Raw genomic sequence first — 288,358 nt, 5'->3', positions numbered from 1 at the left:
CTAGAGTCCTCCTCAAGGTCTGAAGAAATATATCTGGAGACTAAACGTCCCAGATCGGTTCCTAGTAACACATTAGTGGGGATTTTATCCGTCACTCCCACATCCATCATCCCTCTTCCCGCCCCCCAATCCAGGTAAACTCGTGCCATGGGTAAGGCCGGGATCAGACCACCAACTCCAGAAACAGTTAGAGTTTTTCCTGGGATAATGTCTTCTGAAGAAACAAGCTCTGGGTGGACAAGAGTCATTTCGGCACCAGTGTCCCTCAGTCCCATGGTAACCGTCTTGCCCACAGTGACCGCTTGTAAATTGTCACAAGATGCCCTCTCCCTCCCACCCACAAACAAAACTGCTGGGGACAAAATAGATGGTTTGGGCAAAGGGGTAGTTTTCCTCTTCTCTGGGCAAGCAGTGCTGATATGCCCCACTTGGTTGCATCCAAAACACCTGCGATTATCAACAGCAGGCCTGGGAAGTGGGGCAGGGGCAACACCTCCTGGTGATCTGCGAGTAGGGGCAAAAGTGTTAATAGGGGGCTTTCCCCCTTTCCAGCCTGGAACAGCAGGCTTTCGCGCCTCTGGCGCTCTGTTGGCGGCATATACATCCGCTATCTGGGCAGCTTTATCCAGGGTCTTGGGCTCACGGTCCAAAATAAACTGTCGTACTTCCATAGGACAGGTGTGGAGAAACTGGTCCAGGATCATCAGATCCTCCAAATCTTCAAAGGTGTTGACAGCTAATCCCTGCGTCCACTGCCTGAAGTGGATCTTTAGTCCATCGGCCAGGTCTGAGTAACTGTCAGTACCCGTGCGCTGCAAAGCCCGAAATCGTTTCCTGTATACCTCTGGGGTGAGGTTAAATCGTTGGATTAAGGCCTTTTTAATAGCCTCATAATCTTGATCGATAGTTGTGGGCAGGGCTGCAAACACCTCCAGAGCTTTGCCTTTCAGCCCTGGAGTCAGATACTTAGCCCAGTCTGCAGGTGGCAGTTGGAATTGTCTGCAGACCTTTTCAAAACCTTTCAAATAAACATCCAGATCGCCGTCTTTCTCCATGACAGGGAAACGCTCTAGACGGGGTTTAAGGTTGATTGTGCCTGTGGACTCACTCTGAGGTGAGGATGAAGCACTTGGCAGCTGCATTTGGGTCAACTTGAGCTGGTACTCCCGCTCTGCCTGGCGTTCTTCTCGCTCCGCTTGACGTTCTGCAAACTCTGCTTGGCGTTGTGCAAACTCTGCTTGGCGTTGTGCAAACTCTGCTTGGCGTTGTGCAGCTTCTCGCTCTGCTTGGCGCTCTTGCATCACCAGTTGCATCCGCATATTCGGATCACAGTTGCCAATCTGCTGGAGGATTAGAGAAAGAGAAGACTCCATACCGTTTTGAGACCTGGTACTGCTGGTACTGCCATGCCCAGCCAGTTCCTGACTGGAGTCTCCTGTCCGTTCCTCTGAGGCTGAAGTTTCCTGCTCTGGTCCCTCGGGATGGTGGAGCTGTGTATCATCTGCCACCAACGCTTGGATCAGATCCGCTTTACTTTTGTTCGTTCCGTCCAGCCTTCTCTCCTCACAGAGGACTAGCAGTTCATCTTTCCTCTTATTTCTATACACCTCTGCCATCTTATCAGTGGTTTTTAAAAATAAAAGAAAGAAAAGAAAAAACAAGAAGGGGAAGGGAAACTGTTTTGCACGTATGTATGTTAGCTGACAAATAGTATGCACTGAGTTCTTCCTTGTGGACTGTTGTATTATTTTCAAAGATACTCCAGCCCTTAAGTGTAAAGGTTAATTTCTTAAACAAAACACTTAACGTCTTTAACAGTGTAAATTACAATAACACTATCCCACCGCTGCCACCACTCTGTGACGATCGCCGATCTCAGGTCACGTCACAGGGGTGAACTACACTACTGAGTTTATTAATTTACCTCATAAATCCACGCCCACCTACTCTAGATGACAGGATTATGCTAAATTACTCCCGTAGTTTCCAACACCCCAATAATTTATACCACAGTATGCTACCACCACCTATACTTATCTAGGCAATAGGGGCCTAAGTCTCTATGTTCCCTTAACACCAGTTCCTATAACACAGGTTATCTAAATTGAACATAAAATACAGGTAACGTTCCTCACCTTCGGAAGATTAAGTTCTGTAAGACTACAAGGAAGAGACTTATAAATATTTCAGATTTAATACACAATAGTGCAGTGCAATACATAAAATAGTTGTCAGAATAAAAGATAAAAAATATACATACAGTTACAATGCAATCAAACAGTTTATGAAAATAAAAGGGATAAAAGAAACAGAACAAAACCTTACTGATGTACAGCGGCGATATCCTGGCTGTGGGGACAGCTGAAAGTATGGGCAGTCACTCCAACCGAGATATGGATCCCCAACGACTGACACTGACCCTCACTTCTCATGGCATTTTAAACCCAGTTTTTTCCCTCCAGTTCACTGGCTGGTGATGTCACTGAGAGGAGGCTGTTCATATGATAATGAAGGGTACTCCTCCCATTACACAGTTGTATTTCTATAGAGAAACATAAAAGTGATCATGTGTCCTTGCAGGAATCCCCTAGAAATATAATATTACCTGCATTCACCTGTGCAGACATTTACCAACCAGGGCATATCAAACACCACTATAATAGGCCCATGTTTTTAGCCAATAGCCAATCCCAGGTAGTTCCTCTGAGTGTAGGGATCTGAATTTGACATATATATGAGGGCTATTTTCCCTGATCATAACTAGCTATGTGGGTCATTACAAATATAAATTATGACGGGGTTTGCCTTGATGTATCATACTTTCTTTGAACACCATGCCATTCTCCCATGTTTCTCCTGGTCCACAGACAGACACACCACAGGCATCCATTTGCATAGCTTTAGATGTTTGGTCAGGATGTTTGGTCAGCCCTAGTGACAAATCCTTAATCAGCACATCTCGCACCTTGGTGAGGAAAGAGCCAATTAAACATTTGTCAGACAGTGGACATCCTTTGATGGCCAAAGATCTGCATTTCCTATGCAAATCAGATGTATCTTCTGTGTCAGAGGGAGTTATGAAATTACCTCCTAGTAACCTACTTTTGATTCTCTTACCTATAACACCACACCTCCCCCCTTAAGACATGGCATGGGATCATTGATATAGCCATCAATATCCCAAGCCGATCTCCGCAGCTTCCCCCTGGCGCGATAACCCATCTGCGTTGCCATGCTCACTGCCCTTTTTGTGCTGGATAGTGAAATCATATTGTTGCAAGGCTAAACTCCATCTCAGCAGCTTCCCGTTATCACCTGCTACCCTGTGCAACCAACTAAGTGGGTTGTGGTCGGTCACTACGGTAAATCTGCGCCCATAGAGGTATGCCTGTAATTTCTGCAAGGCCCATACAATGGCCAAACATTCCTTCTCTACGGTGGCATAGGCCACCTCCCTCGGTAGAAGCTTTCTGCTCAAATACATTATTGGATGTTCATGCCCTTCTGGATTGACCTGGCTGAGCACTGCGCCTAGCCCATAGGCGCTGGCGTCAGTCTGCACCACAAACTTACGAGTGAAATCCGGGCTTTGCAAGACTGGGGAGCTAGCAAGGGCAGCTTTTAAAGCTGACAGAGAACTCTCGCAGTCGGCAGTCCAATTAACTATTTGAGGCTGTTTCTTCTTTGTGAGGTCTGTCAAAGGTTTTGCTAGGGAACTATAGTTAGGAACAAACTTTCTATAGTATCCTGCGGTCCCCAAAAAGGACATAACCTGTTTTTTGGTCTTAGGAGTGGGCCAGGCAGAAATTGCATCAACCTTTCCTGGCTCTGGCTTTAGTGTCCCTCCACCCACCTTGTGCCCGAGGTACTGCACTTCGGTCATGCCGATTTGACACTTTCCAGGCTTGATGGTCAGTCCTGCATCCTGGATACGCCTGAGCACCTGTGACAGGTGGGTCAGGTGATCCTCCCAGGTCTGACTGAATACAGCAATGTCATCCAGGTAAGCGACAGCAAACCCTTCAAACTTCTCTAACAGCTTGTTCACCAAGCGCTGGAATGTGGCAGGAGCATTTTTCATACCAAAGGGCATTACCTTGGACTCATAGAGTCCAAAGGGGGTGATGAAAGCGGACCTCTCCTGCGCTTCCACGGACATAGGGATTTGCCAATACCCCCGACTTAAATCCATAATTGTTAGGTACCGGGCACCGGCTAGCTGATCCAAAAGCTCATCAATGCGGGGCATTGGATACGCATCAAACACAGTGATGGTATTCAACTTCCTGTAGTCCACGCAAAATCGTGTTGTCTTGTCCTTTTTGGGGACAAGCACTACAGGTGATGCCCAGGCACTTTGAGACTCCTGGATCACGCCCCGCCCTAACATTTCCTCTATTTCTTTCTTCATGTCAGCCCTCACTTCTAGGGAAACTCTATAAGCTGCTTGCCTAACAGGTTGGTGATGCCCCGTGTCTACATGGTGAGTTGCTAGCGGAGTTCTCCCAGGTCTCCCTGTAAAAGTGGCAAGGAAGGGATTAAGTACCTCCTGCAGCTGGAACTTCTGACCCTCAGACAGCTGTGAATTGACTACGGCATCCTCAATGGATCCTATCTCCTTTGCGGAAGCCACTAAATCCAGCAGTGTTTCACTTTCTCCCTCCTCTGGCAAACTGCAGACTGGCAGAGCGCACATATCCCGGTCATAATGCGCCTTGATCATATTCACATGAAAAACTGTGTGTTTCTTGCGAACATGATCGATCGTGACTACGTAGTCCACATCGTTGAGGCGTTGATGAATTGGATATGGGCCTTCCCATGCTGCCTGGAGTTTGTTTTGGGTCATAGGGACCAGTACCCATACCTTCTGACCCACCGCATACACTCTCTCTCGGGCATTCCTATCATACCACCTCTTCTGACTTGCCTGTGCCTGCACCATATTCTCATGTACTAGGCCTGTCAGTTCCTGCATCCTCTCTCTGAATTTCAAGACATAATCTATCACAGAGACCTCTGGTGTAACCAATTCTCCCTCCCACGCTTCTTTCATGAGATCTAGGGGTCCCCGTACCCTCCTTCCATACAGGAGCTCAAAGGGTGAGAAACCGGTTGATGCCTGCGGTACCTCTCTGTAAGCAAATAGCAGGTGCGGGAGATAACGCTCCCAGTCTCGCCCTTGGGACGCCACAAGCATTCGTAGCATCTGCTTGAGGGTCCCGTTAAACCTTTCACACAGACCATTAGTCTGAGGATGGTAAGGGCTGGCCACCAGGTGTTGCACCTGTATTTTCTTACAGAGGCACTGCATCAAATTTGACATAAACTGGGTCCCCTGATCTGTGAGCATCTCCCTGGGAAATCCTACACGGGAAAATATGGTCAGAAGGGCGTCTGCTACCTTATCAGCCCTGATGGAGGATAATGCTATGGCTTCTGGGTAACGTGTGGCATAATCCACTACCGTCAGGATAAAGCGCTTTCCAGAACTGCTGGGTATGGCCAAGGGCCCTACCAGATCCACAGCAATCCATCGAAAAGGCTCATCAATTATGGGCAAAGGAATGAGGGGGGCCCGGTGCACAGGTCCCGACTTCCCCATCCTTTGGCACACATTACAGGAACGGCAGTAATCTGTCACATCATTCCCCAGGCCAGGCCAGTAAAAGTTGTGTTTTAGGCGACTCTTAGTCTTACTTATCCCTAGGTGACCAGCTAGTGGTATTTCATGAGCCACCCGCAGGAGTTGTTCCCTGAACTGACGTGGCACCACTAGTTGCCTGTCTTTTAATACATCCTGCTGGGGGTCAGTGGAAATACTTTGTCTATACAGTCTCCCCTGGTCCCAGGTTATTTTTTCAGTGTCCCCCTCCTCTGGGGTCCGATCAGCCAGCTGTCGCAGCTTCTGCAGACTATCGTCAGTGCGTAGGGCCGTCTGAAACAACTGACATTCTGCGTCAGTACTGGCTGATAGCAACACATTCTGACTAACGTCTGCCGCTGGCTGCGGGCTGTCAGCTGTCCCCACTTCCTCTGTAGCAGACACAGTAGGGGGCCCAGAACCCAGGTTTGTGTTACAGGCACCCTGACTGCGCGTCACAGGAGAAATGGACACAACATTCTCCCCGTCTTGGTGTACTGGTGTGTGTGTGGATGTGACAGGGATTTCATGCATGTTTATGACGTTTCCCGCTACTAAATCTACACACAAATCATTATCTGACGCTATACAATCACCTACATCATTGCTAGTTATACAGTCTATATCCAATGCATTGTTAGATGAGTCTAGGCTATCACTAAGCACAGTAACATTATGTAAGTCTATAACATTGCTGGACACAGGGTCATCACATTCCATAGTATTGACAGTTTCATGATTATCATATACTACCTGCGGTGACACACATGGGGCAGCAAGTACGCTAGAGTCCTCCTCAAGGTCTGAAGAAATATATCTGGAGACTAAACGTCCCAGATCGGTTCCTAGTAACACATTAGTGGGGATTTTATCCGTCACTCCCACATCCATCATCCCTCTTCCCGCCCCCCAATCCAGGTAAACTCGTGCCATGGGTAAGGCCGGGATCAGACCACCAACTCCAGAAACAGTTAGAGTTTTTCCTGGGATAATGTCTTCTGAAGAAACAAGCTCTGGGTGGACAAGAGTCATTTCGGCACCAGTGTCCCTCAGTCCCATGGTAACCGTCTTGCCCACAGTGACCGCTTGTAAATTGTCACAAGATGCCCTCTCCCTCCCACCCACAAACAAAACTGCTGGGGACAAAATAGATGGTTTGGGCAAAGGGGTAGTTTTCCTCTTCTCTGGGCAAGCAGTGCTGATATGCCCCACTTGGTTGCATCCAAAACACCTGCGATTATCAACAGCAGGCCTGGGAAGTGGGGCAGGGGCAACACCTCCTGGTGATCTGCGAGTAGGGGCAAAAGTGTTAATAGGGGGCTTTCCCCCTTTCCAGCCTGGAACAGCAGGCTTTCGCGCCTCTGGCGCTCTGTTGGCGGCATATACATCCGCTATCTGGGCAGCTTTATCCAGGGTCTTGGGCTCACGGTCCAAAATAAACTGTCGTACTTCCATAGGACAGGTGTGGAGAAACTGGTCCAGGATCATCAGATCCTCCAAATCTTCAAAGGTGTTGACAGCTAATCCCTGCGTCCACTGCCTGAAGTGGATCTTTAGTCCATCGGCCAGGTCTGAGTAACTGTCAGTACCCGTGCGCTGCAAAGCCCGAAATCGTTTCCTGTATACCTCTGGGGTGAGGTTAAATCGTTGGATTAAGGCCTTTTTAATAGCCTCATAATCTTGATCGATAGTTGTGGGCAGGGCTGCAAACACCTCCAGAGCTTTGCCTTTCAGCCCTGGAGTCAGATACTTAGCCCAGTCTGCAGGTGGCAGTTGGAATTGTCTGCAGACCTTTTCAAAACCTTTCAAATAAACATCCAGATCGCCGTCTTTCTCCATGACAGGGAAACGCTCTAGACGGGGTTTAAGGTTGATTGTGCCTGTGGACTCACTCTGAGGTGAGGATGAAGCACTTGGCAGCTGCATTTGGGTCAACTTGAGCTGGTACTCCCGCTCTGCCTGGCGTTCTTCTCGCTCCGCTTGACGTTCTGCAAACTCTGCTTGGCGTTGTGCAAACTCTGCTTGGCGTTGTGCAAACTCTGCTTGGCGTTGTGCAGCTTCTCGCTCTGCTTGGCGCTCTTGCATCACCAGTTGCATCCGCATATTCGGATCACAGTTGCCAATCTGCTGGAGGATTAGAGAAAGAGAAGACTCCATACCGTTTTGAGACCTGGTACTGCTGGTACTGCCATGCCCAGCCAGTTCCTGACTGGAGTCTCCTGTCCGTTCCTCTGAGGCTGAAGTTTCCTGCTCTGGTCCCTCGGGATGGTGGAGCTGTGTATCATCTGCCACCAACGCTTGGATCAGATCCGCTTTACTTTTGTTCGTTCCGTCCAGCCTTCTCTCCTCACAGAGGACTAGCAGTTCATCTTTCCTCTTATTTCTATACACCTCTGCCATCTTATCAGTGGTTTTTAAAAATAAAAGAAAGAAAAGAAAAAACAAGAAGGGGAAGGGAAACTGTTTTGCACGTATGTATGTTAGCTGACAAATAGTATGCACTGAGTTCTTCCTTGTGGACTGTTGTATTATTTTCAAAGATACTCCAGCCCTTAAGTGTAAAGGTTAATTTCTTAAACAAAACACTTAACGTCTTTAACAGTGTAAATTACAATAACACTATCCCACCGCTGCCACCACTCTGTGACGATCGCCGATCTCAGGTCACGTCACAGGGGTGAACTACACTACTGAGTTTATTAATTTACCTCATAAATCCACGCCCACCTACTCTAGATGACAGGATTATGCTAAATTACTCCCGTAGTTTCCAACACCCCAATAATTTATACCACAGTATGCTACCACCACCTATACTTATCTAGGCAATAGGGGCCTAAGTCTCTATGTTCCCTTAACACCAGTTCCTATAACACAGGTTATCTAAATTGAACATAAAATACAGGTAACGTTCCTCACCTTCGGAAGATTAAGTTCTGTAAGACTACAAGGAAGAGACTTATAAATATTTCAGATTTAATACACAATAGTGCAGTGCAATACATAAAATAGTTGTCAGAATAAAAGATAAAAAATATACATACAGTTACAATGCAATCAAACAGTTTATGAAAATAAAAGGGATAAAAGAAACAGAACAAAACCTTACTGATGTACAGCGGCGATATCCTGGCTGTGGGGACAGCTGAAAGTATGGGCAGTCACTCCAACCGAGATATGGATCCCCAACGACTGACACTGACCCTCACTTCTCATGGCATTTTAAACCCAGTTTTTTCCCTCCAGTTCACTGGCTGGTGATGTCACTGAGAGGAGGCTGTTCATATGATAATGAAGGGTACTCCTCCCATTACACAGTTGTATTTCTATAGAGAAACATAAAAGTGATCATGTGTCCTTGCAGGAATCCCCTAGAAATATAATATTACCTGCATTCACCTGTGCAGACATTTACCAACCAGGGCATATCAAACACCACTATAATAGGCCCATGTTTTTAGCCAATAGCCAATCCCAGGTAGTTCCTCTGAGTGTAGGGATCTGAATTTGACATATATATGAGGGCTATTTTCCCTGATCATAACTAGCTATGTGGGTCATTACAAATATAAATTATGACGGGGTTTGCCTTGATGTATCATACTTTCTTTGAACACCATGCCATTCTCCCATGTTTCTCCTGGTCCACAGACAGACACACCACAGGCATCCATTTGCATAGCTTTAGATGTTTGGTCAGGATGTTTGGTCAGCCCTAGTGACAAATCCTTAATCAGCACATCTCGCACCTTGGTGAGGAAAGAGCCAATTAAACATTTGTCAGACAGTGGACATCCTTTGATGGCCAAAGATCTGCATTTCCTATGCAAATCAGATGTATCTTCTGTGTCAGAGGGAGTTATGAAATTACCTCCTAGTAACCTACTTTTGATTCTCTTACCTATAACACCACAGTCAGGAGGTTCCACCTGTGTTTCCCCAGTAAGCCAGGTCCACTTAGAAAGGGTCCGGTGGCCCCTCATAAAAGGGGGGGTACTGTAAAGGATCTGCCAGGCACAGCTTCGGGGTTAACTCCCTTAATTAATCAGTCAGCACCTGAATCTACATCCCTGAGACTGACTCCAGCTTCCACCACTCAGGCTGGCAGGCTTAGGAGTGGGAGAGACTATCGCAGCCTGGCCAGACCCAGCTAGCTCCCGCCCTCTGTCTATTTATACCTGCAGTTCCTGTTCCTCCTTGCTTGTTATTCTTTTTCGTGTGGTTTCCTGGCCCAGCTACAGCTCCTTCTATTTTGTTCCTGCTCCATACAGACCCTGGCTTACTGACTACTCTTCTGCTCTTCGTTTGGTACCTCGCACACTCCTGGCTTGACTCGGCTCGTTCACCACTCTGGTTGCTCACGGTGTTGCCGTGGGCAACTGCCCCTTTCCCTTGCTTGTATTCCCTTGTATGTTTGTCGTGCACTTACTGAGTGCAGGGACCGCCGCCCAGTTGTACCCCGTCGCCTAGGGCGGGTCGTTGCAAGTAGGCAGGGACAGAGTGGCGAGTAGATTAGGGCTCACTTGTCCGTTTCCCTACCCCCCGGTCATTACAACTTTTTTCCAATCTTCCTCTGTCCAATGTCTGTGTGCTTTTGCCCATATTAATCTTTTCCTTTTATTAGCCAGTCTCAGATATGGCTTTTTCTTTGCCACTCTGCCCTGCAGCCCAGCATCCCGGAGTCGCCTCTTCACTGTAGACGTTGACACTGGCGTTTTGCGGGTACTATTTAATGAAGCTGCCAGTTGAGGACCTGTGAGGCGTCTATTTCTCAAACTAGAGACTCTAATGTACTTGTCTTGTTGCTCAGTTGTGCAGCGAGTCCTCCCACTTCTCTTTCTACTCTGGTTAGAGCCTGTGTGTGCTGTCCTCTGAAGTGAGTAGTACACACCGTTGTAGGAAATCTTCAGTTTCTTGGCAATTTCTCGCATGGAATAGCCTTCATTTCTAAGAAGAAGAATAGACTGTCGAGTTTCACATGAAAGCTCTCTTCTTCTAGCCATTTTGAGAGTTTAATCGAACCCACAAATGTAATGCTCCAGATTCTCAACTAGCTCAAAGGAAGGTCAGTTTTATAGCTCCTCTAAACAGCAAAACTGTTTACAGCAGTGCTAACATAATTGCACAAGGGTTTTCAAGTGTTTTCTAATCATCCATTAGCCTTCTAACACAGTTAGCAAACACAATGTACCATTAGAACACTGGAGTGATGGTTGCTGGAAATGGGCCTCTATACACCTATGTAGATATTGCATTAAAAACCAGACGTTTGCAGCTAGAATAGTCATTTAGCACATTAACAATGTATAGAGTGTATTTCTGATTAATTTAATGTTATCTTCATTGAAAAAAACTGTGCTTTTCTTTCAAAAAGAAGGTAATTTCTAAGTGACCCTAAACTTTTGAACGGTAGTGTATATATATATATATATATATATATATATATATATACATATATATATATATATATATACATATATACCAGTTTGTGTTTATAAAAAATAGGAAAATAAAAAAAATTTTTGTTTAGTTAGTGTTAGGCCTTATTCACACGAACGTGTTTAACGTCCGTGATACGCGCGTGATTTCGCACGGACCTATGTTAGTCAATGGGGCCATTCAGACATTCCATGATTTTCACGCAGCGTATGTCCACTGCGTAAAACTCATGACATGTCCTATACTTGGGCATTTTTCGCGACTCACGCACCCATTGAAGTCAATGGGTGAGTGAAAATCACGCGCAGCACACGGAGGCACTTCCATGTGTCGCTCGTGATTCGCGCAACAGTAGTTAAAGAAATGAAGGAAAAAATAAAAGCACTTCTTTCATTTCTTTTTCTAAACATCAAAACCGCGTGTCATAAGGATGGCATATGCGTGAAAATCACGCAGCCATGCAGCAAACACTGATGACACACGAAACTGCAACGCACAAAGAACGCAGCATTTTTTGCGCGCGCAAAACGCACACGTTCGTGTGAATAAGGCCTAAGTGGCATTATGGAGAGGACGTTTTTAGTGCTGAGGAGGCATACGCCATGCTGTGGTCAGAGTATGAGACCACATCAGAGATGGCGTCAGAGATGGAACCTGTTTTAGTCAGTAACAATGATAGCGTCACTTCAGGTTCATCTTTAGGGGACGTTACCCCTGACGCAGTTGAAACTGCAGAACATGGAAGCGCAGGGCCTAGTATCGCTGTAGCACCGGACAGCCTGGTCCCTCCAGTTCAGGCTCTTGTATGGGCATCTGCTCCATCTTTTGGGCCTAGAATCCACGGATTTACTGCCACTCCTGGCATAACTGTGGACAATACAAATTTTGTTCAAATGGATTACTTCCATTTATTTGTTACTGACGACATCTTAAATATGATTGTCCATGAAACTAATTTATATGCCGCTCAGTATATAAGGATATAAGGCAGAAACCTTCATCCACCCATGCCAGAGATTGGACGCCCACCAATTTGCAGGAATTAAAAACATTTTTGGGGCTCACCCTAAATATGGGTATTGTAAACAAGACCCGCCCATGTCATCCCAGTGTATTCTGCAGTAATGCCCAGGTCACGCTATGAGACAATAATGAGGTTCCTCCACTTCACTGACAATGCACAGGCCCCACCAAGTACCGATGAAAAACCGTGATCGGTTGTTCAAAATAAAACCGCTGATAAATTCCCTCAATAATTTATTCCTGCAACTCTACACCCCTGAGCAGAATGTAAGCGTGGATGAATCCCTCCTCAACTTCCATGGAAGACTTAGCTTTCGCCAATATCTACCTTCCAAAAGGGCAAGATATGGCGTTAAGCTTTATAAACTGTGTGAAAGCGGGTCAGGATATGCCACCGCCTTCAGGATTTATGAAGGGCGGGACCGCTCAATAAATGTTCCTGGATGCCCCCCTGATCTTTCCACCAGCAGTAAGATCGTGTGGGAGATAATGCAGCCTCTGCTTCACAAGGGGTACCACCACCTGTACTGCGATCATTTTCATTCCAGTGTGCCCCTGTTTAGGCATTTGAATGCTGCAAGGACTGGGGCATGTGGTACCATGCGCAAAAATCGAATTCTTTTTAAGCAGCAATTAGTGGGGAAGCGCATGGTAAAGGGGGACTCCTGCGCTTATGCATCTGAGGAATTGCTGGCGGTCAAGTGCAGGGATCGCAAAGATGTGTATGTGCTAAGCACGATTCATACCGCAGGAACAGTGGCATTGAGGGAAAGGGGGGCATCATCGGACAAGCACAAACCAGTGAGAGTGTCCGAATATAACAAGTACATGGGGGGTGGATTTAAGCGACCAGATTTTACAGCCCTATTTAGTAAAACGCAAAACAAAAACCTGGTACAAAAAGGTGGCCATTTATCTTCTACAGGTGGCCATCCACAACTCATTTGTGCTCTATAAAAAAAAACAGAGTCAGAGACACATACTTGGATTTCCAGCAGAAAATTATTGAAGGCCTCATATTTGACGTTCAGGACACCAGAGAATGCCCCCAGTCTGAGGATGTCACGCGACTGACTGAAAGACACTTCATCACTCGCATTCCCCCAACACCTACCAGAAGCAACCCCCAGAAAAAGTGCCGCGTCTGCAGAAAAGACGGGCACCGCAAAGATTCCCGATATTTCTGTCCCTCATGTCCCTCACAACCAGGCCTGTGCATTGAGCCATGTTTTAAACAAATACCACACTGTTCTGCATTATTAGATTTTAGTTAATTAATTGAAAATATATTTGCCCTACATTACATTTTTATTTTTCCAATGATTTTACTCCAAGGGTGGGGGAGGGAATAGGTGGGGGGTGGATGTCATGTTTGCATGTTTTCTAAAGTTCATCTGCTGGAGAGCTCCATTTGCATAAACCTGCAATTTCTTATTTTAGGAAACCCAAAAAAATAAATTCCCATTATACCCCTAGATGAATATTTTGGGATTTCTGCTTCAAGAGCAGATATTTTGGAAGTGTTATAGAAACTCTGTTGAGTTTTGTAAAACCAGCTTTGAAAAAAGGCGATTTGTGAAATAAGCTTCTTCTATCGTCCGCCCTCCTACATCTCTATGTGATAATAAGGCCTCATTCACACGTCAGGGTTTCCTGGCCGGGTGCCGGCCGTTCATAAATCGGCCGGCACCCGGCTGCATTAGGAATAATAGACCCCTAATGGGGCTATTCACACGACCGATTTTTTGACGGCCGGGAAAACCGCCCGTCAAAAAATAGGACATGCTCTATTTTCGCCCGGGTACCCGGCCGCCCGGCTCCCATAGAAGTCTATGGGGCCGGGTAATACCCGGCCATCACGGGGATGTGTCCCGAGTGACGGCCGGGTTTTCCGGCTCTTGCGCTCTATCTCCTCCTCCTCACAGCGCAGAGTGCATGTGAGGAGGAGGAGTTGATGCCATTCTGACGAATGGCATCGCTGTACACTTGTGTGGCAGGGCCGGGGTGTACAGCAGGTGGAAGGGAGCGCTGCGCTGGCTCCCTTCTCCTGCTTGTTTTAAAAGCGCCCTAGCCCGGCGACACCTTTGATGGCGCCGCTAGCAGCTGCAGCAGCTGCTGCTGCGGCTGCTACTACTGTAGCGACGCCACTATAGCAGAGCGGGGAGGTATCTCCCCGCTCTGCTATGTGCTAGCCGCACTTTAGCTCCTTGAAGGAGCGGAATCCCCGTGTGTTCGGGGATTCCGCTCCTGGACAGAGCGCTTGATGTTTCTGTCCATATCTGGGCAGTGACATCAGGGGAAACTCCTGAAGCGGAATCCCCGAACACATGGGGATTCCCCTTCAGGAGTTGCTGCTGATGTCACTGTCCGGATCTGCCCGGCCCGGCACGGATGCATAACTTTATGCAAACCCGCCGGGCAGAATGGCCGATTTTACCGGCCGGCACTCGGGCTCGGACGCGACCCGGTCGTGTGAATCCCGCCTTAGGCCCACATATTTGGTATCCCCATGCACGGGAGAAGTGGAAGAATGTGGAAGGAGATGAGTTTTGTCCGTGGTCTATACTGTGTGTGAAAAATGCTGGTATAAACTGACGCAATTGCTAAATTCTTGCATTCTTTTCCAATTTTGCCCACTTTAGAGAAAAAAATAAAAATGATGTATACTGACAAATGACAAAGATGAACTTGCAGAGTTATAGTCATCTAAAGAAGCGCATAGCAAAATTGTGACATTTTCTCTGGTCATTTAGCTGTAAAACAGCCTAGTCCTTAACCGGTTAAACAATCTTAACCTTTTGGCGACACGTGACATAACTGTGTGCACGGCTTGTTACAGTTAGGCTCTGTTCACACAGAGTTTTTTTTTACACGTTTTTTTGCCGCGGAATGTGAGTGATGACAATCTCTGTACAGTGCTGTGGAAGATGTTGGTGCTATGTAAATGAATAGAATAAATTCATGATCCTGCCTGTAATGAGACGACTGCTGAGATGCGATCTCTACAGAACAGGAAGTGTGAGGCTCAGTGACCAGAGTGAAAACTGCAAGATTGGGATTATTTTTTAATATACATAATGACATAGAAAAAAAAAATCACTCAAATTCTTAAGAAATTTGTTAATCATTAAAATGATGACACATTCCATTTAAAGAACCTTTCCGGTTTGGACATACCCAGTTTAAGTTCATGAGTGACCCTGAGTGGGTGACCTCCCTCCTATTCGCTAAACACGCCATTATTCAGCACATGACAGTGATTTCCTGCTTCCCATCCCCCTTTCAAAGTTTTCTTCATCCCATCACAGTAAAAGCTTTGTCTCTGTCATGGTGCAGAAAATGAACACTTCCTGAGCATCCCTCATTATGCAGTAAACATGGCAAATAGCCGGACTTCTTAGATGTCCCTCACTGTGATTTATTATGCTCTAATCCATCCACAAAACTACAACCCCCCATGAGCCTTTATGACTTCAAGATTACTCAGCTCTTTCAAGATTATGTTTCAGTCTACTTGTCCTATTAAAACAGACCAGAAATAGCCTAAGGTTTTTCTGCACCATGATCTGCACATCTGCATCCACATACATCCGAGGAAAGATGTAAAAATGTAACAGATTATCGATATGAGTTAATACTTCCAAACAGGACTGCAGCTAAAGCCAAATCTGTATTTATTATTTGTTTGTGCAGATGTTGGGTTCAAGTAGCATTGACGTGCTTGGAGTTGATCACTGTTGCTTAGATAAAAATAAAAAGAAAGGCCAGGTTACAAAAAGAAAACTAAGAAATGGGTAGTACCAATTATGACCACAAGGTGGCGAACCAGGAACCTCCAGCACACTATAATTTTAAAAAATCTCATAATGCACCTCAGCAGTACCATATGTCTATAATAAATAAATATATATATATATATCCACATATGTATATATATATATATATATATATATATATATATGCATGTATATCAGGAGAAAATTCTATGATAGCTTCCGTCACAGTCGTCGTAGTTCAGTTGGGCCCCCTCTTTTATGTTCATTACTTTGAAATGTTAGGAACAGCTGCAATTGAGGAAATCTTGCCAGAAATGGTGTGACTGGATTGATGGTTTAACCGGTAAGTGTATTAAACGCACATGCTTAAATTAAGCGTTCCCAATCTCCCTTTGATCTACTTACTTCAAAACTAGCTACAATTTCACGACCCTAAGATATACAAAGCCTTCCTTATTTCTTTTTTTAAAAGCAGCTTAATCTCCAAACCACAGGAGGTGTTCAGTTCTCTGTGAGAATCTTAACATTGTATACTTTCCCAGCCTGTCCTAAACGACGTACATTTAGATATTCTGTTGATAAAGTAAATATAGAAGAGAATTCTGTCAAAATCAGAGCACTGCATGAAGGCAATAAAGCTTAAAGAGGCTCTGTCACCAGATTCTGAAATCCCTATCTCCTATTGCATGTGATTGGCGCTACAATGTAGAGAACAGTAAAAAAAAAATTTTTTTTCTAAAAACGTTCATTTTTGGCCAAGTTATGAGCTATTTTATATATATGCAAATGAGGTTTGAAATGGACAACTGGGCGTGTTTTTTTTCGTTATGTCCAACTGGGCGTGTATTGTGTTTTTAACTGGTCGTGTTTACATGTATGACGCTGACCAATCAGTGACCAGTCAGCGTCATACACTCCTCTCCATTCATTTACACAGCAGCGATGTGCAGCCACATACACAGAGATTAACCTTAATCAAGTGTCCTGATAATGAATACACATGATCATCCAGCCTGGACGTCATGTGTATTCAGAATCCTGACACTTCTGACTCTTTTCTGTGAGATTCCAGCAAGGGAAACCAAATCTCGTTTACCTCCGTAATCTCGCTAGATTACGCGTGGCTTGCTGGAATGTCACAGAAAAGATTCAGAAGTGGCAGGATTCTGAATACACGACGTTCAGGCTGGATGATCATGTGTATTCATTATCAGGACACTGGATTAACGTTAATCTCTGTGTATGCGGATGCACATCGCTGCTGTGTAAATGAATGGAGATGAGTGTATGATGCTGACTAGTCACTGATTGGTCAGCGTCATACACGTAAACACGCCCAGTTAAAAACACAATACACGCCCAGTTGGACATAACGAAAAAAAAACACGCCCAGTTGTCCATTTCAAAGCTCATTTGCATATATATAAAATAGCTCATAACTTGGCCAAAAATGAACGTTTAAAAAAAACAAAAAAAAACGTTACTGTTCTCCTAATTGCAGCGCCGATCCCATGAAATAGGAGATAGGGATTTGAGAATCTGCTGACAGAACCTCTTTAAAGGGGTAGAATGAGATTAGAAAAACATGGCTACTTTCTTCCAGAAATAGCGCCACTTATATTAAAAGTAATTGTTCTCTCTCAGTCAATTCTGTCAGTCCAGCTGAACTGACGTCTCGGCTGAGTGGGTCCTGCGTGTGTAAGGCCTCATTTACACGAGCGTAATATATACGCGCGTGCTTTTCACGCGTGTCGTACGCACCTATATTACTCTATGGGGCAGTGTAGACAATGCGTGATTTTTGTGCAGCGTGAGTGCGTTGCGTAAAACTCACGACATGTTCTATAATCGTGCGTTTTTCGCGCATCATGCACCCATTGAAGTCAATGGGTGCGTGAAAACCACGCATGCCGCACGGAAGCACTTCCGTGCGAATTGCGTGATTCGCGCAAGAGCTGTCAAAAGGATGAATGTAAACAGAAAAGCACCACGTGCTTTTCTGTTTACAAACATCCAAACGGAGTGTCAAATTAGAGATGAGCGCACCGAACTTCACCGGGTTCGGCCGAACTCGTTTTGACCGAATCCGGCAAAAATTTTTCCGGTACGCGACGTCAGGAGACAGTCACTGTCCACGGTGCTGAAAGAGTTAAACTGGTTCAGCACCCTGGACAGTGACTTCCGATCACAATATACACGAACGTGTAAAAAAAAAAAGAAGTTCTGACTTACCGATAACTCCCGGCTTCTTCCTCCAGTCTGACCTCCCGGGATGACAATTCAGTCCAAGTGACAGCTGCAGCCAATCATAGGCCAAGCACAGGCTGCAGCCAATCACAGGCTGCAGCGGTCACATGGACTGCCGCGTCATCCAGGGAGGATGACAAGAGAGGGACGCGTCACCAAGGCAACGGCCGAGAGACCGGACTGGAGGAAGCAGGAAGTTCTTGGTAAGTATGAACGTCTTGTTTTTATTCACAGGTAGCTCTATATTGTGATCTGAATTCACTGTCAAGGGTGCTGAAAGAGTTACTGCCGATCAGTTAACTCTTTCAGCAACCTGGACAGTGACTGACGTCGACTAGCCTCATCTCTATGATGGCGGCTGCGCGAAAATCACGCAGCCTCACATCATACACTAATGACACACGGAGCTGTCAAGTGCCTTTTGCGCACGCCAAACGCTGCGTTTTTTTTGCGTGCGCAAAACGCACACGCTTGTGTAAATGAGGCCTAACACACAGGATCCACCTAATATCAATCACATCTAAGTTCATAACTTGATTGTGATTGATATTAGGTGGATCCTGTGTGTCAGAGATACGCAGGACCCACTCTAAGCCGAGACGTCAGCTCAGCTAAAGTGACGGAATCGGTTGAGAGAGAACGATACAGCTTCTATGTATACAGGATATATAGAAGCTGTATCGTAAAAAGTATAAATGTCAATTTAAAAGTGCTTAAAACTACAAAAAATATGTATTTAAGCATAATAAAAAAAAACATTCAAATGTATACATGTTTATTTGATTGTGGGAAATAACTAGAGATTAATAGTTATTTAGAATCATACAGCACAGATCTGGCCAAACTCTCTACGTAACGTACAAACACGATTATTGAAATGTCGCTCTATTATATTCTTATTCTCCAACAATCTAAACAATGATTATTGTACCAAGCAGTACAATAATAGGGGAAACATAGGTTTTGCATATTGTAACACCAACCTATTCCACTAGGGGGAGCCTTATACCAGTCCCTGCCCCTGGGTTCACATTCTAATTTCGGTAACTTCCTGCCACATGCTAGGTCCAGTTTCATAGAAGACACATCACATTACATTATATATATATATATATTTGTATGAACTATGGGAGAATGAGGAAGAAATCCCATACAAATACAGGGAGAATCCCCCGCCTAATAGAATTTGTAAAATCCTGTATTTTTATTGACATCCTGTGAACTTTTTGCTATATCCTGTTATCTGCTTTTCAGTTATCATGGGAGGATTGATATAGATTTCAGCCACTAGTGGCAGCCATTACAGTGCACCAAACTTTTTTACACAGCTTTCCCTGGAACCTGAATGGCATGGCATAGAAATCTGCACTTTTTTTTTTAGACTCCCCCCCCCCCACACACACACCATAGAAATACTATTCTCCCTAATGTTATTTTACTTAGTATACAGTGAGCACATAATAATCGTTACCACATCTGGTGTCTGTGGGATATATAATGTACAAAAGCCTATTGTGTTATTAAACTGGTTGTATATAAGCAGACGCAGCTCACAAAACCACAGGGAGTTCCCCCAACAAGTTCATTCATAGCCCTACTGCTCCCTGGTGATTCATTTATGCCCAACGTCAGTGACTGACGGAACATGATGGATGGATGGATGGATGGATGGATGGATGGATAGATAGATAGATAGACAGACAGACAGACAGACAGACAGACAGACAGACAGACAGACAGACAGACAGGATAGATATGAGATAGATAGATGATAGATAGATAGATAGATAGATAGATAGATAGATAGATAGATAGATAGATAGATAGATAGATAGATAGATAGATTAGATAGATTAGATAGATAGATAGATAGATAGATAGATAGATAGATAGATAGATAGATAGATAGATAGATAGAGATAATTTGCTGCGTATTTGTGTTGCAACATTCGGTGCAGAATTTCAAATAGCGCTAAAGTCTACGATAAATTTCTGAATCCGAAACCACATCACATACAGAAAACGCTGCGAAACGTTCATCCGCAGTGTAAAAATTCTGCAAGGACATGGTCAATTTCCACAGCGGATTTTGCTGCTACGGAAATGACGTTGCGTGTGACTGCGCGGTAACTTATCTCTGCTACAATAATAAAATCCTGCTCACATTAAGGCATCATTTACACGAGCGTAATATATGCGCGTGCGACGCGCGTGCTTTTCACGCGTGTCGTACGCACCTATATTAGGCTATGGGGCAGTGCAGACAGTGCGTGGGTTTTGCGCAGCGCGAGTGCGTTGCGTAAAACTCACGACATGTCCTTTCTTTGTGCACTGTTCGCGCATCACGCACCCATTGAAGTCAATGGGTGCGTGAAAACCACGCATGTTGCACGGAAGCACTTCTGTGCGAACTGCGTGATTCGCGCAACAGCTGTCAAACTATGAATGTAAACAGAAAAGCACCACGTACTTTTCACTTTACAAACATCCAAACGGAGTGTCAAAATGATGGCGGCTGCGCGAAAATCACGCAGCTGCGCATCATACGGGGCTGACACACGGAGCTGTTAAGTGCCTTTTGCGCACGCAAAACGCCGCATTTTTTTGCTTGCGCAAAACGCACACGCTCGTGTAAATCAGGCCTAAAACATAGTGAGTGCTCCGGTAGAACTACAGGTCTAAGCAAGCCAAACATGTCTTACAGGGAATGATGTAACTTGTAGTTCCACAAACACCGCAGCCATAGTCTGCCAATCTCTGTATCAAAATAACCATATTAAATATAACTATTCGGGTGGAAAAAAAATGTAGTTGCTGAGGTAGAACTACAGGTTGCAGCAAGCCTGACCGTGGAGAATGCTGGGAGTTGTAGTTCCACAATAACACAAGTCATTATTATCCAGTGTCTGCATTGAGGCAGCAGTCGTAGCTATCTGACTGGCAGAAAGTCCTGGAAGGATGTGACAATGTCGGATGTAAGAGACAATGGCAGACATGTGGTAAATGCAGGCACGGACTGCAGGGGATTAATAGATAAATCACAGATGATGTAAAATATTTGTCATTTATATAAATTCTCATCTCACATTCCTCTCATGAGCATTAACCCGTCACAAATGACTGAATCTAACACCTATTCTATGTTTAGCAGCAGCATCTGCCATTCACGCAGTTTTTATTTTTTTTGCAGCAAACATGGCGTCTTGTTTTCCTTTTCCTCCTACAGACTAGGTCATCATGATAAGGTGTGGACCAGGAAGGGGGAGGGGTGAGCACTACGGTGGAAATAGGCCGAGCAGTTACCATGGTGATAGGAAGTCAGCTGCTTACCTCCACCAATTACAATGTGCTGACCTCACTGCAGCACCTAAAATCATTTGTAGCTCAATGGCACTCATCTGGTGTATGAAAAGTGTAAGTGCAGGAAAAAGAGATCAAATTATAAAAAAAAAATACAAAAAAATAAAAATAAAAAAAATAAACATTTTTCTCATGATGAAAAAAATATCAATAAAATTTCCCATTTTTTCGTGATAAATTACCAGAAAAAAGTAACCCAAGACATGTTCCTATAGAATTACATATCAATTTAAAGAGAGAGTGAAATTCCATTATATAGGTTTATATTTTACTTTTGCACATAAAATAAGTAAAACGGATTATAATGTCATATATTGTGTTCATGTGTCATCTCATCGCTACTGGTATTTTATCGCCGACATGCGCGGCCCTAACTCCCCTGTAGTCATGTTGGCACGGCGGATAATAATGGCGGAAGAACTCGTTAAGTTTACATTTCTTCTGAGGAATTATCCTGTCAAATCCCGCCTCAGACTCCAGAAAGCCGACATAGAACCAGTGATAATCATACGTAGTAATATGGACAGAACACGGTGCAGAATATATATGGGATCTCCAATAATCACTTCATTATCAGGAAAAACCCTCTGGGACCGATAGGGATTGATTTTAGAACACCCAAATTAGGGCAAAAACGGACGCTGTACAATATCCATAGATTCTTATGAGACAGACCAGAGGCGCAATATAAATCTCCTGAGCGCAAATGTAGAATCAGTAAGTGGGCCTCCCACGTGTCTTCTTATGTGGCAGAGACCGTTGGGCACCCTCAGGCACCAAGGCCCAGGTGTGTCTGCTACCTCTCACCCCCTATAGCTACACTCCAGGGGCAGACATATGCCATTAGTGTGTCTTTTTGGCATATGTCTGGCAGATTTACGTCACGATAACCTTTTCTTTTTTTACTTTATCAAAGAAAAAAAACATCATTAAAGGGTTATTCCCATCACACAAAGGGATGGTATATCCATAGGATATGCCTCCATTGTAAATGGAGGGGTTCTAACTCTTGGGTCCCCACCAATCCTAAGAATGAAGGGGCTGCAGGGCTGGCGGTGCAGAGAACTGCAGCACAGCCCTATTCAAGTGAATGGAGCGGTGCTGCAGTTCCCCATACAGCGGGTGGCAGGGGAAAACGGTGAAGGGACCGCAGCGCTGCTTTGTGTGTGGGAATTACGTATACTTTTTTAATAATGGAAGACAAAACAGATGCATCCAAACGTATGGGTAAGCATTTGCATTGTATAAGTTTGGCTCAATCTAGAGAAAAAAAATGAAAAATAAATGGGCACTTCAACTTAAAAAAAACCTGTTCCAATGTATGCAACTATATACGGGACCACTTGTATACTTAGAGAAATGTTTCTGTTACCAACCCTGTTTATTTTAATAGGATTTTTCTGATGACACATGTATTTTCATCACTTAGCATCCATTTTTAGCAGCTTCTGTTATGCTAGTCTAAGGTAAGAAAATATACACCTGACATTTAGTCATTTATACTCTTAGGCTGGGTTCACACACCCTATTTACGGACGTAATTTGGGCATTTTAGCCTCAAATTACGTCCGAAAATACGTCTCCAAAGCGTTGGCAAACATCTGCCCATTCATTTGAATGGGTTTTACAATATACTGTGCCGACGGTCATTCTTTTACGGGCCGGTGTCAAAAGACGGCGCGTAAAAAAGATGCCCGCGTCAAAGAAGTGCCTGTCACTTCTTGAGACGTAATTGGAGCCGTTTTCCATTGATTCCATGGAAAAACAGCTCCAATTACGTCCGTAATGGACGCTGCAAAAAACGCCTGCACATGCCATTACGTCTGCAATTCCGGAGCTGTTTTCTCCTGGAAACAGCTTCGTAATTTCAGGCGTAACGGACGCTGCCGTGTGAACATACCCTCATAGTCAATCGAGCTACTGATCGTAACTGAGGGCCCCCAATGCCTTTTGTTAGGATCTGTTTCGATCGGTTTAAATAAATTGTTAAACACTGAAGCGTGGCGCCCGTGTCACCTAGCCTAATATCCCTATGTATTCTCCAAATAAAGACACCACTATGCCAAACTAACACCGCTATAGAATGCCTAAATAATGGCACAACAATACCCATAATGATATCCTAATATTGCTCTAATGACACTGCCATACACTGACCAAATAATAGCGCTATACAATACTCCAATATCAGCGCTCAGATCCCAGGCCATGCTGCCAATCATCCTGGGGAGAATAACCGAAGGCCCTGAATAATGGAGGCTCTTATCTCCTATTCCACACTCTATAATCTGGTGCCCTAAAATCTCAATGATTCCTAGAACAAAGGGGCTGCAGGGTTTCTGGACAGGATTACATTTCACACAGACAAAAGGGATCTAGAGTAGGACCCGTAGCTGAAGCTCCAATGGCAGCGTCTGACGTTCAGCTTGTTGAGCGACAGCATTAGGTGATGTCACTAGTGGTAGTCTGAGTGCCCAGGGGGCTGCAGACCAAACCATCACATTATTGCTCATTGTATTTATTTTTCCTCTTCTGCTACTTGTCTTTTTCTTATAAAATAATAGAAAAGTTAATGTTCGCTGGTGGGGCCAGAAACCTTTTTAAAGGGGCAATAATATGAATACAATAAGTTACAGTAGGTTTTCCTGGAGAAAGTCAGAAATATTTTAAAACTGTCTGCCCAAAGGAGGACCTGCAGATGCAAACATGGAGTTCACTATAAATGACCTTCAACAAGCCTTGTAGACTTCAATATAAACTGGGAGTCAGAGGGGAGAAAAGCTGAAGAACACACATAAGAAACTATACGACAGCATTCTTCGACACATGACTATATAGAACATATATGTGATACTTGATGTAAAGAACCAGACCCTTCCAGCCAGTAAATGAATGTAATGTTTCCTGTGCCCTATGAAAATGTCAGGGGCCCCATTAGCGAAAAGTGGAGGACCACATGAGATCACGTTGCCAAGTTCACGAGATGTGGTCTTGTCTTTATTATTTCTTTACACGGTCTGTGGATTTTATATATGCAATATAGGCACCTGAACCAGTCAAAGTCTATGTAAGAATCTGTGTATCCTGGAGCAGCTACTCACCTGCCCTCACTTTTTTTTTTTTTTAATTTGTGGATTATGTATTTGGCCACGTTACATGATATGTTGAGTATTGGAATTAACGTGTTAATCGAAATCATATTGGGTTTTTTATTGTGACCCTTAGAAGGGTTTTCCGACAACATGAAGCTGCTGCATTCGGGAATCAAGGCACTTTCACTGCAGAGCGCCGTTCCAGCCAAACGATGTGCAGCGAACACAGGATCATTCAAGATAAAGGGGTTAACATTCAAAACCCAAATGTATTTTTATACTAATGCTGCTAAATCAACATATTCATGTACATGTATTAGGACAATTCATACAAGATAAAAAGTTGCATACTTTTATGTAAAAGCTGAGGTACTGTACATATGTTCATACGTATATTGGCTTATAGCGTCAACTGAGCCATACCCCTTCTTTTCAAAACTGTCAAGCTATTGGTATCTGATATAAAAACGAACTAATGTGTCAGTAAATAGGATTTGCAAACTGTCTGTGATATATATTTTCAGATATATTTATTCTATTTTTGGGTCTGACCCAACCCACTATGACCCTGACCCCTAAGAATGGCTGACCGGAGTGGCACTGGGTTATTCTACACAACACCAAAGAGGTTCTGCATGCTACCATGCGTCTTATCACTATACTATTTTGTCCCTCAATTCAGATTCCAATACCCCTCCCTCCCAAATAATGGCAAGATATTGTAAAAAATATCTGTGCACAGTGCAAAGTGTCCCCTTATTAAATAAAATTAAAAATCAATAAAAAAGAAGTCTGAATTTCATATTCGATCAAATGACAGCAGAGACTTAATTTTTCAATAGGGACTCCATTGTGTACAGAATGCTACCTATTTTTTTTACAGGTTTGACATATTTCAGGATCTTCCCGAATCTCAGAAGTAAAAAATTCACACAAAAGGCCTTCAGCTATCAACAGGTTAGCATCTGATAGTTTCTTCACAGACTCCCAAATGAATACTCAGGTTCTGGTGGAAATCTCAATGAGCCGTCTGTTTCTAGCAGCTCTCGCATCGCCAACCTGAAAAGGTGCAGGAAAAGTAGGGCAGCACCATGCAACTTGTTTTCAGTTTGAGAAGTATCCACTCCAGGGTTGCCAACCATCCGTAAATTTACGGACAGTCTGCAAAAATGGGTGTTTTTTTCTGCCATCCGTAGCGTAGGTTACAATAAAATTTTTGAGGAGGTCAATGCAAATCTGTTTCTCCTCTCCATCAGCTCACTAAAATCTGCAGTACTAAAATTTGATCACAAGATGGAGCCAAATCCTTACATTTGATTAGAATCCAATCTGGCGATAATAGCAGAAAACAATGGCAGCATCTAATATATACTCTCTGAAGCCTCCCTGGATGTTCACACCAAAAATATATATATACTCTATATATTGTAATATACTCACAAATCTCCTATTGTGTAAACATATGTTAAAACTGGATTTATTTGGCATATGTTTGACCGGTTTACATCTGGATACCTTTTTCTAGCGTACTGAAAAGTTTAGGCTACTATACTTCTCTGAAGCATAAACATTAAAGTATACAATTTCTTTGCTTGTAATAGAAGTAAATGGCAGATGTATCTGAACGTATACTTTTGCAGAGTATACAGCAAAAAAATAACTTTACTTCCCCTTGTAAAGAAAATAATATAAGGCTGTGTTCACATTTTTTTTACATCCTCACCTTCAGAGTATGCACAAGGAAATCTCCCATGGTATACGCCAAATGTATACGTGGGACCTCATTCACCCGAATAACAAAATAGTGTCTTTTTGGCATACGCTGCGCCATCAGCATACCTTTTTTTTTCTGTATAGAATAGCATAGTGGACTACGCGATTCTTTACAAATGGAAACTGTAAAAAAAACACCTATGCTGCACAGTATTAATTTTTTACTGTGGGAACTCATTAGCGACACATGTCACTGTATGCCTATACACCAAGGGCCGGACACAGGATGAAAGAATTGGGGTAGGCCAACATGACCAGGGTTGCAGAAAAGGAAGGGGTTAAGTTGCCTGTGAAGAGCGGTAGGATAGATGGGGTGGTGGCCTCAAAGGGGGCGAGGTTAAGGGGGGTATATAGGGTGGGGAGCAGGCAGCTTCGCGCCATTACAGAATAGACAGTGGTAGTCCTTATCGCTGTCTGCAGCTTACCTGATACAGAATGCAGACCTTGTTAGAACAGCTGCAGGTAGCGGTGGCGGAGCGCGGTATGGCATGGCTGGAAGAGGAGCTCGGTCGGACAGGTCCTGCTGACTCTGGGCAGAAGCTGTTATCGACTGTAGGGCCTCCAGGGTTGCCGTGGCTGTCCGCTCCGACGACGCTCTCCTCTGCTGTGCAGCTATCCACAGTGGATCTGGTGGCGTCATACCAGGCGGTCACAGCGGGCGCGTCCTCCGGAGCCCCTTAGCCCGGAAGTGCTACCCAAGGTCAGTCGCAGGTTTAGGAGCCCCACTCGGGACCCTCCAGGCCGGGCTCCCGCTTCCAAAGCCCGGGGGCGGAGGGCTTGGTCTGAGAGGAATCCTGCTTGCCGGCCTGACCCTGCGGAGAGGAGAGGGCAAGATCCCAGGCATATGGGACAGCCTCCCGTCTTCCGTTCAGCAACGCGTGGAGCTGCGGCGGGCTGATCTGGCGATGCACCAGTCGGGCGGCCCGCCAGTCACCTGACTGAAGGCCCTGGTTCTACGCACAGGCCGCAATCGGCAGTGGCGCAGAGGACGGAGGATGCTGTGGTAACAGACATGGAGAGGATGGCGGGAAGGCCCCGTTTGATAAGGGATGTACCTGAGGCCCAGGCTGTCGAGCCTGCTGCGGTATTCCAGGTCCAGGATGTCCGGATATTACTGCGTGAGGATTCCTTCGCACTGGCTCGTGGGAACACAGCATCTATGCAGCCCAGTGAGTCAGTATCACCTTTTCATACTTTTCCAGCTATATTTAGATCCCCGGGGGTTGGGGGTGGCTCTCAGGGGGAGTCAGTTAGGGAAGTGGGTCATAGTGGGGTGGCTTCTACATCTAGCGAAAGAGCGGAAGTTCAGGAATTGCTAGGTTGTGTAAAAGCCCTGCTGTAACGTTGCAAAGGCGGATGGTCGCATACTCCTTCCCCGATCTCAGCGTGGGTCCCTCCGTTGGTCGGGTCTTTAGAGGATGTTGTGCGGCCCCCGGGGGTGGTGGCTCTGGTGGGGGTAGGGGGGTTACTGTCTCGGTACAGACTTATAAAGGTAAGGGCGTGGATAGGGTGCGGTTGGGTGACAAGGCGAAAGGAGAGGTTTACGTCTGTTTTGAGGGCCCTTTGGGTGCTCATTTAAAACCAGAAGTTAGAGAGAAGATCTGGAAGGATGAATATGTTGAAATATTCTCTCTTCTTCCCCTGGAAAAATGTAATTTAGATAGAGGAAAAAGGTGGGAGAGCAAAAAAGAGGAGTAGGAGAAGCATAGGTATCGTTTAATCCCTCAAACCTTCATGAATTGGTTGCAGGCGTTTGCCATTGTGTCGAGTGTTATCGGGGAGAAGACGCCGGAAAATTGTATGGACGCGATAGGCAAGGCGCATCGGGCGTATGGGGGTCAGACCTGGCTACGGTACGATGAACAGTATTTGATGGGATAATAAGGATATTGGGCTGTGGTTACGGGTGATGGCCGCGGCTAAGTTCGGTCAGTCCTTTCCGGGGGGGGCCAGATTTGCCGACCCCTCTGAACAATCTAGTCAGACTGGTGGAGTTTCAGGAGGGAAGATGGGGTTGTGCTGGCAGTTCAATGATGGCCAATGCAAGTTTGGGACGGGATGTAAGTTGAAACATACCTGTTCGTCCTGCGGTGTGACTTCTGACTGGTCCGCAAAATGTTTTAAAAAGGGAAAAGGCAGGGGAGCGAGTGGTGGTAGCCATGGGTCTGATGCCAGTGAGGTGGGTAGAGATGGAGCCCTACCTAAATAGGTTCCTGGACAAGGCGAAAGGAGAAATGTTGTTGAAAGGTTTTCAGTTTGGTTTTGAGATCCCGTCCCCTCCTCATGTGTTCCATTTGCGCGGCGTAATTTGCGTTCGTCGATGCAATATCCTGAGGAGGTGACAGATAAGTTGTGAATGGAAGTAGGGATGTCATTTGATGGGGCGGTCGAGTGGGTGCGGCGGTACGGTGCTGGCGCACTTATGGCAAAAACGGATATTGAGTCTGCATTCCGCCTCCTACCTGTACACCCCGATAGTCAGAGGCTGTTCGGGTGTTACTGGAAAGGGGCTTACTTTATGGATCGTTGTCTCCCAATGGGCTGCTCAGTTTCTTGCGCCTATTTTGAGGCTTTCAGTTCTTTCCTTTAATGGGTGGTTTGTGAGGTGGCAGGGATCACGTCTGTCATTCATAACCTGGATGACTTTCTTTGCGTAGGCCCCTCGGGTTCATCGATGTGTGCTAACTTGCTGGGTGCGGTCCAATGGGTGGCTCATCGTTTTGGCGTTCCTCTGTCCCCGGAAAAAACTGAGGGTCCCATAACCTGCATTGTTTTTCTTGAAATCACGTTGTATTCTGTGGCAATGGAATGTCGCCTCCCTAGGGATAAATTGGATTCACTGCGGTTTGAGGTAAGTAGAACTAGACATCTGCATAAAATAACGCTGCGGGAGTTGCAATCTTTACTGGGTGAACTCAATTTCACGTGTCGGATAATGCCCATGGGCAGGGTTTGTTGTAGAAGGTTGGCAACAGCGACGGCGGGTGTTCGAGCTCCACATTATTTTGTTTGTTTAACCAGAGAACATTGGGATGATTTGGAGGTATGGAGAGAGCTCTTACAGTTGTACAACGGGAGGTCATTGCTTATCTCCCCGGTAGTGGATAATATTCAGTGGGAGCTGTTTACAGATGCATCTGGCAGTGTGGGTTTAGGTGTATATTGTAAGGGGCAATGGTGCGTGGGACAGTGGCCGGCGGAATGGGTTACACTGGGTTTGGTGTGCAATCTTGCCCTCCTGGAACTTTTTTCTATATTGGTAGCAGTGGAGGTTTGGGGCGAGCGGTTCCGTGATTGCAAGGTGCGATTCCATTGTGATAACATGGGGGTGGTGATGGCCATTAATAACGTGTCAGCATCTTCCCCCCGGTGGTTCAGTTGTTGCGCCAACTGGTGTTACGTTGTTTATCACTCAATGCTTGGATTGTTGCGGTGCATGTTCCTGGTGTTCATAATGACATTGCAGATTCTCTCTCTCGTCTACAGTGGGAACGGTTTTGCCTATTGGCTCCAGAAGCGGACCGAAAGGGATCGCCTTCCCGAAACGGCTATGGGACTTGGTTTACGAGCAGCGGGAGGTTTGATTCGGTCTTCTCTAGCGCCTGGTACATGGTCGGCGTACGACATGGCATAGAAGGACTGGGGGGCATGGTTAGCAGGTTTGTCTGAGGTCCACACGATAGGTGATCAGGTGGTGGCTTTATTGGGGTTTTTGGGTCAGGTATCAGTGTTGGGCTGGTCAGTGTCAGAAGTAAATAGTTTTGTATCAGCCCTAGCCTTTGGTTTTAAGCTGCGAGGCTTTAGGGATTTTATAAAGGCTTTCTTGGTGGGGTATCGCAGAGGTGGGAGTTGGCCAAACAACCGTTGCCCGGTGTCTTTTGCGCTATTGGAGCGCTTAGGGGAAGTGTTGGTTGGGGTTTGTTTTTCGGGTTTTGAGGTAACTCTGTGTAGACTGGCTTTTTCTTTGGTCCACTGCTATGTCACGACGACGGTTCTTTTCTGTCCCGTTATCAGTTCACATGTGTTTTTCGTAAGTGCTTTGAGGTTTTAGGTTTGGATGGGTCCATTTATTCTCCTCATTCGTTTCGTATTAGTGCTGCTAAAGAGGCGGCTTCTTGGGTATTGGGGCCTGAGGCAGTGAAGCGTATAGGTCGCTGGGAATCCATGCGGTATAGTTCTTATGTGCGTACTCAATTTGTGTGATTGTAGCTGGTGTGTACGCTTCCCCTCCTCCATTTATTCCCCTGTTTTTTCCCTCATTGTTCCTTTTTCTTTCATTTTAGGTTGCCTACCCTCCTTGGTGTGGATACTAGGGCACTCCTACGGTCACTGGGGGGCTTTGAGGGCTGATGTTCACCCGGACGGGCGGCAATTGGGGTTCCTGAGGTCCTCTGTGGTTATCCGTTGGCTAGGCACTCGAGGTATGGTTTGGAGTCAGGTTTTACCTGATTTTCATCGTTATACCCAGTTGGATCGGGCACCTGATGTGCTGGTCCTCCATGATTTAGGGACACGTCCTTTCAGGGAATTGATTAGAGACATTAATTACAATCTGCTCCAGTTTTTGGTCCTGTTTTCCCAAGGTAAAGGTGGTCTGGTCCGAAATTGTACCTCGAAGTGCCTGGAGACGTTCGGTGTCATGCATTAACAAGGCGTGCGTTAAAGTCAATCGTGCAGTCTCTAGTTTTGTGGTAAGGAGTGGGGGTTTTTTCGTAAGGCATTATGATTTTGAAAATGGCCAGGGCAATTTTTGGCTGGCAGGTAGAGTTCATCTTAATGTGGTTGGCGTTGACCTCTGGGCCTTGGGTATTCAAGAAGGAATTGAGCGGGCATTGCTGGATGGTGGGGGCTCTCATACTTAAAGGGTTTTAAGTATGCTCGTTTGGCGGATTTGGGGTCCTTGGAGTTGGTGGTAAATTGAAGTGGGGGATTCATTATAGGTATGGTCCCTAACAATTACACAATTGCTCATGGCTTATTTTGGGCTCCTGCTGGGTGGTGTCCCGGGGAGTGGTTTACATCCTTGGCAAGCCAACTGCGGATTAGAAAGGTGCCCCTGAGTTTGTAGCTCCAAGGACTTCCCTTTCCTTGTTATGTTTTTTATTTATAAGGCATTGTTTATGTTTATGTATATATGTTAATAAAATGGCTGCTGTGACCGAAATTATTCAACCCACTGTCTTGGTGTCTTTACTGGGTGGGTAAGTGGGAAGGAACAAGGTAGGGCCACAGGGTTGGATAGGATGGGGGTAAAGGTTGGGGAGGGGTTAAGAGAAAGGTAGAATGAGAATAATAATGGATGAGCTCTGTAATCCCATGGTCAAGTGACGTACATCGCAGCCTTCCAGTGGACGTATTCGTTGTGAGATCCTCTAACATATGCTTGTAACGTGATGTGAACACAGCCTCAACTGTATATCTTTTTGATAGAGATACTGGACAGATCCATCTAATGTATACGTATTTCGACGGATACTGTTGATTAGAGATGAGCGAACCGGGACAACCGAACCCGGTTTCGGTCCGAACATCGTGAAAAGTTCGGTTCGCAGCGAATCCGAACTTCACCGGGTTCGGCCGAACCCGTTTTGACCGAACCCGGCTACATTTTGGCGCCTGCCACATGTTAGATGTAAAATGGAGCATTTCACAATATCACCTGAGATCAGGCTACCCCATAATGCCTTGCAAACGGCTCTCCCAGCCAATCGGGAGGCAGCATAGGGGCGGGCTCAAGCCTGCAATAAAAGTCTATGCACGGAGCTCAGCGGCCATTTTACAGACAGGAGCTGTAGGGATAGCATCTCTGTGCAGTAAGGGAAAGCTTTAGGAATCTAAAAGGCAGGAATCCAGCAATCGAAGGGGCTCATCCACTACTCACTACTCAGCCAGTGTGTGAATACCCTTTTATAAGGGGCTCATCCCCGTTGCATCCAACTTACAATACAGGCAGCCTTTGTAGTAGTACTACAACGCCCAGCATTCCCTGAGTGCACCGCGGCGTGCCCGATAGAAATTCTCATTCATTGCCATTTGCCAAGCCAGTGTGTGAATACACTTTTAGAAGGGGCTCATCCCCGGCCGTTAACATAACGAAATAACAATCCAACTTGCAATACAGGCAGCCTTTGTAGTAGTCCTACAACGCCCAGCATTCCCTGAGTGCACCGCGGCGTGCCTGATAGAAATTCTCATTCATTGCCATTTGCCAAGCCAGTGTGTGAATACGCTTTTAGAAGGGGCTCATCCCCGGCCATTAACATAACAAAATAACAATCTAACTTGCAATACAGGCAGCCTTTGTAGTAGTACTACAACGCCCAGCATTCCCTGAGTGCACCGCGCCGTGCCTGATAGAAATTCTCATTCATTGCCATTTGCCAAGCCAGTGTGTGAATACGCTTTTAGAAGGGGCTCATCCCCCGGGTTTTGATTCAACTTGCTGCACTCCAGCAGTGAAATGTCTGGTAAAAAAAAGGTTGTGAAAGGACGGCGTAGAGGAAGAAACACCCATGTCGTGTCCTCTTCCAGTCCAAATGTTGGATCTGTTGGTGCCAGACCCAGTACCAGCATTTATGGCACAAGACATGTTCTCAGTTCCACTAGTAGCAGAAGCCATGTGCCTGCTGGTAGTAGTAGCAGTATCAGCAAGCCAGACTTGTCCATCTCCTCCGGTGGGCGGGTTACTTTAGACAATACGGCCATTGTGGACTTGTTGGCTGGCTTGCGGTCATCTCAGCAGGAAGACTCTGACGATCTGGCTTCAAGCCAGGTTTCATTGGATTCCAGATCCTCTACAGTTCCTTGGCACAGTGACAGTAGTAATATGGGTATTTCTAACGTTTCCATTCCATCATCTATGTCTTCACTCCCCCTTCCTAGCGGGAAGCCATCTTTCCTGAGAGTCCTAAGAGACATCTCCTCTGGTGCGAAGGACGATACTGAACAACATATTGATGATGATTTGTTTTCCGCGAGTCAGCCAACGGAGTGTGTTGCGGCGGTGGTGGAGGTGGAAGCGGTGTCCGAGACGCATAGCTGTGGTAGTGGGGGTGTTGGAGCCCGCCATGATGTCGCATCACATTCACAACACAGTGACAGAAGTGGCGGGGATGATGAGGAGGGCTATGATGATGATGTTGTTTTAGACAGGACGTGGGAGCCAGGTGATGGAGGTGATGACGGCGTCAGAGGAGGAGGGTAGTAGTGGCGGCACTGGCAGTGATAAACAGCCAAGCCGAGGTAGGGGCAGAAGTCAATCTGCAAAACGTTGCAGCGGTAGGGTCAGCTCAGGAGCCGGTGACGGCGACACTGATGCTGGTGTAGGCTTCCGAAAAAAGCCTGCCAGACAAGGGGCAAGCTCGGGTGGTGGTGGTGGTGGTGGTGGACGTGGTACTACCTCTTTACGGTACTCGGCCGTGTGGCAATTTTTCCGTACATTCCCGGAGGACGAAAACATGGCACAGTGCCGTATCTGCAAGCAGAAAGTAAGGCGTGGGCAGGGCAGCAATGTAGGAACTACCGCTCTACGTAAACACATGGAGCGGCATCACAAGGTCATGTGGGACAATCGACATGCCCCACCATCATCATGTACATCTAATGAAGACCCCTCTGCCGCTGCTGCTGCTGCTGCTCCGAGTCCCTGTCATCTAAGTAGTAGCCAGGCCTTATCCACCATGTCGTTGTCATCATCATCATCACTGTCATCTAGTGCTCCTCCTACGTCCCGTCAGTTATCCATTACGGAATCGTCCAATAAGCAACAATATATACCCAGTCATCCACTTGTCGTGCGGCTTAATTCACACCTGGCTAAGTTGTTGTTGGTGCAGTCGCTGCCGTACCACCTGGTCGACTCCACCGGCTTCAAGCAATTGATGGCGTGCGCTCAGCCTAGGTGGCGAATACCTAGCCGACATTACTTCTCCAAAACAGCTGTCCCTGCCTTGCACAAGCACGTGGAGGAAAAGGTGTGCCAGCCCTTGCAATTATCCGTGTGCAGCAGGGTACATGCCACCGTCGACACGTGGAGCAGCAACTATGGGCAGGGACAGTACATGTCTTTCACGGCCCACTGGGTCAATATTTTGCAGTCCGATGCACCACCGCAGCAATGCCAGGCATTACCACCTCCACGCTTGTATCTTTCTGGTTCAACTCTGGACACCAGGTGCCTACCATCCTCCTCCTCCTACTCCTCCTCCTCCTCCTTGCCCTCCTCAATGGAGGTCTTCCCATCCCCGACAGGACACAGTGTATCTTCCACTCCTCCTCCCTCCTCTTTTCATAGGTGCAAGGTGAAGCGCCACAACGCTGTCTTACACCTGCTGAGCCTGGGCGAGAAAAGCCACACAGGGCAGGAGCTGCTGCTGTGCATCAAGGAGGAAATCGCACGCTGGCTGTCTACTCTGAAACTCACACTGAGCAATGTTGTCTCTGATAACGGGAAGAACGTTGTGCCTGCACTGCGTCTAGGTCACCTGACACACGCACCTTGCATGGCACATGTGATCAATCTGGTCATAACACGCTTCTTAAAGTCATATGTTGGTTTGAAGGGTGTGCTGGCCATGTCCAGGAGGGTATGCGTTCGCTTTAGACGTTCGTATGCATTTAAGCACGCCCTCCTGGACTTGCAGCGTCAAAACAATCTCCCAGAACACAGCCTGATTTGCGACGTTCCAACACGCTGGAATTCCACACTGCACATGTTGGACCGTCTGTACGAACAGCGGAAAGCCGTGAATGATTTCCTGATGCAGCAGACGGGCAGCGTTTGAGCCAGTGTAATTTCGAGCTCAGGCACTGGCAGCTGGTTAGAGACGCATGTCACGTTTTGAGGCCCTTTGAAGAGGCCACACGATTTGTGAGCCGTGACGCTAGCGAAATGAACAATGTTATGCCGCTGATATTCATTATGGAGCAAACGCTCACAGCGATGATTCAGCAAAGGATGGAGGAAGGATCACATCTGGCTATGGATGTTGAGGGGGAGGAGGAGGATGAGGAAACAGGACCTGAAGAGGAGCTGGATTTGGAGATGGAATCACAGGAAGGGATAGGGGACGAGGCAGCCGCACAACATGACAGTGATGGTGATGACGAGTCTGACGACGACCTTGATGATGGACAACCATGGCAGTATGGGGCGGAGATGGAACCAACCGGGCCCTCTGAAACGCTGGCCAGGATGGAGAGCTGTATGCTTCGTTACTTGCGCGCTGACTGTCGTATTGTTAGCATGAAGCAAAGAGATGAGTACTGGATAGCCACACTTTTAGACCCTCGGTATAAAGCCAGAATGGGGGAGTTTTTTGCGCCTTCCGAGAGGGAGGCAAAATTGACTTATTATCGAGAGAAGCTATGCAGCCAGCTTGTCACGGCTTTCAAACGGCAAACACCTGCTGCAAGCATGTCTGACCGGGGGGCCACTCTCCGCTCCCCACTGTCTCATCGTTCTGCAATAGGCGGCAGCGGCAGCAGCAGCAGCAGCAGCAGCCAATTCAGTTTGGAAAATATGATGACAACATTTTTACATCCAATACCCCGACCTGACACACATCGTAGTCACCAAAGAGATGTTCACCATCACCAGGTGCAGCACCTAAACAACCAGGTTCACTCGTACCTGGACTGTGACCTTTCTCCGTCAGAAATGCTGATCCCAGACCCCATGGACTTCTGGGTCAGCAGATTGGATCATTGGCAAGAACTGGCCCAGTTTGCCATGGGTGTACTGTCTTGTCCACCCTCCAGTGTAGCGTCAGAGAGGGTATTCAGCGCGGCAGGGGGCTTCATCACCCCTAAGCGAACAAGATTGTCCGCCAACAGCTTGGAAAATCTCACGTTTCTGAAAATGAATCAAGCGTGGATCGGTGAGGATTTTAAAACCCCTGTGCCTGATGCCACTGATTAGATCTGACATTGCTGCTGCTGCTGCCACTGCCGCCTGCTACTGCCGCCTGCTACTGCCGCCTGCTACTACGGGATTCTGTCCTGTCCACTCTTTTTTTAATGTGCCGCTGTTGGTGCTGCTACTACTTCTACCACCAATCCAACCCCAGTGCCGTCTGCTACAAGCAGGCCTGCCCCACCACAGGGCTTTGTCCTGTGACTCTCCAGTCTCTTTTAATGTGCTGCTACTACTACTACCACCCTTGCTGTCTGTGTTGGCTACCTCTACTACCACCAATACACCTCCACTGCCGTCTGCTACAAGCAGGCCTGAGGCCAGCCCCACCACAGGGCTTTGTCCTGTGACTGTCCAGTCTCTTTTAATGTGCTGCTACTACTACTACCACCCTTGCTGTCTGTGTTGGCTACCTCTACTACCACCAATACACCTCCACTGCCGTCTGCTACAAGCAGGCCTGAGGCCAGCCCCACCACAGGGCTTTATCCTGTGACTGTCCAGTCTCTTTTAATGTGCTGCTACTACTACTACCACCCTTGCTGTCTGTGTTGGCTACCTCTACTACCACCAATACACCTCCACTGCCGTCTGCTACAAGCAGGCCTGAGGCATGACCCACCACAGGGCTTTGTCCTGTGACTGTCCAGTCTCTTTTAATGTGCTGCTACTACTACTACTACTACTACTACTACTACTACTACTACTACTACTACTACCACCCTTGCTGTCTGTGTTGGCTACCTCTACTACCACCAATACACCTCCACTGCCGTCTGCTACAAGCAGGCCTGAGGCCAGCCCCACCACAGGGCTTTGTCCTGTGACTGTCCAGTCTCTTTTAATGTGCTGCTACTACTACTACCACCCTTGCTGTCTGTGTTGGCTACCTCTACTACCACCAATACACCTCCACTGCCGTCTGCTACAAGCAGGCCTGAGGCATGACCCACCACAGGGCTTTGTCCTGTGACTGTCCAGTCTCTTTTAATGTGCTGCTACTACTACTACTACTACTACTACTACTACTACTACTACCACCCTTGCTGTCTGTGTTGGCTACCTCTACTACCACCAATACACCTCCACTGCCGTCTGCTACAAGCAGGCCTGAGGCCAGCCCCACCACAGGGCTTTGTCCTGTGACTGTCCAGTCTCTTTTAATGTGCTGCTACTACTACTACCACCCTTGCTGTCTGTTGGCTACCTCTACTACCACCAATACACCTCCACTGCCGTCTGCTACAAGCAGGCCTGAGGTCTGCCCCACCACAGGGCTTTGTCCTGTGACTGTCCAGTGTCTTTTAATGTGCTGCTACTACTACTACCACCCTTGCTGTCCGTTGGCTACCTCTACTACCACCAATACACCTCAACTGCCGTCTGCTACAAGCAGGCCTGGAGGGCTTGTGAAAAGCCATTGCTTGTTGCTATTACATCCATGTATGGAAGAACCCCGGCAGGCATCTGCCAATAAAAAGGGTAAATTTTTGGAGGGCTTGTCAAAAGCCATTGCTTCTTCTTTTACCACCTTATATGTATGAACCCTGGCAGGCATCTGCCGCCAAAAATGGTTAATTTTTGCACCTTTTTTAACAATGCATTAAGCATACAACATGCACAAGTGCAGTGGTTTCTGTTAGTTATCACTGTGTCCCATCCGTTTTCCTATAGCCATACATGTTGGCGTAACTTTGACATTAACTTTGCCTTAAAGACAACTCAAAAGTACTTGGATACACTCATGGGTGACCTAAGAGTGTTATACAGGGCTTCTAGGGCTTTTAAACAGTGGTATACACAATTTTTAGGGGCTTTCTTGTATTACAGGTTCGGTCAGAACTAGTTTGGTCCAAATCAAACTTTTTCATGAAATTCGGCGAACCAGCCGAACCAAACTTTTCATAAGTTCGCTCATCTCTACTGTTGATGGATTTGTGGTATACAGTGCATTCATTTTAGAGTTGAAGAAATCTTTCAAAACTTCCTCTAATTCTCTTTACAGAATCAAATCTTTAAAAAAAAAATCAGCAAGAATCTGACATTTTTACAGATTTTCTAATCTCTACTAATAAGTTAAAGAAAAAATTCTCAGCAATGATGAGACAGAATGGTAAACCAATAATATAAGTCATAGATACCACCATACAGCTCAGAGTACATTATTCCCCATGAGTCACACTGACAATACTGTCGTGGAAACCAATGGCTCAAAATATATTAGACTGAAATTCATACGAGTCCAAACAGACTCTCAGGCCAGGCCCCATTATTCAGCATCCAAATTAGGATATTTCACCGATATATATCGAGAGAGGAGAAGAAAACACACAGACACTGCTGATATGCTCAAAATACTCCTCTGAAAGTTTATTTCCAAGCTCAAACTGTAATACTGAAATTCAGAAGGGGTGTAGGCTTGAGGTTAACCAATCAGAGACAATGTGACAATATTTGTTATTCAGTACAAAGCAGACCATAACGTACATCCCAGATACATCATTATAATTCTTCACACATTAGGTTTGCAGGTGGCCTTATCTCTCTTGGGCAGAATGTTCCCGTAAGATGGCTCTCCCACACGCATACTTGCCTCCCTCCCATCTCACTCCCTGTTCCTTCTTTGCAAGCTTCGTATGGGAACCAAGGTCAAAGATAAAACATACGAAATCAACATTACTTGTATTAAAGGAACAATGACTTTCCTATTCACTACAAAAGAACCAAGATGGGAACTCCAGACAAGATGGCTGCTGCACGAAACTAAATCATTTAAACATTATTATAATCACTTTCACATAATACATATCTTAGTAATTCGGCCTCCTGCTTGATATTTCATAATGTAATTTCATACAGAGAATATAAGCAAATAAACCATCCTTCACAATACCTAGAAGTTGAGTCAGACAGGTGATTGGGACTGAGGTATAGCTGAGCTGCAGACGTAGATGCATAGAAAAGAGTGCCACTTTACTGCGTGCTGTAATGAAGGCACCTTCTTTCTGCTGATCGTGGGGGTATCTAAGGATCGGGCATCAATAATAAACCTCTTCAAGCCTTGGTGGACGATATGTTTGTATTTGGTCCATGTTTCATGAAATGTTTCACCTTATATACCACATTTTTGTCTCATTGTCTGCTTTCTTATTGTTACTATTTGTCTAATATTTATTATTGGATATGTAGGCTAGGGCTACTCTGCAAATTTGGCCGCGACACAGGTTGCACAGCCAAAAATCGTTGTTTGCCCTTGCGTGCATCACGTGTAATTGAAGTCAACATGGCTGCCTTACGAACCGTGGGTTGCAGCAACCTGACAGTTGCAAGAAATCCAGCAGCAGCCCGCGGGTCGCGACGTGACCATATCAACTTTCTCTACGTGCAATGCACCCTACTGGCACACAGAGATTTTTGGCCACGTGACCTATGTAGTTAATGGAGTTAACCGCAGTACCTTCCCTACAATATCCAACACGGAGCCATTGATCTGCATGCAGCTGTGTCTGTTCCTACAGCTCCACCCAATCAGAATAAATGGGCCTAAGCAGCAGTACCAAACACAGCCCATATAGACTAGGCACACTGGAGGAGATATATCAAAACTGCAAAGGAAAAGTGGAGTGGTTGCCCATGGCAACCAATCAGGTTGCTGTTTTCAAGTTCCAAAAGGCCTCTGAAAAATTAGAGGTGGAAGCTGATTGGTTGCCATGGGCAACTACTTCACTTTTCCTTTGCACCAGTTTTGATATATTTCCCCCACTGACACAGCTATTACAATAGTTGATTATTTTGTTGACATTAGAAATAATAATAGGTGACATATAAATAACATAGAATTTTCTTTCTATATTAATGCTTACACACTTTGCATCTTGGTTATTTTTCTTGGAGTACACTCATGTGTGGTTTTGTGTGTAATATTTTGGCCCAGTATGTATGTTCACTGTTTACAAGTCTAATATGTGTGGCGGAGGAGTTATACATATGCAATGCCAATCTTGGGACGCTATCCTGATTATGGATGTTTGGGTTCCTTCATATTTACTACTTTGAATAATTAATTAATTAATTAAATTGTAATTAGTTATACTACATGTTATTTATAGGCCCAGTCAGTTCGACCCTGATCAAGCTGGTGTAGTCGGCTTCATCAGGAGATGAGGACAGTCACAGGGAATTTGTATTCCCCGAGACTGCTCTGGAGTATTATCGAAGTAGCTACTACTTGTGAATGATGGATTCCAGTGAGAGATATAAAGTACATAAGGTGATGGTTTAAATGGATTAAAAGGAGTTTAAGGATTTAAAGGAGTTTTTTAATTATTGATTTTTTGGGCACATCCACTGGATCAATCACACCCATCAATTCCAAGAACAGGGGTGCCACCATTCTCTTCTGAGAATTAGCTACACATTCACAGTTTGAGAGAAAAAGAAAGCTGAGTGGAACCTTTAGTCTTTAGGTCAACAGATAGGTCATCGCCTCGCTGATCAATAAGTGCTGCAGTGCTAGAGGAACAAGTGCTATGTCCGAAAACCAGGGTACTAGTACGAAAAGCAGTTCAGTTATGACAAAAAGAAAGGTAACAAGAGAGAGCAGTAGTATGTATTTAAACAGTATAAAGGCAAAGGAGAGGCCAGTCAAGGGTAACCCAACCATCCACAAAGTGGCAACATTTCAGGGAGTTACAGGCAAGTACCCGAAGCTCCTAAAGATAGTTGGAGACTCTGATCTCACAGTTAATGGCAAGTGACAACACCTACATTATGTCAGTGGTTCCCAAATTTACTACCCCAGGGGAAAAATATCCACATCCAGGGAGCTGCTGCTCCCTCTATTACCTAAAGAAACTTAGCATAGGGGCAGGTGAAGTATTCTGTAATCTATAGTCTGGCCAAGATTTGTTGAGTGCTTTGCCTGCCCCTTGCCAAGCATTTATAAGTAGGCTGAAATCTTTTTGCAATCCCTACTGTGACAACTTTTGTGCTGCTGTCTTCTGGGGCACCCATGACCAAGTTCCAAGGAACCCTGGTTGGGAAACACTTACCTAGGTCTTAAGAGCATAGATTTGAGAAAAAGAGAAAGAAAACCACTGCAAATTCACAGTGTTTTCCCATGACTCTCCATCATTTTTGCAGAAATGGGTGAATGCCAGAACTGAGGCCAGTAATTCCAAGCAGAGCAGAAGATTCTCAATCTACTATTTGTGACCAAATGGACTTTTCCACTTGTGGTTGAGTTGATATTGCTATTTGCAGCAAATGTAGACTTAGCTTTAGGGCATGGGTGATGGCTTCTGGGCTCTCACTGTGGGATCCCTAGTAAACAGGTCTCTTTCATGGTCTATGTGACCCCTGAAATCTAAAAGCATCAGTTTAGGGCCATATTTTTCAAGTCAGTGAAATAAGGTTCTCTGATCAGACCTCTGGTAAGAAAAACAAAGGTACTGTATGCTGGTACTGCATCATGATCATCCAATCTACACTATAATATATATCTAAAATTATATATGTATAATATACTAATATTGTTCAAGAAGAAACTACATATATACAGTATATACATAAAGCCAGTCAAAACCATCAATCAAAGCCAGACAGTGGGTCTATTAATGGATTCACTTTCAAAGTCACTCTTTCTTCCATAAGCATCATACAGATGAGAAACAAAGGCGTTCAAAGATCCTTAATTCTTATTGAGTTCTAGGCACTGAGAATTGGGACTGCATACAGTAAGTAGCTGACAAATAATGCAATGCAAAGATACAGTACAGAAATACAAGTTTGAATGGTACCATATTCAGCCCCACACGCTAAGGATTTTTATAGTTATTCAATCCCACCCCAGTGTAGCTGTCACGATGCGGGGTGTGGACCCACTGTGCCGTACCGCGTAGCGGGATGGCAGCTGGCCAAACAGGTAACTACAGAGTTCAATTAGTTCAGCGAGGGTACCTGAGGCAATCATAGGCAGTAGCAAGGCAGGCACGTCCAGGACCAGGCGGCGGGAAGTCGTCAGGTGAGGCGTAGCAGATTAAGCGTAGACTGTAGCACAGCACGGCAATAGCACAGCACGGCACTAGAACTAGGTAGCACGGAAACAGGATACGGAATACAGGAGCAAGGTACACTGGGAAACTGAAAGACACTGGGAGACCATAAGCACGACAAACGATGGGTAACATACAACGCTCTGGCAAAGAGCAAGAGGACAGAGCCCTTTTTATAGCCCAGGGCATCCTGGGCTAGATTGCAGACTTCCTGCAAAAATGCGCGCACTGGCCCTTCAAAGGCCGTGCACGCGCGGGCCCGCCGAAGACACTCGAGGTCCGGAAGTGAGTGCTGGTGCCTCACAGGAGGACGACGCTGCAGCAAGGTAAGATGTCCATGGCCAAGGCCGTCGAGGTTAACGACCGAACGACGGACCGTGGCCATAGACGTTACAGTATCCCCCCCCTTACGCCCCTCTTCTTGGGACCAGAGTGGGAGAGAAACTTCCTCACGAGGACAGGAGCATCGATGTTCTCCTCTGGCTCCCAAGACCTCTCCTCTGGGCCGAACCCCCTCCAATCCACTAAATAAAATGTCCTTCCTCCCACCTTCTTGGTAGCCAGAATCTCCTTTACTTCGAAAGTCCCCGATGAGCCGCCAGGTGCCACTGTGGAGCTAGGAGTCCTGGAGTAGCGGTTCAGGACCACGGGTTTCAGCAAGGAGACATGAAAGGAGTTAGAAATCCTGAGGGTAGGGGGGAGCGGCAGCTTGTAGGATACCGGGTTGATCTGTAGCAGGATTTCGAAGGGTCCGAGGAACCTAGGAGCAATTTTGCACGATGGCACCTTCAGCCGGATATTCCTAGAAGACAACCAGACTTTAGTCCCTCGAAGAAACTGCGGAGGCGCCCGTCTTCTTGTATCTGCCTTTCTCTTCATGCGGTCCACCGCCAACAGGATAGAAGATCGGGTCTGTTGCCATATCTGTAGAAAGTCCCTGAAGGTAGAATCGGCTGCAGGCACCTGGGACATAGTAGAAACAGGAAGAGGTATCCGAGGATGTTGGCAGTAGATGATGAAGAATGGACTGGGAGTGGTCGACTCACTGGTGTGGCTGTTATAAGAGAACTCTGCCCCCGGGAGCAACTGCACCCAATCATCATAGCGCCTGAAAACAAAGTGACATAGATAGTTCTCCATAATCTGGTTAACTCTCTCGACTTGCCCATTGGACTGGGGATGATAGGCCGAAGAGAAGTCCAATTTTACACAGAGGAGGCCGCAGAGTGCTCTCCAAAACTTTGAGGTGAACTGTAGGAGATCCACAAGGTCCTGGCAGACGAAGTTGGCTGCAGAGCCGGAGTCCAGATATGCGGAGACCTGATGGGACCTCTCGCCAGCAATGATGGTTACGGGAATGAATAGTTTGGAAGAGAGTTCTTGATTCAATGTGTTGACGCCCAGGGTTGTCTCTCCAAACAAACCTAGGCGCTGGGGTTTTTTGGCTTGTGAGGACACTGACGCACTACATTGCCAGCGAGGCCACAATATAAGCAAAGTCCAGTGGTGCGCCTGCGCTGTTTCTCCTGGACCGATAATTTTAGTCGGTCTACTTGCATCGGGACCTCGGCCAAAGCAATAGAAGCAGGCAAGAGGTGTTGCTGAAAGTTGGGTGCCAGTCTAGGGCCCCGACGCTCCTGACGAACCTCGTGAGATCTTTCCCTCAGCCTTATGTCTACCCAAGTGGCAAGCAGAATCAAGTCATCCAAGGCAGAAGGCAGGTCTCGAGCAGCCAGTTCATCCTTGATCTCGGACGACAGGCCATGTGTAATGACCGGGGGGTAGGGAAACGGACAAGTGAGCCCTAATCTACCCGCCACTCTGTCCCTGCCTACTTGCAACGACCCGCCCTAGGCGACGGGGTACAACTGGGTGGCGGTCCCTGCACTCAGTAAGTGCACGACAAACACGACAAACATACAAGGGAATACAAGCAAGGGAAAGGGGCAGTTGCCCACGGCAACACCGTGAGCAACCAGAGTGGTGAACGAGCCGAGTCAAGCCAGGAGTGTGCGAGGTACCAAACGAAGAGCAGAAGAGTAGTCAGTAAGCCAGGGTCAGTATGGAGCAGGAACAAAATAGAAGGAGCTGTAGCTGGGCCAGGAAACCACACGAAAAAGAATAACAAGCAAGGAGGAACAGGAAATGCAGGTATAAATAGACAGAGGGCGGGAGCTAGCTGAGTCTGGCCAGGCTGCGATAGGCTCTCCCACTCCTAAGCCTGCCAGCCTGAGTGGTGGAAGCTGGAGTCAGTCTCAGGGATGTAGATTCAGGTGCTGACTGATTAATTAAGGGAGTTAACCCCGAAGCTGTGCCTGGCAGATCCTTTACAGTACCCCCCCTTTTATGAGGGGCCACCGGACCCTTTCTAAGTGGACCTGGCTTACTGGGGAAACGCAGGTGGAACCTCCTGACCAATGCCCCAGCGTGAACATCCCGGGCGGGTACCCACGTCCTCTCCTCGGGCCCGTAACCTCTCCAATGGACCAGGTACTGGAGGGAGCCTTGGACCATCTTGCTGTCCACAATCCTGGCCACCTCGAATTCCACCCCCTCAGGGGTGAGGACGGGAACAGGAGGTCTCCTCGAGGGAGCCAAGGCCGGGGAGCAGCGTTTAAGGAGGGAGGCATGAAACACGTCGTGTATACGAAAAGACGGGGGTAACTCCAGCCGGAAGGAGACAGGATTGAGGACCTCAATGACCTTATACGGCCCAATAAACCGGGGAGCAAACTTCTTGGAGGGAACCTTGAGATGCAAGTTCCTAGACGACAACCACACCAGATCCCCGACCATAAACAGGGGGTTAGCAGAACGTTTTCTATCAGCCTGAGTTTTTTGTACGCTCTGGGACGCCTCTAGGTTCTTCTGAACCTGGGCCCAGACTGTGCACAGTTCCCGATGAAAGACCTCTACCTCGGGATTGTTGGAACTACCAGGTGAAACGGAGGAGAACCGTGGATTAAACCCAAAATTACAGAAAAAGGGAGAGACCCCTGACGAGTTACTGACCCGGTTATTAAGGGAAAATTCGGCAAGGGGAATGAATGAGACCCAATCATATTGACAGTCAGAGACAAAACACCTTAAGTATTGTTCTAGAGATTGATTAGTCCTCTCCGTTTGACCATTGGTTTCAGGATGGAAGGCAGAGGAGAAGGACAGATCAATCCCCAACTTCATACAGAAGGCTCTCCAAAACAATGAAACAAATTGTACCCCTCTGTCCGAAACAATATTGACAGGGACCCCATGGAGACGCAGGATGTGTTTGACAAACAAGTTTCTTGAGGGGCACAAAGTGGCACATCTTACTGAAGCGGTCTACCACCACCCACACCACCGACTTGCCTTGGGATGGAGGCAAATCGGTGATAAAATCCATGGAGATATGTGTCCAAGGTCTCTGGGGAATGGGCAACGAACGCAGTAAGCCCGCTGGTCGGGACCTGGGAGTCTTGGACCTAGCACAAACCTCACAAGCGGCGACGTAGGCCTTAACGTCTTTAGGCAACCCAGGCCACCAATAATTTCTGGTAATGAGGTGTTTGGTACCCAGGATGCCTGGATGACCAGATAGTGCGGAGTCATGATTTTCCCTAAGTACCCTTAGCCGGAATTGCAGGGGAACAAACAGCTTGTTCTCAGGAAGGTTCCCGGGAGCTGAACCTTGATCAGCAGCAATTTCAGAGACTAAATCAGAATCGATCGAGGAAATGATTATACCTGGAGGCAAAATACAAGCAGGATCTTCCTCCGAAGGAGGGCTGGCCATGAAGCTACTCGACAGTGCATCAGCCTTAATATTTTTAGACCCAGCCCTATAGGTAACCAAAAAATTGAATCTGGTAAAAAATAACGCCCAACGAGCTTGTCTCGGGTTTAGCCTCCGGGCAGATTCTAGGAAAACCAGATTCTTGTGGTCGGTAAGGACCGTTACCTGGTGTCTAGCCCCCTCCAGGAAGTGGCGCCACTCTTCAAATGCCCATTTAATGGCTAAGAGTTCGCGGTTGCCAATATCATAGTTACTCTCAGTTGGCGAAAACTTCCTGGAGAAGTAGGCACAGGGGCGGAGATGGGTGAGGGACCTGGTACCCTGGGACAAGACAGCCCCCACTCCCACCTCAGATGCGTCAACTTCCATGATAAATGGCTCCATTTGGTTGGGCTGAACCAGCACCGGGGCCGAGATAAAGCACTTCTTAAGGACCTCAAAAGCCTGGACAGCCTCAGGAAGCCAGTGGAGGAGATCAGCACCTTTGCGAGTGAGGTCCGTAAGAGGCTTAGCGATGACCGAGAAGTTAGCAATAAATCTCCTGTAATAATTAGCGAACCCCAAAAAACACTGTAGCGCCTTCAGGGAGGCAGGTTGGACCCATTCCGCTACTGCCTGAACCTTGGCGGGGTCCATGCGGAATTCATGAGGAGTGAGGATTTGACCCAAAAATGGTATCTCCTGTACCCCAAACACACATTTTTCGGTTTTGGCAAACAGTTTGTTTTCCCGAAGGACCTGGAGTACCTTCCTGACATGCTCAATGTGGGAGGACCAGTCCTTGGAAAACACCAGTATGTCATCAAGGTACACTACAAGAAATATCCCCAGGTAATTTCTCAAAATCTCATTTATGAAATTCTGGAAGACCGCAGGGGCATTACACAACCCAAAGGGCATGACGAGGTATTCGAAATGGCCTTCGGGCGTGTTAAACGCAGTCTTCCACTCATCCCCCTCTTTGATGCAAATAAGGTTATACGCCCCCCGTAGATCCAATTTAGAGAACCATTGGGCCCCCTGAACCTGATTAAAGAGATCAGGAATCAAAGGAAGGGGATACTGGTTCCTTACCGTGACCTTATTCAGGCTACGGTAGTCAATGCATGGCCTAAGACCACCATCCTTCTTCCCCACGAAGAAGAAGCCAGCACCTACCGGAGAAGAAGAGGGACGAATGTAACCCTTGGCCAGGGATTCCTGGATATACTCTCTCATGGCTTCACGTTCGGGACAAGAAAGATTAAATATCCTACCCTTAGGAAGCTTAGCTCCTGGTACCAATTCGATAGCGCAATCATATTCTCTATGAGGAGGTAACACTTCGGAGGCCTCCCTAGAGAAAACATCAGCGAAGTCCTGAACAAACTCGGGTAGCGTATTCGCCTCCTCAGGGGGAGAAATAGAATTAACAGAAAAACATGACGTACAACATTCATTACCCCATTTGGTTAGCTCCCCAGTATTCCAGTCAAACCTGGGATTATGCAACTGCAACCAGGGAAGGCCTAGAACCAAATCGTACGATAATCCCTGCATCAACAGTACAGAGCATTGCTCCAAATGCATGGAGCCAACAAGGAGTTCAAAAACAGGGGTATGCTGTGTAAAATAACCATTAGCAAGAGGAGTGGAGTTGATACCCACTACCGGGACAAGTTTAGGCAAATCAATCAGAGGCATAGCAAGAGACATAGCAAATTCCACAGACATAATATTAGTAGAGGACCCTGAATCCACGAAGGCACTGCCGGTAGCAGACCTACCACCAAAAGAGACCTGAAAGGGAAGCAAGATCTTAGTACGTTTCCTATTTACTGGAAATACCTGTGCGCCCAAGTGACCTCCCCGATGATCACTTAGGCGCGGAAGTTCTCTGGCTGCATTCTTACGCTTAGGACAGTTGTTCACTTGATGCTTGTCATCCCCACAGTAGAAGCAGAGACCATTCTTCCTGCGGAATTCTCTACGTTGTTGGGGGGACACGGAGGCCCCGAGCTGCATAGGTATCTCTGAGTCTTTCGGGGAGGAACGAAGCAACGGAACTTCGGGAGGCATCATGGGGGAGTCGGAGGAGAAAACACATAAACGTTCATGTTGTCGTTCCCTGAGACGTCGGTCAAGTCGTACCGCTAAAGCCATAGCCTGGTCTAGGGAGTCAGAAAAGGGATAGCTAACTAGCAGGTCTTTCAGGGCATTCGACAGACCCAACCTAAACTGGCACCTTAAGGCAGGGTCATTCCACCGAGAAGCTACGCACCACTTCCTAAAGTCAGAGCAATACTCCTCAACAGGTCTCTTACCCTGACGTAAGGTCACCAGCTGACTCTCGGCAAAGGCAGTCCTGTCAGTCTCGTCATAAATAAGTCCGAGAGCAGAAAAGAAACAATCAACGGAGGAAAGTTCAGGGGCGTCAGGAGCAAAGGAGAAGGCCCACTCTTGGGGCCCTTCCTGGAGCTGGGACATAATTATACCCACCCGCTGGCTCTCAGAACCTGAGGAATGAGGCTTTAAACGAAAGTAAAGCCTACAACTCTCCCGAAAGGAGAGAAAAGCCCTCCGGTCCCCTGAGAACCGGTCGGGCAACTTGAGGTGGGGTTCAAGAGGTGCGGTGAGGGGAACTACCAAGGTAGCATCAGGCTGGTTGACCCTCTGAGCCAGGGCCTGGACCTGTAGGGAGAGACCCTGCATTTGCTGAGCCAGGGTCTCACGGGGGTCCATAGTGGTGTCAGGGACCAGGGTAGACTAGGTATGGGCTTGTTATTATGTAATGACCGGTAGGGAAACGGACAAGTGAGCCCTAATCTACCCGCCACTCTGTCCCTGCCTACTTGCAACGACCCGCCCTAGGCGACGGGGTACAACTGGGCGGCGGTCCCTGCACTCAGTAAGTGCACGACAAACACGACAAACATACAAGGGAATACAAGCAAGGGAAAGGGGCAGTTGCCCACGGCAACACCGTGAGCAACCAGAGTGGTGAACGAGCCGAGTCAAGCCAGGAGTGTGCGAGGTACCAAACGAAGAGCAGAAGAGTAGTCAGTAAGCCAGGGTCAGTATGGAGCAGGAACAAAATAGAAGGAGCTGTAGCTGGGCCAGGAAACCACACGAAAAAGAATAACAAGCAAGGAGGAACAGGAAATGCAGGTATAAATAGACAGAGGGCGGGAGCTAGCTGAGTCTGGCCAGGCTGCGATAGGCACTCCCACTCCTAAGCCTGCCAGCCTGAGTGGTGGAAGCTGGAGTCAGTCTCAGGGATGTAGATTCAGGTGCTGACTGATTAATTAAGGGAGTTAACCCCGAAGCTGTGCCTGGCAGATCCTTTACACCATGCCAATAGGATGCCACGAAGGCCTCATTGTTCCAGGATAGCTCTCCGGAACTGGATCGTATACTCACCCACGGAGGTGTCCTCTTGGCGAAGGTTGAAGATGACAGTGGCTGCCGATGAGACTCGCCCAGGCTCCTCAAAAACAGTTCGGAATATTCGCATGAACTCCTGGAAATCTCGGGTTTCGGGTTCCTGACGTTCCCAGATAGGATTAGCCCATGCCAGGGCCTTGCCAGTTAGGAGGGATATGATGAATGCGATCTTGGCTCCATCTGACGGAAATACTCGAGAGTGCAGGGTAAAATGAATGTGGCATTGGTTCAGAAACCCCCGACAAGCACTGGCGTCTCCATCGAACCGAGAGGGCAATAGCAGCGAGAACCGAGGATCCGGACAGGAATTGCCAGGAGGAGTAACAGGAGGATCGGCTTGAAGGACTTGCATAGAGGCAGGAAGAGAAGCAACTAGCGTCTCTAGCTGCTTCGCTATAGAGTCCACTGCCATGAGGAGCTGATCCTGCCTAGCTCGGAGATCCAGCAGATCCGCCTGCATGGCTTGGGAGGGTGCCAAGCCCTTGAATTGACCAGCGGAGTCCATGGCCAGAGCATACTGTCACGATGCGGGGTGTGGACCCACTGGGCCGTACCGCGTAGCGGGATGGCTGCTGGCCAAAGAGGTAAGTACAGAGTTCAATTAGTTCAGCGAGGGTACCTGAGGCAATCATAGACAGTAGCGAGGCAGGCACGTCCAGGACCAGGCGGCGGGAAGTCATCAGGTGAGGTGTAGCAGATCAAGCGTAGACTGTAGCACAGCACGGCAATAGCACAGCACGGCACTAGAACTAGGTAGCACGGAAACAGGATACGGGATACAGGAGCAAGGTACACTGGGAAACTGGAAGACACTGGGAGACCATAAGCACGACAAACGATGGGTAACAAACAACGCTCTGGCAAATAGCAATAGGACAGAGCCCTTTTTATAGCCCAGGGCCGTGCATGCGCGGGCGCGCGCGCCTGCCAGAGACACTCGAGGTCCGAAGTGAGTGCCAGCGCCTCATAGGAGGACGACACTGCAGCGAGGTAAGATATCCATGGCCACGGCCGTCGAGGTTAACGACCGAACGACGGACCGTGACCATAGACGTTACAGTAGCTCTTACTTATCATGCATTGGTCTCTTGAACAAAAACAGATCAATTGTCCCCAACTGACAGCATCAACAGACTTTGCATAGATCAATAGTGCAAGCGAATAGAATAAACTTTATAATATATCTTAATTAGATCAGGCCCACCCCCACAACTGTTTATTAAATTTACTGCTTTTTCCGTCTCTTAAAGACAAGATGGACTATCAGCTCACTGAGGGATGAGGTTACAGCTGCCCATAGAAGTCCATGGAGAGGAAAGGAAAAGGAGCAGGAGCAGAGTGAGGGAGATACAGAGTGACACAGACCCTGCTGCAGCTTCCTGGTAAGTGTTCTACCTCACCTCATTTCTGAATTCACGGCTACACTGCTCATTACTGTTGTACAATCTCCTATACGTTCCAGCTGCTTCTATACATGTGATATATAGATAGGAGAGCAGAATTCTCCTCTTCTATGTGTGTAGTGTATACAAGACATGATAGTAGTTAGACTACACCCAAAAGCTCAGCAAAAACAGGGAATTTGAGATAGAGCCTGCAGAGTGGAAGGCTACTAGAAATTGCAGAATACAAGTCATATAAGGGCCAAAAATTGTGTTTCTCATGTAAACACATATGACAGTCTATTCTGAAAAGTCACCTAAAAGGTTAGGTTTCGCTTTAAGGAACAATCGAAAAAGTCAGTTACCTGAGGATGTGTTTTGTTTCTTGTCTCTTTTATGGGGCACGAAGCAAGGCAATATCAATAAATGCATTAAATACTTTACAATACCCATTTTAGGCTTTGTTCACACTTGCGATATCTCCTTTTTGTCAGGTTTCCATTGCTCCTTGACAGCCAGTATAGTATAACATACTGTGCTATTCTATCCAGTATAAAATATGCTAAACTAAAGGATGCATTATAAGGAGTTAGTAGGGATCCATTACATAACGAATCCACCATATCCATCATGGCTCATATAAAACGTTACCCATGACGACATAGTGAACAGAGCTCTGCTCTGCCCATTAACATTAGCAATGTTGTATAATAGATTTGGCTAGTTTATAATAAATGGTGCTAAAACATACAGCATGATCACTTGGTGGTTAGAACTGTTACCTTGCAGCACTGGGGCCCTGGGTTCAAATCCTACCAAGTACAATACCTACATGAAGTTTGTGTGTTCTAGCCTTGTATGCGTGGGTACTCCCGTTTGCTCCCACACTCCATAAATAAACTGATATTGCATAGCCCTCAGACCCCAGAATCAGATTCCTCAGACCCAAGATTTTGACCCCAGATTCAGACCCCCAGACCCAAGATTCAAACCCATCTGATCCCAGATTCAGACCCCTCAGACCACAGATTTATATACCCCAGATTCCGACTTCAGATATTCAGAACCTTCAGACCACAGATTTAGAATCCCCAGGCCCCAGATACAGACCCCAGATTCTGACCCTGCAGACCCCAGATTCAGATCCCTCCAGACCACTAGTCCCCATATTCAGACCGCTCAGTCCCATGTGGAAACATACTGTATTTATCCATGCATAACAAGCCACAGCAAAGATATTGCTAGAAAGTTAACCTTCAATTCTGCCTCTATACCCCCAGGGAAGAATGTGAATTGTCCAAGGCTTGTAAACAAGGCACATACGCTTTTATCTTCAGCTACCAACTTGTTGCAATGCACGAGGATTGTCTGGTAAACACTCAATCAGCTATTTATTGGTTGTAGTCTGTGAGGACTATATGGCACATTTATCTAAAGACATTAGATAGATTGTTCAGACACTCAGGCACGGTAAGATTTTCACCAGCTTAGTAAAAATTTACAATTATTTCCACTTGCTTTGAGAACTCTGTGTGCTAAACTACCATCTGTTTGCATTTACAGCACATTGCGTCCAATATGATAACAGATGAAGGCAATGCTTGGTTATGGGTGTCAGTCACAGAATAATGACACATTAGCTTTATGTGTCATTGTAAAATAAAGCTCAGTTTTAAAATGAAGACATAAAAGCCATGTCCAATTCCTTGGTGATTCTAGGTGGCTACTGGTATGAAATAGTTGCGATAGTATCAAGGAACTTGTGGCTAAAATGAATAATTTAAAAAAAAGAGAGCACAAAAATTGAAAAGTGGAATAAAAAGAAATAAAAAATTCCATTGAGCAATTCCTCCTGCCACTGTGGGATGTCCAGTGTTTCGTCTGGCAGGCATATACGCTGTACTCTTGCGTGCTCTTGATTATTATCCTTGTGTAACCTTTTATGTTTTATACTAGCTCGTGGTGTATTTTCTTCTCCTTTTAGATGTTGTCTGGAGTGACCATCGTGTTCAACTCTCTTTGGTTTTGGAGTTATGGCTTGCTCCTCACAATATGACTCTTGTTTCTGCCTCTTTATTTTAGGTTCCAGGTGACTACTTGGGTTGGTAAATTCAAGCTTACGTTTGTTGTATTGTCTTTTCTTGTAGTCTGGGTTGGTAACAGTTACTGCAGAAATCTTTGAGTCTGTAGATTGTTTTATTCTCATTATAGATTTAGTCAATTGCCGGTCACATTTAGAAGATGCTGTTTCGGAAGATGTAATTGAATCATGTTTCTCATCAAAACAAAAAGTATTTTGTTCTGTCATTGACCTTTCTGATTTGTTTTGTCCGTTAAAACTTGGTAGAGGCTCTGTCTTGTCCAAGTTAATAGTCTCATATCCTGATGTTGTAGACTGGTCATGAGGTTTCTCTGAGGCCTCTTCTATTGTCTTACGTCTTGTCTCAGTAGTGGATGTTGGCTCTATGTCATCGGGTTGTGGAAAAGGACCTTTAAATATTGGTGGTGAGAAAATGAAAGGTCGAGGCTGTATATCTGGAATACCCATATTTTCATTATCCAGATGGGTAGGAGAAATATCTCCCAAGGTGTTGTCTTCATTTGTATTTATTATGGCAATTACTGGAGCACAAATCTCACCCAGTGTCAGTATCAGATCTGAGTTATCCATGAAGTGATCTGGAAAGGAGGATAACATGAATAATAAAGTCAATTTATTTATATACCTACAATCTTAAACATGACAACTCTATTGTTTTTTTTTTAATTCTTGCATTTGTTTGAAAAGGACTGAGCTTCTATGAGTTATAATACCAGACATAGACAAAACCAAATGTACAGTGCTGTGCCCAAAAACAATGATTGGCAGGGGGCTCAGAGTTGGACTCCACCGATCAGATATTGATGGCCTATCATAAGGATAGGCCATCAATATTACAGTGTAGGCCCATAGTCATACAGTTGCAGAGCCTTAGACTGGGTAAATAAGGGACTTAAAGGGAAGGTGTCAAATTTTTTATCATATTGCCTTTAATATGATATTAACATAAATTTTATTTATTTGTGTTCTCATGTTCTACTTTTTACTGTGTTCTTACTTTTACTTCTCTATGGGGGCTGGCATTTTTTTTCATCTCAGTATGTGTCGATTAACGACACATACAGAGATGGAATACGGCACATACAACCCCATAGAGAATGCGAACGGGAGCCGTTCCATTCTCAGAAGCGTAAGTAAAAGTAGTAAAATATAAAACAAATTATCAATTTGGTATCCTTGCAATCGTATTGAGCTGCAGAATTAAGCTAATTTGTTGTTTTTACCGCACGGTGAAAGACGTAGAAACAAAAAAACATAGAGGAATTTAGTTTTTTCCCAATTCCACCCCACAAATAATTTTTTTTCCCGTTTCCCAGTACATTATATGGTACTTTAAATGGTGCCAATTGAAACTACAATTCCCCCCGCAAAAAAATAAGCCTTCATACCACTCTATTGACGGAAAAATTAAAAAACTATGGCTCTTGGAAGACGGGGAGTGAAAAACAAAAAACTTAAAAATGAAAGAATGTCTGGGTCTTTAACCCCTTCCCGACATTTGTCATAAGTATACGTCATGGAAAGCCAGTGCTTCCCGCAAAATGTTGTATACTTACGACAAATGTATGGCACCAGCTCAGAATCTGAGTCGATGCCATCATCCCCGGGTGTCAGCTGTATGTTACAGCCGATACCCTGCTGTAATGGCGGGAACTGAAATTAGCACCGATCCCCACCATTAACCCCTTAAATGCAGCGGTCAAAAGCGATGGTTGCATTTAAGAGGTTTGCAACTCATCGGCACACCAGCAATGAAATTGCCGGGGTGCCAGTGACTGCAATGGAAACCAAAGGCCTAATACTGGCCTCCCGGTCTGCCTAGTACGGAAGCATTCCAGGCCCCGGCAAGATGGCACCGGCTCAGGAGCTGAGGCGGCCTCATCAGCGGTGGATGTCAGCTGTATGTTACAGCTGACTTGCAACTGTAATGGCAGGAACCAGAGTTAGCTCCGAACTCTGCCATTAACCCCTTAGATGCATCGATCGCTGCATCTTAGAGGTTGCTATCAGATCGGCAGCCCTGCATGCGATCGCAGGGCTGCCGACTGCTGCTAAGGCAAAAGGAGGCCTCCTGCTCTGCCATTACGGAAGCCGATTAGGCCCCGCCCGGAGGCGAAGCCTATATAGCTTGCTGTCAGTGAACGACTGACAGATCTAATACATTGCACTACATAGGTAGTGCAATGAATTAGAAAAAAATAATCAGACAGTTGGACTTTCAAGTCCCCTAGTGGGACTAAAAAAAATGTGTAAAAAAATCGCCCTTTACCCTTATCAAGTCCTTTATTATTGAAAATAAATAAATAAACCATACATATTTGGTATTGCCGCGACCATAATGGCCTGAACTAGAAAAATATTATGTTATTTACTCCACACGGTGAACGGCGTAAAAAAAATAATGCCGGAATTTCAGTTTTTTGGTCACTTTGCCATACAAAAATTGGAATAAAAAGTGATCAGTAAGTCGGATGTATCCAAAAATAGTACCCATAAAAACTATAGCTCGTCTCGCAAAAAACAAGCCCCCAGGTCTGTCGACGATGAAAATAAAAAGTTATGGTTCTTACAACATGGTGACAGAAAAAAATACAAGTAATTTTATTGTGCAAAAAGTTGTAAAACATAAAAAAGTGCTATAAATTTGGTATCGCCAGAATCGTACTGACCCACAGAGTAAAGTTAACATGTACCTTATTTTTCGGATTATAAGACGCACCTGACCATAAGACGCACCCAGGCTTTAGACAACAGAAAATAGGAAAAACTTTCACATTTTACTTCTTTTACAAAGAAAAAAATATTGTTTAATAAAAAAAATGTGTTCAGTTTCACCACATTCTGAGAGCCATAACTTATATATTTCCATCGTTTGAGCGATGTGAGGGCTTATTTTTTGCAGGACGAGCTATAGTTTTATTGGCGCCATTTTTTGGTACATTTTTTTTAGCACTTTTTCATTTAATTTTTTAAGCGCTAAGGTGACCAAAAAAACTATTTTGACGTTTTACATTTTTAAACTCACTGTGCGAGTTAAATAATGTTATATTGTAATAGATCGGACTTTTACGGACGCAGCGATACCAAATTATTTTATTTTTTTATATTGTGCTTGGGGAAAAATGGGAAAAGTTTTTTTTTTGTTGAACTTTTAATATATACAGTGAAGGAAATAAGTATTTGATCCCTTGCTGATTTTGTAAGTTTGCCCACTGTCAAAGACATGAACAGACTAGAATTTTTAGGCTAGGTTAATTTTACCAGTGAGAGATAGATTATATAAAAAAAAAAAAAGAAAATCACATAGTCAAAATTATATATATTTATTTGCATTGTGCACAGAGAAATAAGTATTTGATCCCTTTGTCAAACAAAACTTAATACTTGGTGGCAAAACCCTTGTTGGCAAGCTCAGCAGTCAGACGTTTTTTGTAGTTGATGATGAGGTTTGCACACATGTTAGATGGAATTTTGGCCCACTCCTCTGTGCAGATCATCTGTAAATCATTAAGATTTCGAGGCTGTAGCTTGGCAACTCGGATCTTCAGCTCCCTCCATAAGTTTTCGATGGGATTAAGGTCTGGCGACTGGCTAGGCCACTCGATGACCTTAATGTGCTTCTTTTTGATCCACTCCTTTGTTGCCTTGGCTGTATGTTTTGGGTCATTGTCGTGCTGGAAGACCCAGCCACAAGCTATTTTTGATGTCCTGGTGGAGGGAAGGAGGTTGTCACTCAGGATTTGACGGTACATGGCTCCATCCATTCTCCCATTGATGCGGTGAAGTAGTCCTGTGCCCTTAGCAGAGAAACACCCCCAAAACATAATGTTTCCACCTCCATGCTTGACAGTGGGGACGGTGTTCTTTGGGTCATAGGCAGCATTTCTCTTCCTCCAAACACGGCGAGTTGAGTTAATGCCAAAGAGCTCAATTTTAGTCTCATCTGACCACAGCACCTTCTCCCAATCACTCTCAGAATCATCCAGATGTTCATTTGCAAACTTCAGACGGGCCTGTACATGTGCCTTCTTGAGCAGGGGGACCTTGCAGGCACTGCAGGATTTTAATCCGTTACGGCGTAATGTGTTACCAATGGTTTTCTTGGTGACTGTGGTCCCAGCTGCCTTGAGATCATTAACAAGTTCCCCCCATGTAGTTTTCGGCTGAGCTCTCACCTTCCTCAGGATCAAGAATACCCCACGAGGTGAGATTTTACATGAAGCCCCAGATCGATGTCGATTGACAGTCATTTTGTATGTCTTCCATTTTCTTACTATTGCACCAACAGTTGTCTCCTTCTCACCCAGCGTCTTACTTATGGTTTTGTAGCCCATTCCAGCCTTGTGCAGGTTTATGATCTTGTCCCTGACATCCTTAGAAAGCTCTTTGGTCTTGCCCATGTTGTAGAGGTTAGAGTCAGACTGATTAATTGAGTCTGTGGACAGGAGTCTTTTATACAGGTGACCATGTAAGACAGCTGTCTTTAATGCAGGCATCAAGTTGATTTGGAGCGTGTAACTGGTCTGGAGGAGGCTGAACTCTTGATGGTTGGTAGGGAATCAAATACTTATTTCTCTGTGCACAATGCAAATAAATATATATAATTTTGACTATGTGATTTTCTGCTTTTTTTTTAATATAATCTATCTCTCACTGGTAAAATTAACCTAGCCTAAAAATTCTAGACTGTTCATGACTTTGACAGTGGGCAAACTTACAAAATCAGCAAGGGATCAAATACTTATTTCCTTCACTATATATATATATATATATATATATATATATATATATATATATATATATATATATATATATATATGGATAGTAAAGGACCACCAATCCCCAAAATATTGTCAGCTTTACTACAAGTTTTGTTGGTTTTAAGAGGTCAGTGAAAAACCAGAATAAAACTATCTAGAGCCCATACTGTGTTGATCATGAACAACTTGAAATCCTCAAAAAAAAAAAAAGCACAATGCCCATATCGCCAGTTATGAAATAATGATAAATATAACAGCTGAATATGGCAGAACATGGTCATAAAAACACAGGCAAAAATATAAAAACTCAGTTTATCAAAGGATATGGTAATTATTCACTTCTGAAGGTATTCATCTAGGGGTGTAATAAGAATCTTTAAAGCACAAGGGGTTGGCAGACATGGATGAGGTTGTAGAGAGTAACAATTGTTATTTTTTTCATAGATGTCAGTTTCATTTTTTTGCAGTAGGAAACAATCGAGAAACAAATGTCTGTTCCGCTTTTTTCTGTAGTACAGAAATATTCCATATGTTTTCTTCATCTAGGGGTATAATGAGAATTTTTAGTTTTGTTTAGTTATTTTGTGTTCAAGTTTGTAATGGGGCAATAAAGCAAGTGGTATAAAACTAAATTAATAAAATTAAAAGCGGCAAAAGTGGTAGTGAATAAATGTGAAAAATTGAATAAATGAACAAAATTAATAATCTAAAGCGGAGTGGAAGGTTTTAAAGCAATCTTTAATACAAAGGCCGGGTTTGGAGGGGCATGTGTCGCATTGATAACGAGAATCTTTACGGATTCCTCGTTTGTGGCAAACGGGACATCTTTTTGCGCCAGTAACTTTTTTTGTGTGGGGGGCACCTCTGCTGGAAAATTTTGCCCTCGAACTATTCTTGAGGCTTCACTGACTGACACTGAAGGTTCTTCTTCCCCACTGCTTTCAAAAATGTATTTTTTAATTACATTTTCCTGGTATTCCAGGTATCTACTCTAGTGGCCGGCAGATCTGTACAAAATGTACGAGTTATACATCGCTACCTGGACTAGATGAATAACTAACTTTTTATACCTGGTCCTGGATTTCCTCATAGCATTATTGGGCTTAATCATTTGGTTGGAAAGATCGACCCCTCCCATGTATTTATTATACGCCTGTATACAAACAGGCTTTGGGGTCTCAGCAGATCTGCCTCGCACAGGGACGAGAGTGCTTATCTCATTGTGTATTGTGCTGAGCATATGGACATCTTTCTAGTCCCTATACTTTAAGAAGAGCACCCCGTCACTGCACATTGCCCTGCTTTCGCCAAATTGTAGCCTTTGGCCTAGGAGGGCCTTTGGGAGACCTCTCTGATTTTTCCGTACTGTTCCAAAGGCTACGTTTTGTTTTACGATCAAACATTTAAAAAGTGGAACACTGGTGTAAACATTGTGTAGGTACAAGTGGTAGCGGCGCATGTGCAATAACTAGATTTGTAGTCGTGTTGTGCTGAGTACTACATCTGCCTTGTTACACCAGGCCTGGTGTCTGCCTGCTGCCAAGGTCCCATCCGAGCCTATCTTCCTGCTGTCTGAAGTTACCACAGGTACACCTATTCGAACTATTGACTTTACTTGTATCCTGATGGCCAGCTGCCATACCGTTACACGCTCCCTCTATAATCTTCCATGTTATAAATATATGTAGAACTGACATAAATCCAGGAGACTATATAAGAAATGATGTATGATGAGCTCCTACCTGCCATGATACAGGTGTGATATACATATATAATATCACTATCGTCGGCTGGACTCTTCATACTCTCAGATCTTCTTCTCAACTGATCAACTGAAAAATTTCAAATCAGTTTGTTTAAGGCAGTTACCATGGAGATAACGGCAGGAAAGCGCTGATGTCCCTGCATGGAGGTTCTGTCAGATTTAAAGGGACACTCACGATAACCAGCGAGATTTCGCATTCTGATTCAATATGCTGCCGTAGTGGGTTGTGGGAAGCAGCTGAGCATGCTGGGAATCTTCTAACCAGGAAGTTTAGACCTGATTTCTGCGGGGAGTTGGGTTATTAGCATATAAGACGCAGGACTTTTACAAAGGTTTATTTTATTTTTTTAAATGACATGTATTTAGAAAAATATTTATTTTTAGGGGACTAATTATTTTTCAAGTTAAACACATATGCTGTTCTTAGTGATAGGTCCTCTTTAAGTAGGTATTTACCTAGGGACCTACACTGAGGAGGGAATGCTTGTGTTAAAATATAAAAGGGCCCAACATTTCAAAGGACAGAGGTTTCTTGAAAATGTCCTATGGGCTCAGCATTCAATAGTTATGCTCTTGGCAGTCACTATTTTTATGGGCAGCATACACACTACTCATCTCTGGGACCCTCTGGAAAACGGGGGTCCCTTGATGGACGTTTGTCAATCCTCTTTCTTTTCGCAGGTTAAAAGAGACACTTCATTGTCAGTGTCACATCATGTTGATGCTGCAGTAACTTTTCCTGCCAGTACAGGTGCTGCCACGTTGCTGTTGGGCACCATAAGGCTATGTTCACACGGAGTATTTTGGGGGAGGAATATCTGCCTCAAAATTCCGTTTGGAACTTTGAGGCAGATAATCCTCTACCTGCACGCCGATTTTCGCGGCGATTATCGCGCCGTTTTTCGCCCGCGGCCATTGAACGCCGCGGGCATAAAACAGCGAGAAATACGCTTTCTCCTGCCTCCCATTGAAGTCAATGGGAGGTCAGAGGCGGAAGCGCCCGAAGATAGGGCATGTCGCTTCTTTTTCCCGCGAGGCAGTTTTACTGTTCGCTGTACACAGGGGGGAGAGGAGCACCTCATAGTTTGAGAGGCACTGCGCTACAGTCTCGTTGCAGGGAAGACGGGATAGTCCCTAGATTTTCTTGTCTCGCCGCCATTGACACCTGGAGCAGTAACTATGGACATGGCCAATCTATGTCTTACATGGACCAATGGGTCAACCTGCATACAGCTAATATATGATAATAAATAAAGCAAGTCCAACTAATATTTACATTAGCAATAGTTTGAAATAACTTAAAAACGTTGTTAAAAAATCGACACTTCACCACTGACATCACTGCACGGACATTGATTGGTTATAATGGTAACGTGTGAAATATGACACGTCACTGCGGACTAACAATGATCGATGGAGTCTATGGAACCGACAGCGCTGGATCAGCGGGAGATTTGAAAGGTGAGAATATATGTTATTTTTTAAACTGTCGGAAACCCCATTTAAATTGACCAGAAGTCATAGCATATTTATTCAATATAATTGTTCTATTCAGTCAAGGTGATGATGATGATGATGATGATGATGATAATGATGATAATGATGATGACACCAACAAGATGTTATCTGATGAAAGAAGGAAAACAGTTGTGAAAAATCAACAAAAATGCCTCTACTGTATCTATTTAAAAGCTTTGCACGTTTTACCTAATATAATTTATCCTGCACATTTTCATAATTATTTTGTAATTATTATCTGTCATTAAACTTTAACACACAGGGACTGTCAGTACTTATATGATGAAGGAAACACATTGTAGTAAGCAGGGCTCCATCTAGTGTCAAAACAGCTGAATTTCACCCTTCACTGCGCCACCTGGTGTTTGAAAACTAATATTTATTTCAAAAACATTTAATTTAGTTGATTTTTTACACAGTTGTGTTCAGAATCTACAGGAACCAATACAAGTTGTCGGCAAAAACTATAAAGAAGTAAAAAATAGGTTAATACCAAACACAATTGCAAATAACTGAGCGAAGCAAAGCAATGGTGGGTTGTTCTGTGGCTGGACCGCAATTAATCGTTTAGCCCCGGGCTGTATTTGAGACTTGGAATACTGCAAATGAGAAAAAATAAAGTAATAAATGTATGTACAGAGATAGTAAAAATGAAGAAATACTCAAGATTCTATACTAGGTCATCAAATGTGAGAAAATTTGCAATGTTGATCATATTAGGTTGGGCACATATTGCATATTTGCTGCAAAAATACCGTTGTGGAATCTGTAGGAAATAATAGTAGAATGTGAGTTTGTAAAAAAAGACCCATTCAATAAGGTCTCTTTCACATGGCAGTATTTTGCTTCAGTATTTGTAGAAGCGGGTCCAAAACAAGTAAGAGGTGCAAATCTTTCCATTATATATTTTCTCTTTGTAGGTTACCCTCCCGGTTTTGGTATCCAAATACTGATGCAATATATGTACAAATCAAAATATGCAAGTGTGAAAGTGTCCAAACAGTGTAATCTGCTGTAGATTTAATGTGTGTTGTCGATTTTCGGTGCAAATTTAGTATTGGAATTTGGTGTGGTTTTTTTTCAGGCTGCTTCAACAGCGTATATTTTACAAAGTATGTGAATTTAGCCTTAACCGGTTAAGGACTAGGCTGTTTTACAGCTAAATGACCAGAGCAAATTTCACAATTTTGCTATGCGCTTCTTTACATGACTATAACTCAGCAGGTGAATAAAGTTCATCTTTGAATTTTACACTCTTTTTAAAGGACAGATAGGGCTTTGTTTTAGTGGCATTTGTCAGTATATATCATTTTTTTTTTTTTCACTAAAGTGGGCAAAATTGGAAAAAAATGCAAGAATTTAACAATTGCGTCGGTTTATGCTAGCATTTTTCACACACGGTATGAACCACGGCCAAAATTAATCTCCTTTCACATTCTTCCACTTCTCCCGTGCATGGGGATACCAAATATGTGTGCCTTATTCACTGTGCGGGCATGTGCCAGGGCTTGGCATAAAAGGAGGCTTTTTGGCCTTTTCGGTCCAGGAATTTTGCATTTGATTTTAGAGCCGTATACTGTTTTCTGGGGGGCCTAATGCTGCTGAAACATTAGAAACACCCCATAAATGACTTCATTCACACAAGTAGACCCCACAAGGTTTCCTTCAAGGGGTTTATCATATTTTTAGCAAGTCCAGTTTTCTTCTGAAAGTTTCTTGAATAAGATGGAACAAAATAAAATCAGCACTTTTTTAGCAAATGCGTCAGTTTAGGCTAGTATTTTTCACACACGGTATAGACCACGGACAAAATTCATCTCCTTTCACGTTCTTCCACTTCTCCCGTGCATGGGGATACCAAATATGTGTGCCTTATTCACTGTGCGGGCATGTGCCAGGGCTTGGCATAAAAGGAGGCTTTTTGGCCTTTTCGGTCCAGGAATTTTGCATTTGATTTTAGAGCCGCATACTGTTTTCTGGGGAGCCTAATGCTGCTGAAACATTAGAAACACCCCATAAATGACTTCATTCACACAAGTAGACCCCACAAGGTTTCCTTCAAGGGGTTTATCATATTTTTAGCAAGTCCAGTTTTCTTCTGAAAGTTTCTTGAATAAGATGGAACAAAATAAAATCAGCAATTTTTTAGCAAATGCGTCAGTTTATACCAGCATTTTTCACACACGGTATAGACCACGGTCAAAATTAATCTCCGTTCACATTCTGCCACTTCTCCCGTGCACGGGGATACCAAATATGTGGCCTTATTTATCACATAGAGATGTAGGAGGGCGGAGGATAGAAGAAGATTATTTCACAAATCGCTTTTTTTCAAAGCTGGTTTTACAAAACTCAACAGAGTTTCTATAACACTTCCAAAATATCTGCTCTTGAAGCAGAAATCCCAAAATATTCATCTAGGGGTATAATGGGAATTTATTTTTTGGGGTTTTCTAAAATAAGAAATTTCAGGTTAATGCAAATGGAGCTCTCCAGCAGATGAACTTTAGAAAACATCAAACATGACATCCACCCCCCACCCATTCCCTCCCTCACCCTTGGAGTAAAATCAGGGGAAAAATAAAAACGTAATGTAGGGCAAATATATTTTCAACAAATTAACTAAAATCTAATAATTCAGAACAGTGTGGTATTTTTTAAAACATGGCTCAATGCACAGGCCTGGTTGCGAGGGACATGAGGGACAGAAATATCGGGAATCTTTGCGGTGCCCGTCTTTTCTGCAGACGCGGCACTTTTTCTGGGGGTTGCTTCTGGTTGCTGTTGGGGGAATCCGACTGATGAAGTGTCTTTCAGTCAGTCGCGTGACATCCTCAGACTGGGGGCATTCTCGGGTGTCCTGAACATCAAAAATGAGGCCTTCAATAATTTTCTCCTGGAAATCCAGGTATGTGTCTCTGCCTCTGTTTTTTTTATAGAGCACAAATGAGTTGTGGATGGCCACCTGTAACAGATAAATGGCCACTTTTTTGTACCAGGTTTTAGTTTTGCGTTTTACTAAATAGGGCTGTAAAACCTGGTCGCTTAAATCCACCCCCCCCCATGTACTTGTTATATTCGGACACGCTCACTGGTTTGTGCTTGTCCGATGTTGCCCCTCTTTCCCTCACTGCCACTGTTCCTGCGGTATGAATCGTGCTTAGCACATACACATCTTTGCGATCCCTGAACTTGACCGCCAGCAATTCTTCAGATGCATAAGCACAGGAGTCCCCCTTTACCATGCGCTTCCCCACTAATTGCTGTGGAAAACCAATTCTGTTTTTGCGCTTGGTACCACATGCCCCAGTCCTTGCAGCATGCAAATGCCTAAACAGGGGCACACTGGAATAAAAATTATCACAGTACAGGTGGTACCCCTTGTGAAGCAGAGGCTGCATTATCTCCCACACAATCTTACTGCTGGTGGAAAGATCAGGGGGGCATCCAGGAACATTTATTGTGCGGTCCCGCCCTTCATAAATCCTGAAGGCGGTGGTATATCCTGACCCGCTTTCACACAATTTGTAGAGCTTAACGCCATATCTTGCCCTTTTTGAAGGTAGATATTGGCGAAAGCTAAGTCTGCCATGAAAGTTGAGGAGGGATTCGTCCACACTTACATTCTGCTCAGGGGTGTAGAGTTGCAGAAATAAATTATTCAGGGAATTTATTAGCGGTCTTATTTTGAACAACCGATCCCGGTTTGCATCGGTACTTGGGGGGGCCTGTGCGTTGTCATTGAAGTGGAGGAACCTCATTATTGTCTCATAACGAGACCTGGGCATTACTGCAGAATATACTGGGGTGGCTTGGGCGGGTCTTGTTGACCAGTAAGACCTAATGGAGGGCTTTTTGACAATACCCATATTTAGGGTGAGCCCCAAAAAATTTTTTAATTCCTGCAAATTGGTGGGCGTCCAATCTCTGGCATGGGTGGATGAAGGTTTCTGCCTTATATATTGCGTGGCATATAAATTTGTTTCGTGGACAATCTGATTTAGGATGTCGTCCGTTATAAATAAATGGAAGTAATCCATTTGGACAAAATTTGTATTGTCCACGGTTATGCCAGGAGTGGCCGTAAATCCGTGGATTCTAGGCCCAAAAGATGGGGCAGGTGCCCATACAAGAGCCTGGACTGGAGGGACCAGGCTGTCCCGTGCTACAGCGCTACTTGGCCCTGCGCTTTCAAGTTCTGCAGTTTCAACTGCATCAGGGACAACGTCCCCTGAAGATGAACCTGAAGTGACGCTGTCATCGTCACTGCCCAAAACAGGTTCCATCTCGGACGCCATCTCTGATGCGGTCTCCGACTCAGACCACAGCATGGCGTATGCCTCCTCGGCGCTAAACAACTTCCTCGCCATAACGTAACTAACACTAACACTAACTAAACAAATTTTTTTTTTTTTTTTATAAAACACACAAACTAACTGCTATATATATCTACACTACCGCTAACAAAAAAATAAACCGCTATTGCTATATATATTATATATATGTGGATATATATATAATTATATACTCCCTACCTGCCTATTCTAATAGAATAAAAGAAAGAAAGGTAGATAGATAGAAAAAAAGATAGATGGATAGATAGATTGTATAGATAGATAGAAATCTATCTATACAGAGAATGTTTTAGTGTAACTGTATTTTTTTTCACTGTAATCTTCTGGCAGCAATTCTCCCGAGTCTCTTCTTCTCCTCAAACTGAAACAATGTTTGAGGAGAAGAAAAGAGGCAGGAGATTTACTGCCAGAAAAGTCAAAATAAAACAAATGTGGTCGCTGTGATAGGTTTTCACAGCGACCACATGATCAGGGACCATCAGATTGGTCCCTGATACTCTGCCCAGTGCCCAGAGCTGTTGGTAACAGCGAGGGCACAGGGCTGTGTGCACGCGATCGCGTGCACACTGTTTTCTATGCAGAAATGCATGTGATCGCTGTGATTGGTTGTCACAGCGATCACATGTTCAGGGGCCAAAAGATTGACCCCTGACATTCTGCCCAGTGCCCATGGCTGTTAGCAACAGCCAGGGCATAGAGCTGTGTGCACGCGATCGCGCGTGCACAGTCTCTGAAGTGCGGCCGTATATATACTATACGCCGGACTTTAGAGACCCTGACCGCTGGCCGTATATTTACGGCCAGCGGTCGGGAACCTGTTAAAGCAGTTGCATCATGACAGACATTTATGGTATGTGCACACGAGAACTGTCTTTTACGTCTGAAATGACAGACTGTTTTCAGGAGAAAAGAGCTGCCTCGTTTCAGACATAAAAGCTCCTCCTCGCATTATGCGAGGCGTCTTTGACGCCCGTAATCTTGAGCTGCTCTTCATTGACTTCAATGAAGAACGGCTCAAATTACGTTGCAAAGAAGTGTCCTGCACTTCTTTTGACGAGGCTGTATTTTTACGCGTCGTCGTTTGACAGCTGTCAAACGACGCGTAAATGACAGGTCGTCGGCACAGTACGTCGGCAAACCCATTCAAATGAATGGGCAGATGTTTGCCGACGTATTGTAGCCGTATTTTCAGACGTAAAACGAGGCATAATACGCCTCGTTTACGTCTGAAAATAGGTTGTGTGAACCCAGCCTCAAAGTATATTCACAGGATATACAATTATTGTCTGATATATACCTCTAGGACCTGCACCTATCACCTAAGCAGGAGTCCCCCGACCCCTGCAGAGCTATGCAATTTCTGTAACTTCCATAGAAGTAAATGAGAGTTACGGAAACAGCGCAGCAAGCAAGTATTCTTATGTATTGTTATGGGAGTGATATAGAAGTGTGTTATGTTAGTTCTTCTAATCTATACAGTGCCCCATTTAAACTGTGCAGTAGCGTAACAATCACGGTTGCAGAGGGTGCGAACGTTCCCAGAGGGGAAGGGGACCCGTCTCGGATCCACTCAGGCTGACACATCACCGTGACACATACAAGGTCCTGATGCTTGGCAACATCAGGTCGTTGTGTGCTGCATCGCATAAAACATCCTGATGCTAACCGACATCAGGACCTTGGATACGATGTGTCACACCTAGATGTGGGGCGGCGGGATGCCTGCAAACATGTAAGGACAGGAACGGTGAGGACATTTTTCTTTTATGTCCGATCCGAGGGTTCCATTTTGCAGGGGATGGCAGGGGAGTGGCATGGGGTACAATTTGAATAATTTTGTGTTTTATTTTTCTCAATGCCTCAGACATACAGTACATGATTTGGTAGGTCCCAAACCTTCAGTACTTGTATGTTCAAAAACTATTATGTAAATAAATGATGTTTTTTCAGGCAACAGAAAACATTTTTTTTTAATAGAAGCAGTTCGTGGAAATTTTCACTGAACCGTACTGCATCATGTTTTTTCATGCCTTTTTCCCTATTCAGGTTAAAGGGCTATTTCCATCCTAGAATGTCCTGGCATAACACTGCCTTTTGCACCACCTTGTGTGTCGGAAGAAGCCAGTGTGGCAAAACTATGGAGTGGCACTGCCACATACATGAGGTCTAGAGAAAACGAGGCAACATCCATCTTGTGTAGCGTTCAGCGTGTTAAAGGGAATGTGTCGCTAGAAAAATATCTATTTTTTTTTTTTAGTTAAACTGTTAGTATATAAATGATTAGACATTGTTCGAATTTTTTACATTTTTTCACAAGTCAGGAAATATTATAAATTAGATTCTAATTTATAACATTTCCATGTGCTGGTCACTAGAGGGAGCAATTCCCAAAATTGCAGTATTGGCATGTGGTAAAGCAACCTTATTGCTTTATGCTGCAAAATTGGAGAAGACACACTCGCTCTAGTGTCCTCACACAATCCCCCCTCCTTTATCCTGGTTAGTGCCCGGAGAAAGGAGGGGGTTGAATGTTCAAACCTCCTACACTGTGTGCCACCATTTTTTGAGCGAATGCACAGTGTAGGAGGATTAGATACAGTGGTAATCACACAGTATAACACGAACATACACACAAACATAACTTACCTGCTCCTGCTGCCGCTGCTGCCTCCGCTCCTACTCCTTGCTTCTGAACATATGGACGGAAGCCACGACCGGAAGTAGTCATCCTACTGTCTGGCCGCGGCTTCCGGTCCACATGAAAATGGCGCCAGATTTCGCTTTGTCGAAGACCTTCCTTTTGGACTGTGTGGGAGCGGCGCATGCATAGAGAAGTAAAAGAAAGAAAAAAGTACAACACAAAAACACAAATAAATAAAAATTATTTTAATGACATACTATAAGCAATAATAACATATACAATTATTTTTTTTCATGACACCTTCCCTTTAAGACCAGTTGCACTACGATTCGCTAGGATAGCATAGGAGCAGAAACGCTTTCCTAGTAGTGCCGTAGACACTTTATTCTAGTAATTGACAGAGGTCAGCTCAGTTGGACTCCTGCAAAAAAGATATTGATGGCGTATCCTGAGATCATGGCACATTTAAGTTTTCCCATTCCCATTAACACAAATGTGGCTAGTTAAACAGAGGTTGTCGCCAGTGTTCCCTATAAGTTGCGTGGCTGTGCAGCCGAGCACCTTCCACGGTCCACCCGCTCACTAAAGTTTAAAGCCCGCGCACTGTCACGGGCGGCGGGCGGATGCAGTGGCGTCACTAGTACGAGATGGGGCTTCGGTGCTAGCAAATGCCACATTCACCTGTATGTGCGTCCTCAGGATGCAGATACAAATGAATACTATAGGCTCCCTGCGCAGGCCGGCGTGAGGACGTCACATCGTCAGGCCGGTCTGCGCATGCGTACCGCTCGAGAGGCAGTGTAGCGCTCCGTCTGTCGAGGGAGCGGGGCAAGGTAAGTACAATCTTGTTTTTAGGGGGCTGTGTGGAAATATACATGGGGTGGAGGGAAATACTGTGTAGCACTATAGACAAGGGGAGGGGGATTGCTGTGTGGCAGCATATACAAGGGATGGGGGATTGCTGTGTGGCAGTATATACAAGGGGAGGGGGAATTGCTGTGTGGCAGTCTATACAAGGGGAGGGGGATTGCTGTGTGGCAGTATATACAAGGGGAGGGGGAATTGCTGCGTGGCAGTAAATACAATGGGAGGGGGGATTGCTGTGTGGCAGTATATACAAGGAGAGGGAGGATTGGGAGGGGGGATTGCTGTGTGGCAGTATATACAAGGGGAGGGGGGATTGCTGTATAGCAGTATATACAAGGAGGGGGATTGCTGTGTGGCAGTATATACAAGGGGAGGGGGATTGCTGTGTGGCAGTGTATACAAGGGGAGGGGCATTATCTAAAGGGGGCTACATGGCAATGTCTACATGGGGTGTGTGCCACTATTTACAGGGGGCTGTTTGGAACTATCTACAGGGGTGGTGTAGGGCACTATCCACAGGTGGTATGTGTGGCTCCATCTACAGGGGGTCTGCGTGTGATGCTATCTACAGGGGGGTGTAGGGCACTATCTACAGGGGGCTGCATGGCGCTATCTACAGGGGTTGTGGGGCACTATCTACAGGGGGCTGTGTGGCACTATCTACAGGGGTGCTGTTTTCCACTCTACAGGGGAGGTGTGCGGCACTATACAGGTGGTCTGTGTGGCGCTATCTACAGAGGGTCTGTGTGTGATGCTATCTACAAGGGGCTGTGTGTGGCAGTATCTACAGGTAGCGGGTGTGACGCTATCTACAGGGGTTCTGTGTGACGCTATCTATATGGACAGTGGTGTAATGAGGGATTCTTTCATTGATGCCATAATTGGTGTTGAGAACGGTCTATTTTACTGGTGGATTTGTAATATTATAGTTTTTAAAAAAGTAATTAAAACTAATTTAAAATAAGTTTTCTTATTCTCTTATTTAGTTGCTATATTAGGGTTTACTGGGGGTATTATTTTTGGTCATCAGATCACCCACCATTGATGGAGACTCGCCCTTCTCCCTAACTGCTCCGCTCAGGAGCTGCCAAGACTTAGTGGGAACATTGGTTGGCGCATGATTACTTTTGCAAATTAATGTTGTTAAAAATTATGAGCCTATGTAAAGATATTCCCCTGATATTGCCCTACCTACACCGCATTTTCTAGTCTGTTTATTTCAAGTTGTCCTAGGATACGTCCTGATGTGGTCTGTCGGTAAAGTGGCCGAGTACACGCAAATTAAACCTTTTTATTCTCCCAAGAATGGCGCCTAACAACTTTGCTTCTGCACAGAAGAACCTCTATGTCACAAAAATCTGGCTGCAACATCAGTGGCGGATTAAGTAGACCATGGGCCCTGGGCTGTTATCCAAACTTGGGCCCCCCTTCCTCACCGCCGCCCTGCCGCGTCGTAACTATTTTTAACACTACCTTTTTGGGAAAGCATTAACAGTGTTACGATTTCCCTTGTCACAGCGCGGTGTCCCTACATAATGACAGGATCACACTGTGCAGGGACACGTCCTCCTGACAAGGGGAATTGTCTATCAGTCCTGGACTGCAGAAAGACTTTTTGTGAAATACAAGGATTCCTATAATAAACATGTCAGGAGAGGTGACAGATTCTCTATAAATCTAGTGACTCACATGTGACGACGTCTCAGATTCTAGTAGTTTTTTTCCTCTTTTCTTCTCCATCCGGTCCAGAGCACATGACGATTTCTCCCGGCCATGACTCATTTCTGCAGAATTTGCCATTCAGACGTCTCCTCACTTTTCCAACATTTCCACACCTATAAACGAAAATAAAGTTATTATGGTGCCACATACTGTACCCCTAAATATAATAGCACCAAACACTGCGCGCCTGAATATAATAATACCACACACACTGTAAAACACCACATACACACAGCCCCCTGTACATAGTGCCACACACAGCCCCCTGTACATAGTGCCACACACAGCCCCTGTAGATATTACACACCCCCATAGATATCGCCATACACAGCCCCCTCTATATATCACCCCCCCCCCCGTAGAGAGCGTTACACACAGCCCCCTATAGATAGTGCCATACAGCCCCCCTGTAGAGAGCGCCACACAGCCCTCCCCCTCTTGTAAATAGCACCAAAAAGCCCCCCTTATAAAGAGCGCCACACACATACCACTGTGGATAGCACTACACAGCCCCCCTTGTATATAGTGCCACACAGCACTCCCCCTTGTATATAGTGCCACACAGCGCTCCCCCTTGTATATAGTGCCACACAGCGCTCCCCCTTGTATATAGTGGCACACAGCGCTCCCCCTTGTATATAGTGGCACACAGCACTCCCCCTTGTATATAGTACCTCACAGCGCTCACTCTTGTATATAGTGCCACACAGCGCTCCCCCTTGTATATAGTGGCACACAGTGCTCCCCCTTGTATATAGTACCTCACAGCGCTCCCCCTTGTATATAGTGCCACAAGGTTATGTACACATTTAAAAACTTTATATATATATATATATATATATATATATATATATATATAGTATGTGTGTGTATCAGTGTGATTGATTTTATTTAAAAATATTTTTACTTTTTGAGATACGGCTGCTTTGTATCCTGTATCCGTCAGGTCAGCAGGACTGACAGGATCAGTGACACGCAGGATCCACCTCAAATCTATCACATCTAAGATTATAATTTAGCGCAGGGCCCGTTTCACTGATCCCGTCAGTCCTGCTGACCTGACGGATACAGGATACAAAGCAGCTGTATCTCAAAAAGCAAAAATATTTTTTAATAAAACGTAATTACAAAGTTGCACCAAACACACATTTTTATTAAAAAAAAATAAAACCAACGTGATTTTTGTGACGTTTTTTCCGTAGACAATGCAGGCTTCGTTTTTTATCGTTTTTATGCACACCTTTTTTGCTATTTTAGAATTTTTATTCATAAAGTTTGAATATAATAGTAAAAAAATAAGCTTTTTTACGTTTCAGCTATTTTTTGGGGTAATAACATAGTTTTACCCTAAAATAGACCTTTTATTTGTGATCGCCATTGTCTACCGTAAATTTTTATATATTACATGTCTATATTAGGGTAATTGGGTCAGCGCTAGCGTTACAACAATGATTGGCGGGGGGAACGTTTTTTTTTGGGGTGGGTATTTTATGTGTATTTATTATTTACATTTTTTTTTGCACTTTACTTTATTATTTTTTTATTACTATGGTCTGTCCCCCAAAGGTCAAAAAAGACCTTTGGGGAACGTTATATATTTTTTTTCTTTCTTTTACACCATGTTTTTCCACTGTAACTGGAGCTGCACAGCAGCCCCAGTTACAGGGGAAATCAGCCCTCTCATAGTGACGATTGTCACTAATAGGGCTGTGCTGGGTCTAGTAAGACCCAGCAACAGTCTGCCACTAACGGCATCCCGGCGATCATGTGACCAGTCACATGATCACCGGGAGGAATAGAGACAGCGCCGCCGCTACTGTCTCTATTCCTGTACACAGCGCGCATTGAGCGCTGTGTAAAAAGATATCAGAGAAGACAGAAGCAGCTAAAGCTGCTTCTATCTTCTCCTCAGGGTCCCCGGCAGTCACTGACAGCCGGAGACCCGACATTCAGCTGCCCGATCGCGCGGGCAGCAAGTTAAAACCCGAGCCGTAGAAAGTCTATGGCTCGGGTTTTAAGGACCCTGACCGCTGGCCGTAAAAATACAGCCAGCGGTCGGGAACCAGTTGGGCAGGGTTAAGTCAACTAACCTAAGCGCCGGTGACCGCCCGCCCGGCTCTTCTCTTGCAGCTTTGGAGTAACAGAACAGCCGTCCGTCGCTGTTCTGTTACTCAATGGCGGCGCCCGCACTGTCAGGGAGGCGTTTCCTACCCCTGGATCCCGGCCAATTCCCTGCTCCTCCCCATCTTCGGAAGTTAGCAGCGCTAGCGCGCTGAATAGGGTTACATGTCGATGTGCGGTTCGGGCTGCCATGGGCCCCCTGCGAGCCTCGGGCCCCGGGCGGCCGCCCGAATCGCCCATATGATAATCCGCCACTGTGCAACATATTTTAGCACAATACAAGTAGACAACTTGGTTGCTCTGATCGATGTCGGTAGGGAAAGGGAGAGTCGCAAAGGCTCCACTAAAAAAGATAGATTATGAGAGCCACTGTGCTGTGCAGAGCTGCTGCGGTCATGTGGGTAAAAATATTAAACATGCTCATTTTTCACGGATGTGGACTAGAAATTAAAGGCATTACTGTGGTCAGGACTTTATGATTAAAGGCTATGTAGACCTTTGAAAATGATAATATGTGTATCAGTATGATTGGTGCAACTTTGTAATTACATTTTCTTACAAATTATTTTTACTTTTTCAGATACAGCTGCTTTGCTGTGCGCTGTAACCTGTATCCGTCAGGTCAGAGGCACTGACGGGTTCAGTGACAGCAGGTCACGCAGGATCGAGCAGTTATCGATCACATCTAGATGGGATAGATAACAGGTGTCAGAGACACGCAGGACCCGCTGACACTGAACCCTTCAGCGCAAGATACAGCTGCTCTGTATGCAGAATACGAAGCAGCTGTATCTCAAAAAGTAAAAATAATTTTTAATAAAATGTAATTGCAATGTTGCACAAATCACACTGATACACACACACACACACACACACATATATATATATATATATGTATATATATATATATATCTATATATATATATATATATATATATATATATATATATATATATATATATATATATAAAATATTTTTTAAACGTTTACATAGCCTTTAAGTAAGATATTGGAAATTAATAAAGTGCTAGGATGTTGCTTGTAGGCTTATTATTTTGTGACAGGAGTTTGGGTGGTTTGTTGGAAAACCTCTTTTAAAGGAAACGTGTCATTAATTATTTTTTTTAATCATATTGCTTTTAATATAATATTTTCAAAAATTTCATTTAATTGTGTTCCCATGTTTTACTTTTTAATGTTTTCTGACTTATTTCTCTATAGGGGCTGCCATTTTTTTTCATCTCTGTATGTGTCGATTAATGACACATACAGAGATGGAATACGGCACATACAACCCCATACAGAATGCGAACGGGAGCTGTTCCATTCTCAGTTGCGTGCGCCGTCTGTGTGGGAACGGTGCATGCGCCGCTCCCACACAGACCAATACGAAGCTCATTCGTAGAGCGAAATCCAGCGCCATTTTCATGTGGACTGGAAGCCGCTGCCGGACAGTAAGATGACGACTTCAGGCTGCGGCTTCCGGCCATATGTTCAACGAAGCGAAGGCGCAAGGAAGAGGAGCATAGACCAGCGGAGGTGGCGGCAGGTAATTTATTAATTTATGTTCGTGTATGTTCATGTATATTATGTTCGTGTGTATTATGTTCGTGTATGTTCGTGTGATACTGTCTGCTGAGCCCTGTATCTAATCCTCCTACACTGTGCAGTCGCTCAGAAAATGGCGGCACAGTGTAGGAGGTTTGGAGACATTCAAACCCTTCCTTCTCCTGGCACTAGCCAGAAGAAGGGAGGTGAGATTGTGTGAGGACACTAGAGGAGAGTGTGTCCACCCCAAATTTGCAGCATACATCAATGAGGTTGCTTTACCACACTGACCATGCTGCAATTTTGGGAACAGCTTCCTCTAGTGGCCAGCACATGGAAATGTTATAAATTAGAATCTAATTTATAATATTTCCTGAGTTGTGAAAAAATTAAAACAATGTGTAATCACTTAAATACTAATTGTTTAACTGAAAAAAAATAAAAAAAATTTCTAGCGACACATTCCCGTTAATGTCTGTATTATGTTCGTTTTAATTGGTGATCTAAGTTTGGTTCCAGTTCTTAAAGGGATAGGTCATCAGTATATGTTCATGGGGGTCCGACACAGGGAGCCTGTTCCAGCTGCCTCGGGCACCCTAAGTTATGTAGTGGTCGTTGCCAAAAGCACATGACTATATATAGCGGTCATGCAGGGTTACTGCAGTTCTGCTCCTATTGACTTCAATAGTACAGTACTTTGGCACGGCCCCTATACTGTGACCATAGCCTTTTGCTTCTGTCACCGACCACTGCAAAACTTCCGGCTGCCTCCATGTGGGGTCTGGGTGTCGAACCCCCACCGATCATCCTGTGGATAGGTCATCAGTATGAAAAACCGCCCCCTGCCTGGACAACCACTTTGAGACCAAGGGTTTAAATACCATAGGGGTCCAGCCCTGGTTGGTACCATCCTCTTTGCCATTGGGGGATGGGTACATGTGCAAGATTCCCCTTTCCAGGGGAACTGCATTGTTGGCAAACAAGCAGATGAGAAACTGGTCCCAGGATCAGAGGCATAACTTGAAGCTCCTGGGACTTAATGCAAAATAGGTTACGCCATCAACACCATGTGCCATTTATACTACTGGTGTCTTCTTATGTGGCAGAGCAGCGTTTGGGCCCCCCTTAGGCACCAGCAGCAGTGCCCCTGTGCGACTGCTACCTCTGCACCTCCTACAGCTACGCCCCAGCCAAAGGGCAGGAGGGCACTAGACCATTCTGTCCTAGGCGGCCAAACCAGGCACCATAATTGGAGGTACATTTTTTGGCCATGAGGCCCCCTCTCTTCTATATGCGCCACTGTTGTGGCTGTAATATTAACACTGATATACAGGGATAATATGGCTGTGAAATTGGCCTAAACATCTCTCTTTGAAATGCTACTCGCAGACAATTTCCTAATAAACAACTAATAATTTCAATACATGTCTATAAATCTGGGGTAGCTCGGCTCAGCAAGGAATATAGTTTCGGATGATCTTGTGCCTGTATTCTCCCATGTAATCGCTAGGTGTCACTAGAGACCTCTATTGTTCCCTATTAGGAAAATACTAATTTGATAATTTCATTTTACTGCAAGTTAAACGCCTTTACCAGCTGAACCTTCAGCAAACACCACATCCTGCTCTCAGCTCTGCTATTCTGCCTATAGCGAAGTGTTCTGGGACCCTGAGGTCAATGTATACAGCTCATAGTGCACATACAGGCACATGGGTGTGTTATAGAGACTACACTCCTCACAAAGAACTCATCATATAACTAAGGAAAGGAAAAGAAAAATTCCCCTTGAAGTGTAATGTGAGCTGCATCCCCCCTGACATGGCTGCAGGACAGAGCTTTGTGTTTGGAAAGAAAATATTCTCAGGCTTGATCTTCTCCCTGATGCTTGTTCATCTCAAGGAGCCTCAGCACAAGGAAACATCCAAAGAAGGAGCTGAAGATTCATCCACTGCCTCCTCTGCAGCTCATCTGACCTGGTAAGAATGTAACTGGCACCTAATGCCCATTGTATATACAAGAATATATAAAGAGTCAACACAGGGAAGAACATAGCCTAATATTGCTACATCATGGGGGAAGTACAAATATTACCATTAGGCACTATAATAAATGTATCTATTTTATATTTATAGACAGATAATGGTGAAATGTATTGTGGTATGAAATGTAAATAGGATCAGTATATGAGTATTGGAGAATAATACGAGACGCTGACATTCCTGTCTGTGGTAAACAATGAGGAAATCGACTCTTTAACTATTAATTCTCAGATGATAAAACAGAATCACAAACATGTCACATCGATTTGTCCAGTGGATCCGAATTTTAGACAAATCATGAATCCGTTTGTAAATCAGAGACACTAAACCTACAGTATAAATATCCATTGTAAAAAAAAACAATGACTATGGGAATATGAAATGTATGGTAAGGGTACCTTCATTTTACACTTAAAGTGGGATTCCGGTTACCCTCTTTCCGTAATAGGGGTAACTTGCTGATCGGTGGGTGTCCGATGTGCAGGTTCGGCTTTTTCCAGTGCTACCATATAGAATGAATGAAGAGGCAGAGCGCATTAGCGACCCGCAGCTCGGTTCAAACGAGGGGTTCAGGCAACTTCGGGGTCCCTGTTCTCGTAAACGGTGGGAGTCCGAGTCGGACACCCACCGATCAGCAAGTTACCCCTTAGGGGCTAACCTGTTGTAACCCTTTAAGGCAAAGTCGTAGATAGACTTTTCTGCACCTAGGGCACAGATTTAAAGAGGACTTGTCACCACTTCTGACATGTCTATTTTGTAAATATTTCTAAATCCGTGTTTCTTGGAACTCTGCATTATACCGTTCCTCTGTTATTCATCCTAGAAATGTATAAGTAAATTGACAACTGGGTGTTACTAGTTGGGGTATGTCCCTACACAGACTGATAATGTCAAATTAATGTTAACAGTGTCAGGCTATGTAGGGACACACCCTACTGACAAGGAGAATAGTTGACAACACCCAGTTGTCAATTTATTAATAAATTTCTAGGAGGAATAACAGAGGAATGGCACAAGGCAAAGTTCTAAAAAAAGATGCTCCAAAATTATTTAATTAAGAATACAAGTGTTTACTAAAACAGACAAGTCAGGAGCAGTAAGAGGTCCTCATCTGCTACCCTAGCCTCGTATTTAAAAACTCTGGCCAATGCTGTGTGGCTTGTTGATGCCCCCAACAAGCCACACTGCCCCAGGATAAAACCCTTACTAGCTACAGTAATATAAATGAATAATTATGATGTAACATACATCTATATATATGTATATATATAATCTCTTTAAATCCTGAAATCCATTATGTAAAAGGGGTTGTCCCATCAGGCCATGTGGACTTCATAGAGGTGGCCTTCTTCTTGAGACTCCCCTCAATGTGCCAGAATAGCAGGCCCAGTGCTTCCTTGAATTACATGGACAACCACTAATTTGAACGACCGGCATGTAACGCTACGTTACTTCTGCAGCGGCTGGCTGCTGTGTATCTGCATGCACAGCACCCCCTCAATCACTGCCGAGAGATGCAGGGAGAGGCGGAGTAGCGCGTCCCTCATGAATACAATATCCAATATTTTTGTGCCGTTTTGCGAATAGGAGAACAGACCTGTCCCTGTAAAATTTGACCTTACCTAGGGTAACAGATCCGCTTTAGGCCCCTTGCACACGACCGTAGATTTCATGCATAATTATGGACCGTAATTACGGACCAATTCATTTCTATGTGCTACGGACACCTTTCCGTATTTTTACTGATGGTCTATGAGCGCTTTCGTAATTACGGACAGCTACGGATGTGCACCCGTAGCCGTACGTAATTACGGAAGCGTTGTTAGGCGACGTCAGGTTTTCAGATGTTGCATTTAATTTGTGGCTGTCTTCTTTTTTGCATCCATAAATATGGATGCATTATGGATGAACTATGGACCGTATTTACGGACACCGTTCCGTATATGCGGATGATTTACGGATGACTATAAATGACTACGGATCCGTATTTAGGGACAGCATTTACGGACAGTATTTAGGAATGGACGAAATCTACGGTCGTGTGCATGGGGCCTTAGTCAGTCATCTCAGTAACCCCAGAGGGCAGGATAATGTAAGGTTGCCCCGCTATTATAAAGCTGGAGGCAGATAAGAGGTTATGGACAGCTCAGCTTCTCCTCTCTCCTCCCTTTCACTCCACAGGGACCACCAGGGTTGCCAACCGTCCGCAAATTTATGGACAGTCTGCAAAAACCCAGTGTTTTTTTTCTGCTGTAGCGTCCGGCAGAAATAAACACTGTCCGGGATTTCCTCTGTTCCCTCCAATAATTTGCATGCGCAGACGCAATGCAAATAAGGGAAGCGAAGCGGGCAATTAGGAGGGGAGAGCGGCTGCGGAGGAGGAGCCTATGACGGTCTGTGACTGTCTCGGACTGGGGTTACCTCAGTCAGAGACAAACAGACCGTCATTGGGTCGGTGCCGGGACCGGTGACGTGTGAGTCACCATGTCCTGGCCTCACGTCCTGAGGGCGTGTGGGGGTGGATTGAGTGTCGGACTCACCCGTCACAGCCCCGCTTGTAACTTTCCAGCTAGTTGTACCTTAATTAGCGTGGGAAAGCTACAAGCGGGGCTGTGACTGGTGAGTCCCACAGTCACTCCCAGTGCATACTGCAGGCAGCAGCCAGTCTGACTCTGAGTCTCTGACCAGCTTCCACCCCTACGGATCAGACAGACGTTCCCGGCAGGAGAGACTAAGACAGTGCCCGCCATTATTGAATTGACCCTCAACTACTACTGCTTGGCAGGCATTGAGTATCGTAGTTCCTATAGTGTAGTGGTGAGCTCATCGGCGTACGTGTGAAAGGTCTCTGGTTCAATACCAGCGCAGAGCTTTTTTTTTTTTAAATATTAACAATATCTTAATTGTATTAGGGTAAGTTCACATTAGCATTATTATACTGTACGTTTATCTCTCTTCCGTCAGAGGAAGAGAGGATCGATACATTAAATGGAAAGCAACGGTTCCATTAGAATTACCATTGAATTTAATGGTAATTCTTTTGTATCAGTTGCTTTCCGTTTGTCTCTGTTCACTAGGTTTCCGTTTTTTTGAACGGAAACAAAAGTTCTGCAGACTGCACTTTCGTTTCCGTTAAAAAAAACGGAACCCTAGCTAACGGAGACAAACAGAAAGCAACTGATGCAAAAAAAATACCATTAAATTCAATGGTAATTCTAATGGAACCATTGCTTTCCGTTTATTGTACCGATCCTCTCTACCTCTGACGGAAGAGAGATAAACGTATAGTAACGCTAGTGTGAAAGAAGCCTTACTTTAATCGCTTTTGAATACAACTTCAGTTGTGCCCGTGCTCTTCTTCTTACTATCCCACCCGTGTGATCACTTATAAAAGGTGTTAGTTATGCTCTTTATTACCACTTAGGCCCCATGCACATGACCGTGCCCGTAATCACAATCCGTAATTACAGGTACGGCCGGCCGCGGACAGTCATCCGCATTCGCTGACTGAGCACCCATTATAAAGTATGGGAGCACAGTCCGTAAAATAATAAAATAGGACATGTCCTATTTTTCACGGAAGGTTTCTACGGCCATAGAAATTAATGGATCCGTAATTACGGACGAAATCTCTGGTCGTGTGCATGGGGCTTTACTCTTGATTATGTAATGTGTCCGTAAAAATTTTGGTCTGTCCGTGATTTTTAGCTCAGTTGTCCAGGAATTTCTGAAGTGGAGGTTGGCAACCCTGCTCTACACACGTTACAGAGCATGTTCTCAGCACGCTCCCATGGAAGTCAGAAGGTCGTTTTCTAAATTCTTTTGTCCATGGAGTAATACATTGTAACAATTACAAAAGACAGTGTGGTAAAGAGAAATGATAGTAAACTGGGCTTACAAGAGCCTCGCCATTACGTTCTTACAATCTATACGATGAGCTTACAATCTATACTGTCTAGATTTTATTTGGTAAAAAATGTAATAAGGTTATACTACTTTATAGGGCTTGTCTGAGGATGAGAAACCCTCTCCATATGCCCTATTAGGAGTTTGGGGTGTTATAGAGAGGGGCCACTGAGCGGGACCCTGTGTATGTGCCAGAATAAAGAGCAGCTCAGTAAGGGCTTGACCACACGTGGCGGAATTGCTGCGTATTTTTTTAATTTCGTATTTTATTGCAGACGGAAAAATACGCAGCAGAATAAATAGCAGCAAAGTGGGTGAGATTTACCAAACCTCATCCAAACGCTGCGTAAAATTTCCCACCAGGAATTGACCTGCGGTGCGTATTTTTCGGACTTCAGCACGTTAATCCCTGCTGCGGAAAGTGGACTGAATTGCTGCGTTTTTCAATTTAGAGGTCACCATCTCCCAACACTGAGATCAATGCAGCAAAAACCGCACCATTTTCTGCAGTAAAAAAAACGCAGGAAATGGTGCGATTTTTCCGCAGCGGAATCTCTGCTACTTTCTGCATAATTGCTGCAGAAATTTTCTGCAGAAATTTTGTTACGTGTGAACAAGCCCTGAGGGCACATTCAGACATGGCGGAATTGCTGTTGAATTCCACTGCGGACAGTCCGCAGTGAAAATCTGCAGCAGCCATTTTTTAAATTGGTTTCTATATATTTTTCAGTAACTTAGGTCAGATGTTGCGGAAAATAACAGTGCAGAATTTTCCCTCCGCAGCATGCACATTCTGTTGCGGAAAAGCAACGGAATTCCTCTGCGGATTTCAGCCTTTGCAATGCAAAAGCTGAAATCTGTGGCAAGTCTGTCAAATAAGAAAATGTTGCTGAAGATTCTTTGCGAATTTGCACAAATTTTTGCAGCGGAAACATTCTGCCACGTCTGAACATGCCGTAAGAGTGCCTCCTGCTCCGGCATTACATGGAGGGCAATTTAATTGAATGACTACCATGTCATGCTGCATTTCGCCTAGACGCGGATAGAGAAGCTAGACCCACAACAATCAGCTTTATTTTTAAAAGTAGTTGTCTTTGTAAAACAACCCCTTTAAGGCATCGTATAGGCGGTCTAAAAGTTACGGTTGTTTTGGGGACAGGTAACCCTTTTAAAGGTCTCTTCATTGCACAGGATTTTTTTTTTACAATACACAAAATATTATTTTTGTTGTGTGAATTGCTTCAGGATGGGGAATATATTGCCCTGTGGTTCTCGTATGATAGATGTCAACTGTTCAGTAATAAAGTGTTCCTGCAGGTTGTGTTGATAATGTTTGCAGCCATGAGTCACATACATACAGTAATCCTATGGAGTCATCCGTATAGTCAATGCTGTGACTTGATGAAGTGACAATCTGATTCTATATTAAATTATACAGTGTGGAAAATAATGTGACCAGTCACTACCCAGTCCATCTGTGTGCGTCTCATGGGTCTCTTTTTGTCTAAATCTGTTCTTCGGTACTCATCACATGTGCATACAATAACCCCGACCAGCTATGGTACGAAGCAGATGATCTACATTTACCATGGGTGCTAAATGAGCTTTCTGGGACTGGGAGAGACAGGCAGAATCAGGAGGAGGGAGGGAGAAGAAGAGGAGGGGGTTCTGCTATCAGGCCTGCAGCTGCCACAGACGCCGCTCTCAGCTATGTGACCCTTCAGCAGATATGGGATTTGCTACAGAGTTTAGATGGAACATTCCCAAATTGGTCCTTGGGACTGTGGATGCGGTGGTGTTGCTAGGAGACCGGTGACAAGAAACATCTTCTTTGTTCTCAGGTATCCAGGTAAGTTAGATACACAAATAATAATTGCAGTATAGTCTGGGCAGACTGAATATGACACGTCCTGTGCAGATCTGCGGAAGCGACCGAGCACGTCACCGGTCTAACTGCAGCAAGCACCTGAGTAATGAAATATTGAGCCGGTTAAATGAATTAAGCAGGATGTGACAGAATATTGCAGAGATGTAGTCAAGGTCACTCGTGTGAAGGACACTGCTGTATTCGGCGATGCTGTTCTACACAGGGAAAATATTTTAAAATTGCTAAATACATTTTTTACCTTTCTGCAGCTGATCTGAGTATTTCAAAGAGATTAGGTTTCCGTCTTTGACCTTGTACTGGGTCACTTTTTTGTCCTGTCATGATAAACCTGTCGGACTGGTTATGTATTGATGGTTTAAAGACAGAGACACCGGGATAAATACTCCTAGACTATTGGAATGTGGAGGATGGGAGTAGTTTGCAGCCAGATACAGAGTACACAAGCTTGCTGCAAGATAAGATAGATGGAAACCAGCCGGCAGATGGACCACCATTCATCTGACGGTTTCATAAGATGCCTATATTTTATTATGTCTGATATTGGCCACAAATGTAACAACAATAACATAAATGTTAAATAATGATTGACTCCCGGCCAAAATATCCAGAACAGCAGATCATTTTTTCTGTTGGGATTATGTGATCAATTATGTGTTATCAATTGAAGAAAATACTTAGCATTGTATGTTTTTAGTCCACAATTTCTTCAATTTTGCGAGGAATCTGATTAATTCTGACTGTATTTGTGATGATATCACTGCACGGGGGTCACCCAAAGTGATTGTGTCAGTGTATTATAATACTGTTGCTCACTTTTGCGTTTTCTTGTGGCTCAAAAAGCCGAGCCCTTTTTGGTAGAAGCTGGTCTGACGATTAGTTGATCGTCACGGTCAGTCTTCTCTAACCCCGAGCGATCAGCTGTTATCACTGGTTGAGGCTAGATGTGGTAATTCATTCCCCCTGCATATTCCACATGTGGCCAGGTCCGCCAGAGTCGGAGTCACTCTTACAGAGCTGGCTACTCATTCTGACTCAAAGCGGAGGACCCCCCTCTATAACGTCCATATTCCCTGATAGGACATATATACAGGAGTTGTCCTCCTGAGACAACCCCTTTAAGGCCTCATGTATACCGCCATATTACACAATCAATTTGCGCAAATCTTAGGGCCGATACTCTAACTATCTAACAGGATCTGTGGGGGGAAAAAGTGTGTTTTAGCAGATGCCGTATTACGGTACCGTGCCATTGTGGAGGCACCATACAGTGGCATGCAGAATGCCTATGGCTCACTAATGACTTCCGATTGACTGGAAAACAGTGTTATAGAAAAATTGCTAAACTCGCTATATAAATATTATAAAAAATACATAAAGGGTAGGATATTTGCTAATTTGTCTTCTTACACTTTTCCCAGCCATACACAAAATGTGTTACACACTTTCAAGCACTTCTAGTGATCAAAAGTTCTCAGTATCACACAAGGAGATTTTCAAAGATGTTGTAAGATCTCTTTACTATTATATGGTCACTGGTGTCATTGAAAATGGAAGAATTGCCCCCTCCGTGTGCCAGGTGTCCAGGACACATCTGGAATAAAAGGTAATAGATAAGAATCTCTTTCCTTTGATGTTCATACACAATGCAAACTTTGCCGTTTTCAATTTGTTTTTTAGCAATTTTGACAATCAGGAGGAAAATCTCGCACATGGAGATTTGTCATCCTCCTTGTGAATATATAATCCTTCTTTTCATCATAGGAAGGGAAAGGATCACATGTTGACACTGTGTGGGCAGTTGATATCGTCCTGTGTATTCACACAACACATCATTCATAGCATCTTTTACAATAAGGGCCCATTCACACGACCGTGAATCTCGTCTGTGTGATGGCCGTTAAAACATGTATTTCAATGGGGCCGTTCACATGACCGGTCACAGAGTGTGTCACAAAGTGTGTGACCGGTCCGGTAAAAAATAGGATATGTCCTATTTTACTGCGTGTCATGCATCTCTCCATAGACTGTAGTCTGTGGGGGATCCGTGACAACGCATCCCACGCGGGTCCAGCTCGGATGTGGAAAACAGCAGTTTTTCACGTCCGAGGTGGGCTACGTTTGTGTGAATGTAGCCTTAGGTTTGTACTTTTCAAATCAAAAATGTTTCTTGGAATTCTTACTATTATTATAGCTGTTTGTTCAATTATTTATAAAACACCAACATAATCCTTATCAGTAATCACAACAGATCTGTAATATTGAAATGAAGAGCAATTATGAAATCACTGACAATGGGAAAGGTTCAGATACTCTTAGGCCTTATTCACACGATGCAAGGTTTCTCTGATCTCCGCCGTTAGAGCAGGACTCCGGTTGTGTAATACAGTCATTGCCCTGCTCCTGACAACAACTGTGCGCACGCAGTCAGCATGAGGTGATGCGGTCGGCGCTGCCCTAAAGAACAGCAGGCACTGAACACAGAACATGGGGGTGTTTTGCAGTGCGTCCACCAAGTTCTCTGTCTTCAGTGCCAACGCTTATTATTGCAGCGCCGACCGCATCGCCTGATGCTGACTGCGCACGCGCACTTGTCAGAAGTGAGGCAATGGCTGTATTACACAACCGCAGCCTCGCTCGGTCTACATTCATGTGTTACAATACTAAGCTGTGCGGCCACAGAGCTTAGTATAGAAATACATGAATTAGGGTGCACGGCATCGAAATAGTATTGATATTTCGATGCATTGTGCAACCCTACTACATATAGCTGTCAGGAAAAAGAAAGAAAAAATCCAGCGCTGTGTTTGATTAAAAAGGAAAATTGTTCCCAATTTTATTGAAAAAATGGTTAAAAGTTGCACGGAGACGCAGTCTCAACGTGTATATATAAAGCGGGCTGGATGACCTTGAATTCTGTGCGTAACTTCCACAGCATTTACCATAGCAGCAAAGTGGAAGAGATTTAGAAAATTTCATGCCCACACTGCGCAAAAAAAACGCAGCATAAATGTTGATAAATTGACCTGCAGTGCGTAATTTAAAACCGCAGCATGTCAATTTATACTGCGTTTTAGTTGATTTTCTGTTGCAGGTTTTCCCCATTGAATTCATTGGGGATGCAAAACCCGCAACAGAACTCTCTCTCCTTCCTGCAGTCCGGCCTCCTGGAATGACGTTTCATCCTATGTGACCGCTGCAGCCAATCACAGGCTGCAGCATCACATGGCCTCCTACATCATCTTAGGAGGCCGGACTACCCGCAGAAAAGAGTATGTATGAACATTTTGGTTTTTTTCCCCAGCGCTGCATTCTACAGCGGAAATTCAGTTCGAAAGGTGCCGTTTTTCGGACGGAAGGTGCTGCGGGTTCCAGGTCGGATATGCCGTTTTTACGCAGCGTATCCGACCCGTGGGAACCCGGCCTAACATTTCTCACATCCAAAAGGTTTGATACAATCCAGCCGCCCAGACAATCACACTCTGGGCTAAATTCATCAGCAGCACAAATCTCTCTCCTGTCCTGATGATTTGCCTTAAAGGAGTTATTCGGGATGTGACAATTTTTATTAAGGGCTGGAAATTAAATAAATAAAAGCAATACTTACCTATCCTTGCCCCCGGCGATGGCTGTTTACCTGCATGTAGCATTAACCGCTACAGCCAATCACATGGCTGAGTGGGGCTCACTGGTAACGAATCTTATTTCTGGCATTATGTCAGAAATACATAATTTGGCTGCTGAGCCCCGCTGTGCCCTCTGATTGGCTGCAGCAATTGCATGCTACATCCATGTAAACAATCACAGGGAGTGCTGCCGGAGCACCAGTGCTGGATCGCTGGGGGCTAGGATAGGTAAGTATTGCTTTTTTACTTTATTTCATTTCCAGATCCTAATTTTAAAAAATGAACATCCCGGATAACCCCTTTAATGTTTTATTGTGTATATATAAGGTACAGGGGCAGATTATAAGGAGGGTAATCTGGGCAAGTGCCCGGGGCCCGAGGCAGGAGGGAGACCAAGTTTGCCCGGTTCTCCCATACTGGCTATTAAAATTACAGCCGGTTAAGAGAAAGAGGGTGAAGCGGGACCTCTCACCCAATTGTATCCGCATCCTTAGAAAGCGATCGCTGCATCTTAGTGGTTTGTAGCAAATCGGTAGCCCTGCCATGCGATGGCAAGGCTGCTGACTGCTATTATGGCAACAGGAGGCCTAACAATGGCCTCCTGTCTACATTTATGTAAGTTGATTAGGCCCCCGACCGGAGGCGGGGCCTGATCGGCTTGCTGTCAGTGAACAACTGACAGTTCTAATACATTGCACTACATAGGTAGTGTAATGTATTAGAACATCAAACAAACAGTTACATAGTTTGTACGGTTGAAAAAAGACACATGTCCATAAAGTCCATCAAGTTGGACCTTCAAGTCCCCTAGTGGGACTAAAGAAAAGTGTAAAAAATAAAATAAAAGTTTCAAGTAATAAAATAAAATACAATCGCCCTTTTTCACTTATCAAGTCATTTATTATTGGAAAAAAAAACAAAACATACATATTTGGTATCGCCACATCCGTAACGACCTGAACTATAAATATATTGCTATTTGTCCCACGCAGCAAACGTCGTAAAAAAAATATATATATATACTGCCAGAATTGCTGTTTTTTTGGTTACTTTGTCTTCCAAAAATTGAAATAAAAAGTGATCAAAAAGTCGCATTTATTCAAAAATGGTACCTATACAAATTATAGCTCGTCTCGCAAAAAACAAGCCCTCATACAGCTCTGTCGACAAAAAAAATTAAAAGGTTATGACTCTTACAACATGGCGACAAAAGTAATTTTATTGTGCAAAAAGTTGTAACACATAAAAAAGTGTTATAAATTTGGTATCGCCGGAATCCTACTGACCCACAGAGTAAACTTAACTCTCTAGTGGCACAAGCTGGGTACACTGAAATGTCACATCTAGGGAAAAATTTAAATTGTTACTTTGCACCATCCGCAGCGCAATTATTTATGGAAAAGACCTGTGGAGTGAAAATGCTCACTATACCCCTTAATAAATGCCTTGAGGGGTGTAGTTTCCAAAATGGGGTCACTTCTCAGCAGTTTCTTTTATGACTTCACATCATAGCCTCTGCAATTGTCAACCAATACTGTGTTTGTTGCCAAATTAGCCCTCAACTTCGCATGGTACTCTTTCACTCCTGAGCCCTGTCGATAGTCCAGGCTAAAGATTAGGGCCACATGTAGGGTGTTTCTAAAACCGAGAAACACAGCATAATAATTGGAGAGCTGTCTTGTTATGGTGGCACAAGCTGGGCACCACATGGAATTTCTATGGAAAAAAAATCACATTTTCACTCTGCAATATCGAGTGCACACTAATTATTTCTGCAAAACACCTGCAGGGTTAACATGCCCACTACACCCCTAGGTGAATACACTGAGAGGTGTAGTTTCCATAATGGGGTCACCTCTGGGGGCTTTCTCCTGTTTTGGTCCCACAGGGGCTTTGCAAATGCGACAGCGCCCAAAAACCAATCCAGCAAAATCTGTACTCCAAAAGCCAAATGGCGCTCCTTCCCTTATGAGCCCTAATGTAAGGCCAAACAGCAGTTTATGATCACATACTATTGCCGTACTCGAGAGAAATTGCTTTACAATTTTTGTGGTTCCTTTTTTCCTTTATTTGTTGAGAAAATGAAAAATTTTGAGCTAAAACTCTATCTTATTGAAGAAAATATTTTTTTTATTTTATAAATTAATTCTTCAAGGGGTGTAGTTTCGTGAATGGAGTCACTTTTGGGGAGTTTCCACTGTACTGGTGGCTTAGGGGCTTTGCAAAAGCGTCATGATGCCAAGAAATCAATCCAGCAAAATCTGTACTCCAAAAGCCATATGGCGCTCCTTCTTTTTTGATCCTTGCCGTATACCCAAACAGCAGTTTATGACCACATATGGGGTATTTCCGTACTCCAGAGAAGTTGCTTTACAAATGTTGGGGTTCTTTTTTTCCCTTATTTGTTGAGAAAATGAAAAATTTTGAGCTAAAGCTACGTCTTATTGAAGAAAAAGGATTGTTTTTATTTTCACTGCCCAATTCTAATAAAATCTATGAAACCCCTGTGGGGTCAAAATGCTCACTACACAACTAGATGAATTCCTCAAGCGGTGTAGTTTTCTAAATGGAGTCACTTTTTGGGTATTTTCTCTGTTTTGGTCCTTCAAGGGCTTTGCCAATGTGACATGCCCTCCGCAAACCATTCCTGCTAAATTTGAGCTCCAAAAGCTAAATAGCGCTCTTTCCCTTCTTAGCCCTGCGGTGTGTCCAAAGATCCGTTTATGACCACATGTGGGGTATTGTTTTACTCAGGAGAAATTGCTTTAAAAATGTTGCAGTGCTTTTTCTCCATTAGTCCTTGTGGAAATGAGAAAAAAGTAGCTAAACCTACATTTTCTTTGAAAGAATATAGATTTACAATAATTTCTGCAAAAACTCTGTGGGGTCAAAATGCTCACTATACCCCTAGATAATTTCCTCAAGGGGTGTCGTTTCCAAAATGGGGTCAATTGTGGGGGTTTCCACTGTTTTGTTCCTTTGGGGGCTTTGCAAATAGGTGACATGGCCTCCGCAAACCATTCCTGCTAAATTTGAGCTCCAAAAGCCAAATGGCGCTCTTTCCCTTCTAAGCCCTGCCGTGTGTCCAAACAGCCATTTATGTTTAGAAACATTTTATGTTTATTGTAGATTTTAATTTTCACAGCCTATTTTCAATAATTTCTGCAATAAACCTGTGGGGTCAAAATGCTCACTATACCCCTAGATAATTTTCTTAAGGGGTTTCCCAAATTGGGTCACTTTTTGGGGATTTCCACTGTTTTGGCACCGCAAGAGCCTTTCAAATCTGACATGGTTTTCTAAAATATTTTCTAATAAAAAAAGAGGCCCAGAATCTACTAAGTGCTCCTTTGCTTCTGAGGGTGGTGCTTCAGTGCATAAGCACACTAGGACCACATTTGGGATATTTCTAAAAACTGCAGAATCTGGACAATAAATATTGAGTTACGTTTCTCTGGTAAAACTTTCTGTGTTATAAAAAAATGGATAAAAATGTGATTTCTGCAAAAAAAAAATTCCTGTGAAACATCTAAAGGGTTAAGAAACGTTCTAAATGCTGTTTTGAATACTTTGAGTGGTGAAGTTTTTAAAATGGGGTGACTTATTGGGGGTTTCTAATATATAAGGCCCTCAAAGGCACTTCAGAACTGGCCCCTGTAGAAATAGCCTTTTTAAATTTTCTTGAAAATGTGAGAAACTGCTGCTAAAGTTCTAAGCCTTGTAATATCCTAGAAGAATAAAAGGATGTTCAAAAAACGATGCTAATTTAAAGTAGACATATGGGGGCAATTTTGTGTGGTATAACTGCCTGTCTTACTAGCAGATCCATTTAAAATTTCGAAAAATGCTAATTTTTGAAATTTTTCTCAAAATTTTGGTGTTTTTCACAATTACATACTGAATATATCGAGCAAATTTTGCCAGTAACATAAAGTCCAATGTGTCACAAGAATACAATCTCAAAATACCACATAATGTGAAACATGTCAGATTTGAAAAATGAGGCTCTGTCAGGAAGGTCAAAAGTGGCCAAAGCGGGAAGGGGTTAAGGTTATATTCACGCACAGCAGATTAGTTTTTTTTCTCGGAAACCACTAATAATATAAAGCTATTGACCTCTTTAGTATCTCAAAGTATTCAGCTTTTTCTCTTCTATATGGCTCATTCTGCTTTTATAGCAAATTAAAACCTGTACCAGATCTGTGGCCGCCTAAACAGAAATCTGTAAATATATACGGTGCAGTGTCTTCAGAGTTCTGTCTTCAGAGTTCGGGGGGGGGGGGGGTGGGCAGACGTGTTAAAGGGGCCCATGGTACCCTTAATCCGCCCCTAATAAGGTATCAGCCAGGAGTCCAGGATGTTTATCTCACAAAAGATTGACTAGACTGAATACAACTGTAACAAACTCGCAGCTGTGATAAATATTAGGTCCCAGCAGTGTTCTGCCGCTAGATGTACTCCAAATATGCTACCATTCACTGACAACAAACAGATATTTGGAAAATGATGAGGCACTGAAACACATATAATGTTATAATGTTGTGGAACTTTTCAGTAAACAATAATTCAACTTTATTTAGATGAGGATGGACAAGCGCATCCAGGAATGTTGTAAGCCCCAAAGCATATGTCCCGCATCTCACGCAAAAAAATTATCTATATACATGTATAGTTATTAAATCATATCACTATACCAGATTAAATATTACCTGCATACTGTTACTGAACACAGCTTACTATTATAAGACCAATATTACCAATAATAACACAATATAAAGTCCAAATAATACCGCCACACTATAACCACATAGTGACTGAATAATACCTCCATACTGTTACTGAATAATACCGACACACAATAACCACATAGTGACTGAATAATACCCCATACTGTTACTGAATAATACCACCACACCATAACCACATAGTGACTGAATAATACCCCCCATACTGTTCTGAAAAAAACTGCCACACCATAACTACGTAGTGACTGAATAATACACCCATTCTATTACTGAATAAAAAACACTATACAGAGACCAATATTACCACCATATAGTGACCATATAGTGGTAGATGCCAGTTATACACAGGAGCTCTGCAGACCATATAAGTGATTACTGCACCACCATACCGCCACACCATAACCTCATACTGTTACTGAATAACACTGCCACACCATAACCACATAGCGACTGAATAATACACCCATACTGTTACTGAATAATAACGCCACACGATAACTACACAGTGACTGAATAATGCTCCCATACTGTTACTGAATAATAACGCCACACGATAACCACATAGTGACGGAATAATACACCCATACTGTTACAAAATAATACATCCACGCCATAACCACATAGTGACTGAATAATACCACCGTACTACTACTGAATAATACGCCACACCATAACCACAGTGACACCCCCATACTGTTACTGAATAATACCGCCACACCATAATGACATAGTGACTGAATAATGCTCCCATACTGTTACTGAATAATACCACCACACCATAACCACATAGTGACTGAATAATACCCCCATACTGTTACTGAATAATACCGCCACACCATAACCACGTAGTGACTGAATAATACCCCCATTCTGTTACTGAATAAAAACCACTATACAAAGACCAATATTACCACCATATAGTGACCATATAGTGGTAGGTGTCAGTTATACACAGGAGCTCTGCAGACCATTTAAGTGATTACTGCACAGTTACTCACAGGTGATGTTTTCTCTGGTTAGAGCCGTTGACTTCCCCTTTTTTTCTCCATCCGGCCCAGACCACTGTGACGACTTATTCCAGCCATGACTCGTCTCTGCAGAATTTGACACGCAGACATGTTGGTTTCTTGCTTTTCCAGCACCCTCCACACCTATAGCCATCCTCTAAACAAATTCGTAATCCATAGTGCCCTAGATTGTAATAATGATCCGTTAGTGCTCGACACAGTAAAAGTGCCCCATCAGTAACTGTGCCCCCCACAGTAATAATGCCCCCTTTGTGACCCCTGTAGATAGCGCCACACACAGCCCCCTGTAGATAGCGCCACACAGCCCTCCCACTTGTATATAGTGCCATATATCCCCCTTGTATATAGTGCCACACAGCCCCCTCCCTTGTATATAGTGCCACAAAACCCCCCTGATATATAGTGTCAAACAGCTCCCCCCTCCTCTTGTATATAGTGCCACACAACTCCCCTTGTATAAAGTGCAACACAGCCCCCTTCTTGTATATAGTGCTACACAGCTCCCCCTCCACTTGTATTTAGTGCCACACAGCCCTCCCCTTGTATATAGTGCCACATAGCTCCCCCTCCCCTTGTATATAGTGCCACATAGCTCCCCCTCGCTTTGTATATAGTGGCACATAGCCCCCCAAATTTTTTTACTTACCTAGCCCAGTTCCCTCGACAGATGGATCGTTTCAAAGCCTCCGGGCGGGATCGTTGCGCAGGGATTCTTCTGAACGTGGCCTGCAACCTATAGTATTCAATTGTATCTGTGTACTGAGGACGCAGCTACAATTGAATGTGGCTGACAACACCGGGCATGAGGGGCCCGTGCTGCCCAGCCCATAAATGTTATGGGCCGGGCAGTGTGGGCCCCCTCAGGCCCCGTAGCAGCCGCCAAGGCTGCTAAAGTGGGCAGTGGGCCCTAAGAGGTTGGGGGCCATGGGCAGTTGCCCAATTTTCCCCCTCTAACGCCGGCACTGCCAGAGACCCATGAAACTCAATAGGATTGGACGGCAAGGCATTAGGATCTGGCCACAGCAGGTCTTATGTGTCCCATAAAAAAGCAGGCTGAAAGTAGTAAACTTACCATAATGCATTAAAGGGGTGGAGAGCTTTTTCACCGTACAAAAAAAGTTCTGCATCTTTCTAATATATATTGTTTATCAAATCCTCACAGCATTTAAAATATCTGCTTTCAGTCATTGAGTGGGAATCTTCATTCTTTACATCCAGAGGATGAAAACCTCCCCTGGTCATCATGTGATGATCACACAGGTGTATGGCTTTTTACAAGCTCAGATAGCTGAACAGTAAAGGTATGTGCACACACAAGCTCAAAAATGTCTGTAAATACGGAGCTGTTTTCAAAGGGAAAACAGCTCTTGATTTTCCGAAGTTTTTTAAGCCACTCGCGTTTTTCACCGCAATTTTTGGAGCTGTTTTTCTATAGAGTCAATGAAAAACGGCTCAAGAAGTGACATGCACTTCTTTTTCACAGGTGTTTTTTTACGCGGCCGTTTACGCGGCTGTCCCTTTGGAACAGAACGCCATATTTCCCATTGAAATCAATGGGCAGATGTTTGTAGGCATTCTGCTTAAAATTTTTCAGCCGTTTTTCGGGACGTTTACGGCCCAAAAAACAGATGAAAATATTACGTGTGCACATACCCTAACTGAAACAAGCCTTGCATCTCTAGGAGCATTATATGACCAGAACCGATTTTCATCCTCTGCTTGTAAAAAATGAAAGGGTCCCATTTCATGTACTGTATACAAGCAGAAACAACTGAAAGAAATTGATACACAAAGTATATGGAGTGACAAGAGAAGACAAAGAAATGGATCCAGCGCTGTGTCCTTGGAGTCTTTTAAAATAGGAAACTATTTCCAAGTTTTATTGTGTAATGAAAAATAAAAACAAGTAGCATTGCAGGTAGATATTCTCAAATAAATAGTGGATTTATGGCAGTGTGAGCGGTGCCTACGCGTTTCTGACGCATGCAGCGTCCTTAGTCATGGCTTCTGTTCCATGACTAAGGACGCTGCATGCGTCAGAAACGCGTAGGCACCGCTCACACTGCCATAAATCCACTATTTATTTGAGAATATCTACCTGCAATGCTACTTGTTTTTATTTTTCATTACACAATAAAACTTGGAAATAGTTTCCTATTTTAAAAGACTCCAAGGACACAGCGCTGGATCCATTTCTTTGTCTTCTCTTGTACTCCATACGTGTGCCGACACGAGGACCCGCGCGCAAGTCCACATATGCGATAAGGTGAGCTGGAGGAATCCTCCCAAACTTTTTTTCTACATATATGGAGTGACGCCGGGCAGCCATTTCCATGGGTCAGTTACCATCATGTACTAATATATTATGTATGGACTTGTGTACTGTTCAATTTTACAATAGTACTTGGGTGGAATTCTGATTTGATATTGATACTGCTGTTAGATGTGTGGGTCATATGTAGACTGGGATCGCATTATTCCCTTTTCCCCATCCCACACACTGTCAAACATTGTTATAGGCTCTGACTCATTCCGTCCAGCATTTTTGTCCATCCAAGCTTGTTGCTGCCTGGTGTCCATTTATCACACTGTGGAAATCATCTCTGAATTTTATATACATGTGTCTTATGTTTTTGTATTGAATAAAATGTAGACTTTTTATACTGTATTGGTGTCCCATAGACTCCATTTCTTTGTAGGTTATCATTTCTGTTCAAGTGAGTTGATACCATTAACACCATGTAAAAATTGGGCAAATGCATGCCTCCCCCCCACATATGATATATTCATGAGACATTTTTCTTGATGAGGTGGAGGGGTATTTTCGTCGTTCTCCGCATTGGTATATTAAAGTATATTACAAAGTTGTAGAACTTTTTATTATACAATGAATTTGTTTTATTGGCTGAAAGCCTGAAACCATAAGGGTATGTTCAGACATAGAAAAATAAGTCACTGCAAATGACGGAGCTGTTTTGAAGCCGAAAATGAAGCTTTTTTTTAATTTGAAGCTTCTTTTGAGGCGTTTTTTTTATAGTGTCTGGGTATGCTCACACGCAGAGTGAAAAACAGCTGAAAATTACGGAGCTGTTTTCAGAGAAAACAGCCTCTGATTTTCAGCCATTTTTTAAGCTGAAAAGGTTTTTTGAGGTGTTTTTTCTAGACTGGTTTTGCATTGACACAATGAAAAACAGCTCCAAAAACAGCTCAAGAAAGGACATGCTCCTTCTTTTTACGGGGCATTCTTTTTACGCACTGTTTTTTAAAACAACTAAATTACAAAAGCCCAGTCTGAACATAATGCAGTTTTTTTCACTGATTTCAATGGGAAGATGTTTGTAGGCGTTTAGCTACCGTTTTTTTCAGCCGTATTTTGAAGCCTTTACACCACAAAATATGCCTGAAAACAGAGTGTGTGAACATACCCTTAATGGAAAACCAGCTCCAAAAACGCCTCAAGAAGTGACATGCTACTTCTTTTTACGAGGCTTCTTTTTATGGTGCGTTTTTTTTAATTCAGCAGTGGAATATAAATATGAGAGGGTGATTTCTGTGGACATATGTCTTTTTCCGCCCCCTATGTGCCTGCTGTGCAGGGAGCGTCGCTGTGTATTGAAATCAACAGGACGTCCGTGTAATGCACAAGTGGGCTGGGTTCTCCAGAGGGAGAGACGGTCTTTGCAGCAGCTCTTCGCTCTGGCTAATAGAAAAGGGTAATAAGCAGGGGCTCCCCTCATTAACATCCATATTGCCTGTATGTAGAAAATATCTAATATTGTAGTATTATTATTATTATTTACTCCATTTAACAACATTGATGTTTCAATTATACACATACAAGACAACAGGGAATTTTATCTTTCACAATGTTGCCATGCAAATCCATCGGCACCATAAAAAGAATATCACGGATACAGTAAAGGTCAAAGAATGGGAACCATATTTATAAGCTGGAAGACTACATTTATGAAGAAATTTTGACAAAACTAAAGATATTCACCCTAGAAACGAGAAGGATGAAGGGGTTAAAATACCATAATATTAATATGTAAATGGTTCTATCAAACCCAATTTGATCAGTTATTCTATCTGCAGATCCCACATAAAACGCAAGGTCATTGAGTGAAGGAAAAGAGATATAATCTCACATACACAAGTGTTACTTTACTATGTGAACTGCAACATTATGGAACGTGCTCCCACAGGAATGCATAATGGCTGAAAGTGTGAAAAGATTTAAGAAAAGCTTTTAATGTTTTCCTTGAGAAACAATATCCAGGGTTACTAGTATTAACAATGGAGTATGTTGATCAAAGAATCTGTCTGGTTGCCAGTAGAGGGTCAGTAAGGAATTCTCACATTTTGGGACAATGTGGTCTATGCCATGTTATCTTCCTCTGGTTAATCCCCTGGAATATAAATATGAGAGGGTGATTTCTGTGGACATATGTCTTTTTCTGCCCCCTATGTGCCTGCTGTGCAGGGAGCGTCGCTGTGTAGGGAAATATTGGGAAGGTGCAGGTAGCAATACTCACTTTAATGAGATTACACCTTTATAACATACTGATAGATTCTCTCTATATTAATTCCTTGAGATTTGAAATTCAGGGAATTAGGATCTATAGGCTAATGGCTAAACCGCTGATTTTAACATACATTATAGTTACTTTTTTTTTTTTACAGAAGAGCAACCTATTCTGAAAGTAAAGGCCTTTTTATACTGGGAAATTATTGGGCAGACTATCATTCATAGAACGCTCAATCATCTGGTGGTCGTATCGTTTTAAAAAACTGAACTATTATCGTTGTCGGCAGCACATCTCAATGTGTACAAAGGAGACGCGGTGCCGACATGATGATAATGTATGGGGACGAGCGATTGGAGTAACGACTGCTCGTCCCCCTACATAGCTCCTTGTGACAGGAGAAAACGAGCGCCGATCAATGAGCTGTTTCGTTGATCGGCGCTCGTTGCATTGGCCGGTGTTATGGGACCTTTTGGTACTGATGTCGTGAGATTTATTGATACTAAGCTTAGGATGTAGTATCATCTATTCATGAATTGCTTTACAAAGCCCTCTTCATGTTTCAATTATCATTGAAATTCACTGAAGTAGCTGCCTCCATTGTCACTGTAGTAAATGGCTGACAGATGTTGATCATTTACATAACATGGAAATTGGTCTGAATATCTAGGCCAGTGGTGACCACATAGTAGATTGCAATCTACTAGTAGACATCAGAGCAGGGACCAGTAGGTTATAATGTCAGACCACCCGGCATTTCTCTTGCTGGCTGCAATACAGAGGGTGGAATATTTTCCCCAATTTGCGTTACAGTACATACTTACTAGTATGTCTTCTATCAATATTTTCTAGTGAAATGGTAATTGGTGAATCATATCCGAACCAGATCAGTCTTGACCATTGCTATTAGCTGGTGTGGGTCACATATACTCACTGTCAGCAAATATATATGGTTGCACAGAGCGGTACAGGTGAGGAGCATTACAATTTTGTATGAAGAAGGCCTAAGAACGAATTTATGGGGAGCAAATGCAATAAGTAACTAACTTTAGCTGCTATCACTATTATGGGGACAATGGTGCTTGCAAAACTAAGCAGTGTCCCCCATGTGCAAATTTGCATTTGCCCTTGGTTCCCTGATAGATCACCGAACGTGACATACTGAAGAAGTTTGGCCACTCCTGGTCTAGGCCAGGCCTCAGAACTGATTTATAAACATTCTGTCAAGGTCTAGTGCAAGGTCCCGCAACAGTGCGCAGGAAGCAATCCAATCTGGTAAACAGATAATAGGCTGGGTTCACACGACTTATTTTCAGACGTAAACGAGGCGTATTATGCCTCGTTTTACGTCTGAAAATAAGGCTACAATACGTCGGCAAACATCTGCCCATTCATTTGAATGGGTTTGCCGACATACTGTGCAGACAACCTGTCATTTACACGTCGTCGTTTGACAGCTGTCAAACGACGACGCGTAAAAATACAGCCTCGTCAAAAGAAGTGCAGGACACTTCTTTCAGACGTAATTTGAGCCGTTCTTCATTGAACATAGAAAATAAATATAGTTCTTTCAAAATATATTTATTTTTATTTGCGACATCTGTGATTATGTTAAAGATTAGAGAGGATCCCATAAGGATAAAGCTTTGATGAGAATTAAAAATAAATGAAGTTATATTTATTGCTCATGTACAGTGTATTGACTTTCCAGTAATAAGCCAGGGATAGATTTCATTTAGAATTCAATTTTCTTTTAAAAGTGTTTCCATTATATTGGATAATGAGAAATTTGCAATACTACAATACAGCTGAATATGTGATATGAGAGAACATTATAAGATACCTCCCTAGAGACATCATGTGTTAAAGGGGACAAGCATGGGAAATGACTGAGACAGGATGGAGAATTTTTCTAGAAGATTAAGTGGCCTTCCCTTTTCCTTCCTTTTGTATTATGGGAAGAATATATACACTCCTCAACATTGAAATTGCAAAATCAAGAATGAAAAGTTTTAAAATGGTGTAAATTGCAGGATCGATAGATAAATATTAATAATATGCAAGTGGTATAAATATGGAAACAAAATATTCCAAGCATCTTGAATTATTCAATATTGAGTATGAGTGCCACACGCAGAACTACACGCACTTACACGCCTTGGCATGCTATCAATGAGGTTATTAATGGTTGTCTGAAGAATGTTATGCCGCACTGAATGCACTTGGGCACGCAAATCATCAAGATTGGCTGCTGGCTTCTCTCTTTGCAATTGCCGACCAATGATGTCCCAGATATGCTTCATGAGGGACAAGTTCAGAGAGGCTGCAGGTCATAGTAGCATGTTTAGGCCATGCAGGCTGCTCACTGGTTTTGTCCATTTAAAAAACAGCTTCTGGGACACTTTGCAGAAATGGCCGTATAACTGGTTCCACGACCAAATCAATGTAACGCTGAGCTGTTAGTTTACCTGAAATGAAGACAGCCAACACCGTAATTCCAGGGGTGGGACCGTTGTGACGTTCCCTTTTGAAGGCCTCTTCATGCCGTTGCCCACGTGGTCTCCAGACCAATCTCCGGCTGTTATTGAGTCTGAGACAAAAGCAGGACTTATCACTGAAGAGGATAGACCTCCATTCCAGCCTGTATTGACGTCTTGCTGTGCACCATGATAGCCTTTGAGAGCGGTTGCGAGTGGTCAATGGAAAACCTGTAGCTGGACATCTGGCTCGTAGCCCACTGTCATGCAAACGCCTTCTGATGTATTGTGTCGAAACTGGTTTCCGCCCTAGGCTTGCGATGTGATATCCAATTTCACTTGCAGTACAGAATGGATCACTACGCGCCATTCTTCCAATTACAGAGGTTCCCGTTCATTGTTGATCTCCCAACCTCCGGGTCACGCAGCGTTAAACAGTGCTGACATCTCGGACTAGGCGTGTAGCAATTTACTGGAGTGATAAGCCACGGTCTCTCAGTTCAAGGATTCTGTCCCTCTCAGTTTACAACATGTGGCGGTAACAGACTAACAGGAGGCATCGCACAATCAATATCTTTCATATAGCTAAAAAAATTTGCTTTCAACGGATTGGAGCTAGGTTCCTATAAAATTTGATCATTTGCAGATCTTAAGGCCCTATTACATCGGCCAATTTTGGCCAGTACAACGAGTGCCAATCAATCAGACAGCTCGTTGATCGGCGGCCGTTTGCTCCTGTCGCACGGAGCTATGGATGGGGATGAGCGGTCGTTACTCTGATAGCTCGTCCCTTATACATTATTATTATTATGTCGGCAGCGCGTCTCCCTGTTTATACAAAGGAGATGTGCTGCCTACAACGATAATATTTCAGGTTTTTAAAATGATACAATCAGCAGATGAACGACCGTTTGCTCGTTCATGCCCTGTTTACACAGGGCAATTATTGGAAACGAGCATTCTATGAACACTTGTCTGACCGACAATTGCCCAGTGTAAAACCCCCTTTAGTGACACCTGCTGCTTCCTCGATTTGCATAACGTTTAGGCTTGCCCTTCTTGGTGTTGCAGTTTCATTGTTGAGGAGTGTTTGTATGTGTATGTGTGTACATATATAAATATATAAAAAGCAGCACTGTTTCAGATGAATATAGGGTGCAATATCCTCGTCTGGACACGTGACCAATGTGCCAAAATTTATAACAAACTCCAGAATGCAAGGCAGCATTCCAGATTTAGTGAAAAATAGGATCACTTGAATCACCACATGCAACGTTTCAGCCCTAGTTCATGGGGGGGCTGTATAAGGTCTTGTTTTTTGCGGGACAAGTTGTATTTTTTAATAGCACCATTTTGAGGTACATATTATTTATTGATTAACTTTTATTAACTTTTTTTGGGGGGGAGGATAGAAAAAAATCGGAAAATTTGCCACTCTATTTTGCGTCCTAAATCTACGCCATTTACCGTGTGGTATAAATAACACAATAAGTTTATTCAGCGGGTTGTTACGATTGCAACAATACCAAATTTGTATAGTTTTTGTATGTTTTACTACTTTTACACAGTAAAAACCCTTTTTTTTTTTTAATTATTTGTTTTTGTGTCTCCATATTTGAAGAGCCGTAAAGTTTTTATTTTTTCGCCGATGCAGTTGTCTGAGGGCTTTTTTTTTGCGGGAAGACTTGTAGTTTTTATTGGTACCATTTTGGAGTAGAAGCGACTTTTTGATCACTTTTTAATCACATATTTTTAAAGTCAGGATTCACAGAAAACAGCAATTTTTCCGTCGTTTTTTATTAACATTTTTACGGCGTTCACCGTGCGGGTTAAGTAATGTAATAGCTTTATAGTCGGAGTTGTTACGGACGTGGCGATACCAAATATGTGTAACTTTTTAACTCTATTTTGGTTTTTTAATAGTAAAGCAGTTTGTAAGGGGAAAAAGTGGGTTTTTCATCCAAAAATTTTTTATTAACTTTATTAAACTTTTTTTTTACTAGTCCCACTAGGGGACTTCACTATGCGATTCTCCGATCGCTATTATAATACACTGCAATACGTTTTAAACGGACAGGCATGTGCTAGGTCATGCCTGCGGCATGATCTAGCAGGCATTCATTACAGGCAGAACTGGGGGCCTTTATTAGGCCCCCGGCTGCCATGGGAGACACAGACACTCGGCGATCTTATGTGGGATGAGAGGGAGCTCCCTCCCTCTCTCCAAAACCACTCAGATGCGGTGCCCGCTATTGAGCACCGCATCTGAGGGGTTAAACGGGTGAGATCAATACTAATATCGATCTCACCTGGCAGAGCAGGGATGCCCCTAGCCCTCAGCTGCCTCTGGTAGCTGAGAGCAGGGAGATTTGACAGCTCCCGGCTCTGTATACTTATTCCGATGCCGCAACGTAAAAAGTCTATGGCATCGGAATAAGGCCCGTTAGTGACCGACTATGGGCCGGTCACTAACGGGTTAAAGAATAATTCTGAGCACACTGTGTAAGGCCCCCTTCAAATATGTCTGGTGATTGGTTTTGTTTCCCTCTGGGGTGGTACAGAAGCGACCATATGTCATTCTTTCATATGGGAGTAGTTTTGGTCCCCGATTTATAATTTGTGACGGTGGGTGTCTCCCTGCATGGGACAGAAAAACACTGCATTCAATATTCAATATTCTGTCTGGCTAAATCATTCTCTGGTTACTGGACCGGTGAATAACTCCGTCATCAGTTGTGATACAACTAATACATGTGAATCCAGCCCGAACAAGTCAAAGTTCCAAATATGCTGAGTTAGGCATGGCATAGATTTGTGCCTACCCATTCTTGGTTTTTCAGTTAGGCATGGCATCACCAATGTCTAAACTAGTGAATTTAGGCTCTGTTCACATCACACTAAGGGTATACCTCGGAGTTATACGTCAGGAGTAGTCCTCGATGTCTACCTTCGAATTATGCCACTGTAAAGCCATACAGTGGCATATATGAACCTTTGGTGACAATCATACAAAAAAGTATACCATGCGGTATACGTTTTATAACATATAGAGAGAAGAGACCGCAGCACTCTAAGTGGAAAAAATGTTGTTTTCTTTAATTCATCAAAACATGGACATGCAACGTTTCAACCTTGTTAGGGTCATTCTCAACCCTGACAGGGTTGAAACGTTGCATGTCCATGTTTTGATAAATTAAAGAAAAAACATTTTTTCCACTTTGAGTGCCACGGTCTCTTCTCTCTATATGGATTTGTGATCCCTTTTGGACCCGGGATACTTACCTGCGTGCACTCCCCATTAAGTTGGGATACTGTTGTTCTGTCTCAATTGCTGGTCGTGCTGCTGGATATTCAAGTTATACGTTTTATAACAGTGGCCTGCTGTATAGGAGACATGGCCTTCTGTATAGGAGACAGCAGTCTGTTGCACTTTTCTATACAGTAATAAGAAAAGGTACAGTATACCAGCACATACCACCCGGTCAGAGGCCGAAAGGACACTGTTTTTGCCTCCATTGTGTGAATGGGCGCCTATGGCTATATTCCGGGCGGTGTCCCGCTGTCCCAGGAGGCTGGTGGTATGTCCCAGTGTGAACTGTATCTGCGCCCTAAGGACGCAGGTACAGTTGAACCAAAAGCTGAAGCAGGCAACCGTCAGCTTCCTACGTCAGCATTAGTACAGAGCAGAGGAGCTCCCTCCAGGAGCGGAATCCCCTGCCAAAGCGTTCTCGATGCTCTAGCAGGTGATTCCGCTCCTAGAGGAAGACCCCTGACATCACTGTCCATATATGGACAGTGACGTCAGTGGTTCCTCCAGGATGGAATCCCCGGCTAGAGTATTGCCGATTTCTCTGGCCGGGGATTCCGCTCCTGTCCATATGTGGACAGTGTCATCAGGGGCTCCACCTGGAGTGGAATCCCCGCCCGATGACACTATCCACAGGGGTGGTGGTGCTGCCTTCAAGGGGGTGTGTCACTATCTACATGGGCACTGTGGCACTATATAGGGGCACTATCTACAGGAGACACTGGCGCTATATACATGGACACTTTGTGTGGCACTATGTACATGGGCACTGTGGCACTATATACGTGGGCACTGTGGCACTTTATATGTGGGCACTGGAACTAGGGGCAGCTAAGGGGGCATTATACTGTATGGGGCAGCTATAATTGCATTATACTGTATGGGGCAGCTGTGGGGGCATTATACTGTATAGGAGCAACTATGGGGCATTATACTGTATAGGGGCAGCTATGAGGGCATTATACTGTATGGGGCAGCTATGGGACATTATTCTGCATGGGGCAGCTATAGGCCATTATACTGTATGGGGACAACTATGGGGGCATTATACTGTATGGGGGCATCTGTGTGGGCATTATGCTGCATGGGGGCATCTGTGTGGGCATTATGCTGCATGGGGAAGATATGGGAGCATTATGCTGTATAGGGCAACTATGGGGCATTATGCTGTATGGGGGAATTTGTTTGGGCATTATATTGCATGGGGGCATGTGTGTGGGCCTTATATTGTATAGGGGCATCCGTGTTGGCTTTATACCGTATGCTTGCATCTATGGGGGCATTATACTGTATGGTGACAGATATGGGGGTATTATACTGTATGGTGGCAGCTAGAGGGCATTATACTGTGTGGGGGTAGCTATTTGGCATTATACTGTGAGGGAGGCAATATGGGAGCATGATCTGTGTGGGCTGAACCATGTGTGTATGGGCGGGGATTGGATGGGACTAGAGGCAGAGCTTAAAGGGAAAGAAATTGCCCTCTTTACGATACTTGAAAGTTGGGAGGTATGCGTGTAGTGCAGTGGACACTAAGAGGTGGAGCAAGACCAGTATGTCAGGTCAGAGCTGTGGGAATATTCTAGTCATAGAAGTGACACATAGAGATATATAGGCCACTATTACTAGCATTCTCCTACCATAGGAAAACAAAGATGAAGGAACTTACTGCATGGAGGAAAATAACGGTTAGGAAGGATTTGTGGTGGTTTAATTGTGCTTTGAATTGTTTTGACTGGAATATGTATTATACAGCAGTTACGACTACAACTAGATATAGTGAAGCTGTGTAAATGACCTGTAGTGATCATCTATTGATAATACTTACTGCCATCAAAATTAGTCTGGTGAATTAGACTTTTGCAAAAGCAAACCTTAAAGCAGCAGCTGTTTTCATTTTTCAGTGGCTCCGTTGCAGCAATAATCACATTATTCCTTATATTGGCTGTACTGCGCATGCGCCATTTATGTCACACTCTACCCGGGTGCAGTGTGATGTAATCGGCCCATGCGCGGTACAGCAGATTAGACCGGTGAAACTTTAGTGATGTACTGCACATGCGCCGATTCGAAATCCCCTAGCTCTAATATTTGAAAAACACTCCAAACTTGACCCCCCCCCCCTCTCAAGCAATATCATTTTGTTGACAGACAAGTGCTTTAAATACAAAAAACCTGTTGCAATTGGGATGCCAAAAAATATTTAAAGAAATCCAGGAGGACAAAACCCACCGCCTGAACCAGACGACAAAATCTATTATATTTAATACGGGGCCGCTTGCCCTTCCACAGGCTTGATCACTTCAACATCAGGCCAAGTGTTTTGCATAGGCTATGGACTATCAAGGTCATGCTGACAAACATTTTTTGCCTCTCTTTAGGCTGGCCTCAATGTCTCAGAAAGTCAAACAATCAATTATCAAATTGTGATTCCTCCAACAATTGAAAGATAAATTACTCAGTCCTACTTTTGCCTCTCATGGTTGCCTAGAGCCTTTGTTATCCATTTTTGGACTGACCCTCATTAGGCTGGCGTCAATGTCCGAGAAGGCCAATATGTCCAACAAGTTGGAAGTTCCAATTTTCTGGCTCCTCATCGGATCATCAGAATTTTTTTGAACTACCATCCAAGACTCAAAAGATCTTTGAAGAGAATCCATCACCAGATTTCACAATACAAGCTACAAACATTATTAAATAGCTCTCGAAGAACCTGATGAGACTTACTTTGAAAGACGATGCCAAAATGCCTGTATAATTCTATTTCATTCATGCATGAGACCAAGTACTGGCATGATGTAATCTCCTCCCACCTGAGCTGACACGCTCTTATCCGTGTCGCTTCTCCCCTGCACCATTCGGAAATCTCGCACATGCTTGGTACAAGCTGCAGTTTCCCTGGCTCTGCAGTAGGAGAGCCTCCTGTCTTCCAGCAGGAGTTTTAGTGAGTAATTACATCTTCTAAAGCCTCATGCACACGATCGTAAAAACTCCCGTTATTACGGGTCGTAATTATGACCCGTAATAACGGGCTCATAGACTTCTATTGGCGACGGGTGCCTTCCCGTTTTCTCACGGGAAGGTGCCCGTGCCGTTGAAAAAGATAGAACATGTCCTATTTCAGGCCGTAATAATGGCACGGACAGTCCATAGTCTATGGAGCTCTCGTAATGACGGGTGGCTACATGTCTGCAACCATCATTACGGCAGCATTGCTAAGCGACGTCAGTAAATAGTCACTGTCCAGGGAGCTGAAAGAGTTAACTGATCGGCAGTAACTCTTTCAGCACCCTGGACAGTGACTACCGATCAGAATAAACCTGTAAAAAATAAAAATAAAAGACGTTCATACTTACCGAGAACTTCCTGCTTCCTCCAGTCCGGTCTCCCGCCCGTTGCCTTGGTGACGCGTCCCTCTCGACATCCGGCCCGACGTCCTGGATGACGTTTCAGGCCATGTGACCGCTGCAGCCAATCACAGGTCAATCACAGGCTGCAGCGGTCACATGGACTGCCGCGTCATCCAGGGATGTCGGGCTGGATGTGAAGAGAGGGACGCGTCACCAAGACAACGGCCGGGTAAGTATGAATTTCTTTAACTTTTATTACAGAAAGGGCTGTCCCTTCTCTCTATCCTGCACTGATAGAGAGAAGGGGCTGCCGATTAGTGCAGTGCTATTTTGCCGCCAAAAACGTGCCCGTAAATACGGGTGGAATACGGGTGACACCGGACCCATATTTACGGGCACGGGTTCGTAAATACTGGTGCAAAACGGGTCGAATACGTGTGACACCGGACCCGTATTTACGCCAGTATTTACGTGTGGGAAAAAATACGGTCGTGTGCATGAGGCCTAACTCGATCTGCTGCTTCCACTAACTGCAGAATCAGGGAGACTGCAGCTTGTACTGAGCATGTGCAAGATTTTAGCATTGTGTGGGGGAGAAGAGACACTGATAGGAGCTTGTCAGCTCTAGGTGGAAGGAGATTGAGATTACATAATGCATATACTCATAAAATGTTTTAATATACGGGAAAAAAAATGTTGAGAAAAGATTATACAGTTATCCTTACATGTCTTTTAATGTAAGTACACCAGCTACATCAGGTCTAAAATCTGTTTAATATGGAAGCAGTTTGTAATGTGAAATCTCTATCAGAGATATATGGAGGGGATAGTTTGTGGAGTCCTAGTATATTGTTGTCAGTTTTTGGAAAATAATTTGCTGTGAAATCGGTAGCCAGTGAAGGGTCCAGCAGAGAGAAGAGGAACGAGGGGAGATGAGGCAGAATTTGAAGATTTGAAGGACAGGACAAGGCAGTGGACTTGTTAGACTAGGAAAAGTGTGGAGCCTTTAACTGCAATTGATAGTTCTGTTAGGGGGGGGGGGGGAGGTTGAATGGGATGGGGGAAAGATGATCAATTTGGTTTTGTCCGTACAATGACATTTCTAGCATCAGTTTGTAATATTATTATCAGTTTTTAAGGTTTCTTCCAATGGAGTAATCCAAACGGAGGATTAAAAAAGTGGGAGAACTATGTAGTTATTTTAGTATGCGTAGCCGATTTCACTCAAAAGTATGTTCAGAGATGCCCTCCGAGATATTTTTCACAGTAGTGCCATCATGAAATAATACCTCATTTAGCAGAGTTCATATTTTAAATTATGTATGTCATAACATGGAAAACATAATTTTCTTTATAAAGGAAGGGCATATCTTACTTGGTGATTAAAGATTCGTATTAGGAAGAAAATTATTAAAATAAAGACAGGAAGCCATTGAAATCTTCTTTTATGTGAACAATAAATGAGCAGCACGAGACATAAAAACAGCATGGAAAAAATGGAACACAGTCACTTTATATTTCTTGATGTTGCTTTCCGTATCTTGTCGGTTTTAGATGTATTTTTGATTGACAATACTTTTGTATTTCTTGTACTTTTCCTCTAGAGTTATTAATGTGTTTCTTCTATTAATTAGATTTCAGATATAGATTTACTGAAGTACACGTACATGGTTTCTCATTCTTTTCTAACTGGTGAACATGTAACTTTTTGAAATAAGAGCTGGATTATAGAAAGCGCAAAATGAACAGTTGTACAGGAGTTTCTACCACCCAGTCCTTCCAGCTCTTACCAGCAAGGATTTAAAGTGTAGCTTTAACAATGCAAAATTGTATTATATAGCAGAAGAGGTGATTATGCAGCTTTTAATTTTAATATTTATTACTTGGGGTCGGAGCTCCATTTTCCTGCCCATACTGCCAACTAGAGGAAATTGGGTTGTCGAGCATGCATGTTTTTATTGCCATTGGGAGACTAAATAAGCAGCAGCATTTTACATCTTGTAAACGCTTGGTTGAAGAAAGGATTTGACAGTACAAAACCCATCATGCTAAACCTTGTTTCCTTCAATGGCGGACACCAGGGGAAGTGGGACTGCTCCGATACACATTAAATTGTTGTTAGGTCCTGTGACATCAGCAGGGACCGTCTAGATTTATCTAATATGTATGGCCAGCGTAAGTTGTTCATGAATTATATAACACTGCTAACTTTGAAGGGGGCTTCCTCCAAATATTTTTGTTCATGGGCTTTCACCAACCTTGATTCGAGCCTGGTTGTAATAGAAATGTAATGTAATATAAAGAACCAGGTCATTGCAATTCTGTGGTTGTAGGTGAAGTGAGTTTTAGGACACAATGGCCTAAATTAGTTTATGCCAATGTCCAAGATGATATTTTGGGAACTAAGCATTGAACGGAATTGTTGTATTCTCTGGAGTCCTGTCAGTGGAGCTACATCTTTCCTTGCTACTTAAAATAACTTGCTGGTGTCTAGAGTTGCCCACATTCTACATTTTATAAATATTTTACTGGCTTTCTTGAGCTTGGCACCTAATTTATAGATTAAGTTGTGAAGAAAAATAATAAGGCTGATCTGATCCAGTTGAACAGATAGTGAAATTAGCATATTGTCTACTTTCAGACATCTCAACTAAATTATTTGACCCCGAATAGGACCTTTACGGTGGACACTTTGTTTTAAGTTGAGGTTTTTATTCTGGCCCAAAAAGCCATAATTTATTTAAAGCGGATCTACTATAAGACTATGCTGACCTATGTAAGAGTAGCATTGTATGGGGACAGGTCCGCTCTCCTTTCAGTCAAAATGGCACAACAAATCTTATGCTGCTTGGTTAATAGGAGTGATCGATGAATACACTAGACTCATAATTAATAATCCAGTGTATTCATAAGGGGAATGATCCCCCTGCCCCTCTTGGTGGTGATTGATGGCTGGCTGCATGGTATCTGCATACACAGCAGCCCGTCAATCACTGTGAGGGGGGCAGAAAGAGGTGGATGAGGGTTCTCCCCTCATGAATACACCGTCATAACTGAGTCCTGTGTATTCTTGAACGCTCGTATTAGAAAAATAGCACAATATTTAGACAAACGGTACAATGGTCTGATGACCGATCTGTTTAATATCCATATTTATTTTTTAAGAATACAGCATAACCAGGTCTCATAAATGTCTTAAATCAGTGAGGCATAAGCCAATTGTCCAAATATGGGAATCAGCATAAATCCCTGGATCAATAACTTATCTCCAGCAATTTTGTGCCCATAACTTGTAATATTATTTCTTTCAAGAGGATAAAGACTAAGCATTGAGATCCTAGGTAAAGACTTCATATATATCTATTGAACCATTTGAATGCCTAAATAAAGAAGCTAAAAAAAACGTGATCCACTATCAAAAGGTTCAACCCTGTTTTTGGGCACATGCCAGACCAACTGGAGTTTTCGGCTTCTATGTCTGGTGGTTTATTTTGAATAGATGATGACATAAAATAAATTCCTCAATATAATCTGTACAGTTACTACAGTCTGTTGTCAAGAATCTTGTATAAGACTACATTTTCTTATTTATTGTATTTTTCACTTAGGGTGGAACTTGGACAGTGCTTGCCACATGGTCAGAAGAGATAACATAATCAGTGGGTGCAAGAGGCCAAATGCGTAATGAGTAAATTGAGAATCTGAAAAAATAAACATATTAGAGATCCAGAAAGAAAAATAATTTTTTGAGAGCATGTCACTTAGTCTATTTTCAATGACAACTAATTTTCATTATAGTACAGATAGTACTAAAAATGAAGTTATTCTGACCAAATTTGAAAATATTTCAATTCACTATTCTGGATTTACTCATGAAGTTTTAGGTGCAGTTTATTTATTTTTTGAGCCAAAAACAATAGCAGATAGAAGAGAAGTCTTTAATTTATACTTATACTTCCTCTTGGACCCACTTCCGGCTTTGATTCTTTTTACTTTTTTAGCCCTAGTTTACTTATGTACAGTTTCATCAGGTGTTTCCCCAGGACGCTCTGCGAGGGGATCGCTCTGTTCGGGCGACGATACATTGTAACTTTCTGTTGAGGGAAATATGTTGGTAGGTCCTCTCGATGTATACCTTTGACAGGAGACAATTAATGCGATGTGAAGGGAGCCTAATCCAAAACCAGGATTGGACCTAAAACACAAAAGAGGTGCCTTTCATACTGTTGTAAAATACTGAGGCCAATGGGTAAGTCCTTATAGCTAATCCCGAATTTGCCGGAACTGTCCCGAATTTACAGAGACAACCCCAGCAAAATACTGTCCTGGACCGTGTCCCGGCAACTGGCGACTGTCATATTCAATTGTATCTGCGTCCTCAGGACGCAGATACAATTGAATACTATGGCAGAGCAGGAAATAATCCACTCGCTGCTCTGCCATTCACTAGGCTACAGGGCCATGTTAGGCCTCCAGCCTATAAGACACAGGGACAGGATCCCTGCACATTCCAGCGCGATGACATTACTGGATTGCGCTGGCCTGTGCAAGGATCCTGTCTCGGCGTCTAGTTAGCTTCAGGACTGAGGAGGATGGTTAGGTGAGTAAAAGTTGTTTTTTTTATTTGTTTGGGTGGTACCCTGGCACTATTTACAGGTGGAGTGTGGCACTATCTACAGGGGGATTGTAGGACACTAACTATAAAGTGAGGAGTGTGGCACTATCTATAAAGCGAGGAGTGTGGCACTATCTATAGAGGGGGAATATGTGGCACTATCTATAGAGGGGGAATGTGTGGCACTATCTATAGAGGGAGAATATGTGGCACTATCTATAGAGGGGGAGTGTGTGGCACTATCTACAAAGGGGGGGGGAGTGCGTGGCACTATCTACAAGGTGGATTTTGGCACTATCTACAGGGGGCTGTGTGGTTATTGACTAGGCTTCAGTAATGTTTTGTCCATAGGGAGATAATGACACATGATAGCATTGTTCAATGGCTGCTGTGAGACCTTATGGCATTATTGATGAAATGTCACTGTGGTCTACAGCTCCTACATGACATACCTGACTCAGTGTAGTTAGAATTGTCAGCGGTGTAATAGAGGCATTTCTTTAGTGTAGGTTCAAGGTTCCTGTGTTGTATATCATGGCCAGAGTAACGCACTGCGTTCATCATGCTGCTCAATATACAGCATTATTATGTTCATGTAATATTTTATATTATAGTGTCGGACAAATCCCAGGGTTCAGGTCACCAAAGTGACAAGAAATTTGCTCCACCCTCGTTATACTGTTATGCTGTTATGAGTAGGCATCCAATTTATATATTGTGTAGGTCTCATTTTGTTCCAGTGACAGTGTTACCATAAAATTCCTTCAATTAATGGCACTTTGTAAGTACTGGATAATGAAATGGTTTGGGATTATTGGACAGTCATAGAAACATATTAAATAAAACATAATTCAAGTATAAAAACCCTAATCCAAGGCACAGAACCTGCAGGAAAACAAAGCATATGCTAATATAAAGTAAAGTACTATGGATTTATTACTTGCTGAGTCTCCTAAGTGGTTATCAATTCTTCTAATGCTGGAAGACTCCCGATTTTTTTGGCATTCCTGGACCCTCAGTGACAGGATTTCTGGAGAATTTTACTCTATATTCTTTTTCACTGTATTTATTGTAGACATGGAAACTCTTGACAGATTCTTATATATTATCCATATATTCTTGGGGTCAGAATATATTTTTAGAATATGCCATGCATTAGGACACGTAAATCTATTTTTAATTATTAATGTTCTAGTATTTTCTTTTTACTGTAGATTGCTGGCTAAATGCTATTAGGAACTCCAGGCAGATCTTTTTAATGTCATTCCACATTCTCCTCCAGAAGTTTGCTAGAAGACATTGCTGTAGTAACCGGTGGAATTCAAATTTTTAACAGGTTCCCCACTTGGCTGTCACACATATTATATCTGTTATGTAACTGATCTAGAAATATATTGCCGTTAATAAAACAAATATTAATTTAGTACATGTAGAACATAATTTGTACATTTCCATGAAAAAGTATGTAAGAATAGAAAGAAAGAACAAGGCGGGATTCACACGACCGGGTTGTTCCCGAGCCCGAGTGTCGGCCGGTAAAATCGGCCATTTTGCCCGGCCGGTTTGCATTAAGTTTTGCATCCGTGCCGGGCCGGGCAGATCCGGACAGTGACATCAGCGGCAACTCCTGAAGGGGAATCCCCATGTGTTCGGGGATTCCGCTTCAGGAGTTTCCCCTGATGTCACTGCCCAGATATGGACAGAGACATCAAGCGCTCTGTCCAGGAGCGGAATCCCCGAAAACACGGGGATTCCGCTCCTTCAAGGAGCTAAAGTGCGGCTAGCACATAGCAGAGCGGGGAGATACCTCCCCGCTCTGCTATAGTGGCGTCGCTACAGTAGTAGCAGCCGCAGCAGCAGCTGCTAGCGGCGCAATCGAAGGTGTCGCCGGGCCAGGGTGCTTTTAAAACAAGCAGGGGAAGGGAGCCAGCGCAGCGCTCCCTTCCACATGCTGTACACCCCGGCCCTGCCACACAGTGTACAGCGATGCCATTAGTCAGAATGGCATCAACTCCTCCTCCTCACATGCACTCTGAGGAGGAGGAGATAGAGCGCAAGCTCCGGAAAACCCGGCCATCACTCGGGACACATCCCAGTGATGGCCGTGTATTACCCGGCCCCATAGACTTCTATGGGAGCCGGGCGGCCGGGTACCCGGGCGAAGATAGAGCATGTCCTATTTTTTGACGGCCGGTTTTTCCGGCCGTCAAAAAATCGGTCGTGTGAATAGCCCCATTAGGGGTCTATTATTCCTAATGCAGCCGGGTGCCGGCCGATATATGAACGGCCGGCACCCGGCCGGGAAACCCTGCCGTGTGAATGAGGCCCAAGTGTGCTGTTCTTCTGGTGTTGTGTAAGCACAGACACAACACTATTATAAGCTCAAAAGGAACAGTTCTGCAGCTGTACCTGCAATCACCAGGGTCCTAGAATCCTTGAAGTGACGATGCCACTCCATTGGCAAAAGAATAAAAAAGTTATGGGTGTCAAAATATGACCACACAACATTTTTTTCTTAAACAATTTTTTTTTAAGCATACCTGTACTTTCAGTGAAAAACAATTAGAATGCAGGAGTTTCCACAATAATCATCTTTCTAAATACCTTATTTAGCAATTTTGCTTCTAGCAGCAGCAGGGACTATGTAAAGTCCATGATGCCAGCTGCTCATATCTCTTCAGTGGGAGACACAGCATTCTGCTCATCTCTATGGCTCCCGTATGCAGAACGGCCATTAGTGCTATAGGACTTTATAACCCTGGTGGCCGTTCTGCATACGGCACCATAGAGACAAGCAGGACGCTCTGTCTCCTACTGAAGAGTTTATGAGCAGTCGGCAGCATGGACTTTGCAAAGTCCCTGCCTCTGCTAACAGCAAAATCGCTCGTAAATTGATTTCGAAAAACGATTTTTGTACCCACTCCTGCACTATAATTGTTATTCACCTGATAGTAAGACATAAAAAAGAAATGAAAAAAATGGTCTTGCTGCAATAATTTCGACCAGCAGAATAAAGTTAACATGCCGTTTGTACCGCACAATGAACGCCGCAAAAACAAAACCCCCCAAAAAAACAATGGAGGAATCACTGTTTTTTTTTTTATTATTTCACTCTACAACGACATTCTTTTTTTATTTTTTCAGCACATTATATGGTACAATAAATGTTGCCGTTAAAAACTAAAACTTTTCCCACAATAGACAAACCCTCATACGACTATGTCGACAGAAAAATAAAAATGTATGGCTTTTGGAAGACGAGGAGGAAAAAAACTAAATGTATAAACAAAAGTTAGCTGTCGCGACAAAGGTTTAGGGAACATCGTTAATATTAACAGATCAAATACAATAATTTAGCAAACTATTAAAAGGATCTTCTTCAAAACTGTAACCAATTTTGGACCATGATTGGGCAGTGTTAGTATTGTATTAACAACTTCTCTTAATACTAGATCAACATGGAGGACAGAAGCAATACAGCAGATGGGGATGAAACGTCACAACAGAGCCCTTACATGCTCTTTCTACTGGTTCTGGTCTTCTTCATCACAGGACTTCTAGGTTTTCTGATCTGTCATATTCTTAAGAAGAAAGGCTACCGATGTCGGACGACACCTGAGGAAGACTATGCGATAAAGGGTGAAGCAAACAGTGACCATGACAGTGAGTATGCAAGGATTGTTTTCTAGATAATTGTGTCTTTTAGTCCTTCCTCTGAACATGAAAGTCATAAAACACAAACTGTTATCATGAGTGTGACATCAACCAATTAATCAGTTAATTAAACTTACATTTCAGTGTGACCCTTGTCCCTGAAATTCTTTGCAAAGATGATCTATCTGCGGAGCATATGAGGCTACTGAACTCCAGCTGGGGGGGGGGGTGGACAAAGCAGAGACCGCGACTACTAAACTCTAGCTAAGGGGAACTGCACACAGGAGAGACCGCAGCTACTGATGACAGCTTGGGGGCACTGCATACAGGAGAGAGCATTGCTACTGAACACCAGCTTGGGGGGGGGTGCACAGAGGAGAGACCACAACTACTGAACACCAGATTTGGGGGGTGCACATAGGAGGGAGAGCTGGCAACATTTGCTAACTTTTTTTTTTACAGAGGTTACTGAACCATGTTTTTGCGGTTCTGATCACCAGGAGAGAGCAGCGCTGCATTGTGTTCTTGCCAAGTGTTTAGCAGTGACCATCATGATGAAACACTGCTCTCTCTCTCCTAGTGTTCAGTGCCGTCAAGCTCCGCCCTCTCTTTCTGTGTTCAGTGCCGCCAAGCACGCAATGGCGCTGGACACTGGAAGAGGGAAGTGTGCCAGGAGACCATACCCCACGTGCTGACTGTAGCACCAGTGCAACAGGTTGCTGCCCCTGCTCTAGGATGATATTATAAACTGTTGGCTTTTGTGGTACTGTATCAACATACTGCATATCACTTAAAAAAGCCATACTTACTGATAAAAGGTGCTGCATGCGTTTTAACCTGCCCTTGTATCAGTAGGTATAGCCTTTCAGTGAATGGTGGGAAAATTGTATCCACTTTTCAGCGATTTACCATCTTCCATACGATAGCTATCTAGATTGGGAATGTCAGCTGTACTTACCACTTTAAAACTTTATTTTGTTGAGCCACAATGTATACCAAGCATATTTTTGTAACCATGCAATATAAGAGGTGTTTTAATGGTTTTACTATGAATTTACAATAAATCTTTGCTGTGTGTATGTTAACAGCTTTTAAAGTAAATCAGTATTTATTTAAACAATATACCAATGTGTATGTAAAAGGGCTGGTGGAATGGTGGATTTCACTTGCTTGTGTCACCCACTATTATTACCTCCTTTATAATCACTAGGGTTATGCCTTGTTCCCCAACCCTTTCCTTATACTAACGTTAATCTACTTGCTTTGCTGCTACGTAAGTGTATACAACTGAGTAAATACAATTGTATAGTAAATAAAGGGTAATATTTATTACTAACAATAATCACACTTACATATAAAATACACCAAACACAGAACACAGTAACTGATCACGGTATAGTGTCAGTATACCCCAATAGACAGAGGCAGCACTTCCAAAAAGAGCAAGAGCTATTTATTCACCCATGCGACGTTTCAGTCCAACTGGACTTTTTTCAAGCATAAAAACACACATCAAGTCATAAGTATATAAAGGCTTGCAAAGCCCAATTGAAATTAAACAGTGATTAAGACAAAATCCAATATAAAATAGATGATACAAAAAACAAAATACAATATTAAAAGATAAATATGAATGCCAGTGTACATGTGAATATACAAAGTGATAAATAAGGGACTGGTACAGAAAAAAGACAGTCCTAGGTACATTAAAGTGTTAATGACATAATGACTCACCCAGATGTATATAATAAAAACATTCAAAGTTGTCAATAGCAGAAAACCGAAACCAGGGCTCGTTCCTCTAGGTCTCAGTTGTCCAGTATGTGTACAAATGAATTGCACACCTGTGTAATGAGACTATCATTCCTATTTGCAATGCATAGCGAAATCCCGCGAGATCACGGGTGGCTATTCCCGCGCATGCGCATTTGATAGCACGGCAGCCATCTTGGCCAGAATTTGCTATCTTAATTTCGCGCATGCGCAGTATGAATTCCAGTACGCGGCGGCCATTTTACAACCTGGAAAAACATATCACGTCCAGGAACGAAACTAGAATGGAACAACAGGTCAGAAAATGTTTCAAACAGAGGATTTTATCAGCAATAAACATTTAGTATGGGATTAATAATATGGCCATATATTGTTAGTTATGTATATTTATTAGGTATGCATCCGGATACATAGTCTGAAAATGTTAGAATAGGGGAGTTAATCAGCAGCAACACACATTGTAAAAAAGTGCTTATACTGTATTATGTTATATTATATATGCAATAAATATGTGTCCATCTAAATGTATAAGTATTAGAGGCATAACGCCTCAAAATATAAAATGAACAATGTAATAATGTCACAATGTGTGTACACATGTAGATACTCCCCTGAATATACTATAAGCCCACTACCATAGTAGCTATCCCTGGAAGGATGTCAAAAAGTCATATTATACTGTCCCCATTGTTGAAACAAAAAAACGGACCAAGTTGACCAGATGTAAATGGCCGCATATAGATGATGAAAACAGTTCTATAAGGACTCCAAAACCTAGAGGAAAGAATCCAGCCCAATGTCGGAATCTGAAAAAATGACAAAAATTTAGAAAATGTATGGATATATTAATAAAATTTATTATTTTATATTGCAATGACAATGTCGTCATATTGAATGTGTTCACAGATACATATATAGTAGTAAACGACAGTGAAAGACCATGCATGGCACAACAGAGCGAAAAACCCAATCACTGTACCCATTTAGTTGAGAACCACCCCAACTTTAAAATCAACATTCAACCCCCTTGGATGTAAACAATCTAATCTATGAATCCACTCCAGTTCTTTACGTTTTAATTTGGCAATTCTATCGCCGCCCCTCCTATGTAGGGGCACATGGTCAACGATCCAAAATCTCAGATCGCTGACCCTGTGTCCCGCTGAAGAAAAGTGTGCTGGGACTGGAAGATCCAGTTTGTTGGTTTTAATAGTGGATCTATGCTTATTAATACGTAAGCGGCATTCCTGTGTGGTTTCACCCACGTATAGCAACTTACATGGACACTGTAGTACATATACAACGAATGTTGATGCACAAGTTAAAAATTGTTTAATATGGAATATTTTCCCATTCGTCGGGTTTCTAAATATATTGCCCTTCACCATGATGTTGCAATTTACGCAATTCAAACATGGGAAGCATCCCAATTTTTTGGGGGCCAAAGTTGATTGGCGACTCAATTGCGAAGACCCCACATCCGCGTGTACCAGTTGATCCCTAAGATTTTTTTGACGCCTAAAAGCCATCATGGGGGGATTGCTAAATTCGGGAACCTCACCCGATAAATTACCAAGGATATGCCATTCCTTACGTATAATATTAGAGATCCTATAGCTAATGTCACAAAAAGTTGAGACAAATGCTACTCTGTTTGGTGTATTTTTACTTTGTGATGTCAATAACTGATCCCTAGCGACAGATTCAACCCTATCTCTCTGTTTGCGTAGGAGTGTTCGGGGATATTTACGTTGGGCGAATTTCTCACCCATGTCATCCAAACGTGATGTAAGATGTTGGGGTTCTGTCACAATACGTTTGACCCTCAACATCTGACTGAAAGGTAAAGATTCTATCATCCGCCGGGGGTGCTGACTATCAAATCGCAACAAACTGTTGCGATCTGTGGTTTTATGATATAGATCAGTGACTAGTTTATCATCAACCCTATATACCATAGTATCCAAAAAATTCAAATGTGTGGTAGAGAACTCCATTGTGAATTTAATGTCTTCATCAATAGAGTTGAGGAACTCAAAAAATTCCTCAAGCTGTGACCCAGTGCCGGTCCAAATAACAAACACATCATCTATGTATCGCCACCACCTCAGTACATGCCTGAAGTGGTGTAGACGTGACGCTCTTCAAGGGCCGCCATGAACATGTTGGCGTAAGTGGGAGCCACATTCGAGCCCATGGCTGTTCCTCTTTTTTGAATGTAGAAGGAATCAACGAACAGAAAATAATTCTCTGTAAGTATTAATTCCAACAGATCCATGAGGAATAATGTACCAGCTTCAGAGTATTCAGACGTGTCCAAGGCTTCCCTCACTACATTAAGTCCTCTATCGTGATTAATGGACGTATACAAACTGCAAACGTCAAAAGACGCTAAAATGATGTCTCCAGTCAAAGTTACTTGTGTTAATTTGACCAGAAAATCTGTGGTGTCTTGAATGTAAGATGTTGCAGAAATGGCAAAATCTCTCAGTGTTTTATCAAGAAATACTGCTATAGGATTAAAAATGGAGTCCCTCCCAGACACAATGGGGCGTCCCGGCGGTCTATGTAAACATTTATGTATCTTGGGGAGGCAGTATATCACAGGGGTAACTGGATGTGTGACAACAAGAAAATCAAACAAATCTTTATCAATGATACCCCCAGCTAACGCATTCTGAAGAATACAAGTAATCTTGCGCTGGATTCTAAACTTCGGATCCCCAGACACTTTGGCATAAACATTAGTATCGTTGACTTGACTACTAATTTCCTCAAGATAAAGCGATGTATCCATGACGACCAAGGCTCCCCCTTTGTCGGCTGGCTTGATCATCAGGGATGCATCACCAGCTAATTCTTTTAGGGCAACCAACTCCCCACTAGTCAAATTGGGATGTAATAGAGATGTATCCCCAATTTCTTCTCTTAACCGACATACTTTTTCTTTGACAATGCTAATAAAAGCCTCTATAATCGGATCACTAATATGCGGCTGCCACCCTGATTTTTTGAATAGACCTACTTTGCTAAGAGCAAATTCACAGGATCCTCTATTATCTTGACCCACAGTGTGATCGCAAAAAAACTTTTTTAATTTTATCCTGCGAAAAAAAGAATGTAGGTCTAATTCTAGTTGGAACCAGTCGACTTTAGAGGCCGGACAGAATGAAAGTCCCTTATTCAGTAATTTCAATTGAGTGTCGGATAAAGGACGTGAGGATATATTTACCGCCAATTGCTCTAGTTGTTTTTCCTCTCTTTGCTTCGTGTTGCTTGCCAATGTCGTCTGGTTCTCTCCGGTCTTGGGTTTAAACCGCCTTCTGTGCTTGCGGACTCCACGCCTAGGGCGTCGAAAGTCCCCCCTAAAAAAGCGGGATCAGAGAGATCTGTGGGCACATTCACTGTAGATTGCAGACGTCTCCTGTTGTTCACTGCACCCTTGCCATGTGCAACTCCTTTTACAATATGGGGTTCTTTTTGCCAATTGTAAATGCGGCCATCCATGTAATCCTCGACATCACGTACCCATTTTTGACGTTTGGTATTCTCCAGCAGTATCCTAAATTTATCAAAGGACTCCTTGGCACTTTCCTTGTATTTCTGTAACTCATCAAAAGGTAACAAAGCCATAAGGGATCCCTCAAGATCCTGTATGCGAGCGTTCACACTCTGCAATTCAACCTGTAGGAATTCCACATTCAACAGAATGATGTCACGAGCTGGTGATGCATCCCTGACGATCAAGCCAGCCGACAAAGGGGGAGCCTTGGTCGTCATGGATACATCGCTTTATCTTGAGGAAATTAGTAGTCCAGTCAACGATACTAATGTTTATGCCAAAGTGTCTGGGGATCCGAAGTTTAGAATCCAGCGCAAGATTACTTGTATTCTTCAGAATGCGTTAGCTGGGGGTATCATTGATAAAGATTTGTTTGATTTTCTTGTTGTCACACATCCAGTTACCCCTGTGATATACTGCCTCCCCAAGGTACATAAATGTTTACATAGACCGCCGGGACGCCCCATTGTGTCTGTCAGGGACTCCATTTTTAATCCTATAGCAGTATTTCTTGATAAAACACTGAGAGATTTTGCCATTTCTGCAACATCTTACATTCAAGACACCACAGATTTTCTGGTCAAATTAACACAAGTAACTTTGACTGGAGACATCATTTTAGCGTCTTTTGACGTTTGCAGTTTGTATACGTCCATTAATCACGATAGAGGACTTAATGTAGTGAGGGAAGCCTTGGACACGTCTGAATACTCTGAAGCTGGTACATTATTCCTCATGGATCTGTTGGAATTAATACTTACAGAGAATTATTTTCTGTTCGTTGATTCCTTCTACATTCAAAAAAGAGGAACAGCCATGGGCTCGAATGTGGCTCCCACTTACGCCAACATGTTCATGGCGGCCCTTGAAGAGCGTCACGTCTATGTGTCCCACCACTTCAGGCATGTACGGAGGTGGTGGCGATACATAGATGATGTGTTTGTTATTTGGACCGGCACTGGGTCACAGCTTGAGGAATTTTTTGAGTTCCTCAACTCTATTGATGAAGACATTAAATTCACAATGGAGTTCTCTACCACACATTTGAATTTTTTGGATACTATGGTATATAGGGTTGATGATAAACTAGTCACTGATCTATATCATAAAACCACAGATCGCAACAGTTTGTTGCGATTTGATAGTCAGCACCCCCGGCGGATGATAGAATCTTTACCTTTCAGTCAGATGTTGAGGGTCAAACGTATTGTGACAGAACCCCAACATCTTACATCACGTTTGGATGACATGGGTGAGAAATTCGCCCAACGTAAATATCCCCGAACACTCCTACGCAAACAGAGAGATAGGGTTGAATCTGTCGCTAGGGATCAGTTATTGACATCACAAAGTAAAAATACACCAAACAGAGTAGCATTTGTCTCAACTTTTTGTGACATTAGCTATAGGATCTCTAATATTATACGTAAGGAATGGCATATCCTTGGTAATTTATCGGGTGAGGTTCCCGAATTTAGCAATCCCCCCATGATGGCTTTTAGGCGTCAAAAAAATCTTAGGGATCAACTGGTACACGCGGATGTGGGGTCTTCGCAATTGAGTCGCCAATCAACTTTGGCCCCCAAAAAATTGGGATGCTTCCCATGTTTGAATTGCGTAAATTGCAACATCATGGTGAAGGGCAATATATTTAGACACCCGACGAATGGGAAAATATTCCATATTAAACAATTTTTAACTTGTGCATCAACATTCGTTGTATATGTACTACAGTGTCCATGTAAGTTGCTATACGTGGGTGAAACCACACAGGAATGCCGCTTACGTATTAATAAGCATAGATCCACTATTAAAACCAACAAACTGGATCTTCCAGTCCCAGCACACTTTTCTTCAGCGGGACACAGGGTCAGCGATCTGAGATTTTGGATCGTTGACCATGTGCCCCTACATAGGAGGGGCGGCGATAGAATTGCCAAATTAAAATGTAAAGAACTGGAGTGGATTCATAGATTAGATTGTTTACATCCAAGGGGGTTGAATGTTGATTTTAAAGTTGGGGTGGTTCTCAACTAAATGGGTACAGTGATTGGGTTTTTCTCTCTGTTGTGCCATGCATGGTCTTTCACTGTCGTTTACTACTATATATGTATCTGTGAACACATTCAATATGACGACATTGTCATTGCAATATAAAATAATAAATTTTATTAATATATCCATACATTTTCTAAATTTTTGTCATTTTTTCAGATTCCGACATTGGGCTGGATTCTTTCCTCTAGGTTTTGGAGTCCTTATAGAACTGTTTTCATCATCTATATGCGGCCATTTACATCTGGTCAACTTGGTCCGTTTTTTTGTTTCAACAATGGGGACAGTATAATATGACTTTTTGACATCCTTCCAGGGATAGCTACTATGGTAGTGGGCTTATAGTATATTCAGGGGAGTATCTACATGTGTACACACATTGTGACATTATTACATTGTTCATTTTATATTTTGAGGCGTTATGCCTCTAATACTTATACATTTAGATGGACACATATTTATTGCATATATAATATAACATAATACAGTATAAGCACTTTTTTTACAATGTGTGTTGCTGCTGATTAACTCCCCTATTCTAACATTTTCAGACTATGTATCCGGATGTATACCTAATAAATTTACATAACTAACAATATATGGCCATATTATTAATCCCATACTAAATGTTTATTGCTGATAAAATCCTCTGTTTGAAACATTTTCTGACCTGTTGTTCCATTCTAGTTTCGTTCCTGGACGTGATATGTTTTTCCAGGTTGTAAAATGGCCGCCGCGTACTGGAATTCATACTGCGCATGCGCGAAATTAAGATAGCAAATTCTGGCCAAGATGGCTGCCGTGCTATCAAATGCGCATGCGCGGGAATAGCCACCCGTGATCTCGCGGGATTTCGCTATGCATTGCAAATAGGAATGATAGTCTCATTACACAGGTGTGCAATTCATTTGTACACATACTGGACAACTGAGACCTAGAGGAACGAGCCCTGGTTTCGGTTTTCTGCTATTGACAACTTTGAATGTTTTTATTATATACATCTGGGTGAGTCATTATGTCATTAACACTTTAATGTACCTAGGACTGTCTTTTTTCTGTACCAGTCCCTTATTTATCACTTTGTATATTCACATGTACACTGGCATTCATATTTATCTTTTAATATTGTATTTTGTTTTTTGTATCATCTATTTTATATTGGATTTTGTCTTAATCACTGTTTAATTTCAATTGGGCTTTGCAAGCCTTTATATACTTATGACTTGATGTGTGTTTTTATGCTTGAAAAAAGTCCAGTTGGACTGAAACGTCGCATGGGTGAATAAATAGCTCTTGCTCTTTTTGGAAGTGCTGCCTCTGTCCATTTTTTGTCTGCTTGATATCCAGGACCGTGGACCAGGTCTATTTGAGGCGTGCACCCACTTGCAGTCCAGTGCTGTGGAATCTTTTCGTTTTGTAGTATACCCCAATAGACATAACACGTTAATATATACTGAGTATACTCACACTATACGTAGTACAGTATTAAACATGGTATCACAATCCTAATTATACCGCCACCCACTTACCTAAACATTCATATGAATACAGTTACGTTACAATACAATACACATAAGTTACTCGTAATTCTCACACGCTCACTATCTCTATCCCACTCCCTCTTAATATAACTGTACACTAAGGGTTATAGGGGGAGAAGATACTTAGCGGTTCATGTGGTCCAAAGTTGGTGTGGTCTCTCAGGAAGGGCCATGAGGCAAGAGCAGACCAGGAGGGAAGGGGCTTCCGTTGGGAGCCGGGGAGCAGGAAAAGAGAGAGGGCAGTGTGGGACCATTTGTCCTTTTTAAACCCTCCCGTGCACATCTGTGTGACATCACATGCTCATGCACGTGCAAGGGGGGGGGGGCATGGGCTTATGACTACCTCATGGAATCTCATCACCTGGTGAGGGGGATGGAAGCAGTTGGAACTTCCTGCTTCCTGGATAAGTTCACTGCTTATGGCTTCCACCCCCCCCCCCCAGGATGTACCTGGTGAGGGGGGGGGGGGTGCAGAATGTTTTCTCCCCTCTCTCCCAGAGGGCAGAGATACACACCCAAACTAATATCTTACATAGAAAACACTTCCCTTTACAGTGTAATACAATGACCTGGTGTAAGGAGAGCACTGAAACCAGCAGAAATAAGTTCATAATAAAGCTTTAGTAATAACACTGATACATACAAAAATACATTAATAGAGGAAAATTTAAAAAAAAAAAAAAGTGCGGAGAGAGGGAAGAATGAATATATTGACATCTAGTGACAGTAGAAAAAGCTAATTTTGGACGATGAATCATGGCCTTAGAAAAGTAAGTAAGCATAACTTTATAAATCTATATATACCTTAGATACATATGTTCTGTTTACCTGAGCATTTATACCCTGAATACTGCCATATAATGCATCTATACAGTGCCCACACAATACAGGAATTCAGTGCCAAAATCCCTGTTGGTTAAGTGTAGTAAAGAGTTGCACTGTGGCCAATTATTGGAATCGACAATGGAACTGAATGTTTTTTTTACACTACTCTTAGGTTCCTCCGGGGGGGGGGGGTAATATCAATGCCACCTCTGAGGAAACATGGGCCCTGGACAATTGACCAGTTTGCCACTTGAGTCCCTAAAAGGCAGCCAAACTGTAGAGGTAGCATGGAAAGCGACCCGTTTCTCCATTCTCCAGACGCTTAAGGCATTCGATGAGTGCCCCCAATAGGGGGATGCCAACAGTGTTTCAGCGTTGCTGCGGTGGTCTGTCTTATGGCTGCTAAGAAATGTATTAAAAGGCTCCCATCTAACTAGATTGTAGCTAGAATGTGTTTCATCCATGTACCAAGATTTCCTCTTTATAACTCATGTCTCAGTGTTATCCAGAAGAATAATAACCATGGAATTTTCCAATTATAAAAAACAGTGCTTATCAGTTCACATATTGGAGGGAGCAGTAATTCCATTATATTGATCATTTCTGTGGAATGGGAATATAGGGAGACAAATGGAGAAATAGCCATTCAGTACAACCACACCAGCAGCTGCTGAACCAAATGTATTCAAACCACTAAAAGCCGTGTGGTTTCAATATAATGTTTTTTTTACATATTTGATACTACTTGTATTGATTTTTTTCTTGTATGCAGTTACAGAAGAGATGTCTAATGAAGATACTGTAGAACGTATAGTCAAGTGTATTATACAGAATGAAGGTTGGTATTTTAATTGTTGAATTTTTAAGAAAATATTTTTATTTTAATAAATCTGAATTGCACATTATTATTATTATTATTATTATTATTATTTTTTAATTCATATTTTTTAGCAAATACAGAAGCACTTAAACAGATGCTGGGGGACACTGAAGGAGATGTGCAAATTGGTCCCAGGTAAGTCGAAATAAGCATAGGTAACTAATATAAAATATAACCTTTAATAAATACCCCTAAAATCAGGTGTATAGACTCACAGGACAAACAAAAAAAATAAACGGTATGTGGAGACCTCCAGTATACGCTAACTGGAAGAGCCCCTAAAAAATCCACCAACAGTAAAACAATAGTATGCACAGCAATGAGATCAGATCCATAGGGAATATACCAAAATCAGCACACCATGAGTTAATGTTTACTGAAAAATGGGTGGATCTTACCAGATTCAACATTGTGCTCAAAGATTTTTAAATGGAGAAAACGTAGACGCTAGGCCAGCGTTGGTCTGTGGAAAGAGGAGACAGTCATAGCCATCCCCATCTCACAGCCTAAGGGCATGTTCACACTGGCTATTTTCAGCCGTTTCCGACGACTGAAAAATCGGAAGCAGAACGCCTACAAAAATCTATGGGAAATACGGCATTCTGTTTCGACGGGGTGTTTTTTTATGCCTCATTTAAAAAAAAACGGAACGTAGAAAAGGTGCATGTCACTTCTTGAGCCATTTTTCATTGACTCAATAGTAAAACAGCTCCAAAAACTTCACGAAAAAAGCTAGTTTGATTTTTTAAAAAATGGCTGAAAATCAGGAGCAGTTTTCCTTTGAAATCAGCTCCGTATTTTCAGCCGTATTTTGTTAGTCATGTGAACATACCCTAAAACTGAGAACAGGGAAGATATTCAGGCCTGTTTATCTGACCCTAAACAGGAAAGTGGCCTTTGGGGGCCCACATCCTATAATACAATCCCTACATATATCTATGCATTGTCTCAACGCGTTTCATTCCTCACGGTAGTCATCAGGGGATTTAGAAAAAATTGCTGGAAGAATTAATGAAGATTTTAAACATAACAATCTAAAGAGAAAAGTTTCTGAGCAATTCATGCAAAAAATCCAACACTTCAAATGGATTCCACACCGACAGTTTTAAGAACCATGTGGAAGCCTTGCGTTACATGGAATGATATTACTCAAGAAACAGCCTAACTACAGAACTATATATATATATATATATATATATATATATATATATATACATACTACACAGCGGTATATGTACCTGTTCAGAAAGAGAAGACACAGGAGTCAAAACCAGGTGCGTAGTGTTATGCTAATGGAATTTGATCTGCAAGGATAACAGAAGACCAGCAGCAAAGCAATAACGAGCCAGGATTCAGTGGAACCACAAGTCCCAGAAAAAGGCTAAACCATTTACCAGAAAGCCATAGTCCAGCATGAGGGTACTGACTCCTGTAGTGACGGGTAGTACTAAACCATTAAAAACGTGCACTCTGTGGCACCAGCTGTCTATCCCACTTATATATCCCTTAACTCCACCTCATCTCCATGTCCATTGGTGTACAGCAGAGGGAGGGAGGAGGGAAACTAGTGCCCATGCCCAAGTCTGATATCAGACGTGCGCACCTGACGTCGTTGTCATGGTGCTACAAAACAAACACAAATGTATTTCACACAGCAATCGTATGTGTTACAGAACAAAATAACTATTAGTGGTCTGGCTAAGAAATAGCAGTGGGAAAGCGGAACAAATTACATATAGCTAAAAATGGGATAAATTAACAGCCATACATCAGAATGCCAAAGGAGAGAGTATCTATACACTCACATAACGGAAGTGGCACTGATGTAGGGAGCAGGGAGGTCGTCCAGGAACACTGGCACGCGTCCATTTCCCCAAAGCAGCGTCACAGATAGGCGCTAGAACTACTGTATATCTGAGCCTCATGTAAACAGATTACTCCATGTAAAAATAGACATAGTGGATGCATAAGAAGCGAGGGGGTCATTATAAGGGTATGTGCACACACACTAATTACGTCCGTATTTGACGGACGTATTTCGGCCGCAAGTACCGGACCGAACTCAGTGCAGGGAGTCGGGCTCCTAGCATCATAGTTATATACGGTGATAGGAGTCCCTGCCTCTCTGCAGGACAACTGTCCCGTACTGTAATCATGTTTTCAGTACGGGACAGTAGTTCCACGGAGAGGCAGGGACTCCTAGCATCGTACATAAGTATGATGCTAGGAGCCCGGCTCCCTGCACTGTGTTCGGTCCACTACTTGCGGCCGAAATACGTCCGTCAATTACGGACGTAATTAGTGTGTGTGCACATACCCTAAAAAGCAGCCGAAATTGATCTGCTCATTTAGCCCTGCCGGGGCGACCGTCCCCAGTTTAAAAATCCACTCCGTTTTCTTTTTGCAGAACTTTTTTTTCCCAGTTTCCCCCTCTGTTTGATGGGGGCACAAGATCAATACCTATAAACCTTAGGCCGGTAATGTCCCCATTATGTTCAGTGTTAATGTGCCTGGAGATGGGTGTGTCCCTTTTATGTTTGATATCGCCAACGTGGTCCCCAATTCTTCTATGGAGCTCACAGATGGTCTTGCCTACATACTCCATTTGACATGTACAGGTTGCTTTATAGATTACACCACGAGATCTGCAGTTGATGAAGTCGTTGATAAAAAAAAGGGTCTTATGATTAACCGAACTAGTGAAGCTTTTACCACATGTCATAAATTTACAAGCTATGCATGCAGTGCAACTAGAGAAACCTATAATTTTTCTATCCAACCATGTGCCTTTGATATTGGGGGAGAAATGGCTATGAACCAATCTATCCCTTAATGATCGGCCCATTGTAAATGTGATCTGAGGGACTGGGCCCAAAACGTCCCTGATGTCACTTTCCATTTTAAGGATACTCCAATATTTATTAAGGACTTTTTTGGCCAGATGTGCTCCATTATCAAAAGTAGTAATCATTTGAATTATGTCATTTCCCTGCTAAGTTTTTTTCTTTTGGAATAAGCAAATCATTCTGCTTTCTGGAGAGTGCCATCTCAAACGCCGGTCTAAGTACGCCATCAGGATAGCCTCTCTCCCTAAAGTGAGATCTTAGATCATTTGCTTGGCGTATGAAACCACTGTTTGATGAACAGTTTCTCCGAAGTCGGAGATATTGTCCCCTTGGAATCCCATGTTTTAGGGGGAGGGGATGGTTACTGTCCCATCTGAGAAGGAAATTAGTGGCCATTGGTTTCCTATAGACCTCTGTCCGCAGTGCGCCCTCATTGGAGGTGCAGATTAGTACATCCAAGAAAGGTAACGAGTGTGCATCAATCTCAGAAGTTTATTTAAGGCCTATAATATTCTTGTTGAGGGCGCTGACAAACAGCAAACTCCCAGGTAAGGAAGCAGCCCCTAGAGCTTATATATTTCAAGAGCTAATATTGATTCAGCTGATGTTATACCGTATATGTACTCTTTATGGTTGTACCACTCTCTCTCTCTATCGATCTCTCTCTCTCCCCCTCTCTCTATGTATAGAGTATATATGTGTGTGTGTGTGTGTGTGTGTGTGTGTATGTGTGTATGTGTATGTATGCGTGTGTGTGTGTGTGTGAATATATATATATATATATATATATAAAAAAATATATATGTGTGTATATATATATATATATATATATGTATATAATAAATATATGTCCATGGTGATGTCCATGGTGCTGACGGAAACACGGTGCTACACTCGGTCACGATTGACATAATGGGGCGACTGCCACTCCATTTAAAATCCTCCTCGCTGCGTTCATGCGGGCTCATCAGGCAGTAATACACATGAAATGCTAAGATACATCAGCTCAGCAGACAATATCACACATGATAAGCTTAGATACATCGGCTCACCAGACAGTATCACACATGATAGGCTTAGATACAGGGCCCCAGCATTACGTATCCCTGTACTTACCGTCAGGGGCAAATTTGTCATATCTGGGGCCCCAAGTAATGTTATGTGTGGGAGCCCTAATCAAGGAAACCTGTAGAGAGTGCCACATACAGGGTCCCTATAGAGAGTGTCACACACAGGGTCTCTGTAGAGAGTGTCACACACAGGGTCTCTGTAGAGAGTGTCACACATAGGGTCTCTGTAGAGAGTGCCACACACAGGGCCCACTGTATAGAGTGTCACACACAGGGCCTCCGTAGGGAGTGCCACAAACAGGGCCCCTGTAGGGAGTGCCACACACAGTGTCCCCCGTAGGGAGTGCCACACAAAGTACACCCTGTAGAAAGTGGCACACACAGTGCCCCTTTTAAATAGTGCTCCCACTTAGTAACAGTGCTCCTTAAACAAATATTACAACTTTTATTCACCTAGCCTCATTCCCACGATGTACAGAGCTGCACAACAAGCCTCCTCAGCTATGTTAGGCCTGTAGCCTATGAGACACGGAAACGGGACTCTTACGTATGCCAGAGCAGTGATGTCATTGCGCCAGCCTACGCAGGGATCATGTCCCAGCGTCTCATAGGCCTCAGGCCTAACATGGCCTGTAGCCTAGTGAATGGCCATAGTATTCAATTGGGATCTGGGGCAACGGGCCAAAGTTCTAGTATATGCCAGCAGACCACTCATTTGGCAGCTCTCATATGTGCCAGACCACTGCTTTCCCAGCTCTCCTATATGCTAAACAACTCCTTCTACACTTCTTCTATGTGCTAAGTCCCTCCTTCCTCCGTTCTCCTATGTGCCAGACCACTCCCTTCCCACGTGTGCACTTATGACATCTGTTGTCAATCTAAGTCTCTGTAGTGAGCATTTGAAGTATTGAAGTAATTTCCTTCACGCTTTTCTATCTTGTTGCTCTGTTTTGAGTTTTTCTTTTTCTAAAAGCTAAGGAAATGAGAAGTAGACGAAAAGGGATACATTTACTACATTTAGCACTACTGTACATTATACAAATTGTTATTGCCACCTTTTTTGCTTGCTTGTATATTGAGGTTTAGTAACCATGTTAAATCCATAACTAAACCTTCCCAGTTGTCTGTGAATCATATTGATGTTTTGTACAAAATAAGACAACATAGTCAATGCAAAATCACTTGAATTTGTTTGAGCTGACGTGAAAGGAGAGACATCCTGTTTTCTATTATATCTGTCCCTTTCCCTAATCCGAGAAAAAGAACTGTGACTATGATTAAATTATAATGGCCAATTACCAAGCTGTATTTTATTTCAAATAGTGGCTGTTAGAGGATGTTATAAAACAATTGCAAGGATTCCGGGGGGAATTTTAAGACAATTTTTGGTTTGTTGCATAATAAAATGTTATTAAATGGGATTTTCAGAATATAATACAAAACTGTTAATTAATCTGTGATTGTTGAGTACCTGTGGTGCTACCACCACTAATCAGCAAAACGAAGGGGTCATTTGCTTGTTTTCAAATTATGGGGGTTCCAGCAGTTGAACCCCCACTGATCACACTTTTATAGCATATCCAGTTGATACGTCATAAAAATGCATGATTGAGAAAACCTCTCTGGCATCAGTAGTATCAATAAAAGTACAATATTTCCATAGTGCTTTTCTCGATTGGAATGTATTTGCTGTACATAGCATGGAACCAGTAAAGAAGACTAATGTTATGTCTTTTTTTTTTTTAAATGACCACTTGTGGTGCCTAACCGACTTAGGTAGATAGTGGATTCCACAGGGTTGGAACAGAGTGTAAGAAGTCTCGCGCACCATAAGATTGCAGTTAGACTCTGAGAACAACAAGGTTTCTTTTGCTAGAAGAGTGAAAGGTATGAGTTGGGATGTATGGCACCAATGAAATTTACATTTACTTCCATTGCCCGGTATCAGCAGGTCCTCCTGACGCATCTTCTGCTCCGGTCTTCAGCCCACGTCCGCTACACAGCTGGCAGCATCTATATGCAGCGATGACATTCCCGTATACCCACGTGATCACTGCAGCTAAGCATTGGCCACAGGGCTCCTGTGCCGTATACCCACTGAGGTCAGTGATTGTCTGCAGTGATCACTGCCGTAAAGTCAATAAACAGTGGCGAAAAGGACCGTATTTGTTACACTGGTACACCGACGGATCTGTCAGGTGAGTAATAACCGCCACATTTTTTATTAACTCAGAAAGCCTCTTTAAGGGTGAAGAATGGGGAGATTCCTTAGACTCTGCTCCCTATTCTAGTAAGTGCTAAACTGATTGCAGCTTAGTGGATCAACCTCTCCAGGGAAAAAAAATAACAGTATCTGCAGGCCATGGGTCTCAAAAGAGTTGCAATGTCTACACCCCTGTCAGTAGACGTCTATGAACTTGCCGACCAAGACACTCAGCAAGGATATTGTCAACAAGAGCTTGTCCATGCACTCCAGGGACGCCTTGCAGCCCAAAAGGCCTGCAAGATCCGCAGCATCTGTGTTCCAGCGGACAGCAGTGGTAACTGTCTTTCCTTTTCGGTACCGTTACTACAGCTACCTGTTCCTCCCTGGTCCAATAGGGACCCAAAGAACCATTGTGGTTTTCTTAACCGGTGCACCATACATTTTGAACTTTGTTCTCAGCAGTTCTTCTCGGACTGAGTAAAACTGGCCTATAAAATTTCCTTGCTTGCTATAGAGTCTCTAGCATGAGCCTCCGCTATACAGTAAGATGGTGATCTAACAGTGCCCTCCCTGGCCGCTTTTCTTACTTTCTTTTGGGGGTCTTCAAGGAACCTGGCCATACTTCTACTGCGCTTCTTCTTCACCACAAGCAAGATGTTTCTACAGTAAGACAATGTGCTGCTCCAGACTACCCCATGCAGGTGGGTTGTAATGTATTGCCAGCAGAGGAACGAAGACGCTGCCTGACTCAAGGTAAATGCTTCTATTTCGGACAAAGAGGTAATCTCCCTGTCAGTTGTCCTGTTCATACCCACAGCCAAAAGGATCCAAGATGTAGGTGAGAGGGGGGAGATCACCTTGGGCATTACACTTCCTTTCCCCTGATGATAACATTTTGTTCCTATTACCTAGAGTTCCAAAACACTAAGAGTCCAATATAGACTTTCTGGATTAAGGCACAGTAGGGCATTTTATTGAATATTCTCTTGTCCAGAGACTTCAGATTCCTCTTGTGACTCTTCAGAATCCCATATGTTTCACGTTGATCAATGGACCCTTTATCCTACATGGACACATCTCACTCCAAACAGTTCCAGTCTGGCTTCATGCTGAAGAGATATCTTTACCAGTCCTTCAACTTTCTACTAGTTCCGTGTTCTTGAGATTACCCGGGCTCAGACTACACTCTCCTATTATTGACTGGACATACTGTCAAATTGCTCGCTGTGGATCCTACTTTTTTAGCATTGTCTTCCACAAACTGGAATTCCAACTAAGATCTGCTGCTCTTTAGTATGTGCGGCCACCTCAACACCGAGACTTTAGAGACATGTTTTAAAAAAAAGGCAGCAGAGACTTTCCCAGCACATCGTTCCTACAATTGTGATGTTCTGCTGCTTCCGGCCACACGCCTCAGGTAAAGCTGCTCTCCGCACCAGAGGCAATGTCAGCCCATATCGGAGAGAATTTGGAGAAAGAGTTTGATTCAGATCACTGTGAAGAACAAATACCATAGGTCTCACGGCTCTCCAAACATTCCTGCGCTGTGCAAACTATTATCGTCAGTTCATTGAAAATTTATTTCAGATGGTCCCTCCCCTCACTGCCCTAACCCAAAAGGGGGCTAATACCTGGGTTTTTCGAGCTTCTACAGTTCAAGTCTTCTGCCATTCATAAACATGCTTCTCTTCAGCTCTGATTCTCTATCATCCTGATCCAAATAAGTAGTTCTTCTTGGAGGTTGATGCTTCCTCCATGTGTTTTTTTTTCTCTAAGAAGTTCTCTTCTGCCAAGAAAAACTATTCTATAGGAGACCAAGAATTCCTGGCAGTAAAACTTGCCTTAAAGCAATGGCAACATCTAGTGGAGGGTGCAAAAGTTACCATCTTCACTGACAATAAAAATGTTAAGTATTTCCAACCTGCCTGTAGACACAATCCACGCCAAACACGCTGGACGCTCATTCTCTTCCAGCCCTTGTACATTCCATACGGACCTTGAACCGACATCTCCTTGGAATTTATCACCGATTTTCCTCCTTCTCAGGAATTTACTATCATTAGGGCAGTTGTGGATAGATTCTGTAAAATGGCGCATTTTCTACTACTGTCTGATCTGCCCTCAACTCCTCGGTTGGCTCTGACATTTTGTAAGGAAATATTTTACCTCCATGGTCTTCCAACTCGCAAAGTCTCAGATAAGAGAGTACAGTTTGAATTCTGGAAGGCACTGTGTAAAGCTTTAAAGATCCCTCTGGACTTTTCCTTTGATTACCATTTTGCTCCATGTTTTATTGGGCATTCCTGGTACTAAAGCAGATTAGCCAAGTTACCTGTCGTTTGAAGCTTCCACCTTCCCCCTAGATTCCAAATACTTTCCATATTTCTCTACTTCGACTTCTTGTCGTCAACAGGTTTTCTACAAAGATATCAAGAAGTTTCCGATAGTTTTATTTTGGTGCACGCCATAGTTGCTCTAAAATTTGCGACCGTTTACTTTTCTCACCACTTTCTGAAAGCGTTGTGAAAAGGGGATCGGAAAATCTAATTTATCCTAATTTACGCTAGAAAATGGTGTAAATTATGGTGCAAATTTACGCCTGCTCATAGCAGGCGTAGATTTGCATTTTTGTCACAAGGACAGACAAAAACAAGCCAAATACAAGTCAAATATATTAAGCGGTGTGCAGCTCTTAATATATTTGGTGCATTTACCGCCAACGTAAATCAGTTCAATACTGAAGTTTGAAACGGCAGTCTTAATATATTCCGACCCATTGTGTGTTAAAACGCACTCTCTAAAGGGCCTTTTAGATGATCGGAGAAATTGGAACGATTAGCGATTCATTAGCGAGTCGTTCCGTAGCAAACGATTGTTATTTAATTGCATCTATTATAGTTGAAATAGTCGTTATTGCAAACAGTGTTTATGTCGCTTGTCTGTCATCTTTTGTGCATTTTCACCTCAACGATACCTGTTTAAACGTGCACATTTATTGACGACGAACAATAATATTTCTCTCATTCAAAACTATGCGATCGGCGATTTACGAAGGATATATCGTTAATCGTTCGTTTGCTTGCAGTGTTCACACCTAGGCTGATTGATCACTTTTGCTCAATCGAACGATTATTTGAACGAGAATCAACTCATCTAAAAGGCCCTTTAACTGGTTGCCGACACAGAATACGCGTCCTGAGCGGCAGGTACTTGGTGCATTAGGAGGAGTATTCTTGCCCAGTGTTACAGCCAGTGTCCGCGCGCCACGATGAGCAGGGCAGTGGCTGTAACGGCTGTAATACACAGATGCAGTCCCACTATATCGGCGGAGAGAAGAGAAACCTCTTCTCTTCGCCGTTAACCCCTTGAATGCCGCGATCAAATCTGATCGCGGCATTCAAAGCTAAAGTGAGAAGAGGTCTCCCCTTTTATCACGCCACAGGAAATCCCTGTGACGCGATCAATGGCTATACCTGGTATGGGCAGGCAGCCCAGGGTCCATTGAAGGGCCCCAGCACTGTCGGACCATATTTCCTGTTGTTAGGGCATACTTCAAAATAGGGCAAAATTGCAGCATGGTCAATGCGGTAAAGCAACCTCATCCTCACACAATCCCCACTCCCTTATTCTGCCTAGTGCCAGGAGAAGAAGGGGGTTGAATCTTCAAACCTCCTACACTGTGTGCCGCCATTTTCTGAGCGAATGCACAGTGTAGGAGGATTAGATACAGTGCTAAGCAGACAGTATAACACTAACATACACGAACATAATACACACATCATATACAAAAACCTAACTTACCTGCTCCTGCCGCCGCTGCTGCCTCCACTCCTATTCCTTGCGCCTTTGCTTCCTTGAACATATGGCCGGAAGCCGCGGCCGGAAGTCGTCATCAGACTGTCCGGCAGCAGCTTCCAGTCCACATGAAAATGGCGCAAGATTTCGCTCTGCTAACGAGCTTCATTCTGGTCTGTGTGGGAGCGGCGTATGCGCTGTTCCCACACAGATGGCGTACGCTGCAGTGAATGGAACGGCTCCCGTTCGCATTCTCTATGGGGATGTATGTGCCGTATTCCATCTCTGTATGTGTCGTTAATCGAAACATACAGAGATGAAAAAAAAAATGGCAGCCACCATGGAGAAGTAAAAGTAAGAAAAAAAAAAATAAGTAGAACACAAGAACACAAATAAATAAAATTTATTTTAATATCACACTAAAAGCAATATTATAAAAAAAAATGAAAATTTCATGACACCTTCCCTTTAAGAAGAGATCACTGGGACCTCAACCTTGTTTACATTTACATAAGTGTCTGTCTGGGCTGAGAAGCTGACTGTGATATCAAGTGGGACATCATATTGTGACCTATCCCTGGCATGACTTCCTGTTTAGAGAGAGGAGATAATTAATAGAGACAAATATCACCCATTATTCTTTTTGATATTTGCCTTGAGTCAATTTCATCCATGTAACAGATCATCCATGGATCCGACTGAACCTGTGAAGACATCATCATTTCAAGATTCTCCTAACAACATGAAGTCTGTTAAAATGTATTCAGGAACAATTTCCTTTTTTTGTAAATTTTGAAATGAACAATTAAAAAAAACAAAAAACACTATAAATCTATAAATAAAACATTAAAATGTTACCTTCAAAGGTTTTCTGCATTGTTCAGAGAACGCCAGTATTATTACAGTTGCTGTAAGCACAGCAGGGGATTCTGCCTAACGTTACATTTTCCCGGTATGAGGCACGATTGTTAAGAATAGTATTCCAGTCGTGGTCTTTGCTACACTGTGTAACTTTGAGGTAAATTCTATTAACAGACAGAAATTCACGTCTTCCAGTTAAACCACATGAACTTGCATTGAGTGTGAAGGAGAGTTCCTGTTTTCTACTTGCAAATCGAAATATAAGGCTATGTTCACACGTACAATTAAAAACGGCTGAAAATTACGGAGCTGTTTTAGACTATGTTCACACGGAGTATTTTGCAGCGTTTTTTGACGCGGAAACCGCGTCGCAAAGCTCGGCAAAAACGGCCCGAAAACGCCTCCCATTGATTTCAATGGGAGGCGTCGGCGTCTTTTTCCCGCGAGCAGTAAAACTGCCTCGCGGGAAAAAGAAGCGACATGCCCTATCTTCGGGCGCTTCCGCCTCTGATTTTCAGCCATTTTTGAAGCATCAAGCGTTTTTTGCGGCCGTTTTTTGCGACCGTATTTGGATCTGTTTTTCTATTGACCCAATGAAAAACGCTCCAAAAACAGCTCAAGAAGTGACATGCACTTCTTTTTACAGGACGTTTTTTTATCGCAACGTTTTTTCAAATGCCTCGTCGGAACAAAATGCAGTTTTTCCCATTGAAATCAATGGGCAGATGTTTAGAAGCGTTCAGCTTGCGTATTTTTAAACGCCCCAAAAAACGGCTGAAAATAAGCCGTGTGAACATACCCTAATTCTACATACAAGTTGTGACGTAAAGTCCAACAGCAAATGTACCAAAAAAACAGAAAATACGTCTGCTACGGGGCCTTGTGGAGAAAGGACGCAGCCGTAATTCATCAAATACCCTTAGCTGCTGGGTACCACCCCCAATTCTACAGAGGAACTGCATTGTTTGTAAACAAGGTGGTGTGGAATTGGCCCAAGGGGAGACAAACACAAGGCTCTTCTGTCCTGGGTGACAAAGCCTGGCAACACAATCAAAGTGCATTTTGCACTGTTTAAATCACCTATATAGATGACAGATCCTTAGGAATTTGTCAAAATGATAATATATGTGTACATATATATATATATATATATATATATATATATATATATATATATATATATATATATATACGGAGAATGGAATATGTTCTAAAAGCTTCAGTTTTAGGTTTTCTATGAGTGGCTCATTAACACAGTGTGATCTGGAAACCTGTTAGATAATTGATTTTATATTTGCACTGATTTGATTATATGTGTTTATTGCTTTTATTGCAGAACCAGAGATAGAGACTCACATTACACAGGCCGATGATCGATGATCGGGTGAACGAGCGTTCATGCGAACGCAAGGGTTGCAAACCTCCTCTTCAGAAATTTCTGGACAACTGAGCTAAAAATCACGGACAGATCAAAATTTTTACGGACACATTACAAAATCATTGCCTGTGCAGTGTTCTAGAAGTAACTCACCAGTCACAGCTCCGCTTGTAGCTTTCCCCCCGCTAACTTAGGTGATGTTTTCTCTGATCAGACCACTGTGACGACTTATTCCAGCCACGATCTGTCTCTGCAGAATTTGACACACGGCCATGTTGGTTTCTCGCTTTTTCAGCACCTTCCCCACCAATACCCCATACTCTAAACAAACTCGTAATCCAGTGGTCAAGATGGTAATAATGATCCCTCAGTGCTCGACACAATAAAAGTGCCCCATCGGTAACCGTGCCCCCTTTGTGCCCCCTGTAGATAGCGCTACACACAGCCCCCCTTGTAAATAGCACCACACAGCTCCCCCCTTGTAGACAGCGCCACACAGCTCCCCCTTGTAAATAGCGCCAAACAGCTCCCCCCTTGTAGATGGCGCCACACAACTCCCCTTTGTAAATAGCACCACACAGCTCCCCCCTTGTAGACAGCGCCACACAGCTCCCCCTTGTAAATAGCGCCACACAGCTCCCCCTTGTAGATAGCGCTACACAGCTCCCCCCTTTGTAAATAGCACCACACAGCTGCCCCTTGTAAATAGCGCCACACAGCTCCCCCTTGTAAATAGCGCAAACACAGCTCCCCCTAGTAGATAGCGTCACACAGCTCCCCCCTTGTAAATAGCGCCACACAGCTCCCCCTTGTAGATAGCGCCACACAGCTCCCCCCTTGTAAATAGTGCCACACAGCACATCTCCCCCCTTTGTAAATAGCACCACACAGCTCCCCCCTTCCAGATAGTGCCACACAGCTCCCCCCTTGTAAATAGTGCCGCACAGCTCCCCCTTGTAGATAGCGCCACACAGCTCCCCCCTTGTAGATCGCGCCAAACAGCTCCCCCCACAGCTCCCCCTTGTAGATAGTGCCACACAGCTCCCCCATTGTAGATAGCGCCAGAGCTTCCCCTTGATAGCGCCACACAGCCCCCCTTGTAAATAGCGCCACAAAGCTCCCCCTTGTAGATAGCGCCACACAGCTCCCCCTTGTAGATAGCGCCACATAGCACCCCCTTGTAGATAGCGCCACACAGCTCCCCCTTGTAAATAGTGCCACACAGCCTTTGTAAATAGCACCACACAGCTCCCCCCTTCTAGATAGTGCCACACAGCTCCCCCCTTGTAGACAGCATCACACAGCTCCCCCCTTGTAAATAGCGCCACACAGCTCCCCCTTGTAGATAGCGCCACACAGCTCCCCCTATTAAATAGCGCCACACAACTCCCCCTTGTAGATAGCGCCACACAGCTCCCCCCTTGTAGATCGCGCCAAACAGCTCCCCCCACAGCTCCCCCTTGTAGATAGCGCCACATAGCTCCCCCATTGTAGATAGCGCCAGAGCTTCCCCTTGATAGCGCCACACAGCCCCCCCTTGTAGATCGCGCCAAACAGCTCCCCCCACAGCTCCCCCTTGTAGATAGCGCCACATAGCTCCCCCATTGTAGATAGCGCCAGAGCTTCCCCTTGATAGCGCCACACAGCCCCCCCTTGTAAATAGCGCCACAAAGCTCCCCCTTGTAGATAGCGCCACACAGCTCCCCCCTTTTAGATAGCGCCACACAGCTCCCCCGTTGTAGGTAGCGCCACACAGTTCCCCCCTTGTAGATAGCGCCACACTGCTCCCCCTTGTAGATAGCACCACACAGCTCCCCCTTGTAGATAGCGCCACACAGCTCCCCCTTGTAGATAGCGCCACACAGCACCCCCTTGTAGATAGCGCCATACAGCACCCCCTTGTAGATAGCGCCACACAGCTCCCCCATTGTAGATAGTGCCACACAGCTCCCTGTTGTAGATAGCGCCAGACAGCTCCCCCCTTGTAGATAGCGCCACACAGCTTCCCCCTTGTAGATCGCGCAACACAGCTCCCCCTTGTAGATAGCGCCGCACAGCTCCCATCTTCTAGATAGCGCCACACAGCTCCCCTTGTAGATAGCGCCACACAGCCCCCCTTGTAGATAGCGCCACACAGCTCCCCCTTGTAAATAGTGCCACACAGCTCCCCCCTTGTAGATAGCGCCACACAGCTCCCCCTTGTAGGTAGCGCCACACAGTTCCCCCTTGTAGATAGCGCTACACTGCTCCCCCCTTGTAGATAGCGCCACACAGCTCCCCCTTGTAGATAGCGCCACACAGCTCCCCCTTGTAGATAGCGCCACACAGCTCCCCCCTTGTAGATAGCACCACACAGCTCCCCCTTGTAGATAGCGCCACACAGTTCCCCCTTGTAGATAGCGCCACACAGCCCATTTGTAAATAGCGCCAATCCCCCCTTGCTCTTAGTGCCAAACCCCCCTTGCTCTTAGTGCCCCCCCTTTTCTCTTAGTGTCACACTCCCCTCTCTCTCAGTGCCACACCCTCCTTCTCTTAGTGTCACACTCCCCCCCTTTCTCTTAGTGCCACACTCCCCCCTTTCTCTTGGTGCCACACACCCTTTCTCTTAGTGCCAAACACCCCCTTGCTCTTAGTGCTACCCCCCTTTTCTCTTAGTGCCACGCTCCCCTCTCTCTCAGTGCCACACCCTCTTTCTCTTAGTGCCACAATCCCCCCTTTCTCTTAGTGCCACACTCCCCCCTCTCTTAGTGCCACACTACTACCCCCTTCTCTTAGTGTCACACCCCCTTTCTCTTAGTGCAACACTGCCCCTGTTTCTCTTAGTGCCACACTTCCCCCTTCTCTTTGCACGACACTCCCCTTGCTCTTAGTGCCACTCTCCCCCTTGCTCTTAGTGCCACTCTCCCCTCCCTTGCTCTTAGTGCCACTCTCCCCCTTGCTCTTAGCGCCACACTCCCCCCTTCTCTTAGCGCCACACTCCCCCTTGCTCTTAGTGCCACACTCCCCCCTTGCTCTTAGTGCCACACTCCCCCTCTTGTTCTTACCGCCACACTCTCCCCCTTGCTCTTAGTGCCACACTCCCCCTCTTGTTCTTACCACCAGACTCTCCCGCTTACTCTTAGTGCCACACTCCCCCCTTGCTATTAGTGCCACACTCCCCCCTTGCTCTTAGTGCCACACTCCCCCTCTTGCTCTTAGTGCCACACTCCCCCTCTTGCTCTTCGTGCCACACTCCCCCTTTTGCTCTCAGTGCCACACTCCCCCCTTGCTCTTAGTGCCACACTCCCCCCCCCTTGCTCTTAGTGCCACACTCCCCCTCTTGCTCTTAGTGCCACACTCCCCCTCTTGCTCTTAGTGTCACTCTCCCCTCCCTTGCTCTTAGTGCAACACCCCCCCCCCCCCTTGCTCTTAGTGTCAAACTGCAAACAGAGTGGAGTGGTAGCCTAATGCTACCACTCTCCACTTTGCCTAACATGACTCACCGTAGGAGGAGATGAGGAGGTCATGCGGTGCAGTTGCAGAGGTGACCGGTCCACTTCTGTCAGTGACGGTCGGTGACGGCCTGGGTGTGGACTAGTCCAGTCACCTGACGTCATGACGCAGAGGTGAGGTCAGGTGACTGGATTGGTCCACTCACTAATCTCACATTGGCCGTCACCGACCTCACTTAGCAGCGGCCTGAATATTTACAGATTCCGCGGAATCAGCCTATTCTTCCTTTGCACTGCGTATGTACATTTTAGTGCATGCGCAGTGCAAAGTTCCGAAGAATGAGGGAAAAATCCCGGACGGTGTTTTTTTCTGCCGGACGCTACGGACGACAGAAAATAACACCCATTTTTGCGGACTGTCCATAAATTTACAGACGATTGGCAACCCTGACGAACGCTCGTTCCTGAACATTGCCCTGTGTAATAAGGGCAACGATCAGTTCATCGGCAGATCTGCTCTTTTATGCAGAATAAAAAAAATCATTGTCTGCAGCACATCTCCCTGTGTAATCAGGGAGATGTGCTGCCAACATGATGAAAATGGATAGGGACCAGCGATTGTAGTGACGAGCGCTCGTCTCTATACATATCCAATCATTTCTCCATATGATAGGCGCAAACGATTGCCGATGAACGGGCTGTCTCGTTGATCGACCCTCGTTTACACAGCCCAACATCGGGTCATGCAATAGTAACCTTAGTGTTAAAGTGTAGCTCCAGTGACTTGGAGTTCTTTTACGAAGACCAATGTTGGGCCGTGTCAACGAGCCCCGATCAACGAGACAGCTCGTTGACCGGCGCTCGTTTGCTCCTATGACATGGAGCAATGATTAGCTATGTATAAGGATGAGCACTCCTTACTAAGATCGCTCATCCCTATACATTTTCATCATGTCGGCAGCACGTCTCCTTGATTACACAGGGAGATGTGCTGCAGACAACGATAATTGTTAATTCTGTATAAAAGAGCAAATCAGCCGATGAACGAGCGTTTGCCTGTTCATCAGCTGGTCGTTGCCCTTATTACACATTGGCCTGTGTAATAGGGCCTTAAGAATGTTAACTCTACTGCTCGAAGTTCAGGACTGATGTCTGGAGATGACACTGCATAGGAGGAAGGCAGGCCAGTTGCTAAGGCAACAACTGGACGACAAAACCTCACTTGCAAATCTCCTGTGCATGTGGGTCTATTGCGTCCGATGGTTGCCTGTCTCCCCTGCAGTGTCTCCCAACTGCAGCTCTAAAATGTATTAAAAAGGACACTAAGCATATCAATAAATGATAAAAATAAACAGAAGAAAAACTTATTCACACTGTCTGTCAGTCTCTGGATTATCTTCATGTTTCTGAAACAGTCTTATGGAAATCCTCCAGAGAACTCAGGTGTTAAATAGGTTTTCTCATGAAGGACATGTCACAGGACGCATTCTACGCTGCTTCAGTAACTGCCATTCATTACTATGGGAGTTATGGAAACAGCGTAGCTCAACGAGTTACGCTGTTTCCGTAACTCCCGACCATGTAATCAGGAAGTGGCCGGGAGTCAGCCTAAGCACAAAAAGCTAGAATGGGGATTAGGAGACCCCGTTCTAGAGATAGGGACAAACATCTATCTGACATTTATGACATATCCCGTGGATATGTTAAAAATGTCCTTCATATGAAAACCGCTTTAAAGATAACCTGTCACTAGGTCATCAAATAAAAACTGCATATCTGACCTGAATCCCGCCACCCCTTTGATTCCAGCACTGATTTTTTATTTTTTTTGTCCTGGGTCCACCAGTTCCTGAGATATGGTCCCCATTATTTTGGTGTCCCATATGCAAATTCACTGTAGTTAGCCAACAGGCTGTCAACTACAGTGATTCTCCCGAGGTGGACCAAGCTCCACAGTCTCTGACCCTGTCCAATCAGCGCAAGGCAGCTTCAGACCGGCCAGAATCGGCGAGAAAAACTTATCTCGTGAGGCCACGCTGGATGAAGACTTTGGAGTGGATCTGCCTCGATCTGATTGGAGTCAGAGGCTGTAAAGTTGGCTCCTCCTTGGAAGAATCATTGTACTTCACACCCTTTTTGCTTTCTACAGTATATTTGCATATCGGGTGCCAAAAAAACTGGGGGGGGGGCATATCTCAGAAACGGGGGAGCCAAAAGAAAATGGTGCTGGAATCAGGGAAAAAGTGAGATTCCGATCAGATATGCAGTTTTGATATGATGACCTAGTGACAGCTCCTTTTGAATTTCCTCCTGATGCCTTCGAATTTTGAATGAAAGTCAACTGAGGCAGTGCTAAACTGAGGGACACGGCTTCATGTTACAGGTCTCCTACTGCAGAAAGAGCAGTGGGGAGAGCTGTTTCTACAGCAAGTTGCCTTACAGCCCGTGTCGTTTTGTGAAAAGGAGATTTTTTGGAGATGCATATAAAATAATTCTCTATATATGAGACTGAATAGCAAAAAAGAGGAGATATTAAGGGGAGAGATGCTGTTTTTTTTTTTTTTAAATTTAAAGGGCTTTCCCATTAATCATTTTTATACCTAAAGCCCCAATATGCTGTTAATAGCTGTTTTAAAGTAAATTACATTGTTTATAGCACATAAAAATACCTTTTTTTTTAAATCCTTTTTTTGCTTCCTGTGTCCCCCCCCCTTAAACTGCTACTAATCTGTGCTGCTGTGGGTGGGCTCTGAGCAGAATTAGTTTCCTTCCACCTTTGGCAGCTAACAATATAGTCCATTCTTACTTTCGCTGCAGATAGGTGACATGGGATCCAGAGTAGTGAAGATACATACTGTGTGACATCCACGGTGTGCACTCACTTAGAAACCAATGAAAATATAATAAAATAAAATAATTGAGGATGAGTGGGCATGTGTGAGGTTTATTTCAGCTGTCAGGGTGCAGAGCTTTTATAGTATTAACCAGCTGAGAAGAAGGAGTCTCCTCTATACTGCCATGCTTCTGCAGAGGTTCTGCACCTTCCCTGACAAGCAGGACAAAAAGCTATTTCTATAGGCTGCTCTGCAGTAAACAGAGGATCACTAGTACAGAGATCTGGCTGTGGGAAGAGTGACTTAGCATGTCTGTCCACCGGCACATTTCTATACACTTTGAACACGAGGTGGCACCATACTATGTAAGTAAAGGTCATCACTTTTCACTGGATTGTTTATTTCTTAACAGCATGTAAATTATAAAAATTGTTAATTTTTTATGATCTATAGAATGAATGTGAATTTTAATAGTGGGGAAAACCCCTTTAAGTATTTTCTACATTTTGTGTTTCTTTGATATTAAAGAGGATCTGTCACTAGTTTATTAATTCCCTCTCTCCTATCTAACCTAATTTTTCTAAAGTTATGTGCCTTTTTCTAAATATACTAATTTATTTTCACTCTAGGCGGTGTAATGTTTTCTGTAAGATGCTGTCCAATCAGCGTCATACAATTCTCCTCTTCCCTGCCCAGCAACACCGTGTGATCATATAGTATACTGCTTCCATTCCCGATGGTTGTTTCACAGCTAGAGCTGCGATCCTGGTGGCATATGAAAGATTAGAATCGCGTCTGTCCTAGGTGGTCCACAGTCCGAGATATGGCTATTTGAAGTGATCCCCATTCCCTTCAGCCTCAGTCTCTCACACTGCGTGAAGCAGCTTCATGCTGATAGGACGGCGTCAGAAGCTGTGAGGTAGCTCCACCTCAGGAGAATTGCTGCTGTTGACACCCACATATTTAGAAAAAGCTCATAAATGTTAAAATAATACTCTTTTTTGGAAAACAATTTTCACTAGTATTACCAGTGGGACAGCGCCTATTAGATTAGCTATGAGATTGGGCATTACTAAACTAGTGACAGATCCACTTTAATCAGTTTAGAGGGGTACAAGGAGGCATCCGACTGGGGACTTTGTGTTTCCCTCTCATAGTTTTTTTGTTTTTTTTGAAGTTCAGAGTAAGATTTATTTCAAATGTAACTAATAATCTGCCTTACATCAAGAACTGAAACCTGAATCAACGCTTCAGAACTGATAGGACTCACCTTGCTCATGTCATATACCTTTTAGCAGTTTATGCCCACACCGTGAAAGCCAGGATGCCGGACCTCCTCATCATCACACAGTACACCTTGGATCAACACAAGCCCCTTGTATTCATTGTACACGCAAGAAGAGAAGTTTATTACATCGTATGGGCCGGTCAAAGGACAGCAAAGGAAAGCCACATCCAGGAGAGGTCACGGTATTCTCTGTTGGAAGGTATTGCCTGCTTACAAAAACACAATGGGACAGACTTACTATTGTGCCTGGGTCTAGAAAGTGTCAAAATATGGCACAAATTGGCGCAGTTTGGCACAATTTTGATGTTTGCAGCTCACTAGATGCTTTTTAATACTGTTCCGAAAGAGGTGTGACTTAAAATACACCAAAAATCCATGAAAAAAACTGGCCAAAAATTCTGGCACATAATAAACCAAATTAAAAGTGGTATAAGGAAGAGAAAGTATAAGGTCATGTGTCAAAATGATGATGCAGCATGCTCCACTGGGATATATTTGGTGCATCTTGTGGCTGCCTGGTCTAAGTCTATGCTGTCTAACTATTAGAGAGAATTAGAACGTTTGGGCCAATGTATTTTTATTTGTATTGCAATTGTTGGCATTAACTATCTGCACCCATAGTATTAAGGGAATGGCACAGACATTGTCATGAATTGATAATGAATTAACATGATTTGACAATGAATTGCTTGTGTTTAAGCAAGTGAGCCTATACATTGTTGTTGCCTTGCTTCAAACACTCAAACAGGGGCTCCTAGGGGCAGTCCGCATCAGTGCTGAGAAACTAATATTAGTTGTTGGTTTAAAAAATATGCAATCCTTAAATGGGGGTCTCATTACTGATAACCCCTTTAAATAATAGAGATGATTTTGCTAGGGGAAGGTACCAGTGGCTGATCATGTACTAATACATGGGTCCGTTCTAATGTAATACATGGAAAGACTAGGTCCGTCAGGGACACTGCTTGTAAGTGGCTCTCCATCCTGACTCTTCAAGGGATGTCCCAAGTAAAAGACCCCCCTTAATGATGTCCATGTGCCTTAAAGGCTATGTACACTTCTGAAAGTGATTTTTTTAAATAAAAATGTCAGTCAGTGTGTTTTGTGCAACTTTCAAATTCGTTTTTTAGTATTAAATATTTTTACTTTTTGAGATACAGCTGCTCTGTAGCCTGTATAAAGAGCAGCTGTATCGTTCGCTGAATCCTATATCCGTCAGGTCTGCGGGACTGACGGGTTCAGTGTCAGCAGTTCTTGCGTCTCTGACACGCAGGATCCACCTGTTATCCATCACATCTAAGTTCATAACTTAGATGTGATAGATTACAGGTGAATCCCACGCAGGACCCGCTCACACTGAACCCGTCAGTCCCGCAGACCTGACAGATTCAGGTTTTAGTGAACGATACAGCTGCTCTGTATACAGATTACAGGACAGCTGTATCTCAAAAAGTAATTTTTAATAAAAACTAATTTTAAAGTTGCACGAATCACAATGACTGCCATTTTTATTTTTAAAAAAAATCACTTTCGAAGGTGTACATAGGGCATATTGAAAGGGGTTGTCAAGAAGAGAGAACCACTTTTAAGAGCAATATTAATACAAATAAATAAAGAAAAACAATTAATACATTTATCCAAGTCATCCTAGGTTACGTGAGATATTACATAAACAGATTGCAGCATACTGGTATGTTGAGGCCTATGATGTAGGACCTGGTGGTATTGCTAAAGCTAGACAGTGGTTGTATGGTCCTGACCTATGTACCCCCACCCACAGATTATACCCTACATCCTACATGGCTGCACCTCAGGGGCTGCAGGGGCTTTCCTGTTGTCCTTTGAAAGCTACATGCTACTACGTTCATATAAAAGACTCTTAGTCAAACCATCATAATGCTACTCAGTAATTGTGGGGAATGATGAAGGAGCATAGAAGATTTTTGTAAGTACTCTATTATATTCATATTTAGGGAATTTTATTGTCAGTGCAGTATAGGTGGTTATATAGATCTTCATTTTAAATTATCTTTACAAACATATGATTAGACATGGAGAAGAGTGTAATCCTGGCAAGCCTGATTATCCCATCTCTGATCTCCAGATGCAGATCCCCCTATTGCTGAAGACCTCCGTAATGGGAGGTCTAAGGTTGCTAGGGTTTCGCTAATAAGCAATGTGACCCTAGAAACCAAACTGTCAGACATGACTCTCTTGATTGGCACTGCGCTGACAGCGGAGAAGGGAATAAGTCCGTCATCTTATTCTCAATGTCATGTTCAGTGTTTACCATAATTTTCTAAAAATAAAGTTTGGAGAAGAATCTCTTGGAACACAAGTCATTTTACCCATATAGTAGTACTAACATATTTATTTCTATATTTTGTATGTGGTTCCAAATAATGTTTGAAAATGTCATCGGTATGTTTGTGTTCTTTTTAGATTCAGGGTTACTCACATTGGAAAGAAATCCGGTATTCAAGGTGCCCAGGATGACTCAAACCTCTCCAGTGATCCCATTTCTTTTGACAAAGATACAGATGACCAGCTGGAAACAAAAACGAAAAATGGTCTCCGCCTACAACTAGCTTTTGAGACACAAGGGATCTCACAAAATGGACCAGAATTAGTGGGAATGGCGAAATCTGAGGTCAAATATCCTGTGATCACTGTCAATGGACACCAACATGTAGAGCAGAAGGCAGAAAAAGGTGTGTTGAAGAGCAAAGGATCCAAAGACAGAAGGAGTAGTGCTCCGGAGCAGACCGCTGCACAGCGGGAAAGAATAGACGTGATGCAGTTAAGAGGACATGACCAGCAAAAAGAAAGAAGCTCAAAACGTTCAGATAAACAGGTAATGGAAGTGATTTTGTGGCCTAGATTTATAGGAAGTCCAGATAATGGACAAATACAGTGTGTAGACCAAGGTTGGCCAACTGGCACCTGGGGCTGCGTGTAGATTTTGGGTGCTCACCATGTTGCTCTCCAAGGGGGTGTCCTGTGACTAACTACCCGCATCATCAATGCAGTAGTTGGATATCCAGGGTCCATATACTGTGGGAGCTGCTGACTGTGTCTGCCTCTGCCCAGACAGTAACATTTCTAAGGATCAAGCTATCTTGTTTTTTTTGCGGGCATCAGTAGCAAAATTTTAGAGGTATTTCCATCACACGCATTGCTATATTACATATAATAGGATCGGTCATAAATGATTCAAAAGTAGAAATCGAACTGATCCTCACTGATCCTAAAAAGTGTGATCCCATGTGCAGCGCAGAAGTGATTTCACATGCTGAACCAGCGTTCCACATAGGGCACTGACTTTAATGTGTGGCCCTTGAAGTCACCGACTACCATAATGTGGTAGTTTGATCACCACTAGTGGACGCAGATTTTGATCTTGACGCCATGTATTTAAAAAAAAACAAAAAACAAGAGCACCTGTAGTTCTGGTATCCAAGGTCAGGTCAGATCAAAGATGACTGTCCCTGTTATATACAGAAAGATCATGTGTCATGAAAATCATCTTAAAGATTAAGCAAAAACCCAGAAATAAGATAATCCAAGTCTTTACATACTCATTTCCATTATTTTCTTGGCCATGCAACCCAAATGCTGGGTGACATCTACTAAAGGCAGCTTTTACTGTCCCAGCTATCCACAGATCCTGAATGGCATGCATTGTTATTGGAAGATACATTCTCCACTGTTTCTCAATATTTGGGGGGGGGGGGGTTATAAAGCCCTCGACGCCCTAGTTTTTTGCCTGAAAAAAATAGCAATCTGTGTAAAACTTGTGCAAAAAGCGTAGCGGCTTCCTCTTTTTTTTTTTTTTTTACACCGCCTCTTACACTTTTGGGCATGGCTTAATTTTAAAGGGCAGAGCCACAGTGGCCTGATAATTTTTTTTATAATTTATGCTAAAGCTGCGCCTAATTTATGAAAAGCCGTGCGCCTCTTAATATATTACTTGCATCTCACTGCAACTTTTTCACTACAGTCAAACTTTTCTGACATTTGTCAACATTGTAAGTGTAAGGTTTTGTCCTGTCATTTTTAGACCTCTGAACGATGATATATGATGTGATTAAATGGAGCTTTGTGGCCAGATCTTCAGGCGCCCTCATGTCAAGTCTCCTGAATGTATATTAAAAACCGCTGTTCACAGTAATGAATGAGCGGCAATGTTCTGGGCTTCAGCCAAAACACTTAGCTCGCCTGAATTTTATCTGCAGATGCTAATGGCTGTTAATGGCTTTCCAAACACTCAGAGGAGAACAGGAGAAAGCAGGTTGTGATTACCACCGCGGGTGACCACGTTACAGGCTGCAGCTCTGAGCTTTCATGATTTTGTTTGCTCTGTTATTGCTTAACAAACTTCTTAAAAGTCGAAATTTGTGCTGAAACTAATACAACAATTTATACAATTCTGAAAATACACTCTTATTACTTGTTACAAATTATTTATATACTGTAGATCAGGGGTCTCAAACTCGGCCGGGTAAATGGGCTGCATCTAGAAAAGAATTGAAGTTAACGGGCCGCATTACTTTCAAATTTGATACAATACAAAATGATTGTTAATCAATTAGTTATTTGAACTACTATAACACTATATTACTATAATAATACTACACTACTATAACAATACCACATTACTATAACAATAATACTATACTACTATAAAAATACTACATTACTATAACACTACTACATTACTATAACAATACTGCATCACTATAATAATACTACACTACTATAACAATACTACATTACTATAATAATACTACATTACTATAACAATACTACATCACTATAATAATACTACACTACTATAACAATACTACATCACTATAATAATACTACACTACTGTAACAATACCACATTACTATAATAACAATAATACCACACTACTATAACAATACTACATTACTATAACAATACTACATTACTATAATAATACTACATTACTCTAATACTACATAACTATAATAATACTACATTACTATAATACAACATTACTATAACAACACTACATTACTATAATAATAACAATACTACATTACTATAATAATACTGCTAGGTCTAAACTTACCGGAAATTTTCGAGTTTTCTCCACGTGCTTATTTTTACAATCCAGTTTTCCAGTTTAAAGGTATGTTCACACGGCAGCGTCCGTAACGGCCGAAATTACGGGGCTGTTTCCAGGAGAAAACAGCCCCGTCATTTCAGCCGTAACGGCATGTGCAGGCGCTTGAACGCCGCATCCATTACGGACGTAACTGGAGCTGGTTTTACATGGAGTCCATGGAAAACGGCTCCATTTACGTCTGAAGAAGTGACATGACACTTCTTTGGCGCGGGCGTCTATTTACGCACCGTCTTTTGACAGTGACGCGTAAATATACGCCTCGTGTGAACAGACAAACGTCAGCCCATGGGCAGATGTTTGTCAACACTTTCAAGCCGTAATTTCGGACGTAATTCGGGGGTTAAAACGCCCAAATTACGTCCGTAAATAGGCCGTGTGAACATACCCTAAGTGTCGCTAAATGCAGTATAGCTGCTCAGTTGACAGCGTTTGGCAGACACAAGAATGTCAAGATTGGGCAGCCCCTCTATAGATAGTGCCATAGTGCCCTCTGTAGGAAGTGCCACACACACACAGCCCTATAGTGACACACACACACACACACTATATATAGTGCCACACATACACACACCCTATATATAGTGCCACACACACACACACACCCTCACTGTAATTAGCTCCATTGGGGCTCCATCTAGGAGTGGAATCCCCAGCTAGAGCATTGCCGACACTCTGGCCGGGAATTCCTCTCCTGAAGGAGCCCCTGTCGCCACTGTCCATATATAGACAGTGACGTCAGGGGCAACCTCTAGGAGCGAAATCCCCGGCCAGAGCGTCGGCAACGCTTGGCTGGGGATTCCACTTCTAGGGGGAGCCCCAGCCAGAGTGTCGGCGCCCACACTACCTTCCCTTTTAGTTGCGCCAGGCCCGTGCTGGCAGTGGAAGTCACCAATCACAGCCCCGCTTGTAGTTTTCCCATGTTAATTAAGTGTGGGAAAGCTACAAGCGGGGCTGTGATTGGTGAGTCCGGTTCACTCCACCCCCCAACCTGCTCTGGGACTGAGGTTGTGACATGACTCGTCCGTGATATGAGGACCAGGGGACTGGTCCCCACCGACCCAATGATGGCCTGTGTCTGACTGAGGTCACCTCAGTCAGAGACAGTCACAGACTGGCTGCAGTGGCGGGCGCGCTTCCTTTATTGTTTGCACTGTGTATGCGCATATTAATTTTGATGCATGCGCAGTGCAAAGTATCGGAGGAAAGGAAGAAATCGCGGACAGTGTTTTTTTCTGCCGGACACTATGGATGGTTGGCAACCCTGTCAACTTCCCCCATCGATAACAGCTGATAATTGAAGATTTTAGGAGGGGTGAAGCTATAGGGGTGCAGAGGTAGCAGTCGCCCCTCTGCCACATAAGACACCAATATTATAATTGGCACACAGTAGGTCAGGACCCTATTACAGATTGTGCATTGGGGCCCAGAAGTTTCATGTAACGCCTTTGAGGGTATTACTCCAGTTTTTTTTTGTGTTGTAGAGATTTTAGAGGTTTACAAATGGATTTGTCATCAGCTGAACATTAGTATTATAAAATAACCATTATCATTATCCCACAGGCAAACAAAGAAGACTCCTCGCAAGAGCAATGACGTAAGTCACTAGGGATATCTTCAGGATAGTGGAATTTAGAATCTATTATTGTCTTATGATTGAAGATATGTCTGTAGGTCCTAATAGTTTTCATCCTGTTCCTCATTGGCTTCTGCTCTAGAAACTACATCACTTTGCAGTAGATTTGCCGAAGATGCTCTTAGGCGTATGTTTGCTTTATCCAAATTTTATGTTGAAAGGGGCTCTTCCAAGATTATTTTTAAATGGCTAAAAACTAGAGAGCTGATCTGAGTGCTAATCTTGTCTGTGAGGTGAAAATGCTTACAATATATAGATGCCACTTACTATATGGGTGCTCAACTTGGGAGTACTTCTTCTTGGCCTGAGGTGCACAAGCAGGAGTGCACCCACACACCCAATCCAGGTGTTTATCCCTGTTGCCTGCTAACCCGTGGACCACCATTGTTTAAATGACAGCAGTCTGGGTAGCAGTACATCTTCTGACCCCTATCATGATTTGGAAACATGCAGGCCGGGATCCAGGGAACAGAAGCTATAACCCTGAGCTGCAAATGTACAGGAAAGGGTGGATTAACCCTTTAACCTCCACCTTGTGCATCCCACTGATCAGACTTTAATAGCATATTTAGTGAATTTTCTACAATTATTTAGTGGGATAAATCCTTTCTCACAAAACATTTGATATTGCGGCTCGGTGCGTCATGACTGATGTAAATGATCACACTTTCTTAGGATTCGTCCTATGCAGACACATTCTTATAGCGAATAGAGCTGCATTTACCCGCAGGAGCGAATTTACCCGCATACAAAGTATACTACGAGAATGTGGTCATTTACTTTAGCCACGTGCCCAGAAGTGACAAAAGTGCTCCTTTTATTGTATAGACCTACGGTAGTTAGTACTGGTAAACTGTATGGAAATTTGGAAATACTACATTGATGACTTCATCATTTAGTCCAGTTGTGAATATAATAACAGCAAATCTTCTCTCAAAACAAATATTATTAATCGGTCTTAAAGCAAATATTCATACTCATTATATTAATTATTATATCAAGTAAAAAAAATAAAAATACTGTTGTTATCCCAACCATTACAGCTTCAATTATTAGTAATTTTAGGTTTAGAGCAAACCGGTCACTAGAACAGGTTCTCTGTAGATGATACAATAACATCCAAATAACAGCCCAATCATGGGACCAGAAGAAGCGAGAATAGTCGCCCTTTTAACTACAGTCCTGACTCTTTTGAATCAAAACTCTGCACCCATTAGTTCAGCTAACACCCTAAATTAAGGGACTAGTTTGGTTACCGCCTGGTTGCTGCATCACTATTTAAGTGTCTTTGTTGTACCATGACAAAGTCTACTGTGTATCATGTCTGTATGTCAATGCATACAAGTGTGACCAACCATTCAGACATCAATGTTGATCCACCACTGTTAATGGAATGATGCCCGACTTGCACTAGAGTTGACATTGCTCCAAACGTATGGATGAATAATGAGAGAGAATGTATCCCGTAACTTGAACTATAGTAGTAACTGAATGAAATAAACATTAAATTTAGTAGCTTCGTCGAACATGCTGGATCGGTGCGAGGTCAATTATGCTCTTAGAACTTCTTCTAGATTGTAAAATGAAGCTGAAATTGAATTTTTACTTCCATTTCCCCGTTTTCCAATTAGAGGCGGCCATGCTCCAAAGCTAAATAGAGTTGTATTCGTTCCTCTGACCTTTACGTGTTGAATGATGTTTATTTGTAATTTCCTTGCCCTTTTTTTCTTTATGTTTAGCAATTTTTCACCTAATACCTGAGGCGACTGGCACGTTAGATGACAGAGAAGAGACAAGACCTTGTGCGTCTACTTGAGCATTAAATAAAGAAAAAGGTGGAGAACTTTACAGGCGGTCGGAACGCTGCAGAGGTTAACGTGACTAAACACAAGTACATTTTTTTTTTCCAATCTGCAAAGGGAAAAAATACAAATGCACATATAAAGCCGTACAGCTTTGTATTTTTTTTTTTTTTAAAGGGGAGTGATCACCATTTTTTGTGGTTGTATACCCCGATTGTATATCTTGCTATGTAGTCCACTGTTGTTACTTATACTATAGCTAAAAGTCTGTGTCACTAGTATTCTAACTACAACAGTCTTTTACTAGGGTTCTCAGTCTTTTACTTCCAAAATATATTAATTGGTTCTCAGCGTATGAATCATAGCACTAGACCAGGAAGTAAGTGAGATGAGAATGTGGAGAGGTATTCATGATCTCATGATGAACGACCTGTGCATTCACTTTGAAGAGGTTATCCGCTTTCAATAGTCCCTTTGTCTTAGAAAGGTCCCCTGACAATTAGAAGATTACAGAGTGTACCCCTGCGATAAGCTGTAATGTGTAGGGGAACCTTGCATCAAGTGTTCATTTTCCCTGCAGCACCCCCACTGGAGAAAATAAGCATTATACAGTTGTTATCGAGATCAATGGGCTGTCTGTGTAAAGCATGGACATGTCAGGTCCTCCACAAAGAGCTGTTGTTTGTAGTCGCTCCCTGATTTGGCTAATAGATGAAGGTCCTGAACACGAGGCCTACCTCTATTAACTCAGAACTTACTAATGGGGTATTTGAAGAAGGGTTTTCTAAACCAGACATCCCCTTTAAATCATCCTTTGTCATATCAGCACCTTATTTAACTATTTATCACATGGGGTAAGTGAAGTATATCTCCCGTTCATGCCATGCAGCTAAATGTGACATTGGATTAGCATTAATAGCTTATAAAATCAGAAATTGCAACAGCAGGTCTAATTTACTCTATGTTTATATCATACCCTACATAACTTTTTTTTATGTATTACTAATAATAAGTATTAAAAAGAACCTTTCAACAGCATTTCACCTATTAAACCTGCAATACCTGGTGGAAGGGAGTGAAAAATCATTTTTATGTAACCTATAATTATCTTCTAAGTAGCTCTGTACCTTTAGTATTCCATTTTGTGTTCCTGCGCCATATTCTAATGAGCATAAGTCCTATTTTCGTTTGAAAAGAGTGATATCTTCATTCCTCAAGCCTTTCCGAATTAACCCCGCCTCCCCCAGCACACACGAAATCCCGCGCTTGTGCATCGATGTCCTCATCTGGTCAACAGGACACCATAGCGGCGCATATGCGGTAACTAGATTTGAGGCCTGGACGGAGCAGGGAAGGGTGTTGGACCATACATGACGGGTGCATCCGCACTATCTTAGACGAGATTTTGGCATTCAGGGCAGGCCAGTTTTCAGTGGTGGGCGGGCATAAGATTATTAGCATAAAAGGCGCAAAATTTTTGCAGACCGTTATTTACGGTCGGAGGAAGAGTTTAGGAAAGGGGATAACGGCAATTAACTTTTGACAGTAGCGGCCAGCGAGGGTGGAGTAGCGATCAATAGGTGAAATGCTGGTGACAGGTTCCCTTTAAGTATTACTAATTCGTTTTTTTTCTTTTTAATTCACTTTTTTAAATTCATTAGATTTATATTCATTTATGTTGTATTAATTTTGTATTTTATTCCAGGATACAGGCCACTTAAGTGAAAAAAAAAACCACAAAATGCTAGCAACATTATAAATTTATTTTCCTATAGTCTTTTAAAATTCCCAATCAAGGAGTAGGAAAGAAAGAAAAATAGAAGACAAAAGGTCTTTATATTCCTTTATTTTTTTTCTAGGGGGCATTTATTTTATCACCCCCTTCTCCTCCCCCTTACCCCCACATGCGCAGCCATCTCTCCATTGATTCTCCAGCTAGAGGCAGGCTGGAGGTTGGGTGGCCCCCTTCTGGAGATAGATGCAAGTCCTAGAGCTTGGACACACATTTATGGCATATCCCATGGATATCATACCCACTTTTTTAAACACTGCATTAAATAAATGTTTGAATGCTTCACTGGATGCTATATCTTAGACCACATTCTTTCCAGTGATTCTAGGGGCTAGTTTAGTTGCCATTTGTTCACGATTAGGAAAAAGGGTCTACTATTTTTCCAAAAACAGCGCCACTCTGGTCCATGTAATAATCACGAGCCGCATCCAGTGTAGCGCTCAGCAATCTCTGAAATCAACGGAGGGCGTGGACATTCATTTATTTTAACGGTTGCCCACTCATGCCAACAGGCTTTGCTATTGTGGTTTTAGTGCAGCTGACAGCGAGTCCTGGGGACTGCAGGAAGATCCCATCAAGTGATCAGTATTTTTAGGTAGGAGCTGTCCTACCTGGGATTGAGGACCAGGTTTGGATCAATACCTATTTGTAATATAGGATATTTGTCTGGCTACCAGTTCTCCTAAATGTTACCTAAGTGGCACAGTTTTTCGTGTTATAAAGCCAAACACCCGCAGGTTGTTCTTGATAAATGTGCTTTGTATATGATATGTTGCTCCTCTATTGTATGCACTGCCAAATAATACATCACAGGGTAATTTAAGTCCAGTCTAATCCACCCTTCTGCCCTACCTCGGATTTCTGTCCATAGAGTTGACAGATTTAATTTAGCACAATCAGGCATCATTAGGGTATGTTTAGGGAATTAGGGGCCGTCCTGAATCCCCCCCCTTCTTATTGCTAAAGCTGATAGCCACATCAAGTGTGATCTTCTGCATTAGAACCTGCAGGGATCACATTAAAAACAATAGATGGATACCACAATGAAAGTTATGCAAAATCATTAGAGCACTGAAATTGCAGCTCCCTCTCACCATAATATACATCATTATAGGGGTCCAAATCCACAGCATAGACATAAAGCTAAATTATAACATTCTGGATGCCTGCAGCCTCCACTAGGGGGGATGTAAGAGCTTACTTAATATTGAATTAATAGTAAGTTCAATGTATAAACCGTATACAGTAAGCTCCCTCTAGTGGTGGCTAAAGTCAGAAAGAATTTTGTCATTTACCTCTACGTCTTAACAGGGATTTATAGAGCTGTTTATCCCAAAAATGGAGCTTCAATCACTATAAATATATATTAGGAAATTAATCAGCACATAATTTTGGCTCTATTTAGATTTAAAAAACAAAATTATGTTCAAAGGTGGACACTCACCTTAAGCCAGATTTCAAATAGTTTCTTCCACATATTTATATTATATTCTTTTATATCACAAAAGTGTGGGGCTTTTGTGTTTTTCCCAGCTACAATTTATATGCTGTTGTGTGCCTATTATAAAGTCGAGTGCCTGCACTATGCCAATTTCAGCTTTTTGTACTTCTGGCTTGAGCCAAAAATATACAAACTATGATTTTAAACAAATGTTAAAATATTCTTCCTTTGTCTTGTATAAATATTTTATGCTGTGACAAATTTAATGCAATAGCAATATGATGTCAATTCATTTTGTCAGTAAATACAAATCCCAGCAAGTGTGTAGCATTCTTATTTTTTAAATAGTGCGCAGTAGGTGGGTGAAATGCATGAAAATTTTGGATTGTTGATTATGCATTGATAAAAATGTTTACCCAAAAAACTTGTCATGTTCATTCATTCAGTACATCACAATAAGAAGTGATCGTTATATGAGACATGAAGAAGCTGGTACCAGTGTCAGCCATTTTAGCTCTCATAGGGCTGCATTATATGTCACCTGGTCCTCCAGAGAGCCATCCTACCCCATTCTCTCAAATCTCCTGGTCAATCGCAATCACAATAAAACAATCCCCCCAACCCTCTGACTGTGCACAGACATGCTTAAAGGGATTTTCCATCCAATAAAAATTGATAGCCTTTCCTCAGGATAGGCCATCAATAGCTGATGGTTCAGGGTCCAACTCCCGTGACCCCTGCCCATCAGCCGGTTTCAAGGGGCCGCAACGCTCGTACGAGCGCTGTTTCCCCCTAATTTCTTGTGGTTCACTGTGAATCTTCAACATGCATTTAGCGGTGATTCACAGCCTTTTCTCTCATTCACTTCAATGGTAGAAATGGCTGCAATACCTGTGAATCGCCTCTAAATGCGTGTCAAAGATTCACAGTGAGCAAGACGAAATTAAGGGGAAGCAGCGCTCGTACGAGCGCTATGGCCCCTTCAAAACGGTGGATTGGCGGGGGGTCCCGGGAGTCGGACCCTGATTCCTCAGTTATTGATGGCCTATACTGAGGATAGGCCATCAATTTTTACTGGCTGGAAAACCCCTTTATGTAAATTAATCTGTACTATTGATCAATGTGCCTCAATCCATGCAGCCATATGTAAGGGGCTAGGACTGCTAATAACAAGCACAGACTGGTTGTCATGGCTGCCAGAAATAATTCCAATTTCTTGTCTCATACAAATCTACTCATATCGCAGTGACAACGTGGGGTTATGATATGTAGAGACTATTTGTTTTAGCATGGCCTCATTTTTCTTTGGTGGGCGGTGGCTTATGAATGTCTAAATTTTATAAGAAACAGATGTCAACCATACTGGGGCCTTAACACCAAGAGATCGAGTTCATAACAGGGGCACATTTTTCCAGGCAATGGACTCCCACTGCCTTCCATGTTCAGTCTCCTTGGCTGTCATACACGCCATTGACTTATATTGTCCTCATGAAATGTGCATTTTTGGATGGATGCTAAAACACACAATCCAGCACGCTCGAGGGGATTCAAAGCTGCATTGCAGCTGGAACAAACCAGAATTGTTTTCTATTGTGATAGAGGAAATAGATAACATTTTCCCTAGTGAGTACAGAAAAATCATGTTTTTTAAGTTAATGCCCATCTTTTAACTGTATGACATTTTTAGGTTTAACATTCATTTTTTTTTTAAATATATCTTTACAGGGGTCAGAGCCCCAGTTTTCCTAATAAAGAGTTCCAAATCTGCCTCCTTAAAATAGTTAAATGACACAATTCTGGCTGCGATTAGCCACCTCTAGGGGCAGTTTAGGAGCTTTTGCTTCCTGTTTTATTATGGAGTCCAACATATAAGCTGTTTGGAGCAAGCTCCTAAGCGCCATCTAGTGGTGGCTGCGAGTAGCCAGAATTTTTCCATTTAAAGGGACACTGGGCAAAACTAAACATTCCCATGTGTACTATTATGGTATTCCATGTGTCAGTCTCTCACCTTTTATTTTCTTGCTGCTTCTATCTCTATATATCAGACTGGGATTGTTGCTTAGCAGCATTGTGAATCAGGCTTGGTGACGCTTTCTCTACTTATGTCCAAGGAGATCTACAGTGGATATACAAAGTCTACACACTCCTGTTAAAATGTCAGGTTTTTGTCATGTTACAAAATCAGTCCAAGATGAATAATTACAGAACTTTTTCCGCCTTTAATGTGACCCATAACCTGTACAATTGTATTGAAAAACAAACAAATTTTTAGGGTGGAAAAATAAAGAACAAAAATAATGTGGTTGCATAAATATGCACACCCTTAGGCCTCATTTACACGAGCGTGTGCGTTTTGCGCACGCAAAAAAACGCAGCGTTTTGCGTGCGCAAAAGGCACTTGACAGCTCTGTGTATCATCAGTGTATGATGCGCGGCTGCGTGATTTTCGCGCAGCCGCCATTATAGAGATGAGGCTAGTCGACGTCAGTCACTGTCCAGGGTGCTGAAAGAGTTAACTGATCAAAATCTGTCAGACTGCGAGGGCTACTCCTTTGTAGTCCTCTTCAGGTCACCCCACAGATTTTCAATGGGATTCAGCTCTGGGCTCTGGCTGGGCCATTCCAAATCTTTGATCTTCTTCTGCTGAAGCCATTCTTTTGTTGATTTGGAGGTATGTTTTGGGTCGTTGTCGTTCAGCTATTTAGGCTGCAGGTTTTGTGCCAATATTGACTGATATTTGGAACTGTTCATAATTCCCTTCACCTTGACTAAAGCCCCAGTTCCAGCTGCAGAAAAACAGCCCCAAAGCATAATGCTTCCTCCACCAATGCTTTACTGTGGGTATGGTGTTCTTTTGGTGATGTGCAGTGTTAGCTTTGCACCAAACAGACCTTTTGGAATTATGGCCAAAAAGTTCAACCTTGGTCTCATCAGACCATAACACGTTTTCCCACATGCTTTTGGCAGACTTGATGTAGGTCTTTGCAAAACATAGCCGGGCTTGGTTGTTTTTCTTTGTTAGAAAAGGCTTCCGTCTTTCCACCCTACGCCACAGCCCAGACATATAAAGAATACGGGAGATTGTTGTCACATGCACTACACAACCAGTGCCTGCCAGAAAGTCCTGCAGCTCCTTTAATGTTGCTGTATTCCTCTTGGTAGCCTCCCGGACCAATTTTCATCTGGTCTTTTCATCAAATTTTTGAGGGACGTCCAGTTCTTGGTAATGTCACTGTTGTACCAAATGTAATCCACTTCTTGATGACCGTCTTCACGGTGTTCGATGGTATATCTAATGCCTTCGAAACGCTTGGGCACCCTTCTCCTGACTGATGCCTTTCAACACTCAGATCCCTTTGAGGTGTTGTAAGCTATTTACAGACCACGGCTTTTGCGGTCACATGTAACAAAGAAAATGTCAGGAAAATCCAAATAGAACAACTGAACTTTATGTGGGGTTACTCAGAATCACTTTAAATTATGGCAGCTGCATACTAACTACTATTTAACATGAGTTTAAATGTGATTGGCCAATTCTGAACACAACCACATCCCCAATTATAAGAGGGTGTTCACACTCACGCAACCACGTTATTTGTAGTTTTGTTATTTTTCCCCTCTAAATGATTTCAGTTTGTTTTTCAATGGAATTGTACAGATTATGGTCACAAAAGGAGGAAAAAAGTTCTGAAATTATTCATCTAGTACTGATTGTTCCTGTACCACACTGGTTCTGCACAAGGGGGACAGAAACGTCTATCATCAGATACCACTAATACTTAGACAGGTTCCTGGAGAATATAGAGAGAATGATAATCATAGTGTCTCCCCAGCATGCAGAAATTGTATGGTCTTTAGCTGGTCATGTGATCCTGTGCTGAAGCCTCATGGGATTGATAGCAGAGCAGAGAGGAAGAGAAAGCTGGGGAAACCCAAGAATCAAGATGGAGGTTTTTGTTTTTTAAAGCACAGACAAGGCAGCAGTTCTAAAAGTAAGTACAATATACATAAAAGTGTAGAGTGTGGTATACAGTCAGGTTGGGAATGCAGACATGGAAAGTTGTGTTACCACTGGAGGTCTACTTTAACTCTGACTATCCAGGGTATTTAGAGCTCTGTATCAGAAAAATGGTGCTATGATCAATAAAAAGTTATATTAATAAATTAGTCAGCCTAGAATTTTGGACCGATTTAGCTTAAAAAAACAAACAAAACCAATGGTGTTTAAAGGAAAGAACATTCACTTCAAATAAACAAGATTAACACAGTGAGACGCTAGTTTTAGAAGACTGGCAGTTTGGCGGCATGTGACTTCCTGGAGTTTGAGAGTAAGAAAGAAGCAGGATGATACCTACAGTATTGTAACATCTACGAACTGGAGGTGAGGAGTACGTTTTAGTTTAAGTGCATTTCAAGTGACTTCAAGCCATGAATAAGAGCGCAGACAGCGTTCGAAACGCGTAGGCTATTTACCTCCATTCACATTCCCAGCATTGCAGGACATTATCACTAATATGCTATCGATCCAATTTTAATGAAGAAAATTAAAACTTAGAAAAAGCTTCTTTTTAATTATCACAGCGCTGGATCCATCAACTTTTTTTCTACAAACAAGCATTTCAAGTGACTAAGAATAAAATCTATAATGATAGGATAAGGATATTCCCAGCGTACTGGGGAACTATCAATGTTTGCTTATATATTCTGTTCCTGTGCATTAATTATTAGTTTATATACACTTTAAGGAGACGTCCAAGATCCAGATGTTTTTCAAAAAGCAACAAATATCTGTTAAAAGTAGAACGAAAATAAAAAATCTTTGGAATGTCCTTAACATTGAGAATTTCTGTCCCCCACTCATGGCCTCCGCTCCATCCTCTGTGATGGCTAGTCATAAATTCTGTCAGGCATATTTCTGCACAGTGTGAAGGATGGCAGGGAAAAGGCCTCACAGTAATTCAAGTTCAAAAGGTGTACAAAGCCTTTAAGACACAAGTTAGATTCAAAATGTGTTCGATTGCTTTATTGTTGGATTTGCTAACTTGAACTCTGTGTTGTGACATTCCTCTGTTATTCCTCCTAGAAATTTAGGAATAAATTGACAACTGGGTGTTACCATTTCCCTTGTCAAAGGGGCATGTCCCTACACAGTCACACTCTGTCAGCACTGATTGAACAGTGTCGTTTTGTGTAAGGACACACCACCAACTGTTAGCTCCAAGTTGTCAATTCATTCATAAGTTTTTAGGAGAAATAAGAGGAATAGCACAACGTAGAGTTCTAAGAAAAGATGCTCCAGAATTGTTATTTCATTGGGAAAATAGGTTTACTAAAACAGACAGGTCAGAAGAGGTGATGGGTCCTCTTTGCTGGGATCAAAAATTATTAGCAGTGTACTTATTGCAGTATGGGGGTACACTGCAGATACAAATTCCGTCCCCCGTCGCGCTGATTCTGAGATTTTTACAGTGCTGCCGGTAGTCTAGTTGTGCAGCCATCTTTGATGACGATGCGACTCTGTCATGTGACCGATCCCGCTGTACTCTATGTACAAATCGGATAAGTAGTATAACGAGTACACGGAGTACAGCAGCATCGGTTACATGACGAAGAGTTGTATGGTCATCAAAGAATACTGTGCAACTAGACTTCCAATCCCCCGGCAGTTTTATAAAAATCTGTGAAAATCTCAGAATCCGCGCGATTGGGGACCAGAATGTATATTAGCAAGTGTACTCTCATACTGCAGTGAGTATACTGCTAACAATTTGTGGTCCCCACATAACGCCTTTAACGGAACACTCTAGCTAAAACTGATACCCTGTGTAATGCAGAGTGCAGGACTCAGGATTGAAAGATTAGTCATGCACCACCCTCAGGCCTGTTCTAGTCATGACACAGTATCAGTTTTGTCTGGAGTGTTTCATTTTTTGCGCATTTAGGTCATGTAACAAATTATTTTATGTTCTACTCACAAAATACAAAACTAGGCCATGATGAATGTTTGATAGAACTGCAAAAACTTGCAGCTCATAACCATTACGAAAAACAATTCAATCTAGGAACCACTGAAACTTGATTCTCATCATCTTTGCATTTCATCAACATCATTTTGTTGGGTGGCTCAGTGGTTAAGGGTTCATTCTCACATATTATTTTGTTCATTGCTAGCTCAATGTAGAATACCAGGGCATTCAAAAAATTTTAGAATCCATAGAAACATTTCTAGGAGCATTTCCTAGAACTGCTTCCTTAAAGTTGCAGTCTACTTTGGACAACCCTTTTTCACATGAAATGTCCTTTGACGATAAGCGGACTGCATGGGACCATCATTACACACTGCCCATTGAAATAATTGAAACTATGAATTTTAGCGATTCTCCTCTCTGGCTACGATCGAGTGGTCCTGAATTGGGGCCCCACCTCTAGAACATCGATGAGGCATATTAAAAGGGGTTGTCTAAAGCAACAACAACCTGATTATAATGCTACATGTGAATGAGCTCATAGTTGGGGTAAAGCAGCTATGTTTGCTAGTCTAACAATTCTGAAATGTCAGTCATCTAGTAGAACGCCAGATGGAATAAAACAATAGAAAAGTGTCGTAGTTTGAAACCAGAACTTTATTTAGAAATAAATATTTTTGTATGTAAAATTATTTTAAGTGCAACAAAGCATTAAACAGTAACATTTTGGTAGCAAATAGCATTGTAAACAGCTTATTATTTTGGAACAAGCCAGCATTTAAAGGGTCAGCAAATCACAGATCACATGACATCTAACACAGGACTACTTTAGTCTAGAGATTGTCCCAGGACTGATAAGAATGTCCAGAAAGAACTCTTTGGCTACGTTTATGCTGCTGCTTTCCAGTTCTACCCCTTTAAACATATTTGGGAAGATTTACGAAGACTGGCGTTTTATACGCCAGTCCCCGCTTTCCGCTCCACTGGAGTAAGATGCGATGGATTTATTAAGAGGTGCACAACCAATCATTTGTTGCATCTTTCTGCTTGCCGAGTGCCACATTTGTGGTGTAACAACCGCGGCCATGCGCCAACCATTCCTGCCCCCTATCGGACATAAAATAAGAAAAAAAAAATGATGCTCATCTCAGCGTTCCTCTTCGCTTTTCTCCTCTGGGTCCCCTCACCACCTTATGTCACACACAACATCCTGATGTTGCTTGCTGAGGAGACCCAGAGTGAAGCGATGAGATGAGCAAACATATTTTTTACTTTGCTATGCCCCATAGAGTGAAATCTGGCTTAGATTTGCCCTACACTTTATATTTTCTAGCGTGAATTATAATGCATTTTGGCCACTTTGGTAAACCACATCCATTTTGTGTGAAAAAGCCCTTTTGCGACTTTTCTGCACCAAAAAAACTGGCTTAGAAAGGTTAATAAACTCCCCAACACTAGGTGGAGGATCATCCTCTTGTAAGGGGATTTCTTGCAGAGATATTTTTAAGGTTGACAGGTAGCGGATGAGCACATATTACGGAGGATGCAGCCTCCCTGCAGACCAGACCAACATGAAGAGAAATGCGGTGTGACTTCTTGTAAGATATTATGACCCTATCCAACCATAAGGTACGAGAATTATTATTCTGCTACTGATTCATGTAAACATTCTTTCAGCCCACACAATACGCCTAACCACTATGTACGATGTACAGTGAACGGACTCTAAATGAATCTCCATAATTTAACATCATGTCTTTTTTCGATCCAATACTCTGTAATGATACATCTTTTAATACATTTTGATAAAATAAAAAAAAAGTCGCTTTTGCTGTTAAAAGAGCGCTCCAAATTTCCTGCATAGACAGATGCTGGCTACCTGCAGCGACCACTAGGGGGAGCTTCCTACATACTGTGATATTATAGAGTTTAACATATAACAGTACAGTATGTAGTAAGCTCCCTCTAGTGGTGGCTACAGGCAACCAGCATGTTATCTTTTAAAGAGGACCTGCCACCTCTCTCGACATAGATTTTTAGCAAATACTTATATTTCCTATAAATTAACAATTCTGGAACATATGGTATTAGAACTCTGCGTAGTGCCATTCCTCTGTTATTCCTCCTACAAATTTAGGAATAAATTCATAACTGGGTGTCACCATTTCCCTTGTCAAAGGGTTATGCCCTTACACAGTCTGGCACTGTCAGCACGGATTGGACAATGTCAGCACCCCAACTGGTAACACCCAGTTGTCATTAATTCAGAAATTTCTAAGAGGAATTTCCAAACAGAGTTCTAAGAAAAAATGCCCCAGAATTGTTATTTTACGCGAAATACAAATATGTACTAAAACAGACATGTCAAAAGAGGTGACAGGTCCTCTGTAAATCTATATATACGCAGGAAATTTGGAGCGCTGTATCGGACCTACAGATGCCTATAAAATATATTAAGAAATAAATCAGAACATAATTTTGAACCCATTTAGTTAAAAGAAAAATTGTATTTTAAGGGCATTCACTAAGTCATTTATTCAAGCTCCTCCTCACTGCGGAGCGTGAATTGAGGAAAAACGGTGTTGGGACCCCTGTTCTCGTGATGAGTGGGGGTCCCAACGATCAGACTATTAGTCACCTATACTGTGGATAGGTGGTATTTGTCGATTCTGGGACAACACTTTGAAGGGGAGACAACACTTGTTTTGCAGACCAATGTAAAATACAATGTATGGATCACGTCAATGGATTTTCTTCTTACAATGGGAATAATAAAAACGTGACCAAACAAGGAGTTACATGAGTTATTACACATTTATGGGACTACAGACCAACGTATAATATTCTGCTATTATGCAGCATAAAAAAACAAGTCTAAAACAGTGATTGGTTATAGACAAATTTCCTTTAAAAACCTCCTGAACCCCAAAGAAGGTATTGCATTTATTTTAACCACACTTTAATCTGCAAAAAAATAAAAATAAAAGCTTATTTCCGCTTGAACTCTATTTTACAATTTATATATAAGCTACATTACACAATTAAGTCATTTTATAAATACAGCGAAATTTCTTTAATTCGATAATTCAGAGAGTCCGATAATCCAGCACAGAAGTAGAATATATAATGCGTAATTTGACAAGAATAGAGGTGATCAATAAGGACATTTTCTGATTTTGTGCTAATATTTTCTTTTGGGATGTGAGTGAGTTTTATATATTTTTCTCTAGCAAAAAAATGTGATAATCCAGAAACTTTCATGTCCTATTAATTCCAGAATGGCAGAATTTTACAGTACATTGCAAATACTTATGATGGACTGGTATTGTAGCCTAGAGCAACAGTCACAGTTCTGCAGGTTGCTACTGGAAACCGTCAAGACACATCCCGGACATGTTATCGGAGCTGTAATACAGTGAGAGAGCAGGTTTTTCCTCCGTGTCTGGTGAAAATATGTCACTTACCAGAATCCAAATCACCAGAACAAGCTCTGTACAGACACTGAGCCAGTGAGGAATGTTGGGAGATTTCAGCTCTGAAGTCTGCAGACTTGTGAATGCAGCTCTGGAGTATAAATACAGGCTGTAACTTAGAATAAGTGCAAGATAAGTACTGTAATGTATTTACAAAGTTACTCAACTCTCCATTAATACATGAAATGACTGGCAGCTCATACACAGATTATTGCTGTCCCATGAAGCAGCTTTATTTTGCTAGATTTTTGTCTTTACACAATATATATTATATTAATGCATGTAATACAATACCATACAATATAATAAAAGTGCAAAGATTGCATATTAAAAAGGAAGTTCATTACAGCAATCCATTAAATACCACATAGGAGCATATCTTGTGGAATACTGTCTACTAAGGAAATGTCAGTCTCTTTGGTAATCTAGATAAGGTTTGCTCCGGTTTTGAGAGTCTTAAAAAGGTGAATAGTTCCACATAACTGCATCACACCAGCATCTTCTGAATGAGAAGTGTGATTGTCCAGCAGGGGTTAATAAAACATGCAGGTCAGTGATCTGATGAAGCACTCTCCGTTCCTTTTTTGGGGGGTGGAGGCGCCGCCCGCATCTGCAAAGTGAAAAATATTTTATGAAATGTAAATTAAAGAGCATTTCCCCTTTAAATGTATCTATATCTTTAAAAAATATATATTTTAATTAAATGTGGCTGTTTCTGAAAAAGTGGAGTGACAACCAATATGGCCACCAAAACGGCTCTCACAGGAGGGACATGTCTGCCTAATTGCGTAACACAGCCTAAAACTTTTAAAATCAAAGTCGATAAACTTTGATTATATCAGTATTCGGGCAAGTCCTATGGATCGGCATTGACACGGCCGCGCTGGTACTTTGTTCGGTGCGGCTGTCAAGTTGCTAGTTAATGGCTGCGCGTTGATGAGGGTATAAAACGCCTGTTTACCGGCAACTCCGTGCGGCCATAATAGTGCGGCCATAAAGTGTGTATTCAGTAATCGCTGCACGATTTTGAGGGTAAACAGCACGGCCTTGAACTTGTGCCTCTGACACCACATCTAAACCTAAAGCTACATGCAGCAGCATTGACAAGGACTATAGAGAATAAGTTTGTTAAATCTATAAATCTATAGAAACAAAGTGGTGGCAGCATTAGATTGTATTGGGGTGTGATTTATACTCGGCTATGATAAAAAGGGACGTGTGAGGTCAGTGTAGGAAAGTGCCCCTGCCCGCCCAGAAATCAGCATAAAAAATGACATACATATATTCGCTGTAGTAGTTCTGCCCCCTATAAAGACAGAGCACCAAAGCGGAGCAATTTCCCGAAGATTTCAATAGTCTTTCAATGAACTGCAGCTCTGGGAGCATTTCTTACAACTGCCTCTTTAAGAAAAACAGTAGTAAAAACTCATGCATTTTTTTTCGGCTGTAGCAGTGGGGTAGGTGCATAAGGGTATGTTCAGACTGAGCAACAGGGAGCCGCACTGGCACTACATTGGAGAAATTGCTGCAATATTTTGCCACAATCAACAATGTGTTTTTCTTAAAAGAAGCAGTTCTGTGAAATGTATGAAACTGGTGCCCACTCATGATTTTTATAAACCTTTGTTTAAAACGCGGCATAAAAAGCTGCTCCATGGCCAGTATGCGACTTTTTAAAAATCTTCCCCAGTTACTCTGGGAAAGAACGACGCTCTTTCTCTGAAACTGTTCTAACACATAAAGGTCCCTTATGTTGTAAAATACATCCAGCTAGTTAACATGAAGACATTGGGGGTAATTTGTCAACCTTTACTTCACTTTATGGTAGAAATAAAAAAAAATTAAAAAAAAGCGATGAGATGAGTATGTTTTTTTTTTATGGCCGATGTGGGGGGAATAGATGGTGAAGGGCCACGGTGGTTGCACCACAATTATGCCGCACGCCCATGCCAAGAGTTGCAACACATTTATAAAAAGCTTTTGCCTCTTAATAAATATTTTGCATTTTACTCCAAATTTTCGTTCTATTAAGACTGGCGTATAAGACGTGAAACCCCATTGTTTCTAGGGACACTTATGGGTTCACGTCTACCTATTGGTCACACTAGCAGATAGTGGTCACATTGGCTGAACAGATAGATGGATAGATGGGAGGGGGAGACCGAGCAGAGGAGTTTTGGAAAAATATTCTCTTTCTTTATCCGTTTATAAAGACACTTACTGGTCTCAAGCGTGTGGCTGCAAAGTCCGGAGAGCTCTGAGCGCTCCCTGAACCGTTCTGTCTGGAGTCTGAAAAGCAAACAGATAAAATGACATTGATTTCTTAACTCTGCAGTAAGACGCTATATACAGTGTATTCTTGGCAAAGTCTAACATCCCAGAGAACTATCGAGGGATCTGTCTTACAGCTTCTCAGGGAAGGCAGAGATTTATAACTAAGTACCCCCCAAAGCTAAGATCAGACGGTTATGAGTGAAAATCCTTACACTGTAACCTATTCGATCTGTGCGTCGTGTATTTACCACTTCTAGAATAGGCCGTGAAAAGCTAAAAACAGCAGGTGGAGAGCAGCCATTGTATAGGCCCTCAAGCCGGAGCTCAGGTGATGTCTATCATACGAGGCTGTGCGGCACTTGAGTAGAGCCCCGTCAGTCAATGGTGCCATTAGATCCCTTTATTTAGGTGCACCGGCACTTGAAGTGCAATAGAAGGTGGTATGATGGTGGCAGAGTCATATGGTGACAGTTACTTAGGTGGAAGGGGCTGGGTGCATACCACATACTTTTTTGTACATAGGAATGAAATAGAGGTATATGCAGAGCATTGCACACATGCTGCAGACATTGATGCAACAGTGCCAGCAATAACATCCTTATAAAAGAGCTAGCCACGGTGCAGCCATAACAAAGCAAGCCACAGTTCCAACCATAGTGCCCCCATTACAGAGCCGGTCAGTGTCCACATGTATATGCCATAGTGCGCTCTTGGCTGTACTGGCCACAATGCCCCATTATACAAAACCGCTATGGAGCTCCCATAACAGCAGCCCAGTGCTCCCATCACATTTCCAGCCACAATGTCCCTACCCTTCATGGTACCCCATAAAAGAGCCAGCCGAGTGCCCCATAACAATGACAGCCTGGTAATACATTTCCCTCCATATTCCTGTGCTGCCCTTTTCTACTGCTACCAATTAGAAGTTAAATGTTCTAAGCTAATAAAATACCTGTGTCGTTAGCGGAGAGTCTTTGGCTGGATGATGGTGAAAGCATGGGAGGTAAGAAGGGAGGGGGAGCTGGAGAAGGTAGTTCCTGCAGAAATAGAGCAACGAAATATTACCACACTGGACTACGAGGGATCAAGAGAGAAGAAACATAATACGACGTGGAAAATGGAGAGCTGGGGCAAAACGGTCATCTCCTGTGTACTTTTACTATTAGCGGTTTTCACGTATATTAGAGTTTTATTTCCAATCTGTACGGTGTGAAAAAAAATGCCCTGTTGTTAACAAGGAAACCGTCAAGATGCAGGTCAGCCACTGCCTATCCATCTATTATTATGTAACTATGTGATAATATGTAGTACGGAGTGTTTCCATGTGTAGACAACAGAACATTGGAAGTGTCAGATTTCCCATGGATACAATTCTGTATTTTCAGTTCCTGCAATTCTGTTAATAACAATTTCATGAGTTTAGAAAAGCAAAGAAAGTGCAAAATCATTATAACAACTTTATTTGCCTAAATGCACTGGAAATACTGCACATTCAATTCCAAATCAAAACAATAACATTTATCCAGTTTGTGTTAATTCTTTACAGAAAGTAAAGAACAGGGAATATTAGGTTGTTCAAAAACATAGCAGTTCCGGCATTTTTCTTTATTACATTTATGAGTTTTTAAACTGAAAAAAACGTTTGAGATTGCACTTTACTGAACTCATATTTCGTGGCAGAACGATGGTTTCTGAGAACTGCTTGACATCGGTGTTGCATGGAGTCGACCAACTTCTGGCCCCTCTGAGCAGGTATTCCAGTCCAGGAAGATTGGACGACGTTCCACAGTTCTGTATTTTTCGGTTTTGCCTCATAAACTGCATTTTTTATGTCACCCCACAAGTTCTCTATGGGATGGAGGTCAGGGGATTGGGCTGCCACTCCATTACCTCAATCCTGTTTGTCTGTAACCAAGATGTTGTTCGCATACTGCTCTGTTTTGGGTCAATGTCGTGTTGAAACACCCATTTCAAGGGCATTTCTTCTTCGGCATAGGGCAACATGATCTCCTCAAGTATTTTAATATATTCAAACTGACCCATGATCACCTGTATGTGAAAATTTGTCTCAACACCATGGTATAAGATACATCCCCATATCATGATTTTTGCAACACCCATTTTTTTTTTTTTTTGGAGCTACCCATTTTCCCCAGTATTTCAGAAAGAAATGCACTATAAACAACATGTGCAACAATTGCCACCATCCGACCTTAAAAAGGGCCAAAATTAACACCTGTTATTCCACAGAATGAAGGACTTCACCTATTTAACTCCTCACTGATATTATTTTGAACAAGTTCTTTTATTTAATGATTTAATTCCTCGGAATGTTTGGCATGCAAGTCCCAATTGTTGGCTCTGTTTTTTTTCTGCTACTTACAGGTAAATTATTTGCTATGTAGAAATATCACTTCTATCGAAAACATTGATTTATCAGGTTAATCATGTTCGGCCTGCTATTTTTTTAACACTACTGTGTATCTATCTATCTATCTATCTATCTATCTATCTATCTATCTATCTATCTATCTATCTATCTATCTATCTATCTACACACACTACCGTTCAAATGTTTGGGGTCACCCAGACAATTTTGTGTTTTCACACTTATATTTATCAAATGAGTTGCAAAATGACTAGAAAATATAGTCGAGACATTGACCAGGTTAGAAAGAATGATTTTTATCTGAAATAATAATTTTCTCCTTCAAACTTTGCTTTCGTCAAAGAATGCTCCATTTGCAGCAATTACAGCATTGCAGACCTTTGGCATTCTAGCTGTTAATTTGCTGAGGTAATCGGGAGAAATTTCACCCCATGCTTCCAGAAGCCCCTCCCACAAGTTGGATTGGCTTGATGGGCACTTCTTGCGTACCATACGGTCAAGCTGCTCCCACAACAGCTCTATGGGGTTGAGATCTGGTGACTGCGCTGGCCACTCCATTACAGATAGAATACCAGCTGCCTGCTTCTTCCCTAAATAGTTCTTGCATAATTTGGAGGTGTGCTTTGGGTCATTGTCCTGTTGTAGGATGAAATTGGCTCCAATCAAGCGCTGTCCACAGGGTATGGCATGGCGCTGCAAAATGGGGTGATAAACTTCCTTATTCAAAATCCCTTTTACCTTGTACAAATCTCCCACTTTACCAGCACCAAAGCAACCCCAGACCATCACATTACCTCCACCATGCTTGACAGATGGCGTCAGGCACTCTTCCAGCATCTTTTCAGTTGTTCTGCGTCTCACAAATGTTCTTCTGTGTGATCCAAACACCTCAAACTTCGATTCGTCTGTCCATAACACTTTTTTCCAATCTTCCTCTGTCCAATGTCTGTGTGCTTTTGCCCATATTAATATTTTGCTTTTATTAGCCAGTCTCAGATATGGCTTTTTCTTTGCCACTCTGCCCTGAAGGCCAGCATCCCGGAGTCGCCTCTTCACTGTAGATGTTGACACTGGCATTTTGCGGGTACTATTTGATGAAGCTGCCAGTTGAGGACCTGTGAGGCATCTATTTCTCAAACTAGAGACTCTAATGTACTGGTCTTGTTGCTCAGTTGTGCAGCGGGGCCTCCCACTTCTCTTTCTACTCTGGTTAGAGCCTGTGTGTGCTGTCCTCTGAAGGGAGCAGTACACACCGTTGTAGGAAATCTTCAGTTTCTTGGCAATTTCTCACATGGAATAGCCTTCATTTCTAAGAACAAGAATAGACTGTCGAGTTTCACATGAAAGCTCTCTTTTTCTAGCCATTTTGAGAGTTTAATCGAACCCACAAATGTAATGCTCCAGATTCTCAACTAGCTCAAAGGAAGGTCAGTTTTATAGCTCCTCTAAACAGAAAAAATGTTTACCGCGGTGCTAACATAATTGCACAAGGGTTTTCAAGTGTTTTCTAATCATCCATTAGCCTTCTAACACAGTTAGCAAACACAATGTACCATTAGAACACTGGAGTGATGGTTGCTGGAAATGGGCCTCTATACACCTATGTAGATATTGCATTAAAAACCAGACGTTTGCAGCTAGAATAGTCATTTAGCACATTAAAAATGTATAGAGTGTATTTCTGATTAATTTAATGTTATCTTCATTGAAAAAAACTGTGCTTTTCTTTCAAAAATAAGGAAATTTCTAAGTGACCCTAAACTTTTGAACGGTAGTGTATATATATATATTTCAATAATCATGTGATCTAAACACTTACATTTAGAATTGTGCAGTACAATTCTCTGAAGCCACCTAGTGGTAGAAATATTTGTTGCAGAATATTACATTTTCTGCCCTGCGTTTCCTTGATATGCCAGAACGAAGGACGCACATAGATTAGGGACAGACAAAGGGACTCTGTGAGAAAAGGAGTCCAGCCCTGGTTGGTCTTATTACTTTTGCAGCTTGGTGCGAGAACATGTGTAAGATTCTCCTCAGAGAAACTAGGAGGTGAGGAACTGGTCACGGAAAGGGCAAAGACTACAAAACAAACACCAGATCCTTCTGTCCGGGGTGAAAAACCCAGCCCCCTCTCTTCTATGAACAACAGAACACAGAAAATATGACAGAACGCCCTGTACTAGATGACAAGGTCACACATCACCTGGATAGCTACAAAACTCCATGTCTATACAGCGTTCAATGTCATTTATCGCTAGGATATGCCACCGTCATCCTTACGATCCTCAGGGGCTACTTAACCCCTTTAGGACCAGCCTATTTTGGGTCTTTAGGACAAAGCATAATTTTTTTTCATTCTAAAAGCCAAACCTTTTTAATTTTTCTGTCGATGTAAGGCTATGTTCACACGGCCTATTTTCAGCCGTTTTTCAGGCCGTAAACGCCCTGAAAAATGGCTAAAAATACGGGGGCTGAACGCCTCCAAACATCTGCCCATTGATTTCAATAGGAAAAACTGTGTTTTGTTCCCACTGGGCGGTTTTTACACGGCCGTTTGTAAAAACGTTGCGTAAAAAAAAAACGCCCCGTCAAAAAGAAGTGCATGTCACTTCTTGAACCTCAATAGAAAAACCGCTCCAAAAACAGCCGTAAAAAAAAAACATCAAAGAATGCTTGATGAATAAAAAACGGCAGAAAAACAGAGGCTGTTTTCCCCAGCCGTTTTTCATTTGCCATGTGAACATACCCTGACTGTATAGGTGCTTGTTTTTGGTGTACATATAGATTATTAACTTTTATTAGATTTTATTTTGGGGGGAATGGAAAAACAATGCCGCCACAGATTTTTGCATTTTAAAATGTACGCTGTTCACCGTGCAACATAAATGACGTGTTACCTTTAGGCCCTGTTCATACTGAAATTCTTGCCGCGGTTTTTGCTGCGGAAAGCGTGGCAAAAAACAGCCGAAATTGCCTCCCATTGATTTCAATAGGAGGTGGAGGCGTTTTTTTCCCACGAGCAAGAAATAATCGCTGGCGGGAAAACTAAGCGACATGCCTATCTTGAGGCGTTTTCCGCCTGAAAAACCCCATTGAAATCAACGGGAGACGGAAAAAAATCATTTTTTTATGCTTTTTTTTGCCCCGATATCGTATGCGTTTGACGCGTTTTTTTTGTAAAAGATCACTCGTGGTTCTTTCGTTGCCTGTTGAAAAAAAGAGGTAAAAAACGTGTCAAAAACACGCGTCAAAAAATGACTGTGGTGCAATGCTACTTTAAAAAAAAAAAAACAGAGCTGATTTTTCCAGGCAGAGTTTTCTGCCTGCAAATAACTCCGAGTGAACAGGGCCTTTTTTATGTTTTACTACTTTTGCATAAATTTCAAGGAAAATAAATAGTTTGTGTCATTGCATTCCAAGAACCAAAGCTTTTTTCCATAAACGTAGCCTTATGTGTTTTTGTGGGACAAGCCTCTTTTTTTTTTTAATAGAACCATTTTGGGGTACCTATAAAATTATTGATTAACTTTTATTATTTTTTGGGGAGGAATGGGGGGAAAAAAAAGCAATTCCACTGTTTTTCATTTTTGTTCTTTTGCCATTCAACATGCAGTAAAAATAATGCATTAACTTTATTATATGGGATATTCTGATCGCGGCTATACCATGTATGTGTATTTTGATTTATTTTTTTTTAACGCTTTTGCAAAATAAAACCACTTTTTATGGAAATAGTTTTATTTTATTTTTAAGTTAAACAATGTTTTTTTTTTCTTTAAGTCTACCTATACTTAAAAAAAAACTTTTCACATGTCAGAAGTTTCGATCGGTGGGGGTCCGAGCACTGAAACCCCCACCGATCACTTAAATGGTGCCGCTTTGTTTCTGCTCGACTTTCCTCAGAGAGCCAAGCGAGAAGTGTACAGACTCACAGGCTTTCTATTGAGCCCGTACACCAGTATATTAAAGCATTTTTGCTTGTCAGTATTAAACTGACAGGCAACCTATTAGTCTGTGCCTTTGTTAGACCCGCAGCTGCCATAACAAATTTATGTATACCGCGATCGCGCCGTGTTGTCGTCTATGGGGAAATAGAGGGAGCTCCCTCCCTCTGTTAAACTCCTTAGATGTTGCGATCACTATTAACTGTGGCATCTAAAGAGTTGAATAGCCGGGATCAGTTATCTCCAATCCCGGCCATTGGATGTTGGCTGTATAGTACCTGTGACACCGGCTGCTGAAGACAGGAGCACAGATTCTGTGCCTGCACCATCATTCTAAGCAATGCAGCACAGCATCCAGGATTTACTTAAATGAAGCGGTGTTGCCGTTCTCTGCACAATGGGTACGAGCGTACGTTGTTTTTCTTCTATGAAGCTGAATAAGTAAGCAAATGTGCCTTTCAGGAATGATGTAAATCTGGGTGACAACCCCTTTGGAAGCTTTAATGGCAGGTGTAATATTTTTCCGAAAACAAGAAGAACAGAATATTTACAACTTGACAAGACAGCAGAACATGAGGAGCCTCAATTACCCGGGATTTCAGTAAACTGCGCATGCCATTGAGGATTTCACGTTAAACTGACCTGCTGAGAGTCTGGATCATCTCCTGTTAATTCTTCAACTACAAGTGAGGGAAAGACTCCAACTCTACCATTGAATTCTCCTTTCCAAAAACCATCATCAATTCCACCTTCTTCTTTACGGATAATTTGGATAATAGATCCTTCAGGAAACGTGAGCTCTTCTTCACTTTGACCTTCATAGTCATAAAGAGCTCTAGCAAGAGACACTGGAAAAAATAATACTGAATCTCAGATAAAAGTATAAAAAACCAGCTTGGGTGAAAGGCGTCTGCCATCTTTGTATGCCTTAAACCCCATGCACATCACTTTTATAGCCTACGTTCAGCGTGTACGGACAGCTCCTGGCATACAAGCTCTTCTATTAGCCCGATGGAGGCCCAAAGAGTGTCCTTTTGATCGGTCAGGCCGGTATATATATATATATTTTTTTATTTTTTATTTTTTTTAAGTAGGGCATAGCGTAGTAAATTACGCCATTTCATCCCGTGCGATCCCGCAAAAAAAAAGAAAAAGAAGGATACACTGCATGTTTGTTTTTTTAACATGGGAGCCTATGGTTAAACTATGCCACTGTATGTCATATGTCACATGCATCGTTTAACGTATATGTCAGGAGCCTTTCATGACATATACATTAGATGGATGCCATAAAAGTCTATGGGTGACGGATGCCTGTTACAGATGCCTAACAGTACCCTCCGTCACCCATAGACTATAATGGTATCCATCGAGCGGATATATCATGAACTATGATGACCCCTTTTCATGACGTATCCGTTAAACAGATACCATTATACCCTGTGGGTGGTGGATGCCACGGTTATCCAAGAAATAGTAGGGAGTGAAACAGCACAGGTCCCGATGAATAGGGTGGTGTCATGCCATCCTGTATTGGACAAACCACAGCCTATCTTCTACAATCCTTTTACCAGTTTGCAGACAACAGCACAGATCTGCAATAGTATCCAATAATGTTTATTGGATACTATTGGAGATATGTGTTGTCCGAACATTGGTGATGGATGCCAAGTTTAGGCCACATGCACACGATGCGTATTATGTGCGGATTTTCCGTGCAAATTTTCCTGTGGCAAATCCAGAGTGTAATAGGGTACCAGCAAAGTAAATGAGATTTCAAGTTCTCATCTAAACATTGCAGAATTTTTCCGCACGTAAATTTACCTGCGGTGTGTATTTTAAACTCCGCAACAAATTGTATCTGACAAGTTTATTTTAAAAAAATGCACCAAAATCCGCATTAAAATGTAAATCCGCACCTAAAATGCATCAAAAACCGTACTATTAGGTGCTTATTTTACCTGCGGAAACACCTGCAGTTTTGAAGCGGATTTTCTGCACCAAATTACGCAACATGTGCGTATAGCCTTAGGCATCCGTCACAGTCGACATTTAACCTGTACATCAAGAGCATTTACCCACGTGTACGCTAAACGTAGGCCAAAATACTTGATGTGAGCAGTGCCATAAAAAGGGGTGGTTTTATAAACATAACCCCTATCCATATGCCCTATTAGCACATAGGAACATCATAGAGGGGTCACCCGCTCTGGACCCCTCCATCAGCCAGAGTAGAGATCTGCTTTGGTGGATATGCCACTTCCATGCACAGTTATTAATTTGAATTGCAGACATGTAATGCTACATTGAACCTTCCCATGACGATCCCCGGCAGTACCTGAAAAATGGTGCTGGCGCAGCAATATCACGAGACTTTGTGTAACCCTAGTTTGGCAGAGAAGTATTTCCCACATAAAGACTAAATTTACTGTAAAACTTTTTGAGCCAGCTGGGTGATTCTGGGACATATTTGACAGGAACGAACTTAGACAAAAGAGCACATATCAAATATTATGAAATATCCTGTGACTATCCAAAAAATGGCTAATATGGCAAAACAAGCTTCCCTTTTAGTGCTGTTATTAGTAAACGTTACTAGAACTGGAGAAGAGAAGGAGCTCAGTTTTGGTATGGTTGAAAACACTCGGCGGTTTCCATCAGCCCCATAGGCATTGGATGGAGCGCATGCTCTTCTTCCGCTTCATTCAAGCTTCTCCTCAGTGCGGAGGCACAGTGAACAGAAACAGGGTGCTCGAGACCCCTGTGGGGGTCTCAGTGGTGGGGTCCACAGCGATCAGGAACTTATCACTTATGCTGTGGATAGGTGATAAATATTTTTTCTTGTAATACCCCTTTAAGAAGGAATAGAGGGGGAGCCCTAGCCCTGAACCCTCAAGAACAGCGAGAGAAGACCCTCGTTCTCGCGATCAGGTGGGGTCCTAGCGGTGAGGCAACCAGCAATCAGACAGATAATAGCGGATTGGTTTTAAATGGGTTGTGCCAGAATCAACAAAGACAGATAAGAATGCGAATTAGCAAGAGACAATGGCAATGGCCGTCATACGGACACATGTATTTCAATGGGGTCGTTCACACGTTGTTTCAACGGAGCGTGTCCTGCGTGTCACGCATCCCTCCATAGACTCTAGTCTATGGAGGAACTCTGACCATGCGTCCTGCACGGGTACACCTCGGATATGAAGATATCCACCTAAAAAGTAAACATTGTCATATAATAGTAAATCACAAGTGAGAACGGTAGCCAAAGTTTTATTTGTAATGTGTTATTTGCCTACATTGGCATTGTCCGCTTTTGTTGCGGCAGCCATTTTTGCAAAATTGACAACAGGAAGTGCAGCGATATCGGTAGTCATTTTCTAATTGGATTCTCAGAAATGGATGAGTACTCTCATTTTGTCAGCATCTTCAATCAATAAGAAATTGACAGTTTTACCATTAATTCTAGAAAAGCTCATTCGAAAGTTACAACCAGCATGGCTGCCCTTCAGGTTGTCAATTTTGGAAAAATGGTCACCACAACTGAATAGATTTCTAGATGTCTAAACAAACATGATTATCAATCTGTGACTACTGATTTAACTTTAGATTCACTAATACAAGGCAATTTTTTAATTTCAGGTGGAAATACTATGTAACAATAAAAGTCTCCATTCGCAAAATCAGAGCTGTGCCTCATGATTCCAGTTTTGTCCACTTTAATACACTGGAATGTGTTGTTATATATTAATTTGATTCCATCCTCTCCAATAAAATACAATTTAGACCTACCTGCAGCATCAGAGCGTTCCAGCTCCAGAATCCCGGAGACCGACTGTGCTCCAGAGAGTCCTTCAATGTGACCAGCACTCAAAGATTCTGAAAGCCTCTGGCTAATGTAAGTAATGTACTTTTCTGGGACGTAACCCACTTGTCCGTTTTTGTTCCGAGCCTTAAGTGAAAATTGGGAAAGTTACAAACTGTTATCCGGAAAGCTTATTAGCAGATAAATGAATTTGATTTCCATTTGTGCAAGGACTGAACTCTCTGTAGTCTTCAGCATTCAAGCGCAAATAATAATTATTATTATTATGCTTTAAAGACAAAGCGTGCCATTTCATAATATCCTTCAAAGATCGCCATAGAAAAGATAAAGGTCACCTTTAAACAAGTAAAATCTAGGAATTTACACAAAAATATATCATTTTGAAACGCATTCACTTCCAGTGAAAAATAAGATCCTAATGTGTAGTAACTTGGTGGACCCTTTTCCTTTAAAGCTCAGTTGTTTGTGCTGCAGACCTCTCCTTCCTACTAATTCACTAGCAGCAAGTTGGTATTGTTACCTTCCATGTTACAGATACTTTGGAGATGAAGCCCGGTCCCGGTCACTGTCTACAAGGCATCTAGCTCACATTACACATGTCACTTTTCCCCCTCCCCTCTGACAATGAAGTGAGAGAGTTGAATCAGTGCTGATGCTGCTGTGATCACAGGACTTTACAGAACGATTTTAATTCTCTGTTTAGGTAAAATATTCAGGTTATTTTAGCTATTTCTATCAACAAGGTGGAAATAAAGGGCTGCAGTAATTCAAGTCTCTTCTTACACTGCCCTATACTAAAATGAATGAAGTGTGCAGTCACAAGTGAATTAAGCTACCATACACACAGAGGTTCAGATCATAAAATATTTTTAAGTGGATTACTGGAGGTATGTTTTAAATGGTTTGATTTTCATAAACCTACAAGCAGGACCTGCTCTAGAATTATGTTGGCTTTAAACAATAGTCATATTGGGCCCCCACTATCTTAGCCTCATAGCATCAATCACCCACCCTCACAGCCTTTACAATGCCAGACACAGTGCCTCCATTACATTGCCAACTACCACAGTGTTTATCTACTTGGCGATGTCCCTTGAGTGACTTCTGCACAGGCCGGGAATGGCTGTGGTTTCCCCAAACACAGTGGATCCCGGCATGAGCCCAGATTTGTCAAGTGCTGGTGCCTTCCCCAAACATACAAGCCAAAGAATTGCATAAACAGAAATTTATTCGAACAGTCTCATCAGGATTACCGCCTGTACAATGATTCAACCAATTTAAATTCCGTAAAATATCCCTGCAAACCTACGAGCATTATAGTTTTATTAACAGCTATGTGTACTTTAACCAAGTAGCAGATGGCAAAGACTGTCAGATAATGGGATAATTCTGCACTAATGTAAAAGCTTGGTATGAATGAAGTCTATGGCTGGTCATAAAAGCATAGATTGGTGAACAATTGGTGATCCAAGCTGACCTTCACCCACTCCTCCACATCTCCATCCTCGATGACCTCCAGTCTTTCGCCTTGAGTGACTGTCAGCTCATCTGCCAGGGAAGCCTTAGGATACAGAAAACAGGAGGTTAATAACTATGACACACTGCTCATTCTCTTCCAACATTTCTTGCCCCGCTGCTCTCATTGACATATTAAAATAAATGCTTTAATTATAAAGAACTCCATAATTTAAATTAAAGAACCCAAAACTTAAGACACGTTCATACTTCATAAGAAAGACCGCAAAATCAACACTTCAGCTCTACAAGACTGCCATGTAAAAAATCTATATGAGCTACAAGGCAATGAGGTAAGTAAAATGGCCGTGCATACGTCTCTATGTAAGCTAATTCTATATATTTTTAGATGAGCTTTTCTTAGAACTCTACGTTGTGCTGTTCCGCTGTTATTCCGCTTAAAAATTTATGAATAATTTGACATCGGCGCTCGTTTGCTCCTGTCACAAGGCGCTATGGATGGGGACGAGCAGTCGTTTCTCCGATCGCTCGTCCCCATACATTATCATCATGTCGGCAGTGCGTCTCCCGTTTGCTCGTTCATCTGCTGATCGCTGCCCTGTTTACATAAACGCTCGTTGCCGATAATTGCCCTGTGTAAAACCCCCTTTAGACACTGTCCTTGCACCCTACATTGTATACGCCAGGGACACTACTATTACCCTAATCGTGTTTGTTTAGGCATATGTTTGTCAAGTATACCTTTTTTTTTACTTGTATTGAACAGTAAAGTTGACTGCATTTGATTACAAATGGATCCAGCAGGAAAAACGTATACCGGGCAGTATATATATTTTCCAATCGGGGTGAATGGCAGACGTATGCAATGGTATAAACATACAGTTGACAACGTCAAGTGCATATGCACCACACTTCAAGCGTGTAAGCCGAAGGGTGAGATCAGGCGTGGCAGAAAACTTCCGCAGCGGCAAAATCCACAGCAAAAAAGGCATGGTGTCATTGAAACTTTGTAGCATTCTCCCAAATCCACAGCCGAAAAATCCACTACATGTGAATTAAGTATTCAAAACCCCACTCACATGTATTGCAATTTCATTTGTCGCAGAATTTCCTCCTGAATCCATGCTAAATATCCGAAAACAAATCTGCCGCATCTGAATATGGCCTTATAGCAATATTTTTTGTTTAATTGTTAACATAATTACATTTCGAATACATATCAATATATAATCAATACAAAGTCGACAAAAAAAGTGGAATCCAGCTTCCTCACGAAAGGGTGTAATGTAATTGGATGCCCCGTACAGCGCACGCAGCCTACCGTGTAGTTATATAGCACATGGCAGGGTGTCGGATACGAGCGGTTGCCACTCAGGCTAAGAGGGGATTCTTCAAATATGTCCCCACCATCATCCATATCCTCAAACTCTGAGAAATCAAAGTCTTCCATCTGAAAAATAGAAAAGACGGCGATAATAAATGTAAATAAGCGCTGCAAGGGATTAAAGAGCACAGCGGGCGACCACAGCTCGTATACAGCAGATTCTCAGCAAAGAAAAGCTCTGTGCTGAATAACAATGATTTTAGTGGGAACCAAACCATTGGGAAAACGCTTCATACGTGAAACTTAGCAGCACTCCGTCCACACTCAACTATGTGCCCTGGAAAGGTAAATACGTGGCTTCAAGCACTTTGTGGGATATTTTAAGGCATTAAAAGGGATTGTCCTATCAGGGACACACTGTCTACCCTAATAGCATATATGGACATCATAGAGAGGGGTCACCCTCTCAGGACCCACTCTATGAGACAAGCAGTGTCCCTTTCTCTGGTGCACTCAGGTGATCCAGGTATGACAGACACTCATCTAAATGGCGGCCACGTAACACTACAGTCTCCCTGAAGCAGCCACTGCAGGTAAATTCTCTGGCTGGCCGGAGCTTATCCCATCAAAATCAGCACTTTGCTGGGGTCTCAGCAAACAGTGAATAAGTCTGAGCTGCAAAACCTGAGGCAGCCCAAATGTGGCGCTGTGTCTGGAAAAAAGCAGCCAATATTTTTCTAATCCCAAACGACACCTTTTAATTGCAAACTTAAACGTCTTTAAAGAGGCTCTGTCACCACATTATAAGTGCCCTATCTCCTACATAAGGAGATGGGCGCTGTAATGTAGGTGACAGTAGTGCTTTTTATTTAAAAAAACAATCTATTTTCTCAACGTTAGGAGCGATTTTGGTTTATGCTAATGAGCTTTCTTAATGCCCAAGTGGGCGTATTTTTACTTTCGACCAAGTGGGCGTTGTACAGAGGAGTGCATGACGCTGACCAATCAGCATCATGCACTCCTCTCCATTCATTTACACTGCACTAGCGATATAGATATATCGCTATGTGCAGCTACATACACAAACCCTAACATTACTACAGTGTCCTGATAATGAGTACACATGAAATCCAGCCTGGACGTCATGTGTACTCAGAATCCTGACACTTCTGACTCTTTTTTGTGAGATTCCGGCAAGTGAAATCAAATCTCGTGAGATTTGGTTTCACTTGCCGGAGTCTCACAAAAAAGATTCAGAAGTGGCAGGATTCTGAGTACACATGACGTGTATCAATGGTGTCTCAGAGATACCTCATTATGGAAATAACAGACATTCACTAAAATGGTTTGTGTAATTTACAGATCTTAAAATCAATTTATTCTTGAAATAACGGCTATCCAAATGGTAGTCCCCTTTAAAAGCAAGAATCATTTAAAGGGGTATTACAGCTTAGCAAATAAAACATATTTATTGTACAGTGAAAAGTTCTACAATTTTCCAATATACTTTCTAGATCAATTCTTCAAGCTTTTTAAGATCTCTGCTTGCAGTCTTTCAATAGGAACCTTCATTGCTTACTTCTAGTGGATACAAATCTGTTCTGGTCATGTGATAAACACACAGCGGCATAGTTCGTTACAATTATTAGAGCTCTTGCTTGTAACGAGCAGTGCACCTGCGAGACCATCCCATGACCAGGATCTATTTTTATCCACTGAAAGTAAGCAATTAAGTTTCCTATTGGATGAATGCAAGCAGAGTTCTAAAAAATTCACGGAATTGATACAAAAAGTATATTAGAAAATTGGATAACTTTTCATTATACAATAAATAACATTTATTTGCTAAAACCGCAATATTTCTGTGATAAAAAAAACCTTCAGATCCTCTTCTATTTCAGTAAGGCTATTTATACGACTGATTTATGACTTTGTAAGTGACTTCCAAGTAACTGTTGCTGTTTTGTTTTTATACTCTGCGATACTCTGTTAAGAGGACATACTAATAATATTAATAAAGATCAGCTTTAGGGCTTATTCACATGAACACGTAAGACGCCCGTGTGACGGTCGTTAAAAAAACGGACGTCACACGGACCTATGCAACTCAATGCAGCCATTTAGACATGGTGTTTTTCATGCAGCGTGTTTCCGTTGCGTGAAACTCCCTGCATGTCTTATTCTTGTGCGTTTTTAGCGCATCACGCACCCATTGAAGTCAATGGGTGCGTGAAAATCACGGACAGCACAAAGATGCACATCCGTGTGCTGTCCGTGATTCAAGCACAACTTCATAAGAAATGGAGAAAAAAAAAAAAAAAAAAAAAAAAAGAGAAACGTGCACATAAAGACATCTACAACTGATGCCACACGGAACTGCAGCGCATGACAAACGTGTCCGTTTTTGGCAGACGCAAAACGGACACGTTTGTGTGAATAAGGCCTTATTGCTAAATTGTGAATGCCATTAAACGCCTCTCTAGCTGATCACTATGGAGACAGAGTTATATAAAGAACACTTTATTGCATTACATTTTCCAATTAATAAAAGAACGGGCATGAAAGAACACGAGGAATGAGTTTCAACTCCATATTTAACTCTACAATAGATAAAGGGAGAGCAATGAAAGGAAATCTCCCATGGGAAGTTTTTATAAAGAGGTCAATTCTGTAGCTCATTGAGACATCATGTGGTCACTTTAAGTACTTCAAGTAAAAGACAAAAACTTACAGGGGTGGTCTGCTTAAGATTGTACACTATGTTTACCACAATACAGCTAAAACATTGAGAATATACAATATATTAGCGGTCCCCAACCTTCTTTTAACCCCGGACCAGTTTCATGCAAGACATGTTTTCCACGGGTTTCGGGTCAGTTCACATGTTGCGTAAATACTGCGGATTTTCCACAACGGAATTTGTTGGGGAAAATCTGCAGCATAATACAGTAGCAGCAAAGTGGATGAGATAGAATAAATCTCCTCCACACGCTGTGTAAATAGTGAGCGGAAAAAAACGCTCAGAAATTGACCTGCGGTGCAGAATTTTATTCCGCAGCATGTCAATTGTATTTGCGTAAACGCTTCTTATTTGTTGCGAGTTTCCCCCATTGAATTCAATGGGAAGGTGAAACCCACAACAAATAGCAGTTGTTGCGTTTATTGCGGCGGTTTTGCAGCGATTCCGCCGCAAAAACGCAACTCAGAAAGAAAAAATCTTATACTTACTAAGAAGTCTGTTTCTTCCTCCAGGCCGGGCTCCTGGGATGACAAATTAAACCATGTGACTGCTGCAGCCAATCACAGGCTGGAGCGGTCTCTTGGGATAAAACGTCATCTCAGGAGGACAGCCTGCTAGCAGTCCGGCCGAATGCTCAGCAGTTTTCCGCAGCGGACTTTCCAGGCCAAAAACTGCACCACAATTTGGGACGGGTTTTCACCCGGAATACACTGCGGCCACCGGGGCGTATACCAGATACCGCGGCCCGGTACAAAGTGATCCACGAACCGGTATTGTTCCACGGCCCGGTACCAATTGATCGACGACCCGGTATTGGTTCGCGGCCCGGTGGTTTGGGATCACTGCTCTAAATGGGCAGACGTATTGGGACACCTACACATTACACCCGCAGAAGCTTTCATGACATCCCATTCTAAATCCATAGACATTAACATGGAGTTGGTCCCACTTCGCAGCTTAAACAGCTTCCACTCTTCTGGGAAGTTTTTCTTCAATATTTTAGAGCGTGTCTGTGGGAATTTTTGTTCATTCATTCAGAAGAGCATTTGTGAGGTCAAAGACTGACGATGGACGAGTAGATCTGGCTCAATCTCTGTCCTAGCTCATCTTAAAGGTGTTCAATGTGGTTGAGGTCAGGGCTCTGTGCGGCCCAGTCAAGTTCTTCCACACCAAACTCACCCAACCTGGTCTTTATAGTCCTTGCTTTGAGCAATCATGGAATATCTAGGAGGAAAGAAATTTCCCGAACGGACTTGTTACAACGGTGACATCCTATTATAGTACCACTCTGTAATTCAGTGAGAACTTTAGAACAAACCATTGCTTCACAAGGCAGACATGGCTAGGTGCTGGATTTTATACACCGGTGGCAATGGGACTGAAAGAAATAAGTGTATTCAATGATTAAGAGGTGTGTCCCAATACTTTTGTCCATATAGTGTAGGTCTCTCAGAGAGGTTGTCTAGGAGCAGAACATATATGAAGTTGTATTATGGAATAGTATAATGAAAGAACAATGCATCTGAAGTAAGAAAACACTCACTTGTCAGAGTTTAGAAAAAAGGGTGTTGGTCTTTCCGGAACAGCGCCACTCTTTTCCCTAGGCTGCATCTTGTATTGCAGTTCAGATCCCATTCACTTGTGCTGCAATACTAAGCCTGGCTCATATACAAGAGGGGCACTGTTCTTGGAAGATACTTTTGAATTCTGTATAAGCCCTTTCTTTGTCTGTAATGTGTACAATCTAAGGAATGGGTGTGCAATGTGATTGAACATTTGGGTCCCGCAGCCTACAGTGGAACAAGAAAGCTAAAAACCCAATTTTTTTTTTCTATATATGCCAGCCATAAGCTGCTGTGAGTAAAAATGTACACCTTACATGCCTAGCGGCAAATATATGATGTCACATGCTCCTTTCTGATAAATGTATAGACTTATAAATTCATACATCCTATAGTAAATCTTCCCCATTGTATTATTGAATCACATGCTGTGACCTATTAACCCCTTAGTGACCAGCCCATTTTAGGCCCTAATGACCAAGCTATTTTATTCGTTTTTCTATAGCATTCAAAGAGCTGTAACTTTTTTAATTTTTTCGTCTACATAGCTGTATGAGGACTTGTTTTTTTGCGGGATTAGTTGTACATTTTAATAGCACCATTTTTGGGTACATATAATTTTTTAATTAACTTTTATGAACTTTTTTTGGGGGGGGATTATAAAAAAATCCTGAAATTCCACCATTGTTCTACGCGGTTTTAAATTGATGCCGTTCACTATGCGACGTAAATAACATGTTACGTTTAGTCTATGGGTCGGTACGATTACGGCGATACCACATATGTGGAGGTTTTTTTATGTTTTACGACTTTTGCACAATAAAAACACTTTTGAACTAAAATGATTTGTTTTTGCATCGTCGCTTTCCAAGAGCCGTAACTTCTTTATTTTTCCATCAATGTAGTGATTTTTTGGGGTTTGTTTTTTTTGCAGGACGAGACGTAGTTTTGATTGGTACTGTTTTGGGGTGCATGGGACTTATTGATTCATTTTTATTATGACTTTTTTGGGGGGCGATGGAAAAAAATTGCAATTCCGCCATTTTTTTTATGGTGTTTACCTTGCGGTTTAAATAACATTAACTTTATTAATGGAGACATTACGGTCGCGGAGATACCACATATGTGTACTTTTATTTTTTACACTTTTACTAAATAAAACCACTTTTTATGGAAAAAAATGGTTTTATTTTTTTTACTGTAATTTTTATTATTAATCTTTATTTCACATTTATTATTTATTTTATTAGTCCCACTAGGGGACTTTTGTGCGATCTTCAGATCGCTGCTATAATGCTTTGGAATACTTCGTATACCAGAGCATTATTGCCTGTCAGTGTAAATCTGACAGGCAATCTATTAGGACGTGCCTCCGGCGCGTCCTAACAGGCATATGTCCGGGGCAGACCTGGGGGCTTTTATCAAGCCCCCGGCTGCCATGACACCCCATCGGAGACCCGCAATTGCATTTGCGGGCCGCCGATGGGTGACAGAGGGAGCTCACCCCCTCTGTAAACATGTTAAATGCCGCGGTCGCTATTGACGGCGGCATTTAACAGGTTAAACGGCCGCGATCTAAGTAAACTTCGATCGCGGGTGTTGGAGCAGGAGCCCAGCTGTCACCAGACAGCAGAGCCCCGGCTACAGCCTGCATGGGACACCCGTGCAGGACTTCGACTAGGCCAACATGAAAAGGCGTTGTTGGCCTAGCCTAAGGCCCCTTAGTGACCAACGTGAAAAGGCGTACTGGTGGTCACTAAGGGGTTAATGATGTTTTTGTAATGTTTCCCCACTGACATCACTATGGAAGAAGAAAGCCTTAGAATGCGGCTCCTATTTTTGGGATTAGAAAAAGTAAACTAGGTATATGAGGATTTAATCTCTGCACTCCCCCCACCTCCCTTTCACATGGTTTTAATTGCAGGGTGTTTTCAATACTTAGGCAGAGATTATTGATTAATACCGTCATCACTTGTAGTACCATGGGTGAACACAACACTAAAGATGATAGCACAAATGGATGCAGTAACAGGACCCTACATGTGACCCTAAGAGCCCAGTCACAGTGAGGGAGCACAGAACAGACAAGTGGCAACACAAGGACAGGGTGCAATCCACTAGATCTTCAGTGACTGTAGTATAAATCACTAGGAGGTGCGAGACAGGACACTGGACTAAAGAGACACCAGAGAAAGAAAAATTGCAGCACTTGGCCACCAGGGATTATTGAAAGATATACATCCCCCATCTCATCAGTTTCATGAGGTAGTTCTATGAAAAAACAGGACTGATGGCGGGTATGCATTCACAAAAAGCTATGGCTACTGTAATGGCTGTGGTCGCGGACCACCGTGGTTCCCCACCGTCGGGCGGCCGCAGACTCCTGCCAGTGTCTCCCTCCTTGGCGATGCCCGCTCGCGCGGCCATCCTGCCCAGGACTGACTTCTAAAGGCGCGCGCGCGCGCTCGTCCCCCTGCCTTAAAGGGCCAGCGCGCACAGACTAATGTTCCCTAACAATTCCCAAATCACCATTGACTATAAAAAGGGCGCCGCCCTTCCACTCCTTGCCTGAGCGTTGTTGTTGTCTACCCATGTTCGTTTTGCAAACGGTCCCTTAGTTGTATCCTGTTGCTGTATTGTTTCCTGTGCCCAAGCATTAGTTGGATTTGTGGGTATCATCTGCCACGTCTGGTGTCATCTGCCACATCAAGCTCCATCCGTGCCAAAGCCTCTGCTTCTGTCTGGACTTTTTTTTTTTTTATATCTTATTATTTTCTCCTTACTGTCTGGACTCTTACAGGTACTCTAGTGCTAAAGACTTTATATAGACTGTTATTTGGCCAGCGGCCACTCCGCTACAGTGGAGCGGCCTAGTGGGTCCACATAGCCCAGGACCATAACAGTACAGTCAGGCTATGGAACCCGCTGGTCAACCTAAGACGGCGTTTCAAATGATGCAAACGGACATGCATGACCTGCGTGCACGCCAGGATCAGCTTCTACTGGCAGTAAATTTGATCATCACCCGTTTGAGTCATCCTCCTGCTCCTCCTTTGGATGCTGCTGCTGTTCCATTACCGGTTACTCCTCCTGCCTGTTCCATATCTACAGTCTTGCTACCTCTGCCACCTCGTTACGACGGAGACCCTAGAGGTTTCAATGTACCATTAACTTTAGACTGCGTGCTCATCTCTTCCCCTCTGATGAGGCCAAGGTAGCATTCATAATTTCTCTCCTCACTGGCAAGGCCCTGGCTTGGGCGAACCCCATCTTGGAATGGGATGGCCCGGAATTCTCGGATCTAGCATTGTTTTTAGAGACTTTTCGTACTGTGTTTGAGGAGCCGGTTCGAACATCCTCTGCAGCTGCCACTCTGCTAAATATGAGTATGCCATCACCTTCCGTACACTGGCGGCCGAGTTGGCGTGAAAAAATGAGGCCTTGGTGGCGACCTTTTGGCAGGAACTGTCTACGCACATCAAAGACGAGCTAGCAGCAGCTCGCGATTTTCCTTCCACCCTGGATGCTCTTATCCTCTTGGCAACCCGGGTCGACATGAGGATCCAGAAACGTGCTCAGGAGATTGAACGGGAGAGACGTTTCTACATACTGGCTCCCTTGTTCCAGAGACCCCTATTGCCTTCCCCTGTCATACCACCTGAAGAGCCAATGCTGGTGGACAGAATCAAATTGTCCAAGCAGGCAGGAGAAACAGCGCAGATGCTCTTCAAGTTTGTGCCTGTATTGTGGTCTCAAGGGCCATTTTGTGCGTCAATGTCCACAAAAGCCAGGAAACTTCAACACCTAGGGTAGGTTGCAGAGACAACCCTAAGTGGAACGGTGTCAAATTCCAAATCCTCTCCCAAATTATCTATTCCTGTAACTATTGTCTCTGGAGAGAGTCAATAGTAAAACAGCATTGAACACCCGAGACGGTCACTACGAATATCTTGTGATGCCCTTTGGACTGTGTAACGCTCCAGCTGTGTTCCAGGAGTTCACAAATGATATCTTCCGGGATCTGCTGTAGGTCTGTGTGAGGGTCTATCTGGACGACATCGGAGGCACGTTCCCCAAGTTCTGTTGAGGTTAAGGGGGAATCGCTTATATGCTAAACTCGAAAAGTATGTGAGGGGAATTCTTTGCCCTTCCTGGGCTACATTGTCTCTGACCGTGGACCGCAGATGGTTCCAGAAAAGGTGAAGTCCGTCTTAGAGTAGCCACATCTACAGGGTCTTCGGTCTACAGAACGATTTTCGGGATTCTCAAACTTCTACCGGCAATTTATCCCGAACTTCTCGCCTGCCTGCTCCAATCTCTGCCCTCACTAAGAAGGGGGTAAACGCCAAGGTTTGGCCTCTGGAGGCAGAGTCAACATTTACAAACCTCAGATCACAAGAACCTACAGTCGGCACAACAACTAAATCCTCGCCAAGCAAGATGGTCGCTGTTCTTCGCCAGATTTCAATTCTTGCTTCACTTCCGTCCTGCAGACAAGAATGTGAAGGCTGATGCCCTGTCTCGATCTCTTGAAACTAATGACTAAGGAAATTCCTCAATATATCATATATCCTTTTAGGATTATTGCCGCTAACCCTCTGCAAATTAGAGACATTCCTCCCTTGCAGACAGGAAGAGAACTCTCCGCTGGGGACACAGCTCCAAACTGTCTGGGAACTCTGGTATCCGAAAGACACAGGACTTGATAGCTCGTCATTACTGTTGGCCCACGCTGCCTAAAGATGTTGTGGACTATGTTTCCTCATGTATGAACTGTGCCTCGAACAAGTCTACCCAGTCCAACCTGCTGGTTTGCTCCTACCCCTGTGCAACATATCACTATGGACTTCATTACAGACCTTCCTCCTTTAGCTGGATGTACTGCGGTCTGGGTAGTGGTGGACCGTTTCTCTAAAATGGCACATTTTATTATTTTGACTGGCCTTCCGTTTTGTCTTCACCTGGCAAATCCATTTACTCTGCACATCTTCCGTCTGCACAGACTACCTCTGCATATTGTCTCGGATTGGATGTACAGTTTACGTCCAAATTCTGCAGAGCCCTGTGCAAACTGCTAGATGTTAAGCTGGACTTCTCTTCTGCCTATCACCCACAATCCAATGGTCAAGTGGAGAGGACCAATCAAAATTTTAGAGAATTACCTTCGTCATTTAGTTTCCGCCTAACATGACAATTGGGTACAACTTCTGCCTTGGGCGGAATTCTCTTACAACAATCACACAAGTGAGTCTACTACCTCTTCTCCTTTCTACATTGTGTACAACCAACATCTACAAGTTCAGATTCTTGTGCCAGCTAGAACTCAAGTACCGGCAGCTAAACCTTCATTTGGGACTTTTATTCACATCTGACAGCAAACTAAGTCTGCGATCCTTCAGTCAGTCGACCATATGAAAAAGCATGCCAATAAAAAAAAAAAAAGAAAGGTTCCTCCTTAATTCTCTCCCGGAGTACAGGTCTGGCTATCCTCGAGAAATATTAGTCTCAAGATGCCCTCTTCCATATTTGCTCCCAGATTCCTCGGTCCTTTCGGCCGACCTACCTTGACTTCTAAGGTGCACGCACTCGTCCCCGGCCTTAAGGGCCAGCGCGCACGCATACTAAAATTCCCTAACCAATCCCCATATCACCCTGGACTATAAGAAGTGCTCCGCCCTTCCACTCCTTGCCTGACTGTTGTTGTCTACCCACGTTTGTATTGCAAACGGTCCCTTAGTTATATCCTGCTCTCAGTGTTCCCCTATCCTGCTTTCTGTATCCTGTTGCTGTGTTATTTCCTGTGCCTAAGACTTTAGTTGGAGTCGTTTGTATCATCTGCCATGTCTGGTGTCATCCGCCACATCTGGCGCCTTGCGCCACGTCTGGCGCCTTCCATGCCAAAGCCTCTGCTACAGTCTGGTCTCTTACAGACTTTATAAAGACTGTTATTTGGCCAGCTGCCACTCCGGCGAGCTGCCTATTGGGTCCACATACCCCTGGATCATGACAGCAACTTTATAGAATTCATTTTAGGTTATATGGTTTTGAGTTTTATATGTCATTTGCTCAGATATGGGAAAGTCCAATATGGAAAAGTTAAATAATATGGTAAAATATTAAAATAAAAAGCTAATATTGCAGCTTTGTGATCAAGGTTTAAGATTGAATGGCTGAAATTGATATAAGTAAGACTTCATGAAACTTACAGAGGGGGACACCTCTCCATTAGACATACGGGCCTCACTCAGACGTCTCTCTTGTTCTAGTTCTTCGTTTGCTTGTGTCATGGCGCCAGATAGCCAGGTGTCTACATCTACCCCAACCTGGCGGAGCAGTTCCACACGAGCATCAGCTTTCACCTTGCTGACCTAAAACACATATAAAACACTGAATATAATCCGGAGACAAAATGCAATCAATAAAAGATCAGCAAAGGCAAATAATAGAATCATATATAGATATAGCTTTAATGCATATAAAAAAAATTAAGCAAATGGGATTGGTTGAAAGTATCCTCCTGTTTGGTGTATACAGATCTCTTGCAGACCTGTGTGTCTTCATGGTTATAGACTACAAACCAACCGGTGTATAGTCTGATCCTGCAGTCATGTGTTTTTCCACTATATTTGCGCTCTATAGCTTCAACGCGCTGCCCCGGCCCACGATGCAACGCGCTGCCCCGGCCCACGATGCAACGCGCTGCCCCGGCCCACGATGCAACGCGCTGCCCCGGCCCACGATGCAACGCGCTGCCCCGGCCCACGATGCAACGCGCTGCCCCGGCCCACGATGCAACACGCTGCCCCGGCCCACGATGCAACGCGCTGCCCCGGCCCACGATGCAACGCGCTGCCCCGGCCCACGATGCAACGCGCTGCCCCGGCCCACGATGCAACGCGCTGCCCCGGCCCACGATGCAACGCGCTGCCCCGGCCCACGATGCAACGCGCTGCCCCGGCCCACGATGCAACGCGCTGCCTCTGCCTACAGACAGTAGAAGATGTAAGAGACTGTCCCCAGGACTGCTGCTGTGCTGGCGGTTTAATAAGGTGTCTATCTTTTAATTCTCTAAGACAGAAGGGAAGAATTGTTTAGATCACTGGGAGACTAACACAATATAAACCCCATTGTGGATGCCACAGACACCCTGAATTCAGTGGCGTAGCTACAAGGGTCGCAACAGTCACAGTTGTGACCGCGTCCCTAAGCCTAGGGGGGCCCGCTTTTCCCGCTTGCAACTTTATCTGCATCCTCGGAACGCAGATACAGTTCAATTCAATACTGGAGCCTTGCTCCAGCATTCACTGTGCCGTGAGCAGTTCGGCGCAGGCAGGCGAAATGTAGTGACTACATTGCGCCTGTCTGCGCCGAGTCACACGCAGTGCAGAGGAAGAGAAGGATCTCCTCCACCCGTCATGGGAACGGGGATAGGTATGTAATTAATATGGTGGCGTTATACTGGGTATGGGAGGGTGGCTGATATGGTGGCTGCTGAGTGAGCATTATACTGTATGGGGGGCATTATACTGTATGGGGCAGCTATGGGAGGCATTATATTGTATGGGGTGCAATATACTGTATGGGACAGCTACGGGTGGCAATATATGTGGGGGCAATTATACTTTGTGGGGGCAGCTATGGGAGACATTATACTGTGGGGGCATCAATAGGGACGGTCGGGCAAGGCGGCTGGGCATAGGCGTGCACAGGTGTCTGGTGGTGTTAGGGAGGGGTAGGGGGGCCCAAGCTGAATTTATGCACCAGGGCCCATGAGCCTTTAGCTACGCCCCTGCCTGAATTGTTCATGATGCAATCAACATGTATCAACACTATTTCTAAGCACAAAAATCCTCTTTGGCTTTATTTCCACATCCAGTAAATGTGGCCACTTCTGAAATGGAAGAGCAGAACAGGCAGCCTTGATCTAAAGATTAGCGGGAATCACAACAGTTTAACCCCCACAATTCAGACATTTGGCATATCCAGTTGATATTCCATAAATGTCTATAGTGGGAAAATTCCTTTATTGATTATTCAAGAATCACTAATAATTCGTCACCTCCCTGTGCATCTACTCAGCGATATGGGTGTCATCAGATTTTTGGGCATAGTGTTTGGACTTCATAGTGACTTTGTAAACAGCGCATTGCTGCGGGTCCAGCTTCATAAACTTCTGGCAATCAGCTTGTTATCAGGTTGGATTTACATTTCCCCTGCAGCTACTGCAGAATTTTGCTTTCCACTTTGGTTGTGAATGGAGAAGAAAACATGACATCTCTCAGAATCAGTACAAGAGGTGTATAGGTAGATATTTACAAAGGTATTGAACTCTGAAATGGTGTGCAAAAGTTTCATTTTACTTGACGGAGTGTAATGTATAATCTGCACATACCTCAGCTTTTCGCACACTTTCTTTTACTTCCTCCATTTTCTGGACTATACCGAGGACCTCCTCTTCCGAGGAATTCTTCTGTCTGTCTTCCAGTCTTTGAAGGACCTAGAAATGGGCAGATTTTGCGTAAACATTTTATTTTGGGCTGACCTCCTTATGAGTTGTCAGGTTTTACAAGTACATTTTAGATTATTTTCTATGACCATCTGATAATCCTGTACAATTAGGCTGCATTCACACTTCCGTGTGCCGCTAATGACAGTTCCATGAATGACGGACCGTACACGGATGGCTTCAGTGTGCAGTCCGTTGATTCACGGACCAAATTAATTCAAAGGCCGAGACTGTTCTGTCAAAAATGGGCAGGAGTAGGATCTGCCCTATTTTTGACGGAACGGCCGCACGATTCCGTTAAAATAACGGAAGTGTGCATGGCCCCATTGAAATGAATGTGTCAGGGTGCTATCTGTTAAAAAAACGGAGAGCACCCTGACGAAAAAAACGGAAAAGGGCATGAGGCCTAAAGAATCTAGCACATACGAGGTCCATGGATGTCAGATTCAAACATTTTTACTGTATATGTATTTATTTTGACAGAAAAAAACCATGATACTACATTGCATACATTGGCATAATATAGTAGACAATTTCACGCTTTCATGTGCTCAATATAAAATATTGGCTCCCTGAATAAACAGCAAAGCCCTCATATAATGTGAATAATGGATTTTTGACTTCGGCAGTGGCAGAAATTCATAACTACTGCAGAATGTACATGGATAGTTTATATTCTCAGCAAGTTACAGACTGCTGTTTATGGTCTATAGTCTAAAGTTAGACACAGACGGACATAAAACAGCCTAAAGCGGATGGCCGGGAAGACATGGTTTGGGGGGGGGGGGGTTTAAATTCCCAGCTTCTCCCATGCTTTTTTTGCATTGGTCCCATTAGTGTTTTATTAGCAAACATTTGTTTAAGCTAATCCCAAATATTTTATGCAAAGGATGACCAAAACCGAAATAATATTTAACCCTTTTAGTGACCAGTCTATTTTGCGCCTTAATGAGCAAAACAATTTTTTGTTTTTTTTCATCACTGCATTTTAAAAAAGCCATAACTTTTTTTATTTTCCCATATACATATCCGTGTGAAGGATTGTTTTTGTGGGACAAGTTTTGTTTTTTTATGGAACCATTTTGGGGTACATATAATTTATTGATTAACTCTTATTAGCTTTTGGGGGGGGGGGTAATGGAAAAAGGAAACAGAAATTCTGCCATTTTTTTTTCGTCTGAAACCAATTCGATGCCAGGTCGCTATTGACCGTGGCATCTAAGAGGTTAAACGCCGAGATCGGAATTACCTTTGTTCTTGGCCGTTTAGACAGCCCGACACACGCACTAGGTGGCACGGGACTGCCTTTCCGTGCTTATGACAATGCCGTGAAAATGTGGCGCTGTGGCATAAGTACCCTAATAGCCACCGTGAAAAGACCTATGAGCGGTCATTAAGGGGTTAAAGTATAACTATTGTGCTTCCCTCTCCATAGCCATACAGTTAAAGGGGTTGTATAAGAGTGACAACCCCATTCTTGTCCATGGGCTCAGCCCCAATTAAATGAATGGACAAATTTGGTGTTGTGTTGGGAAAAAAAAAAAAACAGGCCGACTGAGCTGCGATGTCATGGACATTTCATAAACAAGCGTGGCAGCCCCTTGACATGATAAAATTCTAGTGCCAGCAGCCACTACTAGGGAGTGGGGGGGGGGGGGGTTATTGAAGGCAGCTTTATACGGTTCCTATTGAACTCCATATTAAATCCACTTTGATAGCTCCCCCAGTGGCAGCTATATGCAACCGGAATTTTATAATTTGACTCTATAGCTGGTGTCAGAAAAACGTAGCTCTGACCCCTTTAAAGATGTGTTATAAAATGAATCGGTACAGAATTTTGGACCTATTTAAATATTTTTTAAAAAAGTACAAAAAGAAATACAAAATGGCATTAGTTACTGGAAATTGAAATTGACAGATAAAAAATAGACCTATATACGTATACCTAACAGGTTTACAGACTTAAAACAGAACTAAAAATCACATTTCGGACAGAAAATTATTACAATTTATTATTATTAAAAGTTATTGTTGCTTTTGTCAAGTACAGAAATGAATGGCCGCAGTACGGCCACAGCGGGCACTGCAGACATTTGTCCAGATATAAGACTTAAAATCGCGTCATATAAGCAGATCTGTTTCAACTACAAATCACCATTATTCTCAGTGGAGGGTTTTGTTTTGAGTTTCTACTGGATACCGAAATCTCCCATTGAGCTACCATGCTGGGATCACATTTTGTGCCTCAACTAAAATATTTATGTGCTCTCCCGTCCCCATATATTTAGAGGACGGAACAGCGAATTTGGCATGGGTTCAGTTCACTTGGGGCTGGTTTCCTGTGCCCTTGGATATCTGATCCGGAGTAACTTTGTGTGCAAGGTCAGAAAACCTCAGACACATTAATGGGCGGTCGAGAAAAACCGCATGAAATCAATACCTGTCCTGAAAACAGCATCACGTCCCTAATCCAACCAAGGTAAAGAGTTACAATAGGAAATAGAACAAATAAAGGAAAATGAACATTATAAAAGGGAATTCAGGATTTTTAGATGCTGGAGAGAAATGAGTGAAATTTAGGAGCATTTCCTTCAGTGTTCGATGTAAAGGGGGCACAGAGATATCAGTCACAACCAGGCCCCTAGGTGCCCTGTGTTATTTTGAGATCAGAGTAGCACTACATTAGTAAATATATATATATATAATGAAGTGAAGTGAATAACATTGATTATCTTGTTGCCATGGTGCCTCTCAAGGTGTACAATATATTTAGGCAGCAAGTGAACAATAAGTTCTTGAAGTGGATGTGTTGGAAGCAGAAAAATGGGCAAGCATAAGGATATGAGCCACTTTGACAAGGCCCAAATTGTGATGGCCAGACGACTGGGTAAGAGCACCTCCAAAATGGCAGGTCTTGTGGGGATGTTACCGGTATGCAGTGGTTGAAACCAATAATCAAAAGTGATACAAGGAAGGAAAACCAGTGAACCGGCAATAGGGTCAGGGGCGCCCAAGGCTCACTGATACTTGGGGAGCATAGGCTAGCCCGCCTAGTCCAATCCCATATAAGAGCTATTGAACAACAAACTGCTGAAAAAGTAACTGCTAGCTATGATAGACAGATGTCAGCACACACAGTGCGTCGCAGTTTGCTACGTTTGGGTCAGAGTGCTCATGCGAACGCCTGTCCACAGCCGAAAGTGCATAAAATGGGCATGTGAGCATCAAAACTGGACTATAGAGCAATGATAGAAGATGTCCTGGTCTGATAAATCACGTTTTATTTTACATCATGTGGCCGGCCGGGGGTGTGACCGACACTTACCTAGCGAAGAGATGACACCACCAGAATTCACTATGGGAAGAAGGCAAGCTGGCGTACGCAGTGTGGAGCTAAGGACAATGTTCTGCTGGGAAAACTTAGGTCATGGCATTCATGTGTATGTTACTTTAACATATACCACCTACCTAAACACTGCTGCAGACAAGAACACCCCTTCATGGCAACAGCATTCCCTAATGGCTGTGGCCTCTTTCTGCTGCACTGCAAAAATTGTTCAGGAATGGTTTAAAGGGGTTTTCCCGTCTTGGACAATTATGGCATATCCATAGGATATGCCATAAAAGTCCGATAGATGTGAGTCCCACCTCTGGGACCCGCATCTATCTCTAGAACGGGGCCTCCTAAATCCCGTTCTAGCTTACTCTGCTTTCGCTGACCACTTCCTGGTTAGGTGGTCAGGCGTTCCGGAAACAGCCGAGTGCTGAAGTGAATGTTAGTTCCAGAAAACAGCGTAGCACGGCGAGCTACGCTGTTTCCGTAGCTACAGAGTTTCGGAAACAGAGTAGCTTGCCGTGCTACGCTTTCAGTAACGCCCATTCACTTCTATGGAAGTTACAGAAACAGCATAGCTCAGCGACGACTCGGCTGTTTCTGTAACACCCGACCACCTAACCAGGAAGTGGCCGGCAAGCAGCGGAGCGGAGTAAGCTAGAACCGGGTTTAGGGGGCCCAGTTCTACAGATCGGTGCAGGTCCCAGAGGTGGGACCCGAATCTATCGGACCTCTACGGCATATCCTGTGTATATAGTTATAAGCATATGATGTGCATGCAAATAGTGCCCAAATCGGGAAAAATTGCACAAAATAAACAAAACTTGCAATTTCTTGTTGTAATATGAAATGGGCTCTGATGCACCTCAAAGAAAGTCCTGACTTAAGAGACCCTTGAAACCCTCCTCTAGCACAAATTCAAACTTGTCCAAAATTGAGAACAAAATGGCGCTCTGCATATTATACATCTGAAGCGGATAAACCCTATAAAACGGTACATGACAATACTGACCATCCATAGGGAAGACCCTTTCATGCATGTACCCTTTGTCTCAATCATAAGCCTAAAGGTCCTCCTACGCGGCCCACCGTGGGCCAAGTAAACGAGCGCAAATCAACAAGACATGCTCGTTGATCGGCGCTCGTTTGCTTCTTTCACAAGGAGCCAGTACAGGGATGCGCGCTCGTTAATCCGATCGCTCGTCCCCATACATTATTATCATGTCAGCAGCGCGTCTCCCTGTTTACACAGGGAGATGTGCTGCCCACAACGATAACATTTTACACATTTCAAACTATACGATCAGCGGATGATTGAGCGTTTGCTCGCTCATCTGCTGATCGCTGCCCTGTTTAAATAGGGGAATTATTGGGAACGAGCGGTTGCCCAATAATTGGCCCTTGTAAAAGGGTCTTTACTCTGAGGATACATCTTTAGCATGCCTGGAATACCTGCAATACTTTCCAGTACATTTCTACTAACCCTTTCTCCATGAGTCTTCAGTTTATAATCTCTCGCAGATCTGCTCGTCCATCTACGTGCCTCCTTGTCCAAGACATTCATTTCATCTGGTGCTTTAACAAGGGTCACTAACTTTAGTATCTGTGAGAAAAAGTTAAAATGATAAAAAACTTAAACACACAATTCAGTATTTTAGTAATTAAAACTTGATTTTACTTCATACAAAAAAGGACAGAAGTCCAATCAAACCTTACAACAATCTGATCAACCGAACAGAAAATCAAACTACTCTCTGTGTGATCTCTATAACCCATACATGTAATAGGAATTTTAATGGTCTATCAAAGAAAATACTTAAATAAAACACTTTGATTGAATCCATGTATTCTATCTCTGCATATTACGACGATGAAGACTTAAGTCGTTCACTAAAGAAGTTTCATGGTAACACTGACTATTAACCCTTCTCATGACATCTGGCAGGGATTGATTTTACTTTCTAAGGCTTCGTTCACATCTGCTTCAGGGCTCTGTTCCGACCTATGGTGTCCGTTTGTTTCAGTCAGGGCTCCATTTTGCCGGAAAGCTCAGACGGAACGTCAGAATAGAGTCCTGACTGATATGTGAATGAAGCCTTAGGGCCCTTTCACATCAGCGTTCCTTTCCCCTGAGGGGTTCCGTCGGAGGTGAACACAGCCTTAGTTGCGGATCATAAATAGTTTTTTGTAAAAAGATCACCACGTATTTTATGTTTACTAAATTTTCTTTGTATCATTTTCTTATGTTCTTTACCTTATCTTATTTGACATTTGGGATGAAATAATAGTCTATTTATTGACCACCAGGTGGCAGTGTCTCAATATTACACTATATTGTGTGGCAGCACCTGAAAGTTATAAGAAAACTTCTAGCTGAAGGCCCAAAATAAAAGCTTACAAAAGTGTATTTCTTTGGCTGTTGAGCCCAATTAAATATGATGTTTAATACTCCACGTAGTAGGTGGATTCTGATGAAATAGCTTGTAATCCATAAACTATTACGTCAATTAAGAGTTCAAAAAAAATTGCAATAATACATGTAAAATCCAGTGTCATGTTTATTACATGCAACTGTCCCTGCCCTGTTTTTCCAGTATTTGCCAGATCCTCACGGTCTCCACCTTCACCCAAAAATTATAAGAAATAAGAACATTGGTGTTGTCCATGGCAGCCAATCACAGTCCGGCTCTAATTTTACAAATAAAGCTTCGAAAATTAAATTGTATTGACAGGTTGGGCAACATCACTGTTTTTCCTCTGACCCCAGGGATGCAGGGGTAACCACTTTAATATGAAATAAGGGCATTCTATCAAGATTATGATCGGACATGTAACCATACACTGCTGTGTTACATATATTAATTATTTTTTTTTAACATAAAAAATTGTACTGCAATATATTTGCTTTAGGACTAAATAAATGTTAGATATATATATATATATATATCTATCTTTGGGCAATAACTCAAAGATGCCAGATCTGCCCATCATATATAAAACTCAAAAATACAGCAGCGACAAGCAGATACGGAAGGTGACGAAAAGTGGAATAGTAATTATGTTTAACCCTTCACAGTACATACTATAATTCACATACCCTGTCCGTCCCTGCAGGTTGGAATTGCTGAATGGGTGTAGGGGAAAAAACACTGGTATCCTTCAAGAACAGCTGTAGGTTCTGCTGACGGGAAACCTGGGGGACAAAGAGCGAATGAAACATACACGTATAGCCTACAACTTTATAATAAATGTTCAAACATAGCCAAAATATAGTTAAGGGGAATTGTATAAAGACTAATTCCATAATATACCATAAGGGTGAGTTCACACAGAGTTTTGTGACAAGTTTTTTGACGCGGAAACCGCGCCACAAAACGTCTGAAAACGGCTCCTATTGATTCTAATGAGAGGCGGAGGCGTTTTTTTTCCCCACGAGCGGAAAAACCGTCTCGCGGGAAAAAGAAGGGACATGCCCTATCTTCGGGAGGCAGAGAAAGCGTATTTAGCGGCGTTTTATGCCCGCGGCGCGCAACAGAATTTTGAGGCAGATTTTCCTCCTGCAAAAAACTCAGTGTGAACCCTTATTATCAGATATACAAGTTGCATGAAATTCCACACCATTGTTTTACACACACTAGAACATAGGCTTCGGTGTCTGGCAGCCTGTACTCTGCAGCAGGCGCAGGCTGTCATAAAATATCCTGCATCAGATGGCAGGAAGGATACTGGCAGTCTGAATTCTGCTTCTCGGACAATGCTTATAAATGGAGCAAGTCTACCAATAGATTAGGATATTACATGTTTTGTAGTTATCCAATATATTAAAGAGAATTCCTGACAGCCGAAGTGACATATTGTAGGTTATAATCACTTAATTACCAGCCCTATATGCAAATTCTCACTTTTATTGCAGGAAGCCGTCACTTATGACATTGTATCATTTATCATTAGTATTAACATATCATTTTTTTATGATGTCCCCGAGTCATCTGAAAAGCAGCTTATAAGACAAAACATCACCTATTATTGGGACCTTCAACCTGTTTTTCTATATAAATATAATTATGTACTTAGAGGAGGTTTATTATATTTAGTGGATAATGTCAACTCCGGTGCTCATCTGTGCGGTTTCTATGGAGCCTTTATAAGGGATCCAAGAAGATTGTGGAAAAGACGTGAGTATTAGGAGGATATTTTATTATACTTTACTACACCCAAACTCATTTATATTGGGCCGAGACTGCCTTTTACCCTATGAAAAGATATAAAAGTTGGACAATTAGGAAGACTGGAATTACTGACATAAGTGCACTGCGGTACGGTCGCATGTGTCAAAGTCAAACTCTGTTCATATAAGGTCTTGTCCACACGTAGCGGAATTGTGGACGGAAAATATGCAGCAGAATACAGTAGCAGCAAAGTGGGTGAGATTTAACAAATCTTATCCACACGCTGCGTAAAAAATTAAGAGCAGTGCGTATTTTTCGTAACGCAGCATGTCAATTCCGGCTGCGGAAAGTGGACTGAATTGCTGCGTTGTTCAGAGGAGATGTCACCATCTCTCAGCAGTGAGTAAAACGCAGCCAAATCCGCACCATTTTCTGCAGTAAAAAAACGCAGCAAACGGGGTCTGCTAGTTTCTGTGGAATTGCTGCAGAAGTTTTCTGCAGCAATTCCGTTACGTGTAGACAAGCCCTTACATTTGAGCCTTCTGTCGGAGGTATACATTGGTAGCAGGCTGCAACGTATGCCGCTATATAGGCTTACAGTGGCATACATCGACAATAGGCTCCCATTGTAACACATACTGCACGGATTGTGTTTTCTTTTTACTGTATAGCACAAAAACAAAGAGGTATGTAGAGTCAGACGCATCCCAGCTTCGCATATGCCAAGTGGACATACTTTTGGCATACAGGGTTGAATGAGACGCTATGGATATATTCAGCTCCTCAGACACATACGCTGAATATAATTCACAAACGTGATGTAAATAAAATCTTAGTGCGCAGACTGGTCTGTCATTCGGTCGCCCCCTAAGCCTTAATTTAACATTAATGGGCAGGCAGATGTTAGTAACAAGTGACATTAAGAGCTGTGCCCACCCACCCCATTTACTTGGGCTCTGTTGAAGTCTAATAACCGGCATCAGAAAAGTCTCATCCCACCGATTTAAATGACGAAATGTAACTATAAAATAGATTTTTCACATGTTTTTTTTTTTTGTTGCAGTCAAAAACACAACAGCAAATCTGCAACAAAACCACATGCCTAAAAAAAAGTCTCATTCACTATAACAGCACATCTGCAGCGGCCAGACGGCAACTGAACAAGACATGGCATTTAACTTTAGAGTATTGTTCACACTTGCAGATTTTCAGTTCGGATTTGCAGGCAGAAAATCTGCAGCGTATTACAGTAGCAGCGAAGTGGATAAGATTTTAACGACTCATCCACCTGCTGCGGAAAAATATCACACAGATAACGTTCATAAATTTACCTGCGGCGCGGAATATATATCTAAACCAAGTCAATTTATGCTGAAAATTCACTGCGCATTTGTTGCAGAATTTTCTTATTGATTGCATTCAATTGGGAATTCAAATTCCGCAACAAATTTCATTGTTTGTGGAATTTCTTGCAATTGTGCTGCGGATTTGCAGCGAATTCTGCAGGCTAAAAAAATTAAAACCTATACTTACCTCTCACGGCGCTGCCATAGCAACAGCCACCTTGCTCTTTTGCCTGCTCTGTGTCCAGACTGCTCCCTGTGATGACCTTTCATCACATGTGATCTCTGCAGCCAATCACAGGCTGCAGCGGTCACATGTGATGAAACTTTATCCCAGGAGGGCTCATATATATAGAGCAGTCGAAAGAGCAGAAACACTTTGCTATTTTAACCGCCGGAGAGGAAAGTATAGGCCTTTTTTTTTTCTACTGGACATTTTTCCCTGTGGAAAATCGGTTCGAACAGACGCACACCATTTGGTGTGATTATTCGGACGGATTTCTCTGTGTATTCTGGGTTGTATACACTGCAGACATGTCCACAGTGTATATGCGCTGTGTGAACATACACCAGCCGATAATCTGCCGATGCAGCGAGCACCGATCAACGAGACATCGTTGATCGGCGCTCGTTTGCTCCTGTCACACGGAGCTATGGATTGGGACGAGAGGCCGTTACTCCGATCAGTAGTCACATACATTATTATCATGTCGGCAGCGGGTCTCCAGGTTTACACAGGGAGATGTGCCGCCGACAACAATATTTTACTTTTTTAAAACGATACGACCAGCAGACGATCGAGCGTTTGCTCGTTCATCTGCGGATCGCTGCCCTGTTTATCGGCAACGAGTGTTCTATGATTGCTCGTCTGCGCGACAATCGCCCAGTGTAAAACCCCCTTAACTGTTGAAAATTTATTTTGACAGCTCATAGCAAGATCTCATGGCATTTATAGAACTCTATTACAGGCCAGAGGATTCGATGGCATCTACCGCATGATAGAACATGACACAGACATTTCTAGCCACACACACACAAAAATATTTATTCCGGAGAAAAAACACATTATGATGTCACAGCACATCGGGGGAAATTATAAGTAAATAAAAAGGTCACAATTTTGACACACCATATTTGCAACTTTTCTCTATATTTTGTAAGTTTTGTACTTCTAAGATTACCCACTAACTCACTTGGGAACAATAGCCAACAATACAAAAGAAACATAAAACATATAAAATGTAAAAGAAAAAAAAGCAGCGGTTACCTGAAGAGACGCCTCCAGGGTGTCGTGGAATCGCTCTTTTGTGGATCGGCAGGTATTGAGTTCAGTCTTATTGATCAGTGAAAGATAATCTCGCAACCGCTCGTAAAGGTCCCCATCCAAAACCTGCAGTGTACAAGATATAGCCAATGTTATTAGGAGCAGGTACAGGAAAACCCCCGTCTATTATTCCTACGGCTTGTCAATACATACCCCAGATATTATATATGTATACTATTTGTGTATAAAGCAAAAATAAACATATAAAATTATGCTGCAATTCCCCAATGTCAACACAGTGTGGCGCCAGCATCCTATTTTTCACTTGTATAGACGAAACACAGAAGGAACTTCACATTTAATGATTACTTAACCAACCACATGAACAAACAAGGCCTAAGCCAAGAAAAATAGTTTTATATTATAAATTCTAGATCAGAGCGAGTAAAGAAAGGATGAGACATGGAAGTCAGATTAAAAGGATCTACAAACTTCTCTGATCTTATCAGTGTTTAAAAACAAAGTTTATATATTCTGATTTGATTAAATAGGATTAAAAACCTAGCAAGGTCTACAATTGTGTTCATCTTCTCCTTGAACATGCACGATCCAATATCGCAATCCAAATGGTGGAAAACTAAAAGTTCTCTAAATGTGTCCCAGTAGTAATCTTTCCCCTATTGCTGTCAGCAGGTTAGCGATGCCCCTGGAGGGGACCAGGGGGTTGAGAACCTCTGCACGATGTCTATAATGTAATTATAGACAAATATCACCATGTATATAAAATAAGCAAAATATAATAATAAAATATCCATACATAATAACAAAATATAATAAATAAAATATCACTACACATACAGTTCGGTCCAGAATTATTTGGAGAGTGACACAGGTTTTGGCATTTTAGCTGTTTACCAAAACATATGGAATATCCAGTTATATAATCAATATAGGCCTTAAGTGCAGACTCTCAGCTTTAATTTGAGGGTATTCACATCCTAATTTGAGGAAGGGTTTAGCAATTACAGCTCTTTAATTTGTAGCTGCTTTTTTTTCAAGGGACCAAAGGTAATTGGACAATTATCTCACAAGCTATTTTTTTTTTTTACGTTTTTCCATCGTCGCATTTCAGGAACTATAACTTTTCTATTTTTGCGTCAACACAACTGTAGGAGGACTTTTTTTTTTGCGGGACAAGTTCTATTTTTTAATAGCACCCTTTTGGGGTACATATATTTGATTGATTAACGTTTAACTTTTTGGGGGGGGGGGGGGGGGGTAATACAAAATAAACCCAGCAATTTTGCCACTCTTTTTTTGTGTCCTTTATTTACCGTGTGGTATAAATAACAATATTCAGTGGGTCATTACGATTGCGACCACATTTATATAGTTTTCTTATGTTTTACTAATTTTACACAGTAAAAACGTTTTTTTTTCAAAATGATTTGTTTTTGTGTCTCCAGATGTGAAGGGACATAACTTTTATTTTTCTGCCGATGCAGCTGTATGAGGGCTTGTTTTTGCAGGACGACTTGTAGTTTTTATCAGTACTATTTTGGAGTATGTGCGACTTTTTGATCACTTTTTATTAAATTTTTTGGAAGGCAGGATGAACAGAAAACCGTAAATTCCGGCATGGTTTTTTATTTTCGTTTTTACAGCGTTCGACGAGTGGGTTAAATAACATAATAACTTTATAGTTGGGGTCGTTACGGACGCGGCGAAACCAAATATGTGTAACTTTTTTTTTCATAATAAAGCAAGGGGAAAAAGTGGGTTTTTCATTTTATTTTCTTTGTTTTTATTTATTAAACTTTTTTTTTACTTTTTTTATTAGTCCTACTAGGGGACTTTACTATGAGATCGTTTGATCGCTTTTATAATATAGCGTATTATTGCCTGTCAGTGTAAAACCAACAGGCACTGGCAGGCATTAACTAGTGGCAGACCTGTGTGGCCTTTGTTAGGCCCCCGGCTGCCATAGAAACCACTGGCACCTTGCGATCGCATGCAGGGTGTCGGTGGGGTGAGGGGGAGCCATCTCCCCCCTTCAAAAGCACTTTGATGCGGCGCTCGCTATTGAGCACTGCATGTAAGGGGTTAAACGGGCAGAGGTAGCCGAGAGTATGGAGTTTTAACTCCTCAGGGCGCAGCTTACTTATTCTGATGCAGCACAGTGAAAAGGCGTATGCATCAGAATAAAGCCCGTTAGTGGCTGCCGTGAAAAGGCGTATTGGAGGTCACTAACGGGTTAATCTGAGGGTATTCACATCCTAATTTGAGAAAGGGTTTAGGAATTACATCTCTAATATCTGGCTGCCACCTTTTTAAGGGACCAAAAGGTAATTGGACAATTATCTCAAAAGCTATTTAATGGGCTGCATGGGCTATTCCCTCGTTAATCGATCATCAATGAAGCAGGTAAAAGGTCTGGAGTTGATTCCAGGTGTGGAATTTGCAGTTGGAAGCTATTGCTGTGAACCCACAACATGAGGTCAAAGGAGCGCTCAACGCAAGTGAAACAGACCATCGTTAGGCTGAAAAAAATGAAGACATCCATCAGAGATATAGCACAAATGTTAGGAGTGGCCAAATGCACAGTTCGGTACATTCTTGAAAAAAAAAAGCACTGGTGATCTCCTGAACTCCGAAAGGCCTGGACGTCCACGTAAGACAACAGTGGTGGAAGATCACAGAATCCTTTCCATGGTGAAGAAAAACCACTTCACAACATCTACCCAAGTGTAGAAAACTCTCCTGGAAGTAAGTGTATCAGTATCCAAGTCTACCAAAAAGAGAAATCATCATGAGAGGGTTCACCACAGGGTCCAAACCATTAATCAGCCTCAAAAATAGAAAGGCCAGATTCGACTTTGCAAAAAGACATCTAAAGAAGCCAGCTCAGTTCTGGAACAGCATTCTTTGGACAGATGAAACCAAGATCAACCTGTACCAGAATGATGGGAGGAAGAAAGTATGGAGACGGCTTGGAACGGCTCATGATCCAAAGCACACCACAACCTCTGTAAAACATGATGGAGGCAGTGTAATGGCATGGGCATGCATGGCTGCCAAAGGCACTGGGTCACTAGTGTTTATGGATGATGTGACTGAAGACAGAAGCAGCCGGATGAATTCTGAAGTGTTCAGGGATTTACTTTCTGCTCAGATTCAACCAAATGCAGCAGGTTGATTGGTCGTCGCTTTACATTACAGATGGACAATGACCTACAACGCCCAGCTAGTAAAAGAAGTAAAAAAATGCCCAGATGTACACACAATACACGCCCAGTTGTACTTAAGAAAGCCTCATTTGCATAAATATAAAAATGGTCATAACTTGGCCAAAAATGCTCGTTTTTGAAAAAAACAAAACATTACTCTTATCTACATTGCAGCGCCGATCTGCTGCAATAGCAGATAGGGGTTGCAAAATCTGGTGACAGAGCCTCTTTAAGGCAAAGAAGTGGAATATTCTGCAGTAGCCAAGTCAATCACCAGATCTCAACCCGATCGAGCTGCATTTCACTTGCTTTAGACAAAACTTAAGGCAGAAAGACCCACAAACAAGCAACTGGAGACAGCTGCAATCAAGGCCTGGCAAAGCATTACAAAGGAGGAAACAAAAGTGTTTGGTGATGTCCATGGGTTCCAGACTTCAGGCAGTCATTGCCTGCAAAGGATTCTCTACGAAGTTGTAAAAAAAAAAAAAAAAAAACATTTTATTTATGGTAATGTTAATTTGTCCAATTACTGTTGAGCCCCTGAAATGAGGCGGCTGTGTAGAAAAATGGTTGCAATTCCTAAACGTTTCAAAGGATATTTTTGTTCAACCCCTTGAGTTAAACCTGAAAGTCTGCACTTCAATTGCATCTCAGTTGTTTCATTTCAAATCCAATGTGGTGGCAGCAGAGCCCAAATCATGAAGATTGTGTCACTGTCCAAATAATTCTGGACCTAATTATATATAATAAACAAACTCTAATAATAAATAAAATATCACGATACTGATAATAATAATAAACAACAAAATATAATAGACAAAATGTCACCTTGTATATATAATGAGCAAAATATAATAAATAAAATATCACCATACAAGTCTTTGATTTGTCCTTTTCAGTCAAATTATTAGAAATTTCAATTTGGCCTTTTCTTAGTCATATCTGTCTGTGGGAAGGTTGGGTGACAACCGTTTTTGGTCACTCTTACAGCTCCCCACGAGGATTGCCATCCTGCCTTTATCCATCTACATAAACGCGGTGGAGCTGAGGAGTGCCCAGGTTCAGCTTGATAAAGGGTTTTTGGATGAGGTTATAGCCCAAAACGTCAAATTAATATTTTTCTTGGTGCACATACGTCTGGAATAAAAATGACTTAATATCATCTGGAGGGTTGTCTCTTGGAGTTGGGAATATTATATTTATACTTGCTTGCAGGAGAGGTTTTGAGACGTGCACCCGCATATCTATAAAAAGGATGTGTGCTGTTTTCCCTTGGCTGAAATTGCTGCATAACTAGACTTCTGTGGTACTAATTAATCTGTGTCCAACAGCAAATATGGCATCAAACAGATGGAGCAGTGACTTTATAATAAACCACCTGGTCCGATCATGGGCTGACATACCATAGGTGCCACCTGTGCAGCTGCATGGGGGCCTTGTAAGCATGGAAATCCACTGCCACCTAACAAGGGAAATTACACTATTACATTGAATGAATGGACTGGTCATGATACCTATGCTGCAAACATATAAACATATGTCTCAACAGGAAAATGGTTCTAAAGGTTGGGTCACCAGCAGGTGCGGATTTAGACCTCCCTAATGTCAAAATAGAGACTCCAAAATAATTATGAAAAACACTGAGAACAAAGGAGTCATGCACTATTAGGATAAAGTTTGCCAAGGGCATAGAAAAATAAATTTTATTAGGACAATACAGATTACATATAGTTTAAAAATAGACTACAAATCCAAGAACTGTACACCTCCCAAGTGGCGTATATCTATCAAAAGGATGTGTGCCGTTTTCCCTTGGCTGAAATTGCTGCATAACTAGACTTCTGTGGTACTAATTAATCTGTGTCCAACATCAAATATGGCATCAAACAGATGGAGCAGTGACTTTATAATAAACCACCTGGTCCGATCATGGGCTGACATACCATAGGTGCCATCTGTGCAGCTGCATGGGGGCCTTGTAAGCATGACGAAGCTCCAGCGAAACGCGCGTCGGGTCTGGCAGCAGTCTCCCCTCCCGGTCCTGATCTCCTGCTCATTTTCCACTACGTAGGTGTAGGTATGCTGCTCATTAGTTTGCCTATGACTGCACTTTGCATGTATTTTATTAGGTATCTATCTGTGCAAATGTACTATGCTTGGCACCTGCCTAAAAATATTGATTTATGCTTTTTGTGGGATCTTTTGACCATTTTGACATCTGGGGGACCAGGCTGCTTTCATGTTCGGATTCCATCTCTTTATGAGGGTTCATTCTTTTTACTGTGTATAGTTGTAATGTGTTTTTTCTGTGTATTTTTGACTGAAATAAAGATTGTTTGTAATTTTGCAAATACGTGACTTTTCTTCTTTTTCTGGTTTATTATATTAGTCACTGTGACCATCGGCACAATTTGGGGCATTGCTCAGTTTGCTATATGGAGGTATTCTGTTGCATGGGGCATCTATAGGGCATTATGCTGTATGGGGGAATTTGGGCATTGTACTGTTTGGGGCATCTGTGTGGGCATTATACTGTATGGGGGCAGCTATGGGGGCATTATAATATGTGGGAGGCACTATGGGAGCTTGATACAGTGTGGGCTGTACCGGGTGTGTATGGGCAGGGATTGGGTGGGATTAGAGGTGTGGCTTAAAAGGAAAAAAAAATTACGCTGTGCGCCGCATCGATTGTCCCTCTTTATGATACTTGAAAGTATAGAACTGTCTACAGGGGGCGCTGTATAGCACTCTACAGGGGGGCTGTAATGCACTGTCTACAGGAGGAAGCTGCATGGCTCTATTTACAGGGGGCACTAGCTACACTGGGCGGGCTGTGTGTGGCACCCAAGGGAGGGGGCCCAGTCAAAAGTTTACTATCGGGCCCAGTGTTTCCTAGTTACGCCCCTGGCTGCAAATATAATAGTCAATTGTGATCCGCCAGATACACTAAATGGACAAAAGTATTGGGACTCACCTCTTAATCATTGAATTCAGTTATGTCTTTCAGTCCCATTGCCACAAGTGTATAAAATCCAACACTAGCCATGCACTCTGCCTTGTGAAAGAATGGTTTGTTCTAAAGTGCTCACTGAATTAGAGTGTGGTACTATATCACTGTTGCAACAAGTTCTTGACATTTTTTCCCTCCTAGATATTCTACAATCAACTGTGAGTGGTGTTATTGCAAAGAGGAAGCGTTTAGAAACCACAGCAACTCAGCCACGCAGTGGCAAACCATGTAAAGTTACAGAGCGGTGTTGCATATTGCAGAAAAGTCACCAACGCCCTGCTGACTCAATAACTGCAGAGTTCCAAACCTCCTGACATTAACCACAGCACAAAAACTGTGCCCTTGGAGCTTTATGGCAAGGGTTTCCATGGCCGAGCAGCTGCATGCAAGCCTTACATGACCAAAACACAATGCCAAGCGTCGAATGAAGAGGTGCAAAGCACGTCGCTACTGAACTCTGGGGCAGTGGAGTCACAAATCGCACTTCTATATGTGGCAGTCTGATGGACCAGTCTGGGTTGGTGAATGCCCAGAGAACATTACTTGCCGGACTGCCTTGTGCTAACTGTAACGTTTGGTGGAGGAGGGATAATGCTATGGGGTTGTTTTTCAGGCGTCGGCCTAAGCCCCTTAATCTTAATTCTTCAGCATACCAAGACATTTTGGACAATTGTAGCTTCTGACTTTGTGGGAACAGTTTGGGGAAGGTCCTTTTCCATTCCAGCATGACTGCGCCCCAGTGCACAAGGTCCATAAAGGCATGGTTGGGTGAGTTTGTTGCGGAAGAACTTGACTGACCGAACGGAGGCCCTGACCTCAACCCCATCAAACAACTTTTGGATGAACTAGATCGGAGATTGTGAGCCAGGCCCTCTCCTCCAACATCAGTGTCTGACCTCAAAAATGCTCTTCTGGATGAACGGGCAAAAATTCCCACAGACACACTCCAAAATCTTGTAGAAAGCCTTCCCAGAAGAGTGGAAGCCGTTTTAGCGGCAAATCTATATGGACTATAGATTTAGAATAGGATGTCATAAAAGCTCCTGTAGGTTTAACGTATAGGTGTCCCAATACTTTTGTCCATATGGTGTAAGTTGGGTAAGTATCATAACGTAGGTGCTCTAAAACGAGCACCTAGGTCTCTAAAACGTTGCTGTTGGAAAGCAAAAGGGTTTATTTACTATATTTGCACTCTGCGGTCTGTGTCTGGTTTTGGTTCCAATTATAGAGAGGGTGATAACCTCAGAGGCAAAGCTTAACAGGGGCCTGAAAAAAACATAATATACTGCAATACGTAAGTATCACAGCATATTGTGCAAGCGATCCAATGATCGCTTGTTCAAGTCCCCAGGGAGACTAATGAAAAAACATTTTTCCCCTAAAGTATTGTAAAAAAATAAAAAAAGAACCAACATAATTGGTATCGCTGCGTCCGTAAAAGTCTGAACTATAACAATAGAACATTATTTAACCTGCATAGTGAATACTGCAAAAAAGAAAAAAAAAACAAGAAACCGACAGAATTGCTGGTCTTTGGTCACCTCACTTCCCACTAAAAATGGAATGAAAAGTGATCAAAAAGTCATATTTTCCCCAAAATAGTAAAAAAAAAAAAAAAAAAAAAAACTCAGCTACAGCTCAGCCTACAAAAGTCAAGCCCTCACACAGCCCAATTAACGGAAAAATTAAACGCTGTGGCTCTCAGAATAAGGCAAAACAACTTTTTTTTTTTAAACCATTCGTTTTTCTCTGTAAAAGTAGTTAAACATAAAACAATATAAATTTGGTATTCCTGTAATTGTATTGACCCAAAGAATAAAGTTAACATTTCGTTAATACTGCACAGTAAATGCTGCAAAACGAAACCCAAATAAAAATGAAGAAATCACTGTTTTTCCTATTTCACCCTAAAGAAATAATTTTCTTCCAGTTTCTCAGTACATTATATAGTACAATAAATGGTGCAGTGAAAAACTTAAAAACTTGACTTTTAATATACAAGCTCTTATAAGTTTATAAAATCGACAGTAAATAAAAAAGTTATGGCTTTTGGAAGTCAGGAAGGAAAAAAACTTTAATGAAAAGCCGGAAAATGGTTGCGGCGGTAAGGGGCACGGGGCTTGAAGGGGTTGTCCGAGATTTATTTTTTCAGTAAATTTAAACACACATTGCACATATTACAGTTGAATAATATACTTACCCATGCAATCTTGCTTCTGTTCTCCGCTCTGGCTGTTCTTTTCTTCGGATCACATGACTTCTGACGTCACTTTTTCAGGCTCCTCCACTGTCGTGTCGTATCCCGATCACATGGTCTCGCCCCAGAGAGACCTCGGATGGGATACGACACGTCACTGGTGACGTGTCGTTTCGGCGTGTGCTGGTTGATTACTGCCCGCCCAGCCTATGCAGCTTTTCACTGTGAGCGCGCCTATGCGTGTTCACAGTGAAAAAAGGACGGCACCTGCATTGGACTAGCCCAGTCTACGAGGTACAGTGGCAGCATTGGCACTTTTAGATCATACGCTGCCAAAGACTACACATAGTAGGCTTTCATAAGGGGTTATCCAACACGCGGCACACGGGCCGCATGCAGCCCTTGAGGCCAGGGGCTAGCTAGGGGGGGGGGCAGGCAAGGCATGTGTCCCGGGCGCAACTAGGTGGTAGGGAAGGGGGGGCGCCAAAGAGCAGCTGATCGCTGCTGACAGGGGCCCCATATGTCGGACACCTGCAGCAGCTTTAGGAAGAGCCAGGAAATTACGGCGTTCTGACTGGGGTCTGTGACAGCCAGGGAGTGGACCAGTCCAGTCACCTGACCTCACGTCAGTGACACGAGGTCAGATGACTCAGGTCAGGGGACAGGTCCACTCCCGTGCTGCAGCCTTCCAGCTTTGCCTCTACTCTGTGCTCTGCTGTTACACACGCCGAGAAGCAGAGAGGAAGCTCCGCCCACAGCCCGTCCTGACCTGTGATGCTGTCAGAAAGGAGACATGGTCTGTGTGTTTATGTGTGTGTAGTGTGTATACCGTGTGTGTCTCTGTGTTTGTATGTGTGTGTGTGTGTGTGTGTGTGTGTGTGTGTGTGTCTGTCGGTCTGTGTCTCTGCATGTGTTTATCTCTTACATCTACTACATTATCTGTACTCAGAGAGTTATCACTGTGTTATCTGTGGTGTTACATAGGACTGCAGGTAACATCTACATTACAGGGGATCATGGGTATGGTGGGTTACAAGACAGGAAACAGACAGTAAGGGATGTAAACAAACAGCAAGGGATGTAAACAAACAGAAAGAGCAGCAGTGATGATGGAAATCAAACAGAAACTGGTTAGAAGTTTAATAGGGGGTATTAGGGAAGGCAAACCAAGGCTGGGGGACACTTTTTAGATTTTTTTTTTTCCCTGGACAACCCCTTTAACCCCTTAAGGACGCAGCCTAGTTTGGGCCTTAAGGCTCAGAGCCCATTTTTCAAATCTGACATATTTCACTTTATGTGGTAATAACGTCGGAATGCTTAAACCTATCCAAGCGATTCTGAGATTGTTTTCTCGTGACACTTTGGGCTTCATGTTCGTGGTAAAATTTGGTCGATATATTCAGTGTTTATTGGTGAAAAATTGCAAAATTTAGAGAAAATTTTGAAAAAATTGCATTTTTCAGAATTTAAATGCATCTGCTTGTAAAACAGACGGTTATACCACCCAAAATAGTTACTAGTTCACATTTCCCATATGTCTACTTTAGATTGGCATCGTTTTTTTAACATTCTTTTATTTTTCTTGGACGTTACAAGGCTTAGAACATAAACAGCAATTTCTCATATTTTTAAGAAAATTTCAAAAGCCTTTTTTTTAAGGTACCTCTTGAGTTCTGAAGTGGCTTTGAGGGGCCTATGTATTAGAAACCCCCATAAAACACCCCATTTTAAAAACTAGACCCCTCAAAGTATTCAAAACAGCATTTAGAAAGTTTTTTAACCCTTCAGGCATTTCACAGGAATTAAAGCAATGTGGAGGTGAAATTTGCAAATTTCATTTTTCTTGCTGAATTTCAATATTATTCCATTTTTTTCTGTAACACAGAAGATTTTACCAGAGAAATACTACTAAATATGTATTGTCCAGATTCTGCAGTTTTTAGAAATGTCCCACATGTGGCTCTAGTGCGCTCGTGGAATAAAACACAAGCCTCAGAAACAAAGGAGCACCTAGTGCATTTTGAGGCCTCTTTTTTATTAGAATATATTTTAGGCAGCATGCCAGGTTTGAAGAGGTGTTGAGGTATGAAAGCAATGGAAACCCACCAGAAGTGACCCCATTTTGGAAACTAGACCCCTCAAGGAATTCATTTATGGTTGTTGTTATCATTTTGACCACACCGTTTTTTCACAGCACCTATTTGAATTGGGCTGTGAATTAAAAAAATGATATTTTTTTCCATTAAGATGTAATTTTTGTTCAAAATTTCTTATTTTCACAAGGAATAAAACACCCCATTTTGTTGCCCAATTTGTCCTGAGTGCGGCAATACCCCATTTGTGGTGATAAACTGATGTTTGGGCCCATGGCAGGACTCAGAAGGAAAGGACCACCATTTGGCCTACTGGAGCTTTTCTTGTGCTAAGTCATGTATGCAGAAGCCCCTGAGGTACCAGTACAGTTAAAACCCCCGAGAAGTGACCCCATTTTAAAAACTACACCCCTTAAGACATTCATCTAGTGGTGTAGTGAGCATTTTGACCCCACAGTTATTGTGTAAAAGGTAATGCGCAGCAGATGGTGCAAAGTGAGATTTGCAATTTCCTATGCATATATGCCATTTCAGTGTCTGATATATTGTGCCCAGCATGTGCCACTGGAGACATACACCCCATAAATTGTAATGTGGGTTCTCCCGGGTACGGCAATACCCTACATGTGGCTGTTATTAGCTGCCTGGGCACACGACAGGGCTCAGAAGGGAAGGACCACCATTTAGCCTACTGGAGCTTTTCTGGTGCTAAGTCATGTAGGCAGAACCCCTGAGGTACCAGTACAGTTGAAACCCCCGAGAAGTGACCCCATTTTAAAAACTACACCCCTTAAGACATTCATCTAGTGGTGTAGTGAGCATTTTGACCCCACAGTTATTGTGTAAAAGGTAATGCGCAGCAGATGGTGCAAAGTGAGATTTGCAATTTCCTATGCATATATGCCATTTCAGTGTCTGATATATTGTGCCCAGCATGTGCCACTGGAGACATACACCCCATAAATTGTAATGTGGGTTCTCCCGGGTACGGCAATACCCTACATGTGGCTGTTATTAGCTGCCTGGGCACACGACAGGGCTCAGAAGGGAAGGACCACCATTTAGCCTACTGGAGCTTTTCTGGTGCTAAGTCATGTAGGCAGAACCCCTGAGGTACCAGTACAGTTGAAACCCCCGAGAAGTGACCCCATTTTAAAAACTACACCCCTTAAGACATTCATCTAGTGGTGTAGTGAGCATTTTGACCCCACAGTTATTGTGTAAAAGGTAATGCGCAGCAGATGGTGCAAAGTGAGATTTGCAATTTCCTATGCATATATGCCATTTCAGTGTCTGATATATTGTGCCCAGCATGTGCCACTGGAGACATACACCCCATAAATTGTAATGTGGGTTCTCCCGGGTACGGCAATACCCTACATGTGGCTGTTATTAGCTGCCTGGGCACACGACAGGGCTCAGAAGGGAAGGACCACCATTTAGCCTACTGGAGCTTTTCTGGTGCTAAGTCATGTAGGCAGAACCCCTGAGGTACCAGTACAGTTGAAACCCCCGAGAAGTGACCCCATTTTAAAAACTACACCCCTTAAGACATTCATCTAGTGGTGTAGTGAGCATTTTGACCCCACAGTTATTGTGTAAAAGGTAATGCGCAGCAGATGGTGCAAAGTGAGATTTGCAATTTCCTATGCATATATGCCATTTCAGTGTCTGATATATTGTGCCCAGCATGTGCCACTGGAGACATACACCCCATAAATTGTAATGTGGGTTCTCCCGGGTACGGCAATACCCTACATGTGGCTGTTATTAGCTGCCTGGGCACACGACAGGGCTCAGAAGGGAAGGACCACCATTTAGCCTACTGGAGCTTTTCTGGTGCTAAGTCATGTAGGCAGAACCCCTGAGGTACCAGTACAGTTGAAACCCCCGAGAAGTGACCCCATTTTAAAAACTACACCCCTTAAGACATTCATCTAGTGGTGTAGTGAGCATTTTGACCCCACAGTTATTGTGTAAAAGGTAATGCGCAGCAGATGGTGCAAAGTGAGATTTGCAATTTCCTATGCATATATGCCATTTCAGTGTCTGATATATTGTGCCCAGCATGTGCCACTGGAGACATACACCCCATAAATTGTAATGTGGGTTCTCCCGGGTACGGCAATACCCTACATGTGGCTGTTATTAGCTGCCTGGGCACACGACAGGGCTCAGAAGGGAAGGACCACCATTTAGCCTACTGGAGCTTTTCTGGTGCTAAGTCATGTAGGCAGAACCCCTGAGGTACCAGTACAGTTGAAACCCCCGAGAAGTGACCCCATTTTAAAAACTACACCCCTTAAGACATTCATCTAGTGGTGTAGTGAGCATTTTGACCCCACAGTTATTGTGTAAAAGGTAATGCGCAGCAGATGGTGCAAAGTGAGATTTGCAATTTCCTATGCATATATGCCATTTCAGTGTCTGATATATTGTGCCCAGCATGTGCCACTGGAGACATACACCCCATAAATTGTAATGTGGGTTCTCCCGGGTACGGCAATACCCTACATGTGGCTGTTATTAGCTGCCTGGGCACACGACAGGGCTCAGAAGGGAAGGACCACCATTTAGCCTACTGGAGCTTTTCTGGTGCTAAGTCATGTAGGCAGAACCCCTGAGGTACCAGTACAGTTGAAACCCCCGAGAAGTGACCCCATTTTAAAAACTACACCCCTTAAGACATTCATCTAGTGGTGTAGTGAGCATTTTGACCCCACAGTTATTGTGTAAAAGGTAATGCGCAGCAGATGGTGCAAAGTGAGATTTGCAATTTCCTATGCATATATGCCATTTCAGTGTCTGATATATTGTGCCCAGCATGTGCCACTGGAGACATACACCCCATAAATTGTAATGTGGGTTCTCCCGGGTACGGCAATACCCTACATGTGGCTGTTATTAGCTGCCTGGGCACACGACAGGGCTCAGAAGGGAAGGACCACCATTTAGCCTACTGGAGCTTTTCTGGTGCTAAGTCATGTAGGCAGAACCCCTGAGGTACCAGTACAGTTGAAACCCCCGAGAAGTGACCCCATTTTAAAAACTACACCCCTTAAGACATTCATCTAGTGGTGTAGTGAGCATTTTGACCCCACAGTTATTGTGTAAAAGGTAATGCGCAGCAGATGGTGCAAAGTGAGATTTGCAATTTCCTATGCATATATGCCATTTCAGTGTCTGATATATTGTGCCCAGCATGTGCCACTGGAGACATACACCCCATAAATTGTAATGTGGGTTCTCCCGGGTACGGCAATACCCTACATGTGGCTGTTATTAGCTGCCTGGGCACACGACAGGGCTCAGAAGGGAAGGACCACCATTTAGCCTACTGGAGCTTTTCTGGTGCTAAGTCATGTAGGCAGAACCCCTGAGGTACCAGTACAGTTGAAACCCCCGAGAAGTGACCCCATTTTAAAAACTACACCCCTTAAGACATTCATCTAGTGGTGTAGTGAGCATTTTGACCCCACAGTTATTGTGTAAAAGGTAATGCGCAGCAGATGGTGCAAAGTGAGATTTGCAATTTCCTATGCATATATGCCATTTCAGTGTCTGATATATTGTGCCCAGCATGTGCCACTGGAGACATACACCCCATAAATTGTAATGTGGGTTCTCCCGGGTACGGCAATACCCTACATGTGGCTGTTATTAGCTGCCTGGGCACACGACAGGGCTCAGAAGGGAAGGACCACCATTTAGCCTACTGGAGCTTTTCTGGTGCTAAGTCATGTAGGCAGAACCCCTGAGGTACCAGTACAGTTGAAACCCCCGAGAAGTGACCCCATTTTAAAAACTACACCCCTTAAGACATTCATCTAGTGGTGTAGTGAGCATTTTGACCCCACAGTTATTGTGTAAAAGGTAATGCGCAGCAGATGGTGCAAAGTGAGATTTGCAATTTCCTATGCATATATGCCATTTCAGTGTCTGATATATTGTGCCCAGCATGTGCCACTGGAGACATACACCCCATAAATTGTAATGTGGGTTCTCCCGGGTACGGCAATACCCTACATGTGGCTGTTATTAGCTGCCTGGGCACACGACAGGGCTCAGAAGGGAAGGACCACCATTTAGCCTACTGGAGCTTTTCTGGTGCTAAGTCATGTAGGCAGAACCCCTGAGGTACCAGTACAGTTGAAACCCCCGAGAAGTGACCCCATTTTAAAAACTACACCCCTTAAGACATTCATCTAGTGGTGTAGTGAGCATTTTGACCCCACAGTTATTGTGTAAAAGGTAATGCGCAGCAGATGGTGCAAAGTGAGATTTGCAATTTCCTATGCATATATGCCATTTCAGTGTCTGATATATTGTGCCCAGCATGTGCCACTGGAGACATACACCCCATAAATTGTAATGTGGGTTCTCCCGGGTACGGCAATACCCTACATGTGGCTGTTATTAGCTGCCTGGGCACACGACAGGGCTCAGAAGGGAAGGACCACCATTTAGCCTACTGGAGCTTTTCTGGTGCTAAGTCATGTAGGCAGAACCCCTGAGGTACCAGTACAGTTGAAACCCCCGAGAAGTGACCCCATTTTAAAAACTACACCCCTTAAGACATTCATCTAGTGGTGTAGTGAGCATTTTGACCCCACAGTTATTGTGTAAAAGGTAATGCGCAGCAGATGGTGCAAAGTGAGATTTGCAATTTCCTATGCATATATGCCATTTCAGTGTCTGATATATTGTGCCCAGCATGTGCCACTGGAGACATACACCCCATAAATTGTAATGTGGGTTCTCCCGGGTACGGCAATACCCTACATGTGGCTGTTATTAGCTGCCTGGGCACACGACAGGGCTCAGAAGGGAAGGACCACCATTTAGCCTACTGGAGCTTTTCTGGTGCTAAGTCATGTAGGCAGAACCCCTGAGGTACCAGTACAGTTGAAACCCCCGAGAAGTGACCCCATTTTAAAAACTACACCCCTTAAGACATTCATCTAGTGGTGTAGTGAGCATTTTGACCCCACAGTTATTGTGTAAAAGGTAATGCGCAGCAGATGGTGCAAAGTGAGATTTGCAATTTCCTATGCATATATGCCATTTCAGTGTCTGATATATTGTGCCCAGCATGTGCCACTGGAGACATACACCCCATAAATTGTAATGTGGGTTCTCCCGGGTACGGCAATACCCTACATGTGGCTGTTATTAGCTGCCTGGGCACACGACAGGGCTCAGAAGGGAAGGACCACCATTTAGCCTACTGGAGCTTTTCTGGTGCTAAGTCATGTAGGCAGAACCCCTGAGGTACCAGTACAGTTGAAACCCCCGAGAAGTGACCCCATTTTAAAAACTACACCCCTTAAGACATTCATCTAGTGGTGTAGTGAGCATTTTGACCCCACAGTTATTGTGTAAAAGGTAATGCGCAGCAGATGGTGCAAAGTGAGATTTGCAATTTCCTATGCATATATGCCATTTCAGTGTCTGATATATTGTGCCCAGCATGTGCCACTGGAGACATACACCCCATAAATTGTAATGTGGGTTCTCCCGGGTACGGCAATACCCTACATGTGGCTGTTATTAGCTGCCTGGGCACACGACAGGGCTCAGAAGGGAAGGACCACCATTTAGCCTACTGGAGCTTTTCTGGTGCTAAGTCATGTAGGCAGAACCCCTGAGGTACCAGTACAGTTGAAACCCCCGAGAAGTGACCCCATTTTAAAAACTACACCCCTTAAGACATTCATCTAGTGGTGTAGTGAGCATTTTGACCCCACAGTTATTGTGTAAAAGGTAATGCGCAGCAGATGGTGCAAAGTGAGATTTGCAATTTCCTATGCATATATGCCATTTCAGTGTCTGATATATTGTGCCCAGCATGTGCCACTGGAGACATACACCCCATAAATTGTAATGTGGGTTCTCCCGGGTACGGCAATACCCTACATGTGGCTGTTATTAGCTGCCTGGGCACACGACAGGGCTCAGAAGGGAAGGACCACCATTTAGCCTACTGGAGCTTTTCTGGTGCTAAGTCATGTAGGCAGAACCCCTGAGGTACCAGTACAGTTGAAACCCCCGAGAAGTGACCCCATTTTAAAAACTACACCCCTTAAGACATTCATCTAGTGGTGTAGTGAGCATTTTGACCCCACAGTTATTGTGTAAAAGGTAATGCGCAGCAGATGGTGCAAAGTGAGATTTGCAATTTCCTATGCATATATGCCATTTCAGTGTCTGATATATTGTGCCCAGCATGTGCCACTGGAGACATACACCCCATAAATTGTAATGTGGGTTCTCCCGGGTACGGCAATACCCTACATGTGGCTGTTATTAGCTGCCTGGGCACACGACAGGGCTCAGAAGGGAAGGACCACCATTTAGCCTACTGGAGCTTTTCTGGTGCTAAGTCATGTAGGCAGAACCCCTGAGGTACCAGTACAGTTGAAACCCCCGAGAAGTGACCCCATTTTAAAAACTACACCCCTTAAGACATTCATCTAGTGGTGTAGTGAGCATTTTGACCCCACAGTTATTGTGTAAAAGGTAATGCGCAGCAGATGGTGCAAAGTGAGATTTGCAATTTCCTATGCATATATGCCATTTCAGTGTCTGATATATTGTGCCCAGCATGTGCCACTGGAGACATACACCCCATAAATTGTAATGTGGGTTCTCCCGGGTACGGCAATACCCTACATGTGGCTGTTATTAGCTGCCTGGGCACACGACAGGGCTCAGAAGGGAAGGACCACCATTTAGCCTACTGGAGCTTTTCTGGTGCTAAGTCATGTAGGCAGAACCCCTGAGGTACCAGTACAGTTGAAACCCCCGAGAAGTGACCCCATTTTAAAAACTACACCCCTTAAGACATTCATCTAGTGGTGTAGTGAGCATTTTGACCCCACAGTTATTGTGTAAAAGGTAATGCGCAGCAGATGGTGCAAAGTGAGATTTGCAATTTCCTATGCATATATGCCATTTCAGTGTCTGATATATTGTGCCCAGCATGTGCCACTGGAGACATACACCCCATAAATTGTAATGTGGGTTCTCCCGGGTACGGCAATACCCTACATGTGGCTGTTATTAGCTGCCTGGGCACACGACAGGGCTCAGAAGGGAAGGACCACCATTTAGCCTACTGGAGCTTTTCTGGTGCTAAGTCATGTAGGCAGAACCCCTGAGGTACCAGTACAGTTGAAACCCCCGAGAAGTGACCCCATTTTAAAAACTACACCCCTTAAGACATTCATCTAGTGGTGTAGTGAGCATTTTGACCCCACAGTTATTGTGTAAAAGGTAATGCGCAGCAGATGGTGCAAAGTGAGATTTGCAATTTCCTATGCATATATGCCATTTCAGTGTCTGATATATTGTGCCCAGCATGTGCCACTGGAGACATACACCCCATAAATTGTAATGTGGGTTCTCCCGGGTACGGCAATACCCTACATGTGGCTGTTATTAGCTGCCTGGGCACACGACAGGGCTCAGAAGGGAAGGACCACCATTTAGCCTACTGGAGCTTTTCTGGTGCTAAGTCATGTAGGCAGAACCCCTGAGGTACCAGTACAGTTGAAACCCCCGAGAAGTGACCCCATTTTAAAAACTACACCCCTTAAGACATTCATCTAGTGGTGTAGTGAGCATTTTGACCCCACAGTTATTGTGTAAAAGGTAATGCGCAGCAGATGGTGCAAAGTGAGATTTGCAATTTCCTATGCATATATGCCATTTCAGTGTCTGATATATTGTGCCCAGCATGTGCCACTGGAGACATACACCCCATAAATTGTAATGTGGGTTCTCCCGGGTACGGCAATACCCTACATGTGGCTGTTATTAGCTGCCTGGGCACACGACAGGGCTCAGAAGGGAAGGACCACCATTTAGCCTACTGGAGCTTTTCTGGTGCTAAGTCATGTAGGCAGAACCCCTGAGGTACCAGTACAGTTGAAACCCCCGAGAAGTGACCCCATTTTAAAAACTACACCCCTTAAGACATTCATCTAGAGTGTAGTGAGCATTTTGACCCAACAGTTATTGTGTAAAAGGTAATGCGCAGTAGATGGTGCAAAGTGAGATTTGCAATTTCCTATACATATATGCCATTTCAGTGTCCGATATATTGTGCCCAGCATGTGCCACCGGAGACATACACCCCATAAATTGTAATGTGGGTTCTCCCGGGTACGGCAATACCCTACATGTGGCTGTTATTTGCTGCTTGGGCACATGGCAGGGCTCAAAAGGGAAAGATGAGGGGGATAAGCTGTGCGGAGTGCATCAGGGTAAATTAAAAATCAATGGATGTATGGTAAATTTTAAAACAATCTTTCATACAGAGCCCTGGTTTTTCGGGACACGTGTCGCATTGGTATGTTGTGTCCTTCCTTATCCCCCTCTTATAGCACACTTTGCACCTCTTTTGACTTTTTCCCTTCTTGCCAGTTTGGGGAACTTCTCCTGGAAAGTGTTGCCCTGGTACGATGCGTGTGGCCTCGCTTCCAGAAGTACTGGGTGCCCCTCCTTCCTGGTCGCCAAAAATTAGGTTCTTTATAACCACCTCTTGAAATTCCAGGAAAGTTCCCCTCTGGCCTGCACATCGACGTAGCACGTACGCATTGTACAATGCCATCTGTATGATGTGCACGGCCAGCTTCTTATACCACACCCTCGATTTCCGCGTAGCGCTGTAGGGCTTCAGGACTTGATCTGACAAGTCCACCCCTCCCATGTACCTATTGTAGTCCAGGATGCAATCTGGTTTGGGGGTCTCTGTACTGGTACCTCGTACAGGTACATGGGTACTGGTGTGGCCATGTATTGTTGTCAATACAAGGACATCTCTCTTGTCCTTGTACTTGACACACAATATGTTGCTACTAGAATGTGCCCTGCTCTCACCCCTTCTGAGTGTTTGCCCAAGCAGTGTTTTAGGGAGGCCTCTAAGATTTTTTTCTAGCAGTGCCGCATGCCGCAGTCCTTCTGGAAGCGAGGCACTTGAAGAGCGGGACGCTGGTATAAAAATTATCCAGGTAGAGGTGGTAACCCTGGTCCAGCAGTGGGTGCACCAAATCCCACACAATTTTTGCGTTAATTCCCAGTAAGGGGGGGCATTCTGGGGGCTGAATACTGCTGTCCTTCCCTTCATATATCCTGAATTTATATGTATACCCTGATGCACTCTCGCACAGCTTATACAACTTCACGCCATACCTTGCCCTCTTACTTGGCAGGTATTGGCGGAATTGAAGCCTCCCTTTAAAATGTACCAGGGACTCATCAATGGAAATACACTTCTCGGGGGTGTATGCTTGGGCAAACCGGGCACTGAAATGGTCTAATAGGGGTCTCAGTTTATATAAACGGTCAAAACTGGGGTCATCTCGGGGTGGGCACTGCTCATTATCGGCATAATGTAGGAAGCGAAGTATTGCCTCATAACGCATCCTGGACATGGCCATACGGTACATCGGGGTGTGGTATAGGATGTCCGTGCTCCAGTAGGTCCTAATGGATGGCTTTTTTAGAAGCCCCATGTTCAAGAGCAGTCCCCAGAACTTGCCCAACTCTGCTGCGTTTACAGGAGTCCACCTCTGGGATTGGGCATAAAATGAGTTGGGGTTCTTGGTGATATACTGTTGGGCATATAAATTAGTCTGGGTGACCATTAGCTCTATAAAGTTATCAGTGAAGAAGAACTTGAAAAAGTCCATCTCACTGAACCCTGCCGTGTTAAATTTGATGCCTGGGCTGCCCGTGTACTCAGGGATTTGGGGTTCATAATGGTCTGGTGTGGGTGTCCAAATGGGGTCACTTCGCTCAGGGGTATCACTTGTTGTGGGGTCACTTCTCTCAGGGATTTCTACTATGGTGGTGGTCCTGGGGCGTCTCCTAGGGGGTCCCTCCTCTTCATCGCTGGATGAGGAGGTAGACAAATAAAATACTGTATCGCCATCCGACGAGTCTGTGTCGGAGGCCAGAAATGCATACGCCTCTTCAGCAGTAAATGTCCGTTGGGACATGCTTGTTGTGCGAAGACAAAATTTATATACTGCAAAAAAATAAATCCCTAACTGGGAGCAATAGGATAGCACAACTAGCACAAATGTGTGTTTTGTTTTTAGAGAGCAAGTGGACTTCCCTGACACTAAAGCTAACTAGGGCGAGGGTTCCTAACACTAAACCTAACTAAATTTTATGTGGACTTCCCTAACGCTAAACCTAACTACGGCGACGATTCCCTGACACTAAACCTATCTAGATTATGTCAAGCTTCCCTGACACTAAACCTAACTACGGTGACGGGTGCCTGACACTAAACCTATCTAATTATTCCGAGCTTCCCTGACGCTAAACCTAACTACGGTGATGGATCCCTAACGCTAAGCCTATCTACGGTGACCGATTCCTGACGCTAAATTCCCTGACACTATACCTAACTACGCTTTTTGACGGTTCCCTGACACTAACTAACCCTAATACTAAACTAACCAGTTAAATTTTCAAAATTGGCTAAACTAACTATTTTTTTTTGTTTCTTTTTTTTCTTTTTATATTTTTTTTTTTGTTTTATGTTTTATATAGAAAAAAATGAAAAAAAAATCCCCAGGGACCAAGAAATGTGGTCCTGAAGACTGAAAAGTGGTCAGTGATAGGAGATCACTGACCAAAAAACGTGGGTAGAACTCAAAGAGGAAGGGAACAGGAGTGGGTAGTGGATGGGGTGGTGGGAAGCAAAAAAAACGTTGTTTTAGAAACTTTTTTTCACTTTTTTTCACTTCTTTTCTCTCTGACTCTCTGCTCACAACCGATCTCAACGCCTCGCTAACTCCAACAGGGCGTTCAGGGCGGTTGCAGCAGGATGTGAGGTCAGAGAGAGGAAGTGACGAGAATGATCGCTGCTATTGGCTAGTTACTCACTGACTAGCCAATAGCGGCGATCGGCGAGGCGGGACCATAGTAAATGGTCCCGGCCCATTATGCTGTGATAGCATGCTGTCAGAAACAGCAGCTATCACAGCTCAGGAACGCCGGGCTCGAGCACTGCTGTGCTGAATGAGACCGATCGCTGCTATTGGCTAGTTACTCACTGACTAGCCAATAGCGGCGATCGGCGAGGCGGGACCATAGTAAATGGTCCCGTCCCATTATGCCGTGATAGCCTGCTGTCAGAAACAGCAGCTATCACAGCGCATGAACGCGCCGGGCGCGCGCACCGCTGTTCTAACTGCAAGACGTACTATTACGGCATGGAGCGCGAACGATAGAGCTGCCATGACGTAATAGTACGTCAAGGAGCGGGAAGGGGCTAATACTAAACTAACCAGTTAAATTTTCAAAATTGGCTAAACTAACTATTTTTTTTTGTTTCTTTTTTTTCTTTTTATATTTTTTTTTTTGTTTTATGTTTTATATAGAAAAAAATGAAAAAAAAATCCCCAGGGACCAAGAAATGTGGTCCTGAAGACTGAAAAGTGGTCAGTGATAGGAGATCACTGACCAAAAAACGTGGGTAGAACTCAAAGAGGAAGGGAACAGGAGTGGGTAGTGGATGGGGTGGTGGGAAGCAAAAAAAACGTTGTTTTAGAAACTTTTTTTCACTTTTTTTCACTTCTTTTCTCTCTGACTCTCTGCTCACAACCGATCTCAACGCCTCGCTAACTCCAACAGGGCGTTCAGGGCGGTTGCAGCAGGATGTGAGGTCAGAGAGAGGAAGTGACGAGAATGATCGCTGCTATTGGCTAGTTACTCACTGACTAGCCAATAGCGGCGATCGGCGAGGCGGGACCATAGTAAATGGTCCCGGCCCATTATGCTGTGATAGCATGCTGTCAGAAACAGCAGCTATCACAGCTCAGGAACGCCGGGCTCGAGCACTGCTGTGCTGAATGAGACCGATCGCTGCTATTGGCTAGTTACTCACTGACTAGCCAATAGCGGCGATCGGCGAGGCGGGACCATAGTAAATGGTCCCGTCCCATTATGCCGTGATAGCCTGCTGTCAGAAACAGCAGCTATCACAGCGCATGAACGCGCCGGGCGCGCGCACCGCTGTTCTAACTGCAAGACGTACTATTACGGCATGGAGCGCGAACGATAGAGCTGCCATGACGTAATAGTACGTCAAGGAGCGGGAAGGGGTTAAGCTACTCTCTGAGTGGAGAGCCCATAAATAGGGGGTCGCTGTTCCTCTTTTCCTTTGAGTGGGAACCTGCACGGGGCACCCCAAAAGAGTGTTGGCAAACAAAAGAGAGCAGCTCAAAGGCAATCTGTCCTGATGTAGGGGAGATGTGATAGAATAATCTTAGATTTTTGCTAGGAGGCCCACATGCTCTATGTCTACCCCTTACTATAAACATAACTATACTATAAATAAGGCACAAACTAATGTCATTTACCAAAGGATATGTTAAAAATACAATAATAAACATGTACAGTAAGCAATAAAGGTTAAACGGTGTTACTGGAAGTAGAGTTTGCGAGTAAGAATTTTTTTTTGCCGTTCCCATGATCAATAACAAAAAAAAAAAACCTATAAAAAGCACAAAAGTATTACTAGTCATTCAACTGCAAGACGATAAAAGACGGTTTCCATTTTTGGCATATAGATTGGATTATTGATATACCGGATTATCAATACTCAGAAGTTTACTAGCACATCCATCCAATATGTGAGATGATCAAGGAAAAGAGAGAAAGCTGCTCTGCATGTATAACATATATATTCCTGTGTTACTAGTATAAGGCTGGCTTCACACTGAGTTTTATGCCGGAGGAAAATCTGCTTCAAAATTTCGTTTGGAATTTTGAGCCAGATTTTCCTCTGCCTGCACGCCGATTTTCGCAAAGTTTTTCACCCGCGGCCATAGAGCGCCGCGGGCAGAAAACGCAGCAAGATATACTCTCTGCCTCCCATTGATGTCAATGGGAGGTCAGAGGCGTAAACGGCCGAAGATAGGGCATGTTCCTTCTTTTTCCTGCAAGACGTTTTTTCCGCTCGCGGGAAAAAAAAACACCTCCGCCTCCCATCGAAATCAATGGGAGGCATTTTAGGACGTTTTTTGCCGGTTTCCGCGTAAAAAAAAGTCTGTGTGAACTGGCCCTTAAGCCTCCAACTTTAACCCATAACAACATCTGCAGACATCAGTATTAGGAGAAATTCTCTGGATGCAAAACCATTTCCTAAACTGAACCTCAAAAATTCACATTAGAAAAATCCTTTTTATTGTATAGTTTCTTATTATTCAGCTAGACTAGGAGACAGTCCGCAGAAAATCTGAGTGAAGTCAAAACTGCCCCCCCCCCCCCAATCATTAGTGCGGCAAAATCCTCGATCCAATAAGCAGGAGACCATATCAAAAGTAACAGGAGACGATGAACGCAAATATAAAAAGTCTGCTTGAGGCCAGGGCTCCTTAGTGATATTATGGGAGAAAATTAAAGCACCGTGTAAAAGCGGTAGACCGCAGTGCAATATAAAGCGTTTCGCTCAATAATATTAACCTAAGGGGTGGAACATGAAATCGCATATGGACATGCTGTTAAATGCTCCCGCAATTTCAGATAAAAAATAAAAATCTTACAAGGCTGGGGTTAAAGAGAGATATTTTATAGTTTGAATTCCCAATTTTAATTAATGAAGGAGAGCTGCAGTCCATTGGAGGGCAACGGTAGCTCGATGCTTCTAGAGAATATCTTGGTTAGGGCTCGTCCACACGTAGCGGAATTGCTGCGTATTTTCCACCCGGAATTGCGGACAGAAAATACGCAGCAGAATACAGTAGCAGCAAAGTGGGTGAGATTTAACAAATCTCATCCACACGCTGCGTAAAAATTCAGAGCAGAAATTCACCTGCAGCGGGTATTTTTCGTACCACAGCATGTCAATTCCTGCTGTGGAAAGTGGACTGAATTGCTGCGTTTTTTAGAGGAGATGTCACCATCCCCCAATATTGAGAAAAACGCTGCAAAATCCGCACCATTTTCTGCAGTAAAAAACGCAGGAAATTTTCTGCAGCTATTCCGTTACATGTGGACAAGCACTAAAGAGGCATCTGATAGGGATAGCTTTTTAGCACTGATTTTGACGCAGAAACTGCATCTGAATTAGCAATGAAAAGCGTCGGAAATCGTGCAGCGTGTGGATGAGATTTAATGAGTCTAAAAAACGCTGCAAAAAAACGCAGCGAAAATCGCGAGTGGCTTAAAAAACGTCTGAAAATCAGGAGCTGTTTTCCCTTTAAAACCGCTCCGTGTTTTCAGACGTTTTTTTGCTAAGCGTGTGAACATACCCTTACCGTTAGGCCCTGTTCACACTGAGTTTTCTGCAGGCAGAAAACTCTGCCTCTGAACTCCTTCAGAATTGTTTTGCTGCAGTTTTAAATGTGTTTTTTTGCCAGTGGCCATTGAAGCTGACGCAAGGACCGCGGGCAAAAAATTATGCGAAAAACGCTCGGAAAGGACATGCAGCTTTTTTTCCCAGCGTGCGGCCAAAAGCCACCCGGGGAAAATAAACGCCTCTACCTCCCATTGAAATCAATGGGAGCGATTTCGGACATTTTTTGGCGCCGATTCAGACACTGTAAAAAAGGAAACCTGTGTGAACAGGGTCTTAGACAGTTTTGAAAAAATGAGGCTCATATATGTGTATAAAAACATTACATAAATGAGCAGCATGGTGGCCCAGTGATTAGCGCTGTTGCTTCAAAGCAATGGCGTCCTGGGTTTGAATCTGACAAAGGACCACAACTGTATTCTTCAGGTTCTTGGTTTTCTTCCCACAATCCAAAAACATACTGATAGCTTAATTCCTACACATTGGCCCGACTAGTCAGTATTTAGATTATGAGCCCCATTGGGAACAAGAACTGATGACAATCTTTGTACAATGCTGTGCAACATGTTGGGGCAATATAAGCAAAAGTTAATAAATAAATAGAGTTATGGTGGTTAAATTAAACGGCCTGAATGTCCAAAATACCCAGGAGCTGAACCGGTTAGGCTGGTGTAGTAAACGTGGGCATCCTCCACTAAACTCAAGCTCCCAGACACAGTGCTATGAAATCTAGTTAATTACAAAATGCTATGAAATCTTCAGTAGTTGCATTTAATAATTCCCCATGTTACTCAAGGTAACAGAAAACCACTGTATAACAGCTCCTCCTAAAGAGCTATCCCATTAACTACAGCAGCACAGTTCAGATCAGATCTGGTTTATGTGGTGATTCAATGAATATAATGACTCATAGGTGTTTCCTGCGTGTATTCATGTCATTGTTTTGCAATGTAACATGCACAAAAAAGGAATTTTAAGAAAGGAGTTCATAAAAAATAAAAAACGTGCAGACGTCCTACTCACACACCGAGTACTGTCACCTGACAATTCTCGACAAGAACAAATAATGAGTCTATTCATAATAAATGACTGGAGCAAGACTGTTTAGATTTCATTTGGTTGTAACTAATTCCACAACCTTTCTTTTCATGCAATTTTGCTAATTATAGTAACTATCAAAACTCAAGAAAAAGAAGCTAGCTACTTCCTCCTTCACTGATGTCACCAGTAAACTACATTCCTAGCATTCCTTGTTTTTTTTCACCTGCAAAAAATTGCATAGCAGTTGGGTGGAAGTTCCCACAATTGGACATATATGAATGTAATAGTACGGATCAGCGAAACCTTTGGAAGGATTGCAGAAAACAGCAGAAAAACAAAAAGGGGGTGAGCGCGTCTGTCAGTGTCATATGGTTGCTTGATGATGGGCGTCACTAAACATCCTATCTATGGTCATGCAGCCCTGGGTACTTTGGAAGGATCTCAGGGATGTCTGACCATGGAACCGGTTAGGTTACTTATTCCTAAATGATGCTTAAATACACTACAACTCAACATACAATATAAAAATTTACAATATATGAAAGTTAGAGCTGTTGGAATGCCATGAGGTGGACAATTTGTGATAAGTTGTAAATTACCTATTGGTTTATATCAAGTTTTTATGTTAAACATATTTTTTTAAGAATTTTGAATAAATTTTATACTTTTCTTTGTCATTAATATATTAAAAAATTATCCTAAAATTTTGCAGTTTTCAATTTGACCCCAGAGCATCACAATAGCAGTTATCTAATTATAATTACAGGAAGGATTACAATGACAGGTAACACCTCTATATAGATAACACAGGATCCACTATTCACAATAGACTGACCCTTCCTGTTCCGTAGAGATCACTTCTCACCACTTATCAATTATCTCAGACAATATTACAATGAAAGGTAACAGACATACATACACATATATTATATATAAATCACACTATCCACCATTGACAATAGGTGATGGACACAGCTCCCCTATTCTTTCCTGCACAATTACCTCTACATAACAGAGCACGCCCAGAAAACGTTCCCATAGAACATAGAAGTCAATGGGTCCCCTCCTATTCACAAGTTCCTATAGTCCATGTGGCTGCTGTAAAGCATCTTTCTAAATGCTGTTAACAGCAGCTCAGGCAACATGGCTGCCCCCATGATCATGTACAGAAAAAAATAAAAATAAATCTACAATCAAAAAATAAAAAAGATTATGTTTTACTATAGGGTTTTAATTATGAAAAAATATATAGGTGACACTCCCTTTAAGGAGTTAAAGAAAACATACATTGTTGTTACCTTACTGGATACCAATATGAATAAAGGCTCGAGTCTGTCTGACACATCCGTGATATATCTATAAACATTTGGTCACTTACAAGCACAGATTTAGGCAAGCATGTGATAGGCATGAGATAGGGAGGGTTCTCTAAAAGTAATTGACTACCAAGGAGATCTGAGAGAGGCAAGGGCAGGAAACTTCTTAGTGACCAGGTGACAGAAATATCATCTCTATCAGGGCTAATATGGCTACTTCCTGTCAAAGAAAGTGAAAGGCAGGCAAGTCTGGAGCACAAACAAAAGAAAGTCTGTCCACAATTACTTTACATCAGGAGTCAGTGCCCTGCTGATGGTCTTTGCTGGTCCCTGATGCTCCGGGTGTAGAGATCCGCATGTGTGAAGATATATTGACACTATTAGGGCTTATTCAGACGAACGTGATATACGTCCGTGCAACGCGCGTGATTTTATCGCACCTCGCACGGACCTATGTTAGTCAATGGAGCCGTTCACACAGTCCGTGAGTTTCACGCAGCGTGTGTCCGCTGCGTAAAACTCACGACATGTCCTATATTTCTGCGTTTTTCGCGCATCACGCACCCATTGAAGTCAATGGGTGCGTAAAAATCCCGCGCAGCACACGAAAGCACTTCCGTGTGACACGCGTGATTCACGCAACAGCAGTACAAACTATGACTGTAAACAGAAAAGAACCACGTGCTTTTCGGTTTACAAACAGAGTGTCATAATGATGGCGGCTGCGCGAAAATCACGCAGCCACGCATCATACGCTGCTGACACATGGAACTGTTATGTACCTTTTGCGCGCACAAAACGCACACGCTCATGTGAATCCGGCCTTACATGACCGTAGCAGCCCATCAAGGTGAAATGATGGGAACAAAAAAGTCATTTTGTTGTAACCTAAATACGGACGTAGCAAGGACAGACGGAGACTGGCAGCGGGGCACCAAAACAGAACTTCAATGGTATGTGCTTTTACTGTGGTTGAACTTTATGTTTTTATTTCACACTCAGGACAACCATTCACAAAAGGTACAAAAGAAAATTCTTTAAAGTAAACAAAAAAAATAATAAAACACTACAGTCATAAATCCAAGAAATGAGGAGCTTCCCCAGTTATGTTGTTCTATTTATATCGGTTCTGATCAGTTAAAACCAGCGTAACAAGAAAGCAAATCACCAATTATGTAAAGTGATTGTGTAATACAATAAAAACAAACTTCCACTGAAGTCTTTGCCTCCAAAATAAAATTTTAAAAAAAGGAATAAAAAAAAAAAAGAAGCCATTACAGCCATGGGGTTGTCACAGTATTAAAAAGTTTAGAAGCCTACTCAGTACTTATGTGGAGTAACAACTCCGAAACACTGCTGTCTACAGATTGGTGTATCTGGGTTGGATATTAAATGTGTCAATAAAGGGACAGTTATCTTCTTTCTGGAGGAGAGTTATTTTGAATATTTTTTTCCCAGGGAGCATTGCACTTAAGTTCAGCTTGATCTCCACAATGAGAATCAGTACCTCCCAAGAATAGTTCCTAAAGGACAATGGTTAGGCAAAATTACACTCCCACACCTGCTCTTCTCCATCTATTACTGCTCCATCTATGTAAATGACAGAACCGTGGCATGTCACATTACAGAGGTATTTTACCCTAGACAGCTTTGTGATAAGGAACCATAGGAATGCCGTGTGCATAAAGCCCAAGCTATGCTTACACATGTTTCATCTGAAAATCCATGACAATACAGCATGTTATATACAGTACGTGGAGTTTTGAGGGTTTTGCAAAAAAAATTTCCTCAAAGTAGATGTTCTAGGACTGCTTCTATGGATAATTATGCGGTTTGGAAGTCAGCATTTTTTCAACATTGAAGTCAATAGGAAATAACTTTAAAAAAAGAAACAAAAAAAAAAACAAACCATGTGACAAAACCTAAAAACCATGCAGTTTTCTTTTGGGTAGATTTATCAATGTATTTACAACAGTTTTCTGGATGAACGTCATATATATGAAGCACCCGCACCACTTTTTCCGACACAAACTAAAGTTTCAGAATAAGTGGGCGGGGCTTTACAGTTGAAGCCAGCACCAATAATTTTTGAAAATTTTCTGCCACTTTACTTGCCACAAGTATTAGGGCCTGTTCACATCAGCGTTGGCTTTCCGTTGAGTGGTTCCGACGTTTCCGTCGTGGAACCTCGCAACGGAAAGTCAAACGGAAACCACAGCTTCCGTTTGCATCACCATTGATCTCAATGGTGACGGAAACATTGCTAATGGTTTCCGCTTGTCCCCGTTCCGGCAGGTTTCCGTTTATTAGACGGAATCAATAGCGCAGTCGACTGCGTGTACTAACGTATCTCCACACCCTTTGACTGATCGGCAGGAGATCAGGCGCGGAGGGACCATACAAGTCATCTTTAACTACATATAATAGACTTCTAATAAATATAAATTACAGCTTTACAAACCGAATAAATAAATATATTTAAACAACCAACCTTCATGATGTCAGGCAGGTGTGACAGGTAGTAAAGATCGAGATGAGCATTTGCAGCAGTCAGGGCAAAAAGGTATTCATTCCGTGCCTCTGCCAACTGCTGCGTGCAATCTGACAACTGCGCTGAAAACTAAATGAAAAATAAAAATTATATTAAATCCAAAAGTTGAATTTTTAGGCTATGTTTACACAGAGTTTTTTTGCAGTCTGGAATTTTGAGGCAGATTTTGATCTGCCTGAACGCCGCTTGCAGCGTTTTTCGCCCGCGGCCATCAAGCGCTGCAGGCAAAAACGCTGCAAAATACACTTTCTCTGCCTCCCATTGATGTCAATCGGAGGTCAGAGACGTAAACGGCAGAAGATAGGGCATGTCGCTTCTTTTTCCTGCGAGACGTTTTTTTCCACTCGCGGGAAAAAAACGCCTCCGCCTCCCATTGAAATCAATAAGAGGCATTTTCGGCCGTTTTTTTACGCAGTTTCCGCATCAAAAAAACTTCGTGTGAACCGGCCCGAAGATTGTCCAACTCACTCTGTTAGGTACATGTCCTAGTAGTGTAAAGAAAATCAAGTAAAGAGATAGGAACTGAAAAAGCTGAAATGCAAAGTTAAAAGGGACAATCTTATTTTGTTTGAAGAGTCCTTCAACAATAAGATGAACGCAGAGTATCGCACTGCTGAGACTGCAGCAATCAGATGGAAAATTTGGGGTAACCTTACAAGTGTTCAATTTCCCAGCAGTGCCCCCACAGGACAAATAAAGCATTACAGAGTTCTCATTAAAAATGAGAGTGAGAGAGAGTGAGTGAGAGAGTGAGTGAGAGAGTGAGTGAGAGAGTGAGTGAACCTGTCAAGACCGGACTACTTTAAAAAGGAATTTTATTGGAAGGAATATAATGAAGTTATCAGAACCGAAAATAAGCAAAAATCCAATTTATCACCACACATGAGGTCAGTAGGATCCTGGCGAAATTCATGAAAGACTCTGGTCTGTGGTGCTGTATCAGTGCCTGTATTCTGCTGACAGTGCCTGCATTCTGCTGACAGTGCCTGCATTCTGCTGACAGTGCCTGCATTCTGCTGACAGTGCCTGCATTCTGCTGACAGTGCCCACGTAGCCTAAATACAGCTGATATTCGCACAGTATTTCATTGAGTAAAATCTGCAGCGTAATACAGTTACAGCAAAATAGATGACATTTGAACAATTCTCATCCACACGCTGCGTAAAAAAAAACAGCCGAAAAATCGTTCATAAATTGACGTGCGGTGCATTTTTTAATCCGCAGGATGTCAAAATTATGCTACTGAATTAAATGGGGAGTAAAACCTGCAACAAATCTGCGATTCCGCTGCAAAAATCACAACTCAGATAAAAAAAAAGCTTATACTCCGATCCCTATAATTCTCCGTCCAGGCCGGCCTCCTGGAATGACATTTCATCCCATGTGACTACTAAAGCCAAATCACAGGCTGCAGCAGTCACATGAGATGTAACATAATCCCAAGAGGCGGGGCTGCAGGACAGCAGAGGGACGTGTCGCCATGCTACAGAGACCAGGGTAAGCATAAGGTTTTTGTTTTTTTCCTTTTTAACCTGCTTTTTTTCCATAGTGGACATTCAGCCCAAAAAACGGCACCATAATTTGGGGTGTTTTTTCAGATGAAATTCCCTGCGGTTTCCAGGGCGCTGTGTACTTTTACGCAGCTTATCTGCCCTGTGTGAACCTTATCAGTGATGGAAGCCTAAAAGTTGTTTATTTTCTTATTTTTTTAAGCTTATTGACTATACAATAAAAAGATCTGCAACTTTCCATTGGGGGAGATTTACTAAGACTGGCGTTTCATAAGCCAATCTTAGTATGAAGTTAGCAGGAGTAAGAGGCATCTAATTTATTAAGTTAGCTAGCAAAGATTCCACTATAATTTTTGCCAATCTCTGGGATTAAATGTGTTGGGCCATGGGTGGCACCCGCCCCTTCCGCTACACCGACTTCATGAAAAGTTGCATAACTGCATCAAAAGTAGAAATTATACACGCAAATTGCGACTTTTGATGAAATTGAGAGTTTTCTACGCCAAAGGGTAGAAAAGTTGATAAATTCCCTTATTGTGTTTCAACTCCTCGCTGTTTTAATTCCTTACCATTTCCAAGATCTCTGCTTGCACTCAGTAAATGAAAAGTCATTGTTTACATCTAAAGTACTATCCTGATCATACTCAAATGACACAGCAGCACAGGTCACTACAAGCGAGAGCCCCCATACACTATAATGAGCCCTACAGCAATGGCAAGCAACAATTTTGCAAAATAGAAAAAAGGTAAGCAAAAATTACATGGGAAAAGTTGCCAAATTTTTTTACATAGAACCAGAAAATTCCAGCAGTAAAATGTATATTACACTGATGCGTTTTATTGCATCTGGAAACCTACATAGGAATGGTCTTTATATTGTTTACAGTTTTTAGTCTTTTCACCTGAAGACGCCAATACCTTATTGTCTACTGTATGTTTCTAGGCTGCTGGCTGTAATCCCGGATTTTATTTGTCTGGTCGTTAACTTAGGTCTTTAGAATAATTGTCAGCTGAATGTTCTAACAAGTAAACCTGATATATTAAACTCTTGTCTCCTGCCAGGAAACTATTGCAGGATATTAATATTATTTATACCTTGGCACTGAGTTTCTGCAGGCTCGCCTTGGAGTGGAAGATACCATGGTCGCTCTTCTTTAACCTGGTGAGAATACCACACATGAGACTGGATCAGCTAGTGTTCTACAATGACAATTATGAGACACCTTAATATTTTGCATGGCGGACTCCCCAATATTCTGGTTGGTGAAACTAAGGGGGCTGTATCCACAAGACAACCTCTTTTTGGAATGAAGCCGGTACGACGATCAGGTAACCGTTGCAGGTCTGGCTTTTGCATGCCCAGCTGCATTGGAAATGTAGCATTCAAATTATTGGCCGTCCATGTAATACAAGGCTGGGCTATATACTGTAATGCATGTGAACATGGAAAGCACACTTTTATTGCGTTAAACACACAGCGGCAAGAAACTTTAACTTGAGTTTTTCAGTGGTTTTCAATGGCTTAAAGAGGCTCTTTCACCACATTATAAGTGCCCTATGTCCTACATCAGGAGATGTGCGCTATAATGTAGGTGACAGCAGTGCTTTTTATTTAGAAAAACAATCTATTTTTACCACGTTAGGAGCGCTTTTAGCTTTATGCTAGTTACTTTAATGCCCAAGTGGGCGTGTTTTTACTTTAGACCAAGTTGGCGTTGTACAGAGGAGTGTATGACGCTGACCAATCAGCGTCATGCACTTCTCTCCATTCATTTAGTCAGCGCATAGTGACACTGCGTTGTTCACTATGTGCTGTCTTATACTGACATATTAACGTTACTGAAGTGTTTAGACAGTGAATAGATATTCCTTCCAGCCAGGACGGGATGTCTATTCACAATCCCGACACTTCACTAAAGTTTCTGTGGTACTTACAGCAGAGCAAGCGTAATCTCGCGAGATCTCACTGTAAATGACAAGTTACAGCGCGATTACGCTTTGCTCTGTTGTAAGTACCACAGAAACTTTAGTGAAGTGTCGGGATTGTGAATAGACATCCCGTCCTGGCTGGAAGGAATGTCTAGTCAATGTCTAAACACTTCAGTAACGTTAATATGTCAGTAGAAGACAGCACATAGTGAATAACGCAGTGTCACTATGCGCTGACTAAATGAATGAAGAGAAGTGCATGACGCGGATTGGTCAATCGCTCCTAACGTGGTAAAAATATAGTTTTTCTAAATAAAAAGCACTGCTGTCATCTACATTATAGCGCCCATCTCCTTATGTATGAGATAGGGCACTTATAATGTGGTGAGAGAGCCTCTTTAAGTGAGAAGTTATCACGCTGCAGCAAATTTTCAAGTCAAGATAAGGATTTCTACATCTGTAGCTCCCCTGTAATTTTCTGCTTTTGTAGCTCCTATTGAGTTTGTATGGCCCCACAAAAACTCCTCCTCACTGTAGACAGGTGATAATCTGTTATTGTGGGGAAACCCCTTTAATATGGTTAAAAAAATAAACATATTTCCATTAAAAGGGATTTTCAGGTAACGACACGGACCACAGCGCTCACATGCTATACGGACATCACCACAGCAGCGGTCACACATTATACATACTGACATCACCACTGCAGCGGTCACACGTTATACATACTGACATCACCACTGCAGCGGTCACACATTATACATGCTGGAATCACTGCTGCAGCGGTCACACGTTATACATGCTGGAATCACTGCTGCAGCGGTCACACGTTATACATGCTGGAATCACCGCTGCAGCAGTCACACGTTATACATGCTGGAATCACCACTGCAGCGGTCACACGTTATACATGCTGGAATCACCACTGCAGCGGTCACACGTTATACATGCTGGAATCACCGCTGCAGCGGTCACACGTTATACATACTGAAATCACCGCTGCAGCGGTCACGCGTTGTACATATGGACATCACCACGGCAGCGGTCACACGTTATACATGCTGGAATTACTGCTGCAGCGGTCCCATGTTATACATGCTGGAATCACTGCTGCAGCGGTCCCATGTTATACATGCTGGAATCACTGCTGCAGCGGTCCCACACTGACATCTTCAATGGCAATGAGATAATGTTTATAATGCTGCAAACGTTTATGTAATAAAACATAAAAATAAATAAATAGAAAACTTCATGTACAAAAACAAGTTTTAAGGCGAGGTTCACACAGAGTTTTTTGCAGGCAGAAAATCTGCCTCAACATTCCGATTTTGCTCTGCCTGCACGCCGATTTTGGCCCACGGCCATTGAGCACCGCGGGCAAACAACGCCGCGAAATACGCTTTCTCTGCCTCCCATTGATGTCAATGGGAGGCTATAGACGTAAATGCCCGTGGATAGGACATGTCGCTTCTTTTTCCCGCGAGACGACTTTTCCGCTCACGGGAAAAAACACCTCCGCCTCCCATTGAAATCAATGGGAGGAATCGGACAATTTTTGGTGCGTTTTGCGACGCGGTTTCTGCGTAAAAAAAACCTCAGTGTGAACTGACCCTAAAGCTCACACATACAGTTTCTCACCTCGATTCAGCGTCAGCAGCTTTCTCTTTTGCCACTTCACTGACACGTTCCATTTGGACATAACGCTTTTTGGTTTTGCTGACTTCTTTTACGGTGTCTAGTAATTCATTCTGAACTTTCAAGAGCTTCTCTATGCTCTGGCAAATGTAAGAATACACAAAGGAATTAGATAATGTCCTTGAAAAGAAAACGTAGAATTATAGAACCTGGTATGTGACCATGAAACCACCTTTATAATGGTTAATGGAAGAAAATTGAAATATAGCAATTACTACAGTGCTCCATGTTCCCCCTACATCTCAAGCTTCTCCCTATGAAAAAGAAAAACCATCAGAGGAACATAAGTCCCCTGCCGGTTCCTACTCTAGTCCCCTCTAGGGACTCCACACGTAAAACTCGAATTAGGTTCTGGTCCACATATATTTTTTGCTGGTAGCCAGGATCGAAGATTAATTTGAATGCAGCATGTGCCCTATTCCTTAAAACGGTGCATGATTCACATTGCGTTATTTTTCTTCCGTTGGAGATATACGGGGGATAAGTCTGCTGAACTCCCGGGGTAGACAGCTACATGATCGCTGTGACGGGGAAACGCCTGACGCCACGGTCCATATATGGACAGTGATATCATGGGCTTTCAACTACCGAGTTAACGGCCAGAGCATCGTAAGCGCTCTGGCCTGGGACTGCTGTGTGCGGAAAGCCCTTGACATCACTGTCCAAATATGGACAATGACGTTAGATGCCTTAACATACCAGAATCCTTGGCAAGAGCGCTAGCAACGCGACATCAAAATTTTTATATATATAGTAAAAACAGAGAAAAAGCAGCACCGTTCCGTTAGTGTGGGGTGCAAAAGTTCCTGTTCAGACATACGACCAATGTCCCAAATAACCAGCAAAATCCAAGATACAAGACAGCACTAAATATTCAGTGAAAAAATAGGATCACTTTAATCACCACTTGCGACGTTTCAGCCCTACTCCATGGGTTGAGAAAGGCCCCATGGAGTAGGGCTGAAACGTTGCAAGTGGTGATTGAAGTGATCCTATTTTTTCACTGACTTTGGAGTGCTGTCTTGTATCTTGGATTTTGAGACAGACAGAGACACACACACACACACACACCACACACACACACACACACACACCACACACACACACAAGGAAATAAGTATTTGATCCCTTGCTGATTTTGCCCACTGTCAAAGACATGAACAGTCTAGACTTTTTAGGCTAGGTTAATTTTACCAGTGAGAGATAGATTATATTTTAAAAAAAAACTGAAAATCACATAGTCAAAATTATATATATTTATTTGCATTGTGCACAGAGAAATAAGTATTTGATCCCTTTGGCAAACAAGAATACTTGGTGGCAAAATCCTTGTTGGCAAGCACAGCAATCAGACGTTTTTTTGTAGTTGATGATGAGGTTTGCACACATGTTAGATGGAATTTTGGCCCACTCCTCTTTGCAGATCATCTGTAAATCATTAAGATTTCGAGGCTGTCGCTTGGCAACTCGGATCTTCAGCTCCCTCCATAAGTTTTCGATGGGATTAAGGTCTGGAGACTGGCTAGGCCACTCCATGACCTTAATGTGCTTCTTTTTGAGCCACTCCTTTGTTGCCTTGGCTGTATGTTTCGGGTCATTGTCGTGCTGGAAGACCCAGCCACAAGCCATTTTTAATGTCCTGGTGGAGGGAAGGAGGTTGTCACTCAGGATTTGACGGTACATGGCTCCATCCATTCTCCCATTGATGCGGTGAAGTAGTCCTGTGCCCTTAGCAGAGAAACACCCCCAAAACATAATGTTTCCACCTCCATGCTTGACAGTGGGGACGGTGTTCTTTGGGTCATAGGCAGCATTTCTCTTCCTCCAAACACGGCGAGTTGAGTTCATGCCAAAGAGCTAAATTTTAGTCTCATCTGACCACAGCACCTTCTCCCAATCACTCTCAGAATCATCCAGATGTTCATTTTCAAACTTCAGACGGGCCTGTACATGTGCATTCTTGAGCAGGGGGACCTTGCGGGCACTGCAGGATTTTAATCCATTACGGCGTAATGTGTTACCAATGGTTTTCTTGGTGACTGTGGTCCCAGCTGCTTTGAGATCATTAACAAGTTCCCCCCGTGTAGTTTTCGGCTGAGCTCTCGCCTTCCTCAGGATAAAGGATACCCCACGAGGTGAGATTTTGCATGGAGCCCCAGATCGATGTCGATTGACAGTCATATTGTATGTCTTCCATTTTCTTACTATTGCACCAACAGATGTCTCCTTCTCACCCAGCGTCTTACTTATGGTTTTGTAGCCCATTCCAGCCTTGTGCAGGTCTATGATCTTGTCCCTGACATCCTTAGAAAGCGCTTTGGTCTTGCCCATGTTGTAGAGGTTAGAGTCAGACTGATTAATTGAGTCTGTGGACAGGAGTCTTTTATACAGGTGACCATGTAAGACAGCTGTCTTTAATGCAGGCACCAAGTTGATTTGGAGTGTGTAACTGGTCTGGAGGAGGCTGAACTCTTAATGGTTGGTAGGGGATCAAATACTTATTTCTCTGTGCACAATGCAAATAAATATATATCATTTTGACTATGTTATTTTTTTTTATTTTTTTTTATATAATCTATCTCTCACTGGTAAAATTAACCTAGCCTAAAAATTCTAGACTGTTCATGACTTTGTCAGTGGGCAAACTTACAAAATCAGCAAGGGATCAAATACTTATTTCCTTCACTGTATATATAGAGATATATATACAGAGATATACACATACACACACACACACACACACACACACACACACACACACACACACACACAACGTACGCATCAGGGGCTTTCCAAGGGCCGGAATCCCCGAGCCAAGCGGTGCCTGATGCTTTGTTAAAATATACCTTTGACCGATGCCATATACTGACATCCGTTACACATAGGCACCCATGTTAAAGAAAAAACTATACCGCACAGATTTTTTTTTTTGTTGCAGCATCCCACAGGAGGTAATAGCGTAGTCTGCTACTTTATTACATCCTCAAAAAAAAAAAAGTATACCGACGTATACCAGCCTGGCAGAGGACAAAAAGGACACTCTTTTGGCCTCCAACGAGCTAATGGAGCCCTATGAACACGTTTAGCGCGTACGTCAGGAGTTTTCCCGACGTACACGCTAAACGAAGTGCTAAAACCTGTGCAGTAGCCCAAACACATTTCAACCACTTCTTTGAAAATACAGCCGTTAAAGCATTCATCATCATGGTCACAGGATAATTAATATTCCCATTTTCTCAGAGTTTCCTTTAATATTAGGCATTGAAATCCACGCGGCAGTTCTGATGCTTTACAGACCATATTTTTCATAATGCATTTTAATAGTTTTACATTTTTTTTATTTTTACCTTTTTCAAGAGTTGTTCCTTTGCGATTCTGGCAGTTTTTGCCGTTTCCGTTGTCAAGTTTCGATAATTCTCTGCAGCTGTGACTCGGGTTTGTCCTATAAATGCTGTTCCTTCCATCATAGACTTCCAGACAGAAAACACACTCCTATGGGGATAAAAAGAGACCATTCAGCTAATATCCAGAAACATGAACTAAATAAAAATAAATCACATGCCAAATAGTAGACATTCATTAAAATTAGTGCAAGACAAACAAGAGGATGATTTTAGTGATTTATGTTTATTATTTCTGTTACATATATAGCGCCAACATATTCTGCAGCGCTGTACAGAGGTGATATACATTCAGCCATAACATTAAAACCACCTGACTAATATTGGGCACCATGCCCCCAAAACAGCTCTGACCAGTCGGGGCATGGACTCCACCAGACCTCTGAAGGTGCGATTTAGTATGTGGCACTAAGACAATAGCAGCAGATCCATGAAGTCCTGTAAGTTGCGAGGTTGGGCTTCCATGGATTGGACTGGTTTTTCCAGCACATCCCACAGATGTTCGATCAGATTGCGGTCTAGGGAATTTGGAAGCCAAGTCAACACCTTAAACTCTTAAGTAAATTCAAACCATTTCAGAACAATTTTTGCTGTGTGGCATCCTGGCGCCATGTCTTCCTCAGGTAAGAGACACATACGCACCCGGCCATTTACATGACGTAAAAGAAAATGTAATTCATCAGACCAGGCCTCCTTTTACAATTGCTCCATGGCCCAGTTCTGTTGCCATGTGCCAATTGTAGGTGCTTTTGGCGGTGGACAGGGCTTAGCATGGGCACTTTGACCGGTCTGCAGATATCCAGCTCCAAACGCAGCAAGCTACGATGTGTGTACTGACACCTATCATAGTCAGCATTAAATTTTTCAGCAATTTGTGCTACTGTAGCTCATGGCCCATGTTAAAGTTGCTCAGATCCTTACACTTGCCCATTTTTCCTGCTTCCAACACATTAACTTCAAGAACTGTTCACTTGCTGCTTTAGCATAGGGCCCTAAAGAGAGCGCTCCCCTCATGAATACAGCGGACCCATAACAATAAGTCTGCTAGTCGAACGGCACAATATTTTTTTCTGCCATTTGGGCTAATAGTAGAGAGGTCCTGTCCCCTTAAACCAACCAGCATAATATGATCACAGATACGCTTTAAACTGCGCAATAAAAAAAGAACTATATATATATATATATATATATATATATATATATTAATTTATAGGTCCAACATTATGTGCCAATTTATTTCTTATTTCTAATTTATAGTGGTCTGAACTCCATTTACTGATAGAGTCCAAATCCCCATCTTAGACACAGAGTTAAAGGGGTTACAACAACTTATCACCTATCCTGTTACTAGGTCATAAGTGTTTGATCACTGGGGGATCCACCGCTGGGACCCCCACTGATCAAGAGAATAGGAGTCCCGAATCCTTTGCTTAAACAGAGCAGCGGTCCTAGAAGTCAGATAGAGCATGAATGGAGCGTCAGCGTTCAAACAGAGGACTCGGGACCCCGGTACTCTTGATCAGTGGGAATCTTAGTGGTAGAACCTCAGTGATCAAATACTTACTGAAAAAGGATTTCTAATTGAGTTCACGGTATAAGTTGTAAGCCATACAGGTCTAAGCTCCCCCAGTGGTGGTTGCAGGAAGGCAGAATTTGATAATTTAACTCAAAAGGGGGAGATACATCAAAACCGGTGCAAAGGAAAAGTGGAGCAGGTGTCAATGGCAACCAATCATGTTGCTGCTTTAATTTTCCAAAAGAGCTCTGAAAAATGAGAGGTGGAATCTGATTGGTTGCTATTGAGTTTTGATATGCCGGTATCTCATCCAATGCCTATGCAGGGATATAACACGGTTTTTTAGAAAAAAGACAGATATAAAAACAAAAGTTTTGGTAAAAAACAAAAAAAAAGGGTTCAAAGGTGAACATTCACTTTAAAAGGTACTGGTTTTAAAGCTAGAAAATAAAAAATTAAAGAGCATCTTTTCTTAGAACTACATGTTGTGTTTTCCCTCTAATATTCCTCCTGTAAATATATGAGTACACAAACAACTGGGTGAAACCACTCATCTTAAAGAGTGATTCTCACCTTATAATGTGATGACATATCCCTAGGATATGCCAATACTTTATGATTGGTGGGGGTCCGGCCCCTGGGATCCCCCCCCCAATCTCGAAAATGAAGGGGCCACAGTGCTGATTTAGTACGGTTTCCCTTCTCTTGTCCCTGCACAGTGGCACTCCCGGGCCATTGGTTGTGCCAAGAAACAAAGCCAGCCCCACTTATGGCCCCATTATCTGCACAGTTCGTGGCCGGGGCGCTAGTGTGCATGGAAAAAAACAGTGAAAAAGCAGCGCTAAAACGTTGCGGCAGCCTGATTATTTCCAGGATCATGGAGGTCCCAGAGGTTAAATCCCCACCAATCATAAAAGGATCGCCTATCTGAGCAACAGCGACCCTATAATCTAATCAGAGATGACAGTGTCAGAGGGAACGATAACGCCCGGTTATCAATTTATTCATGCATTTCCAGAAGGAATAACAAAAGGAGCGGCACAACGCAGCGTTCAACAAAATATATTCCAGAATTGTTATTTCATGGGGAACACAAGTATTTACTAAAACAGACGTGTCAGGAGAGGTGACAGATCGCTAATAAATGTGGAGTTTAGTATGATATCCGTTCTTTTTAATGAGGTTACGTCAGAAAACGGGTGTCATTACATTACTAAACCTCTCCATTATATACTAGTGATAAGCACAGAAGCTCGAAATAATAAAACAGGATTAATACCCAATTCTCCCACTTTCTCATTACACCACATATGAAATCTCCTCTATTGCTATCACTGGTGTCATGACTGAATGTCATTATCTGTGTGGTTTGCCAGAATAATCCCCCGGGCAAAGTGCAAAGCCACAAGATTGTATTACTGACTTCGGCCGAATTTTGTTTAGAGTCTTTGAATATTATAATAGTGCAAACTGCTGAAAATTCAGATGTTACATATCTACATGTCATATCTACCATTGTCCACTGTCTCGTCGCTGAATCCATCTCCCGGTTATCTAATATTCTGAAATTAATATTGTCTGCAGATCACAATACGAGTTAGTGGGGTCATTACAGCGTACCTCCAGCTACACTTCTTTATTGTATTTACACTATGTGCTGAACTATGGATAAAATCAATGTCCCCAATAGGTCTTATTACATTTACAAGCAGGGCTGACCTTACATTTGATGTTGCCCTGTAAGGGAACCTTCTTTTTTCAGCCTCTCCCCATATGGTACACTGTCATACAGTGCACAAATAACCATACCAAGCACTGTATATGTATGAGTGCCATACAGTATTGGCCAAATAACAAATTGACACAGTTGCCTAAATAACAAATAATATACAGTGTTGCCACTACTTGCAAAAAACAAATAAGACAAAAAAACAAAAACACTATACAGTGCCTAAGTAGCAGTGCAACAAAAATGCCTAGGTAAAAACGGCCATACAGTGCTCAAATAATACCAACATACAGTGATCAAATAACAACTCCATACATAAACTAAACTAATGCTATACAATGTCTAAATAATACTGCTCTACAAATAATAATAAGTATTGGGCACCAGGCCATACGAGGGCAGTTAAGGCTTCTAAAAAGTATACAGTTCGGTCTTTTTGACAATTTCCATTTGAAGAGCAGGCTGCAGCTAAATAGTTGGTCACAATTCAGGTTTTAGGTGCAGTTTTTATACTCTCTTTTGGTTTACACTGGACACTTGTGTGTGTGAAGTTAAACTTTTACAAAAATACAGCACAGATGTTACTTGGAATTCAATGGGGAATTAGGAATTCTCGCTCTCACACAGCGAGTTGCTGTACTTCGCCTTATTGAGTAAATGGAAGTACAAAGTGTGTAGGACTTTATGGAACCTACTGTACACCCATATATTAGGGAACTACATATATAGATATTTACTTCTTTACTTCTGTGGCACCGACATATTCCACAGAAATTCTGTAATGTAGGTTTAATTAATTTCTGAATGTTTTTTCTGCTCATCATTTGTTCAAATCTCATCCACTTTGCTGTTACTGTATTAAAAGTTGCGGATTTTTCGCAACGAAAGCCACAGTATTTTCGCTACATGTGAACTTAACCTATAGAGCACCGGTCACATCCTCAGACATATATAAAACTGGCTGAATCGATTACCAGCCCCTGCAGCACGGAGTTCAGCTCTGGTTTTCTTTTCCGGCTAGCCACTCACGTTTCCTGACAACTGGTCCAGGTAGTTTTGGTGACCTGTAAGAAAAGGCTGTCAATGGGCAGTCCCCAGCGCGCAGTATCTATGACTGAAATTGACATGGAGAACTGGGGACCACCCACTTGACCGTCTACTCTTACAGGTCTTTGAAACGAACAAACCAATTGCAGGGAAACGAGGGCGGCAAGAAAAACAGCGCTGCAGAAGCTGGTAAGCTAGCCTGCTGGTTTTATAGGTCAGAGGACATGACAGGTCCTCTTTAACTGCGTTTTGACCCGAGATTTTAAAATATCCCATTCACAATACAATACACACTTTAATGAATACAACTCAATACACATATTTTATAAATATATAATACACCTCAATGGAAATTTTCCATTGACGTCTTTATACATAATATTTGAATAAACATCACATACTGATATCAGAACCTGACAATTATACACAAATCAATGGCGCTACGAAGGGTCCTACTTATCTCTTCCTGCAGAAACAGTCCGTTACAGTTCTTTCTCCAGTGCCAACCACTATCTAACTGGCAGAGGTTGGTTGTTCCCAGATCAGAATACACACCTCAGACCCTGCACATTTTTTTTTTTTTTTTAAAAGGATAAGTTAGTTTCATATCAATCAATCATTGGTGGATAGGCGTCTCCCTCTTACGCTTCTTAAAAAGGCTCTGCAGCAGTTGAGGTGTGCATAAAGTATAATGTACTTCACTCTATAAATTATGACAATATAAGAAGTCAACTCGTCACCTCACGCTTTTAAATAGTGACATCTAATATTCTTAGAAATTTACAGAAGGGCTACATTATCCCATTCATACTATACCCCACTCCACTATACACAAGTTAGCTAACACTTAGCGCTATATAATCTGTGGTATTGCAGATCACAGAAAACAACCGCGTTTTTCCAAACTTCATAGAAATGGTTCCCTTGTTATCAGCATATTATAATGCTTACAGCATTATTCTTAAGGATTGAAAAATAATCCCCTCTAGTACTGCACAACTGAACTTTGATGACCTGTGCATGAAATTACAGTCGATATACACTTGTTCTATTTGGCCGGTGGGTGGTCCCTCAAAAACTCTCACTGTTGGGCGCAAAGCACCCAAGACCAATACGGTTTTGATTAAGTGAGGACAGACTTCACATACAGGGAGCCCATCCTGTTGTCAAGATCAGAAGCTCCTGTGTCCCAGGCAGTAGCTCTTCTCATTGAGACATCAGGGATATTGGACAGCTCCAATGCTGAATCTATTGTCGAGCTTCTCTTGATCTGTGCCTCTGTGGATTCCCTGCCTGGACATCGCACTTCCTCCTTGCCAGACTATGGGGCTTCCTACCTGTATTCTAATTCTTTGCTGCCTCGCTACAAACAGTCGCCGCGTATCAGCATGCAAAACTTGGATTGTTTCCGCACCACGTCTCTGACTCATGCTACAACCCGTTGCACTTGACTACTCTTGCTATTAACACCCACTGGACCCTGATACAAGCCTTGACACCTGTTTATCGTCGGTATTTCTGCTGCTCATGCTCAATTTTTCTGCAGCACTTGTACAGAGAAAATTAAGCCTAACAAAGCCGATATTGTCAACAACGAATATACAATAATCCAATGGTTCGAACATGTAATGAAAGGTTGTGTCCCATCTGCCAGAGCAGGAGCCATTCTTTGCATTGGCTGCCCACCCTGGCTAATAGAAAGGGGTCACATGTGAAACCACCCTCTATGACGTCCATATAGCATAACAGAGCATATCAAAAGAGGTTGGCCAGAAGAGACAACCCCTTTAACTGAATCCCCTATAAGGTAAGACATCTTATATAGGTGTTCAAAAACGGTTTGGTGCAAAAGAGGACAATTTATTTGACTAAAAACTCCCACCAGTCCACTTGGTGTGGGTCAGGGTGACATTTGTGTTCCCCAATAGGGTATATGGAAATGGCTTAGTTAGTGAGGCTACCTATCTAAGCTAAGTTCAGCTTAGATGGGTAGCCTTTTTTTCTCCACCTAATCTGGGCTGCTCCTCTTCACAGCATGAAGCAGGCAAACAGCTGTACCAATGGCCTACGGGAGGATGCCAGGTCACCTTTTGATATACAGAAGTAACAGGTATTGTATGTAGTGACCATGGCTTCTTCCAGTAGGTTGGGCACATGGTTGCTTGCATGCCAATTTCCATGAATGAGTAAACCAGTATATGAATGCACAGAGAAAAATAAGCATGAGCATTGGGTATGGCATCAAGGTTGAGCAGTCCTGACAATATTAAGGTGTCAATATCCCAAGAAAACTGCTACTTGCTCCTAACTTTTTGGAGTGGTTTAACTGGCTTCCATGTCCTCTCCTGGATTACTGCATGGGCAGCCCAACATCCTGTCTTAGAAATGGGGGAACTTCTGGAAAGGAAAACAGTGGGAAGGGACAGGCTGAGAGTTCAAAACTACAGCTGGAGATGCACTTTTAGATATTGGCTGGAAATGAACTTTAACCCCTTCCCACCCAATTACGAAAATGTATATTATGGCTGACATACATTTTCGTCATGATGATTTTGCGGGCAACATTAACCTCTTCAACAAGTAGTTTTCTAAAAGAAAATATATAGCAAAGATACACACAAAACACTTTTTTTTTATTTTTTTTAAATGAAATATATTTTATTTAATAACACACATATAAGTAAAATTACCTTCACATATCGGTTATCCCCATAAGAGAAACATCATACTTTAATTATACACAAAATGAACAGGCATTCTTTTATGCTTGTACCTCCAAAGTTTAAAAGAATAAAACTAAAATGCCCTAAATAGCCTAAAATAGTATGAATAGAAACGACAACATGTCCCACAAAAAACAAGGCCTCATTCAGCCGCATCGCAGCTTAAATAAAAAAAAAAAAGTTATACGATTTGCAATGCTCAGATGCAAAAACAAAAATGTGTCTGGTGTTTGAGCCCAAAAAATTGCCGGGTCCTTAAAGGGTTAAAATAAAACACAACTAGCACAGGCAATATATCACACCAGTACTTAAACAACATTATATAGGTCTCTATGTTTCACATATTAGTCATTGTGTTTCCACCTACCTGCAGTCACTGCTTTCATTCTTTCCACGATGCCAGTCTCTCTTAAGGTATTGACTTGCCAACCTCTGTAATGCCTGAAGGTCACAAAAACAGCAAGTTGATAAATGTCCTGTCTGGCCATGGTGTTTACTGGAACATATTGCTTTCTTAGCACTGCTCTGCTACATTTAGCACTTGCACATAATGCGCGCACATTCCACTACCAGTCAGATCTGTGCCAACAGACACAAGGGTAAGAAACGCTCTCACAAATATTGGTTCTAGCTAAAAGGGATGCGTGTATGAGCTGCCAGTAACATAGTTCACACAGGAACAGAACTGACCCATGACCACAAAAAAATATGTAGATGCATTTTAGCAGGATAAAAACCAGCTCTACCAGCCAGGAACACTATAAAGGATGGGAATTACCAATGACACCTAATCTACATGTAGCGGAAGCTCGGCAGCATACAATCATCGTGTAGATGTTTATTGCTCTCGCTGACCGTAATCTGAAGCGAACTGCTGAAAGAGAAATTACATTTTATTCATTGCACTAGCAATAAAAACAGCAGATTAGGCTCTGTTCATACTAGCGCCATGGCGGAGCAACAACAGCTATTGCGGACGCGATAGCAAACGGATACCGATAAATCATGACAAACCACATTGATTTATAATGGGGTCCATCAAGTTTCTAGTATTTTTGATGTCTGTGGTTTTTCTGCAATTTGCAGCTATAGTATACTTAAAGGGGTTGTCTCATGACAACCGCGAAAAGTATCACTTCTAGGTCACCCGCCGATTGTTAGAGCGAAGTGGCACCCTACTTCTTTTTCTGTCTGCTCCACTTGGCTTTTTCCGCGTGATCACATGGACGGCCATTATAGTCAACGGTCGATAATGCGGCCGCTAGAGAAAGCCTAATGATGTCTGATGAGACAACCCATTTAAAGAAGCAACTCTAAGAAATACTCCTAGAACCACTTCTAATGAAAACGGTGTCCCAGTACCAAATGCAACTGGGATTGTGACAAACGGAGGAACATAGGCAAAAACCAAAGTCATAGGGCATGCTGCCGTTTAAAGAGAATGTCCACCTTTAAACACCACATTACAGATTATATATAGATATAATCTGATTTAAAACTCAAGTCCCTTTCGTGAATATATTGCTTTACTTATATTGTACTTATCCTGAGTTTCAGTCTTTACTTTAGCCAAGAGCTGTATTCACAAGTCCGGAAAAGTGACGTCATAGCCAGAGGCTGGCCTTAAAGGGGCAGTACATGCAGTATTGTTGCTGGTTGTTATCGGAACAAAATAGACAGGGATGTTGTGACGCACACCCCCTAATCGTCTATTATGCAATGCCTGGTGTAAGGGGAATACTTTACAAACACTCAGTCAGCAGAGAATTTCAGCTCTGAAGCCTTCAGAATTGTAAATGCAGCTCTGGAATATAATATAGGCTTTAACCCAGGAACAATGCAAGATAAAAAATGCAATGTATTTACGAAGATACTGAACTTTCTATACAGATTTATTCTGTATGTAAACTGTAAAATGGTGTTAAAATGTGGACATTCACTTATAAAAAAAAAACAAAAAAACATTGGTAGAAATCCTGGATATTACACTCGCCCTCTGCCAAGTTTTACTTACCTACGTTTTTATGGAGTGAGGTCACGTTGTATATAGCGGAGGTGGCACCTTCTGATGCCCTCACAGCAGACAGTGTGCTGCACAAGTAATAAGGAGGCCATAGCTCCTCTTAAGACTCCGTAATGATGCACCTGCCCGTTAATAAAAGTACCGCTTGGCACTACGAGTGGTATATAAAGCATTATACTAATATTATGAATGGTTAACATCTGCCAGTGCTGACATTTCCCTGCTCGGTCGATACAGCGGTGTAGTGTAATAGTGGAGACGTAGTTGAGGCCACACTGGGAGGCAAAGACACAAAAGCAGTAAATATGGATAGTCTTCTAAAATTGGATTTCTGATCTATGAACATCACAATGAAATCATGAACTGTTCCCTCAGGGTAGACGGTTATATCCATGTTGAAAACATCTAAAGAGCCTCCTGCTTTGCGAACCACATCTGGTTGAGGCTGACGTAACCAATGAAACAAAACGTAATAATCCTCATTCTCCAGTCTTTTTTCTCATATGTTCCAAACTAACATCTATGGAGCTCTAGTAGCTGGGACTTACACTCATGCTATGATTTTCACATAGTGCCAAGGACACGGCACATAGTGCCAAGGACACTACTGAAGAGACTGTTCAGCGCATTAGGGGGTCAAGCCATGTTGTTCTTCACTTAGGGTATATTCACACAGGTTGGATACACTGAGCAAATGTATGCAGCATATCCGACTTGCAGGAAACTCTGGCCGATAAAATTGCACCAAATTGTGGTGCCATAGCGATGCGTGCCTCTGCTCTCCCTCCTGTGATGACGCTGCAGCCTATGTGACCACTACAGCCCATGTGACCGCTACAGCCTGTGATTGGCTGCAGCAGTGACATTGGATAAAACGTCATCTAAGGAGGCCTGACTGCACGGAGAACAGAGGGACACGTCGCTATGGCAACAGTCGGGGGCAAGTGCAGCCATTTTTTTTTTCTTCAGTTTTGTGGAGAAATTACCGTTTTTACGCCAAAACAAAATCGCAACATTTGCTATCTGTTGCGGTTTTTACCTCCCTGTTAAATTCAATAGGAAAAAAACCCCCGCAACAGAAGAGCAGCGATTCTGCAGCATAAATTAACATGCTGCTGATTGAAAAACCGCAACGCAGGTCAATTTCTGAACGTTTTCTCAGCAGATTTTTTCCGAAGACTGTAGATGAGATTTGTTCAAATGTTATTAACTTTTCTGCTAACGTAATTTTTCCAATGAAATCCATTGCGGAAAATCCGCAGCTAGTAAGGCAAGTGTGAACATACCCTTAGACTTTGATTGTCTACCATGCTATATAAAACGGTATATGCGATGATATGTTAATGACTGGGATAGAGTTCCACGTTTTTGGTGTAGGGTGACAGAAACAGTAAAAATATAATTGTATCAGCACAGAGGAAACATGTTTGTAATGAATATAATTGTGCGCTCTAAAAACTACCATTTAGCTTTAATGTCAGGATGTGATAAACAAACCGCAGCTATGTAATGAAGGATTCTTTTCAAGATAGCATGATTTATTGGCAAATAATGAAGAGTCTGCTTTATATTTCCTTTGGAAGTGGTCCATTCATGAGCACTGCGCCAATATAGAATTATTAGTCACCTCTATTGAGCTTTAAAGCGGTTTTATTGAGTCTTTTAGACGGATCTGTCCGATGTCAAAGGGAATTTTAATGTGCCTGGTAGGCAGCTTTCTAATGTCACCAGGGCTTTGTATCCATCCCATGGTTTGTGGCTGCTTGTCTGTATGCGGACTGATAAGCAAACAGGACTCGTGTCATATTCACTGCGTGGGTCCCTTGTTCTGTCTCATATTCACTGCGTGGGTCCCTTGTTCTGTCTCATTCCCTAATGTTTATTTGCACTTTCACAGAGGTGCCACAGCCAGGAGGATTTATTTTGTTTTCCTCGATTTACTTTAGAATTTCAGCTATTTGTTCGAAAATTTAACCCCTGAAGGATGCAGAGTGAATGTCCACCTTTTAACATCATGTCTTAATCTGTCAGTTCTAAACATGTCCGTTTTAGTACAGAATTATATTCCTCATGAAATAACAATTCTGGATCATTCTTAGGCCTCTGTGTGGTGCCGTTCCTCTGTTATTCCTCCTAGATATTTATGGATAAATTGACACCTAGGTGTTACTAGTTGGGGGTGTGTCCCTACACAGACTAACACGGTCCAATCAGTGCTGACAGTGAGACTGTAGGGACATATCCCTTTGACAAGGAGAATGGTAACACCCAGTTGTCAATTTATTCTAATTCTTGGAAAAGATGCTCCAGAATTTTTATTTCACGTGGAATTCAAGTATTTACTAAAAATAATAAAAACATGTCAGGAGAGGTGACAGGTTCCCTTTAAGGTTTAAAATTCTGTGCTGAATTATTTCTTAATTATCTTTATAGTAGTCAGAGCTCCCAAATTTCCAGCACAGAAATAGATTTTAAAAAAAAGATAACATGCTGGCTGCCTTTAGCCGCCACTAGTGGGAGCTTATGAGCGCAGGGGATTTGTATTTGATTTGTGAAATTCCCAGATACTAAACAGTCTGGTTCCCGTTATAAGAAATTAATTTGTGTAATGCTGGCGGCGGGTCCCGCTCCTGCCGGTGGTCTCCACCGCTGGGTCTCTTAACTTCCTCAGCGAAAAATTCAAAATACACTCATCCAATCCCTGTTGCTCCAAGGACTACTTAAGGCACCTTCACGGTCCACCTGGTGCTGAGCAATTTTGGAACAACCTTGTTTGTATCCTGCAAAGGTACCTGTATGCATCTGTCTTCAGTACGCTATTGCTATCTGTACTCAGCCTGTATCCAGTCATCCGCCACCAGGCTGTATCCAGTCATCCACCACCAGCCTCTATCCAGTCATCCGCCACCAGCTTGTATCCCATTATCTGCTGTCAACCAGTATCCTGCTGTCCGTCGTCTGCCAGTGTCCAACTACCTGCTTGTGTCCAGCTGTCCGCTATCTGCCTGTCTCCAGTTACCTGCTGTCCACCAGTGTCCAGTTACCTGCAGTTAACCTTCATCGAGCTACCTACTGTCAGTCTGCATCCGGTCATCAGCATCAAGCCTGAGGCTGCCACCCTTTAAGGTACCATCTACCAGAGCCTGTTTCTAGTCTGCTTGGCCAGCAGCTACTCCACTGGGACCACCTCAAGAGGTAGCCTTCCCTGCAGCGAAGACCAGATCCCTACATAGAGGTTAAAGGATGAAGACCGGGGAGGCTACTTAGACAACTCCCTTAGATGTGGAGTAGCCAAGTGGGTCCAAAAGCTGCTGCTCATAACAATTCAGCAGAAAATTTTAGACCTATTCAGATTAGAAAAAGATGTGTGCAACTTATGATCTTTCATTTTTTAACTGTAATGTACTGATATATCACTATATACCAGCATGTTATGCATGAGCATAAAAGTATGAACAAGCATTTCTTATGGTATACCTAGAGTATGCCCTAACCAGTATGATCACAGGACAGCTCCAGGTAGTTTGAATACAAGGGTAAACCTCAGAAATTGATTAGATGTCGTGATCGGAATAGTGAGCCCCATCCCATTCCACCTAGGAACATGCCAAAAAAAGGATGTATACTCAAATACCTTTAATTTAACATGCTAGCAGGTATGTCTAAGAGGATAAAAAATGTCTGGGATTGGAGGTTACTCGGATGCTGGAAGGGAGTTCGAGCCTAGATCTGTCAATCATATATATGACCATTTGCTTTAAGTGACTTGAAACTGCGACGCATATGCACTTACATCAAATTTTTTTTTTACTTCGAGTAGAATAGGATTTTAGAAAGCCATTAAACCATCCCCATCCTGACAACATAATATCCTGCAATTCAGCGTAGTGGATATTCTATTCTATCACTATTTACATGCTGTCATGCTATGATTTTAGCAGTAATAGTGAATGTTAGTGGTATTATTTTAACAGGTCAGATGAATCCCTCACAATCCTTTTGTAGGTGATCATTTTGGCCATTATTTTCTGCTGTACTAAACCCCTCTATAAAAGGCTGTGTTCACACATTAAGTTTTTTGCTCGAAACTGCAAGAAAACTGCACAATTTTGACAAAGTTTCGCTGCAGGTCACGGCAAGAACCTTAGAATTCCCTAATAGGATATTAATTTGTGTGTAAGTAACAACATTATGAATCTAATTTGTCGTCATTGTCAACACTGGGAATACGTTTTTTCTATGCATCACGGTTTGTAATACCCCCAAAATGAATACAGAAGTCACCCCATCTTACCTGACCATACTCCTTTTCAATGGCTGCACGCTGCTTGCAGAAGGACCTAGCAAACAAAAGGAGATTAGGAGATTTATGTGAACACTCAGTTGTAAAGGGTCTTAAAGGGAGAAAGGAGGACAACTAATTCAGGGAATTCTAAATACGTAAAGGCGAACCTCACATTTTACTGGTTAGTATGTAAATAGTAGTCACACATAGTGGGTTCTTTTAAAGAAATGAATCGACATGAATGTAAAGTGTTAAACAAAGTAATTAAAGGGGTTGTCCAGGATTAGAAAAAACATGGCTGTTTTCTTTCAATAACAGCACCACACCTGCTCGCATGGGGCATGGCTGAAAGTTCATGGAGGGGAACGTGTGACTCATGAGCGCCGTGGCCAGCCAGTCACTTTACTCTGTAAATCAGTTCCTACCTGCATTAGATGGTGACCAAACATAATGCTAAAGCAACTAAGCTCCCCTCGGCTTCCCAGTCTCCTCAGCCCACCCTGCACGCTTTTGTATCCTCCATCATTGCGCCACAGCACCTGCCCAGAGGATCACAGCATCCAGCCCCCTCCACCCGTGGGGTGAGATACCGTACCTCTCCTCCACTGCTATCGAAGACCTATCTCACGGCCCCTCCAGCTTCAGCCAGTCGGCTCTGCTTGGTGGTTCCCCCAAATATCAGTGTCCGAACATGATGCCTACTCTTGCCATCTATGGATGTAGAGGGTCCCAATCCTCTTTCTGCTGCTCGCACGTCATCTCCTCGAGAACTGGTATTCCCTGAACGGCCTGCGGCTGGCCTACCTCAATGTTGGCAAGGAACCCATTTCCTTCTGGGATCTCAAAACTCTATTCCAACATTTCCTCCAGGCAATGGTCCACCTTGTCCACCGACCCACAGACTTCCTTTAACCTGGGCCCACACCTGGCAATTGGTGGGCACATATAAAAACAATCTGCCTACTAAAGAGGACTTCCACAGCCTTATTATTGAAGTCAAAGAGATTTGCCACACAGAAACTTCTCATGATATTAAAAACTAAGCCCAGTGGATAGATGTTCTAGAAGATCAAAACGTCGCCCATGCGTCTACAGCTCCTACGTGGCTCACTATGTGTTTCATGAAATGCAGACTACCTTCCTCGGACAGATTCCCCTACCATTTGAACAGGTGGTGGTGGAGAAGCACAACCAAGCGACCAAGGTCTCTCTTACACAAGATGTAGTATCTTTCTCAAATCGAGAGCCTGCCGATACGCAAGGTCATCGAAAAACTGATTTGTGGGCTACCCACAATGTAGACAGAGCTGCAGTAGAAGAGGCATTATCCCACTAGTGTTTTGTGATCTTTGGTGATGCAACCTGTGTCGCAGTCAAAGTTGCAGCATTAGATTCATGAATCAGGAAGGGAAGCTCAGAATGAACAGTTCTCATAGCACACCAAGGAGGGAAATTTATCAGTGCAATTACTCCAATTTTACGGTGTAACTGAATTGAAAAAAAAAAATTGCATTCAGCACCATGGCCAAATTCCCATTGCGTCCAGCTTTCAAAACGTAATCCCTGTGACCGATTCACTATAGTTTTCCATTACCATTCTATTCGGAAAAGTGTCAATGAACAATGTCAGGTACAATAGTATTCCTCAACGATGCATGCTACACCATGAGTATACATTTACCTACTATAAAGTCGTACGCTGGTGTTAGTAATAGAGCCTCAAAGGGTCACAGGTATGAATGGGTCTGGATTCCCACAACAGCAACCAACTTTCCAAACTGCCCTGGAAAAAACTTTAACATGGATTCTGACTGGTCTCTATGGACACCATGTAAAGTTTACTGTCTGACACAAGATACAGGAAGCCCAGACCTTCTTAAGCTACAAAGAAATGACAACGCCACTAATTACATTATATATAATGTGTCAGAACTTGTCCCGCATACAGGTATTAAAAGGCAGAATAAATTAACCATTTAACTGTGCCCTGAAAACTAGTGTCGCAACAGACAAAGCTTTCTCCAAAGAAGCTCGGAAGAGGTATGGATTGTGATCACGAGGATGTATGTATAGGAGACATATACAGTACTGTGTCTACTGTGCCAAGGACAACTCTGTGCTATATGGAGGGATCAATGTCTGCGCTCACCCAATGTGTATTTACACAAATACTCCTCACCAATATTCCCCTATTCCAAAAGGAAAAAAAACAAAAACTATAAACTTACAAATATATTCCTATCCGCTTAGTCAGCGCAGAATTTATTTCCTTTTAGAGCAGCAGTTCATAGTTCAGTATTCATGATCAGTTTTATAGATAATTTTCCCCCTTGAAATAAAAAAAGCTGCATATATAAAATAATACCACAAAGTTTACAAAGAATACTACTATATATAGTGCCCCCATAACATTGCCATATATTGCCCAATACTCACAGAGTGGCAAAATAATACCGCTATACATTGACACGTATAGCGTCCACATAATCCATATACAACCCACGCTGTACAGATATATATATATATACACACACACGTATGTATATGTACTACATACATACATATATACATACAGAGCATGAGATCGAGAAGACTGCTCAACTGTGATCTAACAGCCACATAGTTCTTCTTATGGTTGGGTACACTGCTCAGTGGAAATAAGCGCTCTGTATTTCCACTGTACTTTTAGGTTGCTCCTTGTAGGTTTTGTCCAGGAGGCAATTGCCCAGTTTTCCAACCCATAAAACTGTCCCTAGACTGTCCCTGCATGAACTATGTGCCCAGTGTTCGAAACACTGCCTTCATAGACCCCACTTACTAATAAATATTGTTCGTCGGGTCTCCGTCACAGTTTCCGTCATTTTGAAAGCTAGAATAGCACAGCATGCGGTTGTGATGGAAACCTTAACGAAACCCCTGACAGAAAGAATTTTTTTTCCCATAAGGAAGAAAGTCGAAAAAAGGTTCCTCGGCACATGCATAAAATTTGAGAAAAAGCTTTATTCGTGCATCACATTAAAATCCAGGGAGAGAACAGGTTAGGCATGCAAAAGCTTATGCGTTTCGAACAAGACTGTTCTTACTCATATCATACGTAACAAATTCAATGCATGTGTTTTAAAATCATAATCAACCAATCCTGACAGCTCTCCTAATATAGCTCCACGTAAATGCCGAAATACACGCAGGTTTCAGGTGTTAGAAAGCAATAGTTTTAATTTAATGTTTTTTTCCATCAAGTTTTCATTACTTTTTAAAGGTCAAAATAGGGTAGCATGCTGCGTTATTCTATCAAGCAAAAAAAAAAAAAAAAAAAACGGAAAAAAAATAAGTGGACACCTTTACGGAGCCATTATTATAAGTCAATGGAGCTGAAAAACAAAGGATCCTAACTGATCATAATGTAATAGTTATATCCATCACGGATCCTATAAACACGAAAACCATGACCAGTGTGAACAGAGCCTAACAAAGTTTGAGAGCGGGATGTCTGTCTTGACCATAATTTGGCGTAATTACTACAAGAAGTTATAGGTTACAATGAGAAGTCTGTAAAGGTCAATATCATAACTTAAAAGACTAAGTGCTTTGCATGGCTAAATAAAGAAATTCTGTCAAAATCAACTACACTGTCTGGGCCCGACAGACTAACTGGAACTAAAAAGGTAGAGGTCAGTAGACGAAATTCTGTATATAGGAAGAGAAAAAAAAAAATTATTATCAATTTACAACTGTATCCGACTTCCACTGATCTGCTTCAGTTGTGACAGAACGTCTGAGATGAAGCCTCCAGCCTTCAGATTAATAACCTGCTGACTCTACGACTCCGTCGTCCCACAACTGCTGCACATCCATAAAAATAGAACCGGCATCACAGAAATCCACCTTACCTGGCACTGGACTATTTTTAACTTGCTTTTAGCTCCAGTAATTGTGTCCATTACGTCCAAACTACAAAGGATGCATATGCCACAAACAGATTGTCTGCTTCTATAAAGTAAATCAGCGCTGGCTGTTTCTCTCCTCCCCTCAGCTTGTAAAATGCAAGCTTTGGTCATTATGTATTATAATGCAATAGAGGGTCAGCTCATAGGGCAAGGATATTCTGTAGTAAGTCATATTACCTGTCAAGCGTGTTTAATATAAAGATGGAGTACAATTCGGCTACATTCACAACCACACAAAAATAATGAATGCAAAATGTAGCCATAATAAGTCAACTGATACAAAGTAAAACTCCAATAGTCTGACCCTCAATGGTTCAAAAACCCGACTGGCCCAACACCTGATATAGGGCATTCAAAAATATACATTTCCAGTGTGGTGTCCCATAGAGGACAAGAGGGCTTCTTGAAATTCAGGACTAGGTTTTGAAAATGTAAAAGGACTATCAGTGATAGATCTAGCATATAACTCCTATCCCCTAGTGGGGATGACCATAAGGGTATGTTCACACGGCCAAATTTCAGACGTATACGAGGCGTATTATGCCTCGTTTTACGTCTGAAAATACGGCTCCAATACGTCGGCAAACATCTGCCCATTCATTTGAATGGGTTTGCCGACGTACTGTGCAGACGACCTGTTATTTACGCGTCGTCGTTTGACAGCTGTCAAACGACGACGCGTAAAAATACAGCCTCGTCAAAAGAAGTGCAGGACACTTCTTTCAGACGTTTTTGGAGCTGTTTTCTCATAGACTCCAATGAAAACCGCCCCAAAAACGGACGTAAAAAACGCCGCGAAAAACGCCACGAAAAATGCGAGTTGGTAAAAAAACGTCTGAAAAGCAGGGTCTGTTTTCCCTTGAAAACAGCTCTGGATTTTCAGACGTTTTGGTTGACTACGTGTGAACATACCCTAACATAGCAAAGAGGCCTGCCTGTGCAGTTTCTATGGAGCCCATAGAGAGGGGTGTCCCATTAATGGTATGAACTATAGGGGTTTCCTTCTCTACAAGCGCCACAATGTTAGACAACAAATGTTGGCCCATATTATTGAGGGATGACAGTGTGTTGAAGTGGCATGAACCAGAACAAGAAGAGGGCTCCAGTTTCTTTGTTTTTCTGCTATAATCCTCTACGTAAGCCCCTGGCGGACAACTTTCATACATACAGATTAAATTCACGGAGAGATAGTTAACCAGAGTATGTTTTTTTTGCGTGTGGCAGGAAACTAGAGAAACTCTACAAATATGGTGACAATATAAAGACAACACGCAAAAGATGTCCCAGCTGTAGCTGAACTCATGGTCACAGTGAAGTAGTGAAACGCTGCTAGACAAAGAGTTACTATGTCTATTGACTTCTTTCTGCATACCATAATATGTGGTCATCAATATCATGCTTAAAATAAGTTCTATGCCCACCTTTGCAACTAAGTTAACAGACAAACTCTGTAGTCCGAACTGAAGTTCTACTCTCCTAACGGCTCCCTACTTCTAGCGAATCTACCAAATGCACGTTTGCAAAAAGTAGGGCACAGATGGAAGAAGTTATGACTGTGGGATCAGACTACACAGGGTCTGTTTGTTGTCTGTTACCATGGAGACACACATAGCTGTAGAAACAAAAGCAATTAGAAAGTGGATTAATTTTTCATTTAGATGCATTGGGACAATAAAAAAAAGCTTGGTTGTGAAGGTGAACATGGCTTTAAAAAAAAAAACAATACTTGGGATTTAACATGAATCAAACCTTGCGGTTTTGCAAATGGGTCATCCCTGTTTCTTTGTCAAGGTATGCTGACCATTTGTTAGTCACGCAAAGAAAATCACCATCTTTAGGCTATGTGCACACACACTAATTACGTCCGTAATTGACGGACGTATTTCGGCCGCAAGTAGTGGACCGAACTCAGTGCAGGGAGCCGGGCTCCTAGCATCATAGTTATGTACGATGCTAGGAGTCCCTGCCTCTCCGTGGAACTACTGTCCCGTACTGAAAACACGATTACAGTACGGGACAGTTGTCCTGCAGAGAGGCAGGGACTCCTAGCATCGTACATAAGTATGATGCTAGGAGCCCGGCTCCCTTGCACTGTGTTCGGTCCACTACTTGCGGCCGAAATACGTCCGTCAATTACGGACGTAATTAGTGTGTGTGTGCACATACCCTTACCTTAACAAGCTACTCGCCAAATCTCAGCTTCCTGGACACGGATGAGTGTAACTTGGAGTGGGGGTTGGTTTGGCTGCAGTTAGACCTGAATTTCACAATTTGAGTGGCGTAAAGCTTTATTTAGGCTGTTCCTACTTAATATCATTATAGAAGGCAAAGTTCACATTCTGTTTGATGTTCGGCAGAATTCTTTGTCAAGGGATTAGGTAACGTGCTAGAAGTCAAAGATCAGAAAACCACAAGTGCAATATCACCTGGTCTAAACAACTACATCACTTATAAAGATGTGCAATTTTCAGGCAGGAAGTATAAACAGGAACATACATTACCCCAAAACACAACACAAAAAAAGAAACAAAAAAAGACAACTTCCCTGCGGCTTCCATGCTACCTGTCAGCAGTCAACTACAGTCTGTGCCCTGGAGTCCATTGACACAACTCTGATGATGGGTTTTTGCGGCAATCACTTCCGAAATTCCTTTAACTGTTTATGATATTGTGAGCCTTAAGGGAATTTCCGGGATTTCGAGGGAGTGGTGAAAAATTCTGAAAGTAAGTATATTGCGAACTTTATTTTATTATGTGTTACTTTATTTGTATTTATTTTTCATCCCTGGAAAACTCCTTTAAGGCACAAGGGATTGATGTGATACACATCCTAAATACAGCCGAATAGCGCACTATAGAAACATATGGGCCCATACTCTATTCTAATACTACTATTCTAATCTACGCTCTGAATTTACATGTGAGCACATGGAGTTTTTTTCTCTGCATCAAACAATATGTGAGGAAAAAATAAATAAATATGTGTCGTGCAGCATTGCATGCCATATTACGGAGGTTTTCTCCCCCACAAGCATTACTTTTTTTTAACCGTTACCTTGTCAAAGAAAAAAGGTATTCTAAGCTGAATCCCATTCATTTCTATGGATGCAATCTGAAATATTTAATTTTACACCTTGCTGCTAAAAAAACAGGTATGTACTTATTCCAAAAAAATCTATGGGATTAAAAAGCACATCTGTTCAAAAACAGGAACAAAAATATCAGTGTAGACAGAGCCTTACCACATTGTTTGCTCTTGTAAATATAGCCAGGCGCAAAAAAATAACCAAAGGCAAGGGCCCTTTTACACTACGTTTATTGGCAGAGTGATACACTTAGACAAACATACTGTGATCAGTACCAAATCTACACTTCAGGAGCCTTTAGACACAAATAAACTTGCGCCCCATTAATTATGTCAGACCTTAAAAGGGGTTTTCCGCTTTGGACAATCCCTACTTGTAAAGGGCCTTTTACACCGGCCGACAAAGTGAGCGACGATCAACGAGACATCGTTGATCGGCGCTCGTTTTCTCCTTTCACACGGAGCTATGGATGGGGACGAGCGGTCGTTACTCTGATCGCTCATCCCCATACATTATCATGTCCGCAGCACGTCTCCCTGTTTACACAGGGAGATGTGCTGCCGAAAACGATAATCTTTTAGTTTTTTAAAACTATACGACCAGCAGATGATCGAGTGTTTGCTCGTTCATCTGCTGATCGCTGCCCTGTTTATACAGGGCAATTATCGGCAACAAGCGTTACATGAACGCTCGTCTGGACAATAATCGCCCAGTGTAAAAGGGCCTTTAGAAGGGTCTCCTGCCAATAAGCGGATGATAAAATGTCTCCCTGCTGAGACCCCAAACAAAGAGACGTAATGTCTAGGAAAAACTGGCAGTAAGTGTTCAATTTCCCTGCAGCACCACCACAGGGGAAATTAAGTATTACACAGTGCACAATCATATCATTGGGTTGTTTGTGTAACACAGGACATGACCGTCTCTCACTCTGGAGGACCGCTCTTTGTACCAAACTGTTCTCCACTCCGGCCAAGAGATGAGGATCCTGAATGGGGGACTTCACTTATTAATTCATAATTCTGTAACAGAGTGTATGAAAATAGGTTTCTAGGTCTTTAAAAAGTTTGTCTGCTCCAAGAAATTAAATAGTACATTACGGCGCAAAACATCTAGCACCCACAGCAGACTTCCCCTTGTCCCTTCCTGGGTGTCATCCTTTCAATCCCATAGCACGACGTGTGTAATAAATATACATATATACACTACCGTTCAAAAGTTTAGAAATTTCATTATTTTGGAAAGAAAAGCACAGTTTTTTTCAAAGAAGATAACATTACATTTATCAGAAATACACTCTATACATTGTTAATGTGCTAAATGACTATTCTAGCTGCAAACGTCTGGTTTTTAATGCAATATCTACATAGGTGTATAGAGGCCCATTTCCAGCAACCATCACTCCAGTGTTCTAATGGTACATTGTGTTTGCTAACTGTGTTAGAAGGCTAATGGATGATTAGAAAACACTTGAAAAACCTTGTGCAATTATGTTAGCACCGCTGTAAACCGTTTTGCTGTTTAGAGGAGCTATAAAACTGACCTTCCTTTGAGCTAGTTGAGAATCTGGAGCATTACATTTGTGGGTCCGATTAAACTCTCCAAATGGCTAGAAAAAGAGAGCTTTCATGTGAAACTCGACAGTCTATTCTTGTTCTTAGAAATGAAGGCTATTCCATGCGAGAAATTGCCAAGAAACTGAAGATTTCCTACAACGGTGTGTACTACTCCCTTCAGAGGACAGCACAAACAGGCTCTAACCAGAGTAGAAAGAGAAGTGGGAGGCCCCGCTGCACAACTGAGCAACAAGACAAGGACATTAGAGTCTCTAGTTTGAGAAATAGACGCCTCACAGGTCCTCAACTGGCAGCGTCATTAAATAGTACCTGCAAAACGCCAGTGTCAATGTCTACAGTGAAGAGGCGACTACGGGATGCTGGCCTTCAGGGCAGAGTGGCAAAGAAAAAGCCATATCTGAGACTGGCTAATAAAAGGAAAAGATTAATATGGGCAAAAGCACACAGACATTGGACAGAGGAAGATTGGAAACAAGTGTCATGGACAGACAAATCGAAGTTTGAGGTGTTTGGATCACACAGAAGAACATTTGTGAGACGCAGAACAACTGAAAAGATGCTGGAAGAGTGCCTGACGCCATCTGTCAAGCATGGTGGAGGTAATGTGATGGTCTGGGGTTGCTTTGGTGTATATTTGAACGGTAGTTCAGCGGAAACCCTTCCTCAGGGTAACCCTAGGTAAACCAGGACCTGACTGATGTATCTATAGGTTTCCAAGGGGCAAACATGTACATTTGACAAATAAGAATCTGATCGCTTTTCTTTTTGCGGTTTAGAGTAAAACATACTCTGCTATGTATAATTATTTTTTTTTACAATTCAAGTCAATGGCAGACTTATGCACTATGGTTTCATGCATTTTTTTGCAAACCGTTGAATGCCAATAAAATACTAATGTTGTGACCCTGTATGTGAAGAACAGGTCACTGGGAATTGACGTCTCAATCTTCGTCTAAGACTTTCACTGCAACGGCAGAGTTTATGAATAAATGATCACACGGATGATTCATTTAGACAGAAAATGTCCTCTTTACCTTGACATTACACGAACACCAACCAATGACTCCTGGGTGATGTGAACTCTAATCCATCTTTGAAGCAGAACCGTCTAATGCAGCGGTCACACCAGTGCAGAGATATGGGAATCTCCTGTCTCAGTGTCGTCTTTTTTCTGCTCTTTTTTTTTACGCCTAAACGACATGGTCAAGTTCTTCTAATGTAATAATGCCACTGAAATCACTGGCCTGTATTCAGAAATAATTATATTTTCTGGTGAAAAATGAAGTGCACATGTGGTTTTGGTTTTCTCATAGACTATAATTGAACGCTTGGAAAGAACAAGCGATCATGGATGATTTTTAGTAGCGTAATCCTGAGAAGTTTCACATAGTAAAAACAACTTGTGATGGTTAGGGGGGGATTTACACGAGCGTTTGCGTTTTTCGCACGCAAAAAAACGCAGCGTTTTGCGTGCGCAAAAGGCACTTAACAGCTCCGTGTGTCATGTTCATATGGTGCGCGGCTGCGTGCTTTTCATGCAGCCGCCATCATTATGAAACTCAGTTTGGATGTTTGTAAACAGAAAAGCACGTGGTGCTTCCGTGTGGTGACCGCGATTTTCACGCACCCATTGACTTCAATGGGTGCGTGATGCACGAAAAACGCAGAAATATAGGACCTGTCGTGATTTTTACGCAGCGGACTCACGCTGCGCAAAACTCACGGACAGTCTGACCTGCCCCATAGACTAGAATAGGTCTGTGCGACCCGCGTGAAAAACACACGGGTGGCACGGACGTATTACACGTTCCTGTAAATCCGCCCTTATGCAAACTTTTGGGGACAGATTAGCCACATTAGGGATTTTTGATATGCTGATTTGGGGTAATATGTATTTAGATGAAGAACGGGGATGGAGGGGGGGGCCTAATCTGTCATGCTTTGTACTGTAGTCACGTCCGGCTTCCTTCTACTCGTGGTTTGTTTGCGGAGCAGTTAGTGCCGTAATTCAGTTACCAGACAGACTATAGTTAAAGGAGCATTTTATCTATTGGTAGGGTAGGACATAAAATGTCTGATAGGTGTGGGTACCTCTTATTTAGTGCATCATGGTGAATAATCATATAATTCAAAACAACGTATTTATGCACGGTAGCATTGTTTTACATTATAGTAATTCTTCCGTGTGTACATCCGGAGTCTAGTCTATGTACGGTTAGGCCATGTTCACACAGGGCGGATATGTTGCGTAAAAGTATACAAGGTTTCGGTCCTGGAACCCGCAGGGAATTCCGCCAAAAAACCTGCACCAAATTATGGTGCAGTTTTTCGGACAGAATGTCCGCTGTGGAAAACAGCGGTTAAAAAAAAAAGTTTATACTTCACCCCGGTCTCCATTGTCATAGCGACGCTTTCTCACATTCTCGTCCAGACCGGCCTCCAGGGACGACGCTGTAGCCCGTGTGACCGCGGCAGCCTGAAGATTGACTGCAGCAGTCACATGGGATGAAACATCCTCCCAGGAGCCCGGACCGCATAGAAGAGAAGAAAGTGTCGCTATGACAATGGCCAGGGGGCAAGTATAAACCTTTTGCTTTCAATGGGCAGATGTTTGTCAACGCTATCGAGGCGCATTTTTCGGACGTAATTCGGGGCAAAAACGGCCGAATTACGTCCGTAATTAGTGTGTGTGTGAACATATCCTTAGAATCGCTGCTTTTCTATTGCGGGTTTTTCCTCATGGATTGCGAGCTTGCGTCCTTTTGGCCAAAATGATCACTAATACCCCAGGTATTTTTCATTACTACTTATATTCGCTTCTCTTGGACACAGCCGGGTCTTTGATGCTGGGAGAGCATGGTGTGTTGTTGTTTGGCAAAGCAAGCAGGGTAGCCCGCTCTATGAATTATCAAGGCGTCACAAATAGGCTTCTACCTGGCTATACACGTTGTGTCTCATGACTTACACACTATCCCTCCATGTTTCACTCACTTGCACCCCATTATCCATTTATTTCTATTGAGGCACTTCACTCATTACTGCCACCTATATTTCACTTATAGTATTACACTTGCACACACACTATTCATTTTTTATTTCTTACTACACATCCCATGCACGACACACCACTCCCCTCAAGACTAGTGGGAGTGGCTATTATTATTTAAAGCACCTGCTCACTCCATCAGCGTTTCTGACCTGGCTGTGTCCATTTGTAAGTATGGCCTGTTTCTGTGTTTTTGTATATGTCCCTGTGTTTTTATCGGTTTTGTATAATCTTAACCCGTTAGTGACCGCCAATACGCCTTTTCACTACGGCCACTAACGGTCCTTACTCTGATGCATACACCTTTTCACGGCGCTGCATCAGAATAAATCTGCGGCGCCGGGAGCAGTTAAAACTCCGTTCTCAGCTACTGGAGCTCCCTGTTCTCAGCTCTTGGAATGCGACGATGGAGAAACTTAAAAAATAGCTGGTCATCAAGGTTTAAAATAGGCAGGTCACTAAGAGTTTAAACTGAAATCACTGCAAATAATATACTCATGCTTGACTAAAAAGACTAGATAAAGAGTGGTATTTTTAGCCCTTGTTCACATGGCGTTTGACGCATTTTACGTGCTGAAAAATGCGTATGAAACGCATGCTTTGAGCTGCCCATTGACATCAATGGAAAAACGCATTGCAGTGCATACGACACGTTTGTTTTCTGCGCGCGTGTTTTTTTTTTAAAAACTCGTCGTGTAAAAAAAAAAAAAAAAAGCATCAGGTCTCAGCGCCGAAAATGCACCTAATTCCCAGTCAATGGGAGTCCTAATTAAGCCCCCAAACACATGCCGAAAACAAGTCAAGTTTCTTGTAGTTTAAAAAGCGCTTTGCAAAAAGCCGCTAGCGTTTTTTGACGCGTTTACACATCGCTTTTTTTTTTTGCGCTGTGTGAACAAGTCCTTACGCTGCTGAAAAACATGGACACACATACAACTTCTACAAGAAGGCCTGTCTTTTTTTTTTTTTTTTTTATGTATTCCCTACAACACTATTGATCTATGTGCCGATACGTTAAGTAATGTTTGGGGTTTAACCCCTTGGTGACCACCAATACGTCTTTTCACTACGGTCATTAAGCGGCCTTATGTCTGTTCTTCCAGGCCGGCCTCCTGGGATGACGTTTAATTCCATGCATCTGCTCCATCCAATCACAGGCTGCTGCGGTCACCTAGGCTGCAGTGTCCTCCCAGAAAGACGGACTGCACTACAACGGACGGACTGCACTACAACGGACGGACACATGACTACAGCCTGGGGCAAGTATGAAGGTTTTTTGTTTTTTTAGTGCTGCTTTCCGCAGTGGACATTATGTTAAAAAAAACTGTTCCACAATGTGGTGTGGTTTTTCGGATGGAATGTGGTGCAGGTTCTAGGTTGGATAAGCTGCGTAGTTTTACACAGCATATCCGACCCAAGGGAACCCGGCCTAACAGTCGTATCAGCATCCCCAACATCTACCATCAGTGTCCCTCTCTATATTATTATAAACATGTACCGGGCCACCCTGAGCATGCATGTTTATGAGGGAGCCGAAGGATATTACGGTTTGCCCAAAAAAATGTGTTCATATTGACTCAAACTGCTTCAAATCCAAATCAAAGTTTCTTTAATAGGCTTTTCGGCTTCATGCACACGACCGTGCCCGTAATCACAGTCCGTGATTACGGGCACAGCCAGCCGGCCAGTCACCCGCATTTGTGGGCCGTAATCCCATTATAAAGTGTGGGAGCATGGTCCATAAAAGAAAAAAAATAGGACATGTCCTATTTTATACGGAAGCTTTCTACGGCCCGGACACCTTCCTATAAATATACGGGAAGGCGTCCGTGGGCCATAGAAATTAATTGAATTGTATTTTGATCCGCAATTACGAACCAAAAATGACGGTCGTGTGCATGGGACCTAGTAGTAGGTTCACATCCAGTGACTTGACCTTAAAGTGTAGCTGAACGTTTGACAATCTTCTGACATGTCATAGGGACATGTCAGAAGTTTCTATTGGTGGGGGTCCGAGCACTGAGACGCCCACCAATCGCTAGAACGAAGCAGCTGAAGCGCTCGGGTGAGCGCTCAGCCGCTTCGTGTCTGTTCGGCTTGTTCCGGAAATAAATGTATCGGAGTATGGGCTCATAGACTTTCTTGGTTGCCCTGACAACCAAGAGATTGCTCCCTAATATATGATGTAGTCTGTCAAAAGACAGCAGACTACAGACTGTCGCAGTTTGTATGTTGATGGTTGCGTTTCAAGGAAAAGATGGGAATTTCTGCATCCTACAATCCTGAATCAGTTTATAACTTGCTGCTAAATTTCTCTAAAAAATCTATACGATGCAATTATCGTTAAATCAATGTCCTACCATACAGTATGAATGAAACCTAACATTGAAGTGCCCCTTTAAGAGCTTATATCGAATGCTGTAATAACAAATATTGCTGTGCCAAATTAATATAAAACGGGACTACTGCTTTAAATGTGCTGCTATGCACCCACACAATAAGAAAAAAAACTAACTTGCAAAGTTTATTTAGCTTCCCACTGAAAGGAAGTGAATGAACGACTAAAGTATGCTCCATAGAGAGCGCGGCTTCCTTCTATTCAGGAGATCTCATCTTATGTCAGACCTGCTATTATAAGCCTTACCTGTCTGCTGCAAAGTGATCGAGGAGGATGAAGAGCTCAACCATGCCCAGTCACCTAGTACTTAAGCACTATACTAGTCCTTAATGAATTAGATCATCAAAAAGTTAATTTCAGTAATTCAATTCAAAAAGTGAAGCTCCTATATTCTATAGATTCATTACACACAGAGTGATCCATTTCCAGCATTTTTTTCTTTTAATGTTGATGATTATGGTAACAGTTAATGAAAATTTAGTCTCTCAGAAAATTTTAATATTATTAGCCCAATTGCAACGATTTTTAATACCGAAATGTTGGCCTACTGAAAAGTATGCAGAGTATCTGCCCTCAATACTTGGTCAGGGCTCCTTTTGCATGAATTACTGCATGGAGGTGATCAGCCTGTGGTGCTGCGGAGGTGTTATGGAGGCCCAGGTTGCCTTGATAGTGACCTTCAGCTCGTCTGCATTGTTGGGTCTGTTGTCTCATCTTTCTCTTGACATTACCCTATAGATTCTCTATGGGGTTTAGGTCAGGCGAGTTTGCTGGCCAATCAAGCGCAGTGATACTGTGGTTATTACACCAGGTATTGGCAGTGCGGGCAGGTGCCAAGTCCTGCTGGAAAATGAAATCAGCATCTCCATAAAGCTTGTCAGCAGAGGGAAGCATGAAGTGCTCAAAAACGTCCTGGTAGACGGCTGCATTTACTCTGGACTTGATATAACACAGTGGACCAACACCAGCAGATGACATGGCCCCCAAACCATCGCTGACTGTGGAAACTTCACACTGGACCGCAAGCAACTTGGATTGATGCCTCCTTAGTCCAGGTAAGACGCTTCTGACATGGTCTCTGGGTCATGAATGGCTTGACACAAGGAATGCGACAGTTGTAGGCCATTTCCTGGATACCTCTGTGTGTGTGTGGTGGCTCTTGAAGCACGGACTACAGCCACAGTCCACTCCAATCTACCCCAGATTCTTGAATGGCCTTTTCTTGACAATCCTTTCAGGGCTGTGGTTATCCCTGTTGCTTGTGCACCTTTTTCTACCACATTTTTTCCTTTCTCTAAACTTTCCATTAATATGCTTGGATACAGCACTCTGTGAACAGCCAGCTTCTTTAGCAATGTCCTTTTGTGGCTTATCCTCCTTGTGGAGGTGTCAATGACTGTCTTCTGGACAACTGTCAAGTCAGCAGTCGTCCCCATGATTGTGTAGCCTGCTGAACCAGACTATTGGACCATTTAAAGGCTTAGGCTGGATTCACACGAGCATGTTCGGTCCGTAAAGGACGGAACGTATTTTGGCCGCAAGTCCCGGACCGAACACACTGCAGGGAGCCGGGCTCCTAGCATCATAGTTATGTACGATGCTAGGAGTCCCTGCCTCGCTGCGGGGCAAATGTCCGGTACTGTAATCATGTTTTCAGTACGGGACAGTAGTTCCACGGAGAGGCAGGGACTCCTAGCGTCGTACATAACTATGATGCTAGGAGCCCGGCTCCCTGCACTGTGTTCGGTCCGGGACTTGCAGCTGAAATACGTTCCGTCCTTTACGGACCGAAATGCTCGTGTGAATCCAGCCTTAGGAAACCTTGCAGTTGTTTTGTGCGGATTTGCTGATTACAGTGTGACATCATGTGTCTACAATCTTGAACTTTTACCCAATATTCTCATTTTCTCAGACTCTAAATTTGGGGTTTTCATTAACTGTTGGAAATAGATCACTTTGTGTGTAATGAATCTATATAATATATGAGTTTCACTTTTTGAATTGAATTACTGAAATTAACTTTTTGATGATATTCTAATTCATTGAGAAGGACTAGTATAGTATTTCCTATGATATACTTCAGCACTTTATACTACATTCACCAAATATACCAGGTCATTTTACCATCTCCCTAGAGTAGGTTACAATCACAAGAAAGCACCTGCTAAGGAACTATAAGGATCAGTTCACACTGAGTTTTTTGGCACTGATTTTGATGCGGATACTGAGTCACAATGAGCACCAAAAAAACGTCCCAAATCGCCCCTGTCAATAGGAGGTGGAGGTGTTTTCTTTCCCTGGCGGCTTTCGACCGCTTGTGAAAAAAAAAAAAAAAGAAGCATGTTCTTTCTTCCAGCGGGTTCCACCTCTGACCTCCCATTAAAATCAATGGGAGGAAAAAAATGCAGTGAAGAACTCGGAAAGAAAAGCACTAAAACAACACTGGCAGTTCAAAATGCTCCTGCAGGAATTTTGAGGCAGATTTTTTCTGTCTGCAAAAAAACTCTGTGTTCACACTGAGTTTTTTGACACGTTCTATGACGTGGAAACCACGTCGGAAAACGCACAAACGGCCGAAAACACGTACCATTGATTTCAATGGGAGGCGGAGGCGTTTTTTTCCCCAGGAGCGGTAAAACCAGCTCGCGGGAAAGAGTAGCGACATGCCCTATCTTCGGGCGTTTACGTCTTTGACCTCCCTTTGACATCAATGTGAGGTAGCAAAAGCGTTTTTCGCGTAGTTTTTGCCCGCGGCGCTCAATGGGGAAAAACGCCGAAATGGTGTGAAGGCAGATCAAATTTTCAGCCTGCAAAAAACTCAGTGTGAACATACCCTAAGAAAACTGGAGAAGCAGAAGAAGTGATCTTACATTTTCTTCAATGCCAGCAACATTTTTTTAGGCCACCTTAACAGAAAAAAATATTGCCTAAAAAAAATCCATTATTCCGGCATCCAATAATCCAGAAACTCTTTTAAATCGCACTTGTTTACAACACAGAACTGTGTGATAATCTTTAGATGTTAAAAAAAAAAAGCCAGAAGACTGAGCAGATATTTAGTGTCAGTATTTTTGTCTGCCTTCAATTTTTTGTAACATACGAACAATCCAGAAAATCCGAAATGATTATTGTAGTACAAGTACGGACCCTCACATCACGGATTTATCTGGCAGGACTTTATATCATCAGCGCTCCTCACCTGATGTCTTCCAGGAGTTCAGTGTCTTGCTGCTGCTTGTTCTGCAAACTTGATAGTTGCTCCACAAATCGAACCTTCACCTCCTGTGTAACTTTCACCTGAGCACCCACAAAAAAAAAAAAAAAGTTTTTTTTATTATTTGAGCAAAGAGTAGGCCTTGTTCTAACCTAGAAATCTATTGCAGACAGAGGCTTTAAAGGGGTTCTCCAGGTGTTTAAAGTTTATTGTCTATTAGGATATGTCCTAAAAAATTAGATCGCAGGGGTCCAACTCCCGGCCCCCCCCACCGATTAGCTGACTGTAGGGGCCGTATCTTCTTCACAGGATACAGGCCATGCGCCGTACACATCCATAGTGGCAGTAGCTGGGATTGCATCTCAGTCCTATTCACTTGAATAGGACCAGAACTGCAATCCCAGTCTAAGCCGCTGCAGAAATGTACGGCGCTGTGCCTGTAAACCGTGAAGAGAACATGGCGACGAACGCCACGCCCCATCATTTAGCTGATCAGTGGATAGGTCATTGATATAAAAGCCCCGAAGAACCCCTCTAAAGGAGTCTTCCCACAAATGATACTTATCACCTATCCAGAGGATAGTTGATAAATGTGTAAATCGCTATGGGTCCCAGCAGACCAATACAACTGAGCGCTGTACTTGGTTATGTTAGTCAGTCCCAGTTAAATGTACGATTGACCTCGGCTCCAAACTCCTCCTCATCGCGGTCATAGAGTGAGAAGGAATGGAGGACTTGGGACCTCTGTTTTAGTGACCTGTGGGGCCCCCAGCGATCATACATTTATCACTTATCCTGTACATAGGTGACAAATGTAATTTGAGGGAAAACCCCTTTAAGCCATGAATGTATAATCTGTAGGTGTCCGATCCCTGGCCCACCCATCGACCAGCAGAACAAAAGGGCCACACTTGCTGAAGTACCACAACCCTTTATTTAGCTCCGTACATATGAGTCTGGTTTACCCTGGTACTGCAGCTTAGCAAATGAAGGGCTGGGCTGCAGTACCGGGAACAGGCATCCTCGCACATATGGCATTGTGCCTTGATAAACCGAGAAAGCTAGTCCCTACGTTCTACTGATAGTAGGGATCACGGGTGTCAGATCAGCACTGATCATACATCCTAAGGAAATGCCATCAATTGAAGATGTCTGACAACCCCTTCAAGGAATTACATAACCAGAAATTCTACAGTGTACTTGAATGATTTAAAAAACTCTTCTCTAACAAGCAGGTATGAGAGGAAAAGCACCTGTTAAGACCGGACTACTTTAAAAAGGACTTTGAGGAATTTTATTGGAAGGAATATAATGCAGTTATCAGAACCGAAAATAAGCAAAAATCCAATTTATTACCACACATGAGGTCAGTAGGATCCAGGCGAAATTCATGAAAGACTCTGGTCTGTGCTGCTGTATCAGTGCCTGTATTCTGCTGACAGTGCCTGTATTCTGCTGACAGTGCCTGCATTCTGCTGACAGTGCCTGCATTCTGCTGACAGTGCCTGCATTCTGATGACAGTGCCTGCATTCTGATGACAGTGCCTGCATTCTGATGACAGTGCCTGCATTCTGATGACAGTGCCTGCATTCTGATGACAGTGCCTGCATTCTGATGACAGTGCCTGCATTCTGATGACAGTGCCTGTATTCTGATGACAGTGCCTGTATTCTGATGACAGTGCCTGTATTCTGATGACAGTGCCTGCAGGGACGTAGCAGGGAACTTGATTTCTCCACAGTCCGACTGGCGAACAGACCGGTTATAATGCAATTTCTAACCATAATAAAGCATCTTTAAACTGGAAATACACTAATATGATCGGCAATTTTCCTTTTCTGACCGCTGTTACCTCATACCCTGCTGCGTTCCTATATATTACACAACAAACACCCGACTGATGTAACGGTCTCACTCACTGTGTATGTTACTGGTCTGAGACAAAAAAAGCTGGAAAGAAAGATGATCATTTCTATTTGCAGGGAATCCGGGATTTGTGTCTAGACTGAAGCGACACATAGAACAGAGTTAACACCTCGCTTTATAATCATGCTATATATAGACAGTATAGATATGGCGATCCAACGGTCCCAGATTTACTTGATTTCAAGTATTGTCCCGGCTGGCCTTCTGGTAGGTGGCAGTGCTTATCGCTGCTATCAGGCCATCGTCCTGGTGTAATAATATACAATGAGGGGCAGGTGGCATGTGTGGCAGTGCCGTCCTCTCAGGCGACACGGAGTACAGCTGTTGTTTGAGGTAGAAAGACACCTGGAAACTTGGGGTATCCGTCAATCTGCCATAAGAGACATAACAGAGCCCCTGATTTTACATGAGGGGGGCTGTGCTTGTTTGCTTATGCTCATCCATATTGCCTAATCAAAAAATAATAATGCATGTGTGACTGTGTCTGGCGTTTATGGCTTTTTTTTTTTTTTAGAATACATCATGTATTGAATCTTGGACTCATAGGATTTGCAATATGAAAAACACCACCACTAAAAACGTGTGTAAAAACGCAGTATTTTTATTTAAAAATGCCACACAAAACGTAAGGCTGGACTCACACACAGCGTTTTTAATGGCATTAGTTGCTGCTTTTTCTTAGCGCAGCCCGATGTTACATTAAAGTCTATAGTAAAAAATAAAATGCACTACACAAAACTACACTGGCATGTTTGCGGCATTAAGGCATAGTTCTAGGTATGGCGATTTTTCAGCCGTTTTTCCCATAGGCTTTTATTTAGGACTTCAAAAACACCAGAAATAAGAATGTACAAAAGGACACTAAATGAAAAAACGCCACCAAATATGCCACACGTTGCATATTCGTTGCAGTTTTTCCATCCGGAAATTTCCAAAGTCTTTTCGCAACATAAATGGACTTGCTGCAGATTAAGAATCCGCACCACAGGTCAATTTCCATAACGTAATTCTGCACGGAAAATCCGCAGCATTTACAGTAGCAGCAAAGTGTATGCGTTTTAAAAAATCTCATGCCCACGCTGCTTTTTTTCCCGCAGCAAAAACTTTCAAAAATTGACCAGCAATGCGGATTTTAAACCCGCAGCATGTCCACTTATGCTGCGTTTCCGTTGTTTTCCTGTTGCGGGTTTCCCTACTGAATTCAATAGGGATGTAAAACCCGCAACAAATAGTCAAAAAAAATTGCAAGTCGGAAAAAGTGTTTGCTCCTGTGTCCGGCACGATAATGTGGTGCGTTTTTTTGGGCTCTAAGTCAGATACGCTGCGAAGTTTTACGCAGTGTATCCGACCCGTGGGAATCCGGCCTTAAAGTGACTTCATCTAAAACAAGCAGCTTACAGATCTATTAGTACCTTCTTATACACAGTGGCACGGAGCCTATACGGCAGCATACGGAGGACTATGTCCATGAAATAATACCTCCGCACATACATAGTCCGATGGAACATGCCACCATTTTTTGTCTGTTTGATTCATCCAAAATCCACAAAAAAATACTAAACCTCTGTACACCTCCATATAAAACATGGTTGATAGCGCCAGCGATGCCATCTGCAGCCCAGCCGTCCCGGATTCACACAGTGCCCAATAGGTTGGCTATGTTACTACACACCAGATTGCCTGGTTTTATTATAGGAATGGGGGGGGGGGGGGGTGAATGATCAGGGTGTAAGATCAGGACATGAAGTTATTATTTTACTGGGTTTCCTGACTAGTCGCATGTAAACAAGGAATCATGAAGCAGCAGCTACAAAATACAGCCCTGGACTCCAAAGGTGACAGTCATTATAGTTACAGGTGACAGCTGCAGGGCATCCCCAGTGACATGACCCCCAGTGACCTGTCCCCCGATGCCCCTGCACACAGGCAGCTCATACTCACTTTCCTTGGAGGAGGCTGCATCCTGGCATCTGCTCCAGGCTCTGCTGTGTTGACAGGACAAGGTAGAGAAGCCCGGAACTCAATTCACCTCTGCCAGCTCCCCGCCCCATCCCAGCTCACCCCACCCACACTGGGTATCACATTGTCCAAACCCCGCCCCACACGGAGCGCATACCACGCCCCTTTATTATATTCAAGTCCTGTTACCACGCCCTCTCATTTACTCAAGCAGCTCAGCTTCTCAGAGAACTCGCTCATTTTTTGTCAGTCGGAGCCCCTTGTATTTACTAGGACACAGCGCCACCTTGTGTTATAAGTGCAAAGCTGCAGGCGCTGAATATTCCTGTACTGTTTGTTTATTTTACCTATGGGTTTGTGTTCAGCTTCACAGTATTCCTGCAGTCTGTGTATAATAGGCAAAGGAAAGTTAAGATTTGAGTCAGACTCTTACCCTATATATGCATACCTCCCAAAAGAGCAAGCTTTTGACCTGCCCCCATCCCCTCATCAAAAGGTTGTCTATTAACCCCATTAACCCCTTCTCTCTTTGACCAATTTTGACCTTTCTGACAGAGCCTCATTTTTCAAATCTGATATGTTTCACTTTATGTGTTAATAACTTCGGAATGCTTTAACCTATCCAAGCAATTCTGAGATTGTTTTCTCGTGACACATTGGACTTTATGTTACTGGCAAAAATTGCTAGATACATTCTGGATTTAATTGTGAAAAACGCCAAAATGTAGCGAAAAATTACGAAAATTAGAATTTTTCTAAATTTAAATGTATCTGCTTGTAAGACAGGCAGTTATACCACACAAAATAGTTGCTAATTAACATCCCCCATATGTCTACATTAGATTGACATTGTTTTTTGAACATCCTTTTATTTTTCTAGGATGTTACACGGCTTAGAACTTTAGCAGCAATTTCTCACATTTTCAAGAAAATTTCAAAAGGCTATTTTTACAGGGGCCAGTTCAGTTGTGAAGTGGCTTTGAGGGCCTTATATATTAGAAACCCCCAAGAAGTCACCCCATTTTAAAAACTTCACCTCTCAAAGTATTCAAAACAGCATTTAGAAAGTTTCTTAACCCTTTAGACGCTTCACAGAAATTAAACCAAAGTAGAGGAGAAATGTACAAATTTCATTTTTTGTTGCAGAAATTCATTTTGAATCCATTTTTTTTGTAACACAAAGTTTTACCAGAGAAACGCAACTCAATATTTATTGCCCACGTTCTGCAGTTTTAGGAAATATCCCACATGTGGCCCTAGTGTGGTAATGGACTGCAGCACCGGCCTCAGAAGTAAAGGAGCACCTAGAGGATATTTGGCCTCCTTTTTATTAGAATATATTTTAGGCACCATGTCAGGTTTGAAGGGCTCTTGCGGTGCCAAAACAGTGAAAATCCCCCCAAAAGTGGCCCCATTTGGGAAACTACACCCCTTGAGGAAATCATCTAGGGGTATAGTGAGCATTTTGACCCCACAGGTTTATTGCAGAAATTATTGGAAGTAAGCCGTAAAAACTAAAATCTACATTTAAAAAAAAAAAAATTTGGTTTAGCTAATTTTTTCTAATTTCCACAAGGACTAAAGGAGAAGAACTACCACAATATTTGTAAAGCAATTTCTCCCGAGTAAAACAATAGCCCACATGTGGTAATAAACGGCTGTTTGGACACACGGCTGGGCTTAGAAGGGAAAGAGCGCTATTTAGCTTTTTGTGCTCAAATTTAGCAGGAATGGTTTGCGGAGGCCATGTCGCATTTGCAAAGCCCCTGAGAGACTAAAACAGTGAAAACACGCAAAAAGTGACTCCATTTAGGAAACTACACTCCGTGAGGAATTCATCTAGGGGTGTAGTGAGGATTTTGACCCCACAGGTGTTTCATAGAATTTATTAGAATTGGGCAGTGAAAATAAAAACAATCCCTTTTCTTCAATGAGACGTAGCTTTAGCTTAAAATTTTCTCAACAAATAAAGGAAAAAAAAGAACCCCAACATTTGTAAAGCAATTTCTCCCGAGTGCGGCAATACCCCATATGTGTTCATAAACTGCTGTTTGGGCACACGGCACGGCTCAGAAGGGAAGTTGCGGCACTTGGCTTTTGGAGTGTAGATTTTACTTGATTGGTTTCTGGGCGCTATGTCGCAATTGCAAAGCCCCTGTGGGACCAAAACATTGGAAACACCCCAAAAGTGACCCCATTTTTGAAAGTACACTCCTCAAGGTATTCACCTAGGGGTGTAGTGAGCATGTTAACCCCACAGGTGTTTTGCAGAAATTTGTGTGCACTCGATGTAGCAGAGTGAAAATGGGATTTTTTTTTCCATAGCTATGTCAATATGTGGTGCCCAGCTTTTGCCACCATAACAAGACCGCTCTCTAATTATTATAATGTGTGTCCCGATTTTAGAAACACCCTACATGTGGCCGTAATCTTTTGCCTGGGCATTTGACAGGGCTCAGGAGTGAAAGAGTACCATGTAAAATTGATTCCTAATTTGGCGATTTACAAAGTATTGGTTCACAATTGCAGGGCTCTGATGTGAAATAATAAAAGAAACCACTGAGAAGTGACCCCATTTTGGAAATTACACCCTTCAAGGCATTTATTAAGGGGTGTAGTGAGCATTTTCACCCTACAGGACTTTTCCATAAATGATTGCGCTGCGGATGGTGCAAAATAACAATTTACATTTTTCCCTAGATATGCAATTTCAGTGGCAAATATGTCGTGCCCACTGGGGGCATATGTAAGCTGGGCAGAGTACATCAGTGGCATAGTCAGGTGGTATAATAATTGGGTTAAAAAAAAACAGTAAAATAATCCATAGATGTGTGTTACGCTGTGAAGCAATCCTCCGCACCTTTGCAGTTTGGGGAATTTTGCTGGGAAAGCTTTGTCCTGGCATAATACGGGCACCCTCGTTTCCAGCGGATATGTTTGGGCCCTCCAATTCCTGGTTCCCAAATATAGGGCCTTGATAATTCGCCTCTTGAAACAGAAGAAATATTCCCCTCGGGCCTTCACAACTGCATATTTTTTATTTCCTGACTTATGGAAGCCTTAACTAATTTTATTTTTTCATAGACGTAGCGGTATGAGGGCTGTTTTTTTGCGGGATGAGCTGTAGTTATTATTGGTACCATTTTGGGGTACATGCGACTTTTTGATCACTTCTCCTATTTTTTGGGAGGCCAGGTTACCAAAAAACTGCAATTCTGGCATAGTTTTTTTACGTTTTTTTTATACATTGTCCACCATGCGTTATAAACTACATACAGGTCAGTACGATTCCAGCGATACCTAATGTATAGCACTTTTTTATGTTTTACAACTTTTTGCACAATAAAATTACTTTTGCAAAAAGAATGTATTTTTTCTGTCGCCAAGTTTTGAGAACCAGAACGTTTTAATTTTTTGGTCTATGGAGCTATATGAGGGCTAGTTTTTTGAGAGACGAGTTATAGTTTATACAGATACCATTTTTGGATACATGCAACTTTTTTTTATCACTTTTTATTCCAATATTTGTAGGGCAAAGTGACCAAAAAACAGAAATTCTGGTATAGTTTTTTAAGGTTTTTTTTTACGCCGTTCACCCCATGGAATAAATAACAATATTTTTTATAGTTCAGACCGTTATGGACACGGCGATACCAAATATATTTGGTTTATTTATTTTTTTTCAATAATAAAGGACTTGATAAGTGAACAGGGTGATTGTGTTTTATTTTATTACTTGAAACTTTTATTATATATTTTAAAACTTTTTTATACTTTATTTACACTTTTTTTTCAAGTCCCACCAGGGCACTTGAAGGTCCAACTGTCAGATTTTTTTTTCTAATACATTGCACTACTTTTGTAGTGCAATTTATTAGATCTGTCAGTCATTCACTGACAGCAAGCCGATAATGGGCTTAATTGGCTTCCGTAATGGCAGAGCAGGAGGCCATTGTTAGGTCTCCTGTTGCCATAGCGGCAGTCAGGGCTGGCGATCTGCAAGCAACCTCTAAGATGCAGCGATCGTTTCCGAGGGTAATAGCTCAGGTTCCTGCCATTACAGGTGTATGTCAGCTGTAACATACAGCTGACATCCACCGCTAATGAAGCCAGCTCAGCTTCAGGTTCCGCTGCCGGGCGGGTCACGGAAGGCTTCCGTGCCAGGCATACCAGGAGGCCAGTATTAGGCCTCCGGTTGCCATTGCAGCCACCTGCAATTTCAGTTCCGATGAGCTGCAAACAACTTAAATGCAGCGATCGCTTTTGACAACTGCATTTAAGGAGTTAATGGTGGGGATCGGAGCAAACTTCGGTCCTCGCCATTACCCCAGGGTGTCAGCTATAAAATGCAGCCGACACCCGGGGATGGTGGCACCGACTCAGCTTCTGAGCCGGTGTTCACCATTTTTCGTATGGATACGGCAAAATGCGGGAAGCACTAGCTTTCCATGACGTATCCATACTATAAATGTTGGGTCGGGGTTAAGTACTAGGCCTATTCTGGCGTAATGGCATAGTTGGCAACATTTGAAATTTTTTTACAGGGACACTTAGAGTCTGGCGTTTTTCGTGGGTGTGTCTTATGGGGGCGTGGTTTATATGGCGGGTGTGGCAAGTGGGACGTGGCTTTCCAGAATTTCTGATTACAAAAAAAGAAACAAAACTAGTTTGGCTTACAACTACTATGTTGGCCGGTATGTCTCTGGTTATCCGGTTGTTTACAGACAGGTGATGTCTCACTATCACTAGGGATAGGCGATATGTGCTGATCACTACTGGTAGCGTAAAAACCAGACTAGATAGTGCCACACTCAGTGTCCCTTGTAGATGCTGCTCCACACTGCCCCTAGTAGATATTGCCACATACTGCTCCCTGTAGATAATGATGCCACAAACTGCTCCCTGTAGATAGTTCCATGCACTGCTCCCTGTAGATAATACCACAATGCCCTCTGTAGATAGTGCCGCACAGACCCCCTGTAGATGCCGCACAGACCCCCTGTAGATGCCGCACAGACCCCCTGTAGATGCCGCACAGACCCCCTGTAGATGCCTCACAGACCCCCTGTAGATGCCACACAGACCCCCTGTAGATGATGCCACACAGACGCCCTGTAGATGATGCCACACACACCCCCTGTAGATTATGCCACACACCACCTGTAGATGATGCCACACAGCCCCCTGTAGATGATGCCACATAGCCCCTCTGTAGATAGTGCCACATACTCCCCTTGTAGATAGTGCCACATACTCCCCCTGTAGATTCCCCCCCATAGATAGAGCCATTGTGGCTCCCTCTATGAGCAGAATCCCTGGCCAGGCGTCGGCAATGCTCTGGCTGGGGATTCCGCTGCAGTAGATGCCCCTGATATCATTGCCCTTATATGGACAATGAAGTCATGGGCTCACTCTATGAGCAGAATCCCCGACCAGACGTCGGCAACGCTTTGGCCGGGGATTCCGGCACTCCAGGACTAGCCCCTGACTTCATTGTCCATATATGCACAGTGACATGATCAGTGGCTCCCTCTATGAGCGGAATCCGCAGCCAAGCGTCGGCAATACACTGGCCGGTGATTCCGCTGCAAGAGGTGCCCCTGACGTCACTACCCTTATATGGACAGTGAAGTCATGGGCTACTCCTGGAGCCCGTAATCCCCGACCATACCGTTGCTGACACCCTGGTCGGAAATTCCGCTCATAGTGACAGCCAAGACTTATCTGTCCATATAAGGTCAGTGGAACCTCATGCAGTGGAATCCCGGCAGGGCGTTGGCAAGGATGCGGAAAGTTTCCTGCTCTGCCATAGTATTCTATTGTATCTGTGTCCCAAGGACAAGTCCCAGGACAGTAATTTGCCGGGACCGTCTCTGTAAATTCGGGACAGTCCCGGTAAATTCGGAACAGTTGGCAAGTATGGTAAAGGCCTGCAGGAATTTTTCAGTTTTTGTATCACTACATGCAGAGAGCAATAACTTTTTTATTTTTTCTGTCAAAAAAGCAATATGAGGGGTTATTTTTAGTTATATTTTTAATGGCATCATTTTGTGGAACACTAACTTATTGATTAATTTTTATTCTTTCTTGGGGAGATGGAAAAAATAGCATATCTGCCATAGTTTCTCACGTTTTAAATTTATGTTGTTCGCCGTGCGGTGTAAATAACGTGTTTCATTTATTCTATGAGTCGGTACGATTACAGCAATTCCAAATAAACATATAGAGGGTTTTTATGCTTTACTACTTTTGCTCATTAAAAACACCTTTGAACTAAAATATATATATTTTTTTATCGTCACATATCAAGAGCCGTAACTTTTGTATTTTTCCATTGATGTAGCCATATGGAGGCTTGTTTATTGTGAGACGAGATTAAGTTTTTATTGGTACCATTTTGGTGTACGTGGGATTTCTTGACTCAATTTTATTATTTTTTGGGGAGATGGAAGATATTCATCCTGTCATGATCCGTGGGTATGTGGACCCACTAGGCCGCACCGCCGTAGCGGAGCAGCAGCTGGCCAAACAACAGTCTATGGGGACTATATAGGGGGCACAAACTTCAGGGGACTATATAGGGGGCACTAACTTCAGGGGTCTATATAGGGGGCACTAACTACAGGGAACTATATAGGGGGCACTCACTACAGGGGACTATATAGGGGGCACTCACTACAGGGGACTCTATAGGGGGCACTAACTAAAGAGGGCTATAGGGCACTGACTACAGGGGACTATATAGTGGGTACTAACAACAGGGGACTATATAGGGGCACTAACACTAACTACATGGGACTATATAGGGGGCACTAACTACAGGAAACTCTATAGGGAGCACTAACTACAGGAGACTATATATAGGGCACTAACTACAGGGGACTATATAGGGGCACTAACAACAGGGAACTATACAGAGGCACTAACTACAGGGGACTATATAGGGGCACTAACTACAGGGAACTGTATAGGGAGCACTAACTACAGGGTACTATATAGGGGACACTAAATACAGGGTACTATATAGGGGGCATGCCTCAGGGGGCACTAACTATATTAAATGCAACAGGAGGCACTATCTTCAGGGAACGCATCAGGTGGAACTATCTAAAGGGAATGCCTCAGGGGGCACTATCTACAGGGGACGCTACAGGGGGCCCTAGCGATGGAATGCTACAGACGGTCCTACCTATAGGGAACGCCACAGGGGGCCCTATACAGGGAATGTGACACAGACCGAAGGGCATCACCAGGTATTCGTAGTGCCTGTCTCGAGTTTTGAATGCCGTCTTTCACTCGTCATCTTGACGGATTCGTATCAAATTGGAAGCCCATCGAAAGTGTAATTTAGAGAAAATCCTGGCACCTCGTATACGGTGAAATACTTCGGAAATTAGTGGCAACCGGTATTTGTTCTTAACTGTGATCTGGTTGAGACCATTGTAGTCAATGCAAGGTCGAAGAGATCCGTCTTCTTCCTTAACGAAGAAGAACCCGGCCCTGGCCGGGGAGGAGGATTTTCGTATGAAACCCCTCTCCAGATTCTCCTTGATATAGGCCGACATGGACTGAGTCTCTGGCAAGGAGAGAGGATATACCTATCCACGGGGAGGAGAAGCATTTGGAACCAGTTCAATCGGACAGTCGTAAGGCCGGTGTGGGGGAAGCATCTCGGCCTTCTTCTTGCTGGAGACGTCCGCAAACTGAGAGAAATGAGGAGGTAATCCTGCAAATGATCGAGGCAGAGGAGGCTGGACAGGATGGATTTGTAATAGACAGCGGTGGAGATTTTTGGAGCCCCATTGGAGAACTTCTCTGGAATTCAAGTCCAGGACTGGGGCATGTCACTCGAGCCAAGGCAGACCCAGTAGAACAGGATTGATGGCTTTATGCAAAACAAGAAATGTAATCAGTTCAGTATGAAGGGCTCCAACATGGAGCTTCAGTGGCTTGGTCTCACACACAATCGGATCGTTCAGAGGAAGTTCATTCACCGAGGCAACAGCGAGAGAGGAACTGTGGGCAATTGGAGATGATCCACTAGGACTTGTTGGATGAAGTTTGCCGCGGACCCTGAGTCCAGATAGGCAGAGACCCGGTGCGTTTTCTCGCCGGACCCTATGGTCAGGGGAATGGGCAGTTTGAAGATAATTTTTTATTTAGCGCTGTTCCGTCTAGGGTTTTCTCTCCAACCAATCCTAGGCACTGGAATTTTTTGACTTCTGGGGACACAAATGCACAACATGGCATCCGAGGCCGCAATACAGACAAAGTCCCGAAGTGCGTCTGCATTGTTTCTCCTGGGCTGACAATTTGAGCCGGTCCACCTGTATAGGCTCCTCTGGTGGAACACCTGGTGAGGGCAACAGGGATTGCTGGAAAGTAGGAGTCAGTCTAGGGAATCTTCTCTCCCGGCGAACCTCTTGGGATCGCTCCCGGATCCTCATGTCAATCTGGGTGGCTAGAAGAATGAGAGCATCCAGGATAGGTGGCAAATCGTGAGCGGCAAGCTCATCTTTAATTTCAGAAGACAGTCCCTGCCAGACTGTAGCCACCAAGGCCTCGTCATTCCAGGTCAGCTCGGCCGCCAGGGTGCGGAACTGAATGGCGTACTCGCCCACGAAGGTGTCTCCCTGGTGAAGGGTCAGCAGAGATGCAGCACCAGAGGAAACTCTCCCAGGTTCCTCATATATTGTATGGAAAGTCTGTAAGAAACACAGTAAGTCACGGGTCTCTGGTCCCTGACGTTCCCAAATGGGGTTTGCCCCTGCCAGGACCTTGCCAGTAAGGAGAGAGGTTATGAATGTGACCCTTGCGTCATCAGAAAGGAAGGCCTTTGCATGCAATCTGAAGTGGATCTGGCACTGGTTCAGAAATCCCCTGCAGGTACTCGCGTGTCTGTCATAGCGAGGAGGTAGTGGCAGGGAGAATCGGGAGTCGGCACTGGTATTGACAGGAGGTGTAGCAGGAGGAACAGCAGGGGCACCCGCAACAGGTGCTATGACGACTGCAGCTTGCGCATCCAGCCGATGTGCAATGGCGTTCACCGCCTAGAGGAGTTGACCCTGTCATAACCGAAGGTCTCACATGTCTGCCTGCATGACTTGTGACATCGTCATGGTCTTGGCTTGACCAGCAGGTCCATGGCCTGAGCGTACTGTCACGATCCGTGGGTATGTGGACCCTCTAGGCTGCACCACAATAGCGGAGCTGCAGCTAGCCAAACAACAGTCTATATAAAGTCCTAGTACAAGAGTGCCTTTGATAGTCCAGGCAGTAGCAGAGGCTTAGGCACAGATGAACTTGAAGGCAGATGACGCCACATGTGGCGGATTATATCAGGCGTGGCAGATGACACCAGACGTGGTGTAAGACAGCAGGCGTGACAGGTGGCACAACACAACTCCAGCACTCTAAGGCACAGGAACAAATACAGCACGGGATACAGGATACAGTTAGCAGGGTACGGGAACAACGGGAACAGGATAACACTAAGGGGCCATTTGCTAAGACTAACATGGATATACACAACAACGCTCAGGCAAGGAGTGAAAGGGCAGAGTTTTTTTTGATAGTCCAGGGTGATTAGGGCTTGATTGGCGATATATTTCATGTGCGCGCACCGGCCGTTTAAGGCCGGGCATGAGCGTGCCGCACCCTAGAGGATGCTGCAGAACGGAAGTGAGATGTTGGGGGGCACTCACAAGCCCATGGCCGCGGCTGTCGAGTGGTAAGTCGGAACAATGGTCCGTGGCCGCCGTATCGATCTCACCCATTTAACCCTTCAGATACGGTGGACAATAGCGTGCACCGCATCTGAGTTGTTTTGGAGAGATGGAGGGAGCTCCCTCTCTCCCCACCGACACCCGGCGATAAGATCGCCGAGTGTCTGTGTCTCCGATGGCAGCCGGGGGCCTAATAAAGGTCGGAGGCATATCCTAGCAGATGCCTGTCCGTTATACACTGCAATACAAAAGTATTATAATAGCGATCGTATGATCGCATATTAAAGTCCCCTAGTGGGACTAGTAAAAAACGAAAAAAAAAGTTGAATAAAGTTAATTAAAAAGAAAGTGAAAAAAATAAAAAAAAGCACTTTTTCCCCTTACAAACTGCTTTACTATAAAAAAAAACAAAATAAAGTAAAAAAGTTAAGCATATTTGGTATCGACGCATCCGTAACGACCCCGACTATAAATCTATTACATTATTTAACCCGCACAGTGAACGCCGTAAAAAATTAAATAGAAAATTATGGAAAAATTGCTGTTTTCTGTGAATCCTGACTTAAATAAAAAGTGATCAAAAAGTCGCACCAACTCCAAAATGGTACCAATCAAGACGACAAGTCTTCCCGCAAAAAAAAGCCCTGATACAACTGCATCGGCGGAACAATAAAAAAGTTATGGCTCTTCAAATATGGAGACACAAAAACAAATAATTTTGAAAAAAAAGCGTTTTACTGTGTAAAAGTAGTAAAACATACAAAATCTATACACATTTTGCATCGTTGCAATCGTAACAACCCGCTGAATAAAGTTATTGTGTTATTTATACTACACAGTAAACGGCGTAGATTTAGGATGCGAAAAAGAGTGGCGAAATTTCAGCTTTTTTTTCTATTCCCCCCCCCAAAAAAAGTTAATAAAAATGAATCAATAAATAATATGTACCCCAAAATGGTGATATTAAAAAATACAACTGGTCCCGCAAAAAACGAGACCTTATACAGCTATGTCGACACAAAAATAAAAAAGTTATAGCTCTTGGAATGTGACGATGGAAAAACATAAAAAATGGCTTGGTCATTAAGGTTTAAAATAGGCTGGTCATTAAGGGGTTAAGGGTTTAAGATCAGAGAAAGAACATATTCCAACATATTCCAAGATGTGTGGCGAAAGATGTCAAACGAACATGTAAAATGAAAACATATAACTCCAACGGATGCCTCTGGAGAATGACATCTGTCAGCCATCCGTCGCTAATAAACTCCCTTGTTAAAAAATAAATAAATGGACGAATACGTTATTTTACTGGATGGCGCAGGATTGTATTGAAAAAGTATCATACCAAGTTGTATAACAACACAATTCAAGAAAAGTTAAGTATGGACACATCTGTAGGTCCCTAGGTCATAAATACCTACTTAACGGCTCATTTAATTTAATAGATATGAACTTTTTTTATTTGAAAAATCTATTTGCTCAAAAAATATGGTTTGCAAGGTGATGCCCCAGAAGGTGTCAGCACGGTCGTCTCCAGCAACTTTTTCCACAGCACACAACTTTTCTCAGCAGCTCTCAGTACGCAAGCCCAAGTCACCCCAACTTCCACCCAACATGGAACAGCGTTTAGCGACTCGCTGCCATTTTGTAGAATAGGTGCCGCCCCCAGTGGCGGATTAAGTAAACCATGGGCCCTGGGCTGTTCCACAAGCTTGGGCCCCCTTCTCCACCACCGCCCTGCCACGTCATGTCTATATTAAACACCACCTTTCTGTGTAAGCATTGACAAATGGGTGTTACGATTCCCCTTGTCAAAGGGCTGTGTCCCTACACACTGACAGTCTCCAACCATCGCTGACCGTATCACACTGTGTAGGGACACATCCTCCTGACAAGGGGAATGGTAACACGCATTTGTCTATTAGTCCTGGATACACAAAGACTTTATGTGGAATACAAGGATTTCCGATAACAGACATGTCAGGAGAGGTGACAGATCTATAAATGCAATGACTCACAAGAGATGTCTTCACTGATGGGTCGTTCTCTTTTCTTCTCCATCTGACACAGACCGTTATTGCGACTTCTCCTGATGACTGCAGAGTTTCCTGATGAGAAATCTTTTCCCCTTGATTCTGTAGCCATTTTCAGCGTCTATAGCAACATAAAAATTCAGAAATAAACACCATAAATTGTCTTATACCCCAGACCCCTAAGCAAATTAAGACCCAGGCCCATAAATTAACTCAAACCAATAAATTCAGTCCCCAAGAGGTAACTAAACTTTTAAAAAACATTTGGCGTGTCATAGTGAGAGTGATATGTCAGAAGTTTTGATCGATGGGGGTCCCAGCATTGAGACCACCACCGATCACTAAAACAAAGCAGCAGGAGTGCCCGGGTGAGCGCTGTTCCACTTCATTTCTGATTGTCTTTCCTCGGCGCGGTGTACGGACTCATAGACTTTCTGTTGTGCTCATACACCGCATAATCGGCTATCAGAGGAAAGACGATCAGAAACAAAGTGGCAAAGCACTCACCTGAGCGCTTCTGCCACTTTGTTTCAGCGATTGGTGGGGTCTCAGTGCCCGGACCCCACCGATTAGAACATTTGACATGTCACTATGACATGTAATCTTTTTTAAAAAGTTTCGTTAGTTAC

The 288,358-nt window shown here is 43.1% G+C and overlaps 3 protein-coding genes across 5 annotated transcripts; 1 reads left to right on the top strand and 2 right to left on the bottom strand.

Annotated features, from left to right (window-relative positions):
• Positions 1-52,289: 52,289 nt before the first annotated feature.
• On the bottom strand, positions 52,290-59,729 carry LOC142750949 (uncharacterized). The gene is made up of 2 exons (XM_075859931.1): positions 59,504-59,729; positions 52,290-53,579 (listed from the first exon to the last, which is right to left on the bottom strand). Exons 1-2 carry the CDS (start codon positions 59,562-59,564, stop codon positions 52,681-52,683), a joined length of 960 nt encoding a protein of 319 aa, XP_075716046.1. The 5' UTR covers positions 59,565-59,729; the 3' UTR covers positions 52,290-52,680.
• Positions 59,730-75,887: 16,158 nt separating this feature from the next.
• RELL2 (RELT like 2) lies at positions 75,888-155,945 on the top strand. Of its 3 annotated transcripts, none has more exons than XM_075856216.1 (8): positions 75,888-76,274; positions 113,255-113,465; positions 123,985-124,050; positions 124,164-124,227; positions 143,812-144,000; positions 146,244-146,655; positions 150,515-150,548; positions 152,327-155,945. In XM_075856216.1, the coding sequence occupies exons 2-7, from the start codon at positions 113,261-113,263 to the stop codon at positions 150,545-150,547; spliced, it is 969 nt and encodes a 322-aa protein (XP_075712331.1). In that variant the 5' UTR covers positions 75,888-76,274; positions 113,255-113,260; the 3' UTR covers position 150,548; positions 152,327-155,945. The 3 variants fall into 3 exon arrangements, with proteins under 3 accessions (XP_075712331.1, XP_075712329.1, XP_075712330.1); XM_075856214.1 differs by having other exon boundaries at positions 143,809-144,000; XM_075856215.1 differs by lacking the exon at positions 75,888-76,274 and adding an exon at positions 81,901-82,092 and having other exon boundaries at positions 143,809-144,000.
• Positions 155,946-162,227: 6,282 nt separating this feature from the next.
• On the bottom strand, positions 162,228-276,053 carry FCHSD1 (FCH and double SH3 domains 1). Its single transcript, XM_075856213.1, has 20 exons — positions 275,954-276,053; positions 272,071-272,168; positions 254,833-254,878; positions 248,883-248,956; positions 241,447-241,591; positions 238,043-238,179; positions 235,571-235,634; positions 232,905-233,033; positions 203,216-203,338; positions 199,534-199,629; positions 197,920-198,039; positions 192,989-193,093; positions 190,803-190,964; positions 180,292-180,420; positions 178,972-179,055; positions 177,461-177,620; positions 174,314-174,519; positions 168,288-168,372; positions 167,283-167,350; positions 162,228-165,671 (listed from the first exon to the last, which is right to left on the bottom strand). Exons 1-20 carry the CDS (start codon positions 275,972-275,974, stop codon positions 165,612-165,614), a joined length of 2,112 nt encoding a protein of 703 aa, XP_075712328.1. The 5' UTR covers positions 275,975-276,053; the 3' UTR covers positions 162,228-165,611.
• Between the last annotated feature and the right edge of the window lie 12,305 nt (positions 276,054-288,358).

This window comes from Rhinoderma darwinii, chromosome 3, assembly GCF_050947455.1.
Source record: "Rhinoderma darwinii isolate aRhiDar2 chromosome 3, aRhiDar2.hap1, whole genome shotgun sequence".
NCBI lineage: Eukaryota > Metazoa > Chordata > Amphibia > Anura > Rhinodermatidae > Rhinoderma > Rhinoderma darwinii.
Note: the sequence above shows the minus strand (reverse complement) of the source record. Positions and strands in the feature narration are given on the sequence as shown.

Bases quoted from the DNA above. Each gene is read 5' to 3' on its own strand.
- LOC142750949 (XM_075859931.1), bottom strand. From the start codon at position 59,564: ATGAAGAGTCCAGCCGACGATAGTGATATTATATATGTATATCACACC. The intron at 53,580-59,503 runs GTAGGAGCTCAT...CCTCCTTTCCAG, and splicing joins TCACACCTGTATCATGGCAG to ATCACTTCATGGATAACTCA.
- RELL2 (XM_075856214.1), top strand. From the start codon at position 113,261: ATGGAGGACAGAAGCAATACAGCAGATGGGGATGAAACGTCACAACAG. The intron at 124,228-143,808 runs GTAAGTCGAAAT...TATACCTTTTAG, and splicing joins GATGTGCAAATTGGTCCCAG to CAGTTTATGCCCACACCGTG. The intron at 146,656-150,514 runs GTAATGGAAGTG...ATTATCCCACAG, and splicing joins CAAAACGTTCAGATAAACAG to GCAAACAAAGAAGACTCCTC.
- FCHSD1 (XM_075856213.1), bottom strand. From the start codon at position 275,974: ATGCAGCCTCCTCCAAGGAAA. The intron at 241,592-248,882 runs GTAGGTGGAAAC...TTATCCCCATAG, and splicing joins AATGAAAGCAGTGACTGCAG to GAGTGTGTTTTCTGTCTGGA. The intron at 174,520-177,460 runs GTAGGTCTAAAT...TATTTTTTCCAG, and splicing joins GGAACGCTCTGATGCTGCAG to TGTCTCTTGCTAGAGCTCTT.